The sequence below is a fragment of the Anas platyrhynchos genome, chromosome Z (genome assembly GCF_047663525.1).
Source record: "Anas platyrhynchos isolate ZD024472 breed Pekin duck chromosome Z, IASCAAS_PekinDuck_T2T, whole genome shotgun sequence".
Taxonomy (NCBI): domain Eukaryota; kingdom Metazoa; phylum Chordata; class Aves; order Anseriformes; family Anatidae; genus Anas; species Anas platyrhynchos.
Genome location: NC_092621.1, coordinates 74,659,789 through 74,903,581, shown reverse-complemented (window position 1 = coordinate 74,903,581; position 243,793 = coordinate 74,659,789). Strand labels below are relative to the sequence as shown.

Genomic DNA, 243,793 nt, shown 5'->3' with positions numbered 1-243,793 from the left:
CCTACGGGTTTCGGAATGCACTCTAACAGCAGAGGGGATCTGAAAAATCACCTGCTAACTGCATTTTAATCTCAGGACCTGGGATAATCCAGCACACGTATCTCAGATTACTGGCAATTATTTCATCTTTTCCCCTGAGTGGAGCTCTGTTTCCACAGTGCTTGTGATCTTCCAGCAGGTTCAAAAGGGTAGCTACACATTTTTGTTGCTAGGTGCTATGAAAATAAAAAAGCGATGTTGCTTCTATATGGGTACTAAACAGGGTGCAACTTTATTTACAGTGTAAAGTGCATCACACAGAAGTCGTTTAACACACACAAGCAGTGACATAAATGACAATACAGCACAGAACGGGGAAGGGAAAAATGTTCCAGCGAGTATCAAAGCATCATCAACAGCACTAATATAACAGCCTATAGTTTCAGCTACTCTGTCCTACCACCACATCAGCTTATGAAACGTATTGACTGAGTATATCCCCAAACTCCATGTACTAGTCACTAGTGTGAAGCTGCAGTGCTAAAAGCCAACCCTCGGCCCCCAAAGTCTCCAGTGATGTCCTGCCAGCTCCGAGCACCTTCCTAACCACAGCTGTCTTGCTCCGGAGATCACCAGGGCAGTGAGGGCACGTACCAGAGAAGCACACTGAAAACGGGACCATCGACTTTTTAAAAACATGAGAGTGACATAAATAAAGATCTGCTTTTCTGGCCGAGGCACTCTTTCCCTTGACGTATGCCACGTTGCTCACTGCGGCGCCCGTTCATCCACTGTTCACAGCAGCAAGAAGGTCAAGGAAAGTAAGTGCCGACACGTGGTGGCGACTATGTGATGAAGCGTGGGTATCATTTATTAAACACCACCTTGAACCAGAGTTGTAAACGTTGATGGCTGTCGAGCTGGGAGCCAGAAGATTGTGGCTACGTGTTATCCATGAGAAAAAAGAAGCTTGCAGGAGCTGGAACGACTCTTCAGCTGGCTGCAGCTCCCACCGGGAAGGAACCTACAGAAAAATTTGGCTCATCCCCTTAACAACTCTTTTTCCTTACCTATTTGCTTTTCTTCCAGCTGGCTGCAAGCTGTTCCTGGCTCACAGCTTGACTTGTTTCCTCTGGGGTTTTCACGTTCACTTGTTTCGGTCTTGGTCTTGTTTGGTCGTAACAGCCATCAGTTATGTGTCAGTATTTTCTAGTGGCCTACTCCCGTAACTATTAGCTCATTTTTGTGTCATATCACATTTCTCTCATGCATTCATAAAAGGAAGGTAAATTCATAAAGGGGGAAAGGGTGGGGCAGGGTGTGCACACTCATAATCCAGAGGGTAACTAAGCAGTAATGCTGCAGAGAACAAAATTTATTTTCTTTTATATTCTTACTCCTTCTTTTGTGGTGTTGGCTGCCAATCATGCTTTGTTATCATTACTGGGGAAAAACTGAGCTTCTGACAAATGATTCTCAGGTTCTCACTCTAACATCTTCCTTCACAGGTCAGACTTGCAGCGATCTGATGACAATCAGCAAACATTTGACCTCAACACATGTGTGTGATTTCCACCTTACAATTTCACCACACTGCTGAACCGTGGGTAAGCCTGGGCACCGCGGTTCATTAGAGCACGACTTAATGACGGCGCTCAAGTACGCGCTGCTCTCACATGCAATGGGATCGGCAGTGTGCAAAAGAGAAATCTGACAGCATGTGAGCTCTCAGTATTTCTTTTCCCTAGCTGGGCATTCCTGCCCGTGTGTGTGTGTTCAAGAGAGGCCTTTTCCAGTTCTCTGAGGGTTCTGCGTGATGCAAGTACCACCCTGCTGTAAGCACATTGCAAAGTTTCTCCTGTAAACACTACTGTGCCTTCTCTCCCTCCTCCAGGGCTAGCCAAACTTCAGGCAGCTGCTAGACATGTGCTGCGTAGTTTTCTCAGGAAAGGGGTGCTGGTTGCAGGCAGGGGGTGTTGAGTCCCCTTCCAAGTGGGACGCGGTGGTTTCGGCGGTCTGACCGCTGCCCACTGCTGCACCCTGGATTATCCAGCCCTCGAGTGAAACCTGAGCTGCCTGTAAATCAAAAAGCCTCAGAGGCTGTTGTTGCCTAGACATTGCCTGCCTTTCTCCAGACGAAATGATGTTCTCTCATCTCTTTTACATTTTTGACTATTTTACCGACAAAGCTCAGGTAAAATCCACGTCAATGCCTTCCATTAAGTCTCTTTCCAAGGACATTAGCGTCACATAACGAACATTACAGCATGTTCTTATGCCTACCAGAAACTCTGCTTACAATACGGGCTTTATCAGATGTACCTCTAATTTACATCAGCGTTGAGTTCAGAAACAGGCCTGACGCGACGTTTAGCTGCCTGGTTAGCCTTACGTAACTACTCCTTACTATTGGATTGCTGGACTTCAATGTGCCTTGGCAGGTGATAAGCAGACGATTGCCACATTATTCTGTTTAATCATGGTTGGCAGTATAGTACGTTTTAATTAGCTTACTGTGTGTAAGAAATGGGAGGGACCATTCGCCATACACAACTCCTTCCTCAGCGGACAGGAGGAATCTTTGCCTTGGTATGTGTGTATGTGTGTATGGTGTGTGTGTAGCAGCATATATTTGATAATACTTTTGTAAATGGAAAATACAGAGGATTTCTTTTAAAATGGAGTGTATAGAAAAAATATATCACAAAAAAAAAAATACAAAACAAGGGAGCTGGGGGGAAGGGAAGCGATGGATGTGATTTACACTGCATTAGATTCCAAGCCCTGGTACCTAGGTTGAAGAAAGGTTTCTGAGTGTAAAACTGCTGCTCTGCTGTTAAAAGGGATAGAATCCAGCCTTCCGTTTCCTGTGTCAAAACAAAACAAACAAAACAATGTCAGTGCTGCGGTGAGCATGCAGAGGAAGATCAACAGCGAGGCATGTGGTGAAGGTGTCTGAAACTGCACCAGGGATTAGAGGGCCGTAGCTCAAGGCACTACATAGAGAGGGAAAGGGAGGGAGATGATGTCTAATGTAAACCGTGACTCATCATGGACTGGTTTGGAGCTCGTCTACTCCTGGATGCTGATAAAAGCTTTTGGCCCTTTCAACTTCCCCTTGTAAATCACACCTAGTTAACCAGCAACAGTGAATCTTTGCTATCGTGGCACCTACTCCTGTTCTGCCTGTATAGTTTCTGAGTCCTCAGCACAGTGTCCTACCCTGTAAAGAGCCACCGGGAGCGAGGCCAATGTTTAACAAAACACAGAACAGATCCGACTGCCTGTTTCTGCCATCTTCCCTCAGCCCCTCCGGTTCTGTGTGGGAAGTCTCCTCTCAAACAACCCTTGAAGGGGTGAGCTATTGGACCACAAGCCTACAGGGCCAATGGTCCACCTTCTCTTGGGTTTCACAATGCTGCTGGTAGCTGTGGACCTGCACGAAAAAAACAAACAACAAAAACCAAACCAAAGAAAACCCAACAACCAACCACACCACAAAAAAACAATCAGACAACAACAACAAAAAAAAACAAACCAAACCAAAACCAACCAAACAACACACACACACACAGAGAAAAAAAATAATAACAAGAGGAGTCCAGTTTGGTAACAGCCTGAAACTCTCAGAAAGTTATTGTCAGTGATAAACTCTAGAATTTTTGGCAGATGAATCCAGTGAATTTGGGCTCACCTGCCTCATATACTAAATGGAAATATTATCAGACTTTGGATCTGTAACTTTCAGCCTACAGTCAAATACTGCTTGTTGGCAGTAAATTTAAGCTGCTTCGCTTATATATATATATAAGCACAAATGAAAACTATTCATTTTGGACAACACAATTGCTAAAGCAAGTAGCTCATCCAGAGCCTTAAGATGAATGGTAAATCAGTGAGACAGGCAGGCACGGCTGGAGAGGAGTTGAGGTACAGATATTTTTGCCAGTTTGTGTTTCATGGCCCTCAATAATCTTCCACGTGGGGAGCAGAGACCTTGTGCTGCATGTTGTGTTATTATATCTGATTCCTGACCACAACAACACCCTTGCAATTCCTCCTGCCTTCCGTCTCCAGGGCTGTAAATGGCTCCTAATGGCAGTGTGGAACAAAGCAGCTTCCCAAAAGTAAGCTAGGTCCTGCTCAGACTCCCCTGGAAGCCAAATGCCCCAACTTCACAAATCATCTTTAAAAAGCAAAGCTGCAATTAAGACTTTTAAATGCTGCCTCGCATTGTGATGGCAACTCCTGGTTTGAAGACCTCCGCTGCTGGCCCTGTTAGACATGAATCAGCAAACCAAAGCACAAGCATGGGTAAAATTCTGCAAAAGGCAGCATACGTGAACAAGATCTACGCCCAGTCCTTGTGGCTCCTGACACAGGGATGGCACTGTCAGGCAATCTGAGCTGGGACTTGACTCAGAGGCACTGCGTTTTACCCCACACAATGATACCACCCAACACTGAGCATAAGAAGAATTATCATTTGTAACGCTGGTTGCATGACCCTAGCCTTCAAGCTGAGGCATACAGAGTTCAGACTGAATGCTTGCAGAGAGCAGGCAACCCGACTTTCCTGAAGAACATCCTGTATTACATCACAGCAAACACCTCCATTTACAGCATTACAATAAGGCTAAACCTTGCAGGTTTGCCTGCTTGCTCACACATAAATGCACCATTGCCTGTGATTTCTGTATGTTTGGCAACCACTTGGCAAAGCAGTCTCTAAGGTCTTTTCAGACTGCCCATAACGAGCGAGTTGTCCAATTACCACTGATTTACAGGATCTAGAGATGCTCTGCTGCAAAATTAATTGCAATTCTTCAGAATTACTGCTCAGTAAGAGCCAAACAGCATAGCCATGGGAGAGCGCTCAGCAACACTTACCTAGAGCAATCATGTCCAGTCCATGATGAGGGGCAATAACATCGATTTGGCCGTATGCACTTCCCACCGTTTAAACAAGGCGACTGGCAAACAGCTGCGTACAAATGCACACACAGACTGTGTTAATGAGAACACCAACTCCAGGCTGTTAAGGAATGGCACGCTGGAAATCCAGCCTGCATTGTTTTGTTACAAACAGGCTGGTCTCAAAGCTACAGCAGCAAATGTCAGCTTTGGGTTTCTTGTAAAAGATGGTTTACTCTGGGAAGGGCAGTGTTAGAGGCTCACTTCTGCTGAATGTGATTCAAACCTCTCTGCTGCTTCTGCTGTCTGTTGCACTGTATGAGCTGCATGGAAAAGCCAGTACACGTTTTTATCTTGCCTTTAAAAATTCTGTTCTTTTTGCCCCAGATTGAGGCAGAAAAGGAATGCAAGTGGGAGCAGGAGGAGGGATTAGAAGAGAAAAATCATAAAATCAACAGAAAAATAGGCCTCATTTCTAGGAAGAAAATGTAGATGTTTATTTGACAGGAATGTGATGGCTGAACAGCAGCCAGGAGAAGCAGAAACCAGATGTGGTAAAAAGTCCAGAAAGAGGTAGAACAAACAGGGAGCTAAAGGTCAAAAAGCCATTTACACATCAACAGCAGGCAAGGAGTAAGAGTTCACACAGTGACACCTCTATGGAGACAGGGAAAGTAAGCAGAGTGTGACAGCAAGTTCCTGACAGGCACTGGACATCCCTAAGATGTGTGACTAGGTGGTACGGGGCATTTGAACTGGAGAGCAAGTGCTAGCCTTCCTCATATGACAGCGCTGGGTCAGCTGGGAAACAGAATCACAGAATCACAGAATTTTCTAGGTTGGAAGAGACCTCAAGATCATCGAGTCCAACCTCTAACCTAACACTAACAGTCCCCGCCAAACCCAAGGTATCAGGCAGCCAAACAGAGAAAGTGAAAGCTTTGAGTCTTCCTATCAGTTTTGAGACGAGGAGATAAAAGCACCACACAATTTACACAACAGATTCAGAGACTCTCTTAATGAGCTCCTTCCTACACAAACATTTCTAACACCAGGTTGCTGAAAAGCATGAAGTCTTTTAAGCAGATAACACCATATTAAGAGGATAGACTTAAAGACACCAGGGAAGACAAACTTTGGGTGGTACTTCTGCCAGTAATATGCATCACCGGAAACACTGACTAGAATAGAATTACAGGAAATGGAAATGAGTAATCCCAGGAATGTGTAAAGGAGATGGAAATACTCTACTCGTTTCCTCTGGGCCAAAACACAAGCAAACAATGACAGGAGGTTATAAAGAGGGACCATCCCTGTGCAATTAAGTGTGCCGGGTTTCTCATATTGAAAATGACTTCAGATTCTGGAATGAAGAATATGAATGAAACATCTTCACCTCTCACCTCATGTATCTAATTATTCCCGTGAGAGCAGCAGGTAATCCAAATATTTCCCATTTCACTTTGCTCTGTTATGGTACAGTGTCGCAACCAGGAAGTGAAACGAGAGTTGGTGTAGTAACTTCATAAATGGTGCTTGTGTACTTTGTTGAATGGATTTTGGCACAGACGGAGTTGTCCACTAGATTTTTTTCCTGAGCTACTGAAAAGCAACTCAGCCTGAACAGATTTGAATTGCTGGCCCAGAACTAAAAAAGCTATCTGTTCTCCTCAAGTACTTATGTTGTTACAGCTGCAAACTTTCTGAAATACTTGAGGAAATACAGCATTACGTGCTAGGCTAGTGTCCCTTCAAAAAACAGCAGTTCTGAGTTAAATTGGTTACTCTGAAATTTTGAGCATGAACATTCATTAACAATAGCATGCATTCTTCCTGGAGTTCACCCAATTAACCACTCGAAAGACCTACGGGAAAGCAAAGCCCAGCTTTCATGTCAAGGCCCTGTTAGCCTCAGTTAAGGTGCACCTGAACAACAAAAATACAGTGAGCAAACTCTATAATAATAACAATAAAAAAGTAGTTAACATCTACTAATGATTGAGATTCAGTAATGATTGAAAGACATTTCAGTGATCACTCTGTCACTATGAGTTTTGTTGGCTACTTCCATAGAGATAAGCCTTTAGAAAGCTGCCTTTTATTCAGAGTTGTTGTGGAGGCAAGTATGCCAAACCTTGGTTCAAAATGTTACCCCTCATTGCAAATCAGCTTCACCTGCCCCCACACCATACAGCTATGTGTTGAGAAGCCTCAGCAAAACTTGCAACTTGCTTCTGAGTCCAGTGGTGAAATCTGTACAATGATGAGTGAGTACATAAAACAATGTACAGGCTCTTTTGAGAAGCTCATATACAATATTCTCTCCACTGTACTGCTTTTTGCAGACAGCCCTCTTCTGAATGCTGTTTGTCCTTTCTGGAACTAAATTTCTCTGAGGATTGTTAAGATGCATCATGGACTACTCTGAAAATAGTTTGCAGCTGAGGACAGCAACGCTCAGGGAATATTATTGTAGGGCTGGGTTTTCCTGAGAGAAGCCTGGTAGTTGCTACAGAGTCCTTAGTAAACTGTGCTACACATTGACAGAGGAGTCACAAAAAGTGCAGAGAAAAATGTAGGTAAGAAGCGTTTTACCTGTATGGCATCGTGCTCCAGTCCATCCAGCAGGGCAGTCACACTGGTAAGGAGCCACACAGCGACCTCCGTTGAGACATGGCAGAATGCATATTGCTAAGGAGAAGGGAAGAGAACCAGTAAGAATAATAACCTCTGGCAAGTGAAGAGGAGGGTGTGTAAGAAAAGAACCTAAGATCCCACAGTGTAACATCCAAAACGAGGGAACTACATGCTGCTCGTAGGAAAGCCCTGGTCTGGGCCAGGGAAAACATGCTGGGACAGGTGACACCACAAGCCTCCCAGTCTCCAGCAGGACAAGGCATTTCAGGTGCAACGGGCTGACTGTGGCTGCAAGCTTTGGGGAACAAAGGCACCAGAGAACTGCTGCGTTATACCAAGTAGTTGATGGCCCATGACCAACCAACCCATGCTGTGCCAATGAGGAGATCTACAAGATGTTGCAATATGCAAACTGTTTGTGATTTATCTACTTTTGTACATAAAGGTTTATGTACATAAAGGATTTAAGTAACTTTCAGTACTTGAAGGGGACTCATAAAAAAGATGGGGAGCAACTCTTTGCTCAATCAGATAATGACAGGATGAGGGAAAATGGTTTTAAACTAAAAGAGGGGAGATTTAGATGAGAGGTTACGAGGAAATTCTTCCCTCAGAGGGCGGTGAGGCACTGGCCCAGGCTGCCCAGATGCCCCATCCCTGGAGGTGCTCAAGGCCAGGCTGGATGGGGCTTTGGGCAACCTGATCTAGTGGGTGGCATCCCTGCCTATGTTAGGGGGGTTGGAACTGGGTAATCTTTGAGGTCCCTTCCAACCCATGCAATTCAATGATTTCTGTGATTTAAGGACCTTCATAAAATTACCATCTCTACTACCCTAACTGAATGGAGTACCTGTGTGAACATGCTCTCACAGGAGCAAGAGTTGAGCTGGGCCTCAAATGTGGACCCATGTGAGGCACTTGCAGGGGAGTTTTATTCTGGGAGGATTGATGGGGGCTGCAGAGGACTGATGGACACAGTTTATTCCTCTTCTGCTGCATAGCAGAGATCAAGCTGAGCAGGTACAGTCAGCTTGGGTAAGAAAGGAATAATGAAATTCTGGGAGTTCAAGGGACTAATCTATATCACCAAGATTTACTCTTGTCTGTATCACTAAATGAGTAGTGCTCTGCACATTTTTCCAGGTAGTCAGGCCCTTCTCAGGAAGATGTACCTCTCTTATTACCTGTGAAATGTACCGTGAAGTAGGAAGCGACCGGATTCTTTCCAAATCCTGTGGCCTCACCTGGGGCCTGGCCCTGACAGATCAGTGCTCAGTGCTACACTCAAAAAGCCCTCTGATTTGCAAAACAGGCCGTCAGCACCAAAGACTAAACCTAACTTTTCTGTTCACTGCTGTACCTTGCTTGACAAGCAATAACGCAGAATCAAGGTGGCATTAACCAATTGTGGGAAGCCTCTCCTCCTCGCTACCTATGTCAAAGTAAAGAAAAAAAAAAAAAAAGAGGGCTATTGCCTGTGTCTGCCTGAACTGTAATCTAACCAGTCAGCTGTCTGTTCATTTTCCCCGTATAGGAAAACAGGGTCAGAACTGGGATGACAGATCAAAACGTCTAGGGGCATGTCTTCTGGTTCTGAAGAATGCAGTAGGTATTGTTGCTAACATTAAGGTAAGGAAATAAAGTTGTGGCATTGCCAACACGATGCTGCCAGGCACAGGGCTCAACCCCCCTCCTGCTGAAAATGCCCAACATACAGGGCCGAGTCCGCACGCTTGGCGGCGGACAGCACCAATCCTTTCTGTAAAGAGCACTGCCAAGGAAATGGGAAATATGGCAAAATCTGGCATCTCCAACGCTGCCCATAGAATTTCTGACATGCCCAGAGGTCAGATTTGACTGTTCCCAACCAGAACAGATCCAGTTCTCCAGTTACGCAATGGCCCAGGCCAGGAAAAGCCGGCCCAGCATTTGTGGGGCAGTGGAACACAGGTCAGGAAGGACAGGATGGAAAAGGTGCCCCAGCCGTATTATCTGAGCAGCTATTATTATCACAGCTGTATTATCTTTTTATAGGTGTTAGAGGACAGTCATTTGTCTAGAAACAAGCAATTGCTTAGTCATTTCTAGTCTAATTTGTCAAGCAGAACACAGTTATGATTTTTATGTTTTTGGCTCTTAGGCCTGTAATTTTCCCACTTGGCAGTAAATTCATTTGTCCTACCTACAACATCCTTAAAAATTATGCTTAATGGATGATACATACGTTCTTCACAGAGACGACCCATCCAGCCATCCGGACACGAGCAGGCATTTGGTCGCTCACAGACCCCACCATTCTGACACGGGAACCGACAGACAGCTGAAAACAGAACGATTTCATGACCACCTCAAGAAGGTGAATTAGAAAATCAATAATTCAGAATCTTAGACAGATTTTTGCCGTTGTAAGGTTTCACGTAGGACAAACAAACACAGTAAAGTTCTGAAGTTTAACTTATTTTTGATTTCAAGGGCAACATCGTTTCCTAGCTGTGTGCATGTGACTAGGTACGGTGAGCAAGAGTACGGAGGGAAGCATACAATACATAATACTTTCCTCTTTATTTACCATTAAAACAACCTAAAAATGTCCTTGAACAATGACAAGAATGAAAAATAATGTTTTTAGGATGGTCTGGTAAATTATCTGGACAACGCTTCAAGGCTAACACTGTGCTCTACTTGTTTTTTCTCCCCCCACAAAAACTATTACCCACTTTTTTCCTCCTCTTGATAAAATCAAGCTTTCTTCTAACCTTGGTATGAAGCACCAAGATAATGCTGTCTGGCATAACACAGGGTTTGTCAAAAGTGAGATAAAACACTGTGGTTGCACATGGAATTTTTATTGCAGTATCATCCAGAGGAATGAGGAGTGCCCTACACTGGGTGCAACAGTGGCACAGCAAAGTGTTTACCTGTGGAACCAAAAGCATGATTACAAGCCTCATTCAGCATTCATGCTGACTGCTGCTCCATGGCTCACATACCTGCTAATAAATACTTGATCACACAAGTGATGAATTTGAAGCGGGCTCTAACACACCACCCCAGTAAGTTGCCTGAACTCAACAGGCTTTGGACTCCATCATCATCTTTTGTACAACATTGCGCTGTGTCTTGGCTAGTATTTCCAGGAAAACCAGGACTACTTTAAAAAACTGGGTGGCAAGCTAAGTACAAACATATTAAAGATCATTGGAGCAAGTACAATCCCTCTCATGTTGATGTACATGCCATATACATAAGATCAAAAAATGTGGCTTCTAGATGGTACTACAGAACAAATAAGTAATCAGACAAACTTCTAATTAGTGGTAGTTATGAACACAGAGTAACCTCAGGAAACTCAATCTGAACTGTTAATTGCATCCTATCTTTAATTAGTTACCAGCTGAGCAAAATAATGTGTTTAGGCTTTGAAAGTATTTCAGATCTTTTTCAATGTTAGTATTAACTACAAGCAGTGGTGTAGCACACTGGTTCAGACCTGACTTCCACACTGGAAAGAATGCAAATCTTGCACTGACAGAGCAGAGCTTGAGTCACTCTTGCAACTAAACCATGCCAAGCTGCAAGTTACAGCTTGGACTCCATTGAAAGCCTTAGCTGAAGCTTTAGCTTTCTTAAAAACTCAAGAACTTTCCCATCAAATGTCATCTGATAATGAGATTGGGAAGAGACCTTATGACCTGACAGGTTCACAGAAGTTGCAGTATTTTCAGAGGTATTTGGAATGATCTTTGTTGTAAAGATATCTAAGAATATACAGACAGCTTGTCTCTAGGTGTTGACTGAAGTGGAATAGTGCGCCAAACAGATTTCTTCCGTGCAATGAAAAATTATGAAAGTTGAATCAAAAAGCATTTGAAGTTTTGAAGGCATCTGTGATCCAGAACACTGAAAAGATATTCCATGAAAGTATAATGGGATGGTAAGTAAAGGGCTGGTATATAAATTAAAAGCCAAGTTAAATTCAAGGCCGCCCCCTACATGGTTTCTGGAATTTATTCTCTCTCACACTGTTGATGGAGAAGATGTAGACATTTCATGAGTTACAGAAGTTGCTTTGGATTCAGGATCTCAGTCAGAGGTATGCTTCTATTGGATTTCTGCCAAGGACCCCTCATTGTGAAACTCTGAATTAGTAAGTACCATCCCTAGCTGTGCTCTTGTTATACACCAGTTTACACAGGGAGAGGCTCTATGTGTCTGTAGCTGTAGGGATTATTATTCACTCAGCAGACAAAAGTAGAGAAAAGCTTGGAGCAAGAAGTTAAGCTTGGATCTCATTCTCTTTTTCAGCTTCTGTGAAAGCAAGCAGGAGAAGTGCAATCCTGATCTACTGGAGAAAAAACGGCAATCATTAACTGCAGCTTCTGGTAGCACATCTCACATTCACAGTATCAATCTTAATCGTTGAGATTCCACCCTTATAAATCCATGCTGATAGTTATTTCCAAGCATTACACTGCTGCAAGACAAATTTGGGTAAGAAGAGGTAAAAAAAAAAAAAAGATTTCTGTTCTGCCAAAAAGCTTTTCTGTGAACAGTTTCCTGATGCCTCTGCTGCCCCTCAGAATGCTTGTCTGCTAGCTGGGTACCAACCTTTTGGTTAGCTGCACCATGCCAGAAGATCTCTCCAAGCAAATTCCTGACACAGATTTTAGAGCATTTCAGAGAGGAGAGAGAGGAGTTAGTTCGACAAGCTGTGTGAATCTGTGAAGGCTGATGAGTCCCACAGGTGTTTACATTTGTCAGATCCAGCCTAATACTTCTCACCCCTGAAACTCAGATCAGAATCTGGCCTGCAATAGCCAAGTGCAGCTGTGGTTACAGCTCTCCCACAGAAGCCAACAGAGTCTGCTTTTTAATTACAATATTTACGTTAACTAACCTGTTCAACCGGGCCAGTATGTTTCAAGCAGGCTTAGGACATACTAATAATCAGCTCACAGAGCCAAAGAGAAGAAATGCAGGATGAATCATAGCAAAGAGTGCTTTCATGTTGCTTCTGATGTACGCCACAAAGGCTTGGGTCCTGTAGGCCCTTTTGTTAGGCAAATCCCCCAAATGAATTATAAAGCAGTTCTGAAAGATTATTTTGAAATGTGTCATGAAAACACATCGGTCCCCTCAGAAGCATCTTTGGTCCTTTTTAGTTTCCCTTTTAGGTGAAAGGGGGGAGGGGGGAATTGTTATTTTTCTCCCTTAATATACCACAAGGCAGGTTTTTCCACTTCGTTTACTTGCACAACCCTGATCATCTGTCCACCTCATCACTTTGCATTTCAAAATAATTAATCCCAACACTCATTCCTTTGAATTGTCCCATGAATTCAGTGGTATTGGAAACAGGATGCTTGACAGTTTTTTTGCATATCATCCCTTTCGGTTTGTTAGCCAACAATGTCAAGAACCTCTTTTAGCAGAAGACTACAGCCCTTGGCATAAGGTAACTAAATTCTGTGTAACTAAAAACTAGTAAATAAGAGTAAAAACTAAAACTGATGATATTAAGGAGGCAGATGAAGAATGCACAGTGTTATAGTCTGGAGATAACATAAAAAAGATAAATTGCTAATAAATACCTAGCTTAGGTAGAGTAGCTATTGTGCAGAGATCCCTTGATTTCTGTAGCCACTACAGTTTAGAAAGAAATAGTAAAGTACTTGGTAAGCTTTTCAGAAAGGACTTGATTGTTGGTGAGGGTTAGTTTCCAAAATGACTTTTGGATAACTCCAGGCATCTGACATAACTCAGGTGCTTTTACCATAAATCTCCTCTACTTGGCTGCTCAACAGCCTACTCTTTGGGGCAATGCCAAACCATGAGCACATTACTAAGAAGAGGATGGTTTTCAGAAGCAGCTTCTCTATTCCTGTAATGCTCAGGAGTTACAATTCCACTTCACTGGCAATGTGCCTTCTCAAAACAACCTGCTGATCTGTGATTTTTTAGGCAAGGAAATTTTAGCTATTGCATTTGGCACTTTAACAGAGTGCTTGCTTTCACACAGGAGGGCAACTCAAATTATCTGGGTCTTGACATTCATGTTTTGGTGGCAGAATTCAACAACAAAAAAACAGTACCAAAGGGACCCTGGTTACTCAGGCTAAGCACTGTATAGAAACCTCCAGCACCAAGGGGTTTCTGATCCAAACAGAAAGATGGCAAAGGAGGAAGTATTTCTGCTTCAATTTTAGGCATGTGATGCTGAGACACTTGCAAGAGCAGAGGCAGACCTGACAACTTCGATTACGACTCTGATGTTCCCAGATCAATGTTCTGGCACCTCTTCTCTTCTGCAGGAATTCTCGAGCTATGGGAATGTGACTTCTAATGCTCATGTTTCTGCACAGAACACCTAAGGCTCAGTTCATATTGTAATGGCTGTAACACTATCTGAGGTAAGGCTTCAAGGCTACAACTAACCCACACAGCTACATAGTGAGCCGGCAGCAGGAGGGCTAGTCAAGTTTCTGGTGGGGAAATGGCAGATGTCAAGGTCTCCTCCATGACAGCTGTGTGACCTTTGGACACTTTTGCTATGCCTTACCCTTTGTTTTCAGTTAGTGCTCGAATATTCTTATATCTGTTTTTTACTGCATAGTTTGTCTATGTTCTGTGTTGGTTTCCCCATTTTCTGCTTAAAATTGATACTTTATATGAATCTTCAGTGTGAAAGAGTTAATTCTGTAATTTATAGAAGTCAAGGATGGAAAGGTAAGGCACCCATTTGATCTACTTGTCTTTTATGCAGTGCTTGAAAAAATGACCAGGAGTGCTTTATTTGAAATACCCTAGCATATCAACAAGATGACTAGTTAGTTCTGTATCTGTATCCTTCTTACAAAAAATGTGGCAAAGAGAATCTAAAGTGTGGGATACAACACTGTAGGAAGAGAAACCATAGGGTTAGCAAGGACTAGAGAGAAAAATTGAGGAAGTACTCTTTTCACCTGGAAATAAAAAGTGACACCCTGCACTTAAAATGTAGGTGAAATCACAGCTGCATTGAAACCAGCAAGAATTTGGCTTTTGTTTCTGCTGCAGCTAGGATGACACCTCCATGCTTATGGCTAGTTAAGAAATACTTCTGTTCAAAAAACTACTTACCTTTGCAGGTAGGTGGTGTTGTCCATGTTCCATTTTCTAGGCAAATGCTTCGCAGGGGCCCCTCCAGCATGTAGCCACTGTAGCAGGAATAGGTGATCACGTCTCCATACTGATAGAAGCTACCATGGATGAGAGCATTCTCTATGTGAGCTGGGGGCCCGCAAGATATCTCTAAACAAAAGAAATCACCCAGAGGCTGGTGAGCTACAATGCCTGCATGACGTGGTTTCCAACTCTGTGCTTTGCCCACAGGACTCAGAAGGTGCTAAGACACCTCTGATGAAAATGCAGGGCTTCTCCACAGTGCAGGTACCCACAGGGTGAAACTGTATGTACTCCCACGTGTGTGCCAGCAAGCATGGAGAAGACCAAAGCATGGAGAAGACCAGCAACAGCAATTTTAAGTAATGCAACAATGACTATATCTACCAGACAGCGCAGAAACTTTCAGATGGTCCTAGGAAATACATGAGACTGGGTTTGCAGAGGGAGGTGATGCAACTAATCAATACTGATTCTAAGAAGCCAAAAAGCCTGAAAAAGGACTTCATGCCTTGTATCAGTGTCAATGAATACAATAAAAGAACACCTCTCACTATAGCCCTTGTCTCAACATAATCTCACTGGAATCATTCAGGGTATGCAATAATCAAGCCCAGCTGCATTGCTTGCAAAAGGTAAATTGAAAAGGAAATTACAGCAGAACCTAAAGGCCAGTAGCATGAGTGCATCTAGGGCATCAATTTGTAGACATATTCTGGATCTTCTTCCTGAAATAACTCTCTTAGAAAGAAGATATAGCTCTTTTATACAGCTTTTATGAGCCAGGGTCTCTAGAAGCAACCCAGCTCTCCATAGGACAATTGTAGATAAAAACTCTGTTCTTTATCACAGAATCACAGAATCATCTAGGTTGGAAGAGACGTCAAGATCATTGAGTCCAACCTCTGACCCAATGCTGACAAGCCCTCCACTAAACCATATCCCTAAGCTCAACATCTTTTAAAGACTTCCAGGGATGGTGACTCCACCACTTTCCTGGGCAGCCCATTCCAATGCCTCACAACCCTTTCAGTAAAGAAGTTCTTCCTAACATCCAACCTAAAACTCCCCTGGCGCAACTTCAGCCCATTCCCCCTCATCCTGTCACCAGGCACGTGGGAGAACAGACCAACCCCCACCTCACTACAGCCTCCTTTAAGGTACCTGTAGAGAGCGATAAGCTAACCCCTGAGCCTCCTCTTCTCCAGGCTGAACAAGCCCAGCTCCCTCAGCCGCTCCTCGTAGGACCTGTTCTCCAGGCCCCTCACCAGCTTCGTCGCCCTTCTCTGGACCCGCTCAAGCACCTCCATGTCCTTCTTGTAGCGAGGGGCCCAAAACTGAACACAGTACTCAAGGTGCGGCCTCACCAGAGCCGAGTACAGGGGGACGATCACCTCCCTAGCCCTGCTGGCCACACTGCTTCTGATACAAGCCAGGATGCCGTTGGCCTTCTTGGCCACCTGAGCACACTGCTGGCTCATATTCAGCCCACTGTCCACCATCACTCCCAGGTCCTTCTCTGCCAGGCAGCTAGAGAGCTCTGCCAATATGTCTGTGCTGTTACCCTCCTGTGCGACACAGACGTGCCACCAGCCCTACAGAGGCAGACCGTGTCCTTGCAGAACCCCAACACCTGTACTTACTTTCACACTTAGCCGTTGTTGGAGTCCAAGTCTCATCAGCATTGCAGGTGATCACAGCCTGCCCTTTCAGCTGGTAGCCTTCCCTGCACCTGATGGAGACATTCTGCCCAACATAAAAATCCACCTCGGAGAGAAGGGCGTTCTCTGGGATTATGAAAGGCACAGGACAAGGGTTTGCTGTTCAAAGAAAAGGTGCGAGGGAAGAGGAAGGAAAAAGAGAGGAAAGGAAGGAAGAAAGAGAGAACTTTATTTCTGCAAATTTCAAAATCAGATCATATGAAGAGCAATAGAAATGGATGCTACTCACAAGTCCTATTTGTAATTTGATGAAAAGTTATGAGATTTGGGTTATAAAATAATGTTAAAAGATTTGATTCTCTGCTGTCACATGACTTGCTATGTACTCCATTGAAGTCAGTGGAAGATATACTAAGGACTTAAGTGGGGAGTATCATATGTTACAATCACACCATTCTCTCCTGTCCTTCCTGGTTACCATAGCCTTTATATAAAAAAGTGAGACCTACTCCACTTTTAAAAGGAATCAAACTTATTCCATTCCTTGTTCTGAGGGCCTGGATCAATAGAAAACAGCGTAAAATCCAGGTGTTTGCGTAGAGGCATTAGAATTTTGAATTTCTCTGATAACCTTATTTATTACTGCCTGCAAGCTTGCTGAGGTATTTTTGCATGGTTTACTGCTCTCACCATGAATGTGGAAAAGGCTGGACCTTACCTGCAGCACAGATTAATACCACATTCCTCAAACTAAAATCCTCTGAGTCCTTTGTTGTAGAAAAGCTAAAATGTCTCAATTACTACCTTGAGACAAGAGTAGATCTTAGAAGTAGTTACAAACAGATACAGCAACAATGATGGGTATTGTGGCTATGCATGCACGGTATACACATGTATAAGGTGCTGTTTCATAGAATCACAGGATAATTTATATAGACCTTTAGTCCAACCTTCTTTTCAAAGCAGGACCATCTAAGTCAGGCTGCTCTAGGACTTGTACAGCTGACATGTGAGTATGTCTGAGGATGGACATTTCTCATCCTCTCCAGGAACCCTGTTCCAGAATTCAACTGCTATCATAGTGAAAAGTTTCCTCAAACACTTAATTGGACCTTCCTTTGTTGCAGCTTGGGTCCAGTCCCTCACACCCTACCACTGTGCCCCTCTGAAAGGAGTCTGTTTCTTTTTTATTTACACCCTGCCAGTAGTCATTTGCAGACAACGATAAGGTCAGTCCTTGCCTTCTCTTCCAAAGGCTGAACAAATGCCTTTCTCTCACCTGCTCCTCATATATCAAATGGCTGAATCCAATTGACTCCATTTAATGTCAGCTTTCCAACTAAAGGGAGTTATGCAGAACACAGCTTATTATTTTACTGTCAGAAAAATACATTCAGACAAGATAATGCTTTAACATCTCTCAGCAACTGCTTCCTTTGTTCCTTTGTAAAAACAGGATGCACACCAATGTATCTCCTAATGCAGGTCAAACCAATTTTTTAAACTATGAGTGACAAATTCTGCTCATGGCCACTCCAGAAGAAAATTACAGTGCATCTCCACAAATATCTGCAGAAGTTGCTCTCAATTACTGTCAGCTTAAATGAAGAGCAACCTAGCCTTTAATGCTTAAAAGTTGAGACCTCTTTTTCATTACAAAGCAAACACACACGTTTACAGAGAGGCAAGGGATTGCTCCATCTTCCATCCCTTGTGCACTCTGCTGCAGGTTCTCCTTCCAAGCTGTATCCTCTCTCGCAGAAATATGCTATAGTACTGCCAACTGTATTGTTTTCATAAATCGCCTTCCCATTCAGCAAGGAAAGTGGAACTTTGCATCTGGTCTCTGCAAAGGAAGAGCTCTCATTAACTCAGCTTGGTATCAGACCTGGACTTCCAACAGTTCCTGAGTTACTCACACAGTATGTTTAAAGTAGCAGCCACAGACTAATAAACCATGAAGAGCATTGAGGGACAGTTCAGTAGCCCCAGTAAGGCACTGCAGTCAAGTCAGGGAAGGAGCTCCTCCCAGTGATAGAGAAAAGCCACAGCCACACATTTATCAGGTCAGCAACATTTGGCAGAGAGAGGGAAGGACACATTTATGGCCTCGTACTGGGGTATGTGGGGCAGAACATGGAGATGGTTCCTTCTCACTGCTAAGAGAGACCTCAGAAACTTGCAGCCCTTTGCAACCTCCTTTTTTTGACAGACAAGAAATACCAGATGAGATGCAGGATGGGTTTGATGGAAGGTGCTGACACTTAAATTTCTAATTGCTCCCCTCAAGATTCTCTTCTGTGTTTCTGAAGCCAGCAGGCAGACAGCCCAAGGAAGTGAGATGAGCAAAAAATGGACAAATGTACTTCTGAAAGGAAAGGAATAGCGTGAAGCCCAGACTTTGCCTTTTCATAGCTAAAAGGCCAGGAAAGGAGAACACTCATACTTAATGATACTGGAATTTACTATGCTTCTACACACTTTATATGTTGAACAGAGTCATCCAACAACACTGGCTATCTGTTCATGTTTGGGACCTTAAGTTTTTGTTCCATTTTTATGTTGACAGTCTTGCTTCCACCAACTCTGTATGACACTCTGTATGACACAGGCAGTTCTTGCTCGATACTTACTCTGCTTGGCATAAGCTACAGGACCTACCGAGGGAGCATCTGAAAGCACTAAAGTGCAAAATGGTACATCATTCACTCACAGAATTTATTCAAGTGAGGAGAGTGGAGATAAAGGCAGAGCTGCTGATATTGTCCTTGAGACAATCCTGTTGCTGGGTTTGGGGCCCGAAATTCAGAGGAAGAATATCAAAGTAGCAACTGACTTCAGAAGGCTGCTGGGAGAAATTTCATGTCCTCACAGTCCATCACCTTTAGTTAATGGTTCGATTTTCTCAGATGATAAGCAATGTCATCTCTCACTAAGATTGTAAAACTGCAGATGAAGACCTAGGGGAAGATGATGTCTAAACCTCCTTATGGTTTGGTAATAGGCACTGTTCCTTTTGAGACGTTTCATTTATCATGCACAATTTTTAACACACATTACAGAATTGCTTCCAGAAAGCAGCTTACTCCCTGGATTATGTGATATACATGCACGTGGGGGGAGGTACTGCTTATCCCAGATCAGAATGTGCCAGGCCACAACACCAAATGTTTACCTTCACATGATGGTAAAGGTTTACTCCAGCTCCCATTGGTAAGACATGTGATATTCTGGGGTCCAACAAGATGATACCCAGCGCTGCACACAAAGGTTACGTTGCTTCTGTATGTGCTTCCTGTAGAAATGGCCTCTGCTTTTTCTACTGAGGGATGCAGCCCACAAGTAATTCCTATAAGAGAAGAAAAAATTTTGGTTTTATACAAACAACAAAGCCCATTCTGTCTGGCTGGCATACACTGTCTGCAGTTCTACTCACAGACTGAATTAAAGGAAAGATGGGAAGAAAGAATCTGTGAAATACTACATGAGAAAGGTTATGTAATGCCTTGCTCGCCCTCTCTCCTGGGGTTCAGGCTGCACACACCTGAGAGAGACCCTGCCCTGGTGTATCTGACAGTGTTGTAAGTGATCAGTGATCCAGCGACCCAGCATATTTCTTCTGACTAACCCAGAGGATGCATCTCCAGGCTCCTCTGCTCCCTGTACAGTGAAAGACGGTCTCAGGATGTCCCCAAGAAAAATGACAGAAGTTAAGGAAGATCTTGTCCTCTGTCCTGTCCTTATGGCACAGACCATGCAAATTGGTCAAAGCTAAGAGAAAGGAATACAGGCAGTAGGACTATGACATCACCATGAAAAGATGGAAAATAATTTATTGGTAGAAATTGCAAAATTTGGGGATTTTATTTATAACTTGTATGAAATAAGTCATAAATCCTGCCCCTGCAATTAATCACCTTCTGCTTCACAGGACCAAGATTTGATCCTAAGGAGCAGAGTCTTGATCTCCAGATATACCAACATGTATTAGCCTTGACATTACAGAGACAAATCACCTCAGCGCATGATGTTCAAGGCCCTGCAACCCACAGTGCAAAGCAAATGAAATAGAGCAGGCTGCACTCCTCTAGTAACCTGAGCACAGCTCTATGGTTGTTCCATTTTCTCATGTCAAGAGGAGCTCCCTTCAGATGGGAGAGGAGCTGCTGGCGAGAACCTCTCAGCCGGTTTTTCTGCTGGCTCCTCCTGTTACACCCCCAAATGGAGCAGGAGATCAGGTGGAAGACAGCAAAAGTACGATGCCAGTTAGTTTCCTGACCCTCCTGGGAAACTGCCACCATGTCGCTGTGCTTGCTGCTTACTCCTGCATAAAAGGAACAGAGGGGCTCCACTTTTAGTCAACGTGGCAAATCCTTCGGCTTGGTCCCTGTAGTTCGAAACCAGGGTCACAGCTGTAAAAAACCTCACTGCCAAACAAGAACTCCTCTCCCTGAACAGATCCATTTTCTATCTCCTCTGGGGGCCCACATGATACTCCTGTAACACAAGAAATATACTCCAGACCCAGTGCATACAGCCTGTCCTGCTCCTAGCTCCTCCACGATTTTTACCCTGACAAACAGGGAAAGAACACTGTGTATATATGGGCATTCCCAGATATTTTGCTCCTGAGTAGCAGAACAGCAGCAGAATAATATTCGGTGCTCTCAGATACTGCTCAAAGACAAAATCCATTGTGACTTTATTGGCAGGAGGCCTTGAAGCCAACAGCTGAACTCCATGTAAGTATTTCTGTTGACAGCTTCTGTTTTGGCACTGCAGGCAGAGGGAATCAGACATCGCACAGAGCTGAAGTACCTTTGAAAATGAGCATCCATAGAGCTACAGTTCAGGATGTTGAATATCCACAGCTCTGGGCAACTGTGGTGGTCAAAGGTTCTTAGCAACCTGAGAAACCATGACCTCAAATGGAAGCATTGTTTAAATTTCGGATATTACTCTTCCAAGATGGACAATAATCTGTTAAAGTAATATGCCCATAATCTCTTGTATCAATAACCTGATACAAGACAACAGCTCTTCAGGTTGTCATTGCTACTCTTTTTTTGTGTAGTTTCAGAGAAACTCTGCTGTTTCTCTGACCCCCCCTGTATCTCATCTTATTTAACCACGCAGTTAATAGAAAATGTTTAAACCTCTTAATATCACTAACAATTTCCATTAAACTTATCTAAAGATGCAAAGAGCTAAAACAACAGAAGGAATGTGTCAAAGGCTCCTCTAAGCATGCAGCCCTATGTCTGAAGTAAAGTATACGTAAACGGAAGGATTGAACAACAACCCCTTTGCTACCTGTTTGCCCAGCTTTCTTAGAGGTACAGGGGCACAGCAGTGGAAAGCTGTAGTGATTTCCTTAACACAGTCACCTGTGCACACCAGCAATTCTGCACGTCTCCCAGTGTGCTATCAGTGGTACTTACTGACAATTTTTAGACATATGAAGACAGTATGAGTTATAAATTGGGCAAAATGACCACAAGTGTCTTCAGGCTAAAAGCACCCTCGACCAAATTCATCAAGTGACAAACTCAGATGGAACATACTTCTGCATGCTGGCACTGTGCCACTCCAAAGCTTGTCTTCTTGGCAGGTCCGTTCCGTATCACCCTACGAAACAAGAGACATTGCTCAAAGAACAGCTTCACTTAGCAATCCTTTTTTCTCCCAACAGCTCTGGTATACAGCAAGGCCAGCATGTCTTCCCAACGGGTACATATACCCATATAAAGACAGAGTTAAATGCCTGTAGCCCAAGCTGATGAGGAGAGTTTAGGCTAGAACTCCTTCCTGCAAACTGCAGGGTACTGTTTACAAACCAAATGCTAGTGGGTCAGTCAGTTTCCTTGTCCTTCTCCCTGGAGCATCACTGTTTTTGTCAGTTTTGCCATTCTTATTCCCAGAAATTGTCATGATGGCACATTTTCTCCTTCCAGTACTCACTTAATGAAAATCTAACTTGCATTCTTTTCACCAGCAGCACAAGCCTATGGTTTGTAAACATACTGTACTGACTTCATGTCCCAAGAACTGATGCTTCAAACTCACTTATAAATGATGTTATTTCTTTCTTACACACACATTTTATAGTTAGCCTAATACTTAAAGATTTGTCTTGTATTTTATTCCAAGACATGAAGAAGAACATCTAAATTTGTCCCTTAAGTAATGTACTTTCATTACAATGCAAACCCATTGACAAAAGCAGCTGTTTGAAATGATTGTTGGAAGGCATTCTGGAGAGAAAAACACAGGACCTCTAACAAGAGGGAAACACACTGACACTAGGTGGCGAAGCTGGCCTACAAAGCACGCACATCGATCTTTTTTACTATACAAAAGCACTGGTTTATTACCACCAAAAATACAGCAATTCTACGTATCTGTCCTTTCTGTCTCTGTTTCTGTCTGGAAATTAGATTTATTGTTACCCATGATTTCTCTAAACTCTTCTTTTTATATATACTGAGAGACCAAGTGAATGCAATCCTGTCTGGGTGTATGAAGTTTGTATTTATTATCAGTCACCACCGCACGAAGGAAGCATGATACTGCATTTTGTTTGGTACTCATGAAGTACAGAGTTAAGAGACAGCACCTGTCATTGCTACCTCATACATCTGGACAGGATTGTCCCACATCCTGCCATCACCTGGGGATGGTGAAGGCCATGCTGTACCTCAGCAATGAATTTTCATTTCTGAACTCATTGTGATTTTGAAAATGAGGCTGCTATGAATTGGCTAGCATGAGTCCTGATAACTGGGTATCAGTAGTGCTCCAGAGCTCAGCTAGAAACAATAGCCCAATGCTCATAGTAAAAACAAGAGACAGGAAAGGACTTTGTTCACATCTACATCAGGGAATAAAGCTGCCATTAAACAAACTGCAACCTCTTTGTTTTATCAAAGAAGACAAAACACTTCCACATCATCTAGCAATATCACAGAACTGAGGGCAGTGCCATTTATCAGGAGCTTTGAATTTCGAAGGCAGCGTGCAGAAGACATAGAACATTATGGAATATTATGGGACTGGAAAAAGGAAGATGATCTAACTGAGAACAGAGAGCAAGCTCAAGAGAGCACATGCGAGAAATTTACTCTTCCATGATTTATGGTCACAAGTATGTATCATTATGCTCAGAAAAAAAGCTGTACTTTGAGGACTGAAATAAACTTCAGCTATAAAAAACAACAACACTGAAAGGTATTTGCTGAATACGTGCCTTTGAAGAGGATGCTTATATTTGCTTCAGTTGTACTGTTAACTAATTCAGGTAATACCTCAGACATACCATGAGCATTCTATAGACAACAACAAAATCAGATATTGAACTTCTATAGCAGCTAAGGAAATATATCAATATGGAGCAGGCATAATACATTCTCACAGTCATTATGTAAGAACAGGGAAGAACGGACAACTAACGCTCTAGAGTGCTAGAAATTGAGCTTGCTTACTTGTAATTCATAGCCAGGATCACATTTATAAAGAACCACGTCTTTATAATTGAATTTGGTGCCAACCACAAATCCGTGCTCTGGAGATTCTGGGGTCCCACATGACACAGGAATGCAGATGTCATCGGAAAACACTGGCACCCAAACACCACTCTCCTGAAAAATAATTGTGATAAAAAGTGTGAATGCATCAGTCCATATGCTAAATTCGTATCTAAATGAAAAAGTTAGGAAAATTGTAGCAGAAACATCCAATAGCTGTGGGCATACTGATGTAGTTAATGTAATACTATCTGTGAAATCTTTAAAGAAACTCAGTAATACAAGTAAACATCAACAAAAACTGGAGCTCAGCTATGAAAGGAATGCCCAGCATTGAAAGACAGAAGGAACAAAATATAAAAGGGGAAACAGAAACCTGAAAAGCAAGTTCACTTATACAAGGTCATCTAATAGTTCAGGAACCCATCAGGAGCGGAATGAAACTGCAGGTGCTCAGTTCCATGTTTTCTGTACTTTTCTCTTGGCTGAAAGTCTCATACTATGACTAAGTGCTTCAGCTGCCTGCCCAGGTCCTAAAGGAGATCTAATACCTGAACAGACAAGCATCAAACACAATTACTCTTACTCTGACAAATCTTTGTAAGAGCGAAGAGGAGACCCTTTGCTTACAAAAAGTACTAATCCGGTAAAAATGATTCATGATTTACTCTCCTAAATGTGACAAAAGGAATGCTTTTCTGAAGGACAGCATTAGTTATTGACAGAAGAAGTTATTAATTTCCAGTTCTGAAAGTCTGTTATGTGTTTACGGGTGAACAAGAAGGCATATATATTATATTTTGCAGGACATGCTTTGCATTTTTTTTGTTGTGTGCAATAAAGAGCCAAAAGCTAATGAGTGTAAGAGGACGACTCTTGAATTCAACAGAGCCTGAAAAATAAAACAGTGCAGATAATACTATACCTTGCATGTAGATGTGCTCGCTCCCACCAGAGTATAGCCTTCTACACATGACAAAGTGATGTTTGCATTCACAGTGAAGTTGTCCCCAAGTACTATTACATGGGTGATGTTTCCTGGGAGTGGACACTTTCTGGGGCAACAGGAAATACTTTGAGGAGACCACTGTCCATCTTCCTGACAAGTGCATACATCCACCTCTGTCACCATTGTGTAGCCTTCCAGGCATCTGCAACAGAGCATTAACACCTGACCACAGGGAAACAGCTACGGACAAACTGATCCACGAGTTACAAAGACATTTTTCAACATTATTTGTTCGTAAGCACACCTGGTGACTTTTCTTTTATTTCAAAGGAACCTTGCAAGAAGCATGCCTAGAATGAGTTTATTCTGTTGCAAGAGTTGGAAGTTTCAGACTTCATCTCCAGGTGCTTCATGTTGCTGAAGCACCACTGGGGGAAGTGAGTTGGTAGCTTTAGTGCTTAGACAATACCAAATGCCTTGGTGCAGTCCCTGCCCTTCCCTTTGTGAGGAGGGCTTTTGGTTAAGTAAACTGCGAGTGCCAAATGCTACTGCAGCTTCTTGATTCCCAATTGCTGGATATCCCATTTGCAACCAACAATTCTAAAGACAATCTCATTTTCTTCCAAAAGTAAACCAAGCCTTAGGCTGACCACAGATTGCTTGCTTAGAAGTTTCAGCCTGATTTGCTCTGTGCCATGCAGTGCTTCACCAAGATCAACTCAACTGGCTTGCAGGGTATGGCCAGCAGTGGGTTTAGTTGTAGGTTGGCAGACCCCCTTCATCTTGTGAAAGATGCACAGGAATGTCTGATTCTGTTAAACCCATCCACATGCAATCTCACAGTTCTGCCCCCTACTGTTTATTATTTTTACTGCCAAAAATCTCCCGTTCTGCCCAGGAAGTCCTCACCTTGGAGAAAAGGATCTCCAGTGTGCACCCTCCAAGAAACCAGCAGAAACCCATTTTTCTTGTTTATGACAAAGGAGTAACTGCATCAATAGCACCTGTCGACAGTGCAATGCTGTGGTACAGAAAATGGGACTTCAGGAGACCAGCCCTTCTGTGTTACATTAGGTAGCAGAAGCAGGAAGAAGAGGTAAATGGCATGCTAAAAGGGATAACAAAAATAAAAATGCCCTACAGAGCAGAGTGTCAGAGGAGGAGAGGAGGAAAGCAAAAAGGAAAAGGAAACCAAGGTGGTGGAGGAGTGCGGCCCAACATGCTGAAATACCTTGCTGGAGTTTTATCAGTGGTCCAAATAAAATTTTTTATGGGCATGGGAATGTGGGCTTTGTCTCTCTACGCATATGATAAGGCATAACTTTTCTCCCAGGTCTTCTCAAAAGGGTGCATAAACTTCCCATCTTCATTGCTTAAGAGACTCTACGGAAACAGAGTGGCAGCAGTGTTCCTACCTGTACTGGACCTTGCTCCCATAGGTATGAGTGTTCCCGAGAACCTCTGCGTTGGGGACAGAAGGTGGTGGGCCACAGCTCAGCAGCTCACAGCTTGGGTACGGCTTCTTCCAGACACCTGTCTCCACACAAGTCAGCTCTGGGCTCCCCCGCATGACAAAACCTGTCAAGCAGGTGTATATGATGGTGTTCTCATCTGCAGAGCTGCTCCCATTGATAAATGTGTTGGGGATGATGGGTGGGGAGCCGCAGGAAATCTGCCCACACCGAGGAAACCCAGAGCTCCACCTGCCAGCTGCCTCACAGGTGATTCTGGAAGGCCCTAGCAGTTTAAAGCCCTCCAGGCATTGAAACTGGGCGCTCTTCCCACAGCTGAAATCTTCACCAAGGACAACCCCGTTCTGGATCTGTGGTGCAGGACACTCACAGGGGAGGCAGGATGGAAGGCTTCCACTCCAGGAACCATTGGACAAACATTGCCGTGAAGGATTACCATGCAGCTCATAGCCAGGAAAGCACACATACTGGGCAAATTCCCCGTAGGTGAAGTCTGAGCCGTTCAGAAAGCCGTGGGAGATGTCTTCAGGAGGCCCACAAATGACTGGCTCACAGCGTGGAGCTTCTGAATCCCAGGTACCATCGCTCTGACAGGTAAGCGTGGACGCCCCTTGCAGGTTATATCCTTCGTTGCAGTCATACTGCACTTCCTTCCTAAAGCCAAAATCTGAGCCAATAATTCTCCCATTGGCAAGAGGCAGAGGCATGGGGCAGGTCACAGCTTTGCAAACTGGAGCAATTCCACTCCAGCTCCCATTTGCAAGGCAGACTCTACTCCTGTCCCCATCTAACAGGAAACCTTCGTTGCAGCTATACTCGGCATGCCTCTGGAATGTGTACTCCTCCCCAGACACTTGACCATTCTCCAAAACTGGCGGCGGGCTGCAGGAAACGGGGATGCAAATCGGTTCACCGCCATCCCATTTCTGGTTCTCTTGGCACCTCCTCTCTGCGGGGCCAATTAACTGGTAGCCAGGATCGCACTCATAGTAGACAACGCTCCCATACGTGTAGTTTTCCCCCCTTATGCTCCCGTTCATCAGCTGGGCGGGTGAGCTGCATGTTACTGCTTTGCAGTACGGAGCACTGTTGCTCCACTGCCGATTTGGCAAGCACAATCGTGTGTCCGAGCCAACAAGTGTAAACCCTGGCTTACAGGTGTACTGCACCACGCTGCCCAGCGTGTTCTCCGTGAAATATAAAACTCCATTCTCCGGAGGCGACGGCATTGTGCACTCTATGGAAACACAGGAGGGGGCAGAGCCATTCCAGACCCCTTCTTCTTGGCAAGCTAGAATGGGGTTTCCCAAGAGCTCATAGCCAGAGTAACACGAGTATAAAATGATAGTTCCAAACAAGAAAGTGGTCAGCTGCATTGCACCGTTCTCCTTTGAAGAGCTTCTGAAGTCCTTTGGATTGCCAGCCAGCAGCATGTGTGAAAGGGAGGGACTCTCTGTAACGCCCTCCTGGTCTGAGCGCCTTTCCCTGTGCCTCACCTGCACGTACTCCCCAAAATCAATGTGAGGAGGTAGGCCACAGTCGGTGGGGAGGCAAGATGGAGTGGAGCTAGACCAGCCTGATTCTTCACACGTCTGCATGGCAAGGCCAGAGAGCTGGAAGCCAGGCACGCAGCTGTAAATGACCATGGCCCCGTAGCTGTAATCTGCACCCTCCACAAAGCCATTCTCGATAGGCTGAGGGGGCTGGCAACTTATGGCTTTGCAGGAGGGAACATCTGTGCTCCACTCTCCTGTCTCCAGGCAGCTCAGCGTTTCCTCCCCTTGGAGCTGGAAGCCTCTGTCACAGGAATACCTAACAGTCTGCCCATAGTGGAAGTTCGTAAACGAGTATTTGCCATTGAGGATCTTCTTAGGCCGTGGGCATTCAATGGGTTTGCAAGCTGGCCTTCCTCCAAGCCACCGCCCATCTTCTCCACAGAGGATAGTTGTGTTCCCCATCAGTTCAAAGCCCGGTTTACAAGTATAGAGGGCTGTGCTGAGGAAGGTGAGGCCCTGCACATCGACAATGCCATTTTGAATTTCTTCTGGCTGGGGGCACTCCACAGGAATACATTCTGGCAAAGGCAAGCTCCACGAGCCATCAGCCTGGCATCTGATAGTAGATTCACCCTTCAGTAAAAACCCATCCACACAGATGTACTTCACAGTGCTACCAAAAAGAAGGGATGAAGTCAAGGGGTCACTGAAGGGGATGTATGGAGGTGCAGGACACTGTACGACCTTGCAGAAGGGAAAGGAATCATTCCACTGTTGAGAGGGCAAGCATTTCAGTACAGGGGAACCATGCAAAACATAACCCTCTTTGCAGGAGAACTGCACGACACCAACTTGGTTAGTCACCTCCCTCAAGACTAGCTGGTTTTCTGCCAAGGGTGGTTCTGGACATTTGGTTGGCACACACTTTGGGCTTTGCTTTTTGTTCCATTTCCCAGACTTCTGACACGTCCAAGACACATCTCCAATCAGCTCATAGCCTTCATCACAGAAAAACTCGACTTTGGAGCCCAAATCAAAGGTTTCTCCTTTGGAGTAGCCATGCTGGATGGGTGGTGGCTTTCCACAGCTGAGGGGAACGCAGCGAGGAGGTGATTCACTGTACCACTGCCGATTGGCTTGGCAGATAAAGAGTGAGCTCCCAACCAGGTGGTAGCCAGACTTGCACTGATAATTGGCCTGGTTCTCAAAGAAGCGCCCAGTTGTTTCCTGTAAAACAGATGAGACACAGACATATCTGAAATGAAGATGCATGACTGGCACACAGGGAGAACGATAGCATTACTTTTGTTTTCTCAGTCTAGATTATAGCTGGATCCCAGGCAGCGGTCAAGGCTATCTGCAAAGAAACAAGTGTAAGTAACAGACACTTGCCTCAAATACTGCACTCTGTTATCAGGGAATCTGACCACAACATCAAAAGAAAAGAGAAAATTCAAGGCTTAAAAGGCAAATCTAGAAAGTATTTCCTCCTGCTTTCTCCCTCCCTGACCTGTAAGGTTAAAAGTTATGTAGACAGGAAGACAGCAAAGAAACGTATTGGGAGAAGCTGCTAGGAAACTATTACCCTATTGCTGCTCAGGTTCCTTAGCTTACATGTGTATTCAGTGCTGGAGCCTTCAGGTGTACTACTGCTAGGAGGCTTTTATAAGTGCCACATGTGCAGTTGGAGGGTCCTGAGCAGTTGGAGGGTTCTGAGCAGGCAGCAGAGAAGCTCCTCAAAGTTGCAGCCTGAGCTCTGCAACTGGTTACTCAACACAGACTGAGTAGTTTTACAGCTTTGGGCTTCCACAAGGCGATCTTTAATTTTAGGCATTGTTGCAATGTAATTTGACAGTAAAAAGGACAAGTTCTGACCTCAGTAAATAGATGTTCTTGCATCCAAAGCAGAGAAATTATCTCAAAGTGATGTACCTATTTCAAATTTGAATATTTTTCACAGCAGTAAAAAGAGCAAGGCCTGTGAACTGGCAATAGTACTTCATACATCTCCAAATGGATCTTGGAAAGCCACCCAAGAAGTGAACAAGTGAAGAGTGAGGTATCAAGGAAATCAATTGATTGTAATACCGTGCCCTGAGTTTCCTAACTGAAAACCCATTTTACGATAGGAAATACCATGGAAGTGTCTGTGTTTTTTTAAACATGTTTCTTCTACAAATCCACCCATTTTCCCTCTGCTTATTTGTTCCATTCAGTCACATCTTTCCACAATTTTAACAGCAAAGCAAAAAAGAAGAGAAAAAAAACACAACACAGTATCAATTACGAAGACATTCAGTTTGCTATGATTCCAGGCAGATGAGAGAACTCATTTTATACCTTAATAAAGCCATTCTCAAGCTGGGGTGGTTCTCCACAGGACACTGGGTGGCATGTGGGCAAATTGCCACTCCAGTTGCCGGTGGCCTCACAGGTCCGCTTCTTCTCCCCCTTGATGTAAAAGCCCTTGTTGCAGCTGTAAGCCACCACTGCTCCGAAGCTGTAGTTGGCCCCACTGGCATAGCCATTGGCAATGTGGGGAGGTTCTCCACAGCGAACTGGGATGCACTGGATGCTCAATGGAGAAGGGTTCCAGAGACCCCCTCGAAGGCACTCAATTTTGGCTGAAGTGTTCAGGATGAAGCCTTCCATGCACTTGAAGCTCACGATGGAGCCCGCTGCGAACCTGGCTTTGCTGACGGACTCCAGGATGCTGTATGAGACAGTGGATGGCTTTTCACAGAAATCAGCTATGCAGTGGGGCATTGTCTTGCCCTCGGGAGGCACCCACTTCCCTTCTGCGTTGCAAAGCAGCTGAGAGTTATCGGCCAGGCTGTAGCCGTCCGAGCAGAAGTAATAAGCGGTATCACCAAAGAGGCGGTGGGCTCTCTGCGGCGATGCATTTTCCACATGGGGTGGTTCATCACAGGATACTGCCAGGCACTGCTGGTGGTTCACGCTCCACTCACCACTGGCTAAGCACTCTATGGTTGCAGGGCCATCTAATGTGTAACTGTGGATAAGAAAACCACACAGGGAGTCAAAAAAAGCAAGTACTGTCAGATGTACAGTTTCCTGAAGCCCCTGCAGAACAAGTTTGCTAGCACCCTAGAAGATAAACAAATAGGATCCTTTACAACAGCTATTTCAGACATAAAATCCCGAAACGAATGTGTCCACAGGTGAGGTATGGAGAACCTCATAAGGGAGAACTCAGAAGGCCTTGAGCATAATGCTCTTCTCTGGTCTGTCCATCTGATTACCATTTCTGAACTTCCCTTTTGATTGAAATTTCACTATTACAACAAACGTAGTATTGTGCTGCGGTAGTCTGTCCACCCCTCAAAGAAGCTATCCCACTCAGAAAGTATTCCCCTCTAGCAGAACTGAAGGGAGGAGGAAGAGATGAAAAGCCCGTAAAAGTCTTTTGGGTTCCTGTTGTCAGCTGTATCGATCTATTTTCACACTTCCAAATGATAAGAATCTCCTTGGCGAGTTACCTAGAAATGCTGTTGCCAATAATGCACATAGCAATTTTGTAACAACTTCCTAAAAAAACACTGTAGAAACTGATATAAAGGCGAATATTTTTAGTCCTGATTTAAAAAACATATAATATTTTACAATGAAGTTCCACTGTGTGATTACTCTAAATGCAGTTATATTTCTTTACTCTGTCTCTGGGATGCAGTGACAGGCATTATTCCCTGCTGCTCATCAACTAATTTAAATTCATGCACCTTAAACATGCGATTTGTTATCTTTGACCATCTTTTGTTCAGTTTTAAATTTTCTGTAGTGTCTCTTACATAAAGCAAAGAAACAATATCTATTCCAAAGGTCCCAGTAACTCCAGCTGCAGGCTGGGAACTGGTTCAGATTTTGATGGCAACTTCTGTAAAAGTGTTTTGTCTTGTCTGCAGGATACGTTTTCAGAGCCTTGTGACTGGATTCCAGAGAAATAGCCTATTATGTATCAACCCTTAATATTATCCACTCTATCAATTGTCACACAGACAGCAGTGACCCTCTTTAAATGCTGATATCCTATCCTATTTTAAAATACTTGCACAGGAAAAAGATGCAGCTTTTTGAATCTTAATACAGTCAAGAAAACAGACTAAGGAGGATTTATTTCAACGATGTTTCAAATAATATTGCAAAACTAGTTTACAAGAAAAAATGCTGTTGCCTAATCCATCTTTTTCATCAAGAATCACAAAATCCTCCAGTCACTTACAGCCTGACCTTGCAAAAGCTTTTCCTATGTACTCTGGCTTTTGGACAAAACAGTTTCAAGAAATTCAATGCAACTGCTTACAGGCTGTAAAGATACATGTGCAAAGGTTCTTCCAGTATCAGAGGCCAGCATTACACTCATGCTAGACCATCAAAGGGGAGCCATATCTTTGATAAAATTGGGTCTGGACTAGTCCAAGAGACTGATTTATCACGCCCTCCAACTCCTCTCCATTCTTCTCTTCTACGGACTATTCAGCTGATGTGGAGCTGACCACCTTAGGAAATGCCTTGGTGTCCCATACTAACAATCCAGCCCACAAAACGTCTCCTTCACGTTTAATTTCCAGACAGTCAAGACAGGAGAAGTGAAAATGAATTCATGAGCAGTTATGACGTCATGAGGCAACAGAGCACACAGCTTTGCCAGTAAGCCTGGGTGGACTGCACCAGTTTTACTTGTCCCATGTATTAATCCAGTAGCAAGAATATACATACCCTTCCTTACATGTGTAAGAGACCGTGCTTCCGAATGTAAAGTTATTTCCATTTATGATCGCATCTTTGATGGCAGGAGGGGACCCACAAGAGACAATGCTGCAAGCTGGCGGTGTGCTGTTCCAGTTCCCTGAAGACGCACAGACAAGTACAGAGGGTCCCTGAAGGCTGAGACACAAAGATCATTATTAAGACTGCTGTTTCAGGCTGGCTGAGAAACAGAGAGAGCAAGAGGTGCTTTGCTCCTCGCTGATTTCCTGGCCTCAGTGAAGCCAAAGCAAGTCTGACTTCAGCAGAGGCCAGCATCTCCAATGCATGAAAACACACTGTTGATGCTCTCAAAAAAGCTGTTTTTCAGATATTTTGAGGAGAAAGCTGGTGGAATTCTTGTGGGGCCTCAGTGCACTGTGCGACACACATATTTACTTCTGCTGTAACTTTGTCCATTTTTGAGCTACAAAAGCTTAAAAATTCACCACCAACACCATGCCTATCTTGAGGGTTGCAACCAGGCTTAAGTCTGAGTCCTGATTCACTCATGGACTTAAACACTTAACTGCAGCCTAATAAAAATGTGTTTCTGATACATTTGCTTACAAATGTAAAACAGAATAAAAGCCTAAAACAAGTAACTACTGCAGACCTTTAAAGGAGTAAAGGGGGAAATTCCAAAAGATTCTTTCACCAAAGGCATTGTAAAACAATACTAAAAATAATACTGCCTATGCTCCAAAGCTAATTAGGTGAATGATAATCTTTAAGGACAAATGAGAGCTTCAAAAATGATGAGAACTGATTTACAAATATTCAAAATATGTGTTAAGAGTTTAATGGTAAAAATGAAAACGTTTTTTATACATATATATATATATATATATATACGCATGCATGGAAGATATTGAATGGTCTTCCTGAATTGCTCCAATTTTGTATGGAAAACAGGAATTACTTCCAAGATATAAAGAAGTTTTTTTAAAATTTTCTTTTAGTATTCTATCTTTCCGAGCAATCATCCCAGCCTTGTCTTTTTCAGATGTAAGTTAGATCTTTCAGAATTTTTTTTTTAAATGCAAAAGCATGCTGCCTGCATTTGACTCAGGAATGTTTCTGCATTTACCTGTATCCATTGTCACAGGTGTATGACACAGAGGAAAGGTAGGTTGTGCCATTAAGTGTGTATTTTCCATTGCTGATGTTCTGTGGGCTAGGACACGTCACCATTTCACAGGAGGGGGGAGGAAGATTCCAAACACCACTAGCAAGGCAGACAATTTCCTTTTCACCCACTAAGCGGTACCCATCATTGCATCTGTGTGAGAAGAAAGCAAGTGTTATCAATACAGAGCCTTTTATGCACAACCTCATTGGCCACCCCTTTCACACCCCTTTATCCACACCCTCATATCATCGTTTTCTCTGTAGGGCAGAGAATTAGCACAGAGAATTAGCACAGTAAACATTCAGCTTTGCTAATGAACAGCCACAACTATAAATAAATGTCTTTCCATTACTTTAATCCCATCTTCCTCCTCCCTGTTTATTTCAACCACTCTCTGAATTTCGATAAACTCTCATTTGTTGCTGGATGCTCAGTCATTAATAAAGCTCAGTCATTAATAAATAATATACGGAATTCGTACCTGTATATCACCTTACTGCGGTATGTAAAATTTGAGCCCCAAATGACACCGTTCTCTGGAATAACTGGGCCTCCACAGGATATAGCTGTAAAAAGACAGGATCACAGGAGAGGTTGATACAATACAAATCAAAAATAACAACGTCAGGATTTTCTTTGTTTTTACTAAATAGGCTTGAAGAGATCTAAAGCTCTTGAAAACAGTGGGTTCTTGGCTAAGCTATAACTGACATGTAGGGCTCTTTATTTGTCTTCATCTTGTGGAGAAATTTGACTAACTGGAAACTGGCAGTTGGAAATGTTCCAAAACCCACACGCTTTAGCATCAAGAGGACTCCATCTCCATCTCTTCCTATGGAAAAAATCCTTTTCATTTGTTCTTTGTAACCTCTTCCTTTTACCCTGTTGTTTCACCTCATTAGCTCTGTTTCTCTAAAACTATTTCCACAATTATGCCATGTATATGTATGTGCTGTAGTCTGTCCTCCCTGGATGCTTTTTATCCACTGAAATACTGTTAATGATCTTTAAGACATTAAGTTTCCACAAGCTCCTTGAAAACAAGAGGCTGCTTGGTGAAGAAAGACAGTTTTAAAGTTTACATTAAGAGAAAGACATGAGTCTACACCTTTGTCATTTCAGAGAATCTGTATAAGAGTGCCACCATGAACATGACAACTGTCAGAAAAGCTTCAGCTGGTGCTTATATCTTTAAAGACAAAAGAGACTTCAGCCTTGAGGCCCAAGACTGTTGGTACAAGGTTGCATTAGCTGTCAAAGTCTCTGAAGTCTCTCAACTCTCTGGTCTCTTCCCCTTCTAACTCTACCACAAAATGCATGTTACAATCAGCATTCTCCCCAGCAACTACACCTTCACAATATGGTATTGGGTGGCTCCACTGTCCAGACTCCATGCATGTAAGTTTTGTCACTCCTGTCAGCTGAAACCCTTCTTCACAGGAAAACGTTACTTCACTGCCAACACTGTAAATGTCCCCGTACAAACGTCCATTTGCTGGATTTCCTGGATTACGGCACTTCACCGGCTCTGAGAAAGAAGAGAGAAAACTCTTAATAACATCACTAAGTACCAGGTTTCATGAACAAGTTGCAGGATATATCCTTGGGAATCTTCTGAAAGTAGGAAAGACAAACGTGGAAAATACCCACAAGTAATTTACAGGCTTGCCAGCTTTTCCCTGTCATGTATGTAAGTGACAGAAACTGAAGACTCTTGCAAGTAAACTAATCGTGATACAGCCCTTTCTAACTGAGTTTGCATTCACAGTATGAGCACTGTGGCTGCTTGCATTCATTGTCAGAAACAAATACATCTTGCAGCCATTTTTCCCCCTGCGAGAGAAAGCCCAGCCCAGCATGTCCAGCCCTCAACTTGAAATCAGCTCAGACACCTTTTATGCCAACCTATGCCAACATCTTGCAGTGCTGACACAAAGCCACCTTGCTTAATATTTCCAGCCTGATTCAGGCTAAATTGATTTGGATATGAGAACATGCTTGCTCTTGTACCTCCCTCCTTTTAATTACTGGCAACAGTAATTTGAATAATTATAAATTATTCAGTTATTGAAATAATTGAAGTCAGTCTTCTTCACAACAGAAGACAGGATACTAGCCCATATAGACTCTTGGAAGTCTAGCCTGATGTTTTTCTTTCTCATACCTGTACATTTTTTACCATCTCCTTTGTAAGGAGGGATGCAAGTGCAAACATAGGATCCATTTGTGTTAAGACAAGATGCGTGCTCGTCACAGTCTGATCCAACAGCACATTCATCAACATCTACAAAAAAGAAACATAATAAAGATGTTTCTAGGGTGGTAATTGTGATATGCATCTGCTTCAAATATCTGTCTCACTAACAGGAATCAGTTTAAATAGTATAATGAAAAATCACTCAATCACAGTTTTCATGTACCAGTAATAATATTTAATCATTAAATTAATGTTTACATTTCCAGTTAATTAACTATAAAATATTATAAAAGTGAGAAAACAGGAGACAAATCCCCATTAACCTTCAGTCAATACTTCCACACAAAGTACCTTATTTCCAGGTAGGGAACTCATGTGAAGACATTGTAACTCGTGTTATTGTCTACCAGTTTTGACAGACACTAATAGGCAGTTTTTGACAGATACTAATTGAATGACTTTGCATTAAATACTTACTTGGAAAATCCTCTACACCTCAAACTTCCCAACTGCTTAGCCAATATAGGAAACATTTTGAACATAAAATACAAGCAAAGCCCCATCTTTGCTACAGAGAATTACACTAGATTAGAAAAGAGAAGAACCCGCAGTTGCCAGAAAAAAGTTAAGATTAGTTCAAAGCATATCAGCTATTATAATAATTATCTATTTATATGATAACAATGCCTAGAAATGTCAACTAATGATTTATGCTCCAAGTCACTTGGTACTGTACAGCTAAAAATATTGCTGGCTCCAGATTATTTCATATCAGCTTTCAAATCCTGACTGAGCAGAAGTGTTCTTGGTATGTAAACAATGAGTAATAAATTGCAAGGATCAATTTCAAAATATCTCATTGAAAAATGCTGGCATCAGGGATTATTCCCCATATAAATCAGACCGTTAAGAGAGAGAACAATTCTTCATTTCTAAGCCCAGCTAAAGGACAGCTGTTGAACTAGGTGCTATACAAACACATAGCTGGAGTTCTTTGCCTACTTCCAGGCAAAAAAAAAAAAAAAGCAACTGACTTAAAAAAGCAACAAGATCTTCTGAATTGGTGTGCTCATTCCTCACTGCTGAATGAGTCTGGCCAGCAAGAAAGAACCTGACAACGCTCTGAAAAGAAAGGGAGTTTCTCTCTGACATGCAGGATAAAAATGGCTCCTTTAAATCAAAACAGTTGCCAATTATGGAAGTATCAAGAGAATGCAAAGTGCTACCACAGCAGAAATAGAATGACTGTTCCTCAGTAATGTCGTGTAAAGGGAAGGCAAGGCAGAGTGGAAGGACACTATGAATCAGATTTGTAACAGCAAAAGGAATGCCCTAGAGTTGTATCATGCTTTGTTAGCACCTGTCTGAAGTGTGAATAAAAAAGGTAAAGTATGGGCCAGGGTTTTCATTTCGTTTATTTATTTTTTTCTTTTTCTTTTTTTTTTTCAATTTTCCATGTCTATTCTGCTTTATCAGAGAGAAGACAAGCTAGAAGGTGGGGCACAGGGCACTTCCTTCCCAAATTACTCTCTATACTGCACAGATGTTGAACTACACGGACAGCCTTGCAGCATTTGTTTTGTGCCTGCTCATGTTTAGACCTTTGTATAAAGTGCAAAGATGAACAGCAAAGAAAGGAACAACAGTCTGGATGGTCTGCTTGGAGGTTCTGGAGGAGTCTTGATGGACAAGATTCTACAAAACAAGATGGATCCTACTCCAAAGTGAATTTTGGCAGAACTAAGAGGCTTTTCATTTTGCTTTTGCTCATCTTGACTGAAAAAAAAAATGTTCTGTACCTACATGTTTAGGAAAAACAACCAGTCACATCAAACATAAAGGCCTTGCCAGGTTATTCACGCAATTCACCCGTTAAGCGTGACCAAGAGAGAAGTAACCTGAGTACAGCTAGCTAGGGGATTCCAGCAGGGATCTGCTGGAGACATGGCCCTACCACCAGCCCTCTGTATGCAGTACCATGCTAGTCTCACCTTTCCCTTCCTGTGGCTGCATCTGGTACATCAGGTCCAGCTGACCAGGAAGTAAGTTATGGTAAAATTATGGTAAATTATGGTAAATTATGTGAACTGTGCCCGTAACTGCACTCCCAGCCTTCTCAAGGCTGCAGCTCTTGCTGACAGGTGTACTGAAGTGCAGGGAAATGCACAAGTTGGTAGCAGGGAATGCAAGGACTCCAGGGCTAAATGAACCTGGAAGGAGAGAGGCTGGGAGTGCATTGCAGGCTTATTAGGTAGGAAGCACAGGATTTGGGTCTTACAAGGGGACTGAGAGAGAAAGGTGCCAGACTGGAGTCCTGTTTTGACACAGTGCTGAGCACAGGATTTCAGGAATATGAGTATTTTGGGGAGTAATTTCTGAGATTCTGGCTAGCTTTCATGATTTCAGAGTGAAATCCCACCCAAACCCAAGGGCACAGAAGTGCAAGATTGCCAGCCCATGCAGCCATATGGATGGCATGTCTCACCAAGGCAAGATGGTGAAATGCTGCTCCAGCTCCCATTGTCCTTGCAGAACATCTCGAAGTCGCCCAACAAATAGTAGCCATTGTTGCACTGATAGGTAATGGTACTGCCAGCAAAGAAGTCCTCAGCTGCATAACCCCCATTTTCTAAAGGTGGAGGCACTCCACAGCTGATTCCTGCAATGTGAGTGAAAAAAGGGCACAGGTCAACTTCAGAATAATTCCACACAAGAGCCACCACCAGAGAGATTTTCTATCCAACAACTGTGGAAGCCCATCCACAAGCAGGCCCCAATTTTTTCTGAGATAGCTAATTGATTCCTGGTTGAGTGGAGGGCCTTCATTTTTTCTCTGACAGAAACTGAGCAGGACTCTCCAGCTCCTGCTGCTCTGCAAGTTCTGGAAAAGCCATCTGTGACTAACATCTGAGCAGACACCTTTCAGTCCCAAGACACTTCCCCTGATAATCTATGATCCTAGTGAGTGTTAAGGAGAAAGAAAACCTAAGTTCGCATGGAGGTTCCTAGTGTCTCCCTTCACTGGAAAACAATCTGAGTGTTACTGTGTTTGAGCACTGCAAACCTAGCTATGATGGTGAGATGGGAACTGACTTCACAACCCTTGGCATCACTCTGCCTTTGACTACAGTACGTGATCCCTGCTGATCCCAGCCGTGCCAGCAGAAGGTGTCACTGTACCTGGCTGCTGGAGGCTGCTACTTATTCTAGCAGAGCTGCTTATATCTCCATTTCAACCAAGACGACGTGTACTTGTTGCAGTGGTTACATAACCCATTGGAAGCCAAGTACTTGATGCAGAGGGATAGAACAGAAGAGCCAGGCTGTCTGGGGATGTGGACCTGTGGATTTGGGGGTGTGTGGTAGCAGAAGGAGGAACAGGATCCTGGTGGGTGAAGGCAACGATTACAAGGAGCTGGCTACAATCAGTAGAAGAATCTTTTCTGACTAGGCCTGTACCACACTGTCCACTATAGATTTTGTGGTTCTTTCTGCAGGAAATAGCTATCTTCATCCTGCTTTCGTTAATCAGGTACTCGGGGAGCAGGCTGAGAAAGGTGAGCCGGGTCCTCATTTACTCACCATTCTTGTGGCAGGTCTGTTCTAAGCTCTGTGCTCAATGGGGAAAACTGCCTGGCCCAATACAGAGCCAGGATGACAACACTAACAGGGTGCTGGTGCCTTGTCATTGGTAACACACCAAGAAAAAGCAAAGCTGTCTCTGCCAGAGAAGTTATGCTCTAGTGAAAAGGGCTTGCTTATATCTGCAATACCTACTTCTGCAGTTAACTTATGGTTCTGCTGAAATGAGAAATACAGTCAGCTCTACCATATGCAACTACAGTCACATGTACAGTCATAGAAGAGGAGAACACAGAAAGGAGGCGACAGGACTAGGAAAGCAGGAAACAAAGAAACTTGGCAACCTAAATGTACGCAGCAGAAATCTTAGCAGAATGTATTAGCAGAAATCTTGTAAGTGCTGGAGTACCTCTAAGCGCTGGCAGAAATACCTGTCGCCTTTTAAGAAACTACTCTATAACACACTAATGCAAGAGCTTTTATTTCAAACCAGACATTCTCAGTGATACTTAAAGTTCAGATACTCTAGCATTTCCCGTGCTTCTTCCACATTCCTGGTGCCACAGGGGAGGCAAGCACAGATAATCAGTTTGCTGATCCAAATGGACTCATTTCTGCCACAAGCATTAGAAGCTGACAGAAAAGTTGGCAGAATCAGATGGCAGTAGGCTCAGTAAAAATTCAGTTTAGCTTTAAGCATGTTTGATGACATCATACCATACATATTGTAACATACATGTGATATCAAACAGATATCATCTGTAACATGGGTGGTTTCAACCATATCACAGCTGAAGGGATAAACAAGCCATGAACAGTCATAAGGTCCAAACAGAAATTCATGTTTCCTAACCCTGCCAGCCCACTGAAACAACTCACTTTCACAGCGTGGAAAAGGCCGTGTCCACTGTCCCATGTTAAGGCAGTGTTGAACAGAGTTTCCCACTATCTGGAAGCCTGGGTCACAGGAAAGGCTCACTTTTGACCCTGGCTTTAAATCAGATGAAGAGGCACGCAGATGTGGTATGGATCCTTGCAAAGATGGACAGTCTGTGGACAAAATACAGGCATACAGTAAGAGATGCAGCTATGTGTTGAAAGGAACACATTTGTTAATTGATCGTTGATCTTGTGTAAGTTTATCCAGGAGGAAGTTTGGGGAAGTGTTATGCTAAGCTACATCCTACTTAGATGTAACCTTTCAAAAAGTTCTGGTGTCATCAAAATGCAACATCATGAAAGGAATCAGTAGGAAAAAAGGTGAGGAGGCAGCAGGTACTTTAATACTGTCCAATTATTTTTATAAGAAAAGACAAGAAAAACTTCCTTCTGACCAAACACCATCTTCACTCTTCCCCTATCTCAATTCAGGAAGTAATAAATCTTTGTCAGAGATTCCAATGAACTTTTGTTACAAAACCCTGCAATTTGAGGAATGAAGGACTGAATGTTCCAACTGTTAAGTTATCAAAATAATTTATTCAAGGTTAGTAGGGCAAAGGCTGCAAGCTAGCATATTTAACTTCAAGAAATAGTCTTACAAGATTGTTCAAATGAAAGGGGTTCTAGTAAATAAAGTTCTAACCAGCACAAAATATACTCTTGTAATCTATCTTCACTCTTCCAACAACTCCTGGAAGGAAATCTGGCCAGGCTAGTACATTTCCTTTCTGGAGATCTTCTGGACAGGATGTAGCCAGAGATTTTACCTATGGATTTAAAACAGATGGTTAAGCACTGATTAAAGAACGTGTAGGAAAAGAATATTAAAAAGGAATACCTTCCATGTCTGCATGCAACATGAGAACAAATTGTTGAATGAGTGATGTTCTTCCCTCCTAGCACAAGAGGCCTTTGACTGCTTTGACTGCACTAATTGTAATTCTCTACTTATAAGCCAGCTAGATGGGAACAGGAATGTATGGAAGTAATAACTAATGGAATACTTGTCATACAAGCCAAGTATAAAACATGATTCTTGAAATACAACTGAGATTGTTAGTGTGAAAAAAAGAAATGTATTTATGTCACAGAAAAAGGTACATATAAGGATGCAACCTGAAGAGGAAGCTTGATGTTCTAACAATTGTTGAAAAGGAGGCCATCTACTCTTATGTTCAGAGAGGCTTCTGCTATGTAAAAGCATTTCAAAACTTCTTATGAAAGTTGAGGGTTTTGAATTCACTGCAAATCCCTCTGCTCACTGTAACTCCAGGGGTAAAAAGGAAGCACAGTCCCAGAGGGTAACCAGGATTAAGGTGTGTTAGTAAGAATGGAATATTTTCTTCAACACCATGAAAAAAAAGGAAGAGCAAAAAGGAAAAACTCAGTGGCCTGGGTGCATCTCACTAGAGCTTATCCATGAATACATGTAGTGCAGCTTCAGAGCACAGCTAGCTGGTTAAAACCCACGTGTGCCTGGCTCCTGGTGAACAACTGGGAAACTGCCTTTCCCAGTAGCCTTAATTGGCTTCTGTCCAGTCTCTGTTGGATGAAATGAACTACCAAAAGCAGTGTACTATACTGCCTTTGTCAGAAGGTAAGGTGTACCACGAACCTCAGACTGAGTTATTCTCATATCACTCCTCTCCTGAACTCCAGTCAGGCTGATCAGGGTTTAAAGACAACTTAGCTGAAGAAGGGAGTGATGTGCTCTGTTTATACAGAGGCTATTTCAAAGATCTCACTTCAACTGTCTGTGGTGATAGAAACAGTTACAACCAGGAGCTGCAAACAGTCTGTGAGGAATGTGAAGGGAAAATTTTCCAGTGTGGGTCAGGCAGGTAAGGAAACTGTCCCTTCAAAGCTGTATAGAAGAGAACGTAGAGCAGGAAGGGACCTCACAGTTCATTAAGACAAGAGGGAATCACCTCAAGTTGCGCCAGGGGAGGTTCAGTTTGGAAATGAGGAGAAATTTCTTCTCGGAAAGAGCAGTCTGGCATTGGGATGGCTTGCCCAGGGAGGTGGTGGAGTCACCGTCCCTGGGGGTGTTTTAGGAAAGGCTGGACGTGGTGCTTAGGGACATGGTTTAGTGGGTGATATCGGTGGTAGGGGGATGGTTGGACCAGATGATCTTGAAGGTCTTTTCCAACCTAATGATTCTATGATTTTATTCTATGTTTCCATGATTAAAGACAATTCATATTTTTACTGCTGTCTACTCACCAATGAAACAACCAACCTGTTGATTTAGCTGTAGAAAATAAATGGGCAAGTGGGTGAGCAGCTAAAGTATACAAAGATCTCACAGAGTGGACTTAGCCTTCCTGTTATTCACTGCACAGCATATTCTGTCACCCTACTTTCCTTTATGGCCAAGAACAGGAAGGTAAGATTTAATGAGTAGTTCTAGCTGGCTAGTACAAAACTGATAATAGCAGAGATAATTATAGTGATTTACTATCCCAAGCATTAAAATGAATGAGGTAAAAACCTTGCTGCAAGCTTACTTGGCTCAGTTCCCTGTCAGCTCACACACCTGTCTTTTCAGATAAACACAAATACCACAAGTGACAGGCAGGATTTTCTACCTCACCATAGCTGTACTGCATTTTGAAGCAAATGGGAATTTTACCTAGCCTGTCAATAGCATTAAACAGAGGTGAACAACAAGAAAGACTCAGAAAACCCCACTTAAACTCTTCATAAGTGTATCCTGTAAAATCATATGTAGGTTCATTATCTTCATAACTGCTGGTGCAAAAATCCCTAAAGATTTGGTTTGGCAATGCAACACATGATGACATCAAAGACTAAGAGTAGTAGTAGTTGATCGCTGGGCAGTTATGAACCTAGCAGAAAGACAAGGTAGTAAATAAAAGGAAAGAACCAGAGAAGACAAAAGAAAAAGAAAGACAAAAGAAGACAACATAAAGAAACAGAGAAGACATTTGGATGCTGTAAACAAAGATTTTGCTTTGCTTCTTTTCTACTTCCTGCTCTTCTCATTATTTATTATTGAGCCCCTTCCCCCATGAAATGCCTCTGACTTTGAACTTGGTCTTTGATATTCAACTGTTACCAACAGATACACAATTTCTGACCTTCGGGACTGAAATACTAATGACCAGGAAGAGGTGACGGAGCACACTCTCATCAAATTTGCAAAAATCAAACGAGAGATAGTAGTCAGTATGCTCAAGGGCAGAGATGAATCCACAGGGACCTCTACAGGTTGGAGGTCTGGGCCAACGTGGACCTTGCGAAATTGAACAAGAACAAATGGGAAGGACAAAGACCCCCTCTGAATGTTGGGAAAAGCCTGGACAGGGAGCACCTCTGTGGAAAAGGCCCTAGGCATTCTGGCAGGCAGTGAGCTACGCACGGAGCAGCTGTGTGTCCTGGCAATAATGAGAACCAACAGCATAGCTGGCTATGTGAACACGATCACAGCCAGGAAGCCAAAGGAGGGATTATTCCCTCTCCTCAGCACTTATTAGACAAGATCTGGAGTACTGAATCACATCTTGGGCTCCTCAGTACAAGGAAGACATTGACAAGCTGGTGCAAATTCAGGGGAGGGCATCAAGAGCATGATAAGCTGGAACATTTGACCTGTGAGAAGAGGCTGTGTGATGAGGGCTGGGTCAGCCTGGGACAGAGAAGGTTTTGGGGTACACCTAACAGCAGCTCCTGGAGAGGTATGGGGATGTAAGCAAGGAGACAGAATCATAGAATCATAGAATCATTTAGGTTGGGAGAGTGAAATAGATAAATAAATTGAAGAGTGATATCCCAGCTGGATTTAAAGACAAAATATTCACTCTGTGGATGATTGAGCACTGAGACTTGTCAAAAAGTCTCATCCTTTGTTCCACAGTTTTTTTAATTATGTGTAGGTTTAGTTCCAAACCTGTATTTTTGGTACCTGAGTAGAAGCAGTCTAATATGCAGTTCTACTGATATTTGGACTTTTCCTGGGACTATACAGCTAACAGGTTTTTCATGGTGTCTAACGTGTTGACTGAAATCCTGATGCTTCCTCTCTGAATATTTACTGTGCCTTTCCACACGGCAGGATGAGGGAACTGAAACCAGTAAAACAGGCCCTGAGCTCTTTTCATCAGGTCTCTCCCTTTCCTAATAAGATTACGAGTTTTTGTGTATATCTTTAGTGTATTTCTCTTTCAAAGCCCCTTAACACAGAAAGGCTCAGTCAAAATAGTAGGTTACTTCAGTGTTGATTTTACCATACCTACTCTTAAAGTTACTCATTACGCTAAGCACATTATACTAAGAGAGAGCTTCATCTGGTCACCTCTGAATTCTGTGGGGACAGGGGTCTATCCAGTAGGCTAACTCTGACTGCCTTTTCAAATGTCTATCCTATGCTTAGATTCCTCTGCTCAAACACTGAGGTAGGAACTTACCTGCTGTGGAGACAGGACATGGTCCCAAATGTTGAGCTGGCTGATAGAACCCACAAAAGATTCAGCTGGGTTGAAGCCTTCTCCTTTCTGATCTTGCTCTTGTCCCAGTACAAGTGCACCACCACCTAGAATCAAGAGAGAATTGTAACAGTGTTAGGAAACACCACGTTATGGCTGCAATCCCCACAGGAAGATGAAACAACCAAACAAAACTTTTGTTGCCCTATGTTAGTAAGACTTTTACAGTATTGGTCTAAGAGACTGCTTCTAGCTCAGCATTCACTGTAAGGAGTATTACAGGGCAACAGAAAATGCAATTTTGAGCAGGTGGGGCATGTTTCACAGTGCTAGTTTGAACTTCCTGCTTTAAAGAAACCTTAGCAAGTCAGGCAGAACAAATTTGATTCCGAACCCTCAGAAGCACACAGCTGATTACAGTCAGCATTCTGGCATCCACACAAATTAAATTTTTCTCTCCTTGACCAACACCACAGATTATGTGGATGCATATTACATAAGCCACAGGAGAGCAAAATATAACTGAGCCTTAATGCTTTGTTGGGTTATATCTCCAGGATAACTCCAATGTGATTGGCAAGTAGAGGGACAAGCAAAATGTGCACAGACTAAAATGTCTTTTTTTTTTTTTTTTATAAGGGAGTTTTAAAAAACTCTAAGTTTTGAATGTGGTGGTATGAAAACACTATTGAAAACAGTCTGACATCAGGCCTTTCACAGCTCTTTGATCCTGAAGGTATTCCTTTTCATGTCTTCTGATATTACTGGGAAGACTGCTGACCACAATGAAAACAATGAAATAGCAAAAACCATCCTGTTAGGAAGACGTACAAACATAACTTTAAAAAGATGTCCAAGAGTAACGGGAAAAGGTTAATCTGATCAATTCTGAGAACACATTTTTAAGAGAAATGTCAGTAAACCTTCTTGTGTGAGAAACATTCTCACAAAGCCATTCCGAAAACAGTTGAACACAGGCTCCTTTGTGGACTAAACTCCGAAAACCCCAAAACAAGCTACCTACTACTTAACCCTAGATATCTGTACTTGGCCCTCAGAAAGGCTGAGGGAACTGTCCTCATGAGCAAGAACAGCAAACAAGATCCCTGCCTAAATGTTGAAAACATTCTAAAAACACAAGAACATTTGTTTGTGGGTACAGAAAATTCTGCAATAAAAACAGAGTAAAAGCAACAGATTTGGTGCAATATAAATAAATCATACCAGGAATTTTTAAGCCGACAGAGAGCCCAGTGCCTCCATCAGACAGCTTTCCATCAATGTACACTCTCCATGCCCCATCCGTGCATGTCCATGTGACCGCAATGTGATGCCAGTTACCATCATTCACTGCAGGACAGTCTGTGATCTTCTCTTTCCCATTTATGTAAAGAACCCAGCTGCGTGGAAGCAAGTTGAAAGCAGACTCAATTGCATGAAGCAAATTGAAGAGCATGGCTAGTCCCGCATGACTCAAAGAAATGTTATTTGCTAAACAAGGTAACTTTGTCTTCATCTCACAAGAAATCTGTCTTGAAATAATTGTACTTTCTAAGAGAACTTGGAATTTACCACTATCACATGCAAAATAAAATGAAATAAAGTAATGTGTTCCTGTTCCAAAATGTGAAGATTCAAGTCATGCCTGCGTAGCGGATTCCTAAAGTTGTCTCTTGAGTCAATCTCTGCTTTTGGCATCACACTGCAAGTACCCTGAATGCTAAGCTTCAATTTTATCCAATCATCGTTTCAATGTGTCATTTAAATATGATGTAAATGTAGTCCAGACAAAAATATTCTGCTTCTTAAACTTCACTGATTTCTTGCAATTACTCTTCTACTTGGCAACAAAGCAAGGAGAAATCAAAACAATAGGGAAACTCCAGTTACATCCAGATTTTGGATGCAAGTTTTCCTATTCCAAGACAGGCAAAGCTGATATTCAGACTTTTGGCCTGTGTTTCTTTTCTTTGATTTTTTTTTTTTTAAATCAGTTCCAAGACATTTTTAAGCCACAGAAAAGCAGAATTGTGATTTACCCATTGTAGTCAGTCAGAAGAAATGCATTATCACTTCCGTTCTCCACTGCGTAAGAAATGGGAGTCCCATAGTTGGTGGTGTCAGTGGATTTCATCCAGAATGTACAGGTGATGTCACCAAGTGATGGGAAAACACCATCAAGAATGACATACCCATAGATACCAGAGACTTCAAAATCAAGATTGAAACCAGAGGACTGTTCTGCAACAAAGACAAACAGCTTTCAGAGCTCCGTTCCTGAAAACACAGAGACAGTATTGAATTGATTCTAACCAAATGTAATAAAATGAACACATCTACAAAAATTATTCCCTTTAAATTGGTCAGAACTAGAAAGAATGTACAGCAGTTTAGCATCAGCCAGAATACTGAGCTTTCCAAGGCTAAAAAGAGGAAAGGATTTGAAGAAACACAATTGAAAATGAAGCTGATAATACAAAAAAGAACAAACATGAACCCTGCACAGCACTGGATATGCTTTTCAGCCATCTGCCAATGAACTGACATACCCATCTGCCATCCAGCAACCCAAAGGGGTGATCAGCTGGTGCCACTTCACCTAGAGGAGTCAATATATATATATATATGTATATATATAGAGAGATTTCTGTTGTTCTGAACTGAAACACTGATTTAGAACAATTCTGTGCTGCTCACAGTCAATGCGGAGTGGTATGTGTTATCAGAATATTACATGAAAATATACCAACTGGAGCTCTCCTGAAGTCTGGGTGCTATTTAAACTCGAACATAGGATGTTGTCTGAAAGACCTGTATTGTCCTCTACTGTCTCTGTAAAACCAACACAGTCCCTCAACTTCTGTTAAAAGAGTCACCAACTAGTGTAACAGTACAATTTTAATTGTTCAACTCAAAGACAAATGGAGTTGAGCCTTGTGGTTGTGTAGTGTAACTCCACCAATAACCATGTGGAAATTGCACCTGGTGTTATCCATTTTGGCTGACTGCAGGGAACTTCTAAAACTGAGCCTACCAGTCCCTAATCTCTAGCTCTGTGATGCAAAGTCTTACATAAAATACAAGAAACACAAAGAGCTAGTTAACTAAAACACACAGAGCAAACACAAATTACATTTGACAGACCAACTAGGTTGCAAAATGGTAGACCTTGGCCTTAGAAAAGAGAAATTCATATAGATATGACTTAGCACACATGGTGTTACTTGTGTGCAATTACATTTATTAATACTGCAGTCACACAGGTTCCACTCAGCCTTTCAGAGTCCCACCACCCTATCTGCTTTCTGGGAAAGCTGTATGAAATCAGTTTAGTCAGTGCAAATCTTGCCCAGAGACTTAGTCAAGCCACCTTTTTCTGACACTTGGTCCTGTGTACCTGTTTCACACCTGCTGCCTGTAAAGCCAGGGGGACATTTACAAACGTACGAGTTCAAGGCATCCACACAGGTGGCTTGGTTTAAGCAGGGACTGGAGTCACAGTCATTGATGTTCACTTCACAGTTTGGTCCTGTGTACCCTGTCACACACAGACACCTGTGGAAGACAAGTAAAGCACACTTCAAATGTTCCTGCTGTAATTATAAAAAAAAAAAATAATGGCCATGAGGCCAGGTCTGCCAATGGGAATGGCATATACTGAAAAATCAGCAGAAGAGATATTGCAGAATTAGCAGAGTTTTGTTTTGGTTGTTCCTTTTAAATATGCTAGTATGCTACAAGCAGATTAGACTGCACCAATTTATCTCTTAAAAGGGACAATACAATATTTAAATACAGTGTCTGCATTTCTTCATATGAAATTGGGGGATGCAGTCATTGAATTCCTATGAGTGAAGCACGCCTTCTAGAGTCTGTAGAATTACAGATAAGAGGCATTTGACTTTGCAGGCACAGAACTACTTACACTGATGGAAAACCAAGATATCTGAAAGGCACCAAAACTTCTGGGACTTCAGGGAGGGAAAGACTTGTTAAACCCAGATAGCAACAGCTGTCTCTAGAGTGATCCAGGATACAACTTTCTTATTGGTATTCATAACTTCTGATCTAAGCTCAGATACCCTAAAGCATACAGAAGTATTTGGAAGATTCTATCAGTGTTAATGTGTTAATATTTTAACCTCTTTATTCCTAGCATGTGTATCTCTCCCTTTCGTTCAGGCTCCAGAGAAGTAGTATTACCAGATAATACAGGTACCTATTCTAGTGGAAAGAAAGACAAGTGCTTGAGGTTTGGGAAAGTGGATTTTTTGGGGGAATAACAATATTCACACCTGTTCTGGTTTTGGCTGAAATAGAGCTGATTTTCTTCCTATTACCTGGTATTGTGCTGTGTTTCAGATTTAGGATGAGAACCATGCTGACAGCACACTGAGGTTTAGTAGATGCAGAGCAGTGCAACTACAGTGCAACTACAGGGCCAAGAGCTTTCCAGCTTCTCGTGCTGTCCCACCAGTGAGGAGGCTGGGGGTGCACAAGGAGCCTGGAGGGCACACATCCAGGACAGCTGGCCCCAGGGATGTCCCTCAGCATGTGGCATCATGTGGGACAATAAAACTGTGGGGAAAGAAGGAGGAAGCACAGGATGTTCATAGTTATGGTTTTTGTCTTCCCAATAAACCTTCATGTGGGATGAAGCCCTGCTTTTGTGGAACTGGCTGAACATCTGCCTGACAATGGGAAGCAGTGAATGGACTCCTTACATTGCTTTGTTTGCTCTTGCAGCTTTTGCTTTACCTATCAAATTGTCTTTATCTTAAGCCATGGGTTTTTGCACTTCTTCCTTTCTTACTTTCTTCTCTATCCCACTGAGGGGAAGTGAGCAAGCAGTTACAGTGGGCTTAGCTGCTGCTCAGGGTTAAACCACAATGAAGCTTTCACACTCTACCATATTATGATCCCAGCATGCTTATACATCGAACTGCCTATTTTCTTTGCTGCCTTCCTTGGAATTAAAGGGTAGGGACACTAGGATTTTTTTTTTCCCCTTTTAAAATCTCCTTTTAGTTGATCAAACTGCCAAATCCCCTGCTGAAATCTAACAAGTCCAAAACACCATGATAGATCTGACTTTCCACACTGACGATCATATCAATCATATATTTTTCACCTGAAGCTGTTGATACCATCTCTGCACGTAGCCCCATTCCTACAGGGTCTGCTGAGACACTCATCGATGTTTCTTTCACACAAGACACCAGTAAAACCCGGGAGGCACTTGCAGTAGAAACTGCCAACTCGATCTTCACAAATAGCTCTATTAAGACACGGGTTTGAAAGGCATTCGTTGACCTCATGTTCACAGTGAGCACCTGAGAAGAAAAGAATAAAGTAACAGCTCCAGTTTGATTTAACCTGAAAAAGATCACTGGCCCCTCCCTGGTTTCTAAGGACTGCTGCCTGTTTTCTGGGAAACAGCAGACACCACGGGAGCTAAGCAGGATTGGGTTTTACTCCATTAACTGAGGTAAAGCAGGCAAAGAAGGGTTACAGGAAGCATCTTTGCATTTGTAGACATTAACATTAATGTTGGGAACCTAAATGGATATTGCTCACTGTGTGAGTAATTTGTGCTGAATAAGGAAATCATCATAGTAATTATTCTGATCAACTAATGAAAAGCTACTACAAGAAACATTAAGCTGGAACCACAGCTCTCATGAGAGAGCTCCATGTTGCAAGCACGTAAGAATGAAGAAACTGCATGTGATTTTATAGTGCAGTTCTTTGGCAACATGACAATCGCCTGATAAATCTGGTTGCTAGAGAAATCTATGAAAGCAGTAGAACATAGGGACTGGAAGTAGTTTTAATATAGACCATTTAGTCCACTGTAAAAATAAAATGAAAGTTTTTAAAAATGAAATTAAAATTAACAGTTCATATACTTTTAACAGTTCATGCAACCCATGTAAGTTGCATTATTGTTTCCTCAACACCATACAGTAAGTTAATGGTAAAGAAGACCAATCACCTGGCAGATTTACTGAAACCACAGAGTCGCACTGCAAGGACATTAAGAAATTACATGGATCTAGAGAAGCTAATACACCCACATCAACAAACCATATACATAACATACAGCAACAAGGTTGAAATACTTTGGCCAGGGTAGGAAGATATTTCTGGGGGTCAGAAAGAGTGAAATCTGGCTTTCACAAAAAATGGTGTACCTGTGAACCCTTTTGCACAAGTGCAGTGGTAACCATTCTTGTCATCAACACAGCGGGCTCCATTCAAGCATGGACTGGAGCTACATTCATTTATGTCTTCCTCACACAGGAGACCTTCAAACAGCAAGAGTGAAAAGGCATGATCAACACGTAGTCAAGGTCTGCATGGTGTGGTGACTGAGTATGAAAGGCAGAGCTGCACTGTAACTCTTGCATAATAAAAGGCTGCTGAGATCGGGTGATAAACTCCATGTTTGACTGCACTGCTTCAAACATACACAGAGATCATCTGCATTACATAGCTGCATTATATAGCTGCTGGGATGTGAAATGTGGTAAGTCCATGGTTTGTCTTCATGAAGTTTTAAAAACAATCAACAAGTGCCAATAAATGTGTAGAAAAAAACATAATGGAGTAAATTTCTGATGGAAAACATCAGGCCTTTTTAAAAAAGCTGCTCACAAAAGGATGTCCTCAACAGTTTACTTCAACATTTAGAAATATAGTACTGTTTTGGCAAAGTACTTAAGCATGTCAGTTACCCATATATTTCAACATCTACAACATGTATGCATGTGACAGTTAAAAAGACTACTGAAAGAACTAAGCGAAGAAAGTATTCTCTAACTCACAGGGATGCAGTAAAGCAACTCCATAAATGCTCTGTCTGATCAGGTCATATTCAGTACCACAAGCATTTTTCCTGTGAGTATTTACTAGTTCCCTAATCTTCATTCTCTTTTTTTCCAGAAAAGTAATATCACAGAACAGAAGCACACGTGCACACATGCTCACAGAGACTGTCTTTTTATTTAAAAAACTATTCACATACAGTGGAACTTCCCTCTGGCCTGTAGATCAGATGGCTTTCCTGTTAAAATTCCATGAATTTCAGTGAAATAAGTAGCACAGCCCTTGTGTTTTATCTACGTAGCACAAAAACAATGCCTTTCTGAAGAAGAAACAATTAAATTACCAGAATAGCCTGGTTTGCAATGGCAAACAAAGGTCCCAACGCCATCTTTACACAATCCATTGTTCTGACAAGGAGATGATTTACATTCATCCATTTCTGTTTCACATTTCAAGCCTAGAATGAAAAATAAAGGGCTGAGAACACGGAAACAAAACATGTAATTGTTCAGAAACACAAAAGTCATGACTACTTAATGTAGCAAAACATGACTGATCAATTGAGTATGAAACCTAAATAAAACCCGGATGTCTAGTAGTGTTTTAACGCAGACCTGAAACTAAATGCTGTTAAAAAGGTATGAAGTGTATCAGACAACAGTCTGATCAGTTCCAGATGGTAGTACTTAATATTCTGTTTCAAATAACACAGACCAGCGACTTTTTGATAATAAGTTGTCTGCTTGTTTTGGAGCAGTTATGAAGCTGACAGGGAAGAGTAAAGGAATATCTGGTGGAATTAGCTGTTTAAAGTGCAAATTTCTGTTTTTTGCTAATCATAAATACGACCAAGAAAAAGATTAGAAATCCACAAAATGTTGCCCAATGCACTCTTGCTCAAGTCCTTGGAACTTAACGTAATCACCGTTAAATAAAACCCCACTCAAAATTCCTTTTTGTCAAAACCTGTATAATTCATCAAGAACACAAGGAGTTATTTCTTTTTTTTTTTTTTAAATGGTTACGTACGGGAAATCTGTGATGGATATTCCAATTAGTTAGGCTATACTCTTGCACAGAAATGTTCTGCTCCTTTATGTTTGATCATGTTAAAGGCATAGAGCCATGTTAGCTTCTCCACCTGCTTTTCAGACTTTTTACCTGTATATCCAAGAGGGCATATGCAAATATATCCAGTTCCCAACTGTTTACATGTCCCACTGTTACGGCACGGTTCCAGGAAACACTCATGAAACACCTGCCACAAGCAAGAACAACACAATTACAGTAAATGTAGAAATACCCGTGGGACAAAATACTCTCATTTTAAACTGCACACTCTATAGTCACTTCGGAAAACTGGGAACAAAAACATGACCGGCATTAACTTTTAGGGCTTCCTCTTTGTCTCCTCTGCATGCCAATAATTCTTATTTCTAGTGAAGAACAGCAGCAGTATGAATGACTATTTTTAAATGACCTTTTAATTACCAGCATATGATCATTGCAGCTCTTCCTCTAGAGCTTTCTGAGCTATGATTGAGAGGTCATGTTTTATGCTATGCTGTGTTTTATATTTTTTATATTGTTTTATATTAGAATTCTCTGCTTTGCATCCTTTTACACAGGCTAATCACTTCCTGCTACTGGTCATTAGATGAACTGGTGGGGGACTTCACTGTATGGCGTTATGCTTTCTCAGGTAGCAAATCCGAAATAAGTGAAGTCCTTGAGCAAATAGTCAACTACAGTCATGGGAGATCAGTCTGTCACCTGTCCATATGTTAAATAATGGTTCAGGTCAAACTTATCATCAACTTTGCTCCAGTAACAAAATATCTTAACTTCATATTCATACAAAGAAGCCTTGTCTCAGTTACAGATTGGGTGGGGGGAGATGGTACCAGTGAGGCAGCATCTATGGCAAATACTGTTACTAGAGAAGTTTCTATCATGTGAGGACTTGCCCATACTCCAGAGTGGGTACCCAGAGCAGAAGAAAACTCTGCTTGCCTCTTGTCAAGTGTATCTATATTGTAATAAGCAAAACAATGATTTTACAACTGGAAGTTGGATGCCTGCTGGCATCTTCTGGAATCCACCAAATGGAAGCCATCAAATGACTGATCACAGTCAACCTGCTTTTTATGGATTGGGTGAGCCTCCTCCATAGAGTTTGTATGTCTTTTATAATTATGACAAATTATTTCATGCATCAGGTGAAGACTTCAAGTCCGCAATTTAAGATTGTCAATAGCTGATGCAGCCACTGTTACTCAGCTGAACATCTATGATCATGAAGAGAGTTTGAGGGTTCTCCTCATGACTATCACTGTCATCTGTTCAGGAAGTATAGTCAGCATTACAAGTACATTTTAAAAAACCTTAGTCATTTACTGCTGGCATAAGGCACTCATTTTCTTTCATTAGAGGTAATATTAGTAAATATATCTTGTCCTTGCCTGACTGCTAACTTTGTACTGCTTGCTGATATTTTCTGGAGAAGCTGGTATCATCATCACACTTTCTTCAGCAGCTGAGAAAGTAGAGCCAAAACCTAAAGAGGAAAAATATGAAAATGTTGTCAATAATTCTGTATGGTGAGGTCCCTATTCTATGAGGGCATCACAATCACATTTTAACAACTAATCTAAAGAGATGCTGAAAAAAGTGGATTTATAGGAAAAAAAACAGTATTTACAGTAACCACATAGGATTTTAAATATATATGTGTTTGTACCCATATTTTATGTGTATTTATACATGCATACACAGACACATACATACTTTTTTTGTGTATATATATACAGTCTGTACACATACATACGTTGTGTGTATATATATACATTCATGTACACACATGTATACAAGGGTATATATATGTATACACACACAACATACTCTCTATATTTATACACTGTTAATAAGCATTGGTAAATATTAGAGTTACTCCTTCCATTTAGCATAGAGACAACACCAGTTAGCAAAAATAAAAGGGAATGTCACTGCTTGAAAGGAGAGTTCTGCATTTGTTCTGAGAGTGAACAGGAGGTTTTCTGTTAAGTTTAGTGCTGGCCACCCTTTAGAGGTTCCCTTTATTAACTTTCTTCAGGAGAGATAGTTTGGCTTACTTGAACAATCTGTGATGGATCTGGCACCGATGATGGTTGTTGTTCCATAAAAGGGGCAAGACAAGCAGTAGGACTTTCCTGGGTCCGGCTGATAGTAGTCTCTGGGACAAGGGTAGCAAGGTGTCAAACCTGTGCGAGAAAACTCTCCTGCAGGACACGGTACTGCAAGAGAAAGAGGACATTTTTCAGAGTGATCACTTCTCCCACATTTTCTTTTCTTCCCTCACAGTTGCTTTATAAACTTCAAATAGTAGGGTGAAACCTACTGGTAATTAACAACCCTAAAAGAAGCTGACTTAACTGTGCTATTAGGTGAAATGTGGTTCTCAAAGGACTACAAAAATATCTCGAAAGTATTTCTTTTTATTGTTTATGCTGCTGTGGAGACAACTTTCAAAAGCGACTTCCTTTTCTCTCTCACACCTTGTTTGTTTTATTTTTCTTGAAGAAGGAATAAGGACAAGACAAGCCTTTTTTGTACCATTAATCCATGCAGACTATTGCTTCTGTGGCTCTTTCTGAAAAAAAAGCTTTCCAAAGACAGTTGTGGATAATTTCTTCAAAAAGTAAATGACACAAACTCTGTCAAAATATGGAGATTTTGTACAGAAACTGTGGAAACTATTCCTGAAGTAATAGTGACATATATCCTGTCATTCCCTTTCTCTTCTGTAAGAAAAAAGGTTTTATTTATTTTCATATAGTTAACTTTCAGTGAATTCACTTTATTCATCTTTAGATAAGAATCCATCTTGGGAATTAGAAGGAGGGCAATTCAAACAAACAGAGTATCAGGAAACAGCCTGAGATTTTGCTGGGAAATGCTGCTGATCCACATTTAAACAAAAGCTGACTTATATCTCAGGCTGATGAGTTGGATTACATTAGCTGATGTTCAAACAGCATTTTTTTTTTAATTTTGTTTTAGAAATTTTACAGCCCCATTAGTTACACACCTCCACAAGCTGAGTCATCTACTGCGCCTCTTTTTACTGTTGTTGTATCTTCTGGGCAAGAGATGCAGTTCCTGGATCCAAATGCTGGCTGATATGTGCCAAGTGGACATGTTTCACAGGTCTCAAGACCATTAGATGAATATGTGCCCTGCTTGCACTGAGCTGTAAAGTAGAAGAATTCATAAAGACTAAGTGATGTCCAACAGGGAACATGGCTCCTAACCTCTGGAAATGATATTGAAATCACAGTACACATCACAGACTTGTTATACTTTTTATTTCTAGAGTTTCCTCTACTCTGAAGGGCTTCATGGGTACAAAGAAAAAACAAACAAACAAAAATTGCGGTAAGTTACTGTTAGTGTGTTCATGAATTACTAACCAACCACCTTCACACATGATTTATTACAACTCAATTACTCATTTTTAATGAGCAAAACTAATGACAAAACAATAAACAGGTGACAAAATTCGTAACTTATTTTTGAGAACAAGTTGGTTGCAAAGAGTTAGGGGTGCCAAGATGCTTAATGCCAGAGCACTGTAGTGTGGGATGCAAAAATTTAATCTTCCATCACCATAGTATGAGGGGGGCTGGCAAAAACAAGAATGGCATCATTTTAAGTATACTAGTCCATGCAAAATGGGCTCATAATTTCACAGAAGAGAGAAGAAAATGAAACAAAACCTTAGAGGCAGCTCTTCCTGCACTTAAAACATCTGCCAGGGCATTCTGCATACCACATATGCTTTTTTCATTACACAAGCATCAATGGGCGATTAGGACTGCTTTTCATTTCACAGATTAATTTAATCCCAGCATTCCTGTAGTGAGGAGCAGGCATGCAGAAGTGGCTTTCTGAAGAAGACAAAGTTCTCACCTTTGCATTCTGAGATGCTCCTGGAGTGTAGATACTCAGTATAGCTACCAGACGGACAACTTTTGCATTCCAGCTGCCCTTCCTCATCTTGATAGGATCCAGTCCAGCAGCTTTCACAGGCGTGATGCTCCAGGGAGTAATAGGTACCCAAAGGGCAGTTGACTGTAATGTTGTAAACACAAGGTTCCCCTCAGAATGCGCAATTATACATACTTGTCTTGCTCCTGGAGCTCCCATTTAATCAAATCCTGTTTATATGAAATGTGACTCTGTTCCTCAATAAATAGGCTTGCATGTGGTGTCTGTCTCGAGCATCGTGAAGACTTCACTGTGTAACAGTGAAGAACAGAAACAGCATCCATCTCCCTATCTCCTCATCCACAAGACTAACAAGTAGGGTTAAAAGACTGCATATCAAGCACTATTTTCCTGAGTATCACCAACTGTGTGGATATACCTGATTTCCCCATGGGAGTGGAATCCTGGGTACAAAAACATTCTTTTTCCACAAGTCTTGGTTAGAAACATAAACATCCCCTGGAAGTCAAACTGCGCAAAGCATCTTTGCAGTTTATTGTTCTGGGAGATCACAAGCATTGGACTGTGTCAAACCATTACCTTCTCAAGTATCCTCTAAAACCTTGCTTTTCAAAAGGACTCTAAACACGTATAAGGAGCAAGTCCTCTGGCTTACCACACATTCTCCCCTTCAGTACAGAACCAGGCCTGCAGAAGAGGAAGGCCTTCTCCGTCTCCAGCGAGTTGCTGTCAGCTACAATCAGCTCGGATGCAAACTGAAAGGAATACATGGGTTCCTTATTGAGGGTCCTGTTCAGCCTGTTTGTTATGGTCTCTAGAGTTTTAAGAAGCCGCTGCTGGTTTTCCAGTTCCAGTGTATCATTCCTTTCATCAGGCAGTGGCACGCTAGCTGGGATTTAAACAGAGAACACAACAAGCACACACACTTTACAGTCAGCACTTCCATTGTACTCTGAAGTGTACTAAGAGTGCAGCATTCAAGCTTGCCAATTCAAAGCGGAAAGCAGGCATGTACAAAATGGGGCTCTGAATGTCTCTGGAAAAATGTCATCTGCATCTCCAGCAGGCTTTGTGAACTTAAGTTGAAGTTTCTCTGTATGTGTTACAAACAAGAATTTTGAAAAAAGAATTTACAAGAGAAGGAATATATTTTACTTCTCTTACCTGTGATGTTAAATATTAACTTGATTTTGTGGTCAGTCATTGGAACATTCAGTTTCTTATGTCTTTTGACTCGAGTAGGTGCTGCCTGTGCAGAAGCAGAGAGATGCTTGGATAGGTCTTCTTCCTGCACCGTGTCAATGAAATCATCATAGGAATAACCCAGCTGGTTTGCTGCTCCCCAGCCAGCAGCTCCTGCCAGGAGAAAATGTGGAAAATAAGTGCCTGTCATATTTATATGTATTTCTAAAGTACATCCCCAATAGAATGGGGCCTGTCTGAATCTCTAGACAATGTATGCTATCTTTGCCTCTGCACAAGTGCCTACTGTACCATGATTCCGACTAAAGAAAAAAGTTTCACTCTTGATACCACAGAGATCCTGAAATCCATGTATTTAGTCAAAGCCTTACAGAAATTCTGCTATAAAAGTTATAAAAGAAATTACTGATAAAAACAGCAATTCTCTTCCTCTCAGTCTCCTCACCTGCCAGCCACATGTTAAAGTATTCTTCATTGCTCTCTCTCTCTTACTGCTCAATTACAGCTAGCATGCCCTTATCAGGATGTCTCCATTACATCTCTTTCTCACAACTCCTAAAAAAGTTGTACCATTGTCCGCCTTCTCAGAAAAGGCTGATAGCATCACCCTATGTGTTCTGTCACCCAAGACAGATATTTCCTGTTACACACAGTGGTTTAAATTCACCATCCTCATCTAGAACATGATTTCAACTATCTTGATCTGTAAGTAATTTGACTATTCATGACTAGAATTAGAGGTACATAGTCTCTTTCATTAATCTAGCTCTTTCTGAAAACACACGAAGGTATAAAAACATTTTGCCAGTTACCAGGTAAATCATCTAGATTATGCTTAATATACAGTGAAAACTAAGGCAAGTTAATACTATGTGATTACTCAATAACAGATCTTCTAAACTGTTGTCTCTTTTGACTGGAGGAGAGCTCTGCTCCCCAGTCTCCCCAGTGTAGAATCATGAGAAACATCAGAAAAACAGTATCAAGGTTATTCTGAAAAGAGACTGACTTGACCAGAAGAGAATAGGAGCCTATACCTCATTTCCATAATACTGTTTCCACCAAGTGACTTTACAAATTAGTTCTAGCTGTCAACAGCTTTTTCCCTGATGACAACTGCAAATTGAGCCCTGAGTTCCCTGCGTCTGATTACAAACAAATGTCCTCTCAAACTGAGTGAAGCATGTCGAAAAGGTGAGAGTAAGCAGGAAGCTGTACCAGAGTAATCCGACTATGAACTTAACAAAAAAGCCACAGTCCTGTAAAAGACTAAGTATTCTGACGTTGATCTGCCAAAATGCCTCATGCTAAGATGACGTTAGCTCACTATCAGCTTTTAGCCTTTATGCTCTAAGTAGTCCCAAGGGACTCAGAAAAGCCAAGTGAAACATGGATGCTAACCTGTGTGGGATTGGAATGAAAATGACAACTTGGCAAAAAGTAAAGTGGGAGCAAGGAGTAAGGCTGCACACCAGCATACCTACAGTCATCCTGCAAAAAGCTCCCCTTGCTTATGGGAAGTTATTTCACAGCTAACTTGCAAATTTATGCTTTGACTGTACACTCTGAGGGCTCTGTGTTGACTGGAAGCAGCATGAAGGATGAAAAGGGTCCTCATTCTCTTAACAATCCCTAGAATCCCTGTTGTGTTGTTTTTTTTTTTTTTTTTTTTTTTTTTTTGGTTTGAAACTGTTGTATGTTTTAAAAAAAATTGCTTTCTTCCAGGTTAACCAAGCAAGGTTGTGGCATTCTGCATGTGCATGTATGTACATGCTTTTCTTCCTATCATGAGGCATCTCAGTAAACTTTTCCTTCCCAGAAAAAAAAGAAAAGAAAGAATAGAAAGCAGTACTGCAAACAGAGAGCACATAATTCCATAAGAAAGTCTATTGCTTAATCACTTAATATTTTCATTATTTCAATTATTTCAATTATTTTCATTAGATATTCCACACAACACACTGCAGTATTTCAGAACAAAATAAATTATACTGCGTGAAGCCTGAATGGCTAACAACCTATGCAATGGTAATTACCAATGGCAAATCCATTTTCGTAATCGTAATTGTATTCCAAGCAATGTTTCTGTGTCTGCTCTTCCAATCTGCAGTCAACATCATCAACATCATTACAGAACGATGGGACCTTCCAATATAAAGAATAATAATGTTAAAAAATAAAATCACATAGCTCATCCCCAACGTAAAGAAACTTTGTTACAATATAAAGCACTGGTCTTGCCCTTTCTCTGACACTACACATCTCCTTTAATGTCTCTTACAATACTGTCAAGGTCTGCTGAAAGAAGTATGTTCTATAATGTAAACTGGAGGCATACATTTTTTTTTCTTTTTGGTAAAAGGTCTATTTTATAAGTGAAATTGTTGGAGCTGATGATCCTTGTGGGTCCCTTCCAACATGGGATACTCTATGATTCTGTGATTGTCTATGTCCATGGTGTTAACCACTCTTGCATAGGTAACCCCAAAATCCAGCAGAAAGTTCAGGCTTGTTTCTTCTTCTCAAAAACGGCATGTGCTCACAGGTTTGAAAACACCTACAGGTTTTTCAGCTGATGTAATTTGTAACTCTGTCTGGTTTGCAATAATGCCATCACTTTGCTTCTAGCTTTCAAACCTTATTTCTTCATATCCATCTCTCCTTGCCTGTGGGAAGGTACTCAATGTATATCTCCAAGAGATCTCAGAAGACAGAGAAAATCATCTGTGGAAGACAGTCCGTCAAATAGGATATAAAAGTAGTTGCTCAGGAAAACTGATGTAAGCTCTGGATGCCTGCATGTGATTTACTTAATTTCCTTTTCTTTCTTCCTGGTCTGGGAAACCAGTAGTTGCATACTGCACCACAAACTGAAGGCCATAACTCAAAAATTATTTCAAAACCTTGGAAAAGCTCATCCTGAAACATACTATAAAGTGAAGAAGCATTTCTGGTTAAGTAAACCATTCAGTGGTGAGAAATACGGCTGCCCATCACAGTGTTGAAGAGTTCCGCTGGTGGGAAGTTACAGTAGTTAAGGCCTACTCTTTCTAATTGCTGAGTTTTCACTGTGATATAGCTGGAAACCACAGCATAGAAAATTCACAATACTGGAGAGGTTTCTGTAGAGTTTCCTCTCTCCACAAAGGCAATGGACATTAAATAAGAACAGATGAATACATTGTTCTTGATAAAATCTCTCTTTCTTGCTTTTTTCCAGAATGATTTCAAGCAAGCTGGGCTCTAGTGTGTGTTTTGGGATTGCTTTTATTTATTTATTTATTTATTTTTTTCTGTATATTGTTTTCCATGGGAAAGATGGCTCCTGCTGATTTGTCACCCTTCTAAAACTTAACAAATTTTTCTACTGGAAGAGAACAAACCTGAGGTAAGGCAAGAGAGTAACAAATATTCAGGTCTAAGTGTATAAGATTATCAGAAGTTTCATTTAAGCCTTGAGCCTTTTGACCAGGGTTACTGCCAGGAATTCCAAAGTTGCAGGAGTCTGCCCATTAGCTGGATGTGCTAATAATGCTTTTTAGTTAGTAGCGAAGCTTTTAGCATTCGGGCCGTGGCTTGCAAAAAAACTGTAACTGTCCAGTGTTGTTTTCTAGAACAATGCTATCATGCTAGGCCCAGACATCAGCTCCTTAGACCGTAGCTCAAAGGCCTGCTGCTTCTGCTTTGCAGAGGGAGAATTGTAACTTTGAAGTGGAAAGCAAGAGACACTGCAGAGAAGAAACATGCTACCCCTTCAAATTCATCACTATGTAGTTCTTACTAATAAGAGTTAGAATTCAGAAACTAAAGTAAACCTGAGCAAATTATTTAAGTCACTAACACTTAAGTGCCCAGACTTGGGCACAAAACGTGGATTCTATCTATCTCTATACATTTATATCCATTTGTATTACCTAAATATATGCTATACATATTATGTATAAAATGAGGATATTTTATTATCACTTTCACAAAGAACACTGAGGTTAGGGGACAGTTTAGTGGGTTTTTCAAAATGCACATATTCTCTTTAGAATCCAGCTGAAAATCTATTGTGTATGAGGTCCATAAACTACACAGACACTTCTATAAATTCTGTCCTAAATAACTTCACATTGAAGTCTCAACTGAGTTACATTAAAATGGCAGTGCATCCTCTTTATTTTTAAAGGAGACTCATCATCTTCTGAAACAGCACAGATTTCATTTCCAAGTCGCCACTGTATTTTCCATGTTTGAAATTAGTTAGCTGGGAAAAGCAACAAGAAATTGTATTTTTTAATAAAAGTATGTACAAGGAAGTAGTGTTTACTAACCTACCATTTTACCAAGTGCACTCTGGAAGGCATCAGAAAAGCCATTTAGAAGACTGTTGTCATCACATCGTGTTGCTTTGTAGAGCATCTCAAAGGATTTGAACCCATGATTTGCAAAACGATTTACTGAAAAACGTTGGAGCAGATTTTTTATTGGTCAGCACAATAGTTTCAGAGGACTGGCTAAAACTGGAATATACTAAGCTAAGAAGCACTATCTTCAAATCAGCAACTCAAATTAACAGTATATATACATGAAAACATGACTACATGACTGTTTCCCTAAAATGTATCATACACATCTCAGCCAATGCAGACAAATATGAAAATACACTAATTTCCCCTTGTCAGGCATCAAATTTCCACAATGGCTTAATGGGAAAGCCGTAAGATTTTAAAGAAAAATGGCATACAGCTATTTCAGCATTTTCTTAATGGAAAAACTTGTGAGCTGTCAAAATCCTAAACTGCACTCTTATTTCTATAGAGAGAGAGAAAAAAAATATTGAAAGAACTATTACTAATGCTGTAAGGCTAAATATGAAAAAAGGAGCAAAGCTCCTAAGTGTCCACGTTATGCATCTCAGTTGATAAATAGCTATGAAACATAACTTCCATTTGCTCACAGCTGAAACACTGCTATTTGCTGGAACCAAAGAATCCGTTCTGATTGAAGTGGATGCAACGTGATGCCAAGTCTAACTTCATATCTAGATCTCATATACTTATTTTTAGAATGTCACTGAAGCTGAGACAGTTCATAACTAAAGTTTTGTATGTGTTCCTCTCAAAGAATAGACATATAAGCTTCTGATTTGGTGGTAAGTATGCATGTAATTACAGCATGCACTGATTTTACAAATACATTTGCACTGCTAATTTCCAAATACTGTTGAAATTCCCGTTGAAAAGGCACTGTTAGTGTTCGCAGACAAACTATTGATAAGACTTGTCTGCTTTGCCATCTTTGTTGTGCTTTCCAGGATACAAATCGACTATTTTTGTATTTTAGAAATCTTCAGAAGTAATAATACGTTTAGGGACTTCCATGCATTCATTTTCAATGCTTGTAACAATTTGGAAGCAGAGAAGATTAGTTATCATTATACAGCTTTATCATTATCATTATACATATCATTATATCATATTACAATTGTAATTTCTAAAATATTTTCACTTACTTCAGCATTAAACACATTGCTTGATAAGATGCAGATCCATTTCACAAAACACAGGCTAAAAATAACAACAGTTAGACTTACAAGAGCAGTCAGGCCACTCTGGAGAATAAGGTGGCTTCCAGACACCATCCTCATATGCACAGTAGTAGTTTTCATTTGATCCTTCTGAAAAGCTGTAACCCTCTGCACAGCGCAAGGTGCAATTAACACCTTTTTCATCTGATGTGCATGTAAAATCTCCATTTGTGGGCTCAAAAGGAATTTCACAGGGAGAACCTATGAACAGTAAAAAGAAAACAAAGAAAAAAAAAAACAAAGACGCTTATTGATGAATCTGGTGAATTAAATAAACACATGGGAAAACAGCATTTCCAAAAAGTTGCAGTTGAAGCCTGTGGTATTCATTACTTCAAAAAAAAAAACCCAAATCAGACTACTACTAAATTATTCTCAAACTCTGCCTTTGAATTTGAAACCAGAAACATGAAAACTTAAAAAAGAAAAAAAATATTGTGATACATATGAGAAATTAAAAAAAAACAACTCCATAATGCAAGACTCAAAATCACCTGTACTTCAAATTTGCACACTCAAGTACATACCTACTGAAGTAATAAAAAAAAAAATCTAAATTTTTACATGAACTGTCATATAATGGATTATAGTAAACTGTATTGCACCCTGAACTCTAAAACTGAGCACTGTCCATTCTCCACTGTTGCAACAACACGCAGACTTATCAAAATCATCTCAGGATTGACTGACTACAAAACCTGTCATGGTTTTGGCTGGGACAGAGTTATTTTCTTCATGAAGGTTCACATGATATTGTGGTTTGGATATTTGATGAAAATACTGGTGATAACACACTGATGTTTAGTTGTTGCAGAGCAGTGCTTACAGAGCTTTGCCCAAGGCCTTTCGAGCTCCTTGTGTTGTACCACCAGGAGGAGGCTGGGGATGCACAAGGAGCTGGGAAGGGACACAGCCAGGATACTTCCTGCACTTTTACTTTTCCAATACTTTCCTCCATCCCACCTGGGGAGAGTGAGCAAGTGGCTGAGTGGCATTTAGCTGCCCGCTGGGTTAAACCAAATCAAATCTCAGTTCTAATCTATGTTCAAGCCAAATTTGAATGAGATTGTGAAGATCTGAAAACATCTTAGGAGCACAGAGACCACAAAAAGTCTGGTGTGGTGCAGACTTGAAATAATACCAGTTCTACAAACTGGCTTGTCCTTGCTAAGAGTTACAAAAGCAAATCTGCAAGTAGCACAACCATTTGCAATTTACCTTTTGTAAAGCTATAACCAGAAGTCCAGTCTACATGATTTTAGATACTCTCTTCAATACCATTTGTTTATACAGATGTTCAACTGAGACATAAGCACCAGAGGGCAGAGAGAGAGTACAGTTTTTATTCTTTATCTGCCAAATTACTGATGTGTTCTAAAGAAGAACGTAAACTGTGGGGAGAAGCTGTCTGTGCAAGCAACACAAACATGTAAGTATATATATAGATAAAGACAGTTTCTAAAACCTAAAGCATGTTCCAGTGTCTGCTACAGTATTTGTAGGTGATTAGAAAAATATTTCCATATCTTTTTCCTTTTTAAGTACGGATTTCAAGTTAGGCTTCAGTTAACACCTATTAATTCATTTCACACCGTATTTGTCACTTCTGGATCCATTACTAGAAGTTTTACTGCTTTAATTAATACTAATTTCATCGCTTTTACACCTAATTTGAACTTATAGGGCTAAATTCACTGCTTGCTGCTTAGGTAATTTATTCACAGGTACTAACTGATATCCTAACTGCCTTCAAGTTACTCCCACAGAAACTAGGAATACCCAAAAGAAAACCGGAGACTGAATGAGGGTTGGAGTTGACTTGCATTGTTTATGATATTCAGTTACAACAAAGCCATACACTTTTGCTGGTCTGAGAATACCGAGCTGTAGTACCACATCATGACTAACGCGTTATTGAACTGTCCCAGCAGTCAGAAGACAACAAACCTTTGATGACAATATGAATCTCACATGTCCTGTTATTGCCAGAGGAATCCACGGCTGTGTACTGAACTGTTGTCTCTCCTTTTGGAAAGAGATCTCCAGGTGCGTGACTCCTAGCAATAGTCAGTGGAGCACCTAGAAGAGTTGAAAGACAACTTAGAATATCGGTGAGCTAAACATGGTTGCTTACACTCAACCTCAACAAATGGAGAAAGAAATGGTAGCAGGTCTTCTCTTCCAAATGATGTGCTCTTAAGAATAAATAATAATAAAATCATAAACTCAAAGAGTGAGCAGATCAAAACTCTCTACATTTTTACGGTTGTGTGTGTTTTTTGGGTGCGCTATCTCACCTGAATTGTCTGAAAATTGTGGTTCTTCCCATGTTGCTGGATACTCCTTCTCTACTGCCTGTATGGGTGGTGGAGATCTGCATCTGTCAATTACAGGAGGTTCTGCATCTACAGAATTTGAAGGGACGGCATGACATTAGCTCACTGAACTGCAGCCACACTCAAGTGAAATGTATAATCAGAAGTCATGTAAAAAGCAGTTTTAAGTTTGCATCAGAAGACACAATAAAGTTCGGTGTGCACCTGTGAGTAACTGCTACATCTCATAGACACTAAGGGAATGGCACAGCAGTAATACAATACAATTTCTTTGGCTGAAGTCATGGTTTCTGCATTCTGTTTGCTTTCTACATAGCAAACTTTGTTTAACAGGACTGTGGAATAACAAAACTGTCTGGCAAAAATACTTGAACTATGATTTGCATCAGCAGTGTGCAGGAACCATGGAAATTCTTAGAGTCTTTCAAGAAGAAGAAAAAAAAAAGATGTATATGATAAAGGCAGTAAGCAGCAGCACAAAAAAAGCATTTCATATATCAGTATAAGGAATAATCTTAACATTCACACGAACAACAGAACAAAAAACAACCCAAACCGAACATGTGGGTGCAATGACTGCATGCTATGTGAACTGTGGCCCAAGATCAGCAATGCATTTATGGAGATGGCATTATTTCTGGATTTATCCATGTACACAGAAAGGCCGTGGTGATCCAACATCTCTTTCTGCACAGAATGAGAAGGTTTCAACCATGACAGACTCTTTCCCAATGATTTTTAACAGCACTTACCAATAACCTTGACACTGAATGTACAGCTTGCCTCATTGCCTGACTTATCAACTGCTGTGTAAGTAATGGCAACTTCGCCAATCGGGAGGAGATATGGTGGTATGAAAGCTGGGGTAACGTGCACTGACACCTTTTATAGGAAGACACTTGTTACTTAAAAAAAACAAACAAACAACAACAAACAAAACAGGCCAGTATTCATAACACTCATATGTTACAAGAAATGGGCACAAAATGGTATCCTTTAATGTTGACCCTGCTCTTACATAATGCTAATAGCCTCTTCAAGTAATGAGAGTGGACTTTGCAAGAGAGTGCCTTTCTTCCCTTCCCAAGACTACTTTCCTTATAGCAACTTTACTCAGTCAGGATTTGGACCCTGATCTGCTGAAGTTTGCAGCACTGTGCAGTAAGACAGTCTGAGACAGGCTCCTGTCTGCCTCCTTATGCTGCACACAAACTGTGTCAGCTCAGAACCTGCTTTGTCTGCAGTTCACGTTTCCAGCAGCAAGGGCAGCAGACCTGGGAGATGTGTGGGGCAGACGGTTGTGTGCCGTGAGTACTTGCAGATGCAGCTTTAATTTACATATTTGTATGAGTTAATAGCCCACAGATGCTTCAGTACATTCCAGTACCACAGAAGAACCCTGCTTTTGGAGTAATAGCACCTACTTGCTGACTACAGCTCTTTCATACGGGTTTGAACTGCATTAAGGAACCTCTCTTGAAGAGAACTGGCTTCATCTGAGCCACTGTGGCTTTGACAAACCAGCTACAACTGTGAGTGAAGGCACTTCATTTCTACAGCTCAGTGAATGACTCTGGGTCAGCAGAGCTACAGTATCTGACCATGGCTGTGCTGCTCCAAAACCTGTGGGAACTTAAACCTCTTTTCCTGGGATTGCTCACAGTTTCCAAATGCAAGAATCTCCTGCGTTTGCAGCAAATTCAGGGCATACATACATACAGCCACTCTTCCTCTGCTGACTCATGATAATTCATTCACAGTTGCTGTAACTTGATCGTGTCTGAGCCTGTAGGGAATGTTACTCTTTATGAAATAGCTCTGGAGCAAATTTTCCTAAACTCCATTCCCAGACCTCTGATACCCATAGTAGCCAAAGGCCCATGTCTGAACCTTGCATAGGATAAGAAAATGGGATTTTTCTTTCTCATTTGGGAAGCCGAAATGCGTTTTTACTTATCACAGCGTGCTCTTGTTAGCCTTTTAGATTAATGAACTGGTTTACTTCCTTTTGAGAAGCATTTATTAAACTCCTTCACATTCTAAGAGCTAATTTTAAAGCAGCTGTCTCCATTTTATAAACAAGGGCACATTCCTCCTTTTGACCACATAAATCAACCATGCAGAGTGTCCTGTGACTACATAATCCTAAATGGGACAGAAAATGCTGAATTCTCAACATACAAGGTTTTCAGCATATTTGTCTTCTACTCCTGCTTGTCACAAGAAAGAAATTCCAGTGGTTCAGAAAATTAATTGGAAATAACTAGCTAAAAAAGAATGCACCCAGCCAAATGTAAAGGTTTTAACTTGCCTCATCTCCAGAGTTATCCTCAGCTATTGGGATCTGCCAGCTGATATTAGCAGAGTTCTGATGTTCCAGGGTCTCAGTCTCAATGTTTTCTGGACAGCGGATCCAAGGAGCTTCAATATCTGACCCAGAAGACAAATATTTTGTATGTGGTATTATAGAAATAAAATCTATGTAATTGTTAGACTTCAAGTTGTTATAACTACTGCTTTTTTTTGTGTTGCCTGGAATATATACACGTTTTTGCAAAGGTACTGTCTCTGCCTCTTTTTAATTCTTGCTTACTGGCTCTTATATAAACAGTAAATTCTACATGAGAAGTGACTGTTTTGTTTTATTTTTGAACATCACCTAACACAATGAGATTCTGGTTTCTGCATATGACCATAAAACAAAGCATAAATAAGACAGAATTGTTTCATTATTCATCTATTCATTACACACATCTACTCATTAAGAAGGAACGGCTTCTCTATCCTTTCACTGCCCACACACATGACACATACAGATGTAAACACTTGTTTCTGATCATCAGTGACATAAAGAAAATTATTTCTGACAGGACATGTACCATGAGCAAGCCAGTAGTCACTCCCAAATGCCCTGTAACATAGTGTGGAACTGACTTGAAAGAAGCACTAACAAGATTTCTGTCAACAGTTACTGGAAATGCTGTTTAATAAATGCTTTCTACAAGGTACTGACTAGGACTAATGAGCTCTTATTGTGACATATGTGATAATGTGGAATGATTCCAAAGTACTGGTGGTACAATATGGGTAACATCACCACCAACGTTTAAACTTCAAAGTTTCTCCGACAAAGTATTTCTTCATCTCCCTGGCACAGGGCCTCTCAAAACATTTGTGGTCAAGTTATTTTATTGCTGTAGTATTGTTTGATAAATGGTCTCAAGACTCATGAGACAAGGATAGCATTCAGCTCTGAACTCATCCATGCCCAGGAGGCTTTAAAACAACTCAGGACTGATACCACTTACATTTTTATTACTACATAGTTCCAGTAAAGACATAAGTCAGACAATTAAACCCCTGTAATTAAGAGTGCAAAGCAATAAATACAAGTGGTTTTGCCTTCCTCTGAACTCATTCTGATGAAAATTTTAGTAGAAGTGAACTCTTTTAATAACTACCAGTTATAATTCTCACTCCCCTGACCACAGCCTTCAGGCTGGAGCAAATTCCATTTAAAAGTGAAATTTTGTAGAAAGGCTAATAAATAAGTCAGAAGGAAAATGGCTGTTTTGAACTGGGAAAATATTTTGGCAGCAAAATAGAGAGAGACAATAATAAGACTGAAAGCAACTGAGAGGCCACTGCTCATTTTTACTAGAGAAGAATAACTTTTAGAGATTCTTGGTGCCTCTTATTTTAGGGTTTTATGCACTGGTAGTATCTAAAAGCTTGAACCCAATCCATGCTGCTTTATCTTGATCCAAACGCTTCAGCTCATAGCCCTGTGCTGGGATCCCATCAAATATTAAAAACTGTGGTTTGGCACAGGTTTACACAGAGATTCAGAAAAACAATGTGGTACATCACAGAGTGGGAAATGATATGTTTAAAGGGAAGGATAAAATCTCCTTGGCCACTGCAGAGGAAAAAGTTCCCACCTCAGTTTCTGTAGTGACTTGGCAAGACGACTGCCATAACTGTTTTCTGTCCAGTTCTTTCATGCAGTGGCTGGTGAAGGCCCCTGTTTGGGGTGGAAGCATTAGCTCTAGGAGCACAGTGGTTCACAAAGAGGTGAATAGCCTATTTCCAGACAAATTACACTTTCACTTGTGTCCTCCTGTAATCCAAAGCCAAATTCCTTCCAACTCAGTGTGCATGCATGTAAGAGAATAAATAACCTTACAATGCCAGAATTAGGCAAACGCGACAGGACCCTTCAAATGCATGCAACGATTTCCTGCTCCTCTATAGACTGTGCACTTCTTTCCGTCAGTTTTGGCACTGACTCTTGTGTGCTATTATTACTGAGGACACGTCTACAGCTGTAGTCAGGTCAGAGCCAACTGAAAAGAAGCATCCTTCCATACCCTGTGTATCAGCCAGGACTTGCACAGCCAGTACAGGTCTGCTCAGACTACAGTGCTTACATAAGTCTGTGCTAAATCACTGGAAGCATTACTGTTACTGCTGTTTTAATAGGAGTGTAGGTTCCACTCTGACTACGTTTAAGCTAAGATCTTTCACTTTTACTTTGAAATTTCAAATTTATCTTCACATCAGGCCTTTTAGCAGGCAGTATCCCCATACCTCATCCTTCTTGGACTTCTCATCCAAGGAGTGACAGCCAACCATGAACGCTTTTAAGAATGCACTTAAGCAAACTTTGTATTTCACATTAGTATTACTAACTCAAGTAAATTTGAGAACCAAGCTATAATGGTATGGACAACACTTCTTACATACTGCTTAAATTATGCTTTCCCCAGTTCAAATCTGTCTTTTCTCAGCTATTCCTGTTTCCCTTCAGTTCTGCGCATGTGTACACAGAAGTATTTTGTGCTGGTCTCTACCTTTACAATGAGCCTCCTGGATGTTTGCACTCCATCTCCCAAATGAAATGCACCTTAGTTCTTCTCTAGCTCCAGACAAGAGGAATCCTTGGGGACAGCTCAGTTGGCACACAGTCCCAGAAACAGCTGGTTCCAGCCCACATCTTGGAGGGAAAACTGTTATTCCTGCTGGTTTCTGGAAGGCGGGGCAACGCATTTCTACAAGAGACCATTAAGATATATCTTTTAACTGACATATGTAAAAAAGCACATTCCAACAAATCTGCAAATTAAGTCATAGGGCAACTCAGAGGGAACACAAAACATACAGACCTTTAATTCACAAGTCTGCATGCACTGTGAGTGAACAGTAGAAACTACTCAAATTCTGTTTTCCAGTGCTGACTGAAGTAAACAGCATCCAGGACGCCAGGTCCTATTAGAGCAGGCCCAGAGGAGGACCACAAAGACAATCAGAGGGCTGGAACTTTTCCTGTAAAGACAGGCTGAGGGAGTTGGGATCCAGCCTGGAGAAGAGAAAGCTCTGAGGAGGCCTTAGAGAGACCTTCCAGTGACTAAAGGGGGCCTACAGTAGAGCTGGGGAGGGACTCTTTGGCAGGGGGTATAGGTGCAGGACAAGAGGGAATGGCTTTCAAGTAAAAGAGAGTAGATTTAGATTAGAAATAAGGAAGGAAAACTTCATGATAAAGGTGGTAAGACACTTGGACAGGTTGCCCTGAGAAGCTGTGGATGCCCCATCCCTGGAAGTATTCAAGGCCAGGCTGGACGGGGCCTTGGGCAGCCTGATCTACAAATGTCCCTGCCCATGGCAGGAAGGTTGGATGAGGTGAGGTTTAGGGTTCTTTCCAACCCAAACCATGCTATGATTCTGTGTTTCTATGATTTTTCTGCTTTTGCTTTTCAGTTAGACACAAATGTATTCATCATGTGGCTCCACTATATTTTGCTCTCCCTTCCCCTCCCAGCCACCTTTTATTTTAAACAACTTTTTAACAACTTTTTTAAACAACTTTACCTTTCATGATTACTTTGAAGTTGCATTCCCTTGCTTTTTATGGAAATTGGTTCTTTTGAGCAATGGTCTTGCATTTGTTGCCTTCTTGTACAGCTTTTGCATTAAATGAAATAAGGATGTGAGACAGAAAAGGACCCCATGCCATGAGCTGACCTGAGATCAGAGATATGGCATGTGATTTTGCCTACTGTACTCCAAACTGAGTGAAACTAGGATTGGTCTTGACTGTGTTCAGATCCAGATGCAAAGATTGAGGGTAACAATAAAAGGCAGCTGAACATCCCTCCAATGTTAAGAAGGGACGATGATTGCTCTGAGGCTTAGAATTGAGGTTTTGAACTGTTTTGTAACAAGAATTCAATACAAATTCTGAAGCATATTTGCACTGAAGTGTAAACTTCCAAACAATGCAATGTATGTAAACATGTCCAATTCTCACAGCCTTGTTCAGTTTTGAGCTGTTGTTTTTACCATGTGAGACAAGGAGTATTATTTTTACTTCAAACATGCAGTCATTAACAAACAGGACAAAAATGTTTATCACATTAATTCCGATAAGCAGACTTTCAGGAGTGATTCTTCCAACAGGTAATGAACAAAGACACAAGAAAAATGCTTCATTGACTATAGCAAATGAGAAGAACTGTAACTCTTTAGCTAGTTGGTGAAGAGAGCAGGAAAGTTTCTACACAAAGGCACACACACAAAACAAAACAACACAGCTACAGAAGGCAAAGCTCTGTTCATCTCTTAGCGATGGTTTAATGACACAGAAGTGATTCACATTCAAAACAGTACATATCCCTTTTCTTTCCCAAAGAAAGGGTATATATTCTCCCCAGATATGCAGCAGTCACTGAAAACTGGTTCTTCTGCATGAAACAAATCTCAAATACTCTAAGCATTTTAAGTATTTCCTGTCCTCTAAACTCGCAATACTGAATATGTGTCTAAGTCTAAGCAATTAATAACTGCAACAGGCTGCAGCTTCTGAACAGATATTTCAACAGGCTGCAAAGATCGTAAATGTTAACACATTCACTGCAGGTAGATGCTGTTGGCTGTGAAATGCAGAACAACTCCATCAGAAAAAAAATAAAATCTAACCTGTGGTTGGTCACCATGGAAGGATACTGACAAATAGAAGAAAGATCACGAACTGGAAAAAAACAATGTCTGAATGGACAAGCTAAAAGCATTAAGATGAATGCTACTCAGGGAATAAGTAGAAGAAAGGCTGTAAAAGACACAGTGTAAGAAAAAGAAAACTACAGCTCTTGGCTAAGTGGTAACAGTCCTGATAAAGATGCTTCCAAGTATACTAGCAAGATCCTAGCAGAGCACAATCCTGAAATATCAGACAAAGTTTCAGGTTAACCTTTGGCATATCTAGCCACAGGGAATCTGTTTAAAGTGGGACAGGTTTTTACCAGAAACAAACAAACAAACAAACAAATAAGCTGTATTATTGTTGTTTGGCTTTTTTATTTGTGCTCATTTACATGGTCTGATAAAGCTGACCAGGAAGTCCGGACTCTGTGAGGAACAGAGTGATGGTATCTTTCAGGGTCACTTCCAACCTGGGCTGGTCTAAGAGACCAAGATGATTCAATACAGTAACTAACAAATAGATTACCAAGCAAATCACACTTCCTTCCTTCAACCCCTTTACAAAGACATTTCAGGGAAAGTTATCGGTCAACTGCTATTAGAATTGCGGAGTACTAATTTTTTTAACACTAGATGGCATCAACACCCTGGATGCCATCCGGATTTTATCTTTCTTCATGAACACTTGAACAAAGCAAGGGGAACGGTATCCTGCAAAGTTCATTAATTTTAATGTGCTTAATATTAGGCCTTTATCACAGGGTGAAGAAACACAAGAACATGACTGAGGAAATACATTTTTTTCGATTTGGACAGAAGATAAAGCCTTTCCTTTTAGCAAGTATTTTGTTTTTAAGCAGTCTGTAATGTAATGCAACCTACGCAAAGCTAACTAATTGCAAACACCATGAAAAAAAAAAAGACTTAAAAATACATGCAAATAGCAAATAAGCATTAACTTCCACTCTCTTGGAAAAAGATGTATATGAAACAGACCTCACAGAAGTGCCTGTAAACAATCCAGATTATGGATGACACTGTGGCAATTATGTTTACAGATGGTTGCAGTACAGTCTTACAGAGCTAACGTTTAAATATGGTAAACTTTGCATTGATGTCCACTCAAACTGGAAAGCACTCAGAAAAACAGCTACAAGTGTACCCTGAGATCCAAGAAATCTGTTCCAAGGCAGGAGACCGACCCTAATCCCACTTCATTTTGTCAACAGAAGGGTTGGAAATAGATAAATTATTAACTACATATGCATAAATACACAAGGATTTTTGGTTTCTTTCATCCAGCAGATGACAAATAATAGTTAGAAACTGCTTGGATTAAAAATAAATAGGGAACACTTCTATGATAATGATGAATGTTCTGAAAATGAGTACCAAGGATACGTTTTGAAGGGGACATGCTCTTAAGAGTCTCCTCGTTTATATCTTTCTCTGAATGAAACTCCACACACCAGTACTGAGAAGAATCTCAGAAAGCCTGATGGCAGAGGCTGTTTCTAGCTCACACGTTTCCCTCTGGGACAACCAAAGCTAACTTTTATACTGGATTTTCAGATTCAGCAAAAATAAGCCATTGCCAAGGGTAATCCGGGCATGGAAGGAAAATTGCATGGTGTGAAGAAATCTGATACAGGGAAGAGATGGATTTTAATAATCAAAATGCTAAGCTAGGAAGGATGAGTTCAACTGATGAATATAGTTAATCTTCCAATTATAATCTTCCAACAGGATTTCAGGGTCCCTTCCTTTTGAAGTTAATTGAAGTTTTTACACTGACTTCAACAGAAGAGAGATTAGGATCTCTTAATGAACTCTCCTGATAAATTAATACTTTTTGATTTTAGAACACATATCTTCAGTTAGAAATTTATTCTTGTCTCAAGCAAAGTCCACATCTTTAGGACTGTAGTTCAAAAATAGTCACAGGTTCAACCCAAATTACCCTGCCAGCATTACCCTAACTGGAGCCAGGTGGCATGTACTTAACTCAAGCGTTAGTCGGCACCAGATCAGCTTTTGAAATGCTGGACTTTTAAGCTTGTGCTCTTTTTCTTGCAGTCTAACCTCAGAAGTGTTTTAGATGCTATTTCTTCCTCTTAAGCTTCTAAGTGAATTCGGTACCTGTCAGTAGTCTCAACTGGGTACTTCAGAAATCTACAATCCTTTATTTCTCTGTGTAACTGAAAGTGTCTGAACAGCAATATATGCCTACCTACTGCTGTACCTTTGGTGTGACCTCTGAATTCTGCCTTAGTGTTTTGGTTCCTAATATTTCTCAACTTATTTCCTGCTGTGAGTTCAGCAGAAACAACAGCCCCAACTCTGTTTGGCACTCACAATGCCTGTCTGACACACCTGAGCCTTCAGCTTTAAGAGGGTAACTCAAACCTCTGTTCACGGTTAATCTGTGGTGTAAGTCTACAAGATGTGTGTTTCTTACAACTTATCACATCACGGTGATTCACCAGATTCAACAACCTTTTGGCTATTGGTTGTCTGTGCTAGATCTGAATGTTAATCTTCCTGCTTATTCCATTTACAAATGGTTTCACCCCTCCCAAACTTTAAAATCTGTATGAAACACCCATAAACAAATTCTCACTCTCACCTTGGCTTCATCAGCTATTGAAATTGTTAGAGTTTCTCACTTATGACAGCACATCAGGAAAGGCTGTGCTCTGACATGAACAGAGTGCAACCAGATACCTACCCACACACTTTGGCTCCTTTGAATCCCACTGTGAGGTTCCCAGGCAGGTGAGTTTGGCATTTCCTTGTATTTCATAGCCTTCATTGCAGGTCAGTAAACATACGGTCTTATAGGAGACGTCAGCTGTTGAACAATTAATTTGACCATTTTCAGGAGCCCGAAGTTTGGGACATGTCCGAACTGCAAAGGGAGAAAAAAAAAAGTTCACTCTGCAGCACTGAGAACCCGTAACTCTAGTCCTAAGGTTTTCAGGGATAGGGAAGGTACTGTTTTGTACACTAGTTACAGAAGTTGGAACAGAGTTAGGGATTAGGGCTGGAACGACTGATGCCTTCCTTTTCTTGAGAGAGTGTCTTATGTAACACGTATGAAGTTAGGAACACAATTCTACACCATCCTAAATTCTGATGTAAGTTAGCAAATTCGTTATCCCCAGGAAAGTTCCCAACCTTTGGAGACATTTGGCACCAAGAAACCTATGCTAGTAAAGTCTATCAGCCTCCAGGATTGCATGCAAATGCAATCCTATGGAAAATTTTGGATCTTTCTTATGTTTCTAATTCCCCAGCCGTGCCTGACAGTTTGGGAAATTCCAAATTGCCAGTCTGGTATGGGCTGAGGGCATGCCAGGGAAGAAGCTAAGAGCTTAACAGAGCAGATGACTGTGTCCCAGTGCTTGGGAACATCCTGAGGCACTCCTCAATTTATTGATGCAGGCACTGGTAAGGCCTCGATTTAATTTCTTTATCTCCCCTTCTCCTCTTCAGCCAGTACCTGTCTCTTTCCTTTCATCCCCTTGCTACCCTCTGTATGTACACACCTTTGGGGTCACCTGCATTGAACAGCTGAGACATGCACACCCATTGACTGGACATAACTATACGATGATGATGATAATATATATATATGACAGGGTGACAGCAAGCCGAAATGAGTAGATAGATGCCTGCTGAGGTCCTACCGTACCTTTCCCCTCAACAATTCATGCCTCTCTTCTCTAACTAGCTGCTGATTTTCCAAAGCTATGGAAAACTTGTATCATTGAAAACCATCTTCAGGCAAGGTTGGAGGGTGCTGGTTCAAAAGTTATTAGTGGGAGAAAAGCATACATAAAGGCAAACAGCGTGGCTGATCAAAAATGTAATCAAGCAGGCTGCAGCTCTCTAAACTATTCTTTTCTCAGGACTGTTTCCACAGCTTCTGTTGACCTTGCAGGCAGGGGGCAAGCTCTCACAATGTATGGCTTCAGAGCTGTGGACGGCTTCTCTGCTGCGGTAGGAATGCCAATTTTACCAAGTAAACCATCCTAGCTGCTGCTTGGTAGGAGGCAGACCACAAGCTCCTCTCCAAAGACACTTGAAAGTAAGCCAACTTGGCAACTTTCTCTCGTCTTCCCAGTAGTTGTTTACTGTGCATACTGATGAGACAAGACATGCCTGCAGCTGGACATGTGGACTGAACTGAGCATGATACTCCCTAAAACGAATAAAAGGGGAAATATGCTGACCAATATGCTGACCTCTCCTTCAAATGAAATCATGTGTACAAATGGCAATAACCACAAGCCCCTCAAAGCTGAAAAAAAACCAAACCACCCTCATTAAATAATGTTGTATGTGAACATAGCTATAGGAAATCTGAGTGAAAAAAAATATCTGCAGGGAAACCTAGGTAACCTAGGATATAGAAGAAAGAAAAAAAAGCCACTCAGATGCATCTGATACATCTTTGTATTACCACTGTCTCATCTTCACTCTTTAAAAATACTATTCCTCTCATGCACACATACAGACAGGCGGTCACTAGAGAGTGCATGAAAGAGTATAAAAAAGACCTTGAAATTTCCATCTTGCTAGTGACACTCAACACTTCTGAGCAGCTTTCTAATAAGCTGCACCTGAACTGCAGTGCAGTGAATAGGAAAGACATTTTGCAGCTGAATCACATATGCTTCACGCAGAAGAGAATAGGCTTTCTCTTTCATTGTTTCTATGGAAGCATTTAGTAACCAACTTGTGGTACAAGGAAGCAAATACTACCAAGCCCTGTGGTTATTATTGAGGAAGGCTGAATGAATTATGAGCACTGAGGAGGAGCACCTCAGCAATGTAATGTCTATGGAGAGTGCTTCCACCACTCGGTAAGTCTAGTCACCTCTTCTGACCACGCTAGCTGTACTCCCCAGTGCTCCTGCCTCCGCAGTGTTTCTGTGTTCACTTTCCTTCAGAGTTTCAGTATGGCTCTGATGGAAACTGGGAATCGAGCCCACGTTATCCTGGTTATGTTTTCATGTCTTAAAACACAAATCCATCCTCTTGTCAATTAAACACTTTCCATGACCAGTAAATATTTCCTTAAAGTCAGGGAAAACATCAACAAAGGTATATTCTGCTTGCGCTGTGTTTTCTCCTAATACATTTATCAGGATTACATACACACTTCATAGGGCTTTTTATCATGGGTCACAGTTAATTGCAAGACATAACTGCATAAATTGCTTTCCAATAGCACAGCAGATTTTAGTTAGCAGAGCAATTGAGGAGTGTTTAATGTCAAAATCCAAAGCAGTGCCAAGGGATTTTCCTTTAAGGTCCCGTCCTAATTTATGTGATAAAATACCCCTGGGATTAACAAGACAGCTATAAACCGTGTCTTTGATCTTGCTCCCTTCCATAGTTTGAATGAATAGAGAGTAGCAGATCCAGCACATGTAAAGGTAGGATTTTTTAATACATATATTTTTTGATTGGAAGTCTTCAGGATGATGGAGGGGCATGAGAAAGGCAAAAATATATCCTTTCAATGTTTCAAATGAAATTGGCTCAACATCAAGACAATACCTCAAATCATTTTTTTCCCTTACTTTTCCAAACAAAACCCTAGCTAAAGGAAGATCATGCACCTACACCCAGCAGGTGAATATTTTTAGTTGCTCTAGAAGCTTTCCCAAGTACTAGAGAGTTCCACCTGAGTAAAGACAGTGAAGATAAAGGATCCTTTCTTTGTCATTGACTGCAGCTTTCTCCGCTTTTCTACACTACTGTGCAACAAAAGCTTTGACAGGCAGGAGCTATTCCCCAGTACCCGAGTCTACCTAAAGTGGTATGAATCTTCAACCCGTGTTTTTATCTCTTTGTTTTTGCCTTCTGAAGGCACCCTAGAGGTACAGGACAGCAGCTTATTTTTTATTTCAAGCTTATCCTTTCTGTCTTCTTACTGGAAGCTATATAAGAAGACAGTTTTCCCAGATTATCTGAAGAACAGCCCTGCAGTGTAAGCAAAAGTGAACTGCTCTAAGAACGTCCCAAGGAACTGCACCTCAGATCCCTGCTTTCAGAATCATCGGTTGCTGTTTCCTTAAGGGCTGCAGTGTTGGTAGTAGCATAAAGTGCTAAAGCCGCCAAGAACCTACTCCACTTCTTCCCCAAAATTCATGGCCAGGACAAGAGTTGTAGGAGGTGATTGCTTCTCGTTTACTAGATTCTGGTGTGCAGACCAATATCAAGTGTATGCAACTTGAGCTAAACATGTTAAACTACAAACTGTGGTTGTTGAGGAGATGAAGGCTGCTACTTGCTTTTTCAGGCTCTCCTTGGGGGAAATACCAGGCAGGACAGCATGAGGATGCATCATCTTCTTCTAAACAACCAAGAACCTCAGGCAAAAGCAAGTGATGAAAAAAAACAAACTGTCTTTCTACATACTTGTAAGAGCTCTACAAATAATTTTTTCATTCATGCTTTTAAGGATGCTCTTTCCCATGTCTTCTCCCTTTCAATCTTTCTGTTTATTACTTTTCCAGCAGATGCTCCCTTACAGCAAACTCCTAGGATACTGTCAGTTGTTCCCCTGTGAAACTCCACTCAACAATCTTCAGAGGACTATACTCAAGGCCTTCCTACTTTAATTCTTCATAAGAAGGAACTGTAAGCCAATGCCTGGCTATGTGAGAAGACTGATGGCCGTTGTAAGACACCTGTGTGGCAAGGTCTTGTTATATGTTTGACTAACTACCTAGTAAATAATGCTCTACATTCTCTTTTGTAGATATCCTCTTATCATTTTAGGAAGGAGGGAAACAGAATGACTGAGGTGACTCTTTCATCTAAGAGTGTCAGACCTGCACACCTAACCAGGGATCAATCAGAGTAAATCACTATTAAGAACAAACGATCCCAAAAGAAAATGACTTTTCAAGCACACATTCATACCTCTGCAAGTAGCCTCTGATCCAGACCACTGGCCATTTGGCTGACAAAGCCTGATGCTGCTTCCCACGAGATCAAATCCTGCTTTGCACCGGATCCCACAGGCCGCATTAAAGTAATTGTTGCAGACATTCTGGACAAAGTAACCATTTTCAGGGGGCTTCAGTTCAGGGCAGTGAACAACTAAATAATTAAACAACCACAACAGAGTTATCACACCAGCTGGAATGTAGCAGGCTACTGAAGGAAAACATTTTTTTTTTTTCCATTTCCAATTCTAGTTGCACCTTGGTACTTCTGCTGTTTTGGAGAGACACACAAAATCTTGCATGCAATTTGACTTGTCTTTCAAAGACAAATAATGAAGCTGCCCCAGAACTGCATCGTGGATTACAGGACCGTTCAGTTTCTGGCTAGAAACACTTACCTTCACAGGTTTGTCCTACAACACGATATCCCTCCCGGCACGTACAGTCCTCAACGGAGGTGCTTCCTGGTGGAGAAGTATGATTCTCGTCGGGACAGGAGATGCACGTACTGATTCCACCTGGTGAACCTTCAGGCTTGTATGTTCCTGGGGGACAAGCTGTTGAGCAAAACAAAACAAGAAGAAAAGAAGTTCAGGATACCACATTTCACAGCTTGTGTCACTTCTCCAATGTGTTGCTTTACATTTTTTACATTCCTCCATCCTTCCTCATAGAGCCAGTCACGTAGGGAAGGAATGTTCTCAGCTTAAAGCCTGTAGAGTTGTACGGAGATGAACTAAAGCCCACTGAACCTGTTGAAGGTCTCTTTAATGTCTGCTTGAGAACTGAGGTTAAGCCCGTGAATTATCCTCTTCAACAGATGCACAGTCCCAGAAGACACCAGATTTCCTCCGATAAAACCTGCACTGATCTCATGAAGACACTCCTGATTTACAGCTGTACAAAGTTACCTCGGACAAAATCCTAGCCTACAGAAGAACTACACCAAAATTTAATGCACACAAATTCTTAGCACCAAACTAGCCAAAGAACCTCACAAATATGCCTGCCCGTGATTTACACATTATGATTTATAGATGATCTACACACTGTGCTTTCAGTAATGTATGAACCACAAACAATGAACCAATTAATCAAAGTAACTGCTCCCAGATGCTTTTCTATACATTTATATCCCATTTAACATTTGTAACTCTGTGTTACTCCAATGCACAAGCCTTAAAGAGATTTACAGATATCTTCAATGACAGGGAAAATGCATACAGAAAAGTGACCTCTCACATGAGAATTTCAGATGGGTGGGATAAGTCTCTCTTTGCTCTGAATTCCATTCTCCAGGAAGTTACAATAATTATCTTTATTTATTTTACAAAGCTGATGTGAGAACAGGAGAGTGACTATTTACCAGGTGCTAATAAAGTGAAGTGCTGACTGGTCAGATTGCCATTTGACACAGAACTCAAAGGTACTTGAGCTGAAAAACATATCTCCCAATGTAAAGTTCAGCAAATATTTTGAGGTTACTTAATAGTGAACCTCTCACTTCATTAATTTCATTGTCTATAAATTTTTCTAATGGGCATACGTTCACTTGCAGACTGCAGGTAAGTCAGTCTGTCATTTCCTGCCCTAAGTGCACCCACTTTCCACCGTCTGAGGAACCTCTGCATGGTACAGACAACTGGCAATGGACAGCTCCACAGCCATCAGGTGACTGAGCCTGACCATAAATGCCTTCAAGTGTCTTCTCCGTTATGTGGTAAGATGTAATCTGTCTCTAAAGTTAGTTTCTCCTGTTGAACTACATTTCCCAGATTTCAAAGATTATGTCATTATCAGTCTTGTATTTTGGTAGATATTGGACCAGCTATGTTTGTTTTGTAAACTACATAACTATGTGCTAAAATACTCTGACATTTGTCCTAGTAATGAAAACAGCATTCTGCTTTCTTGGCAACTGAAAAGGAAAAAAAAAAAAAACAAAACAACAAAAAACAGCCCTCCAAAACCAACAGAAACTCTAGCCACCTTTTCCTCAACCCATCAAGGGAGATTCAACCATAATAAGTCAAATTTTCTGAATGATGCCGTAAAGAACAACCTGTATGAACAGTTAGCACTTCTTTCCAAGAAAAGCATGGTGTTTTGCATGGCTTCCAGAGATAATATTTTTATTTCACTTTCAGAAAAATTTGCAGTTTTATTTTGAAGAAAGCAGTCATAGTGGTTACAAGTTAGGGGGTGACTATGAGCATTATAAATTGGCTTCAATGTTACAGATATGTATTTTAAATACACTTTTAAAAAAAGTACAAAAATGCCCCAACAGTAAAGGGTATAAATGGAAGTGACAGCTTTTCAGGAGAAAAAAGGGAAAAGTATCCAATCAGAATTAGAGCTGGGAATTCTTAAATTTTCTTCTGGGACTTTCAGTAAAGCATTTGCAAAAAAATCCCCTTCATACAGTTCACCTGTTCTTCCCCTCAAAGACATTCCTCTCGGACAGTTACTACTTCTCTCCTCTCTTCGGTGCAGGCATCTTCTCCTTGCATACAAGGACGTGTTTATCAGCAAGAGAAAGAACTTGTCAGTTCTTTCTCTTCTGAAGAACTGAAGAATACAAGTGATCCCATTTGTGACTGACCGATCGCACAGGCACCTCTCTGGGGTTGAGTAGTGCCAAATTGTCACAGAATTCTAGTTACCAGTCTGCACTCACCAACGTACCCTCTATACCCACAAAAACTGCCTGAAGATCACCCTTCTCCAGTGCTAACCTGTAAAAACAATTGCATTTTTTTTTAAAGGTTACTTTCCCTTGCCAACAATACGATGGTGGAAAAAGGTTCAAAACAGTGTGTGGACGATCCCCAGTGTGAACAAACATTGATCTGGCACCTTCAAGAATGACAAAAAAGGCAGAAATTTTAGAAATGTGGAAACAATTTTAACTGTATCAGCCATTAAAGGGAAAGGACACTCATGAAATGTGCAAATGTGCACATGCACATGCACAATATTCTCAACAGAAGATTTAAGTACTGCCTACATGGGAACCATGTTGTTCTTTGTCCAGAAGCAAGGGGAGGAACAAGAAATTGCCTTCTGTTTAATGTAATTCCCTCTTCAGACCAGAACAATGAGTACCGAGTAACAGCAGAGGATTACGTTTTTGTTACAGGAATGAAAGGCTATCTGGTAGCAGGGATTAGTGTGATAACTCAAACAGGCACACATCTTACACTCCCCAAGCACAGAAAGACGGCTCACATTGAAGTTGCCATCAACAACAACCAGCTTTCAGAATATGGTGGACATTTGCCAACTACATGCATTTTCTATTGTGGTAATGTCAGCGCATTCATCTTCTCATAGGAAATGAGAACAAAATAATAAATGCTTACTGTAGCATGCCTCCTGCATTATCCTCCTCAGTTATACTCTCCTGAGTTATACAACTAACTGAAAAAAAAAAGTAAGAAAATCCGGTACTGTTCTGTTCTGTTTTATATTACACGGCATGATGACTTAGGCTACCAATGCAACACACTTTATCTCTTTATATATCAAAAAATACATTCAGTTGCATGTAGAAGAGAATCAGTAGAAAGCAACTATGACACAGGCTTGCTAGAAACAAAAACCTACAGGGCAGGCATAAAAACATTTCAGTCAATGGAGGTGCACGGACAGTACAAATATATGTGAAGGCATTGTGTGAAGCTGAACAACGGATGTGGAAGGTTTGGGAAATCATCAAAAAATCAAAAGACAGATTTTCAAATTCAGTAGAAACTCTGCTCTGCCTGTATACAGTAATGACTAGTTTGATGTTTTAATCTTCAAGCAGGAATTTAACACTGTAAAAGTGACTACATAGAACGAGGTACGTTTCAGAGCTTCACTGATCACTTAACATGAAGATCTAGTTTGACTTTTTTTAAGCAGTGAATACTAAAACCAGAGACAAACTTAAGCCAACTGATATTGAACCCACAGAGTGGCAAGAAGACTCCAGCCAGGGTTTAAGCAGGTAGAGATCATATATTAAAGGGTCACAGTCTGTGACATGGGGTCATGATTCGTCCTCTGAATGGATGAGTAAAAATTTGAAGTGCAAATAATTTTGCCTTAAAAATGTAAATCTTTTAAAATCCTGGGAGAGCAGGCAAGCTCAATTTATTCTCCAATTATGCTAGTATGTCAGTCACTGAAATTGAATTATTCTTGATTTATCCCAGTGTAAGAGAGAGGAGAGTCAAACTCCAGATATTTGAACGATTAATTTGAGGGATTTCATATTTTCCTCAATGCATAATTTCTTCCACTAACTACATTTAGTAAGTAATCTCTGGCTTGAGCTGTTTTTTCCACACTTCATGTTAATGAAGGATCCGATTAAGGATTTATCTTCAGCAGGATACGGCAGGAATCAGCCAGGCTATATTCTGCTCTCTCCCACATCAACCTCAGCTCTATTTGTATACACTATTGCTCTATTTTCTATATTCTGTACTGACTGTAGTTGTAGTTCTCATTTTTCCCTGCATATGTAAAGCTTAAATGAAATGATACTCCGATGCAAATCACAAACACAAAAATGACTTTAGCTTAATCCCCAAACTTCCTAAGTGAAGAAAGCAAACCTAGTTTTCCAGTTCCATTGGTTGTATGCCACTGTAATTACTTTTATGACACTGTTTATACGGATAAGTATGAAGCGTAATGAAGTGCGGAATCAGCCCCAGAATCAGAGTATACCATGAACATCTATTTTGATTTTGTTCTGCTGCTAATAAAAGTAATGCAATCATATGTCACAGGATCTCTCAACAGTGATCACTGGATGTTTATACGATTTTTTTCCTGTTTCCTCCATTTTTGTTACCGAACATGCATAGACAGAAGATTTTTGATTATGTGGATCTTTGACCTGGCACACAATGTCTTGCATTTTTATTCGTTTTTTGGAAGCAATAGGGAAAATCCACTGTGTGCCTAGAATTACTTTTAATTACAGTCCACAACACCAGGACAACCTAAAACTCAAATTAACTCATGTTTATGCCTTTGGAGGAGGAGAACTTCAGCCTGAGCATGTGGGCTACCCCTCACTGCTTCACCTAATCTAAGATTCTTGTGCCCTGGTGATACCAAAATGAACATGAAAATTAGAAAAGTTGTCACCTTGATTTTCTCTTATGAAATAAATACCGTGGTAGCAATATTTGACATGATTTATTTTTTAAACTTGGGTAGCATGATAGTGCCTCACTATAAAGCTTAGTTATTTTACTAAATAAAAGTCAAAACTTTCATGAAGAAGCAAGTATAAAGAATTCAGTGTATCATCATGTGCTGAATCTTTCAACACTGGTATCTTCATCTCTCATCATGACTAAGTACTGTCTGACCCAGGCACAACCACCATTAGAAGAAACAATGGGAATGAAGGGCTGTATGTCCCTTGACAATGGCCTGCCAAACAAAATATGCTTCACTAGGAAGCGCATGGGTTCAGCTTAAGGCGGACAACGAAGGAAGGAGGTGCCTAGGGCTGCAATTCAACCTGCGTGGAGGGAATGGAGATCCTTGTTGCACACCAAACAGAATTCCTGATGCTTTCCCACCTGCTGCTGCAGCAGATCAGGTGTGGGATGTCTCACTGGACCAACACGCAGTGCTACCTGGCCCTCCATCCGTCCTCCAAAAACCATTCTGCTGCTGCTGCATTTTTGAGTGGCTCCTGCAAAGGGAGAACATGCATAACAAGGGAGGCATATGATGGGAGCCTTGACGGCACAGAACTCCCCAGTCCCCTGCCTTTTCCATATGTTTTGCAGTAATCTTTCTTGCCTGCTCTTGTAACCAAAGTATTCTGCAAACTCAGGGCACCAATGGCCAGAGATGTTGTCATTTTCAGGCCCGTTCTACTAAACCAAACAATAAACTAGGGTTGTGGATTTCTTTCTTTGTATTCGAAAATGTTTAGTTGGGCTACTATAAAAACAGACTTCTCTGGACATTAAAATGTACCTCTCTGAACCTGCATACTACGATCTTTAAGCTTGCTTCTCAAAGACTTACCATACCCTGCATCCCTGTCTTGGAGACTGGTCCTAGCAGTTGCAGCTTTTGTTTGTTTGTTTGTTTTTTCCTTTTTTCTTTTTTAATATCTTCTGTAAGAAAGGTATGTCAGATCAGGCACTTTGTGCCCACGAAGTGCATTTGGAAAGCTAATGAGTAATAAAAAATTGAAACCTTTGGCAGACACTGTAATCCACTCTTCTGCAGTTTGCAACACGTATGATACCATAAAAAAAGAAAAAAAAAAAAAAAAGAGCCAGTAGCATGCTAGTATTACAAGAAATATGCAAGGAAGTGGCTTTAGTTAAACATTTGACATGTATGACTTGTAAAAGACTGCAAAAGAAAACCTTGTGCTTACCTTTAAGTGTAGGGATCAGAAAAGGATTTCTACTAAGTCTCAGTGTGTTCTCCAGCTCTAATACCTCCTGTTATCCTCAGCATGTGCTCTGCATTAATTTCAGACAGCTCTGAACCTGCTCATCCATCTGCTCTTTGTCAGTATTCCTTACACATCTCTTCTCATAGCAATGTGATTAGCAATTTAACAAGCTAGATGTCTTCTCTGTTCTCATTTGATGTATTTTGCTCCATCTCTTTATTAGATTTACAAATTTCCTCTCATTGAGGGAAGCAGGCTGAATCAAGTCTAAAGTTCAGCTACTTTTACACATCACACACAGGGAGCAGACAAGTTCGCCCAAACCTTTTAATTGAGTTTAAGAGACATCAGAAATGCAATACTGCACTACCAAGTAGGCTGCAGCATCTGGAATGAAACTTTGTGATGATCTAGCTCTAGATCTTCAAGCACTTCAAACAGCCCTAACAAAGTTTCATCAGAAGTAACTTGTTCACAATAAAAATGAGAGTCTTGGATCCCTCAAGGCTCCATTTTAGGGCCGGTACTTTTCAATATTTTTATAAACGATCTGGATGTAGGAATAGAAGGTATTTTGAGCAAGTTTGCTGATGACACCAAACTTGGAGGAGTTGTGGACTCAAATGAGGGTGGAAAGGCCTTGCAGAGGGATCTGGATAGGTTGGAGAGCTGGGCGATCGCCAACCGCATGAAGTTCAATAAGAGCAAGTGCCGGGTCCTGCACCTGGGACGGGGAAACCCTGGCTGCACATACAGACTGGGCGATGAGACGCTGGAGAGCAGCCTAGAAGAGAGGGATCTGGGGGTCGTGGTAGACAACAAGTTGAATATGAGCCGGCAGTGTGCCCTGGCAGCCAGGAGGGCCAACTGTGTCCTGGGGTGCATCAAGCACGGCATCGCTAGTAGGTCAAGGGAGGTGATTGTCCCGCTCTACTCTGCGCTGGTGCGGCCTCACCTCGAGTACTGTGTGCAGTTCTGGGCACCACAGTATAAAAAGGACATGAAACTGTTGGAGAGTGTCCAGAGGAGGGCTACGAAGATGGTGAAAGGCCTGGAGGGGAAGATGTACGAGGAACGGCTGAGGGCACTGGGCCTGTTCAGCCTGGAGAAGAGGAGGCTGAGGGGAGACCTCATCGCAGTCTACAACTTCCTCGTAAGGGGGTGTTGAGAGGCAGGAGGCCTTTTCTCCATTAACACCAGCGACAGGACCCGCGGGAACGGGGTTAAGCTGAGGCAGGGGAAGTTTAGGCTTGACATCAGGAGGGGGTTCTTCACAGAGAGAGTGGTTGCACACTGGAACAGGCTCCCCAGGGAAGTGGTCACTGCACCGAGCCTGACTGAATTTAAGAAGAGATTGGACTGTGCACTTAGTCACATGGTCTGAACTTTTGGGTAGACCTGTGCGGTGTCAAGAGTTGGACTTGATGATCCTTAAGGGTCCCTTCCAACTCAGGATATTCTATGATTCTATGATTCTCTCCCATAGGGCAAGAGAACTGGAAAGGTGCCCGAAAGAAAATGCAGTCCCTTGGGCTAGCATCCCATCTCAGCATCCCGACCATACAGAGCATGGGGGAATAATCTCCCTGCTGAAGAATGAAAGCTCAAGAGTGATAGCACCTTGTAAAAGTTATGATGCTTACAAGGATCTACTTCCACAGGGAAGTCTGGCCCTGGGCCACAACAGTGCTGAGCATCCCTGCGTAGGCTCAGGGTGAGCGTATTTAGATAGGAGTACCACAAAGCAATGTTTCTAACTGCAAAATATCCTACTGTAATAGCAGTAGTACTGAGAACATCTAGAAAATCCATTCTCATCCAGTTTAAAGACATTTTTAGATCAGAACAATTATCGTAAGTCAAAAGCATAGTGAGTGTCTTAAGTAAATTCATATTTGAAGAATACATGTGCATTGCAAGGACACAGCTATTAAAAGTGTTTTAAAATGTTTTACGATCATAAAAATAAAACTGATTCCCTCCAAAGTTAAAAATAAAGACTACCATATATACTTTCACAGACAGTAACTTAGTCGTCTCAAAGCATGTGGCTTAGCCAGGAATATAAAAGAAAATCTTGATTCTGCCTTGCAACTTATCTTCAAAAAGAAGCCTACTTGTGCTTCATTCAAGCTACAAGTTCTCCAGACATATGAGACAACTTGTGCAATCTATGTAATTTTGCAAGAAATTCCATTTCACACACTTTCACAACAGAAATGTCCATTCAATCTTTTTGGGAAACACTAAAACACTAGTGCATAGACACACTGCTGTGGTTTCTACAAACCCGTTCAGCAATGCAGGGTGCATTAACAGTCACTAATCAGCAAGTGACATAACCTGGACTGAGGCAGCTCTGCTTTAGCTGCGGTAGAAGACAGCCTGCATTTAATGAAGGGCCAAACCAAAACAATCTACAGAAGCAGAACTGTGAGCTTAAGCTTACAGAGGTAAGGTAAAGTTAATGGTGAAGCTTAGGAACTTCGCTGGTTAACTACAAACAGAAATAGCATTCATGTGCTAAAATGAAGCTCTTTTGGTCGAGATCTAAGTGGCATTCTAGACAGTTGTCACAGGTTTGCCATGTGCATAGACATCAAAGAAGCAGTCTTGGTGACGCATTTGGAGAGCACACACAAAGCCAAGTATGAATGTACCTATGAGGTATGGGTATCAGACCATGCCAGCTTCTGACTTACAGAACGTGGACACTGATCTATGTCCTCATGCCCCTGCACATTTCTAACACATATTATGATAAAAGTGAACAACAAACCCCAGAAGTACTAAAAAGTTGCTGGCAAACTGAATCAGTTGATTGTGTAAAGTTTACCATGTGAATTATTTATGAAATCATTTATGTGCAAGTGATAATTTCGTGTCCAAAACTCTGCACACAACCAAACTTAAAAAGGGAGATAATAGCAGGTCTGAAAATGATTCACTCAGAACAGAGGCCTCTCTGGACATGGTCTTCACATAATCACAGACACACATTCCTCAGTAAAACTTTATCACTGCTGATGTGAGAGCACAGGCTACTGTAAGTGCCTGTTCTAAGTGCCCTGGTCTCTGGATAGCTTCCTACTATTTAAATTAATAAACATTGAAAAGGAACATTATCCTCCTGTCCTGGGTGCACTTATTTGATATTTTGACGCATGTGCTATGAAGTTATACCTTTGCTTTTCCAAGCTGTAAAGAAGTACAAACAGGCTGAAGTAAAGTAGGTTCTGTTAAAAGACGAAGAAGAAAAAAAAAAAAGAACAACAACAACAACAAAGAAATCACCACCACCACCACCACCAATAAAAACACACACACAAACAAACAAACAAAAAAAAACACCCACATTTTATTTAATTTCTGCTACAAACAGGTGAGCAAATAACTGTTTCAGAGATGTAATAAGTGTCTGGTTTGAAGGCACTGGAAGCCCAGTTCTTCCTAGGCTTGGTATACCCATTAGACAATATATCAAATAAATCCTCTCTTCACTTTTTTGACAGAAAGGGTTTTGGGCCAGAAGGGAAAAGGGATGACCAAAATACACTTGCAGATGGGGATTAAAATCAGATGCAGGGAGAAAAGTCACTCCATATTTTTGTTACCTTTCCTTGTCATTGTACCAATAAATTTATCAATCTATCACTTCCCTAATAAGGATTAATAAACAGTTATTAGGTGCCCAAAGGACCAAAATTAGGCTTAGACCAAACCCCGAGTGATAGTGGAAATATCAGAGCAGTGAAAAAGCTCTGCCTGGGAAGAGTTACGTTCTGCTCAGTTAACTTCTGCACGAGAAACAAGCTGGAAAGCAAGAAATAGTCCTCCTTTATGCACAACTGGGAAGAGGGAGCACTTGGAAACGGAGAAGCCTGACCTGGGGCTGGGGAAAAAAAATGTTTCCTTAACAACTCCTGATGTGCTATACCCAGAAGAAGCTGAACCAAGCATCCACTCCAGTGCCTGCGGCTCATGGGACACGCTGAAATCATCGCAGCTCAGCCAGCACTTGCTCAGCACAGCCTACGCTTTCTTCCAGAAGCAGAGAGCAAGAGTCTCATGTTACACGTTACAGGGCTAAACCAACAGATCACCTTCTCCCGGGATTTCTGAAAGGTAATTTTAAGTAAAATAAGGGCTTGGGATTTAGACGCTGACAAAACATGCACACCGGGCTTCCCAGCGCCAGTGTGTTTCTGTAGGGAAGAACACCCCTCGTGGTTAAAGATCCATTTCTACTGTGTTCACCTCCTGACAGTTTTGTGTTCAGTTATTCTTCAGACTTAAGAGGATGATTAAAATATGACTGCTCAAACTGAACAAGCCAACTGGCTTTCCTGAGAGCTGCAAGCTGTATACAGAACCCAGGAGGAGCCAGAGACACCAAGTCCTCAGCTTTTCTCCTCATACAGGCAGAAATCACAAATTTGCTTCACAGTAAAATATATTAACAGAATCCTGTGTAGTCCTGGGTTGTTTTACTCATCCTGGGTTGTTTTACTCATCCAGTGCAAAATGCTCCCCTGTTGCTGTTGTCTCCAACACCACTCCCAGCAGTTGTTGCTGCATGTGATCATCAAGGAAAAAAAAAAAAAGACACCTATTTCTGTCTCCTTTGTCTGAAGATCAGAGTAGCTCCAGCTGCTGAATCACAGATGGGGAATGCAGGAAGTAAAAGTTATTATAAACAGGAAAGTGAAGCCATTTCTGCCCAGACCTTCAATAACGTGTCACTACTGCATTAGGTGCCAAATTTGGCTTGTTTTCTACATCCCTTATTTTTATCATTTAAATACACTTTTCAACAACAGCGATTATATTCCTATTAAGTAACATTTCTGAGCAGAGAAGATACAGCACGTGACCGTGCAGATGGAGAACATATGTCACTATTTCCATGTTTATTTACTTAGCAGCCCAGGGTGAGAGTCAGACAGCTTTTGGTTAACTCAAGAGAACTGAAGCACATGCAATGGCTCAGGCCAATAATCAGACAATAAAAAGTGATGTTTTTGCCAATTTTTTTTTCCACATATTGTGAAACAAACCCAGCTATCCCTGTGTAGAGTTCAGCAAAGTGCCGTACCCCTAATGTTAAGAGTTTCTACTTAATTCCTGGAATTGTTACCGGTACCTGTGATTTACTGTGAAAAATACTATAAATTCCATTGACCAATTTTCGTGCAAAACGCTTATGGAAACCGACAGGACCCCCTAAATTCTTTCAAAATGATCTGAACTATGTAGATCAAAACAGTCTTGTTTATGGAACATGACAGTGCTAAGAGAACAACTACATAACTTTGTATTAACTGCTGCTTCCTCAGAAGATATTCAGAGAAAAAAGAAGTCTTTTCATCCCATTTTGCCTATTTTTCCTTGTTCCTCTCCACTCTTATTTCTGTATGAGATAGAAAGGAAGGAAGTTCTTCCTTAAGAATGGATCTGACCCTTGCTGGAGCATTTGAACTCAAGAATTGTGTTTTAAGCACTTGGTCGCGTGCCCCACCAACCAACTACACTTTACTACCACAAAAGTTATGGCAAAAAAAAATACTTCTGCAGTGTGTTGCACAACCACATACACAGCCTCAGCAATCAATCTTAACAAAGCTCTGTTCTGTCAAGAACCTTTACGAAGCCACTTCTGACCACCAATTTTGCTTTCCCTCCCTAAGCAGCACTTGCCTGGTCTCTGTCCCTTAGCCCCTCCAGAAAAACGTAACCCTCTGCAATGCAGGAGTTCTCCCATAAAGCAGAAATCCCTGGGTAGTGAGTTTACATGTCTGCAAGATCCCTTCTTGCCATCAGAGCTAACCAAACACGTGCTGAAGCAGCAACCTGTAACATCTGGAGGCTTTGCTGAAGTGCAGTTGTTTAAGAGCCTGACACAGCCTGCGGCTGCTGCCAGAAGAGGAGCAGCCAACAGTGAGATTCTTTCAAGAACTGCCTGGTACTCAGTCTGTCTGTGCCTGAAAATGAAACTGTGCTCTGTATCCTACATCTTCAGCCTCTTCACTGTTTCAAGAGTGTTTTTACCACCCTGAGGAAGTAGAATCACTGGTTCCCTTTCTAAAGGACAGCAAGATCCAGTGTGCATTCTGGGAGGAAAAAGGTCTGCCATGCTTCTGGTCATACCTTCCTTACTAATTGCATGCTCTTTTTTGATAACTTTTGCCACAAACAAGGCTATCTTCACATTGGTGAACAAGTATCCTTAACTGCAATCTGAAGCAAAAAGAGAAAAAAAAAAAGGCATAAGCATGATTACTTTGCTTCTTACTGGACCTAATCGACTTATTACTATTACACCACTGACTGTAAGCTGCAAGATCTACTTCTAAGCAGCATTTGATTTTAGTTAGACAAGTTCACATAATAATCAATGCTATCTAAAAATATCATGTTGTTTTTTATGAGCTGAAGCCAAGTGTTCTGTACTAACGTCTTGCACTTCTGCGGCACATGAACGACTGAGGGATGTAAGTGACAGACAGCAAACTTCTTCTCTGGCCTAGGGATGCATAAAGCACTGCACCTTCTATTTCAACATGGGATGCTTCCCTAAAGAGACCCTAAAAGTAATGAGAATAAATCAATTCCTAACATCACTGGAGGCGAATTTTAAGACCTTACAGACAGTTTTGTGAATGAAGTATCACATTACAGATTTTGGACGTGTTACCTTTAATACTTGCCTGTATTTCAGTCTCAGGGGAAAAAAACAGACAAGTAACTGCTGTAATCCATCACCTACATCTTGAAGGACAGGTAGTAAAGAGAAGTAGGGGGACAAGAAGACAGTAAGGGGTTCTACACAAACCCTTTGGGCACCAAGGCTAGGACTGCCATTACAGTGCACAAGCATGGAAAGGAGCATCCCTGACATGTACTAGAAGAGACAGGAATAGAAGTAATCCCCAGCTACCTAATATACTTCAGTTTCATTAAAGGGATGTTGGCAGAGGTGTAAAAGTCAGTGACTCCATGTGATAAGAACGGAAGACCAAAAGGAACACCAGCTCAACTATACGTAGCTCTTCTGATGTACATCCATGAGGTATAGGAAATTTTCCTTATGTTCTGTGTTGACACCAAGATGGAATAAGGCTATCCAGCCTACCACACTCCTGGTACTTAAAAAAATCCAATCCTGTGAGCTGAGTTACTTGAAAGAGCAATTTCTGAAGCACTTCATGCTCTGGGCTTGTCAGCAGACCGAAGTTCCCAGGCCTATGCAGGCTTCACAGGATGTTCTGCAGGCAGCAGATGGGCAAGGCATGAAATGAGGGTCAGGAAGATAAAACATAGTAAGAGGCCGACACTTTCATACAGAGCTCCAAGGGTTTTTATGCAGACATTAAACTCAGAATATAAATACATGTCTTTAAATTAATGTGACATAAGGTGTTCCCAGTCCACAAAGGTGTACATGTAGATGTTTCCATGTTCCGGTTGAATGCTGATGTTTCCTATCTCTCCCTAGATAGTTTTTAATACCACGTGTGCATATTTCCAGATAAGAGTTTTTCAGGGGGAGCACAGTAAGAACATCATAAGCACTCTTTTGCCATAAAACCATAAAAAACGTAGATGAAGGGAAGCCTGTATTCAGGAATGGGAACATTACACTGTGCGCTGTTCTGTGAAGCACTCAACCAGCACACAGACTAGAACTAATAGCAATAATCGCTGTGAAAAAAAAGAACATGTGGAATTAACAGCCACAATGTAGGAAAGTTCTCATACTTTATCTTCTGGTATTCTTGTTTGAGTAACAAACTGTAACCCACAAGGAGATGGAAGCTTTGCATGGGTGTTTACTATGGCATTTACAAGGGAACATCCTTTGTTTGAACTTCATAGGCCTAAGATCCACTTATTTTTTAGCTGTCCTCATGTTTCTTTTGCTCTCATGAAAAAAAAAAAAAAAAAGAAAAAAAAGAAAAAAAAAAAACGAAACAATGGTAGATTTGCCTCATGGCCAGGAGAAGGAGCCAGATCTTAGTTATTACAATAGGGTGAAGCTTTGCACAGAATCAGTGCAGCTGCACACACCTACACATTTGTCAGTCTTATACACTTGACACTAATGAGTAACTGTAATGTAGTGCTTGATGATTTTTTTTCTTCAAACTCATCAGTTTCAGACTCTAAATAAATCACGTAACTACAATCAGATTATATAGTTAACTAAACTTCCATAAAAATAATCTTCCTCAACTTCACACCCCATATACACTAAAAAATCCCTTCATTCTTCTCATTCTTATGAAGGTGAGTAACAGAGGAAAATGCTTCCTAATTTTAAAAAATTCAGACTGGGGGAAAAAAAATCAAGTGTTCAAACTACCTTCAGATGTGGTCCCTACTAAAACATCTGCATTGGAAGTGTGAGCTGCTGGTCTGGCTTTGTTTTGCGTGGTAACAAATTAAACCCAAGGGTTTTGGCCTGAAGAGGTTCCCATTTCTGTGGAGAGTCCTGATCTTTGTTTTCATCAAAACACCAACAAAACCAGGAGAAACCAGTTTCCTGTTTGATGAAACTGATCTGTGTTACTGCTTTCGCATTCCCCAGAGGCCCTGTCACACTCCTGCATGCAGTCAGCACTGCTTCTGGGTGGAAAGGTTGGGTCATCTGCAGCGGGTTTTGGGGTGACAGAAGAAAGCAAAGCAGCTTACAAGACAGCAGACCAAACTCTTCCCATCGGTTATTGGCTGCTGATTTTCAGACAGACCAATTAAGCTTATGAACTGTCTGCAACCTATTTGTCCTAATTCTGCTCCAAGTTAAGTGGGTTTTTACCCCTTTTTATCATGGAGTTTTTTGCAGCACACTGTTCTTGCTGCCAGCTGCCTTTGTTGGAGTGGAACCAGAGCGTGGCTGAAGGAACAGACAATGTGCGCAATGGGAAGAAGGCAGAAGCACAGCTGTAGAAGACATAGACAGAGGATTTCTTCCCTGGAATTGGTTGTGAAATGAGTTGAGGAACCTGCCAGATAACTTTCCACAGAGACACAGAGCCATCGGGGCAGGCCTGAACAGGAGAGGCAACAGAAAAGCCATCCCATCTCTTCTTTCCACCAACTTTCTTCTCTTATGATGGTGGTACTCAGATGCAGAGAAGACAGTGGGAGGAACATCTCTACCACTTTTTGGGTAAATATCCCCCGAAAGACTTTGTTTATGTCAAAATCTGCAAAAAAAAAATGATTTATTTAGCTGTGCGTTATCACTTAATGAGCTTTGTGCAGCTTTGCTTTTATATTTTCTTTTTCCTGTTAGCTGCAACTGGGTAACTCCAGAGCAATTTTCAGAAGACCATTTCTGAATACTTGCACAATGATTTGAACTACGTTTTAGACAAAATACGAGCTTAATACTGCAAGAAAAGTAGAAAATATTGCTTAAAATGCTACAAGGAATAGTGCTTGTTCTTACACAATAGTTTTCAATATTCACTGGCCTAGGTATGGTGAACATCAATCACAGTGCAAGTCAAGACAAGGATTTAAAAATAAAATGAAAATATTCCCACACTCCATGTTCTATTGGAAACTCATTCTGAGAGCTAAACGTCAAATTCATTTGACCAAGAAACAAACACATCATATGCAATTCAACCAACTTCAGATCCGGAGACACAGAGACTGCTTGATTTTGTCACAGTAACAGTATTATGTTCCAGTTAAGTGAATCAGTTTTGGTAAGGCTTTTCCAGAGCAACTTAAAGATGCTAGGAATCCTGACACCTTGTCACAACCTCACAGGTACAAAAACTAAGGCTAGATCTCATGAGTAACTTGTAGCACAATTAAGTCCTGGTAATGTTCCAAGTACTTAAAAGTTGATGCTTTGGAGCCCATTTAACCTAGGATGTTTTCCCACCATAAAATCTGCAACAGTGAACAGTGTAAAATCAGAGTGGAGGTAAGACAGCCTGCTTTTTATACTGTCTAGGGACTCATGGCCATGCCTAGGCTTAACACTAAAGCTTTTACAGTCTTTTAACTAAAGGATAAAGCTACCTGTGCAGTATTTACACTTTGGAGCCTTCATTGTGACAGCCACCTGCACTGGTTATACTGTGGTGAGAGGACAGCTTGGGCACTCCAGAAGCAGCCTAAGCTAGGTCAGCACAGAAAGCTGGAGTCTATTTCTACATCGTGTCTATTCAGAGAATGGCTTCTGCTCCTCCCAAGCCCTACATATGGCAGCTTTTTCCCCTCTAATTGCATGTAAAACTTTGGCCAGAGATTTTATTTGCATGACATTCTGAGGTGACCAGGACAAGCCACTTCCAAGGTAAGAAAAATAAGGGAAAATTCTGCATTGCTTCCCAATTTTCTGCCACATGTATTTCAGAAATATCTCCATACTTAATACAAAACAGTCTGTTTTGAATTTGAAACTTTTTTTCTAATGCCTCAGATTACAACTAGTTGGAAAGGTTGATACATTTTTAATGTTGTATGCAGATTTAGAAATTACCTCTTTTTCTTGTCTGTACAAGCCAAAATTCAATTGGGGTTTTCACCTTTACCCTACAACTTCACGTTTAAAGAATTCCCTCAGAAACAAAGAAAACTTTAAAGTTGGTGGGTTTTGCTTAGTCTTAAGGTTGTGTTTCTTTCCTACTGTTCAGTTGGAAGTGCAAAGGAAACAAGCTACGTGGTGCAGAGTTAGAAAAATTATGTACCAATTAATCACCATTATCCACACTAGCTATTGTGTTACTTAAAATTTTTACTTTTGCGAAACAAGATTTATATAAGTTGGTACCTAAGACCTAGGAATGAAGAAAAAAATAAATTGCCCACTTCTAAGGACTCAGTCCCAAACTAATTAACATTACTGGAAATAATCCTAATTCATTTCAGTAAGTTTATTAAAATGGAACATGGGTAAAACGCACCTGTAGTTGCACAGGTTACTTGTTTCACTCAAAAACTTTGTATCAAATTGATCAAGGAAAGTGCCCTTACACAGCCATTGGTTAGATGTTAAAATTTTCCCATTTCTACTGTGGTTTGGAAAGCTCACTGTCTAACTTAAGTGTTAAAGAGTTTTTCTGGTGGACTGAATCTGGGTTAAAATTCTAAATTTTTGCTACTGTTTGCCTTCAAAGACATGGGGAAAGCAGATCAAAGGTTTTTTACTACTATAAGAATTAAATAATTGACAATAATAATTGGCTTTATAATTGACAAAACCTGTTATCACTTCATACCTACTGTGTTTTATGAACCTTTACTGTATCTCTGCGGAAGTACTGAATTCAATAAAAGAAACTTCCACTGCCCTACATTCATGAAGCAGGTTGTACAGGTCAGAAATAAACTAGTTTGGTGCTGGAATCCACGTAAAATGCAAACCTACTCTACCATCATGCAAGACACTATTCATCTTTGTTGGAGTCACTCCTACAAAAGAAGCCCCTCCTGACAAGAATTTACTGCTGTAATGCTTTTAAATTACCTAACCAAAGTACTGTATCTCCATTGTGTGCTCCATTCTGAGAAATCTTAGAACATTTCAATCCTTTTATCCTCAGCCTTTGCTTTGCTTTGTACCATACCAAGCAGGAGAATCTGTATTTGAATTTCCAAAAGCAAAGCAGGAAATATTGGACTTCAGGGGCAAAAAAAATTGAGAAAGAAGATGTTAATGTTAAAAATTCTGAAGAGCACGACTGCATGCTTCCAGATTTATCTTCCAAATAAATTATCTATAAAAGCCACTTTTTTTAGTCTGTATGTAAATAATAACGATGAATGTGTTTACATTATATTCTGGTCTTAAACATTTTTTAAAGAAAATTAACTTTCTAAACTTTCATATCATTGCCTATAGCACTTGTTGTTTCCTAAATCCACCCTTCTCTTCCACTTGTCTTTCAGCAGATGTGAAAAACAGATCCATTTACATTTCTCTTGTAGTTACCCATCACGATGTTATGATACCTTCAACAGAAAAACAAGCTCATTTACTTTTCTTCTGTATTTATCCATCGTGATGTTATGCTCAAATTGTTACCTATAAAGAGCCAAAAAAGGTTCATAACAAAAAGAAAAAATATACAGAATGCCAGCAAGGAATGTTTTTTGCCAGTATTAATTAAACATCAATTCACTGTCGCTTAGTCATTGGTATTTTGCAACTTTCCCTTGTTTTAGATCCCTGCTTTCTTGTTTTCTCCTTTCATGACAGCCAGTGATTTTAACACAATATACTCACAGCGGAAACTCTGCGTATTATCCAAGGCAAAAGAGGCTGCAACAAAAGGCTCCACCTGGGAGAAGTATTTTTTAAAGAATAAATTACAAGTTACAGAGTAACATACACGAAGGTATCTCATCCCCCATGGGTGACAGAAAGGGCATTGTGATTGTAAGGTAATAATTACAGGAGCATATCCCTGACAGCTGTTACACTTGGAGAAAGGATTCTCCAGGCAAGCTGTTCTGTCTCTACAGTAGATGAGTCTAACTCCAAGTCTCTCCAAACTGTCCAGGTTTTGTAAACATTAAAGGAATGCTTTATTAAGCATGTATATCTCAACTTCTTTACCCGGCTGTAATCGCAGTTCCTTCAGCTCATCTAGTTAAAAATGTTTGCTTCTTTTTGCTTATGCAGATTTGCAGGTTTATATGGCACAAGGAAGCACATCAGCAGCCATATGACATTTCCCTTGATGAGATGCTCCTTCTTCAATTTGTCAGTTTTCACTGGGCCTCAGCAGAAGCTTTCAGTGCAAGCTATGCTAGAAAAGTATTTTTCTGATTCAGAGTTTAAAAACAAAGGAGAGTAAAGGAACCAAAACAACATCTTATCTGTTTTAAGACACAGATTCAATGGATGACAGAATAAAATGGCACTGCTGTGTGAGACAGCAAGAAACTAAGTTCTAAGATGCAGGAAATCTGCAGCTCTGTCAACTTCTAAAGAGAATTTCCACACAGAGTATGACAAATGCAAGATGGCTGACAAAGATTCATTAAGCCAGAACACCTGCAGGATAGCTAATGAAACACTTCAACAAAATGAAAGAGGAGAAAGGGTGACGCGGCTTCCAGGCAGGGAGAAACTCCTAACAGAAGGGAGGTAAGAAAAACACATCATGGCAGAACAGATGTTTTGCTTTCTTTGAATGGACCATTCCAATCACTACTGGAATTATAGTTCTTCCTATCTCACTAAAAAAACAACTGCTAGTAATATATTATGCACAACTTGTGTTCTTTTCTTTCTTTCTTTTTTTTTTTTCCTAACTGGAGAGCTGTCCAACTCATGAACATCAGGTTTTGCTTTGCATTCTCAAAAGGAACATTCTGGAAATCTCATGGAAAAAAAAAAAAAAAAAAAAAAAGCTCAAATGAAAATAGGGTCCAAAACCCAAGAAATCATAAAATGCAAAATGTAGACCCCCTGCCTTGCTGGACCTCCTGCATTTCCTTGAAATTCTTCTCAGTCTTTTAAGTGAATGTGTTCTGAGTTAAAATTTGGAAAAAAAAAAGAGAGAGAGAGAGAAGAAAAAGGTCACAGTTCACATGATTTCATATTTCCCTGGAAAAGTTTTTTACAGATCTAACTGATGTCCTGTTTTGTAAGCAAAACTGCTGGCCTGGTGGCTATTCAGATGATAACCAACAATACTATATACTCATAAAAACTGCAGAGCCTAGGTAAACTACTGAATATTTATATATATGATGAAATTCTACATTTCAGTAATTATAGACATGTAGTGGACCAAATTTAAAGAAAATAAGGAATAACTAGCATACCACGTAAGTACTACATTTACTAATTCTGCCCTGCCAACTGTAAGTCATCTTCATGAACACATTGTGCTATAAACTATGTGGTCCATGTGTTCAATAAAGGAAACGGCTGGCTGTAAGACAGCAGTTCCCTGCCCTCCCTGATACCTGTGGTTGTCATCCTTTAGTTTCCCCATCATGAATCTATAAGGTCATTAGATCCATCAGACCACTTGCCAGAAAAGAACCTCATTCTCTGGAGAGTATCACTGAAAAACGTGGAAAAAGGCCGTGTAAAAGATCTATTACCTAGCTTCCTAAGACAGAGAAGATATAAATGGACAGAAGATCCATCTGGACATTTTAGCTTTCCATGGACCAAGCAGTTACCTTTAATAGCTCATCTTTTTACTGATGGAATGGAAGACCATGAAGGTCTATATTTTGGCTGACATCTGTATTTTTGTTTGGTTGCATTTGGTTTGAAACGTAACATTTGTATTCAAGGAAAGGAAGGAAAAAAAGAAGTGAGGACATTGAAGAAAAGGTGTTTATGTACTATACAATAATTGTGATTGATTATGATACGGTCTCTGTTCTTCCTCTTTCTCCTTTTCTGATAATTGTCACAGATGTCCCTGGCTGCATAAGGCTCATAATATGGGCCAAGAGATTTTTGTTTGGTTTGTTTTCTAAAGCAGAGAACAGTCACTCTGTTCTTCTTTCTGTGGCACATCATCAACAATATTGCAAAGAACAGGAGGTGGCCACTGAAGCCAATTTCTGCTCTCCAGCACAAAGCACGTGGCTCCTATTTTATTTTATGGAAGCTTTCTAGGGTGTTTTTTTCAGGTAATGAGGAAATTAAAGTCCTGTTATGATTTGTACATAGCTATTTTGGTGCTTCACATTTCAAACCATAAACATCAATAACGTGGCATAACGCAAAAGCACAAGGCCATGCAGAAAATAATGACAGAAAATAACTAATATAGCAAAAGAAACAGATATACTACAGAAGAAGAACAATTTCCCACTTTAATGAAAAATCATTTAAAAAATATTTTACTTCATTAAGTAAACATGGGCTAGTATGGTATCTGCATGTTTAACCAATCAAAAGTAAGTTCTGTCAATGTAAACTTGCCAGAAGTCCTCCTGCTCATTATACGCTGCAGAAAAGTTAAGAGGCATTCTTAAGATTCCTTGTCCTTTACAAATCCATAGCTATCCTCTGCTGGGAAATGTTAAAAAAATGGTTTGGAATCCTTTTCAGAAAAGAAGATTTCAGAATGTCTTTTTTATTTAAAGAACACATGTTGCCTTTTGTTTCTGTCTGTCTTAAGGAAGAATACAATAGTTGAATTGATCAGACGTATTTAAAAGAACAAGCTTGAACTACTCTGGTCAAATTCTCCACAAAATACACATACGCACCTTTTATCTTCACACAGAAAGCAAATGGCTGCAATCATAGTTTTATTTTAGTGTATCTAATATCAATCACCTTTAAAAACTTAATTTAAAAAAACCTGCTGATTGTAATAAAATGAAACTTCTCTTCTGCAGTTGTCAAATATCCATAAACATAAGTCATACTTTTACCATTTCTAATAGCCCTCAAAAGGTAAGCTTACCCCATCAGAAGTTCCAAAGGATAACATTAACTCTAAAATGATAGTCCCTCTGTCTTCAGGAATAGCTCAGAACAGTATTTAATGACACAGGCTATTGGTAGAAGCAGAAATGCTGGGTTTATTTTGTTCAGTAGGTTACTAGGACATTCAGCTGAGGTGAACAAAATGGATTTGAATTCCAGAAGAAACTTAAAATGAAAATTTGACTTTATAAAAAAAAAAATAGAATTAGCTCTGAAAATAAGCAGAATGTAATATCTTATCTTTGTTCGGAGTTAAGTGAACCCACTAGTAAACGCTATCACTTACATAAAGCGAGATTCTGATCCAATGTGCCACTGACTCTGCTAAATTCCTCCGCTCATCTTGCAATCAAAACCCTACCGATTCCTGAATACTTTCCTACTTCATTTTTAATCAGAAAACGGTAAAGATGACCCAGAGGCACAAGGAAAATTAACAGTTACCTTGTGATAATCCATAAGGAGCAAAATAAAACTGATAAAGCTTCCCAACACAAACATTGTAACATCTCAGTCCTTTCTTGCACTGGTGGCTGGCAATACCTTTTCCTCATTGCATGCTTAGGTGTAATCTTGATTCCCCCAGTGTATTCTTTCACTGCTCCTAGCGCAGGAACACAGCCATCACAGTCTGCATTGAAATGTTCCTTAAAGGCCTTCTTCAGCTTCTAGTCACAAACCTGTCTGTGTCTATTGTCTGAGCAGAGCTCTTACAAGTTACATGAAGAAGCCCTCTGCATGTGATGAAAATCAACTTTAACATAAGTAGCACAGCACTCAAACATAACTATACAACCATGATCCACAGATTATGTGATTATGCATGAAGAGTGTTATGTGAGAATATGAGGATGTAAAATCAATGTAAACACTGTATTTTGTTTCTAGATGAGAAATATTTTATTATACGTACTCCTTTTATCCAGCTCACAAAACAAATATAACAGAATTCAGATATGCTGACAGTTTTGGCATTTTTTTGTCCCATATGCATCAATGGAGTTGGACAAAACCTGCTTATCTTTTCCTACGAGCACAGCTTCCCTTCACTTCTTATAATCACTGCAGTATGTGAACAACTATTTCATCAGATTATCTTGACTACATGAAGGCTTTCAACTGAACTCATAAACGTCTGTAAAAAGAAACCTTATACTGAAACCTGATATTTATCTGTTTATCCATATTCTTATTAAACAAAGGCATCTGGTATCCCCCAGAGCTGAAACACACCTCCACTGAAGACCAGTGGCTCAACTTTCTCTGCTACTTCCGTAGGAAATCCTATCTATTAATAAAATAAATAAATTAGCTTGAAGTCCTCTGCCTAGTAATATAGCCTTGCTTTCATCTTTCCTATGAACAACTTTTCAGGGAACTCAGAGAGCCAGAATTTTGCCTCCATGTTTTTATCCTGGCATGCAATAAAGAGCTGTAAGATGTTGTTTTTTCAACTGTACACTGCAAATGAATATTATTAAGAGGACTGTTCCAAAAGCAGTAACAAGAACAATCTTAGTGAAATTTGATGACAATTTTCTGTTCAGTGACTGAAATGCCTTCTTCCTCCTTAGTTACTGAAAGTCAACATGAAAGAATTAAAGGACATTTAATTCACTGTAGTATTCACCAAGTATTTATCCTGCACTGATGAACATAGACAGCACCTCTCCAAACAGGAAAGTTTATGGAATTTCAAAATGTGATCAGTAAAATTCATGATGGAAAAAATCACCAGGAGCTCTTAAATGCAGAAGACACTACTTCAAACTCAGTAAATCTGCAGTCAAAACATTTTGGTGATTACCATTTTAGGGATATTTTAATGTGTCTGAACATTTGACCTACTCTTACCTTTCCTGGACATCTCTTCTGGCTGCTGCTGGAGGGGAGTTTGACTGCTACAACTCTCATACACCTTTAGCCAGAAAGTCTTCCAAAAGCCAGAAACCCATTCTGATTCAGGTTGATAATCATAATCCCCCAAAGAGTTGGCCTCCCTAGACTGAATTAGCTACATATCCAGGGCACACAGAGAAGAAACACAAGCACAAGACATGAGACTCACCTGTGCATTCATGCTGTAGTCCTTTCCCATAGTATCCTTTTTCACAGATGCACTCAAACTGGCCAGTGTGAGTGCCACATTTACAGCTCGCCATGATGTCGCAGCAGTTTTCATTTGCCTCACAGAGATACGAACAATGTGATATATCTTCTTGGATATAACTGCCAGAGGGCAGGTCTGAAATTATATCAATTTATTAACAAAAAAATCCAACCCCAATTATCCCCCCCAGTGTCACATTATGTCATTAGCGTAATATTTAAAACAAACAAACAAACAAAAAAACAGGTTCCAGGTCCAGTTCTAAACTGTAGGGATGGCAGCATGAAGAACACTTATTGACAAAAAATGTAAAAAAAAAAACAACAAACATTTAAATGGTGTTCTTATTCTGCAAAAATGCTCACTGAAACCAAAGATGCGAAGATCCCAAATTTTTGCTTGGTTCCAACAGTGCCAGAAGGCAGCCTCACCCCCTGACAAAGCTGCTGAGACAGCCTATCCTTGCTGTGGTGGATGCTGTCACCAGCATCAGGAGAGCATTTGGTTATGGGATGTACAACCAGTTGGTCAAATTAAAAAAAAAAATCTTTCCTTTCATGCATTTACACAAAAAGTTAAACCTTAACTGGAATAAACAGAACAGCAGTAAAGCGTACTACTTATGTAAAAGTAGCATGCTTTTAAAAATTAAATACTGCAAATAAATGCTAGTTGGTAGTCTGATGCATGTGTTATGTCTCATTCAAGCAGGACTGGCTTACATATGAAGGTCTACTCATGTGTTCTCACTTGCTAAATTTCTTCTGCTCTTCATGAGTAGAACCTTCATTCTACTTTACAATAAAGTAGACTGAAAAAGGATAAAAGCAGAGTTCAAACTCTCTTTCCACCCCTTGCTTGTTTCAATGTTACTGAATATGTAAGGCTGTTAAAATAAACTGTCTTTACCTTTATAAACAGGGATCTGAATTATTTCTGAATAGGCTAGCTTTTGTTGGTGTGTAAAATACACACTAGGTAGTAAGGCTAGTCCTAAGATGCGTATTGGGGGCCTGACCATATTATCTTCTCCTTGTACAAAATGTAGAGTAGAATTGAAGTATGGATATACCAGGGAATAGAATTTAGGTTACATTTTGCTGATCGTTAGTCTAACTAATAGTTTATTATTTTACCTGAGGAATGGACACCTCTGCTAGAAAGACGAAATATCAAAAAAAATGGAATCTGCTCTACATGCAATGCAGTTACAAGACAGTACTGTATATTCAGCCCTGTGCTGTCTGTAGGACTTCGCAGGTTAATACCTTCGTGAAGAGCCCTGCGTGCCAGTGCTTCAAACTCAGTAAAACTGTGAAGAAGGTAACAGTGATCTTCTTTTGGATGGGAAGCCATGTCATTCAGTTCTCGGGTATTCCCCTGCCATATCCCGAAGGTGAAGATCTCCACTCCAAATTCACGCAAGGATGCTGCAATGGGTCTTGGGTCCCCACCGTTGGAATATCCATCAGTAATGAGAAATATCACCTTTGTGGAATTGCCACGCGCATGCCGCAGTATTTGCTGGAAGAGAAAATGAAATGGCACACCTCAGCAAAGCGTTAGCAGCAGTTAATCTACTTTCCTCCATGATTCAGCTCCTTTTAGTTGGTTACACAGCTGGATTAAGTCTTTGCAAGACTACTCACCATAGCAAACAACCACCTGCAAGCAGAGGCTGTGGTTAGACAACACCAAACACTGACTCACACTTCAGATGGTCAGTGTCTTCCCACTAACAGCTGTGAAATCATGACATGATCTGAATTGAGAGGCTTTCACACTGGCTGATAAAAGTCACCCATGTGTTAGACAGCAACGATATTGATCAGTGTTTCAGACTGCAGTTTGAATTGATAACACGATGAAAATCTAGTCCAAGACCAAGTCCAAGAACAGAAGTTCAGATGCTACCAGCTGTCTCAGCACCATGGAAGTGATGTAGACACATACCAGCTGGCAGTGTGGTCAGTGTTATCTTTCTGTTCAGCATATGAATGCCACTTGGTTCCCAACTTGCTTATTTTGACAGACACATGAACCTCTCACCAAGCCACACCTTGAAAATGTCCTGCATACCATGGCACACCCACTCTCATTATCATGACTTTCAGTATGTGATATATGGAGAAATCTTCTGCAGTTTGTAAGGGATAACTAAGAAAAACAAATATTTTACTAAGTGTTATTTTGCTCAAAACATGCCGCCCCCCCCCCCTCTCCTCCAGTGGGTCTACTAGAAATCTTGTAAGGATAAGCGTATCAATGAAAGTTGAAGACTTGGCCAAAACCAGATATAAATCTTATTCATTTTCACATGAATAACCCATGAATGGTTAAAGCTTCCACTGGAAATTTTGTCTTCCCACACATTCTCTTCCGCCCTTCCTCTACCATTTCATTGTCTAAAAAGTGAAATCCACTGAGTGTCTGGAAAGCAAAACAGTGGCTATGTTGTTCTCTTCCTACCTAAGGCAGATGAGAAAGACTGATTTCCCCAATAAGCCCAAAAGCAATTTAACAGTGTACACATCAATGGAGAACACACCACAGAGCATGTACATACACAGGTATGGGTATGAAAGAAAAGGTAGCGAGACCAAAGAGACACTGTCAGAAACAATAGTCTTGAAAACAAAGCATTTTGGATACCTCATGTGCAATGCAAAAATACATCTATACCTGATGAGGCTTCGTAAGTCTCCCTCTACGGAGGAGAGTTTTAGATACAGACAAAAACCTGGGACTGGTCAGAAACAAGTTCTTGGTCATTGACAAGCTAGTAATTAACAAATAAAAATGAAAGAATATGGGTACAACTGCTGTTAAAAAAGCTTCAAAAGAGTGAACATACACAGGTGGCTTGCTTTTCTAAATGCACCCTCAGTGTGCCCCTGCAGTTGGGTACAGAATCCTCACTACCAGCACAACTACACCAGCGAACTTAAACCTGGAGAAATAAGCAGTCCTTGAAACTGTGATTTTATCAATGGAAAGCAAAAGCCTAGAAGTGACAATAATCACTACACTGCCATACATTTAGGAGTTGAATGCCAAGTCAAAGACAACAAACAGCTATGTGGCTTAAAACAAACAAACAAAAAACAACAAACAAAACCAAACAAAAACTACACCAGTATTCTTTATTCTGTGCACACTGCTTGCTCCTAAAGGATCAAAACCCTTCCACGTGTACTTCCCGCAATGGTAACTGCTTTCCTGTTGGTGGTCAATTTTGCTTTGCTTTTAAGTGTGAGGTGACAAATACGATTTGACATATTTTAATGCCATCTTATTATGTTATGATCCACAAAATTCTAATGCCCACTTCTGACTTATTGCTAGCCTTTCCCTAACAAGCATTTGGACTGCTGGTTATTTCCACTCTAGTGTAACACGATGTTTGTACCTGTTGAGTTGTCCTTTTCTCTCTTACTGGTTTGCCAACAACATGTTAGCTCATCTCTCATGGCCTTAAAATCTGCCCGCAGCCCCTCTCACCGTGCTGCAATCCACAGATTGAAGGATCATTCCCTAATACTTCATACAAAGCACTCACAACAATACTCAAAAGTGCCTGAGTGGGCTCCTGCCCATTTCATCCTTCCAGTTTGACTGTGCACTAATGGTAATTTCTACCCACCCTATGCTTGTTCTTGGACAACAGGCGGAGCATCTCCAAAAATGCTGTGCTAATGTGTCCTGGACCAGAAACCACCCAACAGAGTTACCAGTCTTGTACTCAGCCACAGCCTGTCAGAGAGTAAGTAGATATGGGACCACCATTAGTTTCTTCCGGTGGCTGTCTGAGGCCCGAAAGCAGGTGATTCTCTCCTTTCTCTGTGAACTTAGGTAAAAGTAGGGATAAGTGATTTTCAACTTGGTAGCACGCAAATTGCCAGTTCATTTCAATAACATTCTACCATGCTATGATCGATAAAACATACCCCGTATGGTAAACCTTCCAATGATATCAACAGCACGTTCCAAAACCCACGTCATCATATGATGAGCAGTAAGTGTATTTAAGCCACTCTTGCAAACACAAATTCCAAAAACGGGGATGAACTGAGATGATACATGTAGGACAAGGAGGAAAGTTAGGAGGAAACGAGGAAATTTTTCACTCTGAGGTTGGTGAGGCCCAGGCACAGTTTGCCCAGAGAAGGTGTACCCCAACACTGGAAGTGCTCAAGGCCAGGCTGGATGGGGCTTTCGGCAGCCTGGTCTGGTGGGAGGTATCCCTGCCCATGGCAGGGAAATTTGAATTAAACGATCTTTAAAGTCCCTTCCAACCCAAACCATTCTATAGTTCTATCATTTTATGAAGTTTTATTACGAAATCTTAAAGTAAGACTTATAAAATGAAACTTATCCAGATTCCATTTCACACGTTTGGCCAGTCCAAAGAACCTGCAGAGATTTTACAACCTTCTCACTAAGCCAGGCCAAATTTCAGAACAATTTGATTTTGCAGTTCCTTGATTTCAGGTAGATTTTTAAAGCAAAACCAAACACATGCACGGTAAATCAAAGCACAGACCATTGGCACTGTGGTCTGAAAAACTGCCAGGTGAAGTGTTGCTGTTGGGCTTGATTTTATTACTAACTGTATGCAAAACCCAAAGTGAAACCAAATTCTCTTGCAGATACAATCCTCTGCAAAACAAACCCATTGTTCTTCATTTTCCTGTGTCGTAAGTGGAAAACAAGAATGAAGTGGAAAAGTAGAATGAAAAGAATCAGTAAGATAAGACAAAGCAAAAGACAACATGAAGACCACCAGTAAGAAAAAATACAAATGCCTCATTTCACAATGTGTTCTGAAAGAGCTGCTCTAAAACAAGCAGTGTTGCAAGCAGAGAATAATGCAGTGATATTTATAATTAGCACTTTCAATTAACATGTTTAGTATAAACTGCTAATTTATAGTAGTACATAAGCAACTTAAACTTCTATCAACATTTTAACTATTCAGGCTGAAATTTCCCCCCCAGGATGTTTGTCTTAAGCTGTTTCAGTAAAAACGTCTCTTTTTTCTGAAAACAAGATGAGAAAAAACATATGTTCCAACCATATTTACTTTTTTTTTTTTTTTCCCAACAGTAGCATCTCTAGACAGCATGAATTTTCAATCTCTCAATTGCATTTATAAAAATGAAGGGCCTCTATCACCCTCATGGAAAAAAAAAAATGTCTCTAAGCTTGTATAAGTGGTGAAATGTGTGTAACCGGGGAAGAAACCACAACTTGCACAGGGTTAAGAGACATTCTGGAGGCTGCTAGTGCAATTCTCGGAAGATCCCACCTGCATGCAGCTTGGTCTAGCAGAGTATCATTTCAACCCACGATTATGTCATAACATGCACAGAAGGGGGAACTAAGCTCAGTCTTGGCAGGACCTGCCTTTTAATTTCAGTAATATCATTTCAGCACCATCTCCCTCCGTGCAAAGCACAAAGCTGCACAAACTGCATATGAAGGTAGCAGATGGCATTATACACAGCACCACATTTTCGGCAAGTCTTGCTCATAAGAGGTAGCAACCAAACCTCTGTATTTTCCCCAAATTGAGGTACATGTGTGTATGGCCAATAAACATGCTAGCTTGACTCCCAGTATTACAGCCAGGGCAACAGGTATCTTAGAAATGACTACTTATCTAAATTAGCAAGGATCTCTGCTCCACAAAACTACACAGCCACTCTCTGAAAACCCTGTGCTGAGTACACAAAGGTTCATGGGCTGTAAGTCCCATGAGCAATAGCTTATCAAGCCCTCTTTAAAAATGAACATTGTGGGTTACAGTAAGTGGGAAGTGTCAGGAAAAGACCATTTACTACGGGTCAAATGTTCCTTAGCTGTATGAGCCTGAGATACGGCAAGCAGCCAGTAGCTCTTCTGTCCCCCTCATCTGAAAGGGCAACCTCTTCTCTGGGGCAGCACTTCTGTCACATGCAGAGCTGGTGGGTAAGGGAGCAATGAAGCTGTGTTGATGCTACTGGAGGTACTAAAGGATTCAGGCACCAACGGATTTGAGCAGAGGAACTGAGCACAGGAACTGACAGACAGGATTCCTACATATTGACCCCAGAAATCAAAACAAATCAAAGCCACTGAATAGCTTGGCCCACAAGTCTTGCAGCTGTAACTCTAGATACATATTCCCTGCTGCATAACAGCAGAGGAAAAGAACAAGAGAAAGAAGCATTCAACATTTGAGGAAAAAAAAAAAAAAAAGAGACGTCTTTTTTTACATCATTTGTATACGACTGGTGGCCCAGATGGTGTTTTGTTTCTCCCTGAGAAAGTACAGTGGCATAAAGAGCAGGCCACCATCCAGAGCAGCTAACAATCCAAGTAGAAGTTTGTTGTCACGTCTTCTGAAAAGCCTTTGCATTATGCACAGTCACTACAAAGATGCATCACTCGCCCCCTCTCTCCAATGTCTGTGTGGCACTCCACATTTTTGCTTCCTTTAACCCTGGCTTTAACACCTTCCTCTATTCCAAAACACCTCTACTCTTTCCTCTCCAGAAAGTCCCTTTGAAACACATTTTTTTTCATACAGAAATTTCATCTGTTTTTATATTTCTGTTCACTTAACCCCTCAACTTTCAAACACGCATGCAGTGGCTCCATGTATTTAGCCAGTTCCCATCAACTTCATGGAGCATATCAACGCAATGATGCTTTTCTTGCATGACCAGGCACTGCAGGCCTTTCATACATTGTCAGGTTTTTCAATAAATAAAGCTTAAGAGCCCACTGAACAGTACTGGGAAGTTAAAAGGATCCTGAAAACCTGCTTCTTCGGTATGAAGATCCACATCTGCTTCTGATTTTAACAACAACACTGAGCACCAGCCATAACTGAAAATAAAGTGCCGAATGACCTTCATGATTGAGAACACGGCCAACTTTGATCACTACTACAAATTAGCATTAAGGGATAAGTAAAATCAAAAGAAAACAATTAATATTCATGATGATTGCAAAATGAGGCCACTAGAAACACCTTCTCTTTGATTGTTTTAGTACCCATTTTCCTGTCTACGCCTCCTTCAGAGGACAGATCAGTCAGTTTCAGCAGTCCTTCCAGATCTTAAATAAAACATTCTTTTCACATTAGCAAAAAGTTATTACCATCTGTATTGTATTCAATCTGTGCTTAGTGTGTACAAATATCTGGCAGACACACCATTTCCTTTGTGCCAATAACAGCCCTTAGAATTAGAAAACGAAGTCTTGTGCAATAAAAAGTTATCGTACAAAATCCTGCTGTAGAAAGTCACTACTCCAAGGCAAAATGAAACTCTAAAGCTACAGTCACGAACACCTCTAAACCTCCAGTTTCTGTGCTTCTAATATTAAGTTTGTAAAAGCAAATCAAAACCAAAGACTTCTTCAGTCACCTAACTGCCGCAGCAATGACAGTGTCGAGGTTCTTTGTTACCGCCTCAATTACACGTTCTGCATCTAATCCATAAACATTTGATTCTGGGCCTAATCCCCATCCTTATTTGGTATTTGGCTTTTAAAGAGGATTTTAACCATACAGAATTTGCCATTAATACATCTGTCTACAGGGAAACAAACTGAAATGGGTTAATCTGTCTCACTTTACAAAACTAAGCCGTTACTAACTGATAACATCAGTCAGACCCAGGATCCTTGCCAGGAGGAGCTTGCCTTAAAAGGTTTAAGTTGGAACCTAGCTCTCAAAATCACATTATCCAAGATTAATCACAAAAACTACGCTGCTCCTTGTACACCGTGCAGGGAATAACCTACGTCAGGTCTACAAAGGGAATGTTATCTGTTGTTGGACAGGAAGAACCATCGCTGTGCCTCAGAAGTGAAGCAGAAAGCCCCTTATCACAAAGCCATTTATCTCTGCTGTACCAATAGACCACTTACATTGTATTTGTTTTCACCCTAGGAATTACAGAGAAGCCACAAACCAAAGGATGAGAGTTCAACAGGATTAGATGATTATTTTTCTCAAAGGATCACTTATTTACTCTAAAATACAAAAATTCCCATTTAAAAATATTACTAACTATATATAATACAACGTAATCACCATTAAATGTATACTAAAATAAGAAAAGTATTCTTTACTACAAAAAAAAACAAAAAAAAAAACAAAAAAAAAAAACAACACACAACTGTACAGATTTGACCTATAATTCCAAATACAAAAATGTCTTAATTTCTTAGGGATGGGTTCAGAAAAGGAGCTGTGTATCATTCACAAAGGGAAATGGTAAACCTAAACCCTTCTGTGACTCTCACCATGTTTCAAGATTCCTTTTCTTTCATTTTTCCTGCAAGAAGAAAGTCCAAGCCCAGCAGGAAATTTTATCTAAATGAATATTCTGAAAGTAAAAAAAAATCACTACCATGATCGACCCTAGTTTTTGATGGAGCTGAGGCATCTCATCACAGAATCCTAAGGAATCCCAAGTTGGTCATGTCACAGGAGTAATGCAGACCTAGGTGGCAACATAAATATTGTCCCCTAAATCATGATACAGATATTGTTCCTCTACACCTCCTGCGCCCCCTCTCTAAAAGAGCAAACATCTCATTTCACCAGCATCTCTTTAGGTCACTGGACACTGCTACTTCCATTGCTCTGCTCAGTCAAATCTTATCCTCCCTTTAGCTTTTGTTACTTCTTTCAGGAGAGGCACTAAAAAAAATCTGTAGTTAGAGATTTTGCTTCCCAATTGTACCTTTTGCCACCTTCTTCTGCACTGCTACACAAGCTCTAGAGAATAAGCTTTTACCTCCATTTAAAAAATTATCAGAAAAGGTTTTCCGGAATATTTGTCTAGCAGGAACTGCATCCAGAGTTTAGGGAAAATACATAACTATATGGTGAATCTGGATATTTAAATAGTGCTAAAACTAATAGGCTGATGAAGGAAACAAACAGCCAAAACAAAAAAAAAAGTTATTTAAATGCAGAGATTTTGTGCTGGTCTAGTCTTGCACTTCAATGTTTTTTCCTTCAGTGAAACAATATACTAGAGCTATCAATTATTTTCTTATGATTCTTTTAGGCCATAATTGATGGGTCATCAAAATAATGTGTGTAATCTATGCATGCATTTTTTGTCTTTCCTATCCTTTTTCACCCTGTCTTCAACTTTCACCTTTTCTTTATGCACTGGGTCACTCTCATGGCATGCGGTCATCTTTCCTTCATCCTTTAAACTTCTCCAGCTTAAACGTGTTGTTTGAGTATCTGAGAATGTATTTTGTAATCTCTCGTCAATAACACACTGCAAGAATCTCAACAAAGTAAGTGGTGATCTTAAACAGATCTTTGTAAAAAAAAAAAAAATCTAGTATTTCTTACCCACAGTACCTAACTCCCCAGCATCTCTAAGTAACTGGCAGGGTATGAAGTCTGCAAGTCTCACAATAGTTCTTCTTAGAAGTAGCAGTAGGTGCAAACAACAGGCAACAGGCACAAAATGAAATACAGGAAATTCCATTAAAACAGTGGAAAACAGTATTTTTACTCTAAAGGTGATCACACAGGTTTCTCAGAAGCATTGTAAGTTCTCCATCCTTGGACGTATTCAAAACCTAAATGGACACAGTCCTGAGTAACCTGATTTCATCTTTGTGTAAAGACTATTTCTTTCCCCTACCATCCAAACAAAACCAAAAACCACAACCCACAAACCATCACTGCTTGTGCAATCACAGGAGCCACCACATGCAGTTTTTGACCTAGGTTCAGCTCTACACAAGCGCTGGGACTGTTAGGTCTGATGACCTGGACATCTGGGTGGCTTGCAGCTTTGAGCTCCAAACTGGAGCAAATACAATACACCTGTTCTCCAGGAGACAGTAACTAACAGACCTGAGTTTCATTTGAAAAATGTAGATTTTCCTAATGTTCTTTGTCTTTCAGCAATTGTCATCATTAATATAACCAAGATGTTACTTGATTTCTCTGGTATGCTCCAGTCTTTTGCAGGTAATTAAAAAAAGGGACTCCAAAATATTTTACTGAATACATAATTAATCTTTGGGTATTTTCAGACAAGTATTCATACCACTATTGACTGGTGCATCTGCCAAATACTTTTTTGAGTTTGTCTTAAACATTAATTTCTCTAAAAATGCAGCAAAGAAGCTGAACAGAATAACTAATACCAAGAGGACAAACACATTTCATGACCTATCCTATCTACTGCCAGCTGTCACTGCTTAATTATCTTCTGAATTTTTGCTCCAGGACTGCTGGAATCAAGCAACATGCACACAGTTATCACTGGTAAGAGCTGTCTCAGCCCAACAGGGTGTGTGGGAGTATTCGACAGAGAAACAAGACAGACAGCTAGACATCCTGCTTCACTGTTTATACTGTGCCTGCTCAGCAAATCAGCACAGACCCGCATGTTAAGGGTTTTTATAGGCTGCCTGTCAGATTCATGGAGGTTCTTCATCCTCTCGGCTGAAGTTACCAGGTGAGACTGGGAAGCAGTCTAATTTTAACATCAGCTTTTGTTTTGAATTGTGTTCACTTCATAGAGAAGTAGTTCAAAAACTTGACTAGGGTCCTGGTCCCATAAAAAGCCTACGCTTGAGAATTTTAGCACTCCAGTCTTGGTGTACTGGGTCTTACCCCTGGTCTTTCTAGCAAGACAGCCCCTGGGAAGCAGAAAGACCAGACAATAACAGCAGCAAATAGTAATTATGTCCAACCTCATCTCTCTGTTAACAGAACATCTTTCAGATTTTCTCAAGGACATGCTTCATGTGAGCAGAAGGTTGCTGTTGCTATTAAAGAGCAACGCTGCTTTTAGTTTCTGCAGCTAGGACAGTCAGAGAATTCCGAGACACAAGCTTTCTTCTGTCCTGCTTGTAAAATCTATCTTCCAAATACCAGTAACAAGTGGAACTAGAGGAGAGAGGCTAAAAATGTGCCACAGAACATGCAAAATGTATTACAAACAGAATATTAATGCGGAGGTTCATGTCAGGAAGTACTGCTACAAATGATGTATTTTGCTAGAAAGACCTCTTGTAAGGCTGGGAAACGTATTATAAATAAAACAACTTTTTTTTTCCCCTTGACCTCTTCAAAATTATAATGTCTTTCCTATCCTAGGAACAAATCACTTAGTAATGTTTCTGGTTTGGCTGTGTCTCTGGAGAAAAGCATATAGTAAAACTAATTTCTCTGTGAAGCTGCTAACTCTAAACGAGTGAGGATCAGAGGGTACTGAGTATCAGGCCACTCCAGCAAAGTCTCTGAGAGAAAAGGACAGAAAATGGTTTTCTCAGGAAAAGTAACCTACTCTCGAAACGTTTATGGAAAGATAATCCAGACGCTATAGCAATGAAAGGTTTATTTAATTGCCCTGTTACTTCTGCTGTTGTATTAATGAGACTTGTGCCAATTCCTGCAGCAGTATCTCATGTGTGTTACCTTTCTTCCACCTGTTCATGGTGTTGCACCAGGCAATGGCTAGAGGCTGTAAACAATGAGTCCGCCTTTTAAGGGAGTCTTGTCTTAGCAGACAAGCAACACAGTGGGTGTTGGCACACCTCTCTTTGCATTCCTAAACCTCCTCACTTACCTAGAGGGTTGACACAACACACTTCAGGAAAGCCTCTGTACACTGTGCAGTGCAGGTCTTTCCAGGCAGGGACATCCACCTCAATTCTTAGAAGTTATGACAAATGTTAAATGTGTCCTGATCACAAGACATTGTAAGGCTTGGAGTTAGATCAGCTTCTGCAGGGAATCCAGCTGAAGCAGGTCCATGATCACAAGGCAAGAAACAAATACCTAGTAACGTGGGTTTCTGCTCTGGTGGTGCCCAACTCCCTGGTGGTACTGACCCAGCAGCAAGAGAGAACACCCTTCTTCGTGCTGAAATGAGCACATTCTCCTACGGTTGCCCACTTTTTTAAGGAAGTGGTAGTTTTTTGACTTTGTCTTTTTATGCTTAGTACATAATAACTCAAGAGCATCAACAAGACTAGCATAAAACAACACTGGTGGAATAGGTAAAAATGAAAGGGTCTCTCACAGAAACGAAAAGCAGACTTCAGATTAATAATATGCACCACTTCAGCAAAATCCATGTCATTACTAAAACATACTGCCTGTTTGCACAGTTCCCTGAGACCTCTCTTAAACACCATAACCGTTTCTCTGCTTCTGAAAGGATCCAAGTGCAAGCAATCCCCTACTCAAAGCAGATGATAAAGTCATAAAGCATCAGCTCATCATTCACCTCTACCCTATGCAGCACCACCAAGAGGCACACTTCAGAAATAGAAGTCACAAAGCACTCTATGCAGCTAAAGGAGTGATGAAGTGATATACCCATAAAGGTCTTTTCCGCCTTAAAACTCTATGAAGGACACTCAGGAAACACAGTCAACTGGAAACTAGTAAAAACTGATGTGTTTTCCATGGATTTTCATGAAGCCTATGACTTAAGACTAAGTATCACTTGGCTTCAAAGTTTTTCTTTCTGCTGTCTATAACCACAAACATCTTTGAGTACCACTGCCCAGACTCATAGCAGTGCACCAAGAAAAAAACAAACAATATTCCACAATGAGCATCTCAAAATCAAAGAAAAAGGGGACTCCAAATTCTTTTGTGGACTGGTGTGCCATTCTCAGAGAAAGCTGTGTAAGCAAATTTCTAGGCCAAGAGCTGTGCAGAAGTGTAAGGGTAGATGGAAACTTTCATACTTTCAGGCCAGGTTCTGGTAACAATTTATGTATTTCTAACATTTTGCACTGCTATTACTTACCCTCTAATACTTTCATTAACTTGCAATACTTGCATGCATTGGTGGAGTATATTCAAAGCCACAAAAACTGTGATTTGGAAGGGCATGCAGTTCAAAGGATTAAAGAGAACTGGTAAGTGACTTGCACGCTGTGATATACAATTCCTTGAAAAGCAGTGAAGAACAGAAGAATGATCACTAGTATTTTTTGCTGTGGATCAGAATGAACAAGTTTACTGCTTTTAGGGATAGTGGAAATGGAAGATCATGGAGAATAAGGGAGAGGAAGCAGGTTATTTACATCAGTTCAGAGTCTGGAGTTACATGGTCTATACATGCAGTTGCCTGTATACCCAACGGAGAGGAAGATGCTGGAATAAAGAGCTTCAGATAGAAATGCTGTATGGAGGTGCTGCTGGTGGGAATGACCCTGCGGTCTCTGAAATGTCTCTGCCGGGATGTCAGACTCCCAGGCTTGAGTCTGTGCTGTAAATCAGGCTGCCTCTCTTCTGTGTCTCACACCAATCAACTCACTCCACCTTGTCAAACTGACGAGGCAAAAGCATAGGTAGCAGTATCCTTCAGTGCTTCTTCAAGACACATTAACATTTTAAAAACAAATTACACTTAAAGGGAAGATAATAAATGTCTAGCCTGCTAAATACCAGACTTGCAAACCACACGTTTCTGGTTACACAGAAGCAAAACTCAATTCTGGGAGCAGAAACAGACCAATTTCTGACAAGTAGGTTTCCACCAGGTAACTCCACTTAGCTTCATAAATGATGTTAAACGTTGAACTTTTTGCCAGTCCTGGCCAGTAAGGCAGAGAGAAATGTAATTATTTCATAAATTTCTAAGGTAGGCCCATTTCAGGCTAGGCCCACAGACAATGAACAGTGTGCAGATGTGTGTCCTGGCTCTGACCCCGCTGTATTAATCTTGTGAGCAAAACCTACGCAAGACTGCAGTGTGGAGGACAAGTACTTTTCACAAACACCACAATGATTAAAAATGGTGATTTAGAGCTGACTGTACTGCTGGCTGACAGGATGTCCACTCCCAGTTTGCTCAGTAATTGTTAACAACCAGCTCAGCAATTTCAAAGGTGGCCACAGAGGTAAACCAGGTTGACTTCTTTATTTTTTACCATAACTTTTAACTCCACGGCTGTACTGGGACTCACAGAGGCCCACTGCTGTAAAACAGTCTGTCAGCTCCATCTGACCAAAGTCACCCTCTGATCTCCTGCTCTCTCATTATCATCTGCTGATTATGAAGAGGTCACTGGAATAAAAACCCATATGTACATTTTTTGTGAACTGACAACTCACATGACTCTAAATGCAATTCTTCTCAATGAGATGATATTTTTTCCACATAAATATATATATATATATATATATATATATATATATATATATATACACCAGTTACAAGGTAAGACTTTTTGTTTTCCAGTTCCTCTTGATTCAACAATTTTTAATTTCAAAATTAGATATTGAACCTGAAAATGCATTGAAATTGTAGGCCAACTGTTCTTAGTGGGTAACAATGCTGCATCTTGTGCTCTTGTGCTTCTGACATATAGAAGAAACAAACCAACCATTACATATTTAAACAAGAATTAAATAAGCATTAAATTTGTTTATCTTAAATTGATATGTGCTTACATTCTTTTGAGGGTCATTTTTTTTCATGTTTGTTAATTGGATGATAACAGAACGCCAAATCTGTGATACTGGTTGGCTGTTTGTCATGCTCCCTTGAGATCACGTTAGATACAAAAGCCAGATTTTATTTTTAAAGACCAGATGCAGTCAGAAATAGAAAATGTGCCACTTGAGTCTGTAGGTGTTGTGGCAGACCTTCCACTTACATATATCACTGACTTCAATGGTGCATAACTGAACTACAAAAGCAAAATGCCCAACTTTTTAACGTAACAATTGTCACGACACAGCAACAAGAGCCTTTCTCAGCTACTACTGCCCAGCTGCTTAGAACAATTAACTTGTCTATTTAGGGATGGCTATGGGCATGTAACCTCTGACTTCAGCTCAAGAGCACTGCAGCTTACAACTTTGAAGTCCAGTTTTGAAGAATTGCCATCTTACTTACATCGGAAGACAGAACACGTCCTGTCTTCTTAGAAGAAGCTATTACTATTTTGTCAAAAGGCTGCTACACAGAGTAGTTTAAATCATTTTTATTAAATCTTTTTTTAGCCCATAATAACCAGTGCAGCTTCAGGCCGTATGAATTGTCCAGCTATAAAGCCAGAGCCCTTTTTTTTCAGCTAGCATGCATGTAACTGTGACTATGGTTAGGTTCTTGGACACTGGGGACATACCATTAAGTTCCTGCTCCAGTATGATGGTCCCATTTCTATTTCATGAATGACCTGGGAAGAAACACTTTCATGTAATCATGCAGGGTGTTGAGATTTTGGAATAGGGAGTGTTGGGTACCTACATGTGTGAAATTCAGCACTTCACACTGAAGGGAGCTCTTTGGGCTTTAGATTTATCCCTTCAACAGCAGCACGACCACTTCCTCAAGCCTGCCTGCTTGTACTTTCTTCATTTCTGCTTCAGCTATTTCCTCACTGTCGCAACAGCCCTGCAGCGTTCCAGAATGCAGAAAGCAATCTGCTTAACATCTGCTGCAAGTGGTTTGTGCTGTCCCATCAACTCACGATGAGAAAAACTGGAGCCAAAAGAGTTTTGAATGAGTGAGTTTAGTTTCTTCCCCTTCCTTACACTATTTCTGGTTACATACACATTACAGGAAGGAGTGCCTCTAAGTTCATACCTCTAAATAACTGCTTTAACAGATATTTTGTTATGCTAAGTATGTTTTATAACTCAACATTTGTTCTTCTTAAAAATGCACAGTCTATACAAATAAGAAAATGAGTCTCAAGCCACATGTATTGATGCCCTTTGAAGGAAGTTTTGTTGATCTTAAAACTGAACTTTGAATGACTTCATGCCAGAAGTCTTTCTCTGTTTTCATATTAACTACTCTAGATATCACACAAGACATATACATAGGGCAAGCCACATTTATTTGATTGCATAGATGATAATGTTGAATACATTTTCAGTCTTTATCAAGCTACAGCTTTCAGCCATAAGGTGAGGACTGCAGCATCTTACATTTCACAGTCAGTGCTAACATCTTGGGAATGCAAGACGTAGAAAAATGTACCTCCAACAAAGCTGTTATTTACTCCAACTGCTTGAAGCAGATCCTGTGTTATATCAAAGTAGATGCTCTCTCATCATTTAGTTTTAGAAGCAGCATACAGGGGTTTTGACTGATTCTTGCCAAAGGTACAGATTCAGTACCCAGCTTCCTACTGTTCCTTCTTCTCCTGCTGTATATGCTAACAAAGTTAAAACCACAAACCTCTTATCTGTAAATATGAAGTCAGTAGCCAGATAAGAAGAAAAATATACAGTATCTGGAAGGTTAGCCTGGAGGCCACCGCACTTTATGAGCTAGTAGGAAGGTGTAAGAGTATTGCTTCCTACAGATGTAGAAAACTAAATTTAAAGAATAAAATTATATTCAAAAACATTCTAGTGTGCGTGCAGATGAACACAACACTGATAATGGCTAAGTAAAACTCACCTTGAAATGTTATTAAACCAGTCAGAATCCAAGCCTGAAGAAGTTGCCTTCACAGGGGAACTTTAACCAGCAAGCACAACAAACATACCATCAAATTCCTGCAATCTGAAGCTAACGTAAGATGTCTGTGGTACATGTAATTGCAATGGATCAACCTCTTGGATGAACTAAAGATAGGACTGTCGTGGTTTAACCCGGCCGGCAGCTAAACACCACGCAGCCGTTCGCTCACCCTCCCCCCTCCCTCTCTGGGACAGGGGAGAGAAATGGAGAGTGAAGCCCGTGAGTTGAGATAAAGACAGTTTAATAAGACAGGAAAATAATAATAACAAAAATAATAATAACAATAATAATAATAATAATACAATGGTGATAATAGGAAAGTAATAATAATATGTACAAACAAGTGATGCACAATGCAATTGCTCACCACTCGCTGACCGATGCCCAGCCTAACCACGAGCAGTCCAGCCCCCTCCCCCCGGCTAGCCACCCCTATATATTGTTTAGCATGACGTCAAATGGTATGGAATACCCCTCTGGCTAGTTTGGGTCACCTGTCCTGGGTCTGTCCCCTCCCAGCTCTTACTGCACCCCCAGCCTGCCCGTTGGCAGGACAGAGCAAAAGGCTGAGATGTCCGTGGCTTAGTATAAGCACTGCTCTGCAACAATTAAAGCATCGGGGTGTTATCAGCACTCTTCTCATCCTAAGCCAAAACACAGCATTCCACCAGCTACTAGGAAGAAAATTAATTCTGTTCTAACTGAAACCAGGACAAGGACAAAATAGATCGTTTTTTTTTCCCAAACCTGCAATTAAATCCTGTCTCTGGAGCTCTGTAAAAAAGACCATGGCAACAGGAACTCTGACACCTTGATCATTGAGAAAAGGAACACAAATACCAGGCTTTCTTACATCAGTAAACGTATCTGATACTTGCTAGCTCAAGTGTGACACGAAATCCCAAACAGGGTCGCAAAACTAAACACTGATAGTAGCTGCTGTCTGTTGTGGTACAAAGACACATTTTCTATGTACCTTATACGATTTGTCTTTAATCTGCTCGGTAGGCATTTTGTTGAAGTTCGGTCCACACGAAAGCATGGACAGCTCTGACAAAATGCAGAAGCTCTGCAATAAACTTCTCTGAAAAGCACCTCTAAAGAGGATACAAACTTCAGAGCCAAGGAGAACCCCCTTATTTTTTGGAAGAAGATGGACACTGAATGAACGTGCAACATTTGGTGAAACCGAGTAGCTCTGCTCTGCATTCAGGGGATGTTAAGTGAAGAGTGTTGCTGCCACGGGTTCTGTTACAGTAAATATTAAGTATATCGTGCTCCTCTTCATCTACTACATCCCACTCCCAGGTCTGCCACTGACCGGCCTGATGACCTTACAGAATTCATTTATCCCTCTCTGTGCCTCGTTCTTCCATAAAACTGTCACGGACTTGAGCAACTCACTTTGACACCTACCCATGGAGAGTAAGTGCCAGGATTATAGCAGTGATGCATTTTCTTAGTTTTCTGTTACTACGACACTTAACTATTTGTTAGAGTTTGCCATGCTTTGCAGATGCTTTTGGTTTTGGAAAACAAGCAGAGAATTCTGGTTAGAAGCAGAAGAAATCCCACATTAAAGTATAAGAATAAAAATGTGACATTTTAGGAAAGTGAAAGAAAAAAATAGTATCAATTTTAACAAAAGACAGTTAGAAACAAAGGACAGCAGTATAAGAGTCCATAGGGAACACCAACTTTGTAATACTTAAAATACTTCCCTAAATTTATTCCAGCAGTGGTATTTCAAACAGAACAGCCATTCTCTGAAGAGTCCTAGAAAGGACAGTATTCCCCGAAGCTGCAATTTGTCTCACATGAAGACGACACACTGAACAAAACCACAGGACAGCATCTTCAACCAAAAGTCAGCAAACCATACAAAATTTAACCGTGTTACTTTATCTCAATTCTCTCTGCCATCATGTGAATGTTCTTCTTCCCGTGTTCTCCTGGGACCACAGTGTAAAATGACAGCGACGCTGTGGTATCCACAAGGCTTAGCTGTGCTCATAAAAATAAATTGTAGGTTTCTGAACTTTTGTTTGTTTCATTTCAAAGGTGTAATTAGTCAAGACCACATGCCCAAGAAAGCAGCATTTCCTTATGTTTTGTTTGTAGCAGCATTTTTAACTTTTATAATTAACTTTTTCCACACAGCATCCCTGAGATGGATACGCATCAAATCTTGACTGCAGAATGGAAGATCACAGAAAAAGAACACAGGAATGTCTTTTCCTAAAGCACGTTTTCCACGTGTAACTCAGGGCACACTGGAAAATGGTTTTCCTGTCTGCTGCCAAATGTGAAGAAGAGAATAATCGTTTCCAGCTTCATAAACCCAACGCTGATGGACATCTTGCAGCCTCGCTCACTAGCTACAAATGAGTGCCTAAGATGTTTCAAGATAAATACAACTGATGATCAGCTACAGCTCACTACCTACCAGAAATTACACATAAAAATACAAAAAAAAAAAAAAAAAAAAAAGGACTTGCTTGGGAATGCTCTTGCACATAGAGGATAAACGGCCAGGATCAGCACAGTTTACCCTCATAAAAAAGCTTCCAGAGCAGACTAGCTGTCCACCAGAGTCTACTGGGAATCCTCCCCAGCGTGCGCAAGTGCCAGCACGTGCCCAGGAGCTGCCCTGACCACACTTGTGCCGTGGGACTGAGTAACAACTTAACACCACAGACGGTGCCGTTCCAGCGCCTGGAAACGTTCCTGGGCATGCTTCTATTTATTGGTAGGCGACACACAGCCTGAGGGCACCTATGTCAGTCACTAGCAAGTGAAACAGTCACCTGGTGACAGTATGTAGACATCCCTGCCTGCTGACAGCTATCGGGGAACCGGGTCCCACTGCCAAGCAGGGAGGCAGATGCCAGACTTGCCTCGTATGTACCTCTGTCACTTCTGAAACTACATCCACACTCCTTCAAAGAGCGCATTTCATGCGTTTATTTGCAACTGCAACCGAGAACAGAGGACCTGCAAGTGCAGGCAGCATGGAATAATGGTGACAAGTTGCCCTGACCAGACTACACCATGTCCCACGCCACCATGTAGCTCCACAAACCTCGACACCACACCACATGCAGGATCACACGTCACCGCAGCATGGGGGATCACACATTACCACCACTGCAGGGAGGACCATACTCCACACCACCACCACATGGCGCATCATACCCCACACCACCACCATCACCACACACAGGACCACACGCCACCACCACCATCAATACATGCAGGACACACACCACCACCAGAAGGAAGATCTTACCCTACATCACCATACCACCACAGGGAAGACCCCACACCACTCCACCACCACCACATGCAGGACTGCACCCCACAGCATCACCACCACCACATGCAGGACCACTCCCTATGCCACCACCAGCAGAAGGAGGACCCTACCCCACACCACCACCATAGGGAACAACATACTTCGGAGCACCACCACCACATGCAGGACCACACTCCCCCAGGAACACAAGCACAGAAAGGACCACGCTCTGCCAGTACCACCACGGGGACGATCACACCCCACACCACCACCACTGCAGGGAAGATCACATCCCACACCACCACCACATGGAAGACCACACTTCGGAGCACCACCACCACCTGCAGGACCACACTCACACCACACCCAAGCCCCACCACGGGCACAACCCCACTCCGGACCCCCAGAACGGCCAGACGCCGGCTCCCCACCACCACCCCCAGCCCCACCAGCATCCTCCCCCGGGCGCTCACCGCCGCCTGCTGGAAGGCGCCCTTGGTGTAGGTGCCGCCGCCGCGGTAGGCGATACCGGGGATCTCTCTCCCCAGCAGGGCGCACTTGTGCTGCTGGGGCCGGCGCCGGGAGATGTAGTCCACGCGGGGCGCCACGTTGCTGCGCGAGGAGAAGGTGACGATGGCGACACGCGTGGCGGCGGGCACGACGGGGAAATCGGACAGCAGCTTCTTGACGAAGCGCAGCTCGCTGGCGAAATTGGCCGGCCCCACGCTCGACGACTCGTCCACCAGGAACACCAGCTCCAAACGCCCGCTCCGCGCCCGCAGGCGCCGCACCTGGCGCTTGAAGGCACGGCCCAGGCGCTCCACGCGGCTCCCCGTCGTGTCGGGCAGCGCTGCTGCTGCTGCTGCTCCTACTGCTGCTGCTCCTACTGCTGGAGGGGCTGCCAGAGCCGGCGAGGCGAAGGTGGGCACCCGGGGGCTCTGCGGCAGCGCCAGCGCCAGCCCCCCCAGGCAGCACAGGGCCAGCAGCGGCCACATGGCGAACGCCGGAGGCTCGGGCGGCGGAGGGCGGCCGGGCGCCCCCTCGTCGCCACACCTCCTCGCAGGGCGGCCCCCAGCAGGTACCCGCGCCCCTTTAATCCCCCCCGCCCCCGTGGCCTCCCTCCCCGGACCGCCCCGGACCGCCCCGATGGGTGCCGGGGGTGGGGGGGGATACGGGACGGGGCGGTGGGTGTGGGTGTGTTTTGTGGGGGGGGGTCCCTAGTGAGCGCGCAGCTCACTAGGAGACCCCCCCCTGCACAGCCCCGGGGCCCCCCGCCCACGATGGGGGCACGGGGTTTGTGGGGAAATGCTCTTGTCCGGGTTTTTCCTTGCTCGGTGTTTTTCCTCCCCTTGCTCACGTTCCTGTCATTCCCTCTGCTTTTTGCTTAACTTCTCTTGCCACTTTAACGCTGTCGCGGGTTCCGCAGGAGCAGCGGCACGTTTGCGAGCCAAACCCCCCACCTTTAAACTTAATTGAAATTTTCCGCCTCTCTTCCGCCGACGGAACACCCAAATATCGCTCCTTTTGGCTTCCCCCAGCGCCCAAATTCCCCTGCAAAACGGCAAGACGCCGCGCGAGAGGAGGCACCCTGCGTTTTCGGGAGGGAAACGATGCGATCGATGCGCGGGGTCCAGCACGGGGCTGGGTGTGCGTGGCGGTCACCCCGAGTGCCTCGCAAGGACGGCTTTCCGAGGTGCGCTTTTGCCACATAGTGCTCGAAGAGGAGATAGCAATCAGGCGCTACTGCAGGGGCGTGCGGAGAGGAGTTTTGGTCCGGAAGGGTGTGCAGGTGATGGAGTGGATCAGTAAAACTTACTTACTTACTTATTTACTTACTTATTTATTTATTTTGACAGTGAAACGAGGCTGCAGCATCACGCCTGGGCTGCTCTGCCGTGCCCCTGCTGTAACAGGCAACCTTCCTGTTCTTCAAGGGGGGCAGATGGAAGTTGCTACGACCACCGAAACCCCGCCACAAATGGCTTTACTCCGTTGCTCTTTGGAGGATGAAAGAGATGTCGTCCCAGTTGCATTCAGCGTGGTCTGAGTAGCACCAGCAGCATGCCTTAAAACACTCTTCAACTAAATTATACTGGGCTAGAGACCGTGTCAGTCTCTGTGCAGCCCAGAACGGAGGACAGAAAAGTATAGCCAAGAAGAGGAGGTGAAAGTGGAGGGAAAGTGTGGTTTCCACAAGGTGCTCCTAACTAAAGTAGATGATTGCAGTTGTCACGTGTTCCTGTTAGTCCTGAGTGTTCGGGTCATAATCAACAAGTAATTTTCTCTAGGCCAATTTTGTTTGTTGGCAAGGTAACTGTCGGTTACCTTGTTTTCCCCATGTTTTTGTAACACTAATCAGATTCAGATTTATAATGCACTGTGGGACTCAGAAGCAAAGGAAAGGAGGATGAATTGGAAACATGGTTAGCAAAGGAAGAATGATTCATGTTGATGGTCAGTTTTCATATGCACCTCCTGTACTGCCAGCAGGACAGACCACAGTTGGGAACGACCGAGTGTGAAAACACAGCAGTTCATTTCAATCTCATCAGTCTCATTGGAACTGACACCTCCCTCCCCCAAATAACAGGGCAATTATAAATTAGCCCTTGATACACAGTTTGTGAAAATGCATATTCTCCTTGGTCGCGGGGGTCCTGCAATCACTCTGTACAGAAGCCCTTACTGGTTCACCTGAAAGCTGTATTTGCTGTATAAGATGCCCTTATGAATAAGGGTAGCAAAGTGAAGTCATCAGTTCAAGATGTAAACATATTTGTCACACAGTCAGTTCAGAGTAGAAAATGAGTAAACAGGTGAAAAAAAGCTAAGCTCTGATGGGATGCAAGTGTCAGACCCTCTCATGGTACTGACATGAAGCAAAATCCAGGAAAATTGAAGTGGTAAGGGAAAATTTCCTTTAGATACATGGATAATTTGCTTGCCAAAGACTTCAGAAAGAATCAGTGACCTGTAGCCTGTGTAAAACTTTCCTCGTGTGTTCTCCCTTGTGTACGGCACAGGTAACTCCCTTTAAAATCATTGGGATTCAACCTTGTTACGCAGAGAGCAGACACTGAATAAATATGTGATACTGTGAAACACCAGCATCTGTAATAAACATGATCTAACTGTATGGGGGAAAGACTGAGGACGCAGCGTCCAAAGTATCCCAGCGCGTTCCTATCGTGATTTGAACTGAGAGAACAAGGGACTGATTTCTTGAATAAACTGAATTTTGCAAAGCTTGGATTCCACCTCCGATATCCTCAGGAAAGTATTTTGTCCAAGGGGTTGTGCTTGTAAGAGAAAAGGTCATCTTACAGATGATGGAGGAGGGTGTGCGTGTGTAAGCAGCAAGAATTCTGTTCACTCTTATGTTCAGTAAGCTTTTCTGAAAGCACCATTTCCAGTGGAAATCTCTGTTGTAATGAAATTGCTTTCTCCAAGCCTGCCTGCCAGTTCTTTACAAATCCTTTCCATGTTGATACGCTTAAGCTCGCTGCTTTTGATGGTCTTTTCCCTGTTGTATTCATGCATATTGTTTGTGCTTTGGTTCATGCTGATCTGTAGCAGATGGGGAAGTGGAGAGCAGAAGGAGTTTTTCCCACTTCGAGCATCCCTGAAGGTCAGAATATCTGCCTTGGGCTTCTCTGCCTGAACAGATAACGCAGGTTTCGTGTTGCTTCTGGTGACAACGTGCACGAGAAGGTGGTGTTGGGCTGTGACTCTGTTCTATTACAAAACAGCAAGTAACGAGAAAAATGCTAGGTCTTGTTATTAAAGTGCCCTTGCCATGTGGCAAAGGAGGGCTGACTGTTCCGGACAAGGCAAGTTTAAGAGCTGAACTTCAACTACTTTTTACAATCACATTCCTGAATCTCTTTAATTGTCTTAATAAAATCCACAGACTTCATGAATTCCAGTAATTCTTTGCTGTCTCCCCACAAGATCATATGGTCATTTAACACCACCCTGCTTACTAAATAAAAGGGAAGTCTTTACCCCCAGTTAAAAGCCCTTCTGCAAACAAACAGTCTGAGGACTGCTGTCCTTTAGCCAAATAGCTTTTTGGTTGAATTACTCAATGAAACATGGCCAAGCATCTTTCCAAATATGGAGAAAGAAAGCATTATATTCCTCCCCCTTCACGTTCCCCCAAATACAGCTGGACGGAATACATCCCTGTGTTCAACCCACACAGAATTCGTGCCTGCAGAGGCAACGCCACAGTATCACATACCCTACAATTTTTGGAGGAATGCAGGTCACTTTTGTTTTTACTGCAGTGATGTTCTGTTACTGAGTGACTTCATGCCACAGCGGAAACACAGCCGCAGCTGAAACGTTAAGTCCTCTTCAGGGAACTCACAGCATTCTACATTTTATCTAAGCTAGAGATAAAATGACAGCTTTAGAACAGAAATAAGAACCTGATGTTACTTCAGCTTATTCCGAGTCTCCCTTTGTGCTCACCAGAGCATCCATCTGGGGAAATGTCACACAGTACGGAGCCAGCAGAGCCAGACGCCCTTCCATTTCAGCCACAGGCAGGGTTACGCGATTACCCTGTACTGTCCACTTCCCTCGCAGATGCCAGGCAGTGCTTCAGCTTGGAGGTGTTTAAGACTGCGTGGGAGGAGCAAAGCTAGAAGGAACAGTGCTTATAGAATGGGAAATACTCGCGTTCTTAGAAAATGTCCTCTGAAATCTGCCTCCCGGGGCACCATTAACTCAGTAACAGAAGTGCCCTGTGGGCAGTCACTGGTAGGTGGTCTCCAGCATCTTTCTGGTGTGGATGAGAGCAGCAGAGCCATTCTGGGAAAGGTGGAAGGAGATGAAGGGAAGTTGCTTCTTCCTCCTTCCTCTTGTACCTTTGGGAGGAAGGGAAGAGGGATCAGATCCAGCTCCTGAGTGCAGGGAGGTGGATTCTCTCCTCACCCCTGAAACCTTTCCCTCCCAGAACCACTGCTGCCAGTGGCTTACTACCTACAGCCCTAGTTATGGTTTTCATTTGCTGTCCCCAAACTATGACAAAGAGCAGGCAGGAATGTGGTCTTGCAGAGCAGAGTCTGCCCTTTAGCTCCCTGCAGTAGGATGTGTTGCTGGCACATGCTGCCTCAGCACTTCCTGACCATCGGATATTTTTTTAGTGGTAGTGCTTAAAAGGAGTGTGGAGGAGAGATCAGGATGTATTTTACTTTAAGTATTGAAAAGAAAGCTTTCAAATAACAACTGAGTGATTTTTTTGACATTTTAGGCCTCAGTCTTTGGCTCAAACAGAATATGAATAAACACGCATGGAGGAAATGAACGATTTTCTGTGAAAATAATAGTGCCCTCAAAAAAGTAAAAGGAGGAAAGAGATTCATCTTTTAAATTATCTCTTGTCTTATCATTAAAAAGCTAGGATAGATACTTTGGAATTCTTTCAAATAGCAAAAATTCATTGGCTTAAATTATTTTAGGATACATTGTTCAGGGCTAGAAACTTGGAGTTCAGACTTCCCACATAAATTGTTAAAACACACACAAATTGAGGGTAGTCAGTTTTGATTTATGCATGCAAATCCCATTGACACCTCTGGGAGTTCTGACACAGACTGAAGAGAGTACATGGCCCTTAAATGAGGGCAAAGTGTCTGTCCACATGACTTCGGAAAAAGATTATTACGTAGGAGGAGAAGAGTCAGTCTGCCAAAAGTTTCTGCTTTCAGGCAGAGGTCTGTAAAGGAGATGGGTTTTTTAGTCTTCAGCAGAGCAAACAAGCATTTGAACGATCCATGCTATGGGTTATGAGTTCAAGCTACAAAAAAAGAAAAACAAGATTCGTATTGCTTTGCAGTATTCAGACAATGACAAAGTTTAGTCATAGGAATTTCATATTCACTTGTGCAAGCCCAGTGCACACTAAGAATATCATATGGCGAGCTTCCAAGATTTTTTTTTTTTTTTTTTAAAAAAAAGGTAGGCAAAATCAAAACATCTGCTGGTCTTCGTCTGCGCAGCAGATGTTGAGTACCCTTCTAAGCTAATCTCACGGGAGTTCGTGAAACATGCTTTGTCTGAAGTGACTGAATTTTAGCATATTCTATACCCCAAAATATGTGCATGATTTTTCTAAAGGTCTAGGCAGATATTAAATGTAAGGAACTTGTGAAAGACTTCTTTGATCATAAAAGGCAGGTTCAAATAGAGGGAAACTAGAGGCTTGGAAAGCTCTAGTGTGGAAGGACAGAAGATACAAGTAAAGTCTGTAGGGCAATGGCTGCTTAGGACTTTTTTTTTTTTTTTTCCTAAATAGTTTAATACTGTTAAAAATAGTTTCGGTAGATAGACTTTTAAAGGTTATTATTTCAAAACTTGCTGTGTATTATAACCTTGAAACACAAAATCACTGTCAGTCTTTAACTCTGCTTACTTACAGTGCGCAGTTTTGGCTCAGCTACGTCACGGGGTATTCTGCACTAACCCCACAAAACAGGACTTTGCTCTAAAAGGATCAGAGTAAATTTCCAAACTCTCTTTGCTTTATCAAAAAGGGCCCAAAGAGCTTCAGAAATGGTCTTGAAAATGGTCCATGTTTGGAAAGTGGTTTTCTGAAGGGGGGATTTAAGCTCTGTCATTTCCAGAGGTGCCAAAGTTTCAAGGAGAATCTTTGGGGGTGTGTGGAGCAGGTCTTCCCTACCAAAACTGAAGCTCAAGAGCGGAGAAGTGTAAATTTGTGTGGATAAGAAAGGGGTCCAGTCTTCAGGGCTATAGCTTCCTCATTAAAATTCACACAATATTTATCATCACCCATGAAGATCAAATACGTTAGACATGCGTTTATGGTATTGCGATAATCATGAAAATACCCCTCTCAGACAAGAAAAGATCTTTAGCCTGGAAAAGAGATAGCTGAAAAGAGATTTGATAGGCTAAAGAATTTGACAGAGGGTAGTAAATCCTGAGAAAAACAGAGGTGATGAATAGGGAGTGACTCCACTGTTGCTTCCAGTGCAAAGATTAAGAGGAATTACGTGAACAGGTCGAGGATGTGTTTTAAAAGGAGATGCTTTGCACCACAGTGTGTACCTAAGCAGCTGAAGTCCAACTCACATAATGCAATGGATACCATATTTCTATTTGTAGAAAAACAGTAATAAACATACCTAATTTATTTAAAAATACAATTAAAATAATTCAAAGTATACATTTTCAAGCAATTGAAATTTTATGCATGGAATAAAAATAAATCCAAGCTTAAAAAATGTAAAAAAGCATCAACTTCCATCTCTGAAAACTTGGAGTTACATATCCCAGATTTTAAGAGAGTATTAACGTGTCTGTATTTTAACTGTTCCCTAAAATGTGTCAGATGGAGAGAGGGTTCAAATGTAGACAGAGCCTTAGTCTAGTCTGGCATGGCTCATATTGAGTTCATACATCACTCTCCCTCAGTCTGAGAGCTTGTGTGCATGTTACTCAAAATATTATTCTGAAATGAAGCCAGACCAGGATTGAAGACATGAGAAGTAGAAATATTTTCAGAATTACTGTGATACACATCTAGGACAAAGAGCCCTCAAAACCACAGCACCAAGGGGAGGAAAATAAACAAGGCTGGAGAGAGAGCGTGTGCCTACAGGAAAACGCGTGACTTCAGGGACAGCAGGAGTAGTCAACACTGAGCACAGTGTGCTGGAAGGGGAGCAGGAAAAAAACTGAAGTGAGGGTAAGAGCAGTCCAGTGAGAAGGTCCAGCTACCTCTTCCTTTCTGTGGTACTGGGGACAGCACTGGGACATCCCAGCCAGTGGTCATGTCACGACACTGGGACAGCTGGGAGAGCATCAGGCTCCCTTCTCTTCCTCTTCCAGACATCTGGTGCATCCTTTCTGTCCTGACAGCAGGTACTCAGTGCTTCCAGAGCCTGAAAACCCTTGCTTGGACTTACACACACAACCCTGCCATGTCCACTTCAGCAGCCTGTCAGGAGCACAGACAAACAGAGAGGAGGACACACTGTGTTTTGGGTTTGGCTCCCTCACCCACTTGAAATCACACTAAAGATATTTGCAGCAGTTAAACCAGAAAGGTGTTTGAAGTAAGCTTAGTACTTCTTTTAGCAGTCTGACCCATTTGACTCATGTGAATTTGTTTCTGGTTGAAGTGACGTTTAGGGTATGTCCTCTAACTTTAACCATCCAAAGTGTCTGTCTCCTTTCCTGTATGATTAACAAAAGCCAAATAATATTAAAATTTCAGCAAAAAAGAAACAAACATCAGGAAATTCAAATGGAGGTTGATTGTTCTGGGCTTAATCCTTCTATGCATATTCAGGCATAATTCCCATCCATTACTGATGGGAATTTTGCCAGAGTAAGCGCTAAGTAAGAAAGAGAGACCCCCCATATTTGAATTTATTCTGGAAATCAGTGAAATCAGTGAAACCAACGAAGCCATGGCAGCTGACACCATTTCAGAATTTCAAATATGAATCTGAATGAAATCATCTAAATGTTACAGCTGTTTTCTGTTGTGTAGAGTGAATAATTGTCTTTCTGTCCTCACACAGACATGCCCATCTATGTGATGGCCCTAAGGTGCATGAAGACGCATCTGCACCATGACTAACCATATGCTTTGCATGCTGCCTCGCTCTTTGTCTGGATTCTGTAAGTAATCATGTCTCCCTCTATATCTTGCTGTTTACCTTTTCTGTGGTCTTGTATTTTGTCTACTCATCAAAAAGATTTGCTTGAGCTTCTGTGAGCAAATCAGTATTGTATGACCACAAAGGAGGCAGAAGTTGGGTAGACCTAGTTCAGTTTATGCATGCTATCATTGCTTTTGTTTTAGATTTTTGCTGTTGGATGAACTTTCTCAAGAGGAAAAGCAAGATCCTCAGCTAAAGCTGACAAAGAAACTGATCAATATATTTTTTTTTTGTATGTTTTTATTCTATTGAAAATACATATATACTTTACATTTTATTACCAACTGCTTTTCCTTTAACTCTTGTATAATTTGGAAATTAATTTGTAACAAGAGTTCTACTTTTACAGTTTCATAAAAAAAAGATAAAAGGAAAGGCCTCCTCCATTACTCATAATTTTCATAAAGGGACATCCAGGTCTTCTTCTTCTACATGACTCCAACTTTTCATAATCCAAAACCTAGGCTTCACCCTTTCTTGCTATAGGGAATGAAATTAGGTTAATTATGACTGGTAAAAGCAAACAGTTAAGTTAATTACTACATTTTTACAGAGTATATGGTACAAAATAAGCATTGCAGCATTGGCCAATAGACCACTTGCACTAAAAGCTGAGGTACTACTTTAAAAAAAAATGTAATTACAGTGCTATTGACAAATATTCATTGACAAATCTTGGGGAAAAATTCATCAAATAAATATGGTGGGTATAGTCTATTGTATCCAGTATAAAACCTGTTTTTGTTATTGTTGGGAGTAGATCAGCTTTATTATTATTATTATTACTATTATTATTTATTTATTTATTTATTTACCTTAAATTACTTAAGGCATGCAAATATTAAGTCATGTTGGAGAGTCATGTCTACCAACTCAATGCTCGTACTCTTCCATTTTGTAAAGGTGTTCTACTTATGTGTACGTGGTGTTCTGTTCTTGTTGGAGAACTGAAACTGTGGTTTTAAGAAATGGTTATTTCATTGTGGCCTGCAGTCCTCTGTTCACTGAAATTTATGTGACTTCAGACCCTGACTTGCTTTGCATTAGACACCAGGCTTTGGGATAGATTTCATGTACGGTTTTCCACTCTCTTGTTGTGATGTGGTCATCGGTGAAGACAAAGGTCGCCTCTGTACCAAGCACTGTGGAGAAGGAAAGAGGCTTGAAAAGGGAAGAGCTTTGGGTGACAGCAGCCAGTAGAGAAAGCCTTAATTCTGCTTTAACAGTCTTTTATTCTTGTCCATACCAGATTACTGAACTTTTATGGTGTCTATGTGCTAAAAACTGTTGCATGACCAAGCGATAACCTACTGTTGCTTGCAGCTTTGTTATCTTCATCATCAGTTTCAGCCCCAGTTTCTAGATGACTTATGGTGGGTCCTGATAAAAGTCCCACTGGCTTCTAAAAGAACCTATCAGATTCAAGTCACCTGAGATCAAGCCCTTCAATATCGTAAGAGTGAAGTTTTAAGCACCTGCTTTTACTAGAAACATGTGATGGAATCACTCAGTGCAGCGTGGAGAGGCTTTTTATATCCAGCAAGATACAAATATAGTTTGTAAATACCTATTCAAACACTGTGGGGGAGAAATGCCAGGGCTGATTAGTAGTCATGAGGTACGGACAGAAGGCCTGGATCATACACTGTGTAGAAAGAGGTACTTTGGCTCTCTTTTGCTATTTTCTTTCCCACTCATTTGTGGTTTCAATTTCCCTTCCCAATATAATGTTTATATTTTCCATCCTCATCATTTGTATGTACACGTAAAACATATGCTCTTAATTTTGCCCTTTCCGTTAAGCGTATCAGCGTAATACCCTGATATCAGTACTCAATAACCAGGTTTCAGTCAGCACTTTCAAAGAGCTCTTTGAGATCCCCAGACACCAGGAGGCATCTCTACAGGCCTCTGCCCATATTGGCCCAAAGCTACACTTGTATTTACACCAAACAACTGGGAACACTTTCTGGATATCTCTTCAATACACCAGGATTCACAGAAGGAGACAACAAAGTAACAGTAGGATTCCTAGTTAGATACAGTCCCTAAAACATCTTCCTCGACATCAGCAGAAGTGTCAGAAGAGAACATAATTGGTTTGTAACCTCTCTTCATGAACAAAAACAGCAGCTCCTTTCACCCCAACTTAATTGATCTTTTACACCAAAAAACTTCTTGCTTACACTCTTTGCCTATTTTTATACAATTAATTGCAGGTAATTGCAAAATTATTCCACAAGAGATACATTCTCTAGTCCAGAAGGCCAAGAATTGCTTCTTTTTTAATTTTTTTTTTCCTACATTGCTTTGGTTGTGCATAAGCCCATGAGCCACTCTTGATCAACACAGCTGGTTAAGGTGTTTACAGTGTGTATCACATCCTCATGTTTCAACAGGAAAGAGTAGTATTTTCAGAAATAACGATTCTATTACTTAATCCTTAGTCTATGGGCGTATACAGTTTTCAATGTCTTTACCTTCAAGAATGGGCAGATTTCCATCAGTGACAGTACCTGCCCTTCCAAATCAACATGTGATATGTAAACTCTCTACAGCTAATTGACTGACTTTGTATGCATAGCACCTAGCCATGTATGTAAACCAATTACCTTTGAGCACACCAGGTTCACTAGGATTTAGCCACAAAATGGTGCTTTTTGCTGAGGATAAATCCACTTTTTTTCTCAGCTTCCCTGGGACAGAGCCATGCTAGCAGCAGTTTACCTTCCCTCTCTCTTCCTTTCCTTCTTTCTACATTGTTGATGAGGATGAATGAGACATGGGGATGTGGATCAAAAAAATCAGAACAGATCCCTGTTACTTAAAATGACAGGAACAAAGAAAATGACAATTAAGTGCCAAACTATTTCCAGATCTCTTACACAGTCCTAGAAAACAAACAAACAAACAAACAAACAAAAAACCACAAACAAAACAAACAAAAAAAAACAACTTTCTTTCCCTAGAGACTCATTCTCATGAGGTGTTAAGCCCTTCAAAAACTAGAAAGAGTCAAAGCCTTTTGTTCCCTCTAGGAGTTTTCCCATTTCCATGACTAGGAAAATTTGCAGGTTTTCCTGTTCCACTTGCAGATGTAAACAGATTAGCTGTATACAACTCTTGTGTTCAGATAAATACAAGAAAAGGGAATACAATGTATCACGAATGTACATTGTTTATCACAGCTTGAGAAATTTTTAATGTTAAAAACAGAAGTGCAAAGTACATTCACATGCTTCTTAAAGTATTGTCTGAGCTTCTAAAATACTGAAGAAAAAAAATTGTAGACAGGAGGGAAGAGGAAAAGTCTACTGCTCCATGAGCTCTAAAAGCGCATTTTACTACTGTGATGTCCTTAAAAATGATTGAGTTATGGTACTGCACGTGTTTCTTCAACTCCTGTAGATCTGTGAATACCAAATTTATCAGTTTGTCTTCTTTCCTTTGTTCTGTCCTATACAATCTTGAGTTGGCAGCTGAAGGAGCTGCCAACATGCCGACAAAAGTAATGAAGGAATTGATATGCATACAGTCATTTAACGCTCCAGTTCAGATATGTAACCCTGGTCAGGAAAGACATGCATGACAAAAAAGCTCTTTTGAATGAAAGCCAAGTTCAGTGACAGCTCAAATTCTCACTGAAGCCAATAAAAGGTTGGATTTAGAAAAAGAGTGGAAAGTTCCAACTCCGTAAGTAAAGTTTGCAGAACTAGAGAGGAGATAATGATGGAAACTGCTTTTTGTCCTTCATGAAAGGGTGAAGGATTACGAAAGTGTTCCTTTCCACAAAAATAGCAGTTTGAGGTTTAAAACTTTCTCATTTCAAATACTAATATTTATGGATTTATTACCAGCTGCATATGTCACAGACCAGCAAGCAAGAGCTTTCAAAATAACAAATGTAGTTAATGTCCATATTTAGAATTAGTATTCTTTTCTTTCTCCATTAAATAGAAAGAAGAAAATGTAATTTCTTCTTTCACCCATCCCTTCCCTTTTATTATTTATTTGTTCTTCTTTCTCCTGCAAGCACATTTACACATTTACAATAAAGGTTCTGGAGTTATAACATTTTGGGTGAAAACCCCAAATTGAGCAGCTCAGAAAAAAACATCACAGAGTAGAACAAGGACAATGAACTCCTGGAAAGCTGTGAAGAGGTAAAGAAAACAGCTCCCTATAAGGGTAGAGGCTAGTTTTGTTTACTCATGATGATAGGAAAGAAGGGAGGCTGCTTTTCTTGTTTTAAAGGCTAGGGTCAACCGTCCTCTTTGGTGTTGAATATACAATTATGTGTAGATATAAATAATGAATACTGCTCATGAACTATCCTATAAAAAGCAGCAGGAGGTACTTTCTAATGTAAATACAGGGAAGGAAGAAAATGAACTGAAGTATCTGTTACAAAAACAAATACTGGTGCATTTCAAATCACGTTCATCCTCTTCCTGTCTCTTCGGCACAACTCCACCTGCACAACTGGAGTGAAACGGGCTGTCCACTGCTGTACATAGGAGAAAAGTGTGGTGTTTCCCTGTCATCTAACCATTGACACATCTTATTGATCTGGTGTGAAGAAGGACCTGTTGGTGGCTCGTTGGATTTCAGATCTTAATGAGGCCACCAAGCTTAGCAACAGCAGTTAAGATAGAGCTTGAAGAGAGCTGGGAAACAGAAAGGGCTAAGGATTCTTTTTTTCAACCATGTAAACCTGATTGTGGAGGCTACAGAGGTGGAAAAAAAAAAAAAAAATAGAAAAAAAAAGCAAGCACTACACTATGCTTAAGCAAAGCCAGATCAATTGCAAATAAAGACAGATGAACTTTATCTGAACAAAACAAGAAGGGATGGAGGGATTTGAAGCTTATCTAGATAAATGGTATTTTGATGATAGAGCATGGCTTTTCTCATGGGCATCATTTATTTTAATTACCCTACACAGGGAAAAGAGGATGCTTTGGACAGAAGGAATTTTGCTCAGACATCTTGACCTAATTAAGAGTACACTGACATTTTATATTTGAATTCTGTCACTAACATGCACATGACCTTGGAAAATCATATTGGTTATTGTTTCATGAAACAATCTTAAACAATCACACAAAACATAATGGGAAAGCGCATTTATTTTCCTGGGCTTTGAACATGGACGGATTTGACCAGTTACACATTAAAATGCTAAAATCACTGCAAAAACATGCCTAGAAAATTCAACTTCCTGGGCCTGGGTTGTTAAATAGTCTGCATAGTTGTGGCAAAAGGTTAAATTGCAAGGCACTTATTTTCACCAGCAGAGGTTCTGGCACAGAACATACAAACATGCAGAACATGCAAAATGCACTGCGCTCCTGCACTTCAACAACAGATAAGGGCAGCACAAACAGCATGTGTCTTTCTGTAAAGTTTATGGCTCTGCTCTTCTGACATCAGTTTTCTACATGCTGTACTCAGCACAGGATTTGTTTGTTTGTTTGTTTTGGGCAGGCAAGGAGAACAAGGAGAATTGTATTCAGGCTATAAATGTACGGCTAGACATTTAACGTAAGGAAATATTTCTTTAACTAATAATGAGTGTTGTTATTGCCATCCTGGACTTTGGGTCAGGGCTTGTGTGGTGGCGCATTCCCCACCTTGCTGTGGTTCAGCAAGCTGACACTGGGATTAGAGCTGAGAGGTTTACCCAAGGGCTTTCAAAGTAAGAAAAATTCCATCCTAATATAAGAAAACATAACTTTTTGATTAAGTCTTTCACAAAATTCAAGAGGATTCTAGAACCAAACATGACAAATTTTCTGCTGAGAGGTGGGGAGTGCCCAACCTGGGCTTCTGTGTCTGGGGAAGGCCTTTTGGTCATGATTCCACTTCCTGAAAGCATTGAAAGAGCTTTGCTTTTCCTCTAGCACACATTTAAAACAAGTTTTGAAACCTTGAGGGTTGTTGTGAAACAGTCATCCTCTGGCAAGCTCCTCTGCTTTTGCCTTCCAAGTATTTTTAAATTTATATTGTGTCTAGCACACCATTTTTCCAGGGAGTCATGGGAAATATGCAGTCTGTGTCTGCTACCTTAATCCTATATTTGAGTGCTTGAAAAGCTTGAGGGATCTGTTCAGGTTGCAAAAGTTCTGTGGCTAGGAAATAACATGGCTCTGTTGACCCTTTAGACGCAACAGCTCTCACTGAGTGCGGAGCAGTGTCGTGAATAAGGTGTGCTGGCTTGGTTCCATAGGTGCACACGCCCATGCAAATCCAAATGAAAACCTGTACCTCTCACATGGCCAGCTACTCCATCCAAGTATTACTGGAGGCTTTAAATGGACCAAGAACTATTCTTAGTAGTTTAGCAAACACTTATCAAGTGTATCTGTTGATAGAAACAGGATCAAGGAGCTTACGGCACTATTGCCTTTATGCTGCTCTTCTGAGTTTGTTTATAAACTTCTCTTTGTGAAGATGCAGCTTCCTGTGGATGTCCAGAATCCCTTAAGACAACCCCAGGCTGAGAATCAGGTTTACTGTCTTACAGGCAAATGCCAAACCCACTGTAGTGAGTGTTTACTATGGATTTAAAAAGCCATCAGATTTCAGCTCCAAATTAGGAAAGGGATCATCATTTTTTGCAATGTTACTGTTTTGAAAAGAAAATCCAACAGGAATGAAAGAGGCATAAGAGAGGGAGCATCTCATTGCCATTCCACAAATCAATTAATTTTTCAATAATTACTGCAGACAGTTGTATATATAACGCTACGTGCTACTCAGATAAGCTCCAAAAGATGTGTACATCTTGGCCAGGAATACACCCAGCAGTGCAGCTTTCTGTGCCTGCAGTAGAAAGAGGACAGAGTCCAACATCAGAGAGCATGGCCCTCACTTCTGTGTGTTCATGCCAAATGCAACTCTGGTGCACACCAAAAAAAGCAAATTTTCATAATATATTGCCTGCAATTTATATACAGTAGAAATGCCAATACTGGAGCCAAAGTAGAACTGCTACTTCTGAGCACGGTCTGACACCCACATACATCAAGCTTCCTGGACCACTGTTTTTTTCTGGTATTCTCAATTTTTGTCATAGGTTGAAAAGGTGAAGTAACACCCACTGCAGCTGACGTAGGTCTTGCAGAGTGTGTTTTATGGCAGTACCTCTGGTTTTGTCTGAGATGGTTGTCTTTTTCCTGCTTACTTAGGAGCCTCATGAGCCAACTGACTCCAAAGGGACAATGCAGGAAATCCTGTGGATCAGTTTATTACTCCGAGGTGTTTGTTTATGTATGTGGTGCTTTCGCTATCTCTGGCATGCTGGAGCAGCCTTACTTTAAGGACCATGCTGATGCCAGTTAGCAAATAAGTGAATCGAGTTGTCTGTTCTGCTCTCTTTTGTCTGAAATGCATCTGAAAGAACCAAGACTAGGTGGAGCAGGTGCAATCCAGGTCAGAGGTCCAGCAGTTACTCATTAAAGCTGAATTTCAAAAGCTAATGAGCCAGCAAATCTGTGACAGCTTTGCTAGCAGGGTGCAGTCAGTTTAGTAGGGTTTAGAACTGGACTGGTTGCAGCTTATATTGCAGGCAGCGTTCCTGGATGGGTGAGTGAAGAACTGAGCCTGAGCTGTGCAAGAAATGAAAATCCAGGCAACTACCAAACCTTTGTCTTGATATCAAGTGTAATTTCCACCTGTCTTCCACTGTTGTGGTCCAGATGAAGACCCAGTCTAAATGAAGAGATATCAGACCACACTACATGTTGTCTTATACATCTTGAATTTTAAGTCCCTGTATATGATGAAAAAAAAAATCACTAAAAAGGACTCTTGGAATCATTCAGGTTGGCAAATACCCATAAGATCATCTAGTCCAACCTTTAATCTAGTACTAAAATCCTTTCAGCTTCCTCTCAGAGAACAGAATAAAAAGCATTATATCCCTGTATAAACCTGTCATGTATCCACAGCAGTATTATCAGATGTTCATCCTCCTGTCTCATTTCAAAGTCAAACTAAACAAAAGAACAGAAAAATCATTAAATATGCGAAGTGGCTCTTGCTTCAGGGAAAGTGATGGCTGAGAATGCAACTGTACAAAGCGTGAGTGCAGAGCATGGAGAATTTACTGTTGTTAATACTTTAAGTGCTAAAGGCACCAGGCATGAAATGTTAGGCAGCCAAATTAAACCAAAAGAAATAAGTTCTTTCTTCTTTGTTGACATCTTCTTCACTACACACGCTGCAGAAGTTAAACTTCAGAACTCACCTAGCATGGGATATTTTAGAGGACAATATATAAATGGTTAAAATAGGTTCAGGAGATCCAGCGGAGAGAGCTGCGTATGGCTATTAAAGCCTGTTGAGCTCAGTACTTCGGGTTAAATTTCAGTAGTGGCTATGACAAAAAGTTCTTGTGCTGTTGGATGCTGGAAGCTGAGACATTTTACAGGATATTTTAACTTGTCCAGTGGCACCATTTTCTGAAGCTGTCAGTAGTGGCCAGTGTTGGGAATGAGCTGCTGCTCAAAGCAGTGTTTGGCCGCACCCAGCATGGTAGTTTTACATCCTTTGAAATGCATTTTCAAACTGGTCATGGGAAGTCTTCTCAAAGCATTTTGATGGCTTTTACAAGAATGCAGTGAAACCCCCCAGTACAGTGGCTGACAGCTGGTGACTGTAAAGGAATCAGTTTGCGTGTTTGGAGGCAGGAATGGGAACACCACACACAGAAGTTAAGTTATGGACTAAGTTAAAGCCAGCTTATTCTAGGAATGCTGGAGAAAGAAAATATTTCCCATCTGTTTACATAACTGGAATGTTTCCCCCACTTCTCGGCAGGTCAATACTTTTACAATGGCAGTTCAGCAGTGCCAGGATGGAAAATCTTGCTTCTTTCAGGTGCCTCAAACTGCTACAAATACGTGATAGAGCAGCTTTGCAGTTTATCAAAGAACAGGGCACTTGTTAATTCAGCGGGACATGTTCTGCTGTGAGCCCTATCTAGCTTGTCACTGTGGGAGTTGTGTTCTTGAGTGTGTTTGTGCATCAGGCTAACCTGGACAGAGTCAGCAAGAACAGAGCGCTGTGCATATCTGAGAGCCGCAAGTCTGTTTCCCACCCATCTTAAAGATGGGCAGAGAAGGAAAACTCACTCCCAGAGGCGTTGTCTAAACATAACAATTGTTAGGTCAGAGCCTTGGAACAGCAGACAGACCTAGAGATACCACCCAAGAGATGGGATAGCCTGAGAGCCCTGCACAGAGTGGAAAAGAAATTTGGAAATGTCTGGCAGAAGAGGAACCCCACCCAGCTTCCAAAAATAATGCAGAACAAACACCACTATGCAAACTTATGAAAGGTTTGTGCAGGCTGTATGCAAGTTCACAGTAACCTGAAACTGGCATTGTTTGTATTTGCAGGGGCATTTCTTGATCTTTGCTCCCAGGTCATTAAATTGAAAAAAATTTCCTAGAGAAGTTTTCTATTAAAGATGAGCAACAATGAGAAGTACATGCGAAGAGGATGTTCAACATCCTTTCTGAAGAGATGAATTCTTATATATGCAATGCAGACTATTTCTGCTATGATAGCTCTTCATTATGCAAATGCTTGCATCTGATAAGACAATGCACATGCTTAGAGTGCACATTAATACTAAATGCTTGGCTGGATCACAGCCATGAGACCCGACTTAGAGATTTTGAGGTGCCAGAGAACAAACAGATTTTCACCATGCTAGTGTCAGTTAAATCATAAAGTATCTTTGCATAGATTTAGCTCTTTCTGTCAGACTGACAAGGATTTTGCAGATAAAGCATTAGCAGCGCTAAGGCAGAGGACGGCTGTGCAAAATCCTGTAGATTTCTAAGACCATGTTACAGTTAATACCCAAGATGAGAACCAAGGGCTACCACGCTGCAGTGTGTTCATCCCCCTTCATTTGCAACCCAGGCGAGGCAGCTGATGGGCCTGTTGCTTTCTTCGGCTGTAAAAACAACCTAGAGTCTGTTGTGAACCTCTCCATGAATCACACATATTTTTATCAACTTCAGACGGTGAAATTTCAGGTGTTGTGGGTGTGCCAACTTAAAACCAGGGCCTTACATTAAAGAAATTCACCAATACTCAGGTGATTTCCATTTTCCAGATGTACCTGTGTAGCTACCACGTCCCACCTCAGGCTACAATAGCTACAGGCAGCTCTCCTGATTAAGCTTGTGTTATCAGAAGCAGGTTTGAAGTCAGATCAGCTTGTTGTTTTCATGTAAAGCATATAAAACAAAGCATTTAATGGCTTTTGGAGCCTAATTGAACTGCAAGCACTCTGGTTATAAGCAGGTCAATAATTAATTCTAGCACTGTGTTTATCACCTTTTCAGCATAAGGAAGCTAGGTGTGGGTGGATGCAAAACGTGTGCATCCCATGTAGACTTTGAACCTTAGGAACAACTTCAGCCCTTCATTCCTGAGCTTTAGAGAATCTCAATGGCACTAGCAGACAGTGAGTTACTGTAAGCTTCCTGGGAACAAGCAGACACTGGGAGAAAAGACACCTTAATCAGAAAAGATGTATTTACAAGCTTAACCTTCACGAGACATCAGAGAAGCCAAATTGCACAGTAAGAACCCTCAGCAGCTGAACGCACATGGTGTTGGGAGTGGGCATTTCTTGGGTGCTGGTGAATCTCTCCAGGAGTTACAGAGCATGGGGATGGTAGTTATTCAGCTCATGGAGCACCTCATTATATGCACTGTGGCAGTACTGCTAAGCAGAGCCACAGATCACCAGTATGCAAAAGCAATGCCACGAAGGGTGTGATTTAATTCACTCCATACAGATGCATGTAGATATTTACCTTCTGCTTGCTCTAACTAGTAGGAGTTCCTAGAGAGCATGGGGTTTTTCTGCTGTGATATGTTGGTTTATGAAGTTTCCTTGCTCCTTTCTCTTAGAGAAAGGAGTCAGACTGGCAGGGAAGCATCAGAACATGGACAGTAGGTTCTTCTCCCTGTGGGGTCAAGTGCAGAAAGGTTGGAACAAAACTTTTGTTTCCTGTCATTCATCTAGCCAAAGTCGTCTGTCCGCCAGAAAGTCCATGGGGTAAATTAATGGATGATGGTTGTCTGGGGCATACATAACCTCCTGTGCATCACGTTGGCTGCTCATACAGAGGCATCTGAGATCACCTAAACAATGCTAAACTTTTCCTGTTATATCTATAGTTTAAAAATAGTATTTTTCCTTCCTATTTGTCAACAGTTTATCTGGGAATGGTTAGGTCAAATAAGATATTTCACTTTCACTTGAGTTCTTCAATTTTTGCGTCTGTGTGAAATGGAGTATGAAGAATTCTCCTATTTTGGTCACAGTCAGAAGGAGTTTGTACTTTACCAAGGATGATGAGCTAAAGTATTCACTGTTATAACCACTACTGCTTCAACAACCACCCCCCTCAAGGTTACAGTGCTGAACATGAGACTTGGTCAAATATGGATCTGACTGCTCCATCTGAAGTTCCTGGGAGGCTAAGAACAAATCAGACATCCTCACTTAATATCAGATGCCTTGAGAAAAAAAAAAAAAAAGACTGTTTTTCAGAGGGTAATTGTATTTTGTGAAGTAAGTATGTGTGTTAACATGTATATGTATTCCTTAATTCATCTGTGAAGACAGAATAAATACCACCAATACACACTGATCAAATTGCTGTACAAAAGGGAGGTTATCACAGGTTGAGAGACTAAGGACTGCTTTTCCAAGAGCCCAGCTAGCCCATAAACACTCTGCATTAAAATGTCTAACACATTTCATGATGCCGGAAGTGAGCACATTTAATTTCATCTGGTGTACCATTCCTTCGTATTTTTCCAGTCCATCAATTTACTGTCTAGCTTCATGTGTCCCCCACATATTCTGCTACTGCCATCCAGGCTCGATTTCCCTCAGTCCTAAATGGTGTGTGGCCAGTGTGGACTGAAGTAAGATCTTTGCCTTATTTCTCTCTTAAACATGCTGCCAGTGCAAGATCTGCTCCACAGATGGGAAGTCTATAGATCAAAGCTTTCTCCATGCCACGGCCATGTTACTGAATCGATGGGAGGGCAGTAGGAGAGATCATGGGATAAGATGGAGTCTTGGCAAGGTACCATTTAGTCTTCAGAAGTTGTACTGAAGCGGGCTGCCTGATGGAGGCATTGGCAGGCTGTTTCTTGCACTTGGTCTGTGTGTCACTCAGCAAGCCGAGGAGAACAAGTCTCACTTCTAAGCTGAGTTGCTTGTGATTAATTCAGTCAGATCTGACAGCAGAAAGTAAACAGCATTTGGCAGAAGCCACTCTTAATTACAGTGTCATTAAGAAATTCACTCCACAGAGGATGTGCACACCTCTTTCTCTCTCTCTCTCTTTTTTTTTTTTTTTTTTTTTTTTCCTGAACCACTGCAAAATAAATGGTCACAATTTGGGTTTGTTTTCCTAAAATTACAATCCTCGTTGCTATCACATCACAGATTTACCAGAAAAGTCATTTCTGCTTCCAGCTAAATGAAGCAGGGTTTTTGGACACCTGCCCTGCTTGGCTGCTGCGGACATGTGTTGGAAATAGACCACCAAGGTCTGATCTTAGGATACCCAAGATAATGTCCCTTGCAGAAGAAAGGAGGAGACCAACAGAAGAGAGATGGAAATACAGGCTAGCTCTGGAAGTCTGCTACCACCCAGGCTTGATTACCCTCAGCATTAAGTAGCTGGGTGGCCATCTCGGCTGATCATACACAGAAAAATACCTTGTTTAGAGTACCTTGAGTACAAGATTGAACAGTAGGGCTAGGGCGTGAATTGATGAGCAGAAACAATGCTTCAGTGAAATACGCAGTTAAAACTAAGGAAGTATTTTTTCCCCCTTGTAGGAGTTAGAGCCCCTATTCCTTGAAATGGTTACAGCATCATCTAGTGGAAATTTACCAAAAACACTCATCTCATGGTTCTGTGAGCCAGCTGCCAAACGCCAGTTCACATCCATACTGATTTTTATATGGGGCACAAACTATTGTCTCCTTTTCCCCCATAAGCAAAGGTTACCGAGGAAGAAGCTGGACAAAGCCCAGTGCAGTAGCTGCTAAACCAGCTGTGTATCTCAACCCAGGACAGCCCTTTCTTTTCACACAGAGGGGATTTTCTGTAGGATGCTCCCAGAATGCCCCCAAATTAAGCCCACAAAGGCAGCAGCAAAGAAACCCATGCCACTGCACCTATGAACATTGCTATTCTTTATTAGTGTGCCAATGAGTGGAAAGTGTTTTCAGTGCACCTGGGGGGCATATATGACTCTCTTTTGCTCAATTACTTACTCTCTTGCATAGAAGTACTTTGGGGAAGCCCCCAGAGATCATCAGTGCCTAGAAGAAAACAAGTCTGTACTGGTGCGTAGAAGCATGCACTCTGGGGCCTGAGTGAAGTCACGTCCAAGCAGCAACTATACAAAGCAGTGGCAAACTGCATCCTGGAAACTAACATTTCAGTAACCGCTTTCCATGAAAGCAAGAATGAAATGTGTAGAAGACAGGTTCCTATTTCAGCAGATTTGCTCTTGAAGCTGGAATATCGGAGGCCAGTAACTGCTATTAATGCTAGATGAGAAGAGTGAGTCCAGTCTTCCTGCCAAATCTAAATCTGAGCTGTGCTGCACAGCTCCTACACAAGAGAAAGCTCTAATGGTCTTCTGATCAGGTTTTAAGTCTCACGTTGTCTTTCAAAAGAATAAGGACAGATAATTTATATCCCTTGTGGATCAAATGCAGGGCAAGACAGTCTATATGAAAGCTGCTGGAATCTCCAGGAGCACCAACTGCAAAAAGCTTCCTGCTACCCTCTGGTGATCATCTGATGAAACTGCATGCAGCTCACAAGCAACTGAGAGAATCACAAATCCAGCTGCTCTCAAAACACGATCACAGCCTAAGAAAGACCAACTTATGTGATTGCCAGCAGTCATCTGGTTCGACTGAACAGGACATGCATAAAACTAGTGCTGAAGATTGGTTAAGGAGTAAGTCAGAGCTTACACAGCCTTGCAATATACCTGCAAAAAAGGGCACTTTCCAAACATTTGTACATGTTGTGTGATCTTTCTGCATATCCAGGAGTCAAGGTGTGGAGGGGGATCAAAGAAAGTCAGTGATAAAATTATGCAGACTGTAAATATTTGCATACTCTAGGTGTGCTTACATTTGAAAATGCTCTAGTGCCCAAAGACTCCGATCAGAAACTGAGTAGCTACAAGTTCTGGAGGTGTTCAAAGAATGTGCATTTTACCCAGAATTGATTTGGAATAAGCAATGCACACACACACACAAAAGAGGGAAGTCAATAAGTCAAGCAGCCAGTCACTTCTGCCTGCAAGCGTAATCTCAGTTCTTGCCATCATTTGGGACGTAGGAAAAAGCCCTGCACTGATGAGTAGGCAATGAGAAGTGGCAGTTTTCTGATGAAGTCTTTTTTAGAAATAATAGTCTATTTTGAGACTGCAACAAGGAAATAGATGGCTTAGAGCAACTTTTTTTGGAAATGCCTGTTATTAGACATTTCAAACTGTTCTATTCAAACACTTTATGTTTATCTGCACGGACTCTGACTCCATAAATACACACTTCTGTTTACAGATCATTGAGATCTTGTTTCTGTTTCAACCAAATATTACTGCTTTTCAGAAGCTCTTTTCCTCTCTGCCTCAGGATGTCAGGAAAACCAGTTTGTCACCTGATGAGGCAGGAACGCAATATTTCATCCATCTCTTTTTCCATCTTCCTTTCTGTCTGTCTGGTTCCAGTGTCCATGATCACTTCTGTCACAACTGAGCCATGAGGGTCACAGCTCAGGATGTGGCCCTGCAGTTGGGGCCCTGGTAGATGCTCAGGCAGGGACACCGATCAGAAATGCTGGTGTCACAACATTTTGGGTGAAAGGACAGAGAGACGTGTTGAAAATCATAGGGACAAAATCTAGTTATGAAGGACAGATCCAAAATCTGGTTGAGGTAGATGAGAACTTCTCCCAGTCCTAACTGTGTGCATCTTCTATTTCCTGCTCTTATTTTCCCCTTGTCAGGTCAGGGCCTTACAAGTTGAAACAACAATTTACCACATTTTTATTTTGATCCCTTCCCTCACAGGTCTTTGAGGTCACTTAGGGAAGGACAGCAGGGTACACTACAGAGGTGAGGAGAACACCTGAGAGACTTGAGGGAAGCAAAACTTGCAGATCAGCCTCCTCACCCAGCAAAGTACCAGATGTCCACAAGGTTTCTTTCTGGCAAGAGCTAAAAGCTCGACATTTGCTTTTTGCTCCCTCTGTCACTAAACCTGCCTGTAATACAGACTGAAGTAGCCCACACATGGCCACCTTTGCTGTGGGTGGCCGCGTGTGCTGCCAGGGCCTCTCCTGTGTGGATGCCATTAACGTTCAGCTAGACATGGAGGAAGGCCAGGAGGAGGGTCTGAGGTGGATTTTATGACACGTTATAAATGCAGATTGTAAACAGCGAAGTCTCACACGTTTTTGACAGAAACTTCCCTGTCCTCTGAGGGCTGCTCACAGGGCTGCTCACATCTTCTCTCCAAGCCTGAGAGTTCTTGTGCTCTGATGAAAACCCAACACAAAATACTTAAAATTCAGCAGGGCTGGTGTGATCCGTGGCATTGCACAGATGTCTCTGAGGTCTACAGCATGGGTCTTCCTTGGAGTAAAACACACCTTACAGCTTCTGAAAGGCTGGCGTACAGAGAAATACACACTACGCATTATCAGGAAAGACCAGAAGTACATTCTCCAGACTTTTCCTCTTGAATAAGCATATTTTACTTTCTGACCATTAAAAGTTTTTTTTTTTTTTTTTTTTTTTTTGGTTGGATATTTATTTATTTTATTTATTTATTTATTTATTTATTTATTTATTTATTGCATTTCCAGGAAACTGAAGTGCAAGCAACAACTCTTTCCCCGTCACACCATGCTGAACAACCACTCGGGCTCATGCTGTTTGTCCCTGCACCACGTCTGCTGAATTGGCAATATAAGCTGTGTCATAAAAGGCAGGGACCTGGATGAAAATTACAGCCTGAGTCTCAAATCTGTCCTCCCCTGTAACTATCCACAAAGGGTAGCTTGGCTTTAGGCAAGGAATTACTGTATGTTTTGATGAACAGGAATGAATACACCATTCAAGACTAGTTTTGAGCTGATAACCATGTTGTTCACAGGGGGCTCAAAATGTATTGCAGACAAAGAAAAGAAAAGCATTTTCATATTGCATTTTTAAAATATAGGCACTGCAGTGTCTCCTGGGCCAGCTCCCTAGCATAGTTTAGTATCAGAACCAACAGTTAGCTTCCTCCTGTCTCCAGCAGAGAGAGGATTCAGAAATATCTGCCTGTTCCTAGATGAGCACTTTTGGCATTATGTGTTTCAAATATCATTTTTCTGGGGTGTCAGTGATGGAAGCTGGCCAGGTAGGTGTCTGTGCAGTGCTGCAACCTGTGATGGCTGCACTGTGCCCCATGGTGAGTAGCTGCAGGCTCCTGGGCTTGGAGTTTGCTAGGTGCTGCTGTTCAGTCACACAGGCATATCAAATGTCCAAACACACCAACTCTTGTAATAGGATCATAAAACAACAGAACCACAGAATAGCCCGGGTTGGAAGGGACCTCAAAAGACCATTAGGTCCAACCTTTTGTGGGAAAAGGAGGACTAGATGAGATTATTTAGCACGCTGTCCAAAAGCATCTTGAAAACCTCCAGTAATGGGGATTCAACCATTTTCCAGCTTGTCAAGGTCTCTGTGTAAGCTGACTCTCTCTTCTGATGTGTCCATCTCACTTAGTGATGACCCAGCTTAGTGTCATCAGCAGACTTGTTCAGGGTGTCTTAAATCCCATCATCTAGATAAATTATAAAGACATTGATCAGCATGGAGCCCAGTATCAATCTCTGAGGGACCCCAAATGTGACAAGCTGCCAGTCTGAGAAAAAAACCAACATAGATCACTACCCTCTGAGTGTGGCCGATTACCCAATCTCCTACCCATCTCACATAACACCCACCCACCCAATCTGAATTATGTCAGTCTGTTCAGTAGAAGGCTGTGGAAAAGTGTCAAACACTTTGCTCAAGTCCAGCTAAGAATTATCCACTGCTCTCCCTGTGTTCATAGAAAACAGTACTTTGTTATTGAAGGTGATATGGGTAGTCAGTCAGGATTTACCTTTGGTAAATCTGTGCTGCCTTCTTCCAGTCACCTGCCTCATTTGGTTTGTAGTTGTTTCTAGTACTTGGCCCATTACTTTCTCAGGGACTGAAATAAGATGAATTAGCCTGGAGTTTCCTGGGTCCTTTTTTTTTTTTTTTTTTTTTTTTTGCCTGTATTTGTAGATGGGTGTGACATTGGCCCCTTCCAGTCATCAGGGATATCTCCTGAACTCCATGGCTTTTCAAAAATTGTAGACAAGGACCTTGCAAAAATGTCAGCCACTTGCTCAGCAACCTGGGGTGGATCCTGGCTGGGCCCATAGATTGATATCACAGAATCACAGAATTGTCTAGGTTGGAAGAGACCTCAAGATCATTGAGTCCAACCTCTGACCTAACACTAACAAGTCAGAGCGGCTGAGGGCACTGGGCCTGTTCAGCCTGGAGAAGAGGACGCTGAGGGGAGGCCTCATCGTGACCTACAGCTTCCTCACGCCAGGGAGCGGAGGGGCAGATCTCTTCTCTTTAGTGAGATCTCTTCTCTTTGTGACAGGACCCAAGGGAATGGGGTCAAGCTGAGGCAGGGAAGGTTTGGGCTGGACATCAGGAAGAGGTTCTTCACCGAGAGGGTGGTCACACACTGGGACAGGAGTTTAAGAAGCGTTTGGACTGTGATGGGAGCCGTCGGGCTCCCAGGGCATGGTTCGCCTCGCGTTGCACGAGTACCCCCTTCAGACTCCATACAGCACACCGGCAACATGCGGCACTGAGGAGGGTGCTGAGCTGTTCTCCTTGCCCTGCTGGAGGAGCCAGGACAGGCAGCAGAGCTGTAGCTCCAGAAGGACTGCAGTTGGCGCCCCCGGAATCAGCTCCTCAGCTAAATGCTCCCTGGGGCTGTGGCATTTCCTGACCCGGTGTGGTACAGACACTCACAGACAAAGCGTTTGTTCAAATCAACAATATATATTACAATAAATAATAAACAATATATAAACAATATAATAAAAATTGCAATATATATTGCAATTTTTGCAGAGCTCAGAGCTCCTGGAGTGAGTGGACACTCCCCAGGAACCCAGATGGTCACTGTCGAGGTGGAAAGAGGAGTCTCTGCTTCAAGCTTCCCTGCAGCGATGTCTTCAGCTGCACGGGCTGTGCCTCTCCCAGGGGTGGTTTTGCCGTGGAGATGACATGGAGGAGCAATTCCCAGCTGAGCAGCATCGTCTCCATGGGCAGCGTGCTCAGCTCTGGGGCATGGGGCGTGTGGCAAGCAGGGTGTCACTCCTTCAGCTTCGCAGCCACCGAAAGCATCGCTGGTGAAATCCCTCCTGCGCGTGCTTGACACGAGGATGGTGGTCAGCTCAGGAGGTGAGTGACAGCGGTCATTGAGGCACGGGTGGCAAAGTTGGTGCCTACCAGGATACAGACACAGAGCTGCAGATGTCGGAGGTGGAAGATGTGCCGAGCATGCCGAGGTGTTTCCTGAAGAAGAGCATCTCTGGCACAGCGCAGCTCTGGGGCCGCCTCGTGCTGCTGCGAACGCCGGCCTCTGACTACTGGAAGGTCAGGTAGGTGTCAGAGTGGTCCTGCTTCACCCCGAGCATGAGCTTGATGGAGAGGGTGTTGTTGGAGGTGCTGGTCAGCATGAACTTGCAGGAGCAGGTGGAGGGCAGCATCGTTAGCTGCAGCTGGGCTGCCTGAGGCACGGCCCCCCAGGCTTCTGCCACCAGCTCCGGGAACCACGTGGTACACATTGTGTACCACGATGGCGCAGTGCTTCGGAGGAGACATTTCTGGATGGGGATGAGGCTGTGTGGAAGGGGAGGTGCTCGGCACTGCCAAAAGCTCGCTCCTGCCGTGCCTGTGAGAAAAAATGTCAATAAGTTTTACAGAATCACAGAATTGTCTAGGTTGTCTAGGAATCGACCTCAAGGTCATGGAGTCCAACCTCTGACCTAACACTAACAAGTCAACCACTAAACCATATCACTAAGTTCAACATCTAAACTTCTTTTAAAGACCTCCAGGGATGGTGACTCCACCACTTCCCTGGGCAGCCCATTCCAATGCCTCATAACCCTCTCGGTAAAGAAGTTCTTCCTAAGATCCAATCTAAAACACCCCTTGCGCAACTTTAGTCCATTCCCCCATGGCCCGTGACCAGGCACGTGGGAGAATAGACTAACCAACCCCCACCTCGCTACAGCCTTCTTTAATGTACTTATAAAGAGCGATAAGATCACCCCTGAGCCTCCTCTTCTCCAGGCTGAACAAGCCCAGCTCCCTCAGCCGCTCCTCACAGGACTTGTTCTCCAGGCCCCTCACCAGCTTCGTCGCCCTTTGCTGGACTCGCTCAAGCACTTCCAAGTCCTCCTTGTAGTGAGGGGCCCAAAACTGAACACAGTACTCGAGGCGCGGCCTCACCAGAGCTGAGTACAGGGGGACAATCACTTCCCCAGCCCTGCTGGCCACACTGCTTCTTATACAAGCCAGGACGCCGTTGGCCTTCTTGGCCACCTGAGCACACTGCTGGCTCATGTTCAGCCCACTGTCCACCATCACTCCCAGGTCCTTCTCCGCCAGGCAGCTTTCCAACCACTCCTCTCCCAGTCTCTAGCTCTGCTTGGGGTTATTATATTAAGCTTCCCTGGCACTGAGGTCAAACTGACAGGCCTATAGTTTCCCAGGTCTACCCTCCAGCCCTTCTTGTAGATCAGTTCAGCTCTTTCAAGATCCCACAAAGCAGCCCTTCCTCCACTACTGAGTGCTGACATGCGTTGTTTTAGCTACTTGATCCTGTGATCTGGGGTCTGGCTACTCCCGTGAAGACAGTGAAGAAGTTATTAAGCATCTCTGCCTTGTCAGCATTCTTTTTTATTAAATAGTAATAGAACATTAATAGTAATATAAACTATTACTAATCTGCAATAGTTTCCTTGTCCTATTCAACAAGGGACCTATGTCTTCCTTGTGCTTTTGCTTTCATATCTGAAGAACCCTTACTTGTTCTTGACATTGTTGGGCAATTTCAAGTCTAGTTGAGCTGTAGCCTTTCTGTCTATATCTCTGCATGCCCTAACAAGGTTCTTGTAGTCCTCAATGGGTATTTAGCCACCTTTCTGTAGCTGGTATGCTTCTGCTTTGCTTTTAAGGAACCCCCCAAAATTTTTAAGATAGGGTCTTGTGTTTCCGAGAGGTGTTTATTTTATTTATTTATTTATTTATTTTGAATAACTATTGTGCATGTCTAACTGTGATATCTGATCCATTTTCACTGCTCAATAGAGCTAGAAATTGGTCACATAATCATTGCTTGTGTAAAGAGCATCCCTCGTCCCTTCCTTCCCCTCAGGGCACCCACCTTCAGGGCAGTTTAAAACTTTTCTCCTATGTAGGACAGAAAACACTTCCCTCTGCCTGCTTCAGTCCCTTTCCTGACAGCAACACCTTGGAGATGCTTTCACTCCATGTGAGACATTTTTTACAAAATATATGAAATTGGAGTACTACTGAAAGCAAACAGGGCAGCTTATGCACCTCTGCTGTTCATTCTCCCTAAAAAACTGATGTATGCTGCACAGCATAAATTTAACCTGCTGCACAGGTTAAATTTGCTTGAAACAGACTAATTAATGTATGCTGCACAGCACAATCTCTCAGGCTCTCTGTGCTAGACTTTCTTCCTGGACTAGAGTTTATCATATAATCTTCTTTCTTTGTTGCCAGATCTCCCTGACTCAAACAACTCAGAAGTTCTATCCCCTGTAATTTCACTTCCTTGCTTTCATGCATTTTGCCCCCTCCTGCTCCCTGTGAATACCACTGTAATGGGGCAAAACTACACTTCCCATGAAGCCGGCAAGTGATAGCTAACTTGGCTGAGTTGGAGAAGCTCCATAAATATCAGTATTGTGTGAATGAGCCCCCACAGCTAAGCACAGTATCTACAGTGCCTTTTAGCCAGGCATTCTTTCTTAGGTCTTTGCTGAAAAAAAACACACCAAACTGCCTACAGCACAGCCTCAAAATCACTTCAACCCTCCTTATCCCTCAGCAGTGTCCTGTCTCTGCTGACGTCTGGCTTCATGGAGAAAGCAGATATGGCACTGGTGGTCTTTCTCATTTACCATGAGCCTAAAACTCCACAGTAGCCCCTAAGCAGGAGAACACGCTCCCCTCAAACATATATCAGATGACCAAGGACCAGCACCCAGGGTTAAATTTGCTTGAAACAGACTAATTAACTGATATTATGCAAGAAGATTTTCCACAGTGCCCTTCACCAGACATTTAACACACCTAAGTAGAGTTCAGAATCAGGCACCACTCTAGACTTTTTACGTCTTACACAGAATTGCTTGGAAATAACTATGTAAAGATGACTTATGCTTATGTGTGGAGAGTTTTTTTTTTTTTTTTAATAAAGTGACAGTTCTTATTTCTTACAGTACAATAACAGCATGGCATTGACTAGAATTGCAGAAAACTCAACAGTTAGACATAGTTAGAAGGTTTAGTACTGGGCTATGCTTTACTAAAAAGCTGAGTATATTTGCTGGGAATATATATAATAGAGTTGTTGAAAAATCTGAATATTTTTTCTTATCAGGCAAACAGTTAAAGTTCAGAAAAAACCTTGCTTTGGGCAATGCAGAAAGAAAATACAGGACATCTTTCAGGTATGCAAAAAGTATTTCAGGTATACCGAAACAACAAAATACCAACAACACATCAGGAGTTTCATTTATATCTGGAACCTCCTAAAAGCAAAACCAAAATAAAACTTCAAACACCAAGAATAAACTTTGTTAAAAGCTCCTTTCTGGAGAAGATGAGGTTTTTAGTGGCAAAAGGGATCAGTTGTAGCTTGCATTTCACACGTGACTCAGTTAGTCGTCTTTTGTCTTGATTCAGCCAGCTTTTTAGAAATGCATTCTGGCATGAACAAAACTGCTCTTCTAAGTGTGTGTGTTCACACCAGTGGCCTGGGCCGATGCACGTGTAAGTATATATGTAGGGATCTGTGGAGAAGGACAAGGCTGGGTCACACCGAGTCGGCATCATTACATAAAGACTTAGAGTACCTCTTGCAGAAGCTCATCTTTTGTACATGAACTCTTTTCCTTGTAGCAGAGTTTCAGATGCAACCAGAAGATGTCAGTATGTTCACAAAGAACAGCATCAGGGGTTTCAGGCAGAATAGAGCACGCTAAGGAAAAGATGCTTAGCCTTCCATGAGAGGTCAAAATTTGGGTGAGATCTTTTATATATGGCATGGCTTAGGAGAAGGATTATTCTTGGAGAATTAAAATTATTCAATATTAACTTGGGGAAAGAACTAGCACATCAGCATCTGTGTTTTACTCATGGACAAGGTCAGGCAATGGCCATCCTACTTCCAATACACAATCATTTCTTTATAGCTCATGCTTAGCAAAAGGACTTCATGTAAAGATAAACCAGAGGGCTGAAAACGAGAACTGGTTATTACTGAAAATGCTCATGACCTCTAGGTCACTGGCTCACACGTGTCTCAGATTTTAGTGGTGGGATGTAGTTAGCATTCAAAAGCATTTGGTAGCCTTTGAGCTGATGATCTTCATGCAATTGCTCATGAACAGGCACCCCTCATCTCATAAATCAGTGCTGCTAACAATGTCCAAAGCAAGTGTCTCAAAGAAACCATGAAGTGATGGCCACAAGCTGCTTGGTTATAGGCAACTTAAAGAAGCAATAGAGACAGTCTTGAACTTATTCATGCCTTAGTCAGCCCTCCCATTTTTTAACACGCAGGAGAACCTTTTCTAAGGTAATATGTTCAAAGGTGACAAATAGGACTAAGTTATTTGCCTAGTCAAACTTGCAAGCATGCTATCCTTGACATGAATCACACACTAAATAGCTTTCAAAATGTAATTCAATGAAAACAGTTATGCAACCCCTCCCCCAACAAAACAAAACCAAAACCAAAACAAAACAAAACAAAAAAAAAAGAAGTAAAGCATCTCTGAAAAAAAAAAAAAAAAAAAAAAAGGTTTCAAGAACTTTAGGGACTGTCTTGGGCTTCATGTCCTCACCTCTGCTTTTTGGGCCTGTAAGAGTGACTAAAGCTCTCTATGTTCAAAGGAAGCAACATGATGCATTACTGAAAAAAATCTATTAGGAGCCAAATCCTCTTTGTCTTAAAGCTCTTGTTGCAGCCCAGGCCAAGGCAACTGAAATCCTCCATGATCTATGGGAAGGATCCAGGTTTTCTCATTTAGCTTAGTTAAGCAAATATTCATGTGTTCATGGAGGCACACTGTCAGCCTCCATCACCACAGTAACATAGCATTTGACCTATCGTGTGTCCAGATGCTAAAATGCAACAACTACTGAAACAAATTCACAGCTTTCCTCCACTTCTGCAATGTAGGGTTTTGCCAGATCCATTCGTTTAGGAAATGTTACGTGGGAGTATGCTGTGAAAACCATGGGTCAAGAGACCAAAGGACTCAAGGACGGAGGATACAGAAGAGCCAGGAGATGACCCCTGTTCAAATTTTCTACCAACTGCTTGCCATCTTGTTTAAAATAAGAAAACCCCTTTCCAGTCTTAATTTGTGGATGCTGGGAAAGCCATGGATATTATCCTGACAATGTGGTGACACTTCTCTTGGGCAATGGTTAGAGAACTTTTGTGCAGTTTTGGAAACAAACCCCCAGATATAAATGTCTTCTGACAGAAGTGCATTTAACGAAACTGCTGCTGTGGCAGAACATCAAACCAATCACTCTCAGCCTCATAGGTGAGCAGTGGTATTTGGCATGCTCCAGTCTGCGTTCCCCTCCTCCAGTCCTTCTCTGATAAAGTTATTCTGCCTGGTGCAAGAGCGAGTCTTGTTGTCTATCAATATACCATGCTGGTAATTAGTGTTCCGTCTTTTTTTCAGGTCTTAAATATGTGCCTGTATTGCTGCAGTGCTAAAAAGCAGACACCCATGGTGGAGTGAGGAGGATGGTGTAGTTTGCCTACGTTATGAGGAGGATATTATATTGTTTCACGGCTTATGGAATATGCATCAGGCTCACAGGAAGTCCTGTGGAAGGAGTTTCACAACAGGATCTGGTTCCAGGAGCTGAAATTTCACCTGAAAAAATGGAGTTTTCAGAGTTGGAAAACCTACTGTTATTTCCTCTGTGCATTGTCAGAGCACATCCTGGGCTAATGAAACATTTATGCGTTGAGCTCTATGTTCGAAGCAATGAAAAGAAGTCTGATGTTTCCTACGTCCGCAGGCCCTTTCGGGGGGGATGCACATGCCCTGTGTGCAAGCTGCAGGGAGAGCAGGGCCAGTGCTGAAAGTGAGCCATCCCCTTCCAAAGCTGCCCTGGCCATGGAGCAGTGAAGGGGTCCTGGGTGAAGGGAGCAGGAGGAGGTGTGCTGTGGGCTGAGGGCAGGACTGGTATTGGTTACGGTTCTTTGCTGGTCACAGAAAGCAGACATACTTTCCCAGGGACAAAGCTAGATTCCTGCACATGTGGATGAGAGCCTCAGGCTTCCTCATACCTCACTTACCTCACTGCTGGAGTCTGTTTTCAAAAAAAAAAAAAAAAAAAAAAAAGGGCAAAACTTTTTCATCAAAAGTCTAATTTCTTCCAGCTTTTCTGAATGCATCACTTTCAGACATTAAAAACATCACAAAGATCTCCTCCAAAGCAGGCTCCCCCAACCTACAACATATTAAAGTTTCAGTAAAGGCTAAATTTAATATATAAAATAAAATCATTTAGCAATAGAGAAAGGCTTCTTTGAGCTCTGAAAATGCAAAACAACTCGTCAGTACAAACTGTCTAGCTCTAGCACTCTACTAATTCACCTTTAGAAAGAGAGCTTGGAAGCAGATCTGGAGAGTGCCAGATGAAGTCAGCTAAGTTTGCAGCTGGCTCAGAAATTATCCACACTGGGAAATGTAGGTTATGCTGCTGGCTGGGGGCTGAACAGGCCGCTGAAGTCTGGGTGTACTGCAGAAAGGGCTGCACATATCCTGAATAACAGCAAAATGGATGCACAAGTAGAACAACAGGCAAGGGAAAAGTGAAGAGGCATTTTCACTTTATTGTTTTGTTTTGTTTTATTATTTTATTTTATTTTATTTTATTTTATTTTATTTTATTTTATTTTATTTTATTTTATTTTATTTTATTTTATTTATTTTATTTTATTTTATTGTATTTTATTTTATTTCATTTTATTTGTTTTGTTTTGTTTTCTTTTGTCTTTCAGAGAAGAGAGGAACAAAAAGCCCTCATATGGAGGGCTGGTCAGAGACTTTGAAACACCGTGAGTATGCTAAATCTGAGGTAGAGAATATGAGCAGGGATAAGAATCCTGTTCTTCACAGAAACAAACTATAACTAACAAACCAACCTTCCAAAGAATTAATTAACTCATGGAGTAACTGTAGGGGGAAGGGACTTGCTGTCCAACCCCCTGCACGCAGCTGGTCCTGTTAGAACAGGTTGCTCCATGCCGTGAGCAGTCAAACTTTGAATATTTCCAAGGTTGGAGATCCTAAAGTCTCTCCAAGCCTCTCTTCCAGTGAGACTAACCACCCTCATGGTGAAAAACTTTTCTTAAGAGCTAAACTTTTCTTAAGAGGCTGAAGCTACCCTACACCTTCTGTCTTCCTTCATATTTCCCATGCTCCAGCCCCAGCCATTGCAAGGACCTCCTGCCATCACCAGGCAGTACATACACCCTGCTCTTTGCTTACTCTTTATATAGTTCTGCTGTATCCATTTTTTCATCAAGAATCCACCGAATCACAAGAAGACATCCCAGAAAAGATGTATCCTCAAAGTCCCCAGGAGCAAAGTTCTTTGCAAAGGCTGTAAAAATATACCTTTTATAAGCTTGAAGGAGTCCAGAGCCTCTCTGTGAATTTCAGAGGTGCCTCCACCAGGGCCTCAGTTTTCACACAACTGTTCCATTACCTAAGCTAAATGACATTCAAAATGCCTTGGCCACGGAGTCAGCAGCACGTACAAGGATGTTCAAGCATGTTTTTGGTTTATTAGTTCTGCTGCAGACGCTCGAGCAGATGAATGTAAGAGGAGAAACTGGCTTTATAGTAAAGAGAAAAGAGACCTACAGCAGTGACAAATTAATTTCCATCCTGTCATGACTCATGAGACAGCGCTACAGTAACATTAACAAAACGTCAGTTAAAGCGGTAGTAATTATTTCCATTGCTAATACTGACTCTGGCTTAACAACATTTACAGGCTTTGTTACACTGTCATAAAATAAACACCAATATAGAAACAAACCAGATTATCCGCTTGTGAAAGAAAGGACTTTTTTTTTTCCTGCCTGTGCCCATGACAGAATCGTGCCTTGTGAGGGAAGTCAGGGAGGGAGGCAGGCTTTGAAAGCAGCTCATGAAGAGACTTTCAGCAGCAATATTGGGTTCAGAGTCAGAAAGGCCGTGCTCCCGCTTTGCCCAGCAGACTGCAGGCAGAGACGGCAGGAGCAGGACCCCGACAAGTCCCATCCACTCCAAGTCAACCCGGTGACTTTCCTCAGATGGCCTCGTGTGCCTTTATGTGGCAGATTGGTAGGAACTGGTGGACCAGCAGTTGAAATTTTTGTTCTGCTGTTGCACGTGTTGAGTTGCCTTTGTTTCTCACAGTTTTATGTGCTGCCAGTGTGTCCTGGTTCTTCAGCCACTAGGAAGAGCATCATCTGCAGCATCCAGAGAACCTGGGATCATGCAGCAAGACGTTAAACAGAGCGTGCCCTGACAAAGAAGGTGTCATAGGAAAACATATTTTTCTTTAGGAAACTCTACACTAGTGACCAACTCTGACGCCAAAAATAATCAAACCAATATTTTAATAGTTCTGATTTAATTTTTGTGTTCCAAGACACCCGATATTATCCAGTTTCCAGGAGGTGGTTTCTAGGCAGTGCTTTTGGGCAGGGAATTGGACCTTCAGTGTGGGACTACTGCAGGGTATTGAGACAGTTTGTTCGAAACCTAGATTTGTAACACCCTCTAGACTGCATAATTTCACATCATGAAACAATATTTCTTAAGGGCTGCGATCATTAACAGAGGGTAAAACTATGACCAAGCCCCAGCCTTCTGCGGTGTCAAGAGTTGGACTTGATGATCCTTAAGGGTCCCTTCCAACTCAGGATATTCTATTCTATGATTCCCCCATGAAATGTCTTGAGGAAGAGGCTTGACTCTTTTGGAAATGGGTGCCTTGTTCTCTGGGAGTACAATGAATGCTGAACATTAGTCCATGACTAACCCTACTATTTTAACAAAGGGTATGTTCGAACAAAGTGGTTTATTCCGCATCTATGTCTTCAGTCCATGCAGGGGCACAGACTGGAACTCAAGCAGTAATGATTTTTTTGGGTGCAGACAGATTTTTCCTTCTAAAATGACCCTATTGCACAATTTAACTGCTCACATAACTTAGACTTGGTGACAACCCCCAAAACTAATCCTCAGCCTTTCTTAAAATGGCATTTAGCTCAGTGACTTGTGCTTCCTCAACACACAGCTTTCGTGGGCTGCTTGTGCCTGCGTCCCTAGAAATGCAGATACCATGAACCACAAAAATGCCTTGCTGACAGAGGTGGGACACAGTATTTCAGATGTGTGCCTGAAATGCTGCCTTGTTGTGGTGCTCAGAGTGAGTCACTTCAGTGCTGAACTTCAGTTCACACTCGCCACTGCCAGGGATTAAATTTTAGAACCAAACCGCAAGGCATGCTGCGTTTTATACCAAGCAAGGGTATTATTCATATCAGCAAATGGACACTGTGCCACAGAATCCCATTCTTCTTGCATTTCCTCAGACCTGAAACCCCAATGCAGATGCCTGAGTAGTCCAAACACAGCTAGAGTTGTACTATCATGACTCAGGCTGTAATTAAATCAATGGAAGATTATCTGTGGACTATGCCTATGAATTATCACTAAGTTGAATCTGACAGAGTTTTTGTGTGCCAAAAATCTCCTGGGAATTAGTCCCAGACTGTATTTTTCTTTTTAAGGCCTTACTTATTCTTCCTAGTGTTTAGGAAAATTTAACTTGGCAATGCTTAATGATCCTTACTATCTGACTTAGAAGAAGTAACAGCTTTTATATCAGATCAAACACTTTACACAGTATTAGGGAAAGACTCTATGAAGCCTGGACAAGGATCCAACTGAAAACCAGGAGACTTTCCTTATATTTTCACAGACTGCCAATTCCCTGTGTGAAGATCTACGGGACCAATATTCAGTGCATAGAAATATTTCTGTAGGAAAAAGCTCTAAATGACTTTCAGTGGTAATTCAAAGCCTCCTGATGTTAATGCATATCTCTGGAAAAGAAGTGGAGCAGATCTGTGTAATTCACTTTTAAAAAACTTATTATTTTTGATAACTTTTATTACTCAACTTTTTGAATATGCTTATAATGCATGACTTCATCAGAATCAAGGTACTTCTCCAAAACAAGAATTTTGGTGTCCTAGCAGCTCTTTTAGGTCTATCCAGAAATTCATCCCCTTGTCCAAGTGCCAGGGTTTGCTCACTGCTGAGTACTACTTTGTATACAGTACAGCTCCTCCCATCCTGGGCAGCACCGCAGGGCTTTGTACCCCTATGGCCACACTGCTGGTGGGAAGCACGGCCCCTGGAAAATCCCACAGGAGGAACAAGCCATCCAGGCTGGCTCCTGGGTCACTGGGTAGCTGCAACAGGGTTAAAATCTGCCAGACCTGCTCAGTCCTGCTCTATCCTCTTGTTTGGCATCACAGTGAGGGTTTTACAGTGAGGTTCCTAGCTCCCTGCCTTCTGTCCAGCACTAAAACGGCTGCTTGCAAGATGACTTACATGACTGCAGCTAACAAATGGGAAAGCTGTTACTCTGGCAAGATTTAGTCACTGCCTCTTTGACTGGCTGCATAGTCACTCGTCTGCTGCCAGTGCCGAGTGGTGGATATGAATGCAAACAGATGAGTGATTCCGTATCTGAGCAAGGGTTTGTAGAGCATTACTGCACTTGCTGCAGGAGAAGGGGACCATCAGACTGCTGGCACAAGGCAGGTGAGAAAGGCACAACAGTTACTGTAGTTTGTGCTGTAGCTGACTTTCCACTGATTTCAGATGCCCCTGCTCAGCCCTTGCTTTCTCAGCCTGAGATGCCTGTGTTATGCTTTTCAGCGTGTGGGTAGCAAACAAAAGAAGTCTTCTCATCTCCTGCTGAACTTTTGCTGAGATGAGATTAAACTGCTATTTTTGCTCTGTAGTGTTCAGCATGAATTTCTTATCTTTCCCCGTGCAGGCAGCACTGGAAATGTGACGTGTGAAACCACACGGTGTTTTTTGTAGCACGGCAGGCAGGTGACATGCCCTGGTGTGGCCAGGTAGCAGGACCACTTGCTCAGCCAGACATCACCAAGCACTGATCCCCTCCACTAGCACGCTCCTCTTTGGTCCATGAGACCTACCTCCAACCTGCTAAGTGGCTTCATCTCTCAGTTCTGTCTTCTGCTTATCCCCAGCCCCCTGGCTGACTGCAGGTCTTCTAGAACTGCCCCTTCTTCATCTCCTACAGCTAAGCTTCTTGTTCCACTGCTTTCTTTAGTGCTGCATGTGCTGACCATGCATGGCTTGTAAGCTATGCCACTGGAGGTCGTGATGAGGTACTCTCACACCCAACTTAATGTCTAGTTACAAGGTCCTGATCCTGTCCCCCAACACCAATGTTGGGGTCAAGAAGTTAGAGGATGGAAGCTAGAGTGTTTGCTGCCCTGGATGGCTGTCACTGAAGCCTGTGCATTGCAGCTACAGAAAACATCGGGATCATTGCTACAATAATGTATGTGAGAACCCAAGTCCTGCTATGTCAGAGTACAGGGCTGATGGACATAAGGTCTTGGCTGGCATGCAAGAAGAGACACAAATCTTTTACCAGGCCTCCCAGGAACTCGGACTGGGACAAAGCCTGTATCCTTTGAGCTCACACGAGTATGAGGAAACTCTAGACATTACCATGGTTGCTCAAATATCAGCCGCACAGAAGAGATTGTGTTATTTCGTGCTTTTGACAAGCAGGGAGCAGCAGACTGGGACAGCTTCAGCACAGAGTGCTGTACTGGCAGCACCTTTGCTTTTAAGGGCAAAGTCTGATGGTGAAGAAGTGCACCCCTTTTCTTGGAAAATGGGTATGTCGCTCCATCTTTTGTAACAGGGTTGTGGCCAAGATGCAGCATCGCTTGGCGAAGGAATGAAGTGCACTTTCTGGAAACATTGATGCACACGTTCTGAAAAACATCCTGTAAGTTTTTCAGGAAAAAAAAAAAAAAGTGACATATGGTAATTAACTGAGAGTGGGTGGATCTGAGGGGGTGAATGAAAGGTCTGGCAGAAGATCACAGCTGCCTGTGTTCCAGGTAAAGAGACATGTGGGTGAACACAATGTTCAAGGTACATCAGTATTTCTCCAGCATGGAATTGTTGTCAAATACAGAATTGTCCCCAGACAGATATGGGAACTGTTTCTCCCCCAAAAAATGCACAGTGACATCCTTAAAGACTAGGAACTTGTCCCAGGTCCATCATCAGCATCATGGTGAAGAACCAGGGCTCCCACGTTGTCTCCCATACCCAGGGGCTGGTTGGTGGGGAGAGCCCTGATCTGTGCTAGGGGAGGCTGGGCAGCAGCAAGGGTGAGTGGTGGAAGTGTCAAAGACTGTTTTTTTGGCTTTGAACTACGTTTTTTTTTTTCAAGAGGTAAAGTTGTTAGTAAATAAATAAATGCCGGATGTTATCTTACACATGAAGGTCACCACAGTGTGATACACAGGGGAGAAGATTTAGAGGAACGGGGTGCATTTATTGAAACACAGTGGGACTCACCTCAGCAGGTCCTCTGAAGCTCCTCACTTTGTTGTGCTCGTTAATTTGTCACTGCAGAAGCCTGCCCCTCAGGGCAAACTGTTCTTCTCTTATCCAGAGAGGCTTTTTCCATTGACTGGAACAGGGCTGCCATGTGCCAGCTCATTTCTGACAGCCACCATCTGAAAACTGCAGTCTGGGACAATTATGGCCGTGAGTCACCGCACCAGAGCAGGCTGCTCCTGGATGTGGGCTCTTGAACCAGGTCCCAAACCTGATCCTGCTCACTATTGCCAGCACTACACAAGTTAGGTTTTTGCTCCAGCGTTTCCAACTGTTGGGATTTTATCACATTATCTGAAATTCTGCTTAATGCCTCAGCCCCTGGGGCTACAAGATTATGTAAGAAACTCTGCTTTTATTACAAAATAAAGTTCATTTTCTAGTTTTTCCAGAAGAACTTACAAACGTGACCCTTTATAGTGCAGTCAACATAAGGTTACTAGCACCTCCCCCCAAACTATTATATTTGAGCCAAAGATTTTTTATTTTTTAAGACCTGACTCATGATTTTTGAATGCCTGAGGGACACTGTAGTGTACTTTCAAAAATACAGCTATTGTTCAGCTTTCGAGCCTGATTTTTTTTTATTTCCCTATCCTGACAGCATTGCCTAACTCAGGGATTTTTGTTTCCCTATATGTTTTGAGCGCTGCAGCTCTGTCATGCGTTTCTGACATTCCAGAAGCAAGCCCCCGGGAGCTCTGTCATGCATCTGCTGTTGGAGGTGCTGTAACAAATGTCCTACAGCATGTTTACAGTTTCAAAATCATGCTTGTCTGAAAAAAAAAAAAAAAAAAAAAAAAAAGTGTGGTTACATATATCCCTTCTGGCACCATTTTCTAGATGAAACTTTGTTTTGTTTAGGATGCAAATTCCATTAGTGCTGGGGGGGGATCTTTCTTATTCCAGCACCTGAAAGGACAGGCACACGGGCTGTGAGGCACCCACATGTGTATTTTCACCCTGTGTGCAGCCATCCTGCGTGCTTTTTTACGGGCACAATCAATCCATCCTTTTCCTGGCACAGTCTCTTGGGGGAGGACATTCTCTTACTGCCCAGGGAGCATCTCCTGCTTGCTCTGAGGTGGCTCCTGCAAGAAAAACTGTGCCCCCTGGTCTGGCCCCTGGTGATATGGGCCACTTGTGATCGCTGATGGCCTGTGCAATGCTTCTGAAAGGCACACTGGTGTGAACGAGGGCTGAGGGGTCACGGCTGGATGCTACTGTAGATTGCAGAGCAGCCTTCTCACTTTGTCAGGGCTGCTGTGGCCTGGTGAAGAGAAATGGCATTTGTCTCACAGGTGGGATTATCGTGGCACAACAGATTCAGACTTTTACCAGAAAGTTCACATTCTAATTGCAGAGTCTGGCTTCCCAGTGTGACTTGTCATGCACCCAGGAGGATACACCCACCAAAGCTGTAATTCAGGTGCTACACAGCCTGTGGGGTACAAACCTTCATGGAGCCTTTGTTTAAAATGACCCTATGGTCTAAAACACTTCTTCTTCAGCTGGAGATAACGCATGGGAGAGCAGAGAGGTATACAAACCATAACAGCTGCACAGTGTGGGTGAGACAAGCAGCTGAAGTCTCGGTGATGTTCAGCAAGTCTTAATCACAGACGCAATTCTCGACTGAGGGCAAACTGGCAGAGATCCACTATTGCCAAGGGAATCATAACAATTTACATCAGCTGGAAGTCTGCAGATGTTTTGTGGAAACGAGAGTCCATCCTGCTTTTTCTGTCTTGCATCCTCAACAAGCTGACTGACAGCAGTAGGAATTTGTCTCCTACTACCAGCAGAAGTGGGGAATGGGAAATCAAGCCCCAGTGTATGTCTGCTGCAGCCAGAGGAGACATCTCAGGGATGGTTTTGGTCCAGCGCACTTTTTATTCATCCAAACACTCCGGAGCTGTAGCTGGTATGGAAAAAAAGGCAAGTATTATGAAAACACTCTAGCCACAGCTTGCCATGGAAGCTGACATTTACAAACAACTGATCTCAAGCTGTTTTGGGGGCTGGAGTTCAGTGGTGCTCGCCAACCGTGATGGCTGGGACAGGGTGGAGCCGCGGCTGCTGCTGCTGCAGAGATGCTCAGCACCTTTCCACGCGTTGGGAACGTCTGCTTTACTAAAGCAGCGTGGGTTTCTATCACTCTTCTGGAGACTACCCACCTGCTGCTGGTAGGAAAAGGAGGTCCAGGCTGGGAACGTGCTGAAGAGGTGGCCAGAGAGCCTCTCTCCAGCTGGGAGGGATGGAGGAGGTGGCAGGGAGGAAGGACCCTCACCCATGCGATGTCCTCAGGGGACAGCACGTCAGGGATGCACCAGGGCAGCTGTGGTGGCTCTCCGAACAGGCACAAAGCCATCTTATGGGTCTCAGCCTCTCGTGATGCTATCTAGGGTGGCTTCTGCGCTGCATGGTTTTTGAACAAAAGTATTTTGTTTTATGACCATCCTTTCAGGGCATAAAGAAAGCTCTCTCCTTTACCACTCCCCCACCCATAGATGGGTGTTGCGTTGTGAAACAGGCACGACACAATCTCCGTTTAGGTTTTGCTAGAACTCTTTGCCCCCATCTGTCTCACCTCCTGACGAGCTCTGCTGCTGCTCCACCATTCACAAGTCATTCACAGTGCATTAATCGCCAGAAGGACACCATCGTGACCAAGCTCTTGGGCTGCAGTGCCAGGCCCACAGACCATGGACACTGCCCTTGCTTCAAACAGAGGTATGTCCACAACAGGCCCTGATGGGAGCCTCAGGCCAAATTCATGCAAGTTGAAGGGACTAATCCTATGGGTTTTCCAGGGTTTCAACAAGATTTTATGTGCCCTAGGTCTTTTTCAGAAATAAACCAACTCCCATGGAAAATACACTGACCAAAGGGATGTATCCACACATAGAGCTGTGCCCATACTGGTGCTTCCAAGTGATAAACACCAGCATTTAAATGACAGCCAGTGAGACAATGGTAGCAGCTAGACATTGGGCTGGTCCAAAATCCTATGGCCAAGCACTGGGTGAAGTTCAAACCGGGACCTGATCTCTGCAGTTCAAGCCTCCTTCCCATAGAAATGACTGGGATGTCACCACGGATTATTGCTTCAAACGAGCAGCAGGTGAACTCCTGAGAAATGAAGATCAGAGGCAACCTTCTGCTCTCAGTTACACTCCATTGACGTCAGTGGGGTTGCCTGGGGTTAACTGGGAGCAGAATTTAGTGGCTTGTATGCAGCTCACGCAGCGGAAGCCCCCCAGAACACTTTTCAGCAGCGCTGCGGTATGGCACGCCACCAGCTTCTGCTGGAAAAGCTCTCTTCCTATCCAAGTCACAGAAAAAAAAGCAGCTTGTCCGGAGAAAGCGTGAGGAGCTCTTCCTCAGGGAAAGGAAAGGGGATAGGGCAGCTGTGGGACACCTCCTGGCAGGACACAGCAGCTCCATCGCGGGGCTCCTGTTCCAAGCTGCTGCATGGCTGCAGGCCTGTCCAAAACCTGAGTGCTTCCTCTCATCATGCCCATGTGCCATAACACCTCCCAGATCCCGCACGGCTGCAGAGAGGTGCTGCAGTGTTCCAGAGATGCTGTAGTGGTGGGTGGGAGACGTATCTCAGGCCTCTGGGTACAAGTGCTGGGATAAAATAATTTCTATGCTGTGCTCCTCTGTCTTTCACTCAAAGCCAGTTGTGCTAGGGACTGCATGCTTTATTTATTTTATTTTATTTTATTTTATTTTATTTTATTTTATTTTATTTTATTTTATTTTATTTTATTTTATTTTATTTTATTTTATTTTATTTTATTTTATTTTATTTTATTTTATTTTATTTTATTTTATTTTATTATTATTTTTAATTTTAATTTAATTTTATTTTATTTTAAGTGAGTCACAAGAAAAAGTCCATTTGGACCATATATATATACATCACAGAATCACAGAATCACAGAATTTCTAGGTTGGAAGAGACCTCAAGATCATCGAGTCCAACCTCTAACCTAACACTAACAGTCCCCACTAAACCATATCCCTAAGCTCTACATCTAAACGTCTTTTGAAGACTTCCAGGGATGGTGACTCCACCACCTCCCTGGGCAGCCTGTTCCAGTGCCTCACAACCCTTTCAGTAAAGAAGTTCTTCCTAACATCTAACCTAAAACTCCCCTGGCGCAACTTCAGCCCATTCCCCCTCATCCTGTCACCAGGCACGTGGGAGAACAGGCCAACCCCCACCTTGCTACAGCCTCCTTTAAGGTATCTGTAGAGAGTGATAAGGTCGCCCCTGAGCCTCCTCTTCTCCAGGCTGAACAAGCCCAGCTCCTTCAGCCGCTCTTCGTAGGACTTGTTCTCCAGGCCCCTCACCAGCTTTGTGTATATATACATGTATATATACATATACATATACATGTATATATATATATACATGTATATACACATATATATATATATATATACATATATATATATATATATGAAAATATACATATATATACTCCTGCTTCTTAGGTTAGGCTCCTCTGCACTCCAAAATAGCAAGCAAGACCAACAAGTGGTAAAAGAAAAAAAGTGAAAAACATTTTTTCAATCTGACATGTAGCATTGTTGTACGTAAATTTGTCTCATTGTGCTTTTCCTTGGTATTAGTTTTGATTATTTTAAAGAGGTGGGGAGTGACAGGGGAGTGACATGGCAGGAGGGTGAGGCCTGGGGGACTGGAGGCAGAGCCCCAGCGGGGAGGGGTGGCAGAGGCTGTGATCACACCACTGGATGCAATGTGTGGGCTGTTCTGCACCACGAACGGTCCAAGGATAATGAGCTAATTTCTCTCTTTTACCTTGTTGTGGAACTGAAGGATATGGAAATGCTTGCACCAGCTGATGAAATGTAATTTCCTGATACAGGCCTCACGGCATTGAGGTGTCACAGATGGCTGTGGAGGAAGCCTTTTCCCCTCCACGGGGGCTGATCATGAACCCCAGCCACACAAGAGGTCGTCATGATGGGTGACAACATTATTACAAGAGTGATATTGCAGTCCACGTAACAGATATGTTGGACAGTGATGGAATAATCTTACGTTCAATATAATCAATCCAAAATGACATTGTTTCACTCTGTGCACCACCTGCAACAACAAATTGCAATTGCAGGGAAGAATTTCCTTACTCTCCATGCCATACGTACTGGTGCATAGTTAGCTAGCTGCATCACAACGTGTCTTACCCTTCCATAACAATATTTACATATACACTATTTCAGTGCAGCAATTACACTGCATTAAGCTACATAACTTTGCCCCTCTGCAAGATGTGAGAACAGATTAGATTGTTCTTTGTCAGTACCAGCAGATCCTCTGAGCTGAAAAATTCCAGAAAAAAAAAAATAAAGCACAGCTATGGCAAGAAATTAATGCAAATCTTAGATTTCCCAATTCCCCAACATTTCAAAAGAAGAAAGGAAGAATATTGTAGATTCAGGCATCAGAGCTCAGTAAGTGTGGAAATATTAGGAGGATGAGAGAACGGTCCAGATGTCTGAGAGCAGAGGCCAAGTCAAATGCTCCTGAAATCCTGCAACTGAAATGTGAGAAGTTAGGATGGGGCTGTGTTTCTTAAAGAACTTTGAAGGAAAGTCATTCATTTGGACAATTCAGGGGAAAACAAATTGGTGCAGGAGTGGAAAACTGACCTGAGTAGCTTACTTGCAGGCTGCAGTGCTACACGTGGCAGAAGTACACCCTCCAGTGTACAGGTCTCCAGTCACCACCCAGCCTGTAAACCCAACTTAAACTCCAGTGTCTTCAAAGAACTGAGAATTTTGCTCAGCTCTATGACGAACACCTCCACAGCACAGAAAAATCACCTGTGTCAGACTTCTCCCCAAGCCACTCAGTGCCTCCTAGCCATCGTTTTCCATTTCCATTGTAGGTAGCATTGCCCATGCCAGCCTCTGTTCTTTTATTCTCTGTTTTTCCAGTGAGTCCGTGGCTCTGACTTTCCTCGTGGTGACATGCAGTGATAGTTTGTTTGCTCTGCTGGTCACAGCAGCAGCTTGTATTCAATGAACTGCTAGAGCAGCAGAGGGAAAAACAGAATCCACAGTGTGGGAGCTTGCTTCCATACACAGTTATATTATTTATTCCTTATTCAGTCATTTGTGTTAGGAAGGAACCTGTTACATAACTGCTGTCCCAATCTCAACCAAAGGAGAACATCTGCTTTCAGGTGTTTTCCTCTGCATTGTACTGCTCATTACTTATATATCAGACCATATGAGAGTTACTATTTTTTTTTTTTTCTCATAAAAATGAGACAAAGAAAAGAAAGGCCATTTGACTTCACATCAAAATGCAGACTGGATAAACTGGCTTAGTGCTGACTGTGTTTGTTAAAAATTACTTTACAAACAACTTGCAGAGGCAGAAAAAGAAGAATATTACAACTAGATGAATGAATATTACAACACACCTGGTCTTTGTGTTCTGAACTTCATGTGTGGACTTCCTGTTGAGTCCTCTAGAGTGCAGAGAGCTCAGCTGATGGGTCTTTGTGGGAATAAGGCTTGGACTGCAGTATCTGCAAACCAGGGACTGCTTTTCATTATGGGCTGTGCAGAACCTCATCTCAGCAGAGGCTTACCAGCATGACTGAAGACAACAGCAATTATTAGCCGTATACTGAATGTATCTCAGCTTTGTTAGGGAAAAACAAAAACAAAACAAACAAACAAAAAAACACAACACAAACAAGGCAAAGCAAAACAAAACATCACACTAATAACTACTCCGAGTAAAAATTTAAAGAACATTTTACTTTGATAAGCTAGGCCTGAAAAAATTCTTGGATGCGAGGAAGTTTGGTGTCCCCAGTGTTTCAGTTGCCCTGATTTCACTCTATTCAGTCTCACCTCCCCTTGCATGGAAAGAAGAAACTTCTTTCCTTGATGGTCACAGATGAAAAAGAGCTTGCAGTACGTATTATCCACCAGCCATCCAGCTTGTGCAGCTGGAGAAGAAAATAACTCCACCCTGCACAAGTGTATCCTCTCTGCTCACATTTACAGTGTAAATGCAAACCCTTTCAGCTTAGAGCAGCTCAGCTCTCTGGAGTCCTTTATAAAAAAAAATAAAAAGCAGAGGAAATGAGAGGTTAGAAGCAATTTGTATCAATATGTAGCAGCCACCGCTGCCAATGTCATTTCTAAATGCTGTAATTAGCCAGCAAAAGGCAAAGACTAATTCTTGGACTTGTACAGGATGGTGCAGTTTCAAAGTTCTTGCAACACAGCCTAGCGGGAATCGGTGATGTAGAGGTCCTTGGTCAATTCCCTCCACGGAGAAAACTTTGCCGTAAAAGAAAAAATAAAAAAATAAAAAATTGCATTTCTACAGAGCAGATGAATTGGATGTGACTGAACTTAAAGAAAGTGAAAGAAATGTTTGTAAGTTCATCCGTAAGTCAGCATTTCTCTGTTTTCTAGGTAGGATTGTTGTTTCATTGTTGTCTTGTTTTGCTTTGTTGTTGTTGCTAGCTCCAGATTTTCTAGAAGACCTGTAACATACGAATGTATGCTTCTGCTTTTATTCAAGCTCAGAGGTGCACTTGTCTGGGGATCCTTGTTCTTAATCAGCCACTGCATGCCCTCGAGTTAATGTTGCAATTATCACGCGATATCGAACTGCTGGGATTCACACACCTTTAGCTCTTGACAGCCTTACTCATTTGCTCCTCAGAGGGGACACCTCTGAGCTGTGCATGCTCTTTGCAGAAATGACTGCTAGTAGGTGGCTGAAACAGAGGGGTTCATCAAGTAAAGGAAATTCCACAGATCTCAGAGCACCTTTTACTGTGATATGACTGCACATTCCCTTTCCTCAGATGAGGCCTTTTAGTGCTTTGCAGAGCCAAGCTCACATCCGCTCTGCTGATAACATGATGAAAAGTATCTGGAGTCATGTTCCCAGGGCATCATCATCAATTAGATTCTCCCTAGCTAATTATTCATCTTTTTTTTTCTTCTGATGCAGATGTTGCCCCCACGTCAGCCTTTCTACGTGGATAAGACTGATTGCAAATGCTGTTCATATAAATATTTGCAGAGTAAAAAGATGGACCACAAAAGACATTTTTAAAAAAGACCATATGATGCATGCTGGTGGGATAGGAACGGGCAAGACTGAGTCAGTGAGGAGATCTCCTCAAGACGAATGCTCCTTTAAACCCTCCTAGAAAATAAGCTCTGACTCTCAGTCTTTCACTTAAAATGGAGATGGATATAAAGGTATTTCTGAGGGATTAACACCACCAGTAGCCAACTTGTGTATTTTCTTCCAGCATTGCCTCTGCCTGTGCCCAAATCCCCTGGGAAGCTGCTGATGTTGAAGTGGAATACTCCTTTCCTCTCAGGGTACAAATGCCACTCCTTCTGTGGCTATTCCCTTGTTTTAGTCTGTTTCAGGAGAAGGATCTGCTTCCCCAGTGCTCTGCAGCAGCTCCCAAATGTGGACAACTGCCTTGGCAAAGGAGGGCTCTTACAGCTCCCCAATGCCAACCGCTCCTGCTGCAGTGAAGATATTTGTTAAGAAAAGAAATGCCATCAGCAGGGCAACAGGTGGTATATTGCAGCAAATCATGAAAGGGTTATAATAAGACAGTGTGAGAGTGAGGAGGAAAAAGTGAAAAAGAGGGGGACAAAGCCGAAGGAAGACCCTGTGGCAAGCAATTTTTCAGCCACGGCGTTTACTTGGTGCTGAATGACAAGCTTGCTAATTTTACAGCACTGGGGTCATGTATGGCCCTGGAAATGTGCTCGCCCATTGTACTCCTCACTGTTTGCTTAGAAGGAATTCAGAAGGGATTTGCTTTCTCTTGTTTCACGAGCCCCACATTTCCACGCTGCCCGAAGTGGATACGCACCAGCTGGCCACGTCCATCACCGCCGCCGGGACAGAGAATTCCTGATTATACTTAGAGTCACAGACTCGGCTCCGTCATTAGCGGGGGAGCACAGCTTGCACACTGCCATCCGAAATGCAGCTGGGGAGCTCCACTCGCCTGGCCTGACAGCACCGGACACTCTCTGGACCAAGGATGAAAGATCTGCTGGTGGTGCCCCTTGGGCACGTCCTCACCCTGGCAGCCCTCAGCCTGGCCGAGACACTTCAGAAAGGTTTGCTGGGTTTACACCCTGCTCTGCTCCTGCTGAGGGAGGTTTTGCAAAGGGGAAGGCATCTCTGGCAACGGTGGAGTGGGTGGTGTTCCCCCAAATGGGCGAAAATGTACTGTTTTTGTCTCTGTCTGTCCGGTGGTCACTTGGATGCTTTTTGGATAGCAGGGAGAATAATTCCTGTCTCTCACTGATCACTGAGGAATAGCAGTGAGATCTATTGCAATGGGCAGTGGAGAGCTTTGGGTTCAGCACGGGTAGGATGGACGTGTCCTGTGTGGGCTCACAGGTTTCCACTGCTGGGGGGATGCAGTGCTGGTGTTGTCCCACCTGCCTATGTCTGCCTGTGGGGTACACAGCTTGAAGATGACACTTTAAGGTCTGTATAGGGTGTATATATAAATACAAATAAGCAACTTGTCTGTTGCATGCAGCAGGGTGTTACTACACCTAGTTTCTCTCCTGCACAGACATGCACACATATACCTTTACCAATGCATGAACTGAAAAATAATCCGCTCAGAAAAGTCCCTGAGGTACAAAGGGGAACACCGTTTTTCTGGATTTGCCATCTGGTAACACTGTGGACAAAGGGATTGATTGCACACTGTCAGGAGACATTCTCAGCATGCCAGAAAATGTGCAGCTTCAGGAAAAAAAGCAAAAAAAAACTACTTGAAGGAGGATATTGGTAGTCACCAGTTAGGCCCACATTGCTGCTCTCATCCGGGTGTATGGATGAGAAAACATAAATACAAACAACAAAGCTGGAAGTCAGGATGGCCTAAAAATGGGGAAAAAAATACTTATTTTTAATAAAAGTGTTTGAAATCAATACATGTATGTCAGCTTTTTGCTAAGGCAGTAACATACATTGGTGTACCCCGCCGTTGTTCCAAGTGGTGATAGCATGGGACTGGAGGGACAAGAAAACCAAAGAGGGAGGTGATTGCTTCCCACCCTGGCGGCATAGTGCAGTGAGGAGATAGGCATCTGTTCCTAAAACATCACGGGCAGCTGCATTGCCACGTCCCTGGAGAGAGGCTGAGTGTGCAAGTGCAGCCCAGGGGTACCCTATGGAGGCCCTGCTGGAAGCACCCCTGAGCATGGTTGTAGGCCAGAGGAGCCTGTGACGCTGCAGGGGAGGCTTTGTTGGCTTGGTGTCTCTTGTTTTAAAAGTATGAATTCAGACACCAAACCAAATAACCTGGTGGCTTCTGGTGGGTGTGGGATTTGGCTTTCCCACAGGCGCCGTGACTGCCCTTTGGTTCATTTTGCTATCTTGGGTAACTACAGCTGACATCCAGAAAAATGGCACCAGGGCGGCTTTGCAGATGTATAGCTTAATTGATTTTCGGTGTTATCTAATCCCACATGGCTACCTAAAAATGTCAGAGAGCCCCAACGCATGCACACGGAAAGGTCAGGGGCCACTTCTATATACTGATAAACATATATTGTACTGTTTTGATTTTATTTCCCTGCATTAAAATCTGGTCGTAAAGGTGTCATAAGTTTTGACTGCTCTCCTGAGAAGACTGAGAGCGACGCCAGTACCTGAGCTTTTCTGACGCCTCTTGCAAGGAGGCAGCACCTCGGCCATTTTGGGGCTCCCTTGCCGCAGGTTGACAAAATGGCGGTGCACTCCACCACTACGCCCTGAAGATACACCACGCCACACGACTTTTGGGTTTCTGTCCCACCTCCATCGCACAAAGTGAAAGGAGTACTGCCTTCGCCTTCCCTGCTGGCCCCACGTTTTAATTTTAGCATAGGAAATGAAAAGATGAAATGAGAAGATTGCACACTGCTGTTATCACAGTCATTCTTCGAGGCCATAGAGTTTAGGGTGGTAGGTGTAAAACAATGATCCTTTTCTGTTTTTTACTACAGGCGATAAAGGATTGTGAACAGTGCAAATCTAACTTTTTTATTCAAGTGGCTGTTCTCATTGTGACAATGCAATTACAAAACTGGTTGCTTTGAATTTTAGTTAATGTAAGAATTTACATTTCTCAGGGTTAAAAAAGCATCATTCCTGAGATCAAGGCATGTGGACAACAGCAATAAAAACATACAATATAAAATTAGATCATAAAACTCCATTTCATTCAGGCTTAATTCCACCAAAACCTCATAAACTCTGTCATGAAATAACAACATCTCCTTTGAAGTAGACAGGATAACCATCGGTGCAAGTTATTCTCCTAAAACAGCTGCCAGTTACAGGAAAATTTAGGCTTTCTGAAAATTTTCCACTTGGTTTCGCTAGAGTGGGATTCATCCGGGATGACATATAGATACTACTTCTATCTAGTGTGACCTAAAATGACCCAATAAATTGCAGCCTGTTACAATTTGAGACAGTGATCTCAAATAGTGAATCTGACAGAGATGTGTTTTAATTAACATTTAGATAATATAATCATTAGTGCTACGTTAACTGTAGCTTTAAGATCTGTCTGTATAAGTACAGCAATTACCCGCTATGCAATCTGAAGTCATATAATCTAGAAATGTTATTGAGACATGTTTGTTCTGATGACAGTTCAAAAGTGTCAGGACTTTTGCATAAACCTGTTACTGGAAGTCCATAATTTTTAGCCCTAGCTTCATTCCAAATGAACACCAATGACAATCTAATTTTACCCCCATGATAATTAAAAAAGAATTAAGGTAAATGCTTTCTATTATTATCATTCACTTATACTGGAATTCCTTTTATTTAACCATTTTTTTTAAAGAGGAAGGTTAAATTTGGTATTTTTTTTTTCCTGTACCTAAATCTTGTTTTACTGAAGACAGTCAGCAGTATGGGAAGGATTTTCCTGTGAAAAAACAGACTGTATGCCAGATACTGCTACAGGAAGAAAGGAACAGGAAGATTCTTGCATCCGCTGAGCATTTGCAAGGTGGTGTTTCAGGGACATGGTATGAAACTAGTTCATGTCAGCACAGCTGTCAGTGAAATTCAGCCCAACAAATATTGGATGCATGTCCCTTGCAGCCATACATTAGAAGTCATTCATGTGTCTTGGGATGCAAAGGCTGCAATGCATACCATGCGCAGGGAGAGTGATTCACTAGGCATACCCTTTGATCCTTTGCAGTTCTGCTTAGAGACTTTTACCAGGGTGATGGAAAATGTTTCTAAAGATACATTCAAATAATGCATGATGACAGGTCTGCGATAGTAAGTGTCAGACACAGCTATTGCACTTTTAACCCTGGTGCTACTTGGTTAGAAAAGGTGAGAAAAAGACAGGGTGTGCAGTAGTCATGCCATATATCTGGAAGAACTGATGGGCCTTTAGGAGTCTGGTTTTGGAAAAACTCCTGTCTTGTATACCAGGATGTTCTGTCTTGTGCCCTGTGGAGAAAGCAGAGGGGAAAACGCAAAGCCTGCAGTCAATGACAGCAGAATGCAGGTAACAAAGGCAGGGGGATCTCAGTCACAGCAAGCATGTGAAGGCTGCATGAAGCAAGGAGCCATCTGGTGACCTGCAGGGACACCTCTGCCTTGGCCACCTCCCTCTGGGGTCACTGGGAGGTTTTCATATTTTCTTCTCCTTTGTGCAGCCCCCTTTATCAGCACTCCCCTGGAAACTGTGGACGCGCTGGTGGAGGAAGTCGCCAAGTTCGTGTGTGTGGTGGAGTCATACCCAGAGCCAGAGATAACATGGACACGCAACAGCATTCCCATCAGGTAGGGGACCGCCTGGCCTGCTCCAGTGTCTCCTTCCGAAACATGTGGTGCTTTTTTTCATGACAAAGGTGGCATTTGGAGGTGGGTCTGCAGTGGGAGAAGAGGTCTGTAATTATTAGTGAATCTGTGTTTCTTAAGGAGTGATAAGAGCACTCTGGGGATTGCTCAGACATGTGGTTGGCAATAACAGAATGAGAAATCTGCTGTCAGTACTCAGGGCAGGGAGCCCGAGCTCTTGCTGTGCTATGTGCTTTCTTAAAGTGAATGTGAAAAGCCATTTTCTTGGCCACGTGGGCTTGCTTTCTGTGTATCTGTGTTGATAACAGTATTATGTGGCCCTGAATTTTCTCTGAATCTCAGCTCTGGTTATGTTTGAAGTATCTGTCCTTTGCAGCTTCACACTTTGAGTTGGAGACAGTCGGTTTCTTCTGTGAGCAATGCAAGGAATTTGTTCTTCAGCTGCTCATGGTGCAATTCTCTCTCTGTTCCTCAGTTTGCTCCTTTACAAAGGATGCCGTATAATATTTAAACGGAGCATCATTGCCAGACTTGCTGCCTGAGTGTCTGCAGTGCACTTGGAAACTGCACAACAGGGGTTGTATCATGCCATTCTTTGCTTCTGCATCTCTGTCTTGTGAACTGCCAGATGTTAATGTCCAGGCATTGAAGTGCCTCTGAAAAAGGCAGCCTTGGAAACATGCTATGGAAGTTACTACCATTGCTGTAGCCCCGTTGCTGAAGACAGGCTCAAGCAAAGCAAACTGCACCCAGTCTTCCAACTCTGAAACCAATTCATATTTTCCAGATGGCTTCACATCAGTTTCTTCTTCTTGACTGCTGTTAGTGACTGTCTCTGTAATGGAAAATTACAGAATGATCTCTACATAATGCAGTTCTGTTCTCCGAGGCTGATCTCCATGTAATGCAGATAGTCACTTTCAGTATGGTTCCTCCTGTTGGGGTTGCAGACCAAGAGCACCCTTCAGCACAGTTCAGGAGACTCCAAACGAGCCATCAGCAGGAAGAAGTTTTACTGCTAGGAAGCCCATTTTAGAATAAGAAAAGGGAAAAAAAAAATCTGCATGTATTGCCTTCAAAAATCTGATTTATTGCCTGCAACAGAACCTCATCAAAGCCCTGTTCCTAACACTTTTGATGTAGGGGGTGGAGGTCCAAGTTTCCACAGATGTTATTTCCACATTAGGTCACATTCCTCCAAATTCCTTTTCCATTCATGACACCATGCCTGAAAATCCAAACTGGCAGAGGAAGCCATTCATGCAGGACCATGGAGATAACATGCCTTTTTAACCCCATGACCTTTAAAATTTCACTCTTCTGTTGTAGGATCATATGAAAAAATGTTAATTTTTGCCCCAGTCTGCACTTCCAGAAGCCCAACACACCTTTCTAAATCCATCCCATTTTCTCTGAGACACAATGACTGAATAGCAAAATACCAATCAAAAAGCTCTCCTGGAGAGCCCAGCTGCTTCATTGCTTTCCCACATTTGAGACACCATTCTGAAGCAACATGAATAGCAACAGCTACATCACTTTCCCAAATCAGTGCTGGCATTAATAGTTGGTGCTAGTGAATACACAAGCTTGGGCCAAAGACAAGGCAATATCTATCTTTGTTATTTTCCAAAAACGTGGATGAAAGTATTTCACAATAGAAAAAGATCAGATCGGTGGACTTTTCTTATTTTTCTGGAAAAAAGTATAAATATATTCATGTGTGTGTATCTGTCAGACTTCAAAGGGGCCAAATACAGCAAGCAATAAATAACTGATAGTTATTTTACTTATGAAATTTTCTTCTGTTGCCAAGGTCCAAGCACCCCGAACAGACAGCTCAGCTAACCTTCAAAACAATGCAGTGTGTAAACATTCGGCTTCAATGGGAGTAGTGCCAGGACAGAGGCTATTGTCAGCACTATCTGTCTGGAAGCTCCTTTACATGTTCCTTTTGGTGTCAAAACTTGTGCAAGTAGCCTGGTGTGTCCTGGGCTGACCTCAGTCTGTAACACGGCAAGTGGCACACGCAGACTACGCAGTAGCTGGTGTTTATGTTTTTCAGCCATGAAAGATGAAAGGGGACATACTTAGGCTTCAGGTATTTTATTTGTGACAGCTTGGGAGACAGTCCTCTAGTGATTTTGCTACTACTTATTGGAGTGAATTGCATGAAAGTCCTTCCAAAAAAACAGCGACAGTGTGAAAGTCAAACATGGAGGAACTTATGAAATATTATGCAGATTTTCTTCCTCTAAGGTTTTACTGTATTTTTCCAGTTTTGCAACGAAAATCAGAGAGCAGTCCTCTGCTTTCTCACCATCTGTGCTTCTCTCTTTCTCTCTCTCTAATACGCACATGCACACACAGCATACTCTCATTTAGAACTTATCTTTGATCTGTAGATTTCTCTGCAAAATCCCGTACCTTTGCTGATCAGACTTCAAGGCTTTTCTGGACTTCTCAGAAGTTCCCAGGTTAAATCCCACTGTCATTAAATTATAGCTATCCTTACATCTTCTAATCTTTAGATGGATTATTTTCTTCAGTACATTTCTTTCTTTCTTTCTCTCTCTCTTTTTTTTCCCCCCCATAACAACAACACTTCTATAGCTTCAAACAAATAAGCAAAAATGCTCCCAGACACAAAATAGACGGAGATAAAAATGCTTGGGTTTTGGTTGCTGTCTTTTCTTTTTCACAAACAATCAAAATACTGCCAGAAAATCATACCTTTCATGGAAAACAAAAATTCTGAAGAAAGTTTCTTTAAAAAGCTTCAGCCAGAGCCATTTCCTGCACAGGCAGTCCTTCCTTGCACTGGGTGATTGTACCTAAAACAGGACCCACCTGGATTAAGGTTACTTGTGCCGGATAGGGTGCCAGAGAGTGAGCCCTCCTTGCTTTCCCAGACATCTGCTGGAGGAAGCATCGACACCACGCTGGTGTCCATCAGGAGCTGCAAGGCTGAGCGAGGACCAAACCAATTATTAAGCCCCGTCTTGATGTTCTCAGTGCTTTTATTTGTCTTTATTTGTCTGCGAATTATTTTTATTTGTCTGTAAATGGGAGGTACAACTTTGTGGTGCCACCGGTCTGTGGACACAGGTGCAGTGTCCTCTCCAACCACCCATGCTGTGCCCCGCAGGCTGTTTGACACCCGGTACAGCATACAGAGGAATGGGCAGCTCCTGACCATCCTCAGCGTGGAGGACAGCGATGATGGGGTGTATTGCTGCACGGCGGACAACGGGGTCGGCGTGGCCGCCCAGAGCTGCGGGGCTCTGCAAGTGAAGATGCGTAAGTGGGAAGGCAGCGGAGCTTACAGCGGTATCTCCTGGCCCGATCATCCTACTGTGGTGCTCGGCCTATGGTTTGGGGGAAAAATTGCAGTTCTTGTGCCTTAAAATATAAATTCACCCAAAGATGAGGACAAGACAGCTGGTAGCAGGGGAAGGAACAGTGTGAAGGTGCAGCTGAGAGTCCGAGCAGAGCTCAGGGTGACCCACCTTCCACGAAGGGCTGTGCATGAGCCTGGCCAGCTGCCGGCCCCTAGGAAAAGACATGGCATGTCACACCATGTCTTTGGGATGTGCCATCTGTGGCGCTTTGAATGGCACCAGAACTGTTTGTGTAGCAGGGTGTTATAAATGGCTCAGGATTCAAATTAGGACACGAATTGGAATTGTTAAAACATTCCTCACAATGGGATTAAGAAAAAAAATAATTATTTGATGAACGCCTGTTGAACAAAACTTGTAAAAGCAGCACAGCTTGATAGATTGGCCTTTTGTAGCAACACTGCTTAAATCCCCTGTGAATTTTAGACGTCAGATGTCACCAATCAGATCTGTGGCTAAGGATGGTAAAAGCGAGTACACACTGTTCAGATGTTCTTAAGTGAAGTCTTGAAAGGTCTGGAACATCATTGTGTAAATCTCATCATCCCCTTTGGGGAGCAGGGGCCTGGTTTTTGCAAAAGGCCATGCACGCTTTGGGCCTGGTCAAGCTGAACTCACTGTGACTGTGTTCATTTACACAAATGATGAACCCTCCACAAAGGAGGGCTGAAACACCTGTTTGTATAAAAGGGCTTGTTTGTGCTTGTGAGCCTGATGCTCCGGATTGGGCAGTCCTGAGGCTCTCAGCCCCCAGTCACCTGCAGGCAAGTATTGCTCTCTGAAATACGATTTTCTGCTGGCATGGTAGTGCTCCAGGGTAGCAAAACTCAGATCTCCCAAAATGCTGAGGTGGAGATCTTTTTCACTGTAAACACAGTCTCTTTGGGTAAAAGAAATTTAAATTTGCCCCACATTAACTTTAAGGAAGGTTTTTTGTTTTGTTTTGTTTTGTTTTGTTTTGTTTTGTTTTGTTTTGTTTTTCCTCTCTGTAAGGATACTTTCTGCTTTTTACTGGCATGGTCATTAGTTCTTCAGTTAGCAACATTAATTGAGTTTACATGCCCTTCTTGGTGACCTAGAGACAATGTCAAATTAAAACCATTTCAAAACCAATTCACCCCATATATGAGCTTTCACACAAGGCATTGTTTATACTGAAAAAATGTCAAAACCTGGAATGCAAACATTCTTCAGTATTGGAAATACTTTTATCTGGATCTGGATTTCAGCCCAGACCCTAATTCAAATGACTGTCAAACTCCACTCCTGAAAACAAATGACCCATGCAAGATAGGTGCTTTTGAGTTCATATACTGACACTCTGAATGCTCCACTTAAGAAAGCTTTTACTTGTCAAAGCAGCTCATGCCCTACCAAGGCCTGTCTATCCTTCAGCTACAGCAATATACAGAGAAAGCAATAAGAGATTTTGTTGACATTTCTGAATTTGACCTATTCTTGTATCTCTTACCTTCAGTTCAAGTTTAATTTTTATCTTTTCAAATTTTAGGACCGAAAATAACCCGGCCACCTCTGAATGTGGAAATCATAGAAGGGTTAAAGGCTGTTCTTCCATGCACAACAATGGGAAATCCAAAACCTTCTGTTTCGTGGATCAAAGGAGAAACCGTTGTAAAGGTGAATAGTGAATGAAATTTCAGTATTGCTGGCTATTTGCTAAAGGTACTGTGATAAAATATTATCATAACTTGCAGCTTTTCCAAATTCTACTTGCTGGGAAGAAAGCATTTGGAAAATACTTGGCTCATCTCATAAATGCCAGCATTCACCATAATTCTGTCTATAAACAAAATATTTTCAGTGTCTATATTTTACATTACTTTTATTACTACTAAGCATGGCTAAATGCTGCAAAATACATTTGTGAGTATTTTCATAAATAAGATCTAGGGAGCAGCTTGGCTAAGATTGAGGGCCCTATGAAAGCTGTAATTTACTGGTCTGCAAAAATAAGCATGGGCCAGTATATTGTAACAGTGCTGAGCGGGAAGAGCTGTCCCCAAATTCTTCAGTTTCAGGGCAGCACAAATTATTTTTATGCATACAAGCCCAACCTTTGCAAGTGGACATTTGGTGCTGTTTGTGGACAGGATGTACGTAAAGCCCTCACCTCGGTCCCTTCTTCCTCTGCCAGGAGAATGCTCGCATTGCTGTTCTCGACTCAGGGAATTTAAGGATCCACAATGTTCAGAGAGAAGATGCGGGGCAGTATCGGTGTGTAGCCAAAAACAGCCTGGGCACAGCCTATTCGAAACCTGCGATAGTGGTCGTGGAAGGTGAGTAGTGCTTGCACCGGGATCCAGCTCTTTGCGCTGACCTTGCAAGCATACACAATTAACTTGTATGAAGCTGAAGTACCAGCTTGACGTGGACAAAATCACCCTAGGGTGACTCAAGAGGCAGAAGAAGGGAAAGGAAAGGAAAGTAGAGTGAGAAACAGGAAGTTTGTCCATTGCTGGTTGATGGTGAAAGAGTCATTGGCTATGGCTGCTGTGGCTCTGGTGGGAAATTTGCCTGAGTAGGGACTCCAAAATCTGTCTACCGATTTTCCCTTTGGACTGAAGTTTTCTGAGAGGCCAGTTTGTTTCTTGTTTGGAAGGTCTCACCAGAACTGTCATGGGTTACACGCTATGGCTTGTGGATTGAACTAGTAGGAAGCTGATGGCTCTGGAAACTGGCTGCAAGGAACCTGGTTGGAGCCAGCTGCAGCTCCAAATGGTGCAGCTTTATGTGTGCGTCCCTTCCATTTCCCTCTGATTTTCCATCTGAACTGGTTGATTCTTCACCTAAACAGAGCTGTTCTTTTTGAGGACTTACACATTTTCTGCCCGCTAAACTGAACACCAGATTGAGTTTTTAGTTTCTAGTCTTTATGTGCTCAGTATCCTTATTTTGTTTACGGAAGATGTTTGCTCTCTGGTATAAATCATGGCCAGTTTCATAGTGCTGAGACCAATGGATGGCAGGGGCAACCAAATGTAGGCAATGAAGCATTCACGGTTCCTGGATCCTGAAAGAGAAGTTGGGTTAAGCAAAATTTTGCAGAGTGGGAAGAGGAATGACAGATGAACTCTTTTTTTGTTTCATTTTCAAAATGAAATAATGCAAAAAGTGAAGAGAAGGTCTGTTTGCCTAACAAGCTTCAAAAGATTGTTATGGTTACATTTGGCCCGAGACTATCAGAGGTTATTCACGGCACAACCCTGTTTCTAAAAGGACCATTGACATTCTTCTGGAAGGAGGGTCAGGTGCATTAGATCTGCCTACAAATTACTGTAGACTTGCTGTTTTCTTAAAGAATGCATTCGTTTTCCTTTCTTTTTCTAATATTTACATGTACAGACTTCAAGTATGTTCGAAATTCCTTAGATAGCTAAATACAGGAAGGTAGCTGCTCCTAATCTAGAGTCAGGACTGTGTTTCTTCCCAGCTCAGAGTGATGAGGCAGGCAGACGGTACTCAGGTGTGGCTCAGTACAGCCGTGGACCTAGGTTCTGATTTGGCTCCACTGCTGAGGGAGTGGCCGAAGGCTAATCAAGAAACGACTAAGGAAATTGCTCATTGCCATGCTGGTAGGCCCCTCCATTCCATGCAGAAGAGCCACAGGCACTAGGGCTTTATTGCTTGGATCTGCTAGACTGGGTAAGGGAATCTAAAAGTGGGCTGGAACTGCACCGAAATATGGCCTGTGGAGGTTGATACCTTGTTTTGTCCCTGTCTCCAGAATTATACAGACGAATGTTAATTCAAGGAAAGGCAAATTAATCCCCAAATATCCTAGTTGCAAAGGAGAGTCTGTGTGTGCTCTTTTTAAACGGAAAAAGATTAGTTCTTAATTAATCAATGGCATCTCAGTGCTCCCGTACAACCTATCCCTTCATGTTCCCTCCATGTGTTGTGTTCACAAAGCAATGCTGTTCTCTGGGCTCGCCTTGGTTTTTCTGGTAGGGCACCCATATAATACACCTTGTTTCAGGCTACCACCCAAACTAGACTGATGCATGTTTGTTTTACTTTTTTGGCTCCCAAAATCCGAAGGTAATAATCCTGACTACAGCTTTCTGTGTACACAGATCTCTTCCCCTCACGGTATTTTGGATCAACTCTCATGAATATTTAAAATACAGACCTACTCACATACCCGTGTATGCATGTGTGTGCACACACACACGCTCAACCCCTTGCACACCTCTTTTATAGGCTGGCTCACCCAGGTTTTCATTATTTTTAGTATTCCTTCCTTTATACCCCCTTCGCATCGGCATGTTAAAATAGATCCGTGTCAATAATAATTTTAAACGACTCGATGCAGGAAAATCACCATTCAGTCGGCCTTCTCTGAGCATTCATTAGGGCCCTGTTTTCATAAAACTTAGGAAAACATGCTGTTTTCTGCTTCTCTGTAATAGCGCTACAACATTTTTCCTTAAAACTTTTTGTTACCACTCACTGGAGTTACCACCCTGCATAGTGTGGCTTAATATTAAAATAAAATGACTAACGTGGCTTGTTAACTATGAATATTTAATCCCGAAGCAAATGCCCATTCAAAGAACTGTGCAAATATTTACGCCTAGCTAAATCAAGATCAGGCAGGCCCTGATTTCTGAAAGAAGTTTCTCATTTTCTGTTGTGAGCTTCCATTTTAATGAGTTCAGCTCTAGTCCTGCAATTAGTTCAAAGTGCGGAGGCATCCAGCTTTGGCAAGGCACCCTCTGTGATCACAGGTACACTCTGACATGCTTTTAAACGACTTGGTGAAGCAGTGCCCAGAAACAGCAGCGAGTCTCACATATATGACACCCTCTGCGCTGGGTCCACCAGCTCAAACAGCTGATGACAGCCTTGGCCCCCGTGTTTGCACTGGTGAGGTGCCTTGCAGTCCTGCTTCTTGGCTGGTTTCTGCAGCCCAGGGCAAAACAGCATGAAAAATGCTGCTGTTTTGATTTCCCAGATTGTTCTTCTCTCCATGAGGTTTTTCCTCAACCTTTGCAGTACTGGCCTCTATTTATTACTTTTAAAGCAAAGTGGAAATACTTTGAAAGCTTTGTTATTTTCAAAGCGAAGTGTAAATAACTTGAGCAATGATTTTAGGGGAAATTTCTGGTGTGGCTCTGGTCACAAAATGGAAGGCTGCAAGGGGCTTTCTTAGTGGAACTGATCTTTTGGTTGCTTCTGATGTCAGCCAGGGGCTGGGAAGGAGGCGAGGGTCCTCTGCACTCTTCTTGATCCCAGCAACCTGCTCCCTCTCCTGGGGCGGGTTTCAGGCCCCTACATTCATGTGATGAACCAGTGAACTCTCATCATTTAATGAGCCTTCATACCCAGAACTGGGTCAGGATTTTAATTGAAAGGGTTGAAAAAGCCTGTCCATTCAGACTTTTTTTTTTTTCTTTTTCTTTTTTCTTTTTTCTTTTTCCCTCCTTTTGCTTCAAGTTCAGGGCAAACCCATCTGCATTTGGACAAGTGATGGTGGAATGTTTTCTCTCCTTAAAAGGCAAAATCCATTAGGGGCAGAAACATGAGGACAACAGAGGTGGCTGCTGACAGCAGCAAGTGGGCAGGGGAGGAGGGGACCAGGGAAGCCTTCTCCACAGCACTCTGCAAAGCAAAAGAAATGAACAATGGCCTGTTTGCTGGCCCTGTTAAAATTGGCATGTGGGGATGAATTCCTGTTGCTCACGTACATTTGGTGGTGGCTACAAGAGGTAACATGTCCACTGAGATAGAGGAGCGATATTATCATCTTGGCCGCTTGCCAAGAAATGTGTTTTTAATTTCCTGGAGACAGCATTTCTGGCCAGCAGTTTTATATTCATTTTCTAACTTAATGATTTTTCTAACTAGCAGTTTAATCGCTGCGTTATCTGTTTTGATAACGAGCACTTCTGCTAACCCTGGAGTAGAAGAGCATTTATATACTGCAGTATATAAATGAAGTAGTAGCTTGCCAAAGGACAGGTCAATATTTATACAAATTTCCTGTTGATTGCTGTACCAATGAATAAAATGATTCTGTGGCTGAAAGGTTGCTGGATGAATTCAGGATTCAGGGCTGTGGTAGAACAGAAGTTTTCACTTGCTTATGTGACTCGCAGTTCCTTCGCATATTCAAAGGATGAACCTTATTGACAAGATGTTGGCTGAAATAGCTAAGGAGTTTTATCCAGCTTTACCTAACGATCTCTGCTGTGGAAATAAATAGGAGAACAGCTATTGCCTTCAGCAACGTTGAGAGTTGTCCTCAACTGCAGAAATTCCCACTGGTGTCAATGAAAGCTAAAGGCAGGGTACAGTCTTAGGCTGTGCCAAGAATGTATTTCTTGGCCCTCGTCGGAGCATTTGACATCTGTGGGGTCTGCATGGTAGGCAACATTAGTGAGATGTCCATGGTTTTTCCCTTCATGTACTGCACAGCTGTAACACACGCTGCAGAGCAGGAGGAATTTTCAGTTTTCATTGGTATTTGCTGTGACATTGATCCAGGCCATAAATAGGACCAGTCCAACAAAAGCTATGTGAGGGCTCATCAGGTTCAGCTTCTGGGCTTACTGCCTAAAACTGCACACCCTCTGCAGTCCACATTGCTTGCCATGTGTAACAATTATATTCTCCATACCCATTGTGGATAAATTGCATGTCACTGAAAGGATAAATTTAAAGCTACAAGCTCTTGACCAGTGAGAGGCATGAGATTATTTCCATTTGGGCACACTTGTCAAACAGAGAGGGAAGCTGTCCATTTTTTCATTTTCATTTTTATTTTTATTTTTATTTATTTATTTTATTTTATTAACACGTGGAATAAATTCTGCCAAATGGTTTTGCTTTACTGTCTTGCAATCTTTTTCAGCTGTGGTGCTTATAACCATTATTCAAAGTATATATAATTCCTGCATCAATTAAGAAGCCTGTATGGCTGAACAGCAGGGAAACTACACATTTTGTGATGACTTACAGGCCTGTTGATCTGTCTCTGTGTTCCGGCAGTTTTTTGCTCTGTTTGGGAGAATGCTTACTGTTCTCCTTGGGGGAAGCAAAGTGTCACTTCATGAATAGGTAGAGAGGACTTCTCTCCTGCATGGTCTCCATTCTTAAAAGCAAAAGTTTCAAAACAAAATTGAAAAGTTGACCATGAATTATGTGCAGTTTAGAAGGAACAGCTGTTTTTAGAAAAGGTGTAAAAATATAAACCAGATGCTTCTGTAACAGGCTAATTTATTTCTATAGCACCAACTGTGGAAAGAGCATCTTCTGGAAATGAATGGTGTCACTGACTTTAAAATGTGCAAAAGCTTGTGGTGGATTATATACTGACTGAATTCAAGGTTGAGTGCTCTGTGGAGAGGTGTCCATCCATTCCTACAGCAGCACGCATGTGGAACTCAGGTCTTGTAGGAAGGTGATATTGGTTCAGCTAGTTTTTTAGCCTTGCATAGTTTTTTTTTTTTTGTTTTTTTTTTTTTTTTTTTTTGTGTGTGTGTGTGTGTGCATAATTTCTGAAAAAAAAAAAGAAAAAGAAAAATGTTTTAAGGTTTTTCTTCTCCTGAAGGTGAACAACCTTCCTTACCTTCCTGTGGTGCCTTTCTAGGTGTTGTACCCAGCTAGTGAAACCTCCATTATTCCCAGTTTGCTCAGTGATGCCTTTTCAGTTTGATACCCTGAATAGAAAGGAAAAAGGTCATAAATTCATGGACTGTCATGTAAAAGGAAAGATCACATGGGTGGCTCTGGTGGTTGTATACTGAGTTAGATGCACCTCCATCTTGTGATTTGCGTGAAGTTGATGTTGATCTCCAGCCTGTGGCACCAGAGAGTCATGGATTTTTGGAGTTTTGGAGTATACTGTGTGATGAGGTTTAGTTTTTGAAGTCATCACGGCACAAAGGCAAGTCTAGAAATCAACAACCTTAAATCTGTCAAGAGAGAAAGGAAGAAAGAAACAACAAAAAAATAGCTAGAGCAAGTGCAAGAATATCCAATGTGCTTGTCAGAAAACTAGTTGGATCCTCCAGAGATTTCGTGATATTTTTGGATCTAATCTTTCCAGTTTCCAGTTGGCATTGATTGAGGGTTACCGATCCTTTATCCAGGCAGTCTCCTTCATCCCTCTTTTGAAATGTTCCTACACAAAATGAAATGAATCAAGAGCAGAAGCAATGCTCCTCAGGCTACCCTGACTTAGATATTTGTTTTTGTGTTCTAGCTCTGGTAGATAGAAGTCTTTTCCTGCCCACAGCTTATTGCTTATTACTAGCTACTAAAATAATACTCTGCCACAGGCCACAAAAATGTTCCCCTATAAGCCACTTGTGAGAGCTGCCTGAGCCTTAAAAATAGGAAGGTCTTCCTTGGAGAATCATCCCTTCAAAGGGAAGGATCTACTAGAGCATGTGAAGACTCAGTCTAGATTTTTTTGTTAAATTGTTTAATTATTGGGCACAGTGAGGGGACAGCAGTGTATGTGCCAGTAGAAAGCAGTTCCTTGGCTATATGTTTAACAGGCTGCCCTCAGTAAGTGTAACACACTAGATTCCTTTAGCTGTTTTGTGCATCTCTTTTGTAGCCTTGGGACAAATTTGCATCACAGGTAAATCAGCAGATGAAAAAGTCACATCGTATTTCAAGCCACAGGAACGAAAATGTGCATTTAGTCTAAAGGACCCCTCAATTCAGAGGGACCACAGTCTGGAGATGGGTCCGATTTCAGATGAGAACTGCCTCTGGATGTGCAGTCCAGAAAGCTTTCTACACTTTTGTGTTGACACTTCTGTGCTTGGGGCAGAGGAGACAGAAAAGGGAGGTACCAAGATATGACCTCAGCAGCCGGTCGGGACATTTCAGGTGAGGTGGAAGTCAACCCATTGCCAAGAAGCAGACTGACAGTGCAGAGCTGACATTTTGTACTTCAACACTGGGCTCAGTTTCCCCAGGGAAGCTCTGATACTGATAAGGAGAAGGAGCAGGCAGGGTCCCACGGCAGTAAATGGGGAATACTGCAGGTCATTGTTAGCACTGCGAAGGGTCTGGGGGGAGGGAGCACTGCAGGGAAAGAAAACAGAACCCAGCTGGCCTCTAATTACACCTGAGTAATTGTCTGGCCTCAGCGGGGTAGCGTGGGTGTAACTGAAAGCCCAGAATATCCCATTAAACCTCCTCCTGCCTGCTGCAGTCACCATCATCATCCTGAGGTTCTCAGATGCTGCAGATACGACCATAGCCCTAATTACAGGGTAACGGGGCAAGCCACAGGAGAAAGAAAACAGCCACAGACCTTCTGGAAAGGAACACTCAAGCACGAACTATTCGGCATGCTCCTACTCTGGTGTGGCGTGGGCTCAAGGTGTCTCCCACCTGCCTTCCAGTACCTTCCAGTGCCTCCCAGTGACTGTCAGTGGCCTCCTCTGTGGAGGAGATGCAAGGCAGGCTTCCTAGGAGCATTTGGTTTTAACAAGTAATATACCAGCAATCCTTCTTTAATGGGCTGTTTCCTTCTGCAAAAACCTCTCTCTCCTAACAGCAGACCTCAGAAGGACACTTTAAAGATACATCAGTTTCTCATATAATGGCATGAATTGTGTTTTAATGAAAAAAATTTTTAAAAATCCCTCTATTCTGCAGACTGTGTTGGGTAGCTGGGAAGCACGCACTTCCTGCACAACAAGGAGAGTCAAGGACAGAGAATATCCATAGCTGCCAGGTAAAGGGGGGCAGAGCAAACAGAGACGATTGTCCTGAAGTGACTGTCTTTTCAAAATGAGATAACAAAACACAGCTGAAGATACAGAACGGAGGGTTTTCCAGGCAGTATGGAAATTTTATAGGATCTAGTTAAATATCTACTTCTGGTAACGTGCCTGTGGGCCAATATCCCTTTTACTCAAGGCTGTCGCCCCCTGCCTCCCAAGGACCTCTCCCAACTTTCTCATTCAGGGAGCCTTGAGGGAGATGAATGCACTAACTTTTTTTTTTTTTTTTTCTGATATAACGGACTCTTCCAGATAGTGCAGCACTAGATTTGGTCCTAGCCAGTTCTAGAGTGTTCCAGTTTTATTTTTAGGGTGCCTAGGGTATGAAACAGAGTGTGGCGGCTGTTGTGCTGCTGTGCAGAAATGGTCCCTGCACATCCCCCAGACTGAATGCAGTTCCTTCTGGATAAAGGACATCTCAGATTCAAAGATAAGGAACAAGGATAGATCTCTGTATTTGGAGGATCCATTAGAGTTTTCAGCATTGAAACCCAAACAGATGTGAGAGGGAGAGTGCTAGGATCATAAACACCACGGGTGAGGTGAGCAGGGAACAGGCCATTTGCTGCTACCCGCAAACAAGAAGAATCCTAGCAGCCAGCATGAGCAGCGCTTTAAGACAGACAAAAGGAAGTACTTTTCACGTGGCATGCAATTAAATTTATGGCACTGCTGTTACCCGCCGGTGGAGACCAGATGTCAGGACGCTGCAGGGCTTATCTCAGTTTTGGGTATCCCAGCAGTGCCTGTCATTGCCTGCTGCAGGAAGACTTTTTTTTTTTGCCATGGAACTGCACGAGGTGATCCCACTAGTTGTTGCGGAGAGGCAAGCACCTCTTTCCCTCTCTGGACTGGTTTCCAACACAAATGGATGGACAGAAGAGCTGCTCTTTGATTCAGGAGACCAGCAACTTCTGTTCCGGTCTTGCAGGCAGCAGCGGGTAACGGCAGAGTTAAACGGCACGTGGTGTGTCTCGATATGGTGGAAAGCCAGATCATGGAGAGATCTGGAAGGGTCTTTCCTTCAGAGAAACCAAACACATCTATAAGACGAGTACTGACATGAAAAGAATTTCCTCATTCATTTCCTTGGGAAGTAATTTGAACACATTATCCCCGCTTGTCCTTGAATCTGGTGTTTGCTCTGTATATAGAAAAGAACACTTGTACAGAACAGGTTTTATATAGTTACACAGGATATAAGCTATCTATTTACATTTTACTCCTCGTTATTATAGCTTTGCATATTTGCATGGTCTGCTTCTAGGATTCCAGAGACATCCACATGCGATGCAAAGTCTTTCAGAGATGAGAAGTTCCTGTGCCGGCCAGTGCATTTAACATTCAGTGAGTCCTTCTGCTGATGCAAACTGTCCCACTATCCATAAATCTTGGCGCTTACCCTAGAATAAGGTTACCTTGGAAAGCTATTGCCTTGCTAAGAAAAACTTGCTTTGATATTAGATACCAGAGCTGAGAGTCTGAAGGCATATGCTTCAGGATGGAGATGTGGTGGTTTCCTCCACCTCCCTTCCATGCACATCTCAAATTGTCCTGGCTGTCCACCTCATGTCCAGCCTCAGACCCAAGGTTGTACGTCTGTACATTGCTGTGCTGCCTGGCCTGTATTGCACGAGGTCCTAGAGCTACTGCAATCCCAAAACCTCCCAAATCACACATCAGGAGCCAGAACAGCTTGGAGATTTCGAGATTTTGTAGAAAGTGTTGAAATTTCAAATGCATTGGTGTTCCTGTCCCAGATTAGCATGATAACCAGCTGAAGGGCAGCAGTACAAAGGGGGCGGGCTGATGAAGCACTGCTTGCTTATGGCTCTATGCAGGCTCTTGTATAGGGCCAATGCTTAACAGTGCTGTTGCTTTAGAAATAATGTAGGGGTTGTATGCATTTCCTACAGCATTTGTTCTTTTTTTTTTTTTTTTTTTTTTTTTTTTTTTTTTTTTGCACATGCTTCTCTGGCAATAAGCATGTTTGGATGAGGATTAAATAGAAAAAGGTAAGAAATTTGACAGAGATAAGTGGAAGTGTCTCATATCAGCTTTGCCTGTGGTGATTTGTTCCTCTTTGTAATTACTTGGTAGGCTTGCAACAAGATAAACTTTGCAGGGTTTGATGAGAATTTCTCAGAGATCAAAGCGAAACTGACCTCACAGTTATCTCGGGGTTTGATCATCAACCCCTCAGCTTCAGTCGGGGGTGGAAGGGTGGCAGCAGGCTGTGAGCAGCAGCCAAGGTACACCGTGAGCCGTTCCTGTACAGAGGTGTGTGGTGAGCTGTGCGTGGAGACCGCCTCTGGAGCCGCTGCTGGTGCCTGCTGAAAAATATTTTTGTTTTCTGAGCCGGGATCCAGCCCCACCGTGTCAGCTAGCAAGACTGTGCCTGGCTTGTTCAGCCCGGTGCCTGGCGTGCCACAGGCTGCAGCACACAGAGTTCATCAATGAATGCAACGTGCAGTGGGTTTTCAGGCCTGGTATCTCAGGAATTGTTGGGATTTTGCAGGGACTAATTTGAAATGTCAGAAAATACAAATGCTGCGGCTTTCTGTGTATTTATAAACATATTTTCAGACATCCCCTTATCTCTCAAGAGCGGGAAGGAAACCATAGCCCCTCTGCTTAGTTCTGCTCCTTGGCTGTCTGGCTTAGGTTTGTCAGGAGGAGTGAATGGATATGAAAGAAAGGAATCTGGATGGAGATTTAGACAACAGGCTTTCTTATTGGCACAGGATCCAAGCATGTAGGCGCAAGCTTACGGTCCTGCAGAGCACATGGGTGGCAAGCACAGACGATTTCATGCAGATTAGCAAGCAAAGTTCCAGCCTGGAGAGCCCCTCTGCAGGGAAGGAGCTGTTTCAATCTGTCATGCTCCAGGTATGAAACAACTACAGGAACATTGGCAAACAGAGACGAAAAAGTGCTTACAGACTAGTTACCAGGTGTTTACATGTGAACAGTGCAGAGGACAAAGGACTAGTACGAGGGAAGTTCCCAAGGTGATGTATACCAGGGCCAGCAGTTCCCAGCACCAGAGGAGAATGCCTTTAGCTCATGAGAGCTGCCTTTACCTGCAGCATCGTGCAGCATAGCTGGCAAAGATTTTTCAGCATGTGGCTTCCATAACCACTGCTCCCAAGGAGTGAATTCATGCCGATATTTACAAGCTGGGTTAATTCACGTAGGTTGGCAAATACTGATTGTGTTCTCCTGGAAGCCAAGGCCCAACCAACACCGGTGGAGGCATGAAGAAAACCCTACCACCTCCAGCCCCTGTGCTTGGCGGGGCCTGGTGCATCACAGCCAGCATCAAGGCCTGCAAAACCCACCCACGGCGGGTGTCCTCCCACGTTGGGCCTGGGGGTGAGGGTGTTGGTGGGCTGGGGGCTGTGGGCATGGCTGGGCCTTATCCCAAAGGCATCTGCCAGGCCCCAGCCCACCCGTGCTGCTGCTGGGGTGCCAGTGGCCCAATCCAGCCTGCTTTAATGGAAAAACAGGCCTGACCCAGGCAGGCGGCAGTAACTGCCAGGACTGCTGGATGGGGCTGAAATCCCCTGGAAATGAAAGACAGCTCTGCCAAAGGCAGAGGGAGGGCGAAGTCACCTGGAAAGAGTTAGCTGCCCAAGGCGGGGGGACCCTGCTTTCATCTTTTTATAGCACAAAAAATTTCGTGACTGGGTTAAAGCCCTACTGTTTGGACTGGATGTTGTTACCTAATTCTCAGAAACGAGAGCAGCTGGCCAGGGTACAGATACCTCCTAGCAAACCCCATAGCATGCAGCACATCATTTAGCAGGGCTGTAAAAGTAAGGACATTTATTAGGGGGCTTGGGAGTGAAACTGAGCATGCTGGCTGGGCTTTTAGCTGGCCGTGTTTCATTTCCAGCTCCTCTGAGTGAGGCGCTCTGTTTCACTTTCTGCTAAAATAAATAAGTAAATAAATGGAGCACTCTCCTCCTGTCCTTCCCACCCCTGTTTTGGCATGTCCTTGTGTAAATCCCATGCCCATACTCTGGGAGTCTCCACACGGATGCTGTTAGCCTTGTGGTGATGCTGTGCAATGGGCGAAGGTCCGGGCGAAACCCACATTCAGGAGGATCCGAACAAGGCAGGCTTGTAGCCGAGGTGTAAGAAGTCATCTGATTGCTGGGGATTTTCACTCTGAGGCAGAGTGAGAACAAAATGGTGCCCTGAGCCCAGCAAATAATGTGAATTTTGCAAGCATTTATTGCCATCTCCTGTTCCTTCCTCTTCCTGCCTTTCATCCGCCTATTCCTCCTTAGGTTGCTTAGGTTGGCACCACCAGGGTCCCCGCTTCTTCCTCTCCTTTGCTTGACTTCCTCCATTTATTTACAGGACAGATTTTGTCACTCGTGCAGATGCCATGATGGACCTCGAGCGTGTTCTGGTGGCCTTGCTCCGCTCCTGGTGGAGAGCGATACGGGCTGCTCGTGCTCAGCACACCCTGTTTTTCCCATGGCACCTGTGATGGGGCGGCGAAATACGGCCAAGGGTCTCACCACATCCCCTGGGTGTCAGCACAAAGCATTGGACACAGAGGGAAGGCGGAAAATGCTCAAGGCTTTTGATTTTTTCTTGGTGGCTTCCCAAAGACAGAGACCTTTAGAAAATGTTTCCCCGTGTGTGCCTGTCAGTGGTGCTGGAAAGGCCGTAGGGACCTGAGGAGCACAGCCCTTGCCCTGGGGAATCTCTCATGAATAAAATAATGTAATTTTCTTTTTTACAGTACTTCTGTTAAATATCTAAACCTTAAGTAAAACACTTAAAAAAAGCCAGTAAATATAAATACTTTAAATGCTAAATTATGGAATTTGTAAATTGTCCTAACTACAGAAATGCACACAGCAGCGCTGAGGGAGCTTCCAGCCTTCCACGCCGTGGAGATCAGCCTGTTCCTCTGTCAGCCTGCCTGCAGTCAGTCAGCCCAAAAGCCATCCTCCCCATGCTGGGCAAGACACCTCTGGTTCTTGTACGTACCACAACAGAGGCAAAGGGCCAGAGGCCCTTTCCAAGCCTGCTCATCGAGGTGCCCAAGAGTGGCCTGGGGAAGAAAACCCATCCAGGGGGAAAACACATCTTTAACAACAAGTCTGCTTGATGTGCCTTAGAATAGGTGAAGCTGACACTAGAAACACATGAATATATATCTTCTGTTGCGATTTTTTCCCCCATATTTGTTCCTTTAGGTTGTAATGTTGTCACGCTTTGCCTCCCCTATGCTCAAGCCAACAGTGCCTTGGCTGCTGAGACAAGTACTATCTTCAGTGCATGCCTGGGAACCAGAGGAGCACGATCCAGATTTTTGCCATCCCCCCCCGATGGGGGCTACATTTGATCTTGCTGTGGCTTTGCTCCCCATCCATAAACCTGCCATGTCTGTTGAAAGGTGCCTATTTTTTCTCCTGTCTGACAACTCTGTGCAGATTCTGGGAGAGCAGCAGGTACAGGGGATAGCACTCATGCCAGCATCAGATAATGGCTAATGGAGTGCTGGTAACTTTGGCATTAACGAGGCTGGATCAGAGCAGCAGGATCAGAGCAGGCAGGGTGCTGGGGACATGCTGTGCGAGTAACAGCAGCATGAGAAGAGCATGCAGGTCCATATTCTGGCTTTAAGATTTGATGTGCTGGCTTCAGCAGGAGCCATGTGCACGTAGCCGCTGCCAGAGGACTGGCCCAAAAGTTTAGTGTTTCTCCAAATGAAGTATAAAAGTAATTATGAGCTTGGCCCACAGTGCTTGGGGTGGAATTCACAACCATCTGGTGCTAATGGCCTGGAGCGAAACCTTGGGAAAAGGCTTCATTTCGCTTGTTATTCTTCAGAGGAGTCCCTGGCCAGGCACTGCGCTGCCCCGGTAAGCAGCACCTGTGGGGCAGTGCGCAGGGGGAATCAGGGAGCTGAAATCAACACGTGTCCTCCTGCTCTTTCACTTCACTGATGCTGAATTCACTCTTCCCAAAAAGCCCTGCCCATTGAATGGCTGTGCTTCCACAGAGGCAAAGTTTCTAGGCTGACAAGTATTCCCGGTGTTGCCCATCCACTAAAAGAAGCTGGCTTTAGGAGCTCTGTTAACACAAAGCTCAGCTTTGCACAGGCCAAGGCAGGATGGAAGGAGTGTGTAGAAAGTGAATGCTTTTTTTTCATTCCATCTGACATTTTGCAGAAGAAGCCTTCCCTTCTGTTGATAGAAGACATCCCAAAGGCAGGGACAGACTTTCAGTCTGCCAGGGGACCCTCACTTGTCCCCTCACTGCTCTGCTTTGTAGATTGGGCAAACAGAGACACAAAAGAGTGTGATGTGGCCAGGTATTTTGGTAAGAGGAGCCATACAGGTCACAGAAGTGGCAAACAGAATATAATGCTTGCCTCAGAACTCCAGGAGAACCTCCCTTATTAAAATCTCTGATGGAGATTTTTAGTCATTGCTGTGCTTCCCAGAAGGTAGGGAGAGATCATTACTCACTAAGCATGAGAAACTGGAGTAAGAAATGGCACAGAGCTATTCAGCCTGCTCAGTCTATACAGACATTCAGGCATCTCTATTAACAATTTTGGGTCAAAACTCAGATGTTCCACATGGGAAATGCCTCTCTTCTCTGCTTTCCTCTATGTGGTCCAAATAGTGCATCTGAAATACAGCTTGTTGAGGCCATAAGAGCTGTGATTCTGGATTAAAACACATTTGCAGCAAAAATACTTAAGCTCTTCTTTTCAGAAAAATAAAAATAATAATAAAAAATATATCTTTTCTGGGGAGGGGAAAGCCTTGCCTTCAGACTCTCCAGTAACCAAATTGCCACAAAAGAAGCAGTGGAGGTGCAAAGTGACTTTAAAAACCTTATTCCTCCCTGCAGTCTCAGCTTCCCAAAGCCTTTGCAGGTTGTGCCCCCATATGATGGATGCTCTCCCCCCAGGACAGGCACTCAAGGCATGGAAAATGCCAGGGTTTGTGGGTATCCACAGTCAGTCCTAATTGCCACCATCATACGGAGGAGCGTGTCTGACCCCCAACCTTCACATTAAGTGGCCACCCTGGTGGTCCCCTGGGTGGTTTCGAATCGTAGCTCATCTCATATTCAGCTGTCCCCGTGGTTTCTGCATAATGGGGCTGTGTATAGATTTCCAGAGGTAAAGTTTTGTCTGTAACGTGTTATACAGCCACATTGCCCTCTTTCTTTCTCTTCCTCATCCCCCTCCCAAGACTGTTGCTTGCTGGGAAGCCTGTGCTCTGCTCCACTTTTATTCGCAGGGATTTGGCCTACTTCAAGGCCTGCTGGGGATGAAACACCCCCACATCAGACCACCCTCAGCCGTTCAACTTGGTGCCTTTGTCTTCTCCCACAGTTTTTGCCAGAATACTGAAGGCTCCCGAATCCCAAAACGTCACCTTCGGCTCCGTGGTGATGCTGCGGTGCACAGCGGCAGGCGCTCCGGTCCCCACCATCACTTGGCTGGAAAACGGGAAAGCTGTAAGTCCTCCTTTTTTTTGGCCCTAGTTTCTGCTCCTGCCTTTCTCAACACTTGCTGTGTGATCATGCCAAGGCTGCCTTGTCTGCTCTCTGCAGTGTTCTCGCCTGAGAAATGCTCTCCCTCATACCCAAATGTTGCACAGGTTGATTTGCTGGGATCTGGAAAGCCAGAGATGAAGGATGCTTGAGATGCTTGCAAGCTCCTCCTGGGCTGGGGTATTTTGGAGGACTGCATAGTGGGATTAAGTTTTTCTGCAGCCACCTTTCCTGGCCTTTCTCCTAACGTGCTAACAATAGCATGACAAAATGCCTTATTTGACAAAATCACATAAACCAAGGCAGTGAAGTAGAGATAACTTCTCTTGAGCATACTGCCTTTGGCCTGTATGTGCCCACTGCTTCTCACAGGGAAGTGATCCACGGGTTAATTACCCTGACCATTTAATGTGGGTGCCTGCTTTGAATTTGCCTGGCTTCAGTGTCCACATGTAGGCCACTTGGCACCCAGTATTGTCCTCCCAGGGGTGCAGCTGCCCACCACCACCACAGCAGCTCTCCAGCAGGAGGACACTGGACACCTTCCAAGCTCCTCTTTCCCGTGAATTTCCTCTAGTCCTCACATGATTTTGGTGGTCGTGCTTTATATTCTCCACGTTCCTCCAACAGCATTTTTAAAGCTGTGTGGCCCTAAGGCACAGTGCTGCAGAGGCAGCTGTGTGCCAACCAGTGATTTACCTCTGCTCTTTCTCACTGCTCTCCCCACAGCCCTGGATCCTTCTGGCCACCGGCTGGCCATGGCCATTCCTGGTGGCTTGCTTGTCCAACAGGACCAAAGAATCCTCTCATGGAAGTTCTTTCCCTCAGGAGGGTACCTCCATCCTGTCCCATCTCTCCATGTATTAAGACATGTTATTAAGGAGCCTGGTTTACTATGCAGACTCTCTCACTTTCTTTATCTCTGCTAAACCTTTTTGTATCTTCCACTCTTATTAGGGGTCATTTTCTGTATTTTAGCTATTGTAATATAGCTGTATAATATTCTGTATTATATTCTGTGCTCAGACTTGCAGGCAGGTCCCTTCCCCTGCATCCATCCTCCAGATATCCATACTCTCCACTGCCATAGTCCTCTGGATTGACTACACATGTCCTTGAGACCCTTTTTAGCTGCCAACAACTATGCCAAAGGCCATGCTTCTGTTTGTAGTCTTCACAGTAGCCGAGAGAACAGGAAAGTTGAAGAATTCAATGGTCTCTTTCTGGAAAGCTGGTGAAGGTCTTCTAACCTTTCTCTAAAAGGGCTTGAATGTATTGAGGACCTGTGTTTTGGGACAGCTTGTTTTCCTGGGGTTCTGGTGGGGTCTGTAGAAGAAAAGCATATTGGATGAAGGGGGAGGAATCATTTCAGACCACACCAGGTACTTCTCAGTGCTGGCGAGGTTCTGGGGAGAAAAAAAAGTAAAAATAAATCTGAGCAACACTACAATAAAAACAAAAACAAAAAAACAAAAACAAATAAACAAACAAACAAACAACAAAAAAAAACCACAAAAAACCAAACCAAACCAAACCAAACCAAAACATCCTGAGTTCTCATCCACCTGAATTGACTTGATATAATTGGCATAATTGGCATAATGTAATGTGTAATGCCAAAAAATATACTTAGTCCCCGCATTTGCACAGTGACCAGCATACCACCCATCTCTGATGCCATCTTTACAATAATGATGTTGGTCTGTTGATTAAGGGATTTCTTCCCGTGCATGTTCCCTCACCCCACATCTTTGAGCAAAGCTTGAGTGAAGCAGAACAAATGCATTACTTTATTAATATGTATATTTTTGGAGACAAACCAATGTGCTTCCTAAAGACATGACACAACACTGATACATCCTTTCTTACTTTTCAATTATCACCACTAAAGACCTTTGAAAGCAGATACAGATACCATTGAAATAATTTCTACTAGCTTCCAGGAAGGTCAGGTTAACCTGTCTCATCTCTCAGCTAGATGTGTCAGTAGAGTGCTTTGCTAGGATGGATCCCGTGATGCAAATCTCAGGTGTCCTTAGGGCCAAATTGCACCAGCAGCATTCATGGATGACCACATCTCCTTTCAGTTATTCCTGCTGCTTCCTAATGGTGTGAAGAATAGAGCAGGCAATGCTGTTTGGTGCTACTGCCTTTGCAAGGCAGAGTCTTCGTGTGCCCTGTCCTCTGATTTAATTTGTGCCAAATGAGCACGAAGGACTTGATGATAATACCAAGTCTGACTAGCCAAAGTCAGCAGGCTCCAAGCTCATTCATGTAGGAAAAGAGCTGGCCAATGTCACCTCATCTGCAGCCCATTCCACATTTCCAGGTGTGAGATCAGAAAATCTGTTGGGTATCTGCTGGAGTGTGGGAGCCAGATCATTTGCTTGGCACACCACTGCTCTGGAGGTGTGGCCGTGGTTGCATTAATCCAGAATTAATGTCTTCAAGACTATTTTCTTCTCTCCATTCGTAGACCCAGCCACAAAGCCATGTTGTGTCCTTCCTTGCTAAGGCATGAGTAGGCAAACAATCTGCTAGCAGAGATCCTGCAGTAACTAGCCACAAAAATCTGAGACCTTCAGAACTGAAAATTAATTGCAAAAGTATTGTTAAAGCGTGGACTAGGTGAGGTTGCAACATTTGCTTTTGTCTGCGAAAGCTATGAAAGCAGCAAAATGGTGCCTTCTGGTTCAGCTCTCTGCCACTTCTACCTGCTGGCTGCATCTTCCTCAGTCAACCTCAGTGCTTGGGGGTGGGTCCCTTGGGTGTTCGCTTGGTTTGTTTGTCTGCCTTTGTGGGAAACACCACCGCAGGGGGCTTTTTACTCTCTTAGGTTTCCGCAGGGTCTATAGTGGAAAGCGTCAAGGACAGAGTGGTTGACTCCAGGCTGCAGGTGTATGTCACCCGACCTGGGCTGTTCACTTGCCTCGCCACCAACAAGCACAGCAAAACCTTTGGTGCTGCGAAAGCTGCCGCAACCGTCAGCATTTCAGGTGTGCTGGGAGGATGGGGGTCCTCCACAACTTTTCCATTGCCCTGGGCTCTCCTGCTGGGGGCAAGCAGAAGGGGCGGGAGGTGGAGGCAGAGGGTACGGCTTGGTGAGCTAATGGCTCGCAGGGGGGGCTAAATTTGAGTACCAGTGCCTCCCCACCGGGCTATTTCCTCATATATTCTTACACCCCGGGAGACTGGCACAGCTGTCGCTTCCTGAGTGCTCGGTGCCGCCCCATACGCCGTGTCCCAGAGGCGCTCGGTAAGCCCATCCATGGGGAGGAAGCCGTGGCCGCGGCCCAGCATCGGTGTCGCCTAACAGCAAGGTGAAAATAGCTTTCCCAAGATGTCCTTAGCTCCTTGGGGGGAGGTTGCATCCCTCTTGCTGCCCTCACACAGCTGCCGTGCCCAGGTAACCTCTGCTGCTGGGACATCTCCTGATGGGGAAAAGGATGAGCAGGCGGAGAAGCCCTGGACACCCAGCCCCGCATGGGAGCCCGCTTAAAGACAGAGCGTGGCCTCCCAGGTATGCAGGGCCTAATGGATAAGGTGAAGGTACAGGCTGAGGGTGCAGGAACCTGCCTCAGCAAGGTCTGCAGTCATTGGGGCACCTCCTCACCTCCTTTCCCCACCGCCTTTCTCTTCTTCCCTACAAGAAGAGGCAAAACAAGTGAGCTGTGCCCTTTCCAGACAGCTCACAGCTCTCAGACAGATTTCCTGCCATGGAAATCTTAGTTACTGCAGAGGGTGCAATGAGGTGTCACTGATGATTTTGCCATTTCTTCTTTCTCCTGGCTCGTCACCATTGCTGGACCCGGTGTGCCCCTGGCAGAGTGGAGGTAAGGATGGTTTGTGTGGATCCCTGGGGGGTTTCCGTGGGCTGGGGCGAGGAACGATGATGAAACAAGGCTATTTGGTGAATATTTTGCTCAAATAAAGGGAGTGGGTTTCTGGATGCCAGGCATGAGGCTCACCTGAAGGCAATACTGAGCCCTTTATACAGCATGCACAGAGCCCACGCCCATGAGATCAGGGTGCCTCAGGGCCAAGCCAGCTGTGGATCACACATCAGCAGATTGCTTAAAATTCGGCAGTGGGCAGAACACTCTGGGGTGAGTTCTGTCCACAGTCAGGCTTCATCAACCTCACAAATTCACAGGAGCAAGCTAAGGTCCTGTCTGCACAGAGCCAATAAGTGTGCTTTGGTACAGTGATCACAATATTAGGGCAAGAGGGGTTTAGGTATTTCTTCAAAGCAAAGTTGTGGATGGGTAAAGCTACTTCTCCGTGATCAGAGGTGCACTTTTGCCAGATATTTTCTGGAGTGCTGAACGATTAGGCTGGCTTTCTATTTCTGGAGCCCTAGCATATTTCTTCATGTGGCACGGGCAGATCAGCCTGGAGGGAAAATGCGAGGGCTCGCCTGAATCTGGCGGTGCTCAGAGCAAAGAGCAAGGCTTAAGGAAATCTGAGCAAATGGCTCTGCTGTGCTGCTGGCACGGGCTGCCTGTGAAGGCTCGCCTCCTTCAGAGGGGCGTGCGAGATCCTTGCAGGGTGTTTGCAAGGGATTTTGTGGCTCTGGCGCTGACTGCAGACCTCGGCGTCGCACCATCACCGGTGTCCATGTGAGGGGCGTGGGTGCAGTGCTCCTGATGCTCCTCTCTTGCAGTTGTTCTCGACAGCTGCTACACAAAATCCCCTCTCTGTGGCCGGGGCTCGTGAGAAACATCTCAGCGCTGCTTCTCCCACCCGTGTCACTCTGCAGCTAGTAAAAAAAGCAAGGAAACACACGACGCCAGCACTGGTTGTGCTGGTAACATCGGCATCCTGCCAGGCTGCTGCTGCAGCTCCCCAAGACCAGCAGCACAGCTCTCCCACGTGTGTCCGTGCCCTCTTCTGGCTCTCAGGGCGTGGTGAGGATGCACCTTGCACAGGAGGCACAATGGACGGTGTGCAGGATGCTAGGCACCATGGGCAGTGTGGGACCAGCAGGGAAGCAGCCCAGTGGCAAAAACAGCTGAGAAAAGGAATAATAAAAAAACACCAACAATTGAACCTAAAGCAGTGCAGCTAAACTGGGGTTAGAGAGTGTCACCTGCTGAGTGCTGCATCAACAGCAGAGATGCAGGCATCCTCTGAATTCCCTTGCCCATGTAAGTCCAGCTTTCCTAAGAAAAACAGTGAGAACCCCCCAGGGCATTGACAATGGGGGATTATTTGGGCAGAGCAGTAAAAGGCAGGGATACAAATAGCTCTGCTGGCTGCTCCAAATGGTTGGCGCGTTGAGAACTGAACTCCCTGACCCTGGTTATGTGGGCGGGCTGAGCAATGGGGACAGCTGCACCCCCAGCTCCTCCCACACGCTTTGGGGCAGTTTTCCCAGGTGTGCCCCAGTTTCCCCAGGCTGGGGAGCATCCTTTGACCCTGTGCTGGGAGCTGGCCCCCCTCCGGTGGAGGGGGGATGACAGCCACACCAGGCTGCATGCAGAAAGCACAGGAGGGATAAATGATCAGCCCCAGAAGGAGCCAAGCCTGCTGTGCTCTGAGTGGTGCTAGCTCTTCTCAGCTCCTGTATCTGCACACCCACTTCTCCCAGCCTTTAGTCTTACACCCGGGTACCCAGTGCCTGCTCCTGCAGCTGTGCGAGGCTGCAGGTTAACCCCGTGTGTCTGCTCTTGTTCCCGACAGCAAGCTGTACAAGGGCGATGCAGGCTACTGCAGCACCTACAGAGGCGAGGTGTGCAGCGCCATCCTGGCAAGCAATGCTCTGGTTTTCTTCAACTCCTCCTATGCTGACCCTGAGGAGACCCAAGAGCTGCTCGTGCACACTGCCTGGACTGAGCTGAAAATGGTGAGTGCCTTCTGCCGACCGGCCACCGAGTCCCTGCTGTGCAACTACATCTTCCAGGAGTGCAAGCCCTCGGGAGCTGGGCCAGCCCCCAAGCCTGTGTGCAGGTAAAGAAACACGAAATGTTCCCCTTTCACTTTTGTTTTGCGGGGATGGATGCACAGGAGGCTGGAAACAGCAAGAGTTTACCTGGCTTTGCAGTAGTACTGAGAGGAAATGGGCTCCCTGGGCTTGTATGAGTTTGGGTTCAGAGTGGCTTTCAGAGGTCTGTGTTATATCAGGCTTTTGGTGGCAGGTGTTGAAAAGGAATATCCCTTTGAATGACATGACTGATCTAAGTAATTAACACATTGTTATCAGTTAAATCTTGCTAGGCCAGTGCGCACTCACTGCTGCTATCAGAAAGTCATTGCTGGTTTGGAATTTTAACTAAATATGGGCACAGAAACGTGTGGCTGATGTGGCCAAGGTAGGACACTAATCACTCAGCACTTCCCACCACCGCAAGGATGGGACAGAAAAAGACTGCGCTGGAGACACTGCCAGCGTAACTGCACCTGCTGAACCACACCAGCCTCCCTGCTGGCACACGTGTCCTCGCACAGCCAGAGCAATGTGCAGCCAAACGGGGCTGGCAGGGAGCAGAGCATCCCGTGCTGCAGCTAATCCCCTGCTGACAGGTGCCTGTGCGGCACGTCCCAGGCACAGGGGCCGTGCAGCCCACCGGGGCCGTGCAGCCCACCAGGCAGCCCTCCCTCATCGCACCCTGTCCTCCCCCGTGGCCACCGAGAAGAGCTTCCTCACTCACAGCAAGATTTTAGGAAGCCTTCCCCAGCTTCTCAGCCTGGAATAAGCCAGCTTTCTCCAAGCTCTCCCCATAGGTCTTGCTTTTCAGCACCGGAGTAAACCTTGTGGGGTGATGCTTTCTTTTTCTGGAACCATAATCCTGAAACAGATTATTCAGGTTGGGGTTTACTAGGAGGGAGGCCCCAATTCCAGTGCCTCGACTGAAACGATTGTTCTGTCTGCAGGCATGGCAGCGCTACCCCAGCTGGACGTGGGCCAGCTTTAGTCTACTGGAAATTATTTTTCCAGATATGCAGGGGCTTTTTAGGACAGTCAACAGCATGTTGTCTTCACAATCAGGGCCTTTCTGATCACTCCACCTTCCATAGCTCCAAAACAAAGGCACGGAGGAAAACCCCGGCGTGAAGCTTGACAGTGGGTTGGGTTCTCCGTTGGGAGCCTGTGCTGCTCAGCACTGCGTAGCCAGCACAGCCGTGGCATATATCCTGAGAAATAAGTGTGTGTGCAAATACCCACAAATAATCCTGCAGACAAGTGCTGAAACTTGCCTTTTGTTGGCAGGCTCCTCCCCACTGCCTCGCTGTGCTGCTCTTTGTCATTGTGCCCTTTAGCGCATGGTCTCCCTGCCTATTTTCAAGATGTGTGACAGTATTTATATCGCAGCCACACATGCACGGCCCATTTTTCAGGGAAAGACTTTGCTCAGTGCTCCACACGACATATCAGTGAGGACTGGGTACGGGGCTGGCTTCATTTTTCCCCCCTGCTCACAAGTGGGCCTGCAGGACCATAACCGGATTTGTGAATGGAGATCTGTTCTCCTTGGGCACTTCTGAGCGGTATAAATCATCGTGCTCTCTGCACTCACATAGGACATTTAGCTAGCAGGCAAAGCCTTGGCAAATATGCCTAAATCCCAATGGACCAGTCTGGCACCATCCCTCAAACCCATGAGCCAATCTGCAGATACATCCATTTTCTTTTTCCTTTAATGATTTTTTTGCCAGTGATTTTACCCTGGATTTAAATGTGTCTTTTTTCACAAGATCTCTGGGATGGTGTCCCTCCAGTTTCCTGTCCCCAGAACTCATCATCCCAAAGCCTAGCCCCATGCCCCGTTTGGTAACTCAGGCATCTAGTACGTCCTTCTGAGCAGCTGAGACCCCAGGAGGCTCTTGAACACATTTTGCACAGTCTTGATGGCTTTCCAATTATCTTATCTGCTTTCTACTGACAGCTTTATACCTCTCTGCTGAAATTGGCTAGGCAACACCAGTTTTCAGCTGAAATGCTTCATGAGAAAGAATTTAATTATCCCAGAGGCTGTAGAAATCTCCTGTTTTTTTCATGGACAGACTTCCCTTGTTATGTTTCTATGTGTTTTTGTCTTGTTTACTTACTCACTGCAACATTTCTTCTCTCCCATGAAATTTTGGTTTGAAAGCTAGTTAGCTAGAACAAAAACTGAAAAACAAGCTGTGCAGAACTTTTATAAAAACAATTAGTGGGCAAAACAAGATAAAGTGGAATGGAGGAGAAGAACATGGTAAAAACTTCACATAAGTTAAGATGCAATTTGATTAGAATTAGAACTTTCCTGTTTTTAAGGGAAAGTGATGTCTCATCTCATAATTCTTGGTTGCTGCTGGCTTTTGACACAGGCTGCTTTTGTGATAGCAGGGGACAATCCTTCTGCTTCTCTTCTGACCACTGCTGATATGAAGTGTCCAGCTCCAGGGAAGAGTCTTGTGTTGGAAAGCTCTTCCCTTTGTTCTGTGTACACCCACCTCCTCTTCAACAGTGCAGACACCTGTCCTCCTTGGCTGCTCCTGATCTTTGTCTCCCTGTCACTTACATTACATACAATTTCTAATAATACCCTGAAGTAATCTTTGCATATGATCTCACCCAGCCCTTGCTGCTGGGGATTAAGGGCTATAACAATGGCATGACCTCAGCTGCAGGAGACTGACTCTCCCTCCTTCTGACAGCCTTGCCATGCTCTCCTACCAGCAGCGGTGGCTGGTGGGTGAAGACAACCTGCCTTTAATGCAGTAGCTTGCTGAGGAATGTTTTTTTGGCTTTTTTGTAGTTGCACACTTAATGTGGGGTGTGTTCAAGGATGCTCAGGCTCTGAGAGTGAAGGCAGCTAATGCAATCCAGGTCTCCCAAGTGTCCGACAGTGGAGGCAAGGTTTTCCCATTTCCCTAGCTAAGCATTTCTTACTTCAGAAAGTCATTCCTGCTCCACATGTTGTTTAACGTAAAATTAAAATATTACGCCATCTGGATACATTCTGGCTGTCATGGAAGTGAGGAAGGAGCAAACCAGCATGGGCTAAAACCACAAGCAGGGCAGCTGAGCCTTCAATGGCTTCAGCCTGCTGCTATGGAGAGCATTCATTGCCATTGCAAAGAGCTGCTACCCTGGTAAAATTCCTGGTGGCCTTCATCCTTCAGGTGCTGCAGAAGATTTGTGGTGTTGGTGGCCATCACTGAAGTTCGTGGCCATCTGCTCTTGCCAAAGCTGTTGGTAGACAACAAGTAAAGAGATTGCATCAGCCCACCAGGTGGTGAAATTGGCTAAAGCCTTCACCACGGATGCCAGGAGTGTTTTCCTGCATTACTGTGTTGTTCTGTGGTGGTCAGGAAGGACATGCATCCTCAAAGGACGGCAGCTGAGTTCAGCAAAAATCATCTCTGCACATGACCTCAAAGCTGGTTTTGCAACTCAGGCTCTCAAAAATGAATGATTGAAAAAATAAATGAATCACTGACAAATTAAGAAATACAGCAAACACTCAAAGTTTCCAGTATGGTACAGTCTTAATTTTATTTTTTTATCTTCCAGAGCAGGTATTTCTGTCCAGGCCTTCTTCACAAAACAGCTTCAGATCTAAAGAATGTTTAAACATCCACAGCACCTCTTGACAGTGAATGTTTCACATTGTTAGGGAGGCCATACATTAGGTAGGAGGCAGTTTGGTTTCTTATTTCATCAGGCACTGTAAAGATTTTGCTGCAGATAGCTAGCAGATTAAAAAAAAAAGGAGAGAAAGGTGAGCTTCTTTTCTCTATTGAGAAGAGAAAAAAATGCATGGCTGATTCTGTGAGTTTAAAGATGTAGGCAAATATTTAGCTGAGAAAAGTTAAGAATTTTTGCTCGCCTGCTTTGAATAGATGGTATATTTAAGTAATATTTATAGAAGATATGTAAGATTTTAGAATATACCAAAAATGTTAAGATATCTCCCAGACATGTTATTATTAGAAGATGGCAGTGAATGTGTAGGAAAAGATGGGAGTGTACTCACAGACAGCGATGTGTGCTGTGTCTTGAGCATAAACCTGCTTCATTAAAAATGTAGCTTTGTGGGTTTCCTAGAGGAAGCTGTTACATTTTATGCGGAGTTCCTTTATGGTTTATGAGCCAGACAGACTGGCTTAAAGAAGCGTAGCCCCGTTAATGGTTTTCTGTCAGCCTGCATAACCCCTGCACATCACTGCTAAGTGCAGCAGCTGTTATCAAGCCATTGACCCCTGTATTTCACTGTTTTTTGCAAAATGATGTAGAGAGAATTGCCTTGCTGTAAAGGATCTCTACTGCTTTAAGGAATGGCTCTCAATGGAGGAAAACTCTCAGAGGGGGATCTACAAGCCAGGGCTGATGCTGCTCGCCCTTCCCGAGTGCAACAGGCTCCCCAGCCTGCACCAGGACCCCAGTGCCTGCACTCGCATCCCTTTCTTTGGTAAGAGGGTGTTTGCAGAGCTGCTTTCTTGGCGAGGGAGGGGGGCAGGATGCCACCCACGACCTGCAGCAGAAGCAAAGGCTGCGACGTGGGCACCGTCCTGCCTGCGCCCGTGCGCTGGTGTGTTCCCACGGCCACGCTCCCAAGTTGGCACCCAGCTGTATCATTACCCTTCCTCATGTCTTGTCTTGTCTTTTTACAGATTTTAAGAAGGAGAATATAACCAGTAAGTAGACTTCTCCAGGCTCTGTGGTTCCAGAGGCTGGGCATGGTATTTTTGTTGAGGATGCAGCTTGCACAGCGCTTCTGCGTTTTGCTCTGGTCCTTGCTGGCTCTATTTGGGTTATTAACAGAGGATGTATGAGCTTCCACATCCAAGGCATAGGGAAACACATTTACAACTGTACAAAATTTAGGGAGAGGGAGAAGCCACCCTTTTGTTTGGCTTCCACAGGATGTCATCAGGGTGGCGTTGCTCAGATGTGTACTGCAGAGTCACGAATTGGGGAGACATAATGGTAACAATTTACTGAGATTGTCCCCTCTTTTTGCCTTGAGAGGCCCTGCTAGATGTGAGGAGAATGAGCCAAACCATTTTCTATCTTGCCAGCTGAGTTATAAGACCATTATGAGAGCATCTGCATTTTCCAGCCCCTCAGGGGCACAGGGATGCTTCCCTAGGGTTGCCTTTTTGCCTAAAACTCTCCACATCTCTCCTCAAAGATGTCACACTGGTACTTGTTTCAGACCATGCAAAAGGTGTTTTTCGTCTTGCAAGTATAAGTGACAATATCAGCCAAAGTACCTCAAGTCAGAGCATTTTACCTTGCCGTTGTGATGGACCAAGTGTGCTCATGGAGCCCATGACCATTTGTAAGCTGAGGAGCTTCCACACCTCAGGCTACAATGGGCTTGACCCATGTTTGAGCTCACCCACCAGGAGCAGACATCATCACGGCTGTTTTTCTGCCTACAGCTTGGTACCTGGTGAACGTGCAAAAAGCACGTTAAGGGTCTGTAAAAGACATAACAGCCAAAATGTGTGGAGTGGGTGATGCAAGAAGAAAAGAGCAGGCCAGCATCATGATGGGTTTGGATTTGTTCTAGAATTGCTCTTTACACGGGTGCTTACTGGAGTGCTCAGGTGCTCTAAGTGAATATCTCATTAAAACTACATCCCTACAAAAAACAAAAAAAAACTAATCATCTATATTTCTGCTACAGGAGAAATTGAATAATCTGCAAGGATAAATTAAAATGCATAATTTTTGTCTCAAACTTGGATCAAAACACAAATATTTCGTGAAGTGGAAAAGGATTTGCTTAAAAAATACTTTGTTTTAGAAAAAGTCAAGTTTCCTCTTTTTTTTTATATATATATATATATATATAATTATTTTTTTTTCTAAGCTGTGAGTTTAGTGCAGGAGAAGAAAAGTTATGATGACAGCGTTTGCTGAGTTACTAATTTATCTAATAAGGTTAATAATGCAGCACCTAATAAGCGAACCCTAACGCATGCCATCACCAAAATGCTCGTCCAGGTCAGCAGAGCTTCCACACAAATAGCTGGCAGATGTGATATGTATAAGGCTGCATCTCCTCTGCTGTCCCTCCTGCTTCCTGGCTATACTGGCACGCATTAAATTCTCCTGTGAGGAGAGGTGGTGTCTACATTTATGTCTTGGGAACTTATTCTGGGAGTGAAAATCTCCTCAAGATTTCCCGCTTGCTTTTTTTTTTTTTTTTTTTCTGCAGCCGGAGTAGGCTCTGTGTATGTAAACTGAACTGCACATTCTGTTGTGAATAACGGTGTTTTATGCTGATCTGCTGCTTCAGTTCTTCAGTTCCCTTCGGTGTGTGTTTTCCACGTGTGCTGGGAGCTGGAGACTGTGTCTGAGCACCCTCTGCGAGGCAATGGGCCCTGTGCAGGCCCCTCACAGGGCCTTGCTGGCCACAGCTCTTTTCTAAGGATGTGGCCTTTACTCTTGTCAGTCCCTGCTGCAGGGCATGGTTTGAGGTGCCTTGTCCACACCTATTTATTTGTTTTTTCTTTTAACTCCCCAGGGACTTGCTACAGCGGCAATGGCCAGTTTTACCAGGGCTGGGTCAATGTCACGGCCTCTGGCATCCCCTGCCAGAAGTGGAGCGAGCAGGTAGGCAGCAGTGTGAGACCCCCCAAACAGGGAGCTGCTCTCGAGGTCTGCTTCTCTGCTGGGCTTCCCAGAGCCAGGCAGCTCTGTCCCATTGAAGGGCTGACAGCCTGCCTTCGTTCCTGAGCCCATTGCTGTTTCACAGCCTCTTCATATTTCAGTCTGCAAGTCTTTCCTTCCTTCCTTCCTTGCTTCCGTCTTTCCCTCCCTGCCATTTTGTTTTCCTTTGTTTTCCTTCATTTTGTAAATTCCAGCAGCAAAAATTCTACTCAAGCACTAACCCAATCTGTTTCCTGCTCCAAGGCTCCCCACTTGCACAGAAGGACTCCTCAGGTCTTTCCCGAGCTGGCTGATGCTGAGAACTACTGCCGCAACCCAGGAGGTGAAAACGAGCGTCCCTGGTGCTACACAAAAGACCCATCTGTGACTTGGGAATATTGCAGCGTGTCTCCCTGTGGAGATGGTAGGTGACTGAATTTATGATTTCTGCCACTGGGTTTGTTTTGGGACCATGTAAGGTATTTGCATCCTGAGCATCGTATTGTGGCACCTACAGCTCCACCAATCTGTTTTGTCTTCTTGATTCAGCCAGCACCAGTTCTTCTCATAGATGCATTCAGCATCTTTAATCTGAACATGCTATAAACACGTTAATAATAGGAAAATGTGGACAGACATATCGAGCACCTTGCTCCGGATTATAGTAAGACGAAAAGATGAAATCAAATTTCCTGTGGTATAATGATGAATGAATTGGCCACACTGTGGTCTGAAGAGAAAGTAGATCTTATGGCATATTTTCTGAAGTTGTTTTGCTTCTGGTGATATTTTTTCAATAATAAAGAACAGTTCTATGTAAAAACAATTCTGAATAAGATGGAAACATTTTTGCTTTGTGGAGTTGCTGTTTTTTTTTTTTTTCAAAGAGTATGTTGAAAAGTATTTCATCAAAGTTACAAATTTTTAATAAACGTAATTCTTTGGAATCTCAGGTCTTGGAAACAAGACAATTCCACTTGCAGAGAGAACAAAGGCACTGAGAGCATAGGGGAATACAACTCAGTATCTGTTTCACTGGTCTTAAAAACAGTTTATATTTCTTTCTGTTCTCAATCATTGTATGTATGCACGTACAGATTAACATCTTTTAGAATGGCTCAAAAAGTACTTGGCAGGGGGCTACTTGATTCCCCCCCCCAAAAAAAATAATAAAAAATAGACCTAAATATGTTTTACACTAGTTTACTGTATTTGACCCATAAAGACACTGATATGCAAGTTGTTGGAGGCAAGGTATCCAGGAAGGTATCAATGTGTACTTGCCTTGGTCTTACACTCCTCTCTGCAGATTTGTTCTAGGATGTGTGATATATTGTGGCCCACAATGTGGACCTTTGCTCCTTTCCAATGCAGACTTCAGCTTATTTGAACACTTAGACACCACCAGTGTATCTCCCACCTGTAATTCTTTCTAAGTGTCTGATTCCTTAACTAAAACTGGGTTCCCAGCTCAATGGGAACTGTATCTAGGTCTTTATTAGGTCCTGGACTGGGCTTTAACATCTGGTAAGCAGTAATGTGCTTTGCTTCCTGTAAACCAAAGTTCCCTAGTATGATATACAGTCATACTGCTGTATCCATGATGTCAGCAGGACTCCACAAGTACCTCTTAAGGGAAAGCCCCAACCCTATAAAACTGTCATAATCTTCTGATTTTGCTTACATTACAGCATCCTTATCACTAGGAACAAGAAAACCAAATGGAGAGATTCCAAACCTCCCCCCTCCTCCATCCTTTTCCCCTACATACTCCATGACTGTTATCATCTCGATCATCTCCAGCTTTGCCCTTAGCGTGATCCTTGGCATTGTCACCCTTGTTTGCTGCCGTCGACGAAAGCAATGGAAAAACAAAAAAAGGTAAAACTCAGGACTTAACTCAAGGCAACAAATGCTGCTTTGAAACACGGCTTGCCTGCTTCTGAGAGCACAGTCCTGCAAATGCCTGTTGGAGGGAGAAGCCCTCCCTATGTCAGTGGCTGCAGCAGTGCAGGCTCAGAGGAGTGCCTGTGTCAGAGCAGAAGGTGGCCTGGTGGCTATTTTGGGGAAATGACGTGAGACCCTGCTGCAAGGCTCTTTCATCAGCCCTGCCGTACCTCCTTTTTCCATCCTGGAAGAAACCCTCCCTGGAGGTGCAGATGTTGATCTCCTGGTCGGGGGCCGTGCACACTCTGACCAACAACTGCTCCATTGTTTCAGAGAGTCAGAAACACCGACGCTCACCACTCTGCCCTCCGAACTCCTCCTGGATCGGCTGCACCCCAACCCCATGTACCAGCGGATGCCCCTTCTCCTTAATCCGAAACTGCTCAGCCTGGAGTATCCCAGGAACAATATTGAATACGTGAGAGATATTGGGGAAGGAGCATTCGGGAGAGTCTTCCAAGCAAGGTAAGCAGCCCATGTGTGAGTCCTCTCTATCTGAAGGTATCTGGGAAAAATCAGCATTTGGGCATCCATTTGCCTGGACGCAGAAATCCTTTGTTCATTTACTCAAACCAAAATTGGTAGAAGGGCCCAACAGTTTAACTGAGGCTTGAATAATTGTTTGTCTTGTCCACTGCTTTCACAGAATCACAGAATCACACAGAATCACAGAATTTCTAGGTTGGAAGAGACCTCAAGATCATCGAGTCCAACCTCTGACCTAACGCTAACAGTCCCCACTAAACCATATCCCTAAGCTCTACATCTAAACGTCTTTTAAAGACTTCCAGGGATGGTGACTACACCACCTCCCTGGGCAGCCTGTTCCAGTGCCTCACAACCCTTTCAGTAAAGAAGTTCTTCCTAACATCTAACCTAAAACTCCCCTGGCGCAACTTCAGCCCATTCCCCCTCGTCCTGTCACCAGGCACGTGGGAGAACAGGCCAACCCCCACCTCGCTACAGCCTCCTTTGAGGTATCTGTAGAGAGTGATAAGGTCGCCCCTGAGCCTCCTCTTCTCCAGGCTGAACAAGCCCAGCTCCTTCAGCTGCTCCTCGTAGGACTTGTTCTCCAGGCCCCTCACCAGCTTCGTCGCTCACTCATACCTGTTAAACCTTTGTCAAGAATGAGTCTCCTGTTCTTCTCTCTTAATTCTCTCTTAATTCTCTTCTCTCTTAAGAGAGAAGAACATACCAAAGTCTGGTGTGATAGCTTAGCTAAATTTATCATCCCTATTTTTTTTTTCCAAAGAGTATTGCATGTGACATGTGACATTGTGAAATGCTTGCATTTCCCAGTATGTGCAAATTGTCAGTGTGTAGTGTCCTCCGTTACAAACTCAACACCGGCCAGTAGTTACCACAGAGGGCAATGTGTCATGCTGCAGTTAGGTCCTGACCCAGTTTACGTTTGATTTAGAGGCAAAACCAAACCAAACCAAACCAAAAATCCCCTATAAACCCAACATACTTAAGCCAACATCCTTTGTGTGTGTGTGTGTGTCCCCTTTGCTTATTCAGACTTCATTCTTGGAAATCACAGCCATTGTTGCCTGTTTAAATTTAAGGCATTAGATGAGCCATAGATTCTGTTGAATCTCCTGGGAGGTGAGGTCATGCTCTTCTTCACATGTGAAAAACATTTCTTGGGGAACCCAGAGATGAACCCAAACCTGCTTAGACTGTGGTGGATGGAAGGCGTCTTGTTGCCCTTGACAGTCTGCAATGCCTGCAGGACAGCATTTGGCCTGTTTGCCCTTCTTGGAAAATCCTAGCCCAAACTCCTTGAAAGAAGGCAGACAGAGTGTATCGTTCCATTTTGCTCAGGATGGGTTTTGTTAGTCCTTTACAGTTAATGTCTCTGGGATGTAGCTCATTTTGTCACTGTATCTGGAGTCGTGTGTGATGACAAAAATTGCCAGGGACTGTTAGAGTCCTGATGTGCACCATGGCCTGCCTGATGAACTACTCCCAAGGACTTCACAACCGAAGGACTCTCCATGCAAAAATCAGCCATTAGTGCAGACGCTTTCAACATTTATAGTTATGCTGTGGATGTATCCACTGGGAAATTAGTTATGGGCAGGCTAAAATGCTGGTAGAACAGGGAAACCACTTCAATAGGTGTGACGGATTTTTTTCCTAATGAAGGGATGTGGAAGAAATGCAGGCGTACTTTTATTTAACATAGAGGGAGCTAAAAATAACAAAGTTTAAAGGGCGCACAGTGGGAAAATCACAGATGCTTAGCCTGTGATTGATTGTTAGCCTGGATAGCTGAGCCAAACGCATCCGAACCTGAGTTGAGGGCAAAGTTGCAGTGACTGAGTCACAGCTGGTGCAGGCGAGCTGGTGCAGGTGCCCGGTGCTCAGGGCATCCCACGGACTGCAGCCTTTTGTGGAGCATCGCCTGCACCAGCACCTCCAGATAGCCTCCGTGCTGCCCAGAGCCTCCTCAGCTGGAGGTGTCTCTCCCCCACCTTGAACAGGACCTCTCGCAGGGCACTCAAATGTCACTGAGGCACCAGGATAAGCAAGTGTTAAAGTGGTGTAGAGAGCTTCCACGTGGATTTCGTCCACCCCAGCGCTGTAATCCCTTTTAGTTAAATCTTTTTGCTATTGTCAGTGGAAAATGGAAGAAAAAGGAAAATAATAATAGTAATTAAAAAAAAAACACCACCACAACAAAAAAGCAAGCAATACAATCTTCTTAGCCATCTTTTGCAGCATGCAGAGTACCATACCCTCAGAAACACCCAGTTTCTGGGGCTCAGGGAAGGAGCCCCAGAAATACTGTTTCTGAGAGGCAAATTTTTTATTAAAAAAAAATCTCAGCCAGAAACCACTCCGAGGCGTTATATTCCCAGGGAAAATTCCATCCCCTGACATTCCTGTGCACCACTGGCAGACCATCAGAGACTGCTGTGCTGACATCCAGTAGCACCAGCTGCGCATCCCTCCAGGTGACGGACACCATCCCAACTCAAATCTTCGCCTTCCCGTCGCAGATGGATAACATGTACTTGTCTACATGTGTTAAATGGACATCTCAGGCTAAGTTTAGCAACCCTTTTACTTCTCCTGGTCTCATGTTTCTCCCTCTCCTGTAAACACAGCTCTGCGCACGGTGCCAGTGATGCCTTTGCCAGTTGGCTTGCTGCGAGTCCTGATTCAGTGTTTACTCACTCCTGGGTCAAGCAACATGTTAGGACAGGAAGTGTCTGGCTATCATTTACCAGCTCCTCCTGAAAGGCTGCCATGTCCGCTTGGGGCTCGTTCACACGGGAAGGGGTGAGGAAGTGGCCAGTTACCTCAACAGATGTCTTCAAAACAAGATCTGGGACCTGGCTCAGGTCTGTCCTAACCAGGCCGTGGGGGCCAGTTCAGGATCTCCTGCACCTGGGAGGACCACGCTGACATCTACACACCTCCAGAGCACCACTCCTCTGCAGGACGATGTAGGTGAGCATGCAGATCGCTCCCAGAGGTGGAGCTGTGTGCCCCAGACTAAGCTGGAAGGCCAGGGTTGCCCAGTGCCCTGGGTGTGGGGTCTTTGGCAGCAACAAAGGCTCGTGGACCCCCACTGCAAAAGCTTGGGGGTCAGCTTGTCATCTCTGCAAGAGAGAAGGCTGCCCCAGGAACCAGGCTGGAGCTGTGGGCAAGAGCTCAGAGATCGAGGTGGCAGGAGTTTCTCTATCACATGTATCCTCATATTCTTTCACGTTGTTGAAAAACTTTCAGAAAGTTAAAGTTTCATTTGGTTAAAGAAACCAAATGAAACAGTCCCCTGCCCATTCTGAACACTGTGCTGCCCCCCCCCGGCCCCAAATTTCCCTCCAAAGGAGAGGGCAAAGGTAGTTCTCCACCTGCCTCATTAGATGTTAATGGCACCAATTAATGGCCTAACAAGCTGCCCAGCTGTGATGCTGAGGAAGATGCGGGACAGGACTCAATCTCAAATACAGATGCTCCTCTTTTATTTATTTATTTATTTATATTTATTTATTTTTTGACAGTTATTGTTCTGGAAAGGTCTGTCTGCAAACCTAAAATCAGGTATCCTCTGTAGGTAGACCGGGGGCAAAATCTGTTTGCCTTGCTGGTTGGTCCTTTAAACTGCAGGTACCTAAAATGTTGCCAGTGTTGCACAGATCCTTTGGTGGTGAAGAAACTGAGGACAGCTGCTGTCCATCCTGTGTACAATATCTCATCTATTTAGGGAGTCACTAGAGGGGAAACCCAAGGTAATTTCTGTTGATGCTCCCTATGTCTAGAAGAAAATTACCAGTTTTCTATTAAACACTCCCTATTCTCTCCTTGAGCCCGAATTGCCCTGTTTAATTACAGAAGTGACAGCTGTCCACTGATCACGTGCACCCATCCCTTTCTCCTAACAGTGTCTTCTGGGCACCAAGGATTTCAGCTTCAGCAGCTCCCTGCCACGACTGCACACGGAGTCTCTCCCTCTTCCCACTCAAGCACAATTTCCCCAGATCTGCCAGAAGTGGGCCGAAGGAGTTAACACGAGTTATTAAGAGGAGCCGCTGAGGGTGGAGCTACGTGCTGTAGCCTGAATGCCCAGCAAAAGGCTCCCTGCAACTTAATCTCACTTGGGTCGCATTTAGGTTAGTTTACACTACAGGATTTCAGCGGAGGGCGGGTAGATGGGTCTGCTTCACGCTTTGGCCCGGGGTGAATGTCTTTCTCCAAAGCACGCAATATGAAGCTGTTGGCACTGAGCTAGGTCTGCTAGCCAGTTGTGAGTGGGAATCTGCAGCGAAGTTGCTTGGACGAGATACATGCCCTCCTCTCTTTACTTTTAGTTCTTCTGCTGGCTTATTCAGGGTATTGCTGCTGACTTTTCTCAGGCAGGGAGGCTGGGCAGCAGTGGGTGTGTGAGAAGACATCTCTCCTGCTAGACTGGAGCCTTGCTGCCAGCACAGGGTGAGAAAAGGAGGACATTTCGCAGTAGCGGAGGCAGCAGCAGACAAATACGGAGCCTGCTCCTCCACCCTGGCATGCTGGACCTCCTCACCCGAGCCCTTCAGCTGCGATCTGGCTGCCTGTGAAATTCCTCTCTAGATGGGCATCCTGCCACCATCTGACATTTGACATTTATAGCATCCGAGTGCATCTGTTGCAAGTGCCATATGTCTGGAGTAGATGACAAGGAAACTGGAAGTTTGCTTTGGAAATTGGAACCTCCTCTTGGGGCTACTGAGCAGGAAAGTAACCTGGCATTTGAGCAGCAGGAGGGCAGTCAGGCAGGAGCACGGGACATGACGGGATACCGCTCTCCACGGGCTCTGTCTGCTTTTAAGGAGTGCATCTCGACTGCAGGACCCCTGGGCAGAGCAGGAGTGGGCAAGGAAATGTGTATCTGAGGTTTGACTTACGTCTGAAGCGCAGAACGTTGCTGTGCTTTGGGAACAGCCACCCCTGCATCTTTGGCAAGCCGGCCTAATCAAACTCGGTGAGGGCAGAGTGACCTGTGGATAAGAAGACAAGATGAGCCTGTGCTTGTTCCAAGCCAGGAAGCTCTGTTTCCGGACTTGTGTCTCTTAAGCTGAAGATTCACCGGTGTTCAGCATGTGTTGGTGTGTGAGCTCGTTCTTCAGACATGACATGTATATTCTTTCTCCCTTCTGTCTCATCACCTGTTTCCACAAAACTTGCAGTAGCGTTAACTATGTGCTAATATATCAGCTCCACCCTGTTAAATTCATCTGAAATTAGCTAATGGGTTCAAAACTTGCTAAATTACAGGTGTACTCCACCCACCCTGCTCCTCCTGAACAGTGGCAAAAGGTTATTTTCCTTACAAAACCTGGGGAATGTACTATAACTACTATTTGTTCTCTGGTAGTAGCCAGATATGCCAATGCCACCATGCTGCGTGTGGGAAAGGAGGCTCTTTCAACATTTTCATATAAAATATCTTTATTTTTCACTCCTGGTGAGATCAATCCTTCGGTCAGTGCTGAATGCTTCCACCTTGTTTTTGTCTCCATCATTTCACACCGGAAACAGAGCCTGCATTTGGTGTGCTTGCACCTTTTACCTGTGTTTTCCTCTCTCTCAGGGCCCCAGGGCTGCTGCCGTACGAGCCTTTCACCATGGTGGCAGTGAAGATGCTGAAGGAGGAAGCATCCGCGGACATGCAGGCCGACTTCCAGAGGGAGGCAGCCCTCATGGCTGAATTTGACAACCCGAACATTGTCAAACTTTTAGGTATCTGAACGAGGTGCCTGTGTATGGGGTAACCCATCCTGCAGATATGCTGGGGTTTCTCTAGGGCCACAGGGGCAAAGACACGTGCACGACCAGACCGGAATGCAAGGGAATGCAAAGGAAATGCCTCTTGCAAAAGGGGTGAGCTTTTCTGTGAGCCGCTGCATGCTCTGCTCAATTCTCCACCAGAGCAAGTCTCAAAATGTAGGTCCAACCCTGCTGCTTTTGCAGGGTGGTGTGTTGTAACAAACCCTCTTCATCCTGTGCTAGAGCATGCTGCTGACCATCGTGCTGCGTATCTCTGCTTCCAGCTTCATAACATCAGGGCAGATGTCTTACAGGGAAGACGTGAGCTTCCTGCATCTGTGATTTATTTTGTGGGTATTTAAAAACAACAACAACAACAACAAAAACAGGAACAAGTCTTATTAGTTTTATGGGTCCCACTTACTATTGTTATGTCTGAACACTCACCAGCATTAAAAAAACAAAGTGAAGCAAACAAACAGAAAAGCCAACCACAAAAACAGTCTCTTCCTTCCCCTCCCTTCTCGGCTGAAAGGAAACTCTGGTTTACTGGGCTTTTTAGAAAACCTTGGTGCCACAGCTTGGCTAATAGTGCATTCCTCTGTAAAGAAAGCTGCTGACCAGACTCTATTTCAATAAATTTTCAGTTTCTGAATGAAGTGGATGTAGCCAGCCACCTTCACCTGGCAGTCCTATTTGGGGTTCAAAGGGTTGATCCCTGTCAACAAGCAGCTGAGATCTTAATTTATTTCAACAGGAAGCTCCACAAAATTTGGAAATGTAAAAACCCCAGGTTTAGGAAAGCTGGGTTGATTAGAAGTACTTTGGAAACGGAAAATAACATCAGGAAATGCCCCAAATGCAAATAAACATCGTGTTTATTGTCAACACACTGTAGGTCAGGAAGGGGCGAAGGTACAGGAACAAACTGGTCTCACATCGAGCGGGCGTGGGGAAAAAAGCTGCATTGTTGAGCACAGCTCAGATTATAAAGCTCTCACATACGCTCCTCGTGCTTGTCAGATCCCGATTTTATCATGCTGGGAACAGATATCTGTTTTTTCTCAAAGATTCAAGTGTTAGGTCATCAACAAGAACTTCGGATTTTGCAATAAGTTGGATCACCAATTACTAAGTGAATGGCCCTGAGGAAGCAAATCACATACACTTCAAATGCTGGTTTTTGCTAGTTGGTGAGTTACTAGCGGGAACACAAATATTTTTGCCTACCTCTAAAAGTGACTTTATGTCCGTAAAACTGGTTAAAAAGTTGGGTTTGGAAATTTGTATATTAAGCTGGTTATCTTTGCACACACTGGTTCTTCATCTGTTAGATGTGGTAGATCTCTTCTTTCTGACGTCTGCCCTTTCTTTGTCTTTTTTTTTTTTTTTTTCCTCCATATATGTGTCAGTCATACCAAAAGTAATTTCTGCAAACAACATTTTTTGCATGTGCAGTTTTCAAACAAACAAACAAACAGAAAACAACAACAGAAGAGTATGGAGTGGGAGTTTTTTTTTTTTTTTTTTTTTTAAGGTATCCCAATGAACTCTTGAACATGTCCCTGAAAATGCTGTTTTGTGACTACATCTGAAGTCTAACTGTATATGTGTGGCCTTTACACACACACTAGTATAAATGTAATAACTAAACCAAGCAAACAAAAAAATAACCTGTAATTGGAACTATAAAATTTATTCTTGAAAGTATGTCCTTCCAGTTGCAGCTGGGAAGAGGCAATGCTCCAGTTAATGCCAGTTTAACCAGGTTTAGCTTCTTAATTAAACATAGCTCCAAATACGTATCCTGCTCCTTGGATGCCCAGAGAAAGCAGGCAGCAGCATGACTTGTTAGCATCCCCCACGGAGCTCAGCATTAGATCCCTGATGAAGGAGCTTCAAAGACACAAAGGACCTGATGCAACCGGGCGGTATTCACATGCTTCACCTTTCCCTCTGTCCCCACATGTATTCTTGAAAATACTTACTTTGCTTAAGTATTTTTGGATGTATATTTTTTTGGGGGGGATGTTTTGCCACAGCAGAACCTTTCTTTGCTCCCCGAGTGACCCGTCTCTCCTCTTGCAGGCGTGTGCGCTGTCGGGAAGCCCATGTGCCTGCTGTTCGAGTACATGGCCTATGGGGACCTCAACGAGTACCTGCGTGACCGCTCGCCCCGCAACCTCTGCAGCCTGGCTCAGCAGGGCGGCCTGGAGGCGCGGGTCTGCCTGCCCGGCCCCCTGGCGCTGTGCTGCACCAGCCAGCTCTGCATCGCCAAGCAGGTGGCTGCGGGCATGGCCTACCTCTCTGAGCGCAAGTTCGTCCACCGGGACTTGGCCACCAGGAACTGCCTGGTGGGGGAGAACATGGTGGTGAAGATCGCCGACTTCGGCCTCTCCAGGAACATGTATTCGGCTGACTACTACAAGGCCAACGAGAACGACGCCATCCCCATCCGCTGGATGCCCCCCGAGTCCATTTTCTACAACCGGTACACCACGGAGTCCGACGTCTGGGCCTACGGGGTGGTGCTGTGGGAGATCTTCTCCTACGGCATGCAGCCCTACTACGGGATGGCCCATGAGGAGGTCATCTACTACGTGAGGGATGGGAACGTCCTCTCCTGCCCAGACAATTGCCCTCTGGAGCTCTACAACTTGATGCGCCTCTGCTGGAGCAAGCTGCCCTCCGACCGGCCGAGCTTTGCCAGCATCTACCGCATCTTGGAGCGCATGTACGAGAGGGCCGTGGCCTCCCTGCAGGTCTGAGGGGTGTCCCCCACCTCCACATACCTGGGTGGATGTGGGCAGGCCTGAAAGCTCCACTCGAAGCTGTGTTGTAGAGGAGAAGAAACACCTTGTTCCTCTGCCAAGCAAGAACCATGTACTGCACCCCCCTGGGGTGGACTATGTGTCACAAAGTATGGGGATATCTCCCAGCCACAAGTCTGGGGCTCTTTGGGTTGGTGGCCGTGCTGGCCGTGCTAGCTCAGGACCTGTGTTAGGCATTTCCAGGAGCACAGGGCTCCACAGGCAAAGCAAACCAACCTCTCGCTGGCGGCACTTCCCTTCCTGACAGTTCCCTCCATGTTCTCCTGCGTTTGTGCACTTGGCTGTTACCTTTTTCTTCCCTTCCCTTCATGTTTTCAACCACTACCTGAAAAAAAATATATATATTGCAGAAATCAATTCTATTTTGGATTCTCTTTGCATTTTATTTCTGCATGTTCACTTCCTTTTGAAGAAAAAGGACATTTCTGAAACCACAGTCCAGTTCTTTCAACTTCCACCTTCTCTTTGACACTCACAAACACAACATGGACACAGTGAAACCAGGAGCCTGCAGGACCACCATCAGTAACCAGTATGTCACGTTACACAGACAAGCAAGCTCCTAAAGCAACACCACAGCTCCTCTTTTCCAAAAGAGGGAAGTCTGCAGGGAGGGCCATTTGATCTTTCCTAAGATCTCACCCAAAATTTTGTCTCAGGCATAGCAGCCAGTCTTCCCACCTACTCCCACAATAAAGCCATTGGGTACTAAGGCACGAATTATTCCTGAAGGCCCAGCCTGGCACCTGGCTGGTCTCTCAGATGTGTTTATTTCCCCCTGCTGTGCAGTGCTCCCTGTGCTGAGAGCAGGGAGAAACGCAGCCCCTGTGCCCAAAACATGACCTGATGTCACGCTGGCTGTCACTCTTCTATCTCTGGGTAGGAAAACATACTCCCCTGCAGAAACATGGCACATTGTGTTATGTATTTCTCTTTCTGTTTTTGCCCTATTTCTGGTTTTCCTTTCCTGACAGCACCTCCTGAGCCCTGTAAGCCCTCCTACAGCATTTGCTGGCCACTGTCTCTTGTGCTGTCACAGAATTAATTCGGTGGGATGTGTGCTGTCTGTGGTCTTCATTGACATCCTGGTGGCTAGGGGAACGTGTTAAAAAAAGTAAAAGAGGAGCTCACCCTCCGACACAAAAAGAGTTGCAGACTGCCCATCCGCAGGGCAGAAATGAGACTGCCTTGGTTACACAAGGTCCTCAGCCCACTTGCAAACAGCAAAGATAATTTGTCTTCTAAAAGTTGTCTGAATCATAGTGCACACCTCACTGCCAGAGTAAAAACAAACTCCTGCCCAGGAGGAGCAGGTAAGATTAAAAGACTATGCCAACCATCACAAAGACCAAAACTGGAAAGTTTTCATCTCCTTCATCTCCTGCTTTCCTGTAATGTCAGTTAATCTCTGTTATGCCATGACCACATATTCTTTTCACTTATTTATTTGTTTTTAAATAACCGTAGCTGTGGCCATGGGTGCACAGTTTATTATTTTCATACCTCTCATGTGTGTTTCGCTCAAAGAGCTCACAGCTAACCAAGACAGTGGGAAGAAAGGAAAGGAGCTCTCCTTGGGCTGCAAAATATTGAAAATATTGCTGAGCCAATGCTTGGATACCTGCACAGAGAGGACAAAAACGAACAGTGCTGTCTTACCCATCTAGCAGTCCTGCCATCACGCTATTTTGTCAGAGGTTTACAGAGGTCTGGATGCTAAGACACGAAAAGAAAAGCAAAACAAGGACTCCTGGCCCCTCTTTCCAAATATTTACAATAATTACCAGAGGTTCTTGTGTAGCGCCTGGCACTACTTCACGACCACCTCACAGCCCTCAGCACCGAGTTGTGCTTGGCTTTGCCACCTGGCAGATGCTCTGTCTGCCCTGCACATCACACCAGGGGGAGGAGGTGATGCTTGGGGATGGTGGTGAGCAGCAGAGAGTGCAAATTCAGGCAGTGCTCCGGGCAGGAGGGGTTTGGCCATGCTCCTTACAGAGGGCAGGACCAGGCTTTGGATGTGGGCAGCGGTGTGGTTCCTGCACAAGTTCGTTAGGGAAAATATCACCTCCTCCCAGCAGGAGAGGTGTCTCACACCAAACAAAGGTCGTAAGAACAGGTTGGTGTGAAACCTGCACCAGCTTCAAGCCTGAGCAGATGCACCCACCTGCAGACCAGAGGGCAGCCCTTTTCGCTGCCTTTCCCTAGCCAAAACTCTTGCTCTGTCACACCAATTCTGGCCCTGTGCAGCTTGCATGGGCCCTGCTGACATACCAGTGGAAAATCTGTTTTTCCTTGCCCAGCATTCCAGCTTCTGCATTGCAGGCCTGCGCTGAAAGTGGGGTAGTTAGCAACTGCAGGTCAGGATGCAAAATGCTTCCTCTGTTGTGAGGGGAAAGATCTTTTCAAGATCGCCTCGTTGAGAAGCTCTCTGCAGCACGCTCTCCAAGCATGATAATCGCTTCTGCATCACAATCCAGCAGGAGGGCTTAGCGCCTAAACGGCAATGTCCTGTGAGGATTACATGGTAGACAGACCTTCTGCTGCCTTGGCATATGGCTGGATTTTACCCTGAGAGTTTCCTCCTGTTGTACATTTTTCAGCTTGCTGAAAGCTGGAAGCTGAATTGCTTTCAGGATTTGCTTTCTTACACAGCTTTTTTTTTTTTTTTTTTTTTTTTTTTTTTTCCCTCCTCCTTTTGTTTAAGAGTTTTTCTTTCTTCAATGGATGTTATACAGTGTGCTACTCCAGAGATCTGTAGGTTGTTTTTTATAGCTATCACAAAACTCAAATTATTTTGAATGGGAGTAAGCAGTGGGCTTGTGAGAGAGCAGAGAAAGGAAATATATTAATCCAAAAATTGCTCGGAAGCAAAAATATTTTGCAGTCCCTAGTTTGGATTTACATGTCCATGCAGACAAAGAAGTTGAACCAAAACCAATTAATTTAGATGCTCAAGTCCCCATTCCCACTGATTGCAGAGGGGGCCTTGCAGACAGTGGCTTGTGACAGTAACCCTACAGAGAAGAGGATTTGCAGCATGCTTGGTGTACCCACTACCTACAAGTGTGCATATGCAAAACGTGTGCAGCTTCATCCAGGGTGACGTCCCAAGACAGCAATGCTTTCCTGTTCTTTAAAAGGTGTATTTGAAATGCATTGTAAAGCATGAATCCCACAATTGATCGGACACTGCCTGCAACATGATCAAATTTGATTTGATCACATAGATCAAAAGGTCATGTAGATCATGAAGAAGCTGCTCTCAATCACGCTGTGTACTGAACTCAGCTCTCTTGTCGCAGCTCTCTAAGGATATACAGTAATTATCTGTTCTCTGTTGCACATTACAGAAATGATGGCTTTGAATAACATCCCAATCAGAGATCTACATTTCTGACTATCCTTACTCATGTAGCTCCTGTGCGTAATATTTAAAAAAAATAAAGAGATATCAGAAATTAATTCTGTTCTCTCTGTTCTCTTCATTCTCCAGCACCAGGTTTATTACTGGAAATAGGTGCATTTTGTCTTATTAGTATAAATTTACTACAGCTTTATTATCACTATGGTTATACTGTCGGCAATTATAGTAGAAGTTTGCACAGGCTTTTCAGATCAAAGTATGCAGCAAAATCAGCATATTATGTGTGCTCGGAGGCATGTATTTTTGTCCATCGATGGCATAAATTGCATGCTTTAAGGAAACAATAAGGCACTCTGGGTGGAACAAGGCACTTGAGACGAAGCTCTTGGGGTTGCTCTGTAGGAGGCTGTTTTGCAGGATGGCATTCAGGTGGGAGCAGGAGAGCACTGGGCTTTCAGCTTGACAGGTCCCTGTCCTGAGACTAATGGTGTGAGGAGGACAGGAAGGAGGATGTCACCATGGCAGTGTGTGATGGAGTCCCTTGAATGCTTTCCCTTGACACAGAAATGTCCAGGATGCCTCGTGTGGATGGAAATGACATCTGCTTCCTCCCCGATTTCTGCTGGTATTTGTGCCTGGACTCTGACCCCACACCAAGACAAGTTGGGAATAAAAGTGCTGTACAAAGTCAAAAGGGAATCGAGTTTGCTGTCTGTGGAAGACAGATGAGAAAATAGCTTGTCACTGATGGGTTTATCTAAAAAAAGTCACAGCTCCTTTTTCTGCATATGATTCTTGAACACGAACTTGTTCGCTAAGTCCTCCAAAGTCCATGGGCATTTTAACTGTTTTAAAACTCACTGCAAACACTTGACAATCTGAACTGGAAAGTAAAACCGAACTTTACAACTAGCAAGGGAAGAAATTCTTTCTTTCAATCTTCTTTCATTTTCTTTCACCCTCTTTGTGCAAATTCCCCATTGCATCTGTCAAAACCTTCACTTTGCTCATTTCAGTCCTGTTTAAAGCTTCTTATCCTCAGCCAGGCGTTAGCAACTCATGTTATTGCAGAGTCTTGCTGTATGTGGCAAAGAGCCATTCCCTAGAGGCAGCTCTCTGTTGGTGGTGTCCAGTCGTAACTGTGCAAAGGGCAGGCTCTGAGGAGCTTGAAGCTGCCCATCTAACCAGTGCCTACAGCTTTCTGTGCTGCAGGACGTGCTCGCTTGAAGGGCAGGTGATGCTTTGTACTGCTGACATATCTCTGTGCTAACGTAATATCTTCAACTGCCCTGAAAATTTAGGATTAAGTACATAAAAGTTTAATCGGTGACAGATCGGGTGTTATGCAACAAGTTTGGACCAACAGGCAATTAGTTAATTGAGAAAAATTATTGTATATTAATTGAATAATAATTTATTGAAAAAATACTATTTTCTGTCCAGTGGGATGCTTTAAGTCTCATGCCATTTATAGGTCCAGGTGTTGACTTTGCCTCTGAGATACTACGATACATCTCTGCTGGGCAGCCACGAACATGTTGGGGCATTTGCATGCTTACTGCCCTACCCCACGGCCCTTATCTAAAAGAGATGTTACAGCTTGGGAGCTTATATGGGCGAGCACACATTCACGTAAGCAAACAGCTTAATGGACAAGGGGGGCTGTGCTGAAACGCGAGGCGCTGGGTGAACGAATGGGGGTTATTCACTCTCCTGCCCACTGAGCTCACGCCGTGCTAAATTTAACTTCTTATTTAAAGCAGCATTAACCTCATGGCAGCGACATGGGAGAACAGGCAGGCATTGGTGGCGGTGGGGACGGGGACTTCTTGTGCCTTGTGGTGTGATGCAGAGACACTCATGGTCTGGGTGTTACTGCTCGGCCTGATGAGGCTGCCCAGAAGGATCTGCGAGCCGCGAGGCTGCTGCTGGGCTCCACGTCAAGAGGAACCGGCCTGATTTACAGCTTGGCGCCAGCCGTACCTGGCATTCCCGCAGGGCTGGCAGGGGAACTGGTGGGATGACTTGCTATCGGTATGTCTTGTATGCGAGATCTTCAAGGCAATAGTGAGGCATGCTAATGGTCTGTCCTCTCATTAATCTAGGGCATGAAAAATTGCGAAATACTCCATGGCACCCGGTGGCACCTCTTGAGACAGGACCATTGAGGTTTTGGCCAACCTACTTCACTGTGTGACACAACATGTGTGGACATGATGCTATAAAGCTTGCACACCATGCTGAACGAAGAAACCGAGTTTTGGTCTCTTTTGCAGACCAGGTGCGCTCTCCCTGAGTGTGCAGGGCAACGGAGTATTGGGTTCAGCTTGCGTGAGATAAATCCTGTCAATGAAAAGGACACGCTGCTGTTAGGAAACTTATACTGACTCAGCAAGACTTGTACAAATATTTTCTTTGGACAGCTACCATACAGTCAAGTAGCTGCTACTACACATTTGCCCTTTTATGCCACTCCAGACAAAGGATTATCTGTTAGCAAGAAGATTTTAAAAATAACTTGAGAAAACTGTTAGATTAAAATCTTACACACAAGATAAAAGTATCTCTGTCTTTGTGAAAAAAAATAAATAAAAATGCACAATTCATCCTGGGGAGTCTGGGATCCTCTCTGGCTTCGTTGGCAGTCCTTCTAATTTTATTCAGAAGTTAGTGGGGCTGATAATCATTCACTGCTTTGCCCTACACAGGGATGAAGTGACCTCCAGGGAAGTCAACAGCAAACAAGGAAAAGTTTTACACAGGGCAGAGTTATATGCACAGGAGGCTGCAGAAACAATGCCATGAACAACTTTAAAGGAAAAAAGATCAGAAAAATTCTCACGGGTGGGGCCTGCCTATTGGTATTAAACTTGATGGTCTGAATGCCTTACAGTGTTGTTTTCCAGAAGCATGAGAAACACAGGGCAAAAAAACAACCAACCAACCAAACAGCAACAACAACAAACTTTATAGCATAGGTAAGACTTATTCTGTCTCTTTTCTTAACATATCTGCTGGCTGCTGTTGGAGCGAGGATATCAAATGTCTGACCTTCTGATGCCTTATTTACTATTTACCTTGTGAGATTTGTCTGCAAAAGGCCTGGGTTGTAAAACTGAGGCTCAGATCAGAGACGCCTCCAACCTGAAGGACATTTGGTTGGTCTGAGCCTGCCTTAGGGCATGTTAGGGAGTGTTACGTGTCTCTTGGATAAAGCTTTGATACCTTTAGAGCCAGCACTCCCACGGGTGCTTGCCCTGTGGGGGTCTGCAGGCCCACGAGGCCAGCGGGAGGAGCACTCGCTGCTCACCTGCACCCTCCCAGGGTGAGGTGAGACGAATCACCAGTGACCAAAAACGCTTCCTGACTCATCTTGAAATGTGCCTTGAACCCACAGGTTTGTGTTAATGACTTTTGAAGCCTTCACCTTGTTTTCAGCTGTAAAGATGCAACGGTGCTAAAAACTAGGGCCCAGTCTGGTAGCAGCGGACTGGTCCCTGCCGCCCTTTAGTGCCAGCTGGGATTGCACACCACTGCTCTCCACACCAAAATCCCCGTTTGGAGCCCTCGCCTCTGGTCCTGCAACAGGGAAACCTGTGCTCAAAGCTGACTGCACAGCCCCAAACAGCTTCTGGAGTCTGGTCCCTCTGTGAGGCAGCCTGCTTCACAGACGTGTCGGGATGAGGCCATTTCCCCCCCTGCAGCTTCAGCAATGCTGCTATTTTGTGCTCTTAGCAAGTGCTTTTCCCGCTCAGTCACTCTCAGTGATCAGTCCCCCCACTTCCAATCTCGGTGGCCAAACATGATCCTTTCGCTTCCAGGCCCTGAAACCGTCGACCTCAGCAGCTGGCTGCCTCCCCTCCCTGGGGCAGGCCTTCTTCCAAGGAATGCCATGATTCATCTGCAGATGGCTCCCTGGATCCGAAGGCATCTCCACCCACAGCCAGGAGCACCGGTGATCCCCGTGTGCCCAGAACACAAACCCAGTGCCCACAGCATCCTTGCGCTGGTGGCCTCGTGTCTCACATTCACCCTGGTCTCAGCGGTGGGAAGGACACTTGGCTTTGTGGGCACGTCAGGGGATGAGGGAGCAGGTCACAGGGAGCAATGGTCACACCACGTCTCTGCTCCCTATGCTGGCTCGAGATGAAGCCATGCCACCAAGAAATGCTGTGATACTACAGGAGTATGTCCACAGGGCATCCCAGGGTGTGTGTGACTGCTCTGGGACGGCCTTTCTGGCTGTCCCAAAAAGACAACTCATCCTGGCCGAACAGCAGCCCGCGTGTGGATGCTATTACCATGTAATAGACATTGTGCGATACAGCAGGGATCACATCCTGATCCGCTCCGCTTTCTGGGGAAGAAGAAGGGCAGAAGTGCGTGGAGGCAGTGTCCCTCGTCCTTCCCCTGTGCAGCCAGCACGGCTTGCCCACCCTCCAAGCCAATCTCGAAGCTGGCAGAAGCTGGCTTGCTCAGAGCAGGCTTGAAAATGCCACCCTCCCCGTCAGCAGCAAGGTTTCTGTAACGTCAGTGGTTATGCAAGGCAAAGATTTACAGCGTCCACGCTGACACGAATCCCAACGTTTCTGATCACGTACGGCGGCTTTTTGGAGTTGCTGCATTTTCGGGCTGCAGTTATATAAGCATGACCCAGCCCTGACCTTCCCTGGCAACTTCCCCCGTGTAATTAGAGATCTCCTGGTGACAAATTCGTGCTGGGATCCAAACAGTTTGGCAAATTCCAGATACTCATTTTTGGCAAGCTGGGGCTCCCAGCAGCCTGCCGCCGCCTCTGGAGTGTCCTCCCTGGGGAAGCACGAGCTCTGGGTGGTAGAGGGAGAAGGAAGATTTCCCGTCCCCATCTCTCCCTTTCCCCTAGAGGTACTTCCATAAGGATTATGCTCCCAGCATCCAGCGCCTAGCTGAAATAATAGCTTGTTGTGAGCTCTGGGGAGGCGCCCCTCCTGTGAGGTTGGTCTTCTTTAAAATTAAATGTATGCTTTACTATGGCCAAACCACTTCTCTCTGCCACCTACAGCAGGGCAAGTTCATGCTGGGAGGTTCCCAAGTCAAAACAGCAAGAGGACATCAGGTGACCCTTGCCTCCCTAACGCTTGAGACACAGCGTTCATCGCAGCAGCAGAAGGAAAGCAAGTGGGAAAAGACAAGAAGGTGCATTGCTGGCCCCATGGGAGACACGGCAGACAAAGGGTGCTGAGATACTGTGCCCTTAGTTTTACCTAGCACAACCCTGTGCTGAATGAGCAAGCAAATGGGTGGCCTTAGGTCCTTGGTGAGTTGCCCAGCAGCGCTCAGTGATGCATAGATCTGTCTAAAAACCACTCTCCTTGTTCTGTCCAAACAGATGCATCAAAGATAATGGAAATTTTGCTAGACCCACCACAGCCAGCTCATTATTTGGGACTCACAAAAAATGGGATAATCTGTCTGATGGTGAGCAAAGAGAAGCTCTCACCACTGCAGTGAATGGGTCAGGATCAGGCTAGTAATTAATCCCTGTTGTGTATTTTGTATGAGCTGCTGAGAGCTATTTCTGTGGAGCCAATAGGTGAGAATGCTCAATAGTGCTTTCCACAGGGGTGTGAGCAGTTTATCCCTTTCTGAGCACAAAAGATCACTGTTTGACACAGGCACTTGCCCATAAACAGCTGAGTAGGAACCAAAAACCTATTACCAAACAAATAGGATACATCTCTGAGACACGATCAACTTTGTTCTTCACCTCTTTTTTTTTTTTTTACAATCTTGGGTTAAATGCAAACTAAAATAGGGTACACATCATTAAAACCATCCATTATATGCAGCATAATGAGGTCTGATCCCGCTTCCATTCAAGTCAGCTGAACAATTCCCATTGACCTCACTTGGGAAATAGCTGCAATCCACGGCGAGTTGTAGCTAAGTTAAACACAAACCCAGGCATTCATAAAGCAATGAGGAGCATATGATGGCTGTTTTTCCCTGGAGCTGGCATTCTCAGGAGCCCAAGACAATGTGTGTGCCTGGACCTTTGTGGGAGAAGTTCTTTTACAGGGAAACAGGCCCTTTCATGGCCTTCTTCTAGCACTGAATCGACGTCTTCCACAGAGGTACTACACTAAATCAGTTAGACTAAACAAGTGCTAGGACAGTGTTTGGGAATCTCTCCTGGAGACAGAGGGTGAGGCTGTTTTGTTGAGCATCTCTGCTGCTTTCTTTCATTTCTAAGTGCCTCAGTTTACTGGCTGTTGGCACTGACTGCCCCCTGGCTTTCTCTGGCACAGCCGTGATGAATTTCTGTAGGTGTCCTGGGGCTCAAAGCATGGCTGTTTGATGAATAATGAACAAAATTATTACCGCTGCAGGGCTGGAAGAGGCTTGGACCACACAGGTTGCATCACCACTAGCAGAGTGTGCTGCTGGCTGGGCACCTCTGTGCGCTCTCTGGTTCAGATTTATTTACTCGAAGGGAAAAGAAGAGGGGTGGGGAATCAGCTCGCCACCTCTCACACTGATTGCCCCAAATCTTCACGGCCTGATTAATGGAGATCTCCTCTCCAACCTTCAGATCCTGAGAAAGCCAGGCAATAGCTCTCATGACTCGACACCTCTCCTAATCAGGCTCTGATCCGGCTCTCCTCCCTTCTCTCATCGCAACAGGGAATTGGGGAAAAGATAAGGCGAAGACTGCACTGCACTTTGCAGTTTGTGGTTTGTGCAGGCAGAGCCACAGGCAGAGCCATGAGCTCTCGGCTGCACATAAAGCTACAGGTTGGATCTTCACCAGTGGGAAACACAGAAAGCTGGAAACTCCAAGAGAACAAAAAAAAAAAAAAAAAAAAAGAAAAGAAAAATAATAAAAAAACACACACACACACAAAACAACCCAAACAGAAAACACCTGTGGCCTTGCATGTGGGATTAAGAAGTGCCAGGAAGAGAGAAATTTTCCCCATGAAAAACAAAACGAAGGAAAAACAAAGCACCATAAATCAAAGCATGAGGGGCTGTGGCTGCTGAGCTCCCTGAAACTCGGGGAACTAACAACAGGTGTGTGGGCGTCCGATGTTTCGGCAAGGGTGTGCCTGTTCTTCAGGGGACGCTGGCCTGCCAAAATATGATGTGCACTCAAATCACAGCCACAAGCTGTGCCGCCACAGGGGAGAAGACAGCACAGCATATTTTTTCTGGGAGGGGAACAAAATCAGAAGAGCCAGAAAAGCCACGAGGTGGGAGCTCGCAGACGGCCCTTTACCGGTTCCCTCGGCTCAGTTCTCCTCGCACGCTCTGTGAAGGTGACAGACCTGCACCAGTACCCCTGCCAGGAGGGGGACTGCATGGGTTTGTACTGCTTCCATTTTGTGCTTTGGTGCTAGACCACAGCTTTCTTTGCCAGCACGTTCCTTTTGTGTGTGTGTGCTTGCCAGCAAGAAGCAAAGTCTGCCAACGCGAGGAGGCTCAGGCCACATGCAGCATCTGTGGGCTCTCAGAAATAGCTGCTGCTGCCTTTTGGGGGAGGGAATTAGCTCATAAATATTTACAGCGCTGCTAGTTACTGCGATGCAAGACGGTTCTGATCAAAATATGGGAGGCAGGGGTTCAGCACGCCTGACTAATCTAGCCTGGTAATTGCCCAGCAAAATCATTTATGAACACAAGGAAAGCTGCTCCCCTCCCTCTGCTTCACAAATAAAGCAAGAGTGCATGTTGGAGGAGGGCTGCAAAACCCAGCACTGCTCGAAACGTGACCCTTGAGACTACATTTTTCAGATGATATTTGAGCATGACTCTGTTTTAGATAGGCTAAATAGCTTTCTTCCCTTCCCTTGCGGTTTTTAGGAAACGAAGCCTGAATACATCAACTTAATCGTCACCCTGAGCCCTGAGTCACACAGTCTAGGGCAGCACAAGCAGGCGAGACCCGGAGGGCACCCTGATGTCCTGAGGCAATGTCCCAAGGCCTGTCTCGGTCGTCCTGCCCCTAATGAGATGTGGCCTCATCAGGCATCTCCTGCAGGGACAAATGCTGCTTTTGCCCTTCTCCTGGGAGAGCGGTGTAACAGCTTGCTGTAACAGCAAGGCGTGCATGTCTCCAGGTGAGGACTTGCTCTCTGTCTCTCTTGGAGCTCTCTGTGGCTCGTTCAAGTCTGCAGGCAATAAGTCAAGTCTCTGAGGGCTACACAGGCCTTTGGAGAACCACAAACTAACTGCTGCAAGCTTGATGCTGCCCTTGGCTGAAGGAGCCAACTTGTACACCTGGCAGACAGACCCCTGGGAAAAGTAATGCCTGCCTCAAAATTTTGTTTTTAAGAGGTTATGGATTTTCTTTCAGTAAAAGTTTATTGTTAAATATTAGGAAGGTTTTTTTATATTCTTCTTCCTTCTTTTTTAATGCCCATACGGTAAATGAACTCAAGGCTTAGTGCAGTATTTTGAGCAACAGTACTCCACATCATTAATCCAATAGATTGAATATGTCAATATAAGATATAGGAAAATATATGGATATAGGGATATAAGGGATATAAGGACATAGGATAGAATGGAAAATAAAAGATGGGTCATGGTGGTAAGGTGAGAGACTCAAACATCTGTGGAAATTAGAGGGTTGACATGGATCATCTTATATTCCCCTCCCCAGTCCACATTAATGATGAGCAGAACCTAGCCTTCTGGATACAACTCCACTGTCAAACAGACAAGAGGCTCTGAGCTGGATGGGTCTGCAGGAAGCTCAGCAACACAGGAAGCCTGGCACCAGCAGCTCTGCTGCCCTGCCAGAGGCTGCAGACGAGCATCTGTAGGGCCATGCTCTAGCACATCTGGAGCTGCTTCTGGCACATCTGGCCACTGAAATCTTCCTTTCAAATGTTAAAATATTTTTTTTAAAAAAGCTGAAAATGTGTTATAGAAATCAATGCCATGGCATGCAAGGACTCACTAGAGTGTTATTCTGTCTTTGCTGGGGAGTAGATTAAAACAAACAAACAAACAAACAAACAAACAAAAAACAACGCAAAACAAAACAAACAAACAAAAAAAACCAACACAACTTTTGGTGGGAACTCAGTCTTTTGAACTGCAGAGCAGCAGGTCTCATTGTTCATGTCTTCTACAGCGTTTTTCCAGAAGCAGAGAAAGATAATATCAGATCTTTGAAAGATAAAACTACATATCTGAGAAAAGTTTTGAAGAGCTATGGTGAATGCCCCTAATTTTTTGCAAAAAGAATAAATACCTGTGAGTGAGATATGCACAATTTGAAGGGACACAGCCTAATGTCAGTATGGTGTCAGACCCTACAACAAAATAATCAGGGCAAAACTGGATATATCAAACCACTCTGGGACTAGAAGCTTTTGAAATGCATGTTCATGTTTGTCTGAATCACAAATAAAAGTGCTATTCTGAAAGGAAGAAAATGCAGTTTAACTCAATGACTTAACCAAACCTTTATGTTATACTTCCAAGTATCATTATTTTATTTTATTTTATTTTATTTTATTTTATTTTATTTTATTTTATTTTATTTTATTTTATTTTATTTTATTTTATTTTATTTTATTTTATTTTATTATTTTATTTTTATTTTATTTTATTTTATTTTATTTTATTTTATTTTATTTTATTTTATTTTATTTTATTTTATTTTATTTTATTTTATTTTATTTTATTTTATTATTTTATTTTATTTTATTTTATTATTTTTATTTTATTTTATTTTATTTTATTTTATTTTATTTTATTTTATTTTATTTTATTTTATTTTATTTTATTTTATTTTAATTTTATTTTTTTCCCTTATCTCTGGCCTCAGTTCTGCAGCCCTTCCCTGCTCAGCAGCACTCTGAAATGGCTGTTTGATACCAAGCGCTTCAGGGCTTTGCTGTAGGGGTACATAGCCTTTACTGCCTGGCTGATGCTGCCCTTGCAGGGACTGCTGTGACACCTGGGCATCGGGGAGCCTCCAGGATCATCCCCACCACGGAACTGCTGTGCAAGTCCCACAGGAGCTGCTCAGTGTGCAAGGAGCCAAACTCCACTCCTTGATGAACAGGAGCTAAAATGTGTCCCTGTGCCCCTCTGGTTCCCAGGTGGGCCCAGGAAGCTGCTGTGACATCTTTGGCCAGATCTCCTCTGCCCCACTACGGAGCACCAGGGCTATTGGCCTCCTAGCAATATCATGTCCCCAGAGTCAGCTATGGGAAGGGGGAGTGCCTGTTATGAGTGAATTTAAAACCTTCATAGGACGGAGTAGGTTCAGGAAGTGGAATACATATGCTAATTAAAGCTGTATTTCATTGCAGGTTACTTTTATGGCAGGTCTTAAGAAGCGCAGGATGGAGGTAACAGTCCTTAGGGGTCAACTTGGCATCACTGTTGTCCCGTTTCCCCCTGCTTTTTGCACCACTAATTTGTACCAGCTTCCCAAAACAGACAAAAACCAGAACATAGCCATTGCTTTTCCCCTAATTAAATCATATGTACAGAGTATAGAGGCACTGCGGGATTTGTTTAAGAAGTACGATCTCCTAAGGTCTGTCCTGTGTTTCTGAAGCAAATGCTCAATACCAGTCATGCATGTGCATATAACACATTCACTATCTGCTCTGTCAACAGGCACAAGCCAGTACAAGTCCCCTCAGCTTGGTAAGATATATGTCCCCTGTTCTTCCCTTCCCTTCATTCACGTGTACTTGGTCTACTTGGTCAAGTTCATCCCAGCCCACGTTTTTCACTTTTTTGTTTGTTTGTTTGTTTGTTTTTCCCAATTTATTTATTTATTTATTTATTTATTTATTTATTTTTACCGAGGGTGCCACGGAAATTTCACAGCTTAGCTCTTGCTGCAGGTGGGAGTTAAATCCTATCCTGAAAGCAAATACAAGACCTACTAGTATCATACAGTACAAAAAATAGAAGTGACTGCATCCCCTCCTTGCTTCCTTTCTGCTCTGCTCAGCACTGGGATGGATTAAAATAAGCCAACGAGCCCTGGAAAAGGGCTGCAGTACAATCTGAAAAGAGCACAAACCCCAAATCACATCAGGAGTGCTTTTAATGAAAGTGAGACCCCATGCAAGGCAGCACCGGCAGTCTGACACTCAGCCTGCCACTGTGGTCACCGTGCCCACACAGGCAAGGAAGGCCCAAGGACCAGGTCCTGAAAACTGGAGGCAAAAGAGAAGTAAGAGGCACATGTAAGCTCCTCGTGCCTCTCCATGCGTGGTGCGTGAAGCTTGGGAGCTCCTGCAGGCACCTCCTGGAGAAGGACAAGGGCCCACAGTGCTCGGCTGGCAGGTCCAAGTGGTGGCCGTGCTGCAGGGGGAGGCCACAGCCTTTGCGACATGGTGGGCCCCAAAGAACGGGGACAATGCCTTTTGTGTGGAGGAAGTGCACCTCCCGGGGGGGACCATGCGTTGTGTCTCACGACACAGAAGATGGGAGCTGTTACACAGCTTTGGCTCCTGAGTTGCTCGAGTTGCTCGTGTTGTCGGCACTGGACGCCTTCGGTTCCTCAGCTCCCTGACTGCTGTCCAAGAGAGGCTTGCGAATAAACAATTAAACAATATTGTCAGTGGGAAACATGCCAGGAGCTCTGTAAAACATTGTGGTCAGCTGAAAACAAAATAAGGCCCGATCCCTGGCAGGAGATGTTGAGGACATCGGGGGATTGAGCCTGGGCCGAGCCAAAACAAATCCCAAGGAGCAGCAATAAGTCAGCAGCCTCCATGCTAAACACCAGTTTCCTTCAGTTTATCCACTTCTGTGGCGTTGCTGCTTCGGTGTCCAGGTTCTGAGGAAAACATTTTCTCAGAGATCAGAGGTCAAAAAAGATTCTTCAAAAGTGATAGACACCTCTTCACCTCTGACTGTGCTCAGGACCACACACAACCGCCTCCGCTGCTAGCTGTGGGCCTGCCTCCAAAGGCAGGACAGGACAGCTTTGGCAATGTAGCTAACTGCAAAGCTAAAAGTTTTTCTGCTGTTACCTTAAGAAAATAGTAATAAATAATCTGTCTCTCCAGGCGCAGAGTGACGTTGCCCCAGGCCAGTATTTTATGAGAGCCCTCCTTGCTGCTCAATGGCAACCTCTAGCAATGCAAGGGCAAAGCTATTCTGTCCATAAACAAGCCCCCGAAGGTGTGAATTCAGCTAGATCTTTGTGCTTGACTTTTCAGACCACCACTCAGATTCTGTTGACACAGGACAGTGCAATGAACCCAGATTCAAAATGTAGATTGGGGTTTTTCTGGCAGCTTGCAAGAGCACGATAGCAGGGGATCTGAGTGAGCAAGGATTCCTTGGGGTAGAGCACCAAGCAGGGGAAGCTTGCCCTCTCCTTTCTGCTGGAGAAGAGGAATCCTTCCCTTTCCTGTCCCTGGAGCAGGTGAGAAGTGCTTCCTCTCCTCAGGTATGCTCCCCATTACAAATTACTTTTTTTTTTTTTTTTTTTTTTCTTGAAGCCTGCATCCCAGGTGCCCCCTGGATAGATGAGAATCTGAGGCCAGAATCAAGCTCTGAACCTTCCTGTAGTTGATATCTAAATGTTGGAAGAGTGATGTAAGACCTGAAGGAGTGCGAACCATCCAGTAGGGGTGCCCTAAAGATATTATTTTTAGCCATTAATGGTTTTTAATGTAGTGCCATGACTTGTGGATGTTTGGGTCTGCAATTACTGCTAAGAGTGGATACCCAAGGAGCACACTGAGCCCTGGTTCCTGCAGAAATACTGTGTAAAACAAGTATGGCCTTTGTTGCTCAGACCTCCTGCATTTAATCACAGATGCAGTTTCACACAGCAGATTTTTAATGTCTCCATGTATTACCGGACTCAGTTCTTAAATATCTCATGATATGCATATACTGTTACACAACCATTCATTACACACAAGCAGCCATGTCAAAGCAATCATCAATATGAAATCATGAAACGCTGGGGAAGCAGGTTGCCCAGGATCCCAAATGCAAGGTAACATAACTACTTTGGGACAGAACAGGAATGCGCATTTATTTTCCTGTCAGAGGACTAACAATAAAAACATTAATTTACTTCAAATTTTAATATGGTAAATGATTTTACAACATGTAACAAGGTCACATGCTAAAAACTTGAATTGCTGGGTTCATACTGAGCAGTTGTGTTAAAGAAAATGTAAAAAGCAGCAGGCACAAAAGAAGTCAGTATAACTACTGCATAAAACCTTGAAGAGTTGAAACTTTGTTCTTCCCTGAAATGTGTAGAAAGGACTGTGTTTGAACAGTGTGGGGGATTTCTGGCTTCTTGTGAGTGAGGAATATCCCAGGAAGATGCTCTCTCTCATTATTTCATTCCCTCCTCCATTTCTAATCTTAGCCATAAACCAGCCTGGAAAATTAAGGGTGGGGAGGGAAGAAGAATAAGAAGAAACTGACTGTTTTTGATCCCCAGTGTCATGCATATCAGCAGAAGCTAAAAATACCGGTGCTGTGCTGGCTGGTGGGTCCTTCAGCAAAAGCACTAGGTCCAGCCTTGCCTTTAAGGGCATTGGGCCCAGGGTCCTGTTGCCACTGAAAATGAGACATGCCTTATCTTTGCCAAGTGTGAACAGGCACAAATCCATGGCAGCAGCGCTGAGATGGGTGAAAAATAGCAGGATATGCTCCCGGTGAAAATGGAAAATTGTTGAAAGTCTGTGTACACACTCAAAGTAATATCTTTTTTCCTTCTCTTGCCTACAGCCAAAATAACACAATGACCCAACTAACAAATGGATCCCTGCTCTGTCTTTCAGTGGCAAAAAAACACAGACATCCATTATCCAGGAGGTCTGATTGAAAGGGTAGGGGAGTCAGCAGAGACAGCCAGGGACAGTTTTTGAAGACTGCGTTACAAAATAATAAGACGAATGTATTAAGCAGCTTGGGAAACTTCACAATTGGCAAACTCCACACAGGAACTCACCATGAGTTTTCCAAGAAAAAAAAAAAAAAAAAAAAAAGAACACAAAGCATATCTCCCCCCAAAAAAAAGCCATCAGCTTTACAGGCGTCTGGCTGTGCTGCACCGCCTCTGCGTGGGAATCCTCCGCAGCCATCGCTGCACAGCATCGCGTTGTCTTGCTCTGCTCTTTCCCATGCACACAAAAATGAAATGGGAGATGGAAACTGAAATCCAGAGATAAAAGTGAGGAGAGGAAAGATATGGAAAATTAATGAAGTGGAGAGATGCTGAAAGGCCAAATGGCAGGGCTGTGCTATTCCACTGGGCCTTGGCACATGGCAAATGGTTCAGGCTCTTGCTTTATTACAAGCAGATCACATGCAGGGGCTGGAACATCCCTCCTGGGCAGCCCTGCGCTTCACACTCCTTGGCTGTGTCTGTAAATAGATTTTTTCCCCTCTTTGTGTATTCTCCTGTTGCTCTTGCTGTTGTAGTTTAGTATCTGACAGCAAAATAAATTGTGGCATTTAACCATGGTGACATCTAGATCACCACCCAAAAGGTTTAGAAAGTGGCTTGTTTGCCAGGTCCCAGCTTGCACAAGGCACACAATCACCTTTGGCTGCATCCTGTGCCTCCTGGTTTGGATGCTTTGGGAAGGAGCAGCCTGTGCAGGAAAAGCAGAGAGGAGGCACTGACACTTCCAAGTTATCTGTTGCCCTCAGAAACTTTACTAAGAAAAATCCACTAGAAGGAAATAACACCCTTAAAACCTGAAACAGGGAAGCAAATGGTCTCCTGGGTCCCCATGATGAAAAACCTGCAGAGACTGGAGGGTCACTTGTGCACCCCTGGGGGGGGTTAGTGATGGGGAAGTAGGCAGGGCAGCGTGAAGCCAGAGATGTTATTCACGGCCTGGTCACCACACTGCGGGTCAAAGACCACATGCAGAGGAGGGGTCTGTGAGCAGGGAGGGCACGAACGACAGGGTGCAGCTGAAAAAAGTGTGTCCTGCCTCACACTGAGTGTGAAAAACCCACACTGGGCATTTGTGGGAACCTGTCACCAGCAAAGCCCCAGACTGGTGGTGCTGGGTTTTAGGCATGAGCCTGCCAATGCCTCCCTTGACGCTGTGGGTCCCCAAAACACTGCCTGCCAGCTGCATCCTGGGCACTCTGCTGCCTCACTTTGTGCTTTTCTGTCCTCAGCAAGCTGCCGTGCTACTGGCTTTGGGTACAGGGTGCTGGAGACTAGATTGACCCCAAACATCTCCTCATGAGCTTGCAACAGATGCAACTTAACCATAACATAGAAAATGTGATTTCCTAATTGTGTTTTTTTTTTTTTTTTTTTCCCCTAGGTTTGCTAGCCAAGCTGTTAAAACTACTTTGCTACCTTCTTTTATGCTCTTTCCTTCTGTGAAGATGGACAAGCTGCTTTATGGCTGAGGAGTAACGATGAGGCAGGCTCGGTTTACTGAGTCAGTCGGAGTGCAGATGCCTTTTCCAGCAGCAGGGCAGGTGGTTTTGACATCTGGAAAAGCGTGTATCTGCTCCTGTCTGGCAGTCACAGGGCCTCGCCCACCCTGCTTCTGTCTTCTGCATTGCTAGAAGCTGAAAACATCTCCTGTGCTATCTCCCTGTGAACTTGCAGCCAATTTTATCCTCCCTTATGGAAAAAAAAAGTCTGATTGTAGAGTAGAAGAGGTAGTGAAAAAGACTTTGCCTTCCTCAGTCAGCCTAAGTGGTACTTTCCTTGGTGAATAGGTGCTTGGAAATGGGTGAATCATGCCATGGGCTCTGAGTGAGTAAAGGCAGCAGCTGGCGACAAAACACAGCTTTGTAGATGAAGAAGGTTTAGAAATGGAGCATAGGTCATGGTTTTCACAGAGGTTCACACACAAATTGTTTTAAAAAAGGTTGCTAATGGGTGCTTAGTAAATTGCCTTAGTGATTAGCAATCAATTTTTAAGGAGTCCAAAGGGCAACAAGTTGCCTCTAGCCATCAATGATTTCCAACTTGAAATCCACTGTGACACACACTAGGCGTGAATCATTTACAATCTCGCACTAGCCTATAATAAATCTTTTCCCACATAACTTTCTTGCAAGGTAGGACTGAGGCCATTCTGCAGTGCATTATGGCTCTTCCTGTCTGTTTAAATTTTTAGAGTACCCTGCGAAATGGGCCTGTGCCATGAGGATGACATAGGGTAAAATGACCGCCTTTCCTGTAATCTTCCCCAGGATAGTAACCTAGGCTTGGGAAACTGAACAGTGACACTGTACTGGTTCATAGAAGTTGTGGTTATAGCAGTTTTTCATTATAGGTAATGGGGAACATGGCTAAACCTGCTAATGATTTCCTAAAGCTTCAATTACAAGGCATGTGGCTGTAAGGACTGGCTTGGTATGGGGTCATTCTGTTTTATTTTCCTTTCTTTAGAGTAACTTTGGGAAACATTTTTCATCTTTGCATATGGTTGTACCACTACAAAGTGATAAAATTCCCATACCAGCTCTTAGCTTAGAAAATTTACTTTTGACTAAAGGGCCCCTGTGACTAGCCAAAAATCCCTCCCAGAACAGTTCTGTGGAAAAGAGTTGCCAGCTCGGAGAGATTTGATTCACTAACCAGGCTGCTGATAGGAAGTGGAGCTGGGAATAGTCTTGGATGAATTGAATGAAGTCACCCCCAGACTTTCCATCCTGTTGGGGCAGTCCCTGTGCTCTGTGTCCTGCTGCCTGGGACTGCAGGAGTGACTCCGTGCCTGCAGCAGGGACGAGGCTGGGCTTCCCACCTGGGTCACACTTACCTGCTTCCTCAATCCCACTAAAACCAGTACAATGGGCTGCCACAGGGTGCTGGGTCAGGTGAGGCTGGTACGTGGGAAGGCATTTGTATCACTGTTTGCACAGGTATTTATTTCTTCCCCCTGTTAGTTGATAGCATACTGCTCGAGAAGAGGGAAGTGTGAGAAGTCGAAAAGGGAAAGCTATGATGTGCATGGGCAAAATAAGCAGAACACTGGAAACAAAGAAGAAAAAAAAAAGCCAGGAAATACACATCTGCCATGTATCTTCTCAAACTCACGTTAACTGCTCCCCACAGTCCTGACTTTTTTTTTTTTTTTTTTTTTTTTTTTCCAGCAAGATTATTTCAAGTTGTGGAATCCAGAGAGCATCAGAAAACATCTTGTCTGATTCATATATCCACCGATCCAATAGACAGAACTGAATCAGTGTCCTTGGAGGAGTAAGTTCATATTTGTCCAAAATCATTTTAAAGGGCTTAGCAACAGATTGAGACAGAACTTCATCCACGACACTCCGCACCACCACGTACGCAGCTCATGAGTTTAGCATGCCATTTCTCTGAAGCAGTCTGTCTTCCTTTGCTTTAGCATGCAGGGATGGGCAGGATAGAGCCTCCCAGATATTTATTTCTGTAGGGTGGGCTCATTTAGAAGAAAATCTGATTTTGCTGTAATCATTAAATACGTGCAAAACTCCAGGCTTTTATCTCTTCATGCCAGAGCAAGCCCTTATGCCCCTTTAATCCTCACCCAACGTGTCTAAATTTGGTGCAAAATTCTCAGCAGTGACGAGGGGCTTCCTGTAAAGGTAGGACTTTATGACACTAGGTGCTGCACAAACAAGCAAGGAAAAGGATATTTTTGTCCCACATCAATGACAATATGCATCAGGGGATGAAACAAGAGGGCAGGAACAGAGAGGAGAGAGCAAACAGAAATAAAATCATTTTTTACTGCAGACAAGTGCAGCTAACTATGCTTGGGACATCGGGAGCTACAACTTCTTTCATATGACTGAGATGCGAGGTCAAAATGGAGAGAGGTTTATCTCAGATGGAAGTGGTGAAAGATGAATGTTAGTTATTGTACCATCTGGCAGAGGAGGTAACCCAGAAAGAGGAGAAATGTGCTAACAGAAAGAAGCCCTGAGGAGTGTTGGTCAAAACAGCAGGGAGCAGACTCAGCATTGCCGGGTCAGGAGACACTTAAAAGAGAAGGAGCATGGTCAAAAAGAGAGGAGGAAAAGGTGAGGTGGAGAGGGGAAGGGGCCTGTTACGTGGCAGCAGACCCAGAGCAATCAGCATCTGCAGCTGGTGGAAAAGGAAGAATACTCTGTTTTTGAAAGGGACACTTCACATCTGCAATGGTCAAGCTACCTTTTAGCTGCCTTGATTTTTTTCCAGGCAGGCAGATTTTCCAGATCACCTCTGGACGTTTATGGGAGAAAAGGTCTCTTAATAACACCTCTTCTCACAAGAATCCATCCCACAAGAATTTCCATTAATCTTTTGGCCATCATGTTGCTTAAATATGGATTTTCCAGCTGTGGGAAGAGACCTGTCAAACCTCGCAGTCCCAAACTCTGGGATAGCTTTTTACAGCACAGCTCACATGCCACGGTGCTTTGCACACTTCTCTCAGATGCACATGTTTTGATTCACTTGAAGATAATTTAGAAGATAGTCCAGATGATTAATCTGCCTGTTCTGGGCACAGAGCTAAGAAATGTGAGGTTAATGGATTTCCAGGTTCCCGCTGCACCAGCGAGACAACAGCTGTGGATGAAGAGATCCTCCTGCATCCACACGGCAGGTTGGGCCTGCTCCTGCTATCATCATCACCATGACGGGGCTGGCATCTGGGCACGCAGTCTGGGAAGTGCTTCTGCATCCTCTGGGGTGCAAAGACATGCAGGTGGAAGAGGGTGACGTTGTCCCCTTGCTGCATCCATGCTTTGCTGGTCCTCTAATGTGCCCCAGGATAGCTGCACACCTGCATTTCCCCCTCCTTGCTCTGCCAGGAGCTTAGGTTTCGGGTAGGATTACCAGCATTTCCTGACCAGTGGCGGTGTGGTTGTGTCAGCTCAGGAGTTAAAAGCTATTTCCAGCCCATATTAGCCATCTGGCCAGCATGAGGGGACATCCTGGGATGGGGGGACATCTCCTGGGGACACGTTGTCCGCCCAGCCACACCACCTCTCCAGCGTTCCCACCCATGGGGCCTTCTGTTTTTCTTTTCCTTTTGATTGATTGATTTATTTATTAAATAACATGGTGCTTGGATAACTTCCCCCAGGCAATCAGTGATTGCATAATACTCTTCAAGTTCGCTATGTTTGTTAACAGCACCACGTGCCAATACATGACAACCCTTTATGGTGAGTTGCCACATTGCCTGAGGTTACCAACATGGCTTTTGCCTCACTTTACTGTGTTAGGCCTTCATAAAGCCTTCATGCCGAGGTTGGACATGGACTCACCAGGAGCAGAGTGGAGACCTGCAGATCCAAGTGGTTTCTCAGCTCCCTGGTGAACCTGTAATGCCTGTGTCCTTGGACCAGAACGCTAAGATTTTGTCCCGTTTTTCCATGCACAACTAATCCTGCCATCTGGTGAACATGACCAAGATGCCAAGAAGTGCATCACCTTGAACAAAATGTAGGAAAGTCTTTATGCAGCAAAGCAGAGGCTCTCTATAAATGAGCAAGGGCCCCCTTCTTCATCTGTCCTTTATGGTGCTGGAAGTTGAATGCTGCTTTCGGCAAAGGGTTGTTGAACACATGCTCCATGGGAGACAAGAAAAGATCAATTATGACTACCACTGAGGCTTACAGAGCCATAGCATTTCACCTGCTATCAATAATCAGAGCACGAAAAATAAGAGTTTGAAAACTGCCCAGCATTGGGCTAACTCTTCTCTTCCTGGGAGGACAGGTAAGGGCAAGTGCAATGGGAAACAAACAAACAAACAAACAAACAAAGCAAAACAACAGCAACAAAAACATCGAACCAAAACAAACACAATAAAATAAAATCCTCCTCTGGAATCGTGAGGAAAATTGTTTTAAACAACTGTGTAAGAGAGA

The 243,793-nt window shown here is 43.1% G+C and overlaps 2 protein-coding genes and 1 long non-coding RNA gene across 7 annotated transcripts; 2 read left to right on the top strand and 1 right to left on the bottom strand.

Moving 5' to 3' along the window:
- Positions 1-241: 241 nt before the first annotated feature.
- Positions 242-124,593, bottom strand: SVEP1 (sushi, von Willebrand factor type A, EGF and pentraxin domain containing 1). Of its 2 annotated transcripts, XM_038169897.2 has the most exons (49): positions 123,969-124,593; positions 104,985-105,240; positions 103,675-103,851; positions 80,142-80,300; positions 79,718-79,897; positions 75,507-75,686; positions 70,654-70,851; positions 68,112-68,230; positions 66,553-66,682; positions 65,762-65,869; positions 65,412-65,543; positions 63,471-63,665; positions 62,213-62,334; positions 59,929-60,037; positions 57,854-58,045; positions 57,345-57,578; positions 56,651-56,812; positions 55,770-55,931; positions 54,814-54,975; positions 54,145-54,239; positions 52,844-52,940; positions 52,026-52,139; positions 51,049-51,162; positions 49,986-50,187; positions 48,252-48,409; positions 46,894-47,095; positions 46,079-46,254; positions 44,837-44,961; positions 41,053-41,176; positions 40,347-40,517; positions 38,371-38,544; positions 35,853-35,972; positions 35,040-35,216; positions 34,170-34,254; positions 33,647-33,838; positions 32,530-32,697; positions 30,133-30,805; positions 26,240-29,019; positions 24,801-25,026; positions 23,834-23,989; positions 21,917-21,980; positions 19,528-19,701; positions 18,025-18,198; positions 16,335-16,511; positions 14,650-14,820; positions 9,755-9,850; positions 7,489-7,584; positions 4,870-4,963; positions 242-2,846 (listed from the first exon to the last, which is right to left on the bottom strand). In XM_038169897.2, exons 1-49 carry the CDS (start codon positions 124,488-124,490, stop codon positions 2,816-2,818), a joined length of 10,905 nt encoding a protein of 3,634 aa, XP_038025825.1. In that variant the 5' UTR covers positions 124,491-124,593; the 3' UTR covers positions 242-2,815. The 2 variants fall into 2 exon arrangements, with proteins under 2 accessions (XP_038025825.1, XP_038025827.1); XM_038169899.2 differs by lacking the exon at positions 18,025-18,198 and having other exon boundaries at positions 123,969-124,591.
- On the top strand, positions 12,863-15,040 carry LOC113840121 (uncharacterized). Its single transcript, XR_003492854.3, has 3 exons — positions 12,863-12,985; positions 13,842-13,940; positions 14,902-15,040. It is a non-coding gene; the product is annotated as an uncharacterized lncRNA (long non-coding RNA).
- A 47,639-nt stretch (positions 124,594-172,232) lies between the features above and the next one.
- Positions 172,233-220,959, top strand: MUSK (muscle associated receptor tyrosine kinase). 4 transcript variants are annotated; one of them, XM_038170896.2, is made up of 17 exons: positions 172,233-172,543; positions 176,120-176,246; positions 179,413-179,564; positions 181,176-181,303; positions 181,821-181,962; positions 196,814-196,938; positions 199,811-199,970; positions 200,801-200,807; positions 202,657-202,923; positions 207,196-207,371; positions 207,574-207,597; positions 209,439-209,527; positions 209,828-209,987; positions 211,255-211,444; positions 211,784-211,975; positions 217,593-217,741; positions 219,857-220,959. In XM_038170896.2, the coding sequence occupies exons 1-17, from the start codon at positions 172,465-172,467 to the stop codon at positions 220,534-220,536; spliced, it is 2,847 nt and encodes a 948-aa protein (XP_038026824.1). In that variant the 5' UTR covers positions 172,233-172,464; the 3' UTR covers positions 220,537-220,959. The 4 variants fall into 4 exon arrangements, with proteins under 4 accessions (XP_038026824.1, XP_071887248.1, XP_071887249.1 ...); XM_072031147.1 differs by lacking the exons at positions 172,233-172,543; positions 176,120-176,246; positions 179,413-179,564; ... (2 more) ...; positions 196,814-196,938; positions 199,811-199,970 and adding an exon at positions 200,106-200,294 and having other exon boundaries at positions 200,381-200,807; XM_072031148.1 differs by lacking the exons at positions 172,233-172,543; positions 176,120-176,246; positions 179,413-179,564; ... (3 more) ...; positions 199,811-199,970; positions 207,574-207,597 and having other exon boundaries at positions 200,106-200,807.
- The last annotated feature ends 22,834 nt before the right edge of the window (positions 220,960-243,793 follow it).

Coding starts and splice junctions, on each gene's coding strand:
- MUSK (XM_038170896.2), top strand. CDS start 172,465: ATGAAAGATCTGCTGGTGGTGCCCCTTGGGCACGTCCTCACCCTGGCA. Junction 181,304..181,820: donor AAGGAGAAACCGTTGTAAAG/GTGAATAGTGAA, acceptor TTCCTCTGCCAG/GAGAATGCTCGCATTGCTGT. Junction 209,528..209,827: donor GCCAGAAGTGGAGCGAGCAG/GTAGGCAGCAGT, acceptor TCCTGCTCCAAG/GCTCCCCACTTGCACAGAAG.
- SVEP1 (XM_038169897.2), bottom strand. CDS start 124,490: ATGTGGCCGCTGCTGGCCCTGTGCTGCCTGGGGGGGCTGGCGCTGGCG. Junction 68,231..70,653: donor CCAGGAGGCTCATTGTAAAG/GTAGAGACCAGC, acceptor CTTCTGGGTCAG/ATATTGAAGCTCCTTGGATC. Junction 7,585..9,754: donor GGGTCGTCTCTGTGAAGAAC/GTATGTATCATC, acceptor CCTTCTCCTTAG/CAATATGCATTCTGCCATGT.